Source organism: Plectrocnemia conspersa, unplaced genomic scaffold (genome assembly GCF_051122295.1).
Source record: "Plectrocnemia conspersa isolate PC_06_02 unplaced genomic scaffold, ASM5112229v1 ptg000010l, whole genome shotgun sequence".
Lineage (NCBI taxonomy): Eukaryota > Metazoa > Arthropoda > Insecta > Trichoptera > Polycentropodidae > Plectrocnemia > Plectrocnemia conspersa.
The window spans coordinates 1,550,965-1,827,591 of NW_028277174.1; the positions used below are offsets into that span (position 1 = coordinate 1,550,965).

The 276,627-nt window shown below is 28.7% G+C and overlaps 1 protein-coding gene and 1 long non-coding RNA gene across 3 annotated transcripts; both read left to right on the forward strand.

Moving 5' to 3' along the window:
- Positions 1–268: 268 nt before the first annotated feature.
- LOC148230293 (neuroligin-1-like) lies at positions 269–119,972 on the forward strand. Its single transcript, XM_088195585.1, has 13 exons — positions 269–531; positions 48,548–48,704; positions 58,690–58,879; positions 67,033–67,151; positions 80,520–80,672; positions 87,997–88,194; positions 88,438–89,096; positions 90,784–91,063; positions 101,639–101,785; positions 102,782–102,986; positions 115,197–115,345; positions 116,822–116,922; positions 119,307–119,972. Exons 2-13 carry the CDS (start codon positions 48,590–48,592, stop codon positions 119,376–119,378), a joined length of 2,388 nt encoding a protein of 795 aa, XP_088051711.1. The 5' UTR covers positions 269–531; positions 48,548–48,589; the 3' UTR covers positions 119,379–119,972.
- On the forward strand, positions 108,505–111,393 carry LOC148230294 (uncharacterized). 2 transcript variants are annotated; one of them, XR_015811140.1, is made up of 4 exons: positions 108,505–109,688; positions 109,755–109,834; positions 109,909–110,032; positions 110,146–111,393. It is a non-coding gene; the product is annotated as an uncharacterized LOC148230294 (long non-coding RNA). The 2 variants fall into 2 exon arrangements; XR_015811141.1 differs by having other exon boundaries at positions 109,897–111,393.
- Positions 119,973–276,627: the final 156,655 nt, after the last annotated feature.

The following is a 276,627-nucleotide window of genomic DNA, read 5'->3' on the forward strand; positions in this document are numbered from 1 at the left end:
CACTTGGATCCTAAATAATTATCACATAGTAGTTCAAGACACACAATTAACCACACATCACATCCTTAGTCTGATTTCGCATTTAGTCATTATAGTGGTGTTCGGATGAGAAAACGAGGATTATATTTAGCGACGCCCTTTTACGAACGCTTCTCGTTGTAACGGGTTTGAGGGTCTATATGAGCGAGAAAGAGAGAGACATAGAGCGCATGTCGTATAGCTCTATCTTTTTCTGACTATCGTGCGTACTTCGGCGCCAATTCGGATCAGTTTTCCTCAGGACGTTCAGTCGGACGGTGTGTCCTGTAAAGTCGTACTGCGCGATTCGTTTCGGACTTCGACGGCGATGGGTCGTTATAATTGACAAGTGTGTATTCGATTTAAAACGTATGTCCTATAACTACAATAAGTGAAGTGTGGTATGTTGAGAAAATGTGCGTATATTTGACTGATGTAGTTATGACAAAGTGAATATCTGAAACTTGTGTTCGTTTGGTCGGGATGAAAGCTTTTCATGGAAATCTGACGAAGGTGAGCTTATATTTGGTTGATAAATACATAATAATAATAAAACGTTTTGTCACCTTTTCAACTGATCAAACATGTTAGTTGTTATATGAAATAAATATGAGTTTAATTAAAAAAATATTTATGTATGGGTTTTAGAATTTTTAACTGCTTTTGTGTCTCAGATTTATGGTGTATTTAAAGAGGCAGGCTTTAAAAATGTTTTTAACGATGTAAATTAATAAATTATTTAGCTTGGCTACTATATGAATTAATCATAATTTTTTTAATCACATTTAAAGATATCTGAGTCTTGTACTCGACAGTAAAATATCGATAATGTCTGATTTTTTATATGAAAATAACTACAAAAAATAATTTGTTTATTGTAGTAGTATAGAATCTACAATTTTTTTAGTAATTTGATAACATATCCAAATGTTTTGTTATATTAATTTTTGACACGTAATTATTTACGTTAATTATTATTTTTTCCACCAAGATTTGATACGTAAATATATATATATAAAATTATTTTTAGATTTTAAAACTGTCATTAGTTTTTTTATAGAGTCTATAGTTTAAGGTTTAAATCAATATAAATATACGTATTGCAAAAAAGTCATATCCGACGGAATTTTATTAAAAAAATATATAGCATTATTCTTATCTAATGAGTTTTGTACATATTTTTACAAAAATATTTTAATAATCGATTTATAACACTCAGCGTTGATAAGTATTTTTCAATTATATTTCTTGGTATTTATATCGGTATTTTTTGCATAAAATATTATTTTTACTATCATAGTGATTGATGCATATTATTAGTTTTTTACTAACTTCTATAGATTTTTCTATAGTCGAACAATTTTGACGTTTATATTACATGCATTATTTTTCTAAAATTACTCTTCTTAACAGACTACTTCAATTTTATAACTATTTTTGTATAAGACTGAGTTTTATTTATCTTAGTATTTTTTTCACATAATTACCGATTTTATTATCATAGTGATTGATGTATATAATTTGATGATGTCATAGTTTTTGATATTGTTGATAATATAATTTATTTGATATTGATATTGTTGATAATATAATTTATTACGTAGCGATCATATATGCATTATTTTGCTAAAATTATATTTAATATATACATATTAATACATAACTAAATATAAAACATAGTATTTTTCTATAATTATGTAAGTATTTTTTTACAAATTAATCATAATTTTACTTATATAGTAATTAATATTCTTACTTTATAGTTCAACTTCTATTGAGTTTCTGATATACATTTATAATAAATATTAAAATATAGAAATATAGTATACAAAACGTAATTTGAACCATCAATTTTTTTTTATAATATTTTCTTTGAGATAAAATAATAAAATAAAATATCCAATATGTATTTGAGCAAAATTATGCATATATTATATTTATGTTGCAAATTTAGAAGTAAAATCCTGAAAAAAATACAGTAGTAAACTATATTCACATACGTGTGTATTGATTTTAAACACAAACTTAAAAATTAGGTAAAAAATATATTATTCTTGTTTAATTATCAAAAAAAGTAAATGAAGCAAAATGATGCATATTTTTATGTAAAACATATAACAGTAAAAGTCCTTGAAAAATCGATTTTAAACATAAACTTAAAGCTTATATCTAAATTAAACTACTATTGCTTTATTGCCAAGAAGTGATTTTATTATTTTATTAACACATTTTACAGTAAAAATCCCAGAAAATAAATAACAACAGTAATAAACTATATAAATAAATAAGTAAAAATGTAATAATTTTTAAGACAAACTTCAAGCTTTGATTAAGCTTAAAAAATTAATGTAGTAAAGTCTATTATAATTGTTATTTGCAATAAAAATAAATAAATTTGTTTAGTAAATTTATTAGTACATCTTATATGCATTTTATTGAATTATGTAATATTTTTTTAATAATAATAAAAATAATAACGTTGATTTTGTGTTTTATTTATTTTGCTATTTGTTTTACATAATTAGTCTTTTTATAGTCAACGTAATTATGTTTTAATTAATATATAATCTAACAACGTGACTAGGTTTTAGCTCACATACATATATTTTATATTTATAATATATGATTTATTATTTTTTGAGGTCAATTCGTAGCTTAATGCAATTTTTGCTGAAATCACAATTCTTATCATGTTTTTGCCACAAATAATCAATCTGATTTATGTGTTAAGTTATGAGCTTCAAATATGTTTCATATCTTATATTACATTTAATCTACTTATTTATATTAAATTATGTAACGTATCAGTCGTAAAAATGATTAAATCAACTATTATGAAAAACTACTTAATATTATGAATATTTGTGACATAAATATGTTCTATTGATGAATTATTCGCAAAGTTACAAGCTGATTTAAATTTAATCGTTTATACTGAATTATAAAAATATTATATTATACAGCAATTCTATAATTGATAACTTAGTTTTATACAACAATATTTAAATCTATATAATTATAATTAAAGACTAATAAATGCTAAAATTTGTAGTCAAGCAAAATAATGCATATTTTTATGTGGCACATTAGGCATTAAAAATCTCAGAAAAAATATTCATTCAAAATATACTAGGACTAGGACAGGTTACCACAATGCGTCACGATTAGGGATTCCAATCCCGGGATCCCGGGATCCCGAACGATTTTCAATACCCGATGAGTCCCGGGATTATAAAACATAATCCCGATTTTTTTGGATTGATTGATTTATCAAGCACAATCGAAATATTATTGACAAAATCGTTATATTTCGTATACAAACTTGCGCGAGTTGCACGTGTCATCTGTGAATCTTTGAGGCTGTGAGTCTGAACGTGCTTTTTCAGCTGCAGGCTGCTTAGGAACCAAAATCAGATTAAGGCTAAATGATGAAACGCTTGATGCTTTGATGTTACTTCGTGAGTTTTTTCCAAAATAATGTTTTCCATTAATTGTGTCTATGAATGTACATATGTACATACATTGTCAAAAGTTCATTTTTTATCTTCTCAAATAAATAAATAAGACCATCCCTTTTTTATTTTTATTATATTATTTTCTATTTTAAGTCCAAGACTAAAATTATACGTACTTTATACATTGTACGTTATAAAAAACGGATGTAAAAAAATATTGTAATATTCATTTTAAATTATTTTTATCGATAAAATAACATGAAAATTATCCCGGGACTGGTCCCGGGATCGACTAATTGCAATACCGAAATCCCGGGATCAAAATTTTGGCCCGGGATTGGAATCCCTAGTCACGATGGTAACAAATTAACTATACAATAAACACAAAATATATAAAATGATATTTTATAGTAAGAAACAGAAAAATATATATATATTTACTTACAAAAGCATATTAGAGAATTTCAGAAAAAAAATCTCTTTTGTATATAAATATTGCTAATTAGTTTAATAATTAAATATATATTTTTAATTTGTTTTAACTTAATAACATGTCAAAACTTGTATAAAAGGAAATTTATATTTATATCCTAATTAATAATATAATTGAAAAATTGAAGTACTCGCTAAGAGGTTTTGATTTTTACTCTTTTCAAACTTTTCCTCTATAAATAAACATCTTAACTCCATTACTAAATAGCGCAAATAAATATTTAAAATTACCATGTTTATTTTAATTTAATAACTTAGGTTAAATACTTAATAACTTAAAAAATTAAGTTACTTGTTAAATATTAATTTAATAAAGAACTTGTGAAATTGAATTTTTTTATACATAAAATATTTATTTACGAGAAACTAATTAAAAATAGTTTTGGCTATATACATTTTTATTTGAAGCAGTCATTATTTTTTTTATATTCTGGTAACTTTAAAAATATGACAGGGCATATATATATTTTTAAAGCATTAAATAAGGCTTCACTTTTAAATTAAAATAAAAAAAAAATCAGAAATCTAGAATTTTTTTTAAAAATATATTACTTTATATTATTACTATTTAACAATTTTTTGACAATTTCTCATTAAGTACTTTTATTCTTCTATTGATTTTTATCATGGGTGTCATGTTTTTTGTCACAGGGGGACATTCACTTTAGAGATGCTTTGGTGGAGCATGGCCAAAAAGATTGAAAAACACTGAACTAAAGGAAAATATTTTTAACATTTTTTTCAAATGCAATCCAACACACAGATTGAAAAGATTTTGATATTTGTTACCGTAGTTGTACATTTTCATTTTGATAAAAATCTGCTTGAGCAAAATTGTCTGTGTGTTTGAGAAATCTGGACTGATATTAAAGAAAAACTAAGTTCTATGAATTTAGATAATAGCAGTATCACCTGTGATTTGATTAGTAGCATTTTTGCATTTAAAATACAGGCTTTAGCTATGATTTAAGATCTCAAGGATAAACGTTTTGACAGATTTCCAATTATTAGTGACTATTTAATAAGCAATTCTTGGCATCATTTCAACGCAGAAAAAAAATGCATGAAATACAGAATGTTTTACAAGAGTTCAGAAACAGGTTATTTGATCATAGAAAAATTTGAATTTTGGGTAAATTTATTATCAATACATTTGTCAATCAGATGCAAATCTATTTGCAGAACTATTTAATTTTGATAATATAGAACTTTAAAATAAAATTATTACTTTGCAATCTATTTCTTTGAAAACCAGGTCTTTGGATAAATATATTTGGAACGAAAAATATCCGAATTTAAGAACATGCTGTATGTATTTGAATTCATGTTTTGGTTCTACTAAGGTGAATTAGCATTATCGTATATTTAAATGACAAAATATAAACAAATTGTGAGTTTGACAAATACTCACACGGAAGATTTTTTAAGGTTAGATGATTTTCTTATTTTGACGGAAGAAGACAAAGTACAATCTATCTATTAAACATTCATTAGTTATAATTATTTACTAAAAATATAAAGATAGTTTATAATTTGTCTATTCCAGAAAAATTCCATACAATTAAATATGTCGATCTCAGTGTCAAAAAATATGGTTGATTGTAATCCTGAACAAGTTGGCCATTTCTGATATAAAAGAATATATTATATAAAATATAATTTATCTTGTGGTCCATAAAATTTGTATTTGATCGTTTTTATAATCTAGCTTTATAGCTCTTGCTTAATATGCACATGAAATAATTATGCAAATGCCATCTTGTGTAAAATCAATTTTTAATGATAAAATTAGCGCGCAAAGCGTTCAATTCATAATACAATTATCCGTATCGTCTCGTCGAGAAATTCCTTAATATTTCGCTAAGATTACTCGACAAAAACACAGCGACCAAGATAAGTGGTTAATTTAAAATTCATTAACGTCTTGTAATATGAGCCGACGTAATTAATTTCCCTTCAAGATTTCCACCGCTCGCTAATCTAATCAAATTTCTAATACATTTTTTGTTCCATCCGCCGAAGAGAAACAAAAAAGAAACATATAAATAAATAAGAATAAACAAAGGACGTGCCCAAATACTATTGCCGTACCCTCTAAATAATATATTCGTGTCAATGTCGGACGTGTTTTTCGCGCGAGTGGATTTTTTCTTCGCCGCTAGGAATATTGAAGGGTCTTTTTTTATTTTTATTTCCGGAGTCTTCTGTTTGAGAGAGAAAGACACACCATCAGCGTCTACGTCATTTATAATTCTTCATCTGCAAAGTATGAAGGGTGACTATCGGAGTTTGCTGTCTGCACCTCAACACTTTTTGCGTGCCACCGCGGTGATAAATCGACTCGCTGAAAGTTTCCTCTGCTCGCTCTGGATGGAAATCGTGAGTTAAAGTACGTTTTTTTATTGAGAAAAAAGGATATTGAGACAAATTGGGCGTTTTATGGGTAATTCTTGTGTAAATTCTACGTCTTGTTCACAAGCTTTTTATTCTACAATATAATATTTTAAATATTATAAAAATTAATGCTTTCTGCTTCATGGTCGTATTGAATGTTTTTTAAAAGATTATTTAGCACACATCTATATTTTTTTTAAATCCATTTTTCATTATTAATTTGGTTCACGTATCATATTTTATTATATTAATGCATTTTTAGTAAAATCATATTTTATTTACATAATTTAATGCTATAGTTTGAAACGCTATGGTATTTGGCTTACCGAAGAGTAACGCTTCTGAACTTTAGTGCTAATTGCTTTGAAATTTTATTATTTTTATTACGAATCTAATTATTATGATTCGACAGGTATTCATGATGGCCATTATATAAGCAATAATTATACAATTTTTATAAATCAGTGATAATACACAACTAAAATAGATGAACACCATTACATATATTTTTCCCAACTCCACATTGCTATTGCCGAAAATATCCATATGTTTAGCAAACTCATTGAGAAGCTGGAAGGTTCGTGCAGAAAGAGCGTTCTAAAGCGCTGATGTCCTGGCCGCAACAAGCAAGAATAGGGACGCGATCGCGATTCTTTAGGGCACTCTAAAGCACGCAGTTGATTTTGGTTCCACAATATTATACTTAGAAGATAAACTTTGGACAAATATTGACGTTTACGACACATAACTACGGTATTAAAAGAGCTTGCAAAAAGATTGGATATTGATTTAAAAAATAAAATATTGTATTTGAGTTCCACATAAATTGTTACAGAATAATATATTAAATGGGCTGACAACCTAGACAAAACCAGGAATTATTTTTAAATAATTAAAAATAAAGTTGTAGACAAAAATGGCACAAGATAAAAATTGTGGCAAATTTATGGAGCAGTACCTCTTTCCGGTTCTAAAAAAAAAATAGTGTATTATTTATATATAAATTCGTATGAGACAATAAATGCCTTAATGAAAAAAAATTATCGAAAAAAACGAAAGAGCTAATAATAGCAAAAATTCAGTAAATAATAAACAATTTTTATTCAAAAATAAAATAATATGATAAAATAAATTATTATTATAAAATGTTATAAATTATTTTGGTATTTGTTGAGTGTGGGAAGTAATCTCATAATTTAAAACGTCACGATTTGCCTCTCTGACTTTATTAGTTTTAGTTTTGTATGTGTATAAAATTATTAATTAAGATTAGGTTAAAATAATAAGGACATTTCTTTGATATTATATTTTTAATTTTGTTTACAGTGTCCATCAGTAAATTGAGCATATCTTATTTAGATATTCTATTCCTAGAGAGCTTTCACAATATTGTATTTGCTAAAGAGATTCAACGACCACAAAATCACTAATTACATATGTATATATGAGAAATTAATATTTAAAATTAAAATGAACTGATTGCCTATATAATATATATATATACATGTCTGAACGTAGTATAATATATTATAAATTAGTCATACAGGCTAGCAATATGTCATTGTGGCTTGACTAGGGTCAGTGCTTTGTTAAAATATTCAGTATTAAATAACTCCTGTGACGTTATCCGGAAGGTGTTTAAATATTAACTTTACTCTAATGATAAAACGGATGTATTTTTAATGCGATACTAACAGATTTTAATTGCGTTTACAAATTACTGAATTTCACTTTCTATCGATTATTTATTTAAAGTATGCTATGAATAAAACAGAATTGTTCTATTAATGTTAGCATATCACCCTTAATATATTTTATTTATATTACAAGATTAAATGGGACGTAAATACAATATATTATTTTATTTCGGCATACGAATAGTGAAGGTTGTTGACGTAAGGGTCATAAAATGTTCACTAACATAATGCAATTACTTACGACTCAAACTAGTAGGTATATATCAGATTTTTTATTTTGATTTATCAATGTAATAAATAAATATTTATTATCTCAAGAAATGTGTATATATGTTAAACATTATTTATTATGCTGCTATAATGCTAATGTTCATACGGATATGGGAAAACATATTTAGTTTAAACATGGTTGAACAGCAAGAATTCGTAGAAGTTGTGATGAAATATTAAAGGATACTGTAACAAGCTCTGTAAACATGCCCTATCTTCTCCCTTTATATATTATGCATGTATAAATATATGTATTTATTTATGTAAAATGTCTGACTATGTTCAAAATATTTTTATTAAAATGGTTTGTAAATGTATGCAATACTATATAAAGCTTAAGATTATCGCAATTCTGATAGTAATTTATAAAGTAATTGTTATATAAAAGCCATTAAACGTCTCTTGAATTTATATAATTTTAAAATATATTATGGTCGCCTTTCTAGAAATAAGTAACGCTAGTATTTTTATCACTCCAAAAATTTACTATCTTCATGCATACTTAGACTCTTTTTTAATCAAATTAACGTTTAATTATTGTAACAAAGTTTATGTTTTAATTACAGCTTCTGGGTCAACCAGCAAGGAATTAATTACTCTCCGATTGACCAGTTTTATAGCTTGTAAACTATGGGTTTAATGTATCAACTCAGCGGTTTGTAATTAGATGTCGAATATTAAATAAATTTAAATCGTTTTTATATTAATAATACTTCAATATATCATTTTTATTATATTAAACTTCATCTGTATTACTTCAAAGCTCAATTTTTTTACTTTTTACTATAAATTATTGATATCAGGTTGTCTAAATTATTTTTCGTTGAATGTTAATTTTATAAAAGGCGACATGTACATCATAAAATGGCATTAAATGTTAGTACATACAATTTAAAAGTAATCTAATAAATCGATAACTATATGATCAATGTCATAACATTAAAGTATATTTTTATTGTCAATAAAATAAAAATTTAAAAACCATTGAATTTAAAGTATATTTTATGACTAGTAATTAGATACTATATATATTATCAAAATTAATCCGTGGAAAAGTTGTATGTAGTATAATATATTATAAATTAGTCATACAAACTAGCAATATGTCTTTGTTAAAATATTCAGTATTAAATAACTCATGTGACGTTATCCGGAAGGTTATTAAATATTAATTTAACTCTAATGATAGAACGGTTTTACTGAAGGCATAGAACATCAGATGCCTTGACGTAAGCACTTGGTCGGTCAGCGAATGATTTAATTCTTGCCGGTCAACCCAGAGCTTGCACTTGCACACGTGTGTGCGAAGAATCCATTCGTTTACAAACATCTGATTGAGCTGGACATAGTGGCGCGAATGCGGTGACTTTTGCGATCTTTGATCTGAATTCAGATCGGAATTTTATTAGTGAGTCTTAAGAGTCTGAAGTTAAAGTGTCAAGGGAAGTGACTTATAGCTCATCTAATAAGAGATTTTGCTTTAGGTATCTTATGTTTCAATGGCTAATTTTAAAGACACAAAGATTTATGTTGGCAAATGGTACAACCTGTTGTTCCTTGAATCGTATTACATTCGTTAACGTTTGGAATGCTATTGTAAAGCATTCTAAACAACAACAATAACAATTGCCCTTGTAGGAATCATGCTCAAATAATTCTTTCTGCTGGTTTGACAAAAAGCATAACTGACCTGCCAATGTTTTTGACTTAATAGCGTAATATTCGCTATTTTTTTTGTTTTAAGATGTTTAGGACCTGTCTATATATATTCTTTTTTTTAAATAATTGTTTCGATATTAGCTTTGACCCTGAAGTTTATGACTTAATAACGTAATATTTAGATTTTCACACTTGCGGGAATTTGCTTAAAAACTCTTTTCTACGTTTATCACCTGTCGTTGTTAATCAATTTATGAACTGCATTTGGTACCCGGCAAATTTAATGCATATGATTTGTTATTTTGATAATAAAATATGATATAAATATTAAAATGCGTCGTCAACATTTGCTTGTAAAAAACAAACTACGCGTCAAATATAACTGACAACTTTGTATATTGTTATAATTGATTTATTATACGCTAATGACAAAGAAGAATCTTTGCATAGAAACATATGTATATTTACTAGTATTATATACTATATACCATAATCTTAAAAGCACACAAGCAAACGGTTAAGATCCCTTCACAGCACATTAATCAAACTCGTTATAATACGATATAGTAGCATCGGGTTATTAGTTTTGAATCGATGCCGAGTATGTCGCGTTACGAGAGAGATATAACGTAGTAGTGGTAGAGGCTTAGGTGTCAATAGCGCGGTTCCGTTTTAATTAGGTGTCAGTTGCCCGGAGCGGGGGACATTTGTTACCCCGCCGATACCCCGGTGACTTGAAATGATCCCCTTAATGAGATCCAATTACTGGGGCTGACCGTGCAGATTTATGGGCAGGGCCGTTCGCTCCCTCGTGGTGCGCAATTAGCGCCCGTTTCCATATCTCTGGGAATTTCGCGCATTCAGCTCTATCCGCGATATGTCGAATACTTCAGTTCCAATACTAAACAAGCCAGTGGTTGTTTTCGGTAAAATTCCATAAGCGTGTTTGTATGGGGCTTTGTGTCCGCAAATATGCCCTGTTTTAGGCACATTGGATTGATCCACGGCTGAAGGGTTTTATGTGGAAGACGATTTGCTGATAAATTGGGTTCGATCAAATTCTTGTTTATCTTCGACAAATTTCGAATAAGCATTTAATATCGCTACTAGTTTGTAAGTTAGGTAAATAAAGATAAAATATTATCATTCTCATTTATTAAACCAAAATTAGTACAATTTTAAATATAAAATAAATGTGTTAAGTCTGTTAGGATGATAAGTACTATTCTTTGGTATTTTTTATTAATTTAAAAAGCTTAGGAAAACTAGGTGTTCCTTAAAAAATATTTTCACATTGCTACTATTATCTGCAGAGTGAATGGTTTTTGGATAATATATTGGACGCGTAGTTTGTGTTTGATAGCTAAGTATCAAGAACACTTTTTGTCACGCTCGACGATTTTTTATTACTAAAACGACGGAGCAAAGTTTTGCATGAAATTTTAGAAAAAACTGCTATGTCAAATATAGGGTTTAAGGAATGGTATAACCTTTTTTAAAGCACTGAAAAGATCAAGAATATGATAAGAGATAGAAATGATCTGACCTAAATCATCACACCTGCATTGTTACAAAAGCAAAAGTGGTTGGTAGCACCCTCCTCGACGTTGAAAAGAAGCACATTAATTTTAGTTAGGTTTGGTTAGGTTAGGTAAGGTAAAAAAGCGCGTCAAGTTCAGTTGAAAGTCTAAGTTCTCCTTACTGTTTTGTTTAATTTATAGTGCTATATTTTTATATTAAATTTATAACTTCTTAAAATTTGTGCCAACAATAAAGAGTATTGCCTCAAAGTTTTACGGCATTTACGTTAGATTACGTAAGTTTTTAAAAAAGCTAAATTAGATAAATTGTCAAGGTTTTTTGTACGGTTTTATAAGATTAATGTATTATTTTCGATTTTATTCATCTAATCTTATTATTATTTATATGGGCAATAAGAAGCTGTACACCCATTACTTTAGGTTAAATTTAAAAAAAGGTTTAATATAAAAAAAGCGCGACAAATTCGACTAAATGTTAATTTTTTCTTTAAATTATTTTATGTTTTATTTTATTTACCGTCAATAGGGAGTATTGTCTTGCAGTCTAACATAGTTTACGTTAGGTTAGGTATTTAAATTCCAAAAAGTTTAATATAAAAAAAAGCACGTCAAGTTCAATCAAATGTCAAGGTTGTACTGTATTTTAAGATTCAAGTCACTATTGTATTTTATGGTTATAATGAAAAAAATTAATAAAATTCTAATGAAATTTGTAAGGCTAATAGGGAGTAATATTGTTTTGCGTTTTCCACCATTTACGTTAAACAATATTCATAGAAAATGACAAAAATTGTAAACAAATTAGTTGGATTTTGTGTCAGGATGACGCATCGGTTTTTATTTTACTAATGAATCGTAAATTTTCGACGAAAAACTTCATCGTTGTGATGCCGCAAACAATGTTATCAACAGATATACACATATAAAAAAAACAACGTTTTTAAAGTGAGTTAATATTTGTAGAAAATATTTTGAAAATTAGAAGCAATCATTTGATTATCTAATAAGGGTTCATATAATTAGGTGACACTATTAGGAGTAAAAAGTGCTAAATACTAAAAAATATAAATTAAAACTGTCAAGCAATAGAGGACACAGAAATTTTAAATAAGTCAAATACTGCATTTAAAAGCACATATAAGTAAACAGCTGCTTGAGACCGTTTTAGGATTAATATTTTATTGCTGACATTATAATTGTGGTTTATGCTGTTTTTAGAAAGCTAACAGTTAAATGAGGGTACAATTAATTGCTACAAAGTAAGTAAATAACATAATTTGCTTTCAAGGAATAACTGTAAACTTTAAAAAATAATAATTAAGCTTAGTTAAATGTAATTTAATATGTATATAAATAATAATTAATAATTGAGACATTTTTTCTTTAATTTAAAAAATATTTTGTAGCACAAATCAAGATTTATTTTAACAGTATTTTAATTTATGTTAAAAATCTCTAACTTATAAATCTGTTATTATAAATAAATACAAAAACACTGCAGAAAATAATAAAATGCCATTTGGTTCTAAACCAAAAAAGAGTAAGAACTTAAACTTGATTTTTTAATATTAAAAAAAATGTATAATACTTTTTTTAAATTTAAGTTTTGTTCATTAAATGCATTTTTTGTATTTTAATTTATCACGTAAACTAAACAAATATGTTTAATTGTTTGTAATTTCTATTCAAGTTTTGCAATTTTAAATATTTTTTAATCCTAAAATTTGTAAGCACTACGATGATTTTAATACTATATTAAGATCGCACGTAACTCAAAGAGGGATCTGAGATAAGTGATATTATATATTCTGTCAATCTCTTTTATTGAAAATGAAAAAGCTTACCACAGAAACCAGTTTATATTTTCCTTTGGGACCAACATCAGGGCTTCGCCCTTGGCCGGTTACAGAAAAGAGAATATTTTGAGTTTTTTATATTTTATCTCTATTATTTGCATTCTTATGGTACAAGTATTAAATATTTGTATATAATAAAAATTGATGCATTATAAAAGGTATATGTTATATTTGATTGCCATTGACTTCCCCCTGTATAAACTTGAAAGCTATAAGAAGCACGCATTTATACAGATATAAAAAGCAAAATAAGAGGACATTTTAAAACGCTCATGTAAAAAAATACACTGCAAAAGATGCCTTTGAAATATACTTATTTATTTTAATTTTAATTAAGCAAACGCGCCGTCCCTGAGGGTCATTATTTAGCCGGAGCTCGTTTGTATCGCGGCAATCAATTCGGCAGTCAGTTAAGTTGTTAACCTTTTTAACAGATCGATAAATTAACCAAGTCCCTTTGAAAATCGCTTTCAAAGGAGGCGTTCAATCTTTTTCAAAGGCACTAAATTGACCGAGTGAGGTTGTTTTTTCATTTGCTTTTTTTAGAAAGAGCATAATTTTGTTGAAACTAGAATTCAGAGAGAAATCGGAAGCAACGTTCGGTTCTCGCTTTATAAAATATAATTAATTAAAACGGCGGCATTAATTTAGTTGTTGATGCTGCTTTTGAGTGGCACCAGAACTGGGTATTGAATTTCTCTATATGTATAGAATATTGTGATGTCGGGGCTAACTGTTCGGTGGGTGTGAAATTAATAGCTTTGATAACTATTTCTAGCTTTGATTTTAGTGAGTCATGTTCTATTGTGTAAATATTAATAATGCAATTGCGAAACGAGGAATGGCTTTAAATACCGGAAATTAGTAAAACATTTTCTTCTTTAATGTATTAATATTATTACAAATACTTGAGTTGTACTAAAGTATATAATATTTATACTTTGAGCTAATTATTAAAAAATGTATTATTAAAAAAAAACATGTATTGTATAATTAAGGAAAAAATGGTGTTACCATATTTTTTATAAATTCAATTCGAGCAAAATAGCAATATTTAAAAATATTATTTGAGATGTACATTATTGGATTTCAGAAACACAATTTATTACGATATTAAGCGACTAGTCGATAAAACAATTAGAGCTACAAAATGCCTATTTTTTGTTTAAATATAGCATAGTAATTGAAATATGGAAGAAATATAATACATTTAAAAGATATCATCCGTTTTCAAAAAAGTCGACACAATTTTTTGCTAGCCAGATAAAAACCCTTCTTTATAAATAATTTCAATTTTTTTTGGCCAATACTTGCCAGAAAAAACAGTGTTTTTATGCAATAAAATATATGTAATATTTCTCATTTACCATAATTGGCTTCACAGACGATTCTTTTTGTTAAATCTTTAGTTTACAGTAACATTTTTGTCGGATAGTTTAGTTCAGACAATCAATCCCTAAATCAGTATCAAGACAATTTAGTTCTTTAGTCCTTTGGAGTTCTGACTTTGTTTAAACATTTAGTTTTAAGATGAACGCATATATAATTTGTAAATTCGAACCATACATTTGTATAGCACAAAACTTTTTAGACTGCGCTATTCCGTCGTTATATTTTTGCGATACGTTTATATTACTATTTTTTTTACTAGCTCCTTTCTCTATGCTTTTTTTTTCTTTATTTTTAAAGGAATTACCAAAATGATAAAAATATAAACTGAAATCAAGGGACCAAGTTCAAAAATAATTTAATTTAATTTTTTCCAAACTTTTAAGCTCCAGTTCGGCTAAAGTAACCCCAACAATCTGCGCCTGCGGTCTTTAAACTTAACCACTTTTGGGTGTAAAACTTTTCGGTGTGCCGATCTGAGCACCTTCGGGTGCGATCTACTTCATCTAACCTCTGGGCATAGTAAATTTTTATAGTTAATGCGAACGCGACTTTGGCCAAACTCAGCAGCGACAATTTGGCAAACTTTCGGGTAATTCTAAGTGGACCACTGAATCAAATTGAAATATAGCAAAGTTCGCGTCTCCTGTTGTTTTCCGCAGTCTACGGCGCCGTGAAAACTTTCATCCGTTTCACTTACCGGATTTTTATTTCGTGCGTTCAAATATTTTTTCCGCCACTTGCCGCACAAACTCAGGAGTCGAAAACATTTTGTTGAAGCTTTCGGCTAATGGCACAAGTGACCCAATTCCCTGCCCCGAAACGCGAGACTACTATTTATACTATATGTGTGTGTAGTACTATGCGAGACCGACGCGAATATTAAAGGAAACTTTACAAACATTCTGCTGTGGCAGCTTATATATGCTATGTATGTATTATGGTGATATACGAATATCTACGTAGATAAATAGCAATGTATTTGTTCTTTTTATAGTTTTGAATAATCAATTCAATCATTTCTTAACATATTTTTATGACATTACTGCTTTTTTTAAATGTCTGAACTAAAAACATAAGCTACTGTTTGAAAAATAATTGGGTACGTAGAGTAATAAAATAGTTAAACGATTATTTTATCTTTAAATTGCTCCCTCACTGCTGAAGAGAGTGACAATTAACGTGAGTGAGATCATAGTTGTCTCAATTGAAATTGAGACAACTGTCCAAAATATTACTAATTTAATTTACAATTTCAATATTTATATTTGAGAAACCGATTTACGCAAATACTTTTACAATCAACTTATCATCAGCTAAATAACTATTATGATATAATTCCATGTTAATTCTATTAAAATATTTAAGTTTATTTATTTAGACATCATGCTCTTTTCTGTTCAGATAGGGTCGGTAGCAATTTTGTTGAAGAATCGGACCTTATCCAACATTTAATTTTGAACCTTTTTACAAAGTCAATTGTCTAAAAAAAAATATAAAATCAAGTTTTTAATTTTGTTTTTGAATTAATTTTGCAATCAAAGATATTTTTTGTCATTTTTTTTACTATTGTTAAGAAAAATGCTTTAAATTTATCCCAAGTATAAAAAGTTTGGACCTAAGCAGGCTAACCAACGGAAAGTTCACCGACTCTGCAATTTGTCAAACGGAAAGTTCACCAATTCTACAATTTATACGATTTTTTAAATATTTTACAACCACTGCATTTTTCATACAGTTGCATAAAGGGTGAGTCGGTACCAGATTCTTAAAAATATGCATGCTTCTTAGATGTTTTTAATTAATATCAAAGGTATTTGAATCGCTTTTCTCAACTACTTTTGCTTTGCTAATCAAAGAACTACATTAATAATCAGATTAAAAAAAAAACTGATTCGATATAAAAAATCTTGGGTTATCTCTATAAGAAAATTTAATGAAACGGTTTAACAGAAAATATTTTTTAAAACATGTCACTTCAGTGAAATTATATCGGAATAAATTTTCACTGGTAGATACATATTTTATCAGTGAAAATATAATTTAGCTGGTAGGTGCTAGTAAAATTATATGATTTCAATCTTTTTAACATATATATTTCTAGCCCGAGCTAGCATTTAGTGATTTCGTAGAAAGGCAAATTGCTTAAAGACAGTCTTGAAATTTTTGTTGCATAGATTTAGAGATTGATATTAAGAGTTGCGTGTAAATTAAGATTGGAACAATTCCAAAGGGATAATAAATTGCTCCATAAGCATTTGAATTATGTTAATCTTGAGCTTTCGATTATTATCTCAATGTGAATATATCAGTTCTGTATATATTATGAGCCATTAAATGGCAATTATAGTGTATAACAAGATTTTTGTCATATTTCTCTCGTAAATATTTATAAAAATGTAAGCATTCAATTAAAAATATTAAGAAATAGACGTATAAAAATATTTATAGAGAAGACAAAAATATGTTTTTATAGTAAGATTCTATATACTTTTTTTCTATACATTTTCCGCGACTTAACTATTAAATTTTGGAGTAAAAAGTAAAACTCAGATTGTAATTCTTGAAGTTAATCTTAAAACTGATGATGCTTCAAAGAATTGTTTTTTAATGTGTTGATGGTTTTAACAACAACTGACATCAAATACTTCATATTAAATACTTGGGCACATAAATTTTCAAGGTGTAAAAACCAATGGCAAATGAAAATCTTCGAAGATTTAGCGCTTTTTGTTTTGGCATCTTAATGCCCAAGAATTTATTTACCAGCTCTAATACTCTTGCCGATTATTGAAGCTGCGCCATCTGTAGTGATTCTAGTTAGATTGGTTTCAGTCCATGTTCATGCATGTATTTTATTTATATAGAGAATTTATTACAAAGTTTAATAATTATGATTACTAAAATGATTTTTAATATTAACTTGACAGAAAAATATGAATATGTTGATATTGTATTGTATTTTTTAATATAAATACTTTTAGATAAAATAAATGATGAAACAAATATTAAAGTCAAATAAATGCAATTACTCATTGTTAATTAATAATATTTTCGATAATGAAGCATAGTTGTGTGGGCGTAATAGCAAATTCATCTAAAATCGCCATTATACGCTTATATCCAATTATATAAATATATAAGAAAATTAATTATTTCATAAATATGTTATAATATTTTTATTTATATATAACAGTAGAAATGTAACTTGATAGAAACATGTTTAAATAATACCTAAGTTTAATGACTGCAATGTGAGTTATTAGGAAAAATACAGAAATAATGTTCATAACAATATAAAACATGATTTATTATTTAATATCTACCCACAGGTTCTATTGCCATCGATATTTCGATATTCACAAAAGAGATGATACATATTTATGAATGAATACTAAAATAAAGATAATATTTATATAAAATATATATTTATATAATATATATATATATAGATAATATTTATATAATAATATATAGATTTTGGAAAGGCTTATTATCTGAATCAACAATTCGACATATTTTGATCTGCAAAATTTTATTATTTATAATTTGAAATACTCTGTGATAAAAAGTAATTATGTCACAGGGAGAAAAACTTTTTAATGATTTTTTTATTATAAATATAGTGGTTTAATGTGACTATTTATTATACGCTGCATAAAACATATATTACATATTCATTAATACTACAAATGATTCACTTTTACGAGATAATATAAATTTTAAAACATCATTGTATTTAGCAAGATTGTTGAGAAACTGAATGGCAGGTGCAAAATGCTTCATGTGCTTGCACCCAAAAGATCCAGTCGTCTACGAAGCAAGTATATCTTTAAATTCTGAACTTTATAGACCAGAGTTGACGTGAATAGAGAAGCAGCAGATTTCTAGATATCATCCGTCACGAGAAGTGAAGAGCTCGCAACCTGAATAAAGTCAATTTAAGCGCTGTATATCTGTTTTTATACACATGGTCAGCTCAGAGGAGGTTTAGTGCTCGCCCACACATAGCTGCCATGACCAAAAACGTCGATCAGCGATAGGGGTATATTTAAATTAGATTTATATTGCGCTCGATCGTCAGAACAGATTGCAATTTATTATATAAACATCTTAGAATCGGCCGTTCTAAAATAATGTCCACTTTTGTTTGAAAATTATATTTTGAGTTTATCAATTGAATCAATACTATTTTAAAAATTGCAGGAATTAATTTATACTAATTGTCATAAAAAAGGATTGTTCAATTTGTAATAAAGCGTTTTTACCGTTTAATAAAAAATTAATTTATTCGTTAAAATGCAAAACAACTGTGGAAAAACTTGGTACGACTTAAGACAATGCTTTGATTATTCATGTTTATCTTTAAGACGATCGTTTCTGAGATATCTTAGTGATAAAAGTAATTTTATTAAAAATAATCTTTTTGCTTCATCATGCTTTTGTAATTAGTAGTCACACCAAAAAGAGGCGGAGAATAAATTTTACCGTGGATATAAATACTGCAACGTCACAATTGGTTTAATTGATAAATTTCCTTCTTTTAAAGATTTTTTTTGACTCTACACTTAAACATGACATTAAAGTTTAAGGCATTGGATCTTTGAGAGCCCTTTAATTTGGATTGCAATAAAAAAAAAGCCGCCGCTTCTCTCTTCGCATCCAATGGTACAAAATTCTAAGTTAATATATTTCAGAGACTCCTGCACACATGGTCAATACTTTTTAATACTTTTTTACAACAATAGCCCTTGAAGGCTAAAACCCAGATAATAATATTATAAATGTTAATTTTTATGTTTTTAGTTTAATCCATCTACTGTCACGTATGGTCTGCACCAATTAGCATGAAAAACTTTATTTACTCAAAAATTAGTGGCTAAAAATTAATGTTTGTGCAAAATTTGAGCAGTTTGCTAAATATTTTGTGACCCTTTAAAAAAAATAATATGATGTAAGCTGTCTCATATTTTCTAGATCTCATTGCCTGACTAAATTCAGTTATAATTAAGGCAAAAGGTGTTTAAGCAATAATACTTCCGTCAATGATTTATGTGTGAGAAATAAAGATTTTGTATGCATATCGGCAAAGTTTGCGATAGGGCATCGAAATTTCTCGACTTCGCTATGCGGAGCGTGTGTCACTTTTGTGCGCGTCACGATACGCTAGTTCGTAGCGTTATTAAATATGGCTCCCTTTTTTTAGAAATCCAAGTAAAGAAAGGAATCCTTTGTTGTTAGAAAGAATTGAAAAAAATTCAAAGATATTTCTACAAGAAGGAGTACAAGTCGTATCCATATTTGTATCTCAATGATTTAAATTATTACAATTTATTGCATACTCAGCGGTTTTTAGGGGATGGTATCGAAAATCCGTCAATGCTCAGCGACTCTAGGCTGCAAAATTAAGGGAGCCATAGAGAGCCGCAATCGCATCCATTGCTCTTACCCGTCAAACACAAAGTTTTTGGCGTGCATGATATTTTTCAACATTTAATTGTATAATGGCCATTAAAACGCATTAGGGGAAATTCGTCAAATCTTAATGGTCAGATTTGTAATAAAAAAACAATAAAATATATGTTTAAGATAAAATACAGATGCGCTTACCTTAACCCAAACACGTCTGGCTGATTGTGTGTGCCGCAAAGATAAATCTGTTGAGAAATAATATATTTTTGACTAGAATATGTATGTATGTGCGATTATATAATACTACTAAAATTTTTTACCATCCATCATCACATAAGTTTTTATAAAAAAACTTATGTGATTAATTATTAAGATTCAATTTTTATATATTAGCTGGAAAATTCTCAATTTGGACCAAAGCCAACGATAATATATTGCATTTGATATATGAATGTGGCGTTTATGTATTTGCATGTATAAAAAAATATACGTTTCTTATTAATATTATATTTTTAACATTAAAGATATAAACATATTTTTTGGCAAATTCAATTATAAATCTAATATCTGCGATTTGCAAACCTAGTCTTTTAAATGTTTTATTGTTTGTAATAATTATTTTACATTAACAAACCTTGTTTCATTTAATAAATTCTGCTTCCAGACGCTCTCGCTTTAAAATTGAAACACTACGTTTAAATTATCACTCTGTAAATCGTATTGTTCTGTTTAAACGTTTTATAATAAAATACGCAAACAAAATTGAAATTAATAAAAATATAATTTATATATATTTAATTAATTTCAAACCCTTCGGTATTATTTTGTTTTGTTTTTGCTTCGAGGCTCTAACGGTTAACCAATGAAAAATTAGCATTCAAATACAAAACAAAATGGCCGGTAGCAACGTGACAGTTGTTTATAAACATAATTTTCGTGTGTGTTGTTCAATTTGACTAAATATAAATATTCGGATAGCAAATTAATAAGTTACGTTATAACTATAAAAAATAAATATATACATAGTGCGTGTAAGGATTGAAAGTGAACACTGATTAAACAATAGAAACAATCTTCGTAATGAAATCTTCAAATTTCGAGTTCCACCGAAGAGCTACGAGAGCAAAAAGTGAGTTTTTTATTGCAATATATCATATAAATAATTTAAAATAGTGAGAGCTTTATATAATAGGTATTAACATTACGAATATTATATTCTTACTAATAATTGTCCCAATATGTTAAACGTAAACATTTGAATTTATTATACTACATATTATTGTACACATAGGTAAAAGTTGTAGGAAAATATTGCGTCTATAATTTAAATAGATAAAGGTCAATATCGTATCAAAAAATATCATTTCAGAGTGTGTTAAAATATTTTATTTGCCCTAACGGTTTTTATCTGTTTTTGTTCTATTGGATCATTATTTAAAAAAATGACTAAATTCGAGATATTCACAATTCTTTATAGATCAAATACCTACAAATAATATAACAATAAAATACATAGTTAATAAATATCATATATTAGCATAAATTATATTGCATATTATATCAAAGATAAAGATACAAACTTAAATACTTGCATCATCCATTGATATAATTAACTTAATTATATTAAAATATCATATCTCAGTTAAGGGTTTTTTGCAATTTTTGTGCTATGCGAGCATTTTTTTTTAAGAACTATTATATTTAGTATGTATAGTTAGAGTAAACTTAGTATGTTCTTCATTAAACTTAATACTCACAAATAATATGGGAAATTCAATACTTAGTTTGTATCACACATTCATTCAAGTCGAATTTTGATTTGTTTTGTGAAATATTTCTAAGTGATAATATGTAAGTGAAAGAATGTAGAAATGAAATCAATTTCATGTTGAGTAAGAATGGTATATATGTATGAACTAAAAATAATGTTTTTTACTCTTATAGTTTGTAATGATTATAATTTGACTCTTAATATCAATGTTGCATTTATAAAGTTGGAAGTATAAGGGTTTAACTAATATTTTACCGTAATCTATAACACTATTTATGATGTTGTTATAGTATTTATATTTCAATATATAAAATACCTACTGCTGATCAAAAAAGTCATATATATATACAAGTACGGAATAACGTAGTCTGTAACGTCTCAGACTACGTTCAGACTCTGAAAAAATCATAAATAACACGAAAAGATTCTCCGGTGCACTGAAAGAATATTTATTTGTTGCGAAATGGTCACGGATATAATAAATCACTGAATCTTGTTGCAGTATACGACCTTGGACAATGTCCATCAAGCAAATGTCGCTTTCTAAAGGCGTATACATATTTCGCTGTTCTAAGAAACGAGCACATCTATTGGCTAGATAATCGCTGCATGATTGTGATTGATCAGCAAGCTTTGCAGATTTTTCTTTGCCAAATACTTTAATGTAATATTGCAAGAGACAGCATTAAATATTTCACATAGTGCTATATTATAATTTATAGCTGTAAATCTTGTAATTAAAATATTAAAATAATCAGATATACCGTGTATTGTATTAAAATTGTACCTTAATAAACTCAACGATAACGAATTCGTTGTTCCACTCTTCACTCTTTCCACTAACATGTCCAAAAATTAAATGGATTATGAAATATATACTTTCATAGTTTAGTAAATTCGCACATCTGTTCAAGATTAAAATTGTTTTTCTTGGTATAAACTTTCTCGGTCTCAGATCTTGAAAGTATACCCTAACCCGTCATAAAAAATAAGTGTTATATATATATATAGAATTCGGCTCTTCACATAAAATCTCACTGCATTTTAGATATTTCTGAGAATATTTTATTTGACAAATCATATCTTGTTCGATATATTGCATTTGCATGAAATTCTTGTGATTTTTAAAATTTAAATTAAATAAGAAATTAAGCATATTATTATAATAGAAGCGACTTGTGTTAATGGACCGTAAGTGGGCGCTTAATGCGTCTTAAGTTTATTCCGCTACTGTGGATATATTTATAATTGTGTGCCGTAATATGATTTATGTTCTTAATCTATGCTATAATTATAAAAATATGTTTAAGAGAAATAATGAGAAACAATAACAATTTTTGATTTAATTTTATTTTACTTAATATACGCGAATAAACTTTATTGTGAAGAACACAACATAGCATTGATTAAAATTATTAAATACATTGAACAGTGGTAGAAAAGTTGGCGTAGGGATGTTGTCGGTGAAAGATCCTAAGAGGTCTTTTAGGTGGCGTGTCAGTGGGTGTATAGCTAAGGTTTAAGGTACAAATGTTCTTTTATCTCACACACAACTTACACAATAGTTTAAGTATCAAATGAATAAATTTATAATTTTAACAATTAAATATATTCGAAAAAATCATAATTTAAAACATAAAAAGTTGAGGGTCCGGTATCTACACACTCACTAGCTGCGGTACCTCACGACAGTGAGATACCGACAGCCAGTAGTTATTTAATTTGACACAACATATTTCGGTTCAAAATACTTTTAACATAATATTACATAGCAGCTCATTTGAAAAAAAAAATATTAAAATAACTAAGCTAATTATTATTTTTTTAGATAATCTTATCAACCTCAATCGACCCTTAACAATGGCATATCGACCACTTTAGATACTCATAATATACACCCACACACTGCTCTCCTTTAAGGCACTTAACCAGATAACGCACAATAGTGGAACCGTGTTAATTAATACAATACCTTAATTGGTCAAAGTTTCCAGGGGTATCTTGCGCATAGCCCCGGGCGCACGAATCTAAGGGGTGACTGACGAATTAGGAAATTGGAATAATCACAGACGAAAAGAGAGAGAGAGAGAGAGAGAATTTTGGCGAACGAATGGGGCGTAATGAATTGACTTTGATAACCGGCCCCGGGCGCTTATCAGTGGGCGCGGTCCTAGGGCGCACGCAATCACGATTATGTACATTATGCAGGCAACGGTGCCTCAATTAGCGCGCAGCGTGATGCCGTTTCGGAAACAAACTGCCGGCTGCGGTGCGATAAATGTTGGGGAGTTGTATTGTAGAGGTAGAGTGAGCAGTGGAACGTTTTGAGTGATTTTATTATTTCATAACTTGACTTTTGTAGAATTAGTTAACATTAAGCATCAAAATCATTCGTTACAAACATAAATCAGAGAAAAATTATAAATTTACTGTAAATTAGCATTTCTCTAAACCTTTGCCTAATTTTCTTAATGGTGTACATCAGATTTAAACTATTTATAAAGCTAGTTTTGCGTTATTGTTATTATTTTAAATATATTAATTTATTTAAATTAAATTAGGACCATCGTGATCCAATGCGTCACGATAGTAAAATAACAATACACATAATATATTATACAATATACATTTTTAAGGAACATAACGAATTATATTTGAAAAGTAAAAAGTTATTTTAGTGACCTTATATTTTTATTAAATTATTTAAAATTATCGTTAACATGTTTATTGAAAATATGTTATGTTATTTGTAAGTACAGTTTATTATAAAAAAACTGTAGATGGCTATCCTTTATTACTGATCAATTTAGTTAAAAATATTAGGAAATCATAAGGCATTTATCAATAGACGAATTTTATGAAAAATTGTTTGAAGTGCTCGAAAATATTTTTTATAAAAATATTGGAAACTGCTCGCGTTGGGTGCCGAATAAAATGCACAAGTTGGAATTAAAAAACTTATATTATGACTATATTGAAAAATATATTTATATATTCTTTAAAGGTTTTATAAGTATCTCATAAAATAAAACGCTTTCATGTTTATTTTCTAAATTTCTCTCGCTAATTTGATTTAAAAGCATTCCCAGCGAAAAGGGTTATAATGTAATGAAAATTGTAACCGCGTACTTCTTTGGTTAGCGTATTATTAGTTTTGCCACAAAGTGAGCGCCTGTTAAATACCGGCAACCACTTATTGAACAATCCACATATTGTTTCGGGAGAGAGTTTTTTTTCGTTTTTAGAGGAAGTTTTCAAAATTGGAAAATGTTTGGTAAATACCGGAACGCGACCTTCCGGGAATTTCGTATGCTACAAAAGCATATATTATTTATCTTGATCCTGTTTACAGGGTTGTCAATCGTATGCGGGCACTCACTCTTTGAGAGCAAAATATATTTTTAATAAATATAATATATAAATAAATAATTAAATATTTTTTCTTATTAATATTTTTTTTTTAAAAATCCCAAACTATATGAATTTTTCAGTTCACATAGTTCTTTTTATCATTTTATTATACTTTAACGACTTTCTCGCGATTGGGTTTAAACTTATATTTTAATTAACAAACTTTCTTATTAGTAATCAAATTTTATTATCGACTTCAATTAATCACATTGTTGAATCCTTTAAATTTGATTAAGGACTTATAGTTAAAGTATATCTACAAATCGCTGCTCGTCTCAAATTTTAAGTTAAGCTTCCAGCTTCTGTCTGGTGATTGATTAGCTTAAATTAAATACAAATATTAAAGTTAAAAAACTATTTATCTGCAAAAGCCTGAGGAAGTAAACCGGAAATATTTCTTTGAAGTTAAATATTGGCTTAAGCTCCCATGATCTGTCTTTTACAGAGATTTTTTTACTATTTCCTTTTATTGTTTCTTAAAAGTAAAATACTATATTTTGCGTATTGATGATTTTTTACTTGTAGTTTAAAATTTACTGAATATGTTATGTTATTAAACTTTCAGTATGCTTTCACTATAGATTATTGCATTGGTTTGATTCTTAATAAGCAATTAAGATATGTCGAATATCATAATAACTTTTAGCGTATTTTGTTATCACCGCGTTGTATTGTCTGTAAAATGCTAACATTTTGCGGCATTGATTTTATTTAATCGTTTTCTTTAGTAGAGTGAATTTTAGATAGATTTTTTGAAAAAAAGTTTGATAATTTAAACTGAAATAAAATCTTAAAAAATAAATCTAGTAAAGATATCAGATAGTTTAATGTCCTGATACAAAATTATAGTAATTAAAAAAATAAAAATAAAAAAAGAGGTTCAAAGATATTTGGTGCAAGAACGCGGCGAAAGAACGACGGCCGATCGCGATACATTGACGACCGGCCCCATATCATTCATTCAGTTTAATAGCATGTAATTATTTTAAAACATATACTAAATTGTATATGTAAATTATAATATATTTTGTGATCACAATCGCTGCTGTAGTTTTAAGCAAATTTTCATAAAACTTTTCTTAAAAAGTGAGCTTACAAATATCTTAAATATAAAGTTTTTCATGCCTTTTTTTTAAAATGGCTATTAATTCTAATAATAAAAATATTGCTGAAATATAAAAGGATTTTTTATTATCTTATTCTTTCGGTCTCTGCTCAAAATTTTTTTTACTTTTAATATGAATTTTGTTATTGCTTGGATCTATTATTAAGTGATTCCGTTAATCAAATTATTATATTTGCATTTGTGAATTTTGTACTTTATCCTCTGTCGTCAACGTATTTTATCTGTTATTTATGCTCTTTTATATAGCTTCATATATTAAAGTGAATAATGTGAAAGCCCAATTCGAGCAGTATTTTTAATTCTAAAAAAGGGGCATTTAAACTGCATTATCAGATATTTAATAATGAGAAAAATACTAGAGTATGTTTTGCGTACTGAGACTTTTCAAGATAAGGACGTTGCGGAATCCGCCCTCGTTATGCATCAACCTTAATGCATATAAAATAATTTATGAGGCGATTTTCATAAAGCAAATACGATATTTATCATAAAGGTAAATACAGTTTTAAATATGTAAAATATTATTTATCGTCACATTTAGGTTAGATCTTTTTGTTGATTTATAATGCTTGCTACCACTGATATATTTTTATCACATTTTATATTAGGCGTAAATTGAAATATATATTTTTTCAGGTTTAATTTTATATTTGAGCGGAAAATCTAATTTGGAAGGCACACGTGTAGTTTTTTGAATCGCTGTAATACGTTCGAACAAAGAGTTCGAACGTTCTTCTTTCAGTCCATTCATCCAGATGTATGTGCTTCAATTCAATTTCGCTCAATCCGAGTCGATATATAAAGGCACGATTCTATTAGTTCTTTCTCTTACATATATTGGGTGTGTGTAAAAAAGTTTCACCATAAAGGGAAAACTTGAACGGTTGATCTTGTATAAACGCGATGGTAAAAATGTGTATAAGCCATAGCGAATACTAACATGATTATGTATATATTAAATAATAATAACTAGTTTTTGTAGGTGATGACTAATACATCAAAATCATTGTTGATTGTTATAGTTTCAGAGATATTGGAATTAGAGTTTAATGAAAATTTAATTCCGATCAAAAATCACAGATAATGTTCTCATAGATCTTTTTAATCACACAGTTGAATACAGTGATACTTATTTAAATACGCAGTGATTTCAGTCTAACGTCTCACTACCTATTAAGTGGTTGTTGATTGTGTTTACTCCGTTGTAACGCGTTTTATGTTGCAACGAAAAATTTTCAATAAATTTTGTTACTTTTTATCGCACCCGGTAATTATTTTCAATATACAATATCTTTTAAGATGTTTTAAATACACTGTTTGTAAGATTGCGACATAAAATTGACCACGAGAGAAGCATTCATCTCTTAGGTCTTTGTGACATATTTATTGTAATGCCTCGTAATGTTTTTATCCTTCACATAAAATGGTTTATATTTAATCCTTTGACTCAATACCAGTATTTTATTATTAAAAAAATGGTCCAAATTACGTTATATGAAAAATGAAAATAAAAAGCATAAAAAGTTTAACGATTTATCCAACGACATGCTCGTCGCGTTCGTTTACATATTCAGTCCTGAGAGGCTCAGAGTGCGGCGCTATTTCTGGAGAGTAGGTACATACAATATGTAGGCTTCGAATTTTGCAGACAATGATCCCCGGTCTGGGGTCTAATTTTGTACAGTCGACGCCAAAGGTCAGCGGGCAAAATTCAGAGCAAACATACCTACGTACAACAAATGGGACGGAAGAACGGGCACAAAGCAAAAAATAAATAAATAAAAGAAGACTTCAAAGCGACGCTTTTGGCTCAATTTGAATTAATTTCGTACACGCTGTATTAAAAATGTATAATTGAGTGGGCGTTGTAAATATACTCGTAATTGTCGGCTCTTGTCAAATTCAGAATTTTTTTTGATAATACTGGTCGAGAAAATTTCAGCCTTTTTGATTCCTAAGGGTAAGCGTCTTTAATAATATAACCCTGTGCTGCGTCAACTTATATTTTTGATGATGCAAAAACGGTTATAATATAAACATGCCAATGCACAAGAATTTTAAACTTTGTTTTTGCCTAAAAGGCAAAGTCTCTATAACCATTTGAAATTATATGATGAGTCAATATTATTTTCATTTTAAATATAGTTTTATTTATCAAAATAAAACCAAATGTCTATGAACTCATTAATAATATTTATTTTACTTAATTGAGTTAGAGGTAGGATAAAATCATATACCTTTTAATTAGAGTCGATGTAATTGTACATGAGATTCACGTGACTTTAAAAATATTCTTAATGAGGTAAAGTATTTTTAATACCTAATATTTACGACCTAGCTAAATTTTTATTAACCCTCACGACGGTAAACTGAATCTGTGATGATTAATCGGAATTATAAATATATATTAATCCTTAATTTCTATGGAAATTGAAGGCACCTAAGTCAATATGAAATTTGAGTCCAGGTCTTTGATGTTAATATTCAACGACATATATTACTCGGTCTTATAAAAATGTTCCTGCCGTTTTAGTATGACTTAACTCTTGTTTATTTAAAGTTAAAAGTGAAGTAGATTTTCTGTAGCATGTTGATGTACATTATTAGGAAGAAGTTCATTATGGAAATAAATGCATTAAACTTTTTTAAATAATTTTAAATACTATTAAATATTCGAGGAAGTCCATCTAGTTTTAGGGTCAATGCAATGATTTGAGGGTGGAAACAGATTATATGTTATTGTCTAATACATATTTAGATGATTAAAAATTCGTTCAAATTGGCAATAATTTTTTGCATATTTTAAAAGTTATTTAAATCTTGTTTTTTAATGATTCTGACATTTGCTGGTTCTAAAACAAAACACATACAATCTTAAAATCATTTTTTTTATTGTACATATGTATGTACATATATGTTTATTAATTAAATTAATTATTTCTGTGGCAAAAAGTTGCTATATAATATAAACATATTATTTTATAGCAAAAATTATTTTGTGTTTAAATAATAATTATTTAACTTAAAAAAATTTATAATATAAAATAAAGGTACCTGGAATGTCACATCACAAACCCGAGAATTTTAATGCCCTATTAAAAATGTTGACCACATGAGAGGTTGGGTTCAAACTCTCATAAAACCAAACGCCAACATATTCGGTACAATTTTCCATTTTGACAAAATTTATTATACATTAATATAACCCACTCTGTGACTCTGTAGGTCAAAAATCAGTGTAATGATTCATGTTAATATCATATATGTACATATATAACTGAAAATTGTTTCGAAAATTTCTGAATAATTAAATGTCACTTCACTTGTACGATCAGGGGCGGTCAAACAGCGGTCTTCGCACATTATGCCAAAAATAAATCGTAAAATTAATATCTGGCCTGTGTACACATTTCGACGCCAATTAAACAACAGACCGCACGTCCGCTTCCAAACAATTTGTATCCTTCGACGAGGTATCCTCGTTTCGTTCCCAATTGTTGTTTTCCCCAAACGAATATTCCCAAAAGCGAAAAATCGATTTTAAAGAAAAATGAACCGATCCGGACGTTAATATCACCGTTCCGTGTTTTCCGCTGTGCGCAATTTTCCGCGAAATTTTCCAAAGGGCCGTAATTTATCGCCCGAAGGGGGCATTAGTAAAAAAGCATTCTTTTGCACGTATGAGGAACTCAAACAAGATTCGTGCGTATGAACGAATATGCTGAACCTTATTTTGTTGGTATAAAAACAAATAAGATTATGTACTACATTTAATCAAAGTCTTATAATGATTGTTGAAGACCGTCAACCGCAAGACTAAGCCATCAATCAATTGAGATTTTTAGGCTCAAGCTGAACTTCTTTGCCGTTGACAGACATTGAAATTCTTTTGAATGTGTCTACTCTTCCAAGGATATAAACCTAGTTGACAATTTACGTCGGATGGCTTAAATGTCATTTGTTTCTCAATGCATTGTGAAACGTGCAACATGATTATTTTATTTTTAATGGATCTGCTCAGCGACTTGTTATAAAAATGCTGTAAAAGTTGCGTGGCCTATTTTTTAATCAATAATCAACATTATTATATGAGTGTGTATATTGTCAATAATTCATATTTTCCGACTTTTTGGTGTTTATGGCCTCAGATTAAAAATAGTTTTAAACGATTTTATCAATTAGATTTGTGATGGTTCGTTCACTGTAATAATTTAAGTTGTGATAATGAAAATGCAATTTAACTTATTTTAAGTGCAAAAACATTTATTTAATATAAATTGTATAAACATATATTATATATAAAAAATAATTATTATTAATGTATTTATTGCGCAGTGTTCGAGAAGCACAGATGATGAGGAGTGTTGTATAGATTCTTAACCTCTTTTAATGTTGCCCAAAATCCAAGCTATTTTGTATGAATATATTTAATTTAATAATTAAATGATTATGGACAATTTTTTGTTGAATTTTATCTGATTTTCTTTATATAAAATTGACGCATTTACAACCACAACTTTTAAGCTCCCAAAGAAAAGCTTACGTCACCATTTTAATGTTTTCTTTACGAAACAGTATGAAGAAGTATAATGGTCTGCTCCATCGATAGCTGCTATATATTTTGTATAAATTAAGACCACCTCTTGTTTAACGATGTCTTTTTCTATTCTTTTGACAATCTGAGATTCCTTAGAATGCCAATTGCTTAGCATTGTGTCTACTCTCTTATTTTTCCAAACAAGAATCGTAACATTATCACTTCCATACGCTATTACTAAGCTTTGTTTTAATTTTGGCTTTTTGATGACTGTTGGCAAATGTTTTTTATTCGTCATAATTGTTTCTGTTAAATGTACATTTAACTTGAGCAATTTATCAGAAAGCGGCAGGCTATTATAAAATCGGTCAGTGTATAAGGGCGTTTTTCTGGGCCTGATTTGATTCCTGATTTCATTTTGAAGTTTCGCTGCTCCTCTAAAACGTATTTTTGATCTAATTTGTAAGACAACATCATTTTCTGATCTATGGAAATACACAAATGTCACCTCTATTCATAAAAAGAGTGTCAGATTGTGTATAAAGAACTATAGATCAACTGCAGTGTTGTCTGCTCCTGCTAAATTGTTTGAAATAATTATTCATAGATGTCTTTAAACACTTTCAGCAAGTTCTACGGTTACTAACATTCTGTCTTTCACCAAAACGGTGACAAAATCTCTCGATGCGGGAATTTAAGTAAATGTCGTATATACAGTTTTTGAAAAGGCCTTCGACAAGGTTTGTCACGGCTTATTATTAAAATTGAACCTTGGTTGCTCGGATGATTTAAGTCGGTTATTCTCGAATTACTTGAGCGATCGTAGATAGTTTATAACCTATGACGGCCGATTGTCGAAAAAATATTTCACTCAAGGGTCCAACCTGGGTCCTCTGCTCTTTATGTTGTTTATTAATGACATGAATACGGCAGTTACAAATTCAAGTTTTTTTAAAATTGTAATCTGTTGCGGACTCCTTCTGTCTACAGAGTAATTTAGAATTTCTTGAAAATGGGCTTCTTTCAACCGTCTGCCCTTTAGTGTGCCATACTGTGTCATTTTCTCGATCCCGTTCGCCAACAGTTTATTCCTATGATCTCGGTGTTAAAATTTTGGCTAGAGAAACTTGCACTAAAGATCTCAAAATCATTTTTCAGAGCAAGTAAAGGTTCTCTCTACACATACACGACGTCTGTAATAAATCTTGTAAGATGCTCGACTTTGTTATGAGGAGCACCTTTCTTTGCGTTATTTGCGTCCTTTATGACACTTTAGTTTGTAGCATTCTTAAATCAGGATCTCTATACAAATATTACCTTTTAGTAGAAAAGATTTTAAGATACCCTTTCAAAATGACATTTGGGTATTATCCGTTTTTATATCCCAGTGCATTTCTATTAGGAGCGTTGGGATACAATTCGCTAAGTTGTATGTCGCTAAGCATTTATTAAAATTACTGAAGGGTGCTGTCGACAATCCAGATATTCTCGAGGAATTCCAGTTTTGGGTTCCAGAATCACAATCGCGTTCTTTTTTTATAGTAGTTGGGGCTAGGACCTCCTCACTTGCTGACTTGCATATGGCTGTGGCCATCCGGCTCCTTAATACGCTGTCATTACACATTGACTTGTTTAATGTAAGCTACGAGAGGCTGGTCCAGTTCGTATCATTTAATTTTGATATTTTATTATTTTTATACGGTATGAAAATATTTAGCAAACCTGTCGGCAATTTATTGTTCCAACTCATCGATGACAGCAAGGAATTAACGAATTTCCAGAATTTTCCTAAATAAAAAATTAACGATTTTTTACAATACGTAATATATGATAGAACTTTACTCGCGATCTATGAGTACGAAATTCTTCGTAGATGAGGGTTTCCCGTTTGTTTTCAGATTTTATCAATAACATATTTCTTTTTAAGAACTCCAATTATCTTTTTAAAAAAAACATATTGGATAAATTCTGTTAGTCGTTCGATATCTTCTGGAGAAACATTCGTAAAATAAACATAAATTATTCCATTATATGCACTGAGAGCCGTGGTACCCAAAATCCACGTCCCTAAATTTCAATCCATGCAGTATATTCTTATGTACTTTTTCATTTATAAATGGGCGTGAATTTAGTTGTATGAACCTGATGCTAATTGCAAAGTCATTGCAATTAGCATGATGAATTCGGATTTTTTCGCTATAGAGTGGATTTTGAGACACAAAAAATCGCAAAAGGGATCCTACGCAATTAAATAACTCTTGTGCGAATCTAAATGGACTTTTTTATCAAGTGATATTTAAAAGTGACAAATCGATGTTTCTCGCTATGTAGGTGAAGGTGGCGCAGGTGGTGATGCATGTAGATGATTCTCAGGGTTCTTGTGGCTGCGTGCGGCTAGTGTCAGGTGCGATATTTATGTCTGTCGGTGAGGGCGCATAGCTGGTTCCTCCGGATAACTGCTGGTAGATCGACTGTGTCGCTGGCTCTCTGCTGTCTCCGGCCGTCTCTTGTCTGATGCTTCAGTCGTCTCGTATCTCAGACCGTCTGCCCTCTCCTCATCGGAGTCCGGACTTATATCCTTTGGGAAGATGCACGCTAGCTGGCCAATCGCGATTGTGCATTGATCTCTTAGGCAATCGCTGCAGTCGCTTCTTGGAACTCGAGAAATCGGATGTTGCATTTACGAAAGTAAGTTTTTCGCTTGTCCAGACTTTTGAATTCTTCGGAAAGGGTTTGCGATGTGGGGATTTATTGCGTCGTCCGTATCGTTTTGTCACAAAAGCGATTCTGTTAACGACTCGTGTTGTGTGGTCAAAAGAAATCCCTCTCATTGTTAATTAATGAACGTTTTTGGTCACGGTCAGCAACAATGAGACAATCACCTTTTTAAATCTGGACCTATTTGTGTGGTCGCTAGATTATTTTTTGTAAAATTTCACACAAACTTTAAGATGGACATGTGCAAGTTTTCATGATTTTATAATTTGAAATTAAGGAAAAGAGTCTGCAAATATAAAATAAAAGGCAACGCCAGCTGTGGAATGCAAAATATAAAAAAATGCAAATAGAGGTCCGCTTCATTAAAGTTACGCGACTGCCATTTGATTACTTCCGTGATTTTAACGGAAGCAAAAATGCTGAACGTACGTGACAAGAATGCTCTGTACTCGGCCGAGCTTTTGTTCTCACTCCGGCAGGGACCGCCGCGATTAAGATATATGGCCGCAGTAAGACACGCCGAGCCGAGCGTGTAATGGATGCTTCTGTATTTATCACGCAAACAAATTATTTTGTGCGAACGTAAAAATGCCACGCTGGGATATTTATTCTTTCGGATATATCACCCACGAACATCTCGCCGGAGGGTATATGATATGTAATGAGACAATTCCTATGTACAAACAACAAGGTCAGGTTTCTACCAATATAGCATTGTTAATGGAAAATTTTATTCTGTAGAAATTGTTGAGATAGGTCAAGGTCGGAAAGATAAATAAAATAAATAAAAAACAAATAGAATCAGCATGCCATAAAATATTTATTTTTAATGTTTTTTTTTTTATAATTTGATCTATTATAAAATTAATGTATGTAATTATAAACAATTTTATTTTATCTTACTCTTGAATTTTAATTATCTGGTCTTCGTTAAAATTGATCATTTCATTTAGGTAGGCTTCTTAAGATCTGCCATGTTATCATATCGTGAAAATAAAAATAAATATCAGCTTCAAATATATTAAAATATATTAAGTAAATTGATTGAATATACATTTACGAGATATACGCATCTCAAATATATATTATTAAAAGATGACAAAGGCGAGCTATCCAAAATAAACAAAATTTGCCTTGTTCTGCGTATTTTATGATTATACGGTTTTTTCTTATTATTCTGTATTTTTACAAGATTTTTTTATTATTGCATAACCCGAGTTGCTAATTTTAAACATGGAAATTTTAATACTTAGCTCATTGAGAATTATATTATGTTTTTTTTAGCATTGTGTTTATTTAAAATACATATTTTGTGCATCATTCGTTTATTAATCCTATTGTATTTCTATTCAATTGAATTTTTGTGTTTCAGTAAAATTGAATTTTGTTGAGTGAAACTAGTCTACATTGAATAACTTTTTTAATATTGTAATATTACAATAAATTTTGCATCAAATGATACATTTATAAAGATTAGGAAAGAGAGCGGATACCAGTATTAAATAAAGAGGCAATAAAAAAACATAGTAACGAACAAAATTCAATTTTTTAATCAGATGCCACCTGAATCTTGTATAGTATACGACGAAAATCGAAACATAATCGAGACTAGTGAAGCCTCTGATGTTAATGCATTTGTAGAAAATTAAATTGAAAATGCAGAGTCAATATCGAAATTTATGTTAATCACCATTAAGAAATGTTATTTTAGAAACTTTGAATATATTGTGAAATATGAAGTAGATTATCGATTTTGACAATTTAAAATTATAAAATGTGTTTTATTTATTTTAAATTTAAATATAAATAGGTAAATTAGTACTGATATGATTTGAAGCATACTTCTATTGTATTTTAAAAGCGACACAGTGACATTAAAATCAGCTTTGAAGTTTTTGAGCGGTCCTTTAATATTTCGATATATGTATATACCTGCACGAGTATTTACCTTATCGCTCTTAAATGTCCAATGCAGGTTGAAATTACAAAATTAAATTTTATCGTAAACGAGACAGTCCTTTGTGATTCACAGCAGCAATATGATGCTTTTCAACGCGATCGTGTAATAAAACTAAGCGCATATTAAAAATTATGCAGCGTATAAATTATGTGCTGCGATATCGTCATAACTTCGTGCGCAAATCCAATCACGCGAACAAACGGCACTAAAACTATTTTCTTTTATGATAACAGCCCTGTAATTGATTTTGCTTGCCACGCGATTGATTGGCGCCACCGTCGCCACTTTTATTTCTTCATTACTTATTGCTGAAGCGAATTCTTTTATTGCTTTCACGCTACACTTTTATCGACTGTTGTTTGTGCGATTTATGTATAAATGAATAGCAAAGTAACTTAATAATATCAAAAGTCATTCAATCTATAATACTAAAACATCACATTTTTGTTCTTTCAATAATGATTATCTATTTTAATTTTATCAAAAGTATCATTATAAATGTTTTTTTAAAGCTTTAAAGACCCGTGATAGTGTGTGTAGGTTTTTATTCATTAAAACCATACACTTCGCAGCGATTGCTTCCTGGTATCCGCTTTAACGCATTCCTTCAGAGGACAGCTTTACTTCCATTTGCATGACCTTACATTACTCCTATCGCAGACGAGTTACTCAAACCGTCCATGTCTCTAAATTATTAAGTATGATCACTGGCGACAGTTCTATTTTTTGCATAAGATTTGTACTTGATTGCTGTCTAGTTTTTACCTGTTTATTTATCCTTAATATAGCTTTATAACATTTTATTTTAAGGTAAGATCTGAAACAGCCGAGTTTTTTGAACATCTGAATCAGATGATATTATAGCTCGTCTCTTTATTTTTGATTAAGCATTCTAATTTCTCAGTGTTCTTAATTTTATTAAAAAATAAGAACTTTAATTTTTATTTCTCGATTTTATCGAAAATTCTCAAGAAATTTTAATAGTTTTTTTAATATATGTGTAAATAATATAGTATTATATACAGGCTTTGTTATATTAATGGGGCACCCGTATATATTTAGTGAATCCTAAAAAATCTTAAAAAATATAAATGAAAAACCGATTGAAGTTGCTTAAAGTGTTAACGTTAAGTTTATACTAGACCCATCCTTAGCTTTAATTACAGTTGCAACCCTTTTTCGCATACTGTCAAATAATGACTTGCATGTTAAATGAGACTATTTTTATTATTCCATCTGCAATTTATCTCGCAGCGCAATTTTGGATTTGCAATTGTGTAGTGCTCTATATGATTTAGGTCTGGTGACTGTAGGTCATTTTAAAAGCGTCAAACAATTTTACGCATACTAACTACTAATTTTTTTGCGAAGTATTGCACGGAGCGTTATCGTGCTAGTGTGATCTGTGCTTAGAAATATTTTCCAGTAAAAATTCATTGAAGTGAATTTCAGCATTGAAATATAAATGTCACTATTCCTACTACACTCGCAAGTGTACAAGTGTTCTACCCCTGCTGCTGCCATGCAACTACAAATCATTACGCTTCCGCCACTATATTTTACTTAGGGTTTATATGATTATTATGATTTTCTTATATTAAAAAATATTAGTTTAAAATAACCAAATGACTTTTGCCTAATTTTCAGATGTCCAATCTCGGTGTTAAATTTTTTTTTTATCATTTAATAAACTATATTATAGGGCATATTATTGCACATTATTCATCAAATTCATTTTTAAAATAACATATACAATTAAAAGTATAATCGGCTATTTTTGATGAGAAAAACAGCTTTATGAAAAGATTCCATAAATTTTTGCAATCTGCAAATTCCCGCGCAGAGAAGCTATTTCTTATTTTATTGTTATTATAGTTCTTAGATTACCAAAGCAATGATAGGCCAATTAGAGAAGTTAATATAATTGTAAACAATAAAATACTTCTGCCCTTTATTAAAAAACTTCTGCAGAAAAATTAAAAAAAATGCAGCAGTATTTATAATAAAAAACATATTTAATTTTCAATACGAAAAAGCTTAATGAAAGTGGTCAAAAAATAAGAATTTTAAATTCGGATTTTTGTGAGAAATCTTGAGAGGAAACGCTAGTTTGTATGAGCCAGTGTGTACAGCGACTTTGCAGAGATGTCTCTTTGCTCTTGACTTTTAATCATTAACTCCTGACTGCTAAAAGTACTTATGTTTTAAAAGCAAATATGCAATGAAAAAAGAGTTAATAACGTAACATAACCTAACACACCATAACATACTTTTCCATAGCCTAACCTAACATAACTTAGCATAGCACTTGAAAGAAGCGAAATCGTTAGATAGCATTACTTTTTAACGTACCGTATATCCACAGACTATTAGGATTTTTCTCTATATTTTTTCAGTACTTAGTACTTAGTTTGTATTACAATAACTTTTAACACAAATCATTTGGAGTATCGTACCGTTTTTTAACCGTTCTAATGCCACGCGCCTCATGCGAGGCTCAGTCACTACACGTTTGTAAAGCTTAGAGTTACATACAGTGCATATACAAAATCTGTTACTTGCGCTACGAAATAATATATTAAGAGTATTTAGGTATATAGTCCTTAAAAAATATTACCGCTTAAATAGTTGTCGTAATAATGCTTCTTTTTAACGTCGCAAGGGTTGCTACCTACTATTTACGTCTTTCTATAATATAAGCGAAATTTTTAATAACAAATAATAATTGCTGTAAGACTTGACTGAAAATATTTTTGTTTCTCAAAGACTAAAATAAAGTCATTATGGGGTGTCTTTCCAGTTCACGTTTGTAATATAATACTTCTTGATACAATTTTACGTGTTAGATAATAGGGTGACGTGCAAAAAATTTCGAAAATTTGTTTTAATGCTGGATTATATTTTTACTTTGTATAAAAATGGTTATTTGCTAATAAAACAAAAAATATTTTAATATTGTTTTGCTGTGACAGATCTAGCATTTCGATTTTTAACAGCTTCAATTGGTATCTAATAGCACTGAAAACAGTGTTTGTAAGCTTTTTTGGGTTATAAGAGTCCTTGATAAGTCATTAACAGTCACTTGACAAATATTTTATTTCAATTCTAAAAATAAATGGCATTGAGGTTTCTTAGTATGAAATATATCGTGGCATTAAAACGGTTAAGCGCTTGTTTTGTGTTGTTATTGTATAATCACTTTAGTGAAAATCTCACACCTGTAACAAAATACCCACTATTCATAACGATGCTACTTTTGAATTAATGAGATACTGCGTTTATGAAGCAGTAATGAGAGACTTCTCATGTGCATATAAATGCGTCTCTAGTCCTTTAAACTTTCACATTCCCTATCATTAAAAGTTACACTGTTATTTAAAGTTATATAAGGGTTTTAACCACCTGCAAAATTAATTCAAAAGTCATTCATACAAAAAGTATTTTGAACAGATAAAAATAAATACAATGAAAGAAAGTTTGGGAAAATATATCTCAGGGCTTAAGAATATGGTTAGTAATTGTTATAATACCCGTCCAAAGACGTTAGCTACTTGTAATATTCCATTAAATACTGAAAAAAAACAGACAATGCGTTCTACAAAATTTGAATCTAAGGAGTCAAAGCACGAGTTCAGTATCATTACAATATAATATCCCACACGACAATAATTCAATTTGATACTCCAGCGAAACCTCATTGACATTTAAAACTAGCTATTTTGACTCCACTATTTAAAAACAGCAGTTAAATTTGTATATAGTATATGTGGTATTTTAAATTTGTTAAATAAAATAAACTATTACTAGTTTTTCCAATGGAAATTTTAGCTGCAAAGTCATTTGCCTTTAAACTGAATTTTTCTGAGCTTGAAAAAGTATTATTTTATTTAAGAAACCTATTTTTTCACAAACGGTTACAAAACTTCATCACAAAGTAAACTCTACTGTTTATGAATTATTAGCATAAGTTTATTCCTTTAATTGTAAATGAAGAAGTGGTTCAATTGATCAATTAATCTACAGGGATATAGTTTCTTATAACTTAAAGTACATATTAAAGTACATATTAAGGTAAATATTTAATATAAGTATTTTATTTTTCAGTTTATGTTACAATTTAATTATTTATAATATTAGTCCATGAGCTTGAAAAAAAACTACATTACTTTAATATAAAATTTTTTACATAGATGTTGCTTTCAATATTATATGAGCATTTTACATTTCAATTTTATTATATTAGTTTATTTAAAGTCTTACATTATTCATAAATATTGATCAAAAGTAAGACTTACATTCTTAACGCTATATGACCTTTATCTAAAGTTTACAGTTTAAGCCACTGGGGTAACGTAATCGTAGTTTCCTGTGTGAATTGAATTCAAATAATGAAATCCATCTGTATGTTTTCGCAATGTGTTCAAGCACGAGCCTCTGCTTATATATTCTACGCGTTTCTCTTAAAAAAACAAAATAAAATTAGAAAGTACCATCGTGGAGTCGATCCCCGTAGGATTCGGAAAAAAACTACCTGCTCCATCGTAAAAAAACGGGTTTCCCCTTTCCCATTTTCCGAACTTCTTTGTTAGCATTCGTCATTTGACTAAGCGAACTTTTCATTTGATCAGTGACGCCGATGGAATAAACGATGTCGATCAAATTTAAAGCAAAGGGGCAAATTTGATGAGAACTAAGACCCGAGAGAATAAGGCGCCATGACATTATCCCGGCCCTGTGGAAGACGTTTACTTTTTTGTTCGTCGACCAGCAGCCAAAGATACGGAGAAGAAAACTTTGATTCGTTCGGCGAAGTAATTTATTAAGAAATTCAATCGCAGGAGTAAACTTTCGTCAGGTAAAGTTTCACAGTCGAAACTTTTAATGATGTGTGTGATATGGCGATGAAAATTGTAAATTGCAACATTTTGTAATTTGTAAATTTTCCAATATTTTTAGTTGATGTTTGATGTGGCGAAGCTTTTTGAAAGTCAAATGAAACATCCGCTTAAAGTTCGATTTGCTTAATAATGTTGCAAGAAATTTGACGAACAATTTAGTCAACTGTGTACAGCCAGATTATATTTTATGTCCTGTACATATTGTAGTTAATTGAAAACGTTAGAGAATTTATAAAAAAAAGTGGAAAAAAAACATTTATCGAGTCGATAGAGATATACTTGCTATATTACAATTATTAAATAGCGTTAATAAATATTGAAGTAAAATTTGATAAACTTTTCAGTCAGATTTTTCAATCCATTTTCAAATAGGCGATTGTTTGATTGTCGATTATGACGTTGTCTTTTAGCGCTTCTCTCTTGCGTCTTTTGTGAAATGCTAACAATTTTGCGGAATTCTTCAAAATTAAGGGTTTAATTATTAGCCGCTATTTAAATGCACTTTTTTGGTGCTATGTTTGCGAATTTTAAATTAATATTTTTATGTGCCCCAGAATCATAATCAGGTAATATATTCATTATTATTAGGAACAATATTTTTTTTCTTATTAAATTAGATTGCGATATTCGGAGCTAGCCGTTTTTGTTGTTAAATAGTTTCACAGTTTTACCTGTAAATTAAAAAATTGATTTTTTATGAGTATTTAAAATGCAACACTGGTGGTCCTAAAAGTTGAATTGAAAATTGTAGAAAGTTGAACATTTTTTTTTATCTATTGTTGATCGGTTTGATTGCTTTTCTTTGTTGTACAGTATATTTTTTCATAATTCTATATACATATTTTAAAGTAAAAATAAAAATAAGTCTACACACGTCGTTGGCATTAACAAGGTACACATTTTTGGGATTGCGCTGAGTTATAATCTCAACGTGACGTATCCAAGAATGCCCGAAGCATGGCGCATTCACATTACGGTAGATTTTCCGGTCTGGTGGTTTACCTTCGCTTCCTTCCTTCCGCTTTTAATTAAACCGTACACACATACATGTCAAACTCTCGACAAAGAACCAGACAGTTGTCATCTTTGTTATTTCACCATTTTCGTTACGCATACCGAGTGTACAATTACCGCGTTTCACGCAGAGATAGCAGGTAGTAAAGTTTAAGGGATGAACGTGATAATGATTTCATTAAAAAAATATTAGGTTTGCTGATGTACAGTTAAAGCTAATGATATATATCTTACAATGAGATTTTTATCATATGTAAGATGAAAAGTTTTAAAGATGATTTTAAGACTGTTAATCAATAGATATATTCAAGTCTATATTTTATTTTAAATGTGACATACAATTAAATCAATATTTTTTTTAAAAACATTATTTTATGGTTTATTCAAAGGTTTTATAGTTATGCATAAAATAACATAAAATCAGGGCTCGCTTTTTTTGTCAATACAGTAATTTTTTTAATAGTTACATTTTTTTTATTATATAAGAGATGAATGATTCTTTTATGCGAAATATAATTTCACGTTCATCATTTATAAATACAACATGAAATAAGTTAGGAATCTTATATACATTTATATATGTATATACGCCGATACTTTTTATATGCAAAACCATTATTTGAGCGACATAAAAATTCTAAGGTGGCATTTTGAAAGTTTCGACTATGATGTAAGAATTCTACTGCTTCCTTAATAAAAAATAAAGGGGTCTGCTCTTTAGCGGACGGACCGGAAATGTTCGCAGAAGAGTACACTTCCATTACTATAAAACTTGAAACACTTTGTGTAAATCCGCTCTCGACGAAAAGGCATGGCGACGTACTTGGAAAACTCTTTTGGCGCTCACTTTGCTTCACTCTCCTTTGACATGTATTACCGTTACGTGTTAAATGAATCGAATCAAGTGACAGTTTGATACTTACGAACTTATCAAATAATTCACACAATAGTGCTTCAAAGTTTTTTAATGTATTTGTGAATTGTCTTAAAAATATCCAAGCTTGAAATAAATTATTCTTCATATAACTGATTCAAATTTTTCAAAGCCTTTCTTTAGTCGTGATCATGATAGAAACACCACTGTCAAAATATGTAATTTTAATCATGAAATATGTATCAGTTTAAATTGTAATTATTTTTCATGATATTGAAGAGATTTTTACTATACTAAATCCATACATAAGTATTTTTATTTTGTGATCCAATGTAATTCTATTACTGTCTTAAATAAAAAAAAAGTTTTCAATATGTAAATCTATCTAATTTGTGCGACCTTTTCCAAATGGAATTTATAGCACTGAAATTAGAAACTAGTGTTTTACATAGTGACTCAAGTTTTACACTATTTATAAAAAAGTTATTATTTTAAATTTGAGCTACAGAAAGATCGTAGAGAAATCTTATTTTTATATCTTACTAAAAATTGCTATAATATCACATTGATTATGCTAAATTGTATACAATGTATTGACTCCTTTTGCTATAACAACAAAAAATAAAATAAACATTTCTAGATTAAAATATTGATTTAGATTTAACCACTTAAACGCTAGCGACTGATAATTTTTTTCGAGTAAAATGCTGATCAAATGCACAGTAATGCACCTCATAAAAAAGCATTGACTACTTTTTTACTATAAATTTTCAAAATTCTGTTTTTTCTTTTGTAATGCTTTAGAATAGATCTAGATCCATATTACGCAAATTTAGAAAACCATCTAGAAACACGTTATGCAGTTGAGGGCGCTTTCGAGTAAAATGCACAGTAATGCACCTCATAAAAGACCGTTAGGGAAGATTTAAAATCAACCCACTCACCCACTCGATTTCAGTCCATACCTAACAGTAAATTTTACAATAAATCAAAATATACACAATTTCCAAACGATCATCCGAATACATTCTGGTCGCTCACGCATTCCTCCGCATTCGTAATTATGCTATTTTTTATTTACATTTAACTTTATCATTGGCGCAGGGTGATAATTATCGTCTGGCACCAATGTCAAGTATTTATATGCAATTATTTACATTTGTATAAATTAAATCTAATTTGTCACCAAAATTATTATTGATTCAAATTAAAATAATACTTATGTCAATATTGGCGCCAAAGTTCGTAGATAAATTAAAATCGTCAAAGATGATACACTTTTTCCGCAAAACATATGCAAGTAGTTAGCAATAATAAGTCTTTCTCAGCAAATGTAAAATAATAAAAAATCAAAAATACTTTATATAACCGTCTAACCTTTTATATTATTATATAATATTATATTCCATGATGTTTTTTATATTTCTTTTTTCATTCTGAAACTATCCAAGGATAAATTGCCGCCATTGAAGAAAAGCCACTCGCTGTTCACAGCGATGAACTGTTCAGTACGTGCTCAGATATGTGAATGTGGCAAAAGCGAAAAATTTTAAAGAATGGGCTACATATAAAAGCACCACTTTGCATATTTAGTTATGGGTTTAATATAAATTATTATAAAATTACAACATTATTAAAATATAATATATTTTCTTTGTTAATATTAGGTAAAGGGAATTAAGTTAATGTCTGCGATTGTTTCGTTAACCGTACATCCTAGATTTACACAGCTTTCTAATTTGTATTGTATGTTTTTCAGAGAATTTCTAAGCTATTTAGTGTGATAAAGTTTGGTTAACCTAACAATAGGAAAACTTTCACACTATTGATAATTCAGACAATACACTTTCATGCGCTAATCCTCTCTTAGTCCCTTATTTCTAGCATTAGCTCAAGACTAACGTCGACTTCAAGTTTAACCATCGAGAGCGAAAACAGTTATTACAAAAATCAATCCATATAAGGGTGAAATGTGTGATTTTGTACAGCTGTCTATAGGCATATACAATACAAATAATACTTTTTATTCGATTCAATCAAAAACTCATTCACCCCAACAACACTTTATAACCAATAAAAATCGCCGTAAAGTAACATTTTTAATATCGCTCTGAAAGTTACACAGCATTCGATTTTTATTACACTAGCCGTCGGCAGCGCTTAATTGTGTCGTTTTCTGCAGAAATTGTTTGATGTGTTTTTTTTTCTTAGTTCAATTTTCCCATTATTCGGACTCAAAGTTAATCGGCCTTTTTTATTACATCATTCGTTCTCTCTCTCTTTGCTTACAGTCTCGAATATGATAATTTAACACTAGACGATCGTGGGACCAAAATTTGTCTGTTTTAAATTGTAAAATGTAAATTAGAACCTGAAGTATGAGACGAAATTCGGCATCACTTCATCTCATAAGACGTGACAAGAGTGTTGAAATATAATATATATATATAATATGATGAATATGCAAAATCATAGACGAGCGTCTCAGATTTCACAGACTTTCTTAGGTGCTAATCAAATGAGTTTTATTTTCTTTGCCATCGTAACAACTCTCATTTTAATAATTTTAACAACACAGTAAAAAATAACAAGGTTGATATACCTTCAGACAAAAGCTTTAAAATGCAATTTATTGCCGAACATATTTTACTGTTTTTGTTTTAGAATTGTATATATGCTTTGAGTAAAAATTCATTCTATTCTTCATGAAACATTAAAGACTCCCATGCGATTATTTTTACTCGCCTGTCGTAAAAAATATCAATATAAACGGTAAATTTATGACTCTTTCTCTCTAGGTAGCCCACGTGAGTTAAATATATAATGCTTTTAAAATATTTAAACATCTAGTTTCTTAAAAATTCTGGATAAAAAGGAATATAACCGTCTAAGATGAAAGAAAGGCGTAAAATGTGATTATAGATTGTCCTAGATATTAAATAAGAAAGTTGCTTTATTATCCTATGTCTATATGTCTACGCTTGTTTGTTAACCTTATTCAAACTCGATTTGAAAAAGCTTTGAATTTTTATGCGCAAAACTCTCGAAAAACAATATGAAGGCGAGTTCCTTAATAAAATATTGTTTTAATTTTTTTAAGGAATTTTCCTCGACGCAAAGTTTTTCCACATGAATTGCTTAAAATATTACGGCCATTACCGGCCGGAAAGTTTTCCACGACTCCATCGTAGGAATATCTTTCGGTTTGTTTGGCATTCGAATATCGGTTTAATCCTGGGTATTAATCACCGGCTAAATTTATCTTCTGCCATGCGCCGATTAATAACTGTAATAAATTCCCCAGCCCTCCCTTATTTGTTGTACCAACTTCCGCTTCAAGTATGTCACTTAATATCAAAGTATCATGGCGGTGGAGAGTTGAGCATACCGGTGGTTGCTTATGACAAAAATAAAACTTGCTTCTTCGTTGTTGTTGTTGTTACCGAGAATCCTTAGCACTTTTGTTGTTATTGGGAAATGATAACATTGCCAGTCGAAGTTGTGATAACTGCTTATTTGAACGCTGTGTAGATGTGTCAATTTGTATTACGACTTTAAACTTGTTTGTAACGATTATATTACGTACTAGTATTTGTACACAAGGCAAAAATTTTAGAAATAGAGTTACATGTTGACTGAAAAAATCCTGAAATGTATGTTGTTTTTTGCGTCAGTCTAGCTTTGGCCGTCTATTTTTTTACATATGGGTTGATGCACATTTAAAATTAAATTGAGATGCAAAATTTAGATTGGGAATATTCCTATTAAATATATTCGGCAAAACACTTGTGAAATGATAGCCGGTTCATTAAAAAATAGTTTAAGAAATTTATCAAAAACTGTCCTAGATGTGAGAGTATATAAAAAATCATAAGAGCTTCTGGATCTTAAATCTAAGTTGCCTTTTCTAGATCATTAAATTGAAACAATCTTAGTATCGTGGTTATCCTAAGATCAACTAGCGAAACTACCCTTCAAGCCCGTAAAAAAGTTATGTTGTGTGTATGATGGAATTTTAAAAGGATTGTAATGAAACTATTATTCATAGCCAAACAATAAAAGCAAGCTTAAATTGTGATTAACTAGGTCGTTAGCACAAAAAAAGATAGAAAAACTTACACTTGTCAACGAAAGTCGAAAATCAAGGAACTCGACTAAAGAATTTTATCTCATCCACCTTATTCTCCAAACCTTGCTTCTTTAACAACCATTGATTTTGATCAGTGCAACACATAACGTGTTTCTAGATGCTTTTCTAAATTTGCGTAATATGGATCAAGATCTATTCTAAAGCATTACAAAAGAAAAAACAGAATTTTGAAAATTTATAGTAAAAAAGTAGTCGTTGCTTTTTTATATTTTTAAATAAATTATTAAATAATAATATAGAAGTTTATAATCATATCGAAAAAATAATATATTTATGCCGTTATAGGCAGCATGAAAATAAAATAAAAATATGTAATGTAAAATTAAATGGTTTAATAGAAATATTTTTTTATTTTATTTTATTTTATTCACAAGAGTCTTTCACATTTTCTCTTAAATGAAATAATGCCAAAGTACTTTACTTTATATTATAATTTTATAATGTTCTAAATGTTATTTTATATGATTAGGTTATTATATTCTTGAGCAGTATAATATTCGATATATAATACTAATAAAATAATTTATAAACTGCGCCATTAACACATCTAAAAGATGTTTTATTTAAAATATAAACATATATAATACAAGCATTTAAAAGTAGCCTTTTTTTAAATTAAATCCCAAATCAGGCTTGGATAAATATTAGATTAGCGCTCTGTCCAATGGAAGGAAAATAAGAAAAAGGGAAAATAGCCATCGGGTAAACTAAATTAGTGAAATTGTGAGAATTAATTGAATTAAGCTAAGCGAGGTAATGGCGAAGCGAAAAAAATCTTAAAGGAAGATTTTCGTCGGAGAGTTTTTTTTCTTAATACAGGATGATTTGTTAAAAGCTTACAATTTAAAAAACTTTATTGAAACTTTAAAATTAAAACATTAAAGAAGTTAGGAACAAATTTTAATTTATTTTAATTCAAACTTCGTATTGAATCAACCTGTATAAACAAAAACATTAAGATATAAAAGTCATTCGGCGTAAATTAAATAAAGTAATAAATACGCATAAAAATAATGGAAAAGTTTTGTTTGACGTTGAAAAAGTAGAAGTCTTGCGAAAATATTTACGAGTTTATCTTGTGAATAATAAAATAAATATTTAATGTTTTTATTTTTAATTCCATTACTCGGATCGGATCTTTGTGTTGACTTTTTGAATTCGATAATTCGCTTATATTATAAATCGGTTTCAAAAGCACTTAATCGTTATCGAGCTTGAAATAATATTATATTAAAAAAGTCGGCGGTATGAAAACGTAAGTTTTTAAATTTTAAACTTTCAGAATGTTTGAATAAGTTTTTGCATAAAATATTTGGAGGGTGAATTATTGACTGAATTTTTCAGCGAAGCTTACACAGCGCAAGAAAGAAGAGAGATTTTTTTTATATATTTTATTTAAAAAAAAACTTTCCATAAAACTTTGCTTTTAACCCATCCGGGCAAATTTACCTCCGTTCCCAAAAGCAAAAAGTTTAATTAAACTCTCTTGCCAAGCTTTTATTTTTAGCATGATACATTGTCATTTTTGAAACCACAATGAGCTGAATAGATAATTGAAAATAATATTTTTTTTAAAACTATAAAGGAGTAGTAAAATAATAAATATTATATTCATATTCCATAACTCTTTTACCAACAGTCAAAATAAATTTCAATAGCTACTCGATAGTAAATGGAGGCAAAAAGTTAGTCACTTCAATTAAAAATAATAATACAAAGCAACATATAAGTTGCGATTTGAACAATAAATATCAATATACAATATGTGCTTAAACTATTTTTAATAATCGATCATTAATGATTGCTCAAATAAATAATATTTATTAATAATATTCTACGAACGACGACGAGCGGTGGTACCCATAAACTTTGAATTAAAAATAGCATTGTTTTTATTGTTTACAGATGAAAAGGTGAGGTGTGGAAGTTAGATGTGAGGATGGCGGGATGGCGGGAAGGCCGCTGGAGAGGCTGCTATGGCTTCTACTGCTGGTGCTTCTTATCCTCGAAATGGCTGTTGCAGGACCTAGATATAGTTCGAGAATTGTTGAGACACAATCGGGTGAGTACCTTTTTATTTTTTAATCATAAGATAATTTTACCAGTGTTGTATTTATGTGATGAAAAACATATTAAATAACGGTCGGAAAATTAAGGATCTCCTTTCGTACGTAGAGAATTGTTTCGCATATAATTTGTTTGCTATGTACAAACCGCTCGGCAATTAACTTAATTACAAACTGAATGCATTGTAATTATCAACAAGGCATGTTAACAACATAATTAATCAATTAACATCATTGTATATACATAAATCATGTTAAATAATTATTTTGTCGGCCTACTAGCTGCCATATGAATATTTTATGTATGCAAATTTCGAATTAAATTATTCTCTCTTCTCACACGTATATTTTTTCAATATACAAATTCAATTTATTGATTTTAATTTACTGCAATTTGCTAAAAACGTTTTCCTTTATTTGTTGAAAGCATCCGTTGAGCTTGAGATTGAATTTTTTTGCCCAAAGCTGATAAAATCGTAATAAATGTAATTGCTGTAACTCGAGTACGCTGTATATTTGCATATATACTCATTTGAAGATAAAAGACGTGCTTTTGCTTTTAACTATTCTTCATTCGAAGGGCAATGCGACGATTTGAGACAGAAACAGATTATGTTGCTCTGTTTCTCTTATAAGAATAGCTCTCAAGAAAACTCGTATATTGGGTATCTATTAGCTCCTTTTAATTATATTATATTGTCCTTCGGTTTCGGTGCTTGTTTTCGAGCGCGCGTCTTTGAGGCGAGGTCGAAGAATTTCATGTAACGAAAAATATATGGAGCGCAGTAGTAGTCCGAGCGTCGTTGTGTAGTGGAGTGTGTATAGTGTAATTTTGTCTTGGAGCTTTTTTAAGACTAAGGTTATTTTTTAATACGGTATTGCCTACTTTTATTTTCTTCAAAAAAAAAGTCGAGATGATGTGCAGCTTTCAGTAATGACAGTTTCCTTTTCTTCGTTTTCTAGACAGGATTCTGGAAATGGTTCACAAACTTTTATAAGGTTTTAAAAGAATGCGATTGTTTTTTCTTGAATATTTTCTGCTCATTTTTCAGTTCCTAGTTCTATGAATGGTATATTCATTTGTGGTTGCTTAATTTTTTTGTTGCTTTCCAGAGAAAATAATTTGTGGCGTCAGTTGCATTATTTTTTTCAGATAGCTTTGTATTGATTGATTCTTTATATCACTTGGGATTTGTTTTTATTCTTTGGTTACTCTACTTAGTTTGGTTTTGGTGTTTGGTTCTGTTTAACTAGTAAAGGTAAGATGTCTGGTTTGTGGTTCTCTTTTTTGAGGATGTTGCACTAGGGGTTGAGTTTTGTATGTCTTTCGTAACATGACTAACTGCTAGATTCAAATCTAGTTGATGTTCAAGGACTTAGTAAAACTTGCGTTCTTGTTTCTTTAGTCGCATTGTTCCAGATATTTCTTTTATATCAAGAATTTTCCTTCTACCCGATGGTCAGTAAGTTGGTTCTCCAGTTGATAATTGTTATAATTTTTTGTTCTCCATTGCTTTTAGAAACAATCTGTTGCTCGGAGTGATCGTCAGATTTAATCTCCACTTCCATTATTGTAACATGAATGAAATATGGTACTTTTGTCAGTCTTCTTACATTTTATTGCCACTTTAATTCACTAATTTCAAGAACATCCATTCGTAGTCTTTTTATTTCAAGGGTTGAACTTTCTAAATGTTCACTTTATAAATAACTTTTTACATTCAATAAAGAAATCCTGATACTTGAATGACAGGTACTACGAACCCACTGATCATTTAAAATCTGTCTAAGACTGTTTTTAAAATATTTTTTTGGTTATCAGCCATAATGATTAGTTACAGAAATCTTATTTTTTCATCCTAAGAAATTACAATATTCTATGAACTAACAAATATATTAAATTCATCGCAAAGATTTTTGCACTGTATTTGAGAGACGCTAAATTAATGTTTGATAACACTGATCAATAAAAATTTTGTAACCAGAGTTTTAATGTATGATTTAAACTAAGTTTGTCTTACATATTCAAAGTCTTTATGGTGACCATGATGTATCACGTTTTGATGTTACAGTAAAATTATTGTTTGTATGAACCCCATACATTAAACATGTAACGGTGATTGGTACCTAGTAATGTTTTTGGCTAAGGATTTATTGAAAGTTGTAATAATATGAATTAAAAGTAGTAGGTATCATATTCACTAGTTAATAATAAAAACTATCACAAATGTATTAAGATAAACATCAGGTAAAAACAGAATTAAAAATCTCTCTTACTATATTTCTTTTCTAATATTCAAGACAAAACATAATTTGTCTTGATAATAATATGGCATCCAAAGTATGCAGTTTTAATTTTTGTAGTTATAGTATTTTTCTGTTTGACAGATGACCCAAATATGTACCAAAAACTGTTAATCGCGGTCGTGAGCTGCCCTTGAACATTTTACTGATTTTAAGTATTTTGAGGGATTCTAAGCGCATTTTCTATTTAAAACTGACAATTGACCACGAGGTATCTGTCAGTTGATAGTAGTGTTGCCAATGTAAAAAATGTTGCAAACACAAATAAAATAGTTAGTAAAAATATTGCATGATTAGTGCAAAAATTAAAAATTATAACCTACATATATATTTATAAAAAATATATAACTATCTTTAACTGAAAAATCTGACGCTGAATTTGAATTTATCTAATGCAAGTTACAAAAAAATAAGTTAAAAATTTTGCCAGTGTTCTTATTTATTTATTAAGATTTATTAAATAAGTAAATAAAAAGAGATTATTGTCAGAAAAATATTGAAAAAATATTTTGCAATAATAAAGTAGGCATTAAAAATGAAAATAAAGACCCGCAATAAATTAGTAAAATATTTTAAATTTTAAATAAATGATGGTTTTCTATCCCTAACCTATGGTACAGTATACTTTTGAATATTTCTTGAGCTGTGTTTTAAGAGAGTATACCCCTGTGGTTAAAGCAGTCTGTGACATTGCTTTTTTAACCAGAGGCAAACGGTACCGACCAATCGTATTCCAGGAATATTTTCTTCTCTGTATAATATTACACACATAACATTTTCTTATAATTTTGTTAAGAGAGGTAGATACTTTTAAATATCAAGTAGACCGCAGTCTTTATAATATTATCCACCCCTGATGGGATAAATGATATCATAAGATTTTTTTATTAATATTATTAGGTACACATGTAAGTCATAATCAGATTTGTGTTGCTTTTTGTTTTATGTAATAAAACATTGTGGTCTACAAAAGTTTCGAATACGTTTAAATAACTTACAGTGTAGGACAAAAACCAGTAAACGCATTAAAAATCCATTATAGAAAATACGCCCAAATACATATTGAACAGGCAGAGGCCTCCTTCCTTAGGTGAGATCCGTAATTGCCGAAAACCCGAAGGGCTTTCTGTAATTTATCACGCGGCTCGTGTTGACAAATATTATGGATAGGGCGAACCGGGCTAAGATGGGACTAATTTATCGAGAGTGGTTCAGGACCCATAAACATATTTTAGCGTATTGATGGATTCGACAGAGAACTGGATGTTTTCGTGACTGCCAACCAATAAAAATATGAAATATGGTCGAGTACCGTGCTTGATTCTCGCAGCCAAATCGAATTTTACCATTAAAATTAGGCTATTAATAAATATACCAGATTGAACCAGGAGTCATTTATTATTTAATAATGTATATTAAAAGGAACTGTGTAGCAAAATATGTACCACAAAAAAAAAGTTAATATATACAAATATAATTAAAAAAAAAGTGTGCAAAAACATTTTCTTATACCCTTTTTTGCGAAATACTACTGATACTGTACTCATTATAAAATAATATGAAATACTGCAATTCACTTTTAATGTATCAATACCATTTGATACCACTTTACAATATATGTTTTATAAGCATATTAAACTAATAATAAATATTTATTTATTAGGGCTTAATAAATAAGTTTTTTTTTAAAGTAAGAGGCTTTACGTAAAATATATAATATTATTTACATTATTAAAAAAAAAATGCAAATTAATTTTATATACCTTTCTATTAAAATTTACTTATTTATTTTAATACATTAAATAGTGAATATAAATAAATACTATTTGTATTTAGATGTGTGTTGGAAGAGTTAAAGAATAATTTTAAAGTCAAGTAGTACTTGCGGGTTAGAATTCTCAATAATATAAGAACAGCGAGACAGAATACGGACTAAAACTACATAGACTCTTTGAATGACCCTCGTTTATTGGAGTCAGCTAATGAACCAATGTCCAGCGACCACTCTTTCACCCCTTGGTCAATGGAGCGCGAAAAAGCGGTCGGTTCGTGCAAACATCGAACCAATGTGTGCGAATAATTGTGTAAAATTCGTACGACCATTTTAATTGACGTCAATTTTTGCGTGAAGCGTTATTTGCTTTGTTAGCAAAGTGGTGACAATTGTTTAAATAAACTATAAACAGCAAACGATTGGTGAACAATACCTGATAACAGGATTCATTTTTTTTGTGAATGTATATGCAGAAGAAATACTGGCCTGAGGATTATCAATCGAGGTTTTACGGAAAAATCCCGTTAAATTTAACTCACGAAATATGACGCCAATATGTGAAATCCAACAAAGGAACACAAACACATATGAGTTTATTTGAGCTAAAAATAATTACAGAAAAAAATTCGCATGACAAAAACTCGTTTTTGTTTTTTTTTGCGCGAGGTGAGTTATTTTTTTACCCTTGGTCGTGTCATTTTTAATATCGCGTCCCGTAGGGGTGATTCAATGTTTTAGATTATCCATCGCAAAAAATCAAGCCTATTTTGTGACCATATTGTACACATATTTACATACTTATCAGTGGCAATACATACACGAGTAGTTGGTAAAATATTGTAGCAGAAAAATACCGTTGCTTAGTGTACACAATTTAGATATAACTAGTAAAACATGTATTAGTACAGGTGTAATAAACACGCACATTAAAAAAATACGGCAATAACTTAGGTTTTTATGTACAAAGAAGTTGAAGTTAACTGAGTCGCGTTACAATATGTTGATATATTTTTTTATTATTATATATTATTTAATAATATTTTTTATTAATACATATTATTACACAATATTAACATAATCATATGTTGATATTTGGTTTTTGTAAAATTCATATTTTGGATTATTTAAATTTATTATAAATAAGGCACTTTATTAAAACAATATTTCTAAGAAAGCTTTAATATAAAAACTTTTATGTTATACTAGGAAGCTAATCTTTATAAATAATTTTAAAACAAACCTCAATATATTATTAATTAAATTAAAGCGCTTTACAAACAATTTTTATATATGGTATCTTTGATTACTGTATAGCTCCTTATTAATTACAATAATTAAGTATTTTTATTTCTTAATTGTTTCATAGATATTTATTTTTAATTTTGCCATAAAAAGCATATATTTCATCTCTTATATCCAATTATTAACATCATTTAATAAGCTTATACCTAATAAAAGCTGTGGATAATAAACATTGCAGCGTTTTTTAATGTTACCTCATTAAATCTAATAAAACGCTCGTAAAATGGTTGACGTCAATAGACGTCCATAGCACTGGTCGAACTGCTTATCTTATGTTGACGGTAACTGACGTCCATAGCTTCGAAATAGTTCAAGTTTATATATTAATATATAAATAAACGGCTCCTATCTTATTTCAGAGTGCTTACATAATACTTAAAAAAATGCCTCAAAACTAATAACACAAAAAAATAATTGTTTACTTGAGCTTTTAAAACTAAATAATAAATAAATATAAGTATGTTTAATTGTATGTGAGAAATCATATATTATATATCTTAGTTTTTTTAAATATGTAAAAAGAGAGATTATAAAATTTGTGGCGACCGATTGCCAATTAAGAAAACGACGTTTTTCGGAAACAATTTAAATGCTTTTTGAGATAGATAAGATGGCGTGTTGCCTTTATAAAAAATATAGAAACATTAAAATTATTACATATTTTCAAGGGCTTATAAGAAACTAATTAAAAATGCTGAAAAATATGAAGCAATGTTAAATAATATCACAAAAAAATATTTGTTTTGAATATTAAACATGCATATGTTTTATTGTTGTTAAATGCTTATTAGTTCATAGTTATAAATTTAAACCAACTAAATAATGATATTACTTGAAGAAATTTTGTTTATAAACTATAAATGACTCAGATATTTGTTCAATCAAAGCAAATTTGCCACCTTAGAAGTTAAAGTTTTTTTTTATTAAATTTATTAGTATTTCACAATCTTAGTTTTCGATTTAAATGATAATAATATATATATACTATGTTTTTCTATACCATTAAACAGATAATCGCTCTCTTCCATTACCCTTTTTACATTGTCAATTTTTCACCGGTTAATTTCGAACGTCCGTTTGAAAAATAGCCGCAGTTAAATCCGTAACTGGCAAAAAGTGGACGAGGGTATAATATCGTTCGAGTGTCGGTTCTAAGATCGGTCGCAAAGGTCGGAAATTCAGCCCGGGGCACAGCGGGTTATGAAAATGGACGGGCGCAATAAATTCGGGTGCCTTCGGGTTGCGCCATCAATCGCCATTATCCGCTGTATTTACATGGCAAAGGATTATCCCTATATAATATTATAACGTATACGTATGTATAGTATGGTTACGGAGCAGTCACGAGGTAGCCAATTTAGAAATTTACATTATTGATTATACACATAAAAAATAGGATATTTGTTTATATCTGCCTCCTTATAAGTGAAAAGTAAAAAAAAAGTGTGAATGTTTTATTAGTTCATATTTAAATTAGTTTATGACAAACTGACATTTAATATAGTAAAATGTGTGTTACTAATCTTATAAGTGTGCTACCACAGTGCTCGTGGCTATCAAAATTAATCAGCCTCCGCAGCAATTTATAATTGCGAAATGTGTAATTGTTGCTTTATATGCAATAAGGTCAGTAATGTAGTTCTGGCACGTGGTAAGGTCGGTGCGAGCGAGTGAGACTGATGCACACAGTGAGTCGGCGCGGACAAGAAAATTTCTGTCATGCGGCAAGGTCAATTGGCCAAGTGAGAGCGTTGCTGCTATTGAACGCGTTAATAGCATTGGGTAAATAAAGAAGCAACAAATTTTTCTGGAGGAAGGTATGGTAAAGCAAAAAGTGAACAGTAGATGAACTGGAGTGGTTTTTTACTACGTCTTTACCGTTAGGGTGTCATCGATAGATCAGGGGTTTTAAGCAGTTTATAATGTCATATATTAATATCGAATTGAATATTTATTATTCAGTTAAGTTACTTAATATTAGGAACATTTATTTTCAGTTCATTTCATTTGATTAAAAAATATATTAATCTTTGCAGATATTTCTATAAATATAGGTGAATATAAGACATTTATTAAGATAGTCGGACGATGAGTTTTCATGTGGTTTGAGTTAAAAATATCTTATATGAAAAATCCAACTAGTATTTTATATTATCTAAAAATATTAAAATACGTTAATTTTAATCTACTAGAATATTTAAAATATGAATTCCATTTATGAAGATTTTTATATTGTAAATCGAATCCAAAAGTCTTTTACTTTATCTTTCTGTATGGAATAATTACATATATAGCCCCTGCCGGATAAATATTTCAACATCAAAGCAAAAAAGACCGTTTGGGTTCTCGTATTTTTTCGCTCGTGCAATTGCTGAAAGTAATGATACGCAACACAAAGCGAAGCGAACGAATAACCATACCATTTTTTCGATATGATTTTTTTTTCGGTCAAAACGTCTAAAAACAATGGCGTTGCGACTCGCTTGGAGGGGTTTTATTTTTTGTTCTCTGTGCGTTTTAATTTAAGGATTTTTATAAGAATGTAATTTTGGTGCAATATATTATTATACGCACTTAAAAATAATATCAATGGCCTTTTTGTTACCGTTCTAAGTAGTGAATAAATATTGGCTTAATCACAGGTACCTTAAACAATTGTTAGAAATACGTTTGACGTTGTATTGAACGGTTAAGCTAATTTTAAGTTGTAAATTAATTTATAAATATAAGATTTTAAAGAATTCCTAATTTATATACAATAGATTTATTTTTAAATTTTAGCTCGGAATTTTTGTAAAATTTTAATTACTTGTGCGATATACTTGAGTGCCCTAGAAAGTCGCGATTACGTCCCTTATTCTTACCCATCGCGGCCATGACGTCAGCGCTTGAGCTTACCAAACACAAGGATGTTTTTGGCATTAGCTGTGAGGAACAGAAAAAATATGTGAAATGCTGCTCATTTTTTTTTATGTGTGCAACATATTTTTTTGTATGGTTAAATTGCTGTTTATGCCATTATAACGTATTAGAAAAACCTATAAGGTTATAATAGTCAGATTTATAATGAAAAATAAATTGTGGGTTAGCAATGGACCAGCATTCAATTAATTTACTGAGCAACATAAAAAGAGTAAATTGGCAACAGGTCGCAAACGTTTCAAAATAGTTTAGCCAGATTTACGAACATAAATGTAGATCTAAATATTACTTTATTAAGTCATAAACATCAGCGAAAAGGCAAATGATAAAACAATGATTGTTTTGCTAACATTATATGAAGACAACTGCCATACGTTGTGTACCAAATAAAACTTTTAGCAAATATGCTATTAAGTCATAAACATATTTTTTCTTCAACGGTAAAAAAATGCTTTTTTATAATGATATGCATTAATCATTTAAATTATATTATATATTATTCTTAAATATTTTATTTAAAACTAGCACTTTGTAAATAACAATTTCTTTGTAAAGAATGATATTAGATTGCTTTAAACCTACCTTATTATAATATTTATTTTACTACTGTTTTACAGTATACTTAGGTTATTAACGTATTTTTGTTTTCATACTATTTATAAGCTTATTGTAAAATTTAAATTTACGAATGAATTAAAATTTTATTTAGAAGAACAGTGCCTAATTACTATTAATTAAGTTAGTATAGATTTAGTTTGTTTATTCAATGCCTTCTAAAATATACTACATTAAAGATCGGCAATCACTGCGATTATATTATGTATTAGCATTTAAAAACATATTAGTCGTATATACATATATAATATACAATTTTATTAAAATACGTCATAAGCCAAATTGTCCTTGACTTGATAATTGCTTCCCATTTGTTATTAAAACGTTGATGTGCTTTAAAGCGTGGTTCATTAAGCTAATGAGTAGATTATCATATTTTGCGACCTTAGTTTTTTATATTAAATATATTTTTTTAAACCTAACATTAGCCTAATTCTACCTTAAAAACTCGTCTTTTATGTTTTTATTTATTATTGTATATGACTATAAATTGTATAAAAAGGTTAACGTAGTGAATAAGATATCTCTTTTTCAAAAGAGAGATAACACAGAGCCTCAAATTTTATAAAGAAACCGCTGATGACGTCACACCGAATTAAACTTCAACTCGTGCCCCTTTTTTATAGCGTTTAAGGCGATAAAAAAATTTCGCCTCTGCCCGAAACAAAAGAACTCCCCTCGTTTGATTGTACAATATAACAATTTTGCAACAATGAACGTCGTTATACTGACAATCCTTGTTTGTTTTAGAAGTACATACTACCTTCCGGTTATGGCTTAATTTCATTTTAATTAACGCGGTCCCTCGAGATTGCGCGGAGCCGCTTTTCACAGACTTAATTTTTATTAGGCTTAGTTTCCTTAATGGAAGAGTTTTTGAGTATGGCTGTTTAGCATCACTTAACAATATACAATTAAAATAAATATTAAATCTTATTTTATAACAGATAAAAGTAAGTTTTTTTTAATAGGTCGAATGTCTTGTCAATATCTAATAATAGTATATTTTTTATACAATAATTAAAATAAATAAATGTTTGTAAAATTTGTATTTATTTGTTCAGGTGCAATTCGTGGGATAATCTTGGAGCCGCATTCCAGACATCTAGAGCCAGTGGAGGCTTTTCTGGGTGTCCCGTACGGAGTGGCGGAGCGCCTACACCCACCTAGGCCTGCGCCCCACTGGAGGGGCACCAAATTGGCCGACACGTACGGACCAGTGTGTCCCCAGAGATATCCCGACGTTTCAAACAGGTAAGCTAGTGTTAATTCAATTGTGGATATTAATCTCTATCATATAAGGGATTTTTAAATAAATTAATTTGAGGTTTACAATACTTTTTTGTTGTTTTCTACGAACAAAACTTAATTTTAGAATATAATACTGATTAAAGATATACATACCACAATATAATGCAAATAACTGTCATCATTTTTTCAATGGGAATAATAGGAAAATACTACAAAACCGGGAAATTAATATTAAAAGAAAATCAGCTACAAAGGATATTTTTTCAATTTGAATCTTAAATCTAACAAGATAAATATTTTTAAAAAGATACAAATTGTTAGGCTTGTGGTGAAAAATGTAAAGCACCTCAATTATGTAGTGTAACATCGTATTGTATTTGATAAATTGGTTTTTAGCATATTTAAATAAAAATACAGATTCGAGTAAAACTACAGAAGTCGTATCAAAGATTGGGTTGGACTCTTGGAGATTTGTGGTGACTACTCGGTTGGACTAGTTTTAATGGTCGAAGTAAAAACAACTTTTTTTTTTGGGTTTATATGAGTTATCTTGGTAAATTCGTAGAAGTTTTTTCTAAACTTTTATTATTCCAAATCGAAAGTGATGTGCAAGTTATGACTATAGGACAAATAGCAAAAGACAGTTCAAAAAATAATTATATTTCTGATGTGAGTAAGTCAGTACGACTGTGATTTACTAAAATTCGTTTTTTGTAATAAATTATCGATGGTCTTAGTAATTATGAAAATTAAGGGTTTTATACTAGTATGGCAAAAATATTTATTTATCAACTATTTCAGTATCCAGAAATATATTAGTGCTTTTGGACTGTTTGTCGAATGTCATTAGACCAGATCGGATGTTCAAAGAAAAAATAGATTTTTCCCGTAGATTTATAACAGTAATATTGATCAATTCAGCGTATTTCCGTTTAATTTGGGTTCTGCTGAACTCTTGTTATTGTAAATGGGGAGTGAAGTGTTAGTTTTATGGTAAAGTGTTTTAGTATTGCAGCCTTCTAGCTTATATATTATTGAGTATTTCAGAGTAGTATAACGCCTCGTTTAGTTATCGATTCTTTAAGGAATGCTGATTATGGGTGGAACTAGACTCATTGTTATTGTCTAAAATATATTTAATGCAATTTTCTGATGCGTGTTGCGGCATAATAATTGATTTAAAAGATCGTTATTTAATTTAAGAAAAAAAACTGACAAATTATGAAAGCTGCTGAATAAAAAACTAAATGTTGAAACTAAATTAATTACATTTCCATTTGTCACACCCATTCGGTTTCAAAACCCGAAACATAAAATTATTATTAATTTCAAACGATTATTTTTTGCTGAAATTTAATATTTATTCTCTGGTTTACCTTTTAATTCGGCAAAAGCCTTTTATCGTAAAGTAATAAATGATAAATGTTTGAATGAATAAAATTAAAAATATTAAATTATCTATGATAAAAATTATATTCCAAAATAAATACGTTCGATGTGCCTTTAATCTCCTAATCGATTACTCGTTTTTTAATTTCAATTCTCTTTTGCTAAGCTACCCGTGACGAATTAACGAGCTTTCGCCGTATATTACTTTTCAATTTCCAAGCGGACAAAAATGTTTAATGCATTAGAGCAAATTTTGCGAGAGTTATGTATACGTGTGTTTTTTAATAAATCCGCTGAATCCTAGCAGTCCATAACGAGATAATAATAAGACAATTTCCATAATGGGATTATACGGGAGGCCAAAGTTGCGTTGCCTTGTTATAATTCCGCGCCCGATAAAATATCTCATCAATAAACTGTCCAGGGAAATGAGGGACTTATTACATTTTTATTTTCCGACAAAGGGCGAACAGGCGAGTCTATTAACTCACGCGGAAGGGAAAGTCAATAATAAAAAGCGATTGTGATTTTCATCCACGATTGACATTTCGCACGAGGAGTTGCGAACGTACTAAGACTGGGAATAAAATTTCAGATATTAACCAGAGAAGAATAAGAAAAAACGATATCGAATATTTTCCGAGGACATAGTAAACAATTCTCCAGCATTCCCTTTGATTGTGTGTACTCATAATTATAAATATTCGATGAACTGTGTAATACGCTCCCTTGTCTCATTATATTTATTTTCTGATTCTTTTAATAATGTTTAGATCAAAAGATTACATATACATATATATATGCAGAGAAAGTTTCTAATTTGTTCCATACCAGGATATTTATTTATTTGCTTTATTTATTTACAAAACGAATAAAATATAATATCAATAATATGAACAGCAAAAAAATAATCACAACATTTATAATGTATTATATTAACTGTATAAATAAGGAGAATAAAATAATTTTTATTTAAAAATTTACCATAATTCGCAAATATGTTATTACATATTTATGTAACATGATCATATGTAAGAGTTTAATTAAAACATAATTATATTTTTTTAGTGTTAAATTAAAATTACAATTTGATATGTTGAATTGCTGGTGTAAGTTATAAAATATCAGAAACTTTCTCAAATTTTAATTTTACTAAAACCGAAAAAAAACGATATAGCCTCTTGCAGACCATATTTTACCAATTATGTAAATATATTAAAATATCTACTATTAAAAATTATCAAACCAGTATTAAAGCAACTTAATCTCTTATTAAATCATCAGTTTGGATTTACAAATAAATATTCTACAATAAAGTAGGTGCATCGGTTAGAAAAATATATCAATGAAGACTTTGAAAATATAAAATATTGCTCAGCCGTATTCTTATATATCATATAACTCAGGCTTTTGCCAAAGTGAGGCACCCTACACTACTCTACAAAATTAACCTTTAGCTGACAGTTTTTGAATCCACTGCAGTCCAATGCATTTAAACACAAAATATATATAATTTTGGGTTATTAAATAATAAATTTATTAAATATTAAATATATATTTTCTTACTCTCAAAATTATGTTATAAATAAATTCCATTTAAAATTAAAATTAAAAATTCTTGGAAATAACGTTTTAATAAATATATATAAAATATATATGTAAGTCGCGCATATTTTCATAATAAATTTTAGTCCAGTGAAGTTATAAAGATCAAAAGATAGCAAAGTAAAACGGTATAAAAGATCTTAATTTGTTACGTACATTTCATATACATAAGTATAAAATTCTTTGCGATAAAATATAACTGGCGGTATTCTAAGAGGTTAATGTAAAAAAGCGTACGATAATAACTTTATGGAGGGCCATAAAGAAAAATAGTTTCCTAGAGTTTTATTCGTATAGAAAAAAAATAATATTTTATGTACTTTACTTTTTATATTTATGGTAGAGCAATATTTTTAGAGGCCCGTTAAATATTTTAGTATTTTTGTTAAATATATTTATAATACATATAGTATTTTGTTAATTATTTGCGATAATTACATCTTGGAAAAAATAGGTATCTTAAAATTTATATATTTCAAGTAATTTTAATTTATATTATTTAATACGAGTAAAGAAATTTATGATAATTTTGTAAAATTAGTTAATTCCAAATATTATTAGTATAAATTTGTAGTATATTTTTAATAAATATTAAATTGTAAATTTATTTTTAGATTATGTTGCATTTTTAGATATCCAAAAAAATTCAAAAGTTTTAAAAATATATACAATATATTTATGATTTAGATTTTGCTTTTAAATTTAATAAGAAAAATAAACATACAAAAATATAATTAATCGCGCTTAAAAAAAATTATATGAACAGTTTAGTGTGACTCACTAATTTAATTGTATAACGAGAAGGCCTTTGACAAAGTTTTTCATGAGTTATTATTTAAAAAATGTCGAACCTCGGTTGCTCGGATGATTCATCTCGGTTATTCTCGAGTTATTTGATTTTGTAACCTGAGTTGGCCGATTGTCAAAAAAGCATTTCACCCCTTCAGGAGTTCCTCGAGGGTTTGCTCTTCATGTTATCTTATTATATTATTTTTTTGTGAGTTTATTTTATTTCTAATAATATTATTGATTGTTTTTTGATCATCGTGATGTATTGAGGTAACCTATTAGGTTACGATGGTCTAAATTTAATTTAAATAAATAAATATAGCACGCTTATATATAAAAGTTAAGTGTTCTGGTAAATAATGAACTTTTGCTACAGCGTAAAATAACAAAAAATGTATTCAAGTATCAAAAGCCAAAGCATGAATCGGAGTAGTCTAATATATAATGATACTAATTTTTTACTTACAAAGGTGTGCCAAAATTAAATTGCGCTCCCTGAAAAGTGTCCCGTTATTTTCACACACGCACACATAATCCCACGTGATTAAGCTCACTCGCAACGCCTTTGCTAAACTTTTTTTTCGCTCGGTTAAATCAAATTTAATCCGACGTTGTTCCTGCGGCATTTCCCGGGAACATGCCGAACTTAATCTGAAACACTATCAAAAGTCGTTTGCGGAAAGTTTCCGCCACTATTCTTTGTTTAAGGGGGAAGGGAGTAGCGTAGCCCAAGGGCCAGTTTCAACCCTCACACTCCTTCGCCGTTCGAATGCCCAGGCATTCCCGAAATGGGGAACATTTGGCGAAAATTCACCATCTACTCGGATGTGCCCCGCTGTGCAGCCAGACAATTTTCATATTGCTCACAGTATCATTAATCATATTTACACAACACTGCTACTTTTTTATTTCGGTTACATTTTTTTATGTCCCTTAACCCTTGTGGTGCCATGATTTTTTTTTATTTTTGAGTATAATTAAGTGTGATGAAAAAAATGCCCAAACCTCACAACTAATCTTACGATTTAATTTGGACGACCATTTTATAATCAGATGTCCAAATTAAAGTGATTGGAAGGTTAAGTTATTAATTACATTACATCGCTAACACCAGGAATAATTCTGAGCATTTGACAAAATTGCTATACAAAATAATCAGGTGAAAATTAAGAAAAATTGATAATACTATTATATAAAAAAAAAAAATTGAATAAAAAAATTGTATTCTATGAACCACCGGTTGGCAACCACTAGCCTATCGTGTTGGTTATAATTCTCTCGTCCTGAATAGCTGTGTTTTTTATATTAGTAAAATATTGCTAAGAATTTCTTGAAATTATCAAAGGGTAATGTTAACAATCATTCAATTTTCAAAAAAATAAATTATCTTAGGGTTTAAGGCTACCTTTATATTAGTAAAAGTATGAACATCTGCTCTTTATATTTAACTTGTTATTATGTTGATATGTAAGATGTCTGTTGTGATGAGCTGATATAATTTATTATGTCTAGTTTTGTATTATAAAATATTTTTTTTTAGAATTTTTAATTAGAATTGTTTAATGCTTTAAAGTTCGTTAACCTATTTTTGTGTCACAAATAGATTTTACCAATATTTATTTTATTATTGTGTTGTAATTAGTATAATTATTTTCAACTTCAATAAAAAAATTGTGGTTTTTAAATAAAACGTATAGATACCGTGGGTGTACGTTTAAAACGTTTTTTAATAATTATTTAAGTGCAGCTAAGTATGTTTTCGCTTAATACTAAGTAAGGTATTTCCTTAGTCATCTTGAAGATCGAGCTTAATTCTTGGAATTCAAAAAAATGCTTAACTGCACCTATATAATCAAATTAAAAGCTGTTGCTATATTTCGAATTTTTAAGTATCGTTTGATTGATTTTTTTCCACTTGCTCTGTGCTAGGCCAAACTTTTCTTATTCCAAGTCAGAAGTGAAGTAACAGTTCTGTGATTAAGTTAAAAATAATGTTTATGATTGATGTGATGACGTATGTGTTCTGGTTTATATACCCATAATAATTAAAGTATAGTGCAACGTCCCTTCCACTTTTTAAACTTTTGATCAATGGTTTAGTAAATAAAAATATAATCAGAATTCTTAATGCAGTATCGGAAAATATATTAAATGGAATGCATTAAATTCGTTAAAACAAAATTTTCAATGCAACAATCTTATGTCATCCTAATTTTTTTAATGTAAGAATAATAAGTTTTTAATCAAAATATATTTTTAAATAAAGATACTAAAAGTCGGAAAAAAATTATGTAATAAATACAAGAAAAATATTTTTATTTCTAAAACAATTTTTTTTGCAATATTATTTTAATGGTCTTAGATGTTAAAAGTGCATAAAATTTAATTTAAATTTGTTAAAAAGCATTTAGGTATTACATAGTATATTTATTTGTTTTTTAAAAACGATACAAAAACAATTTTTTATACTGGAATAAGCACATACGTAATTATTAAATCAAAAATGTGATTTTTTCTAAATAAAGAAATTCTGAATAAATATTTTAAGAGATAAAAAAATATACGTAGAAGCAGACATTCAAGGGTAAAATTACTGATTTTAAAATTTCAATTAAATACGTTTATGCGGTCGACTTTTTTTCGAAAGGGGTGTAAAATAAATACTTTGCATGATATTAAAATTTAATTTTATTTATCTGCAAATACCAACTGAAAAGGTATGTACATTGATATAAGCAGGTTTCAGATGCTTAACCTTTGACATTTGCCTTTTTTTGTATATAATTTAACTGTCTCGTTTATTGGCAATAAAAAAAGGATAATACTGTTTTTAATTTAATTTAAAAAATCAAACTTTCTTTTATTTCAGAATAAAATTTTTTTATTGTTACTGTATATTTTGTAAAAGATCTGCTGACTAAGGTCGGTCGGCTAGAAGATAAATATCTCATATATTCATTAATGGGGAATCATGATATAAGACGCAATTCAATAGTCAGATCGTAGCTCGCAGCTTATGAATTAAGTAAAAGTAATCATTACAGTTTTGATTTTGTATAAGAAATTTAAACCCTCTCGTAGTGAACATTTTTAAATAATTTTTCACAATATTTTTACATTTTCCCATGATTTGAAATTCCAAACGGGTGTTATTTTAAGAATTTTGAATAACATTTTTTTTATGCTTTTAATAACACTGCTTAATTAAAAAAATACATCTCTTATTTTATTGGAAAATTTAAATTATAATTTAATTTAATTTTTTTCGTTAGAATGTTGCTTGAGATAGTGTTATTGAATTAAACTTATAAAAAATACATTAATTTTTCATCAGCTTAGTACCATATTGGAGAAAAATAAATTTTCTTCAATAGAATGTCTTAATCATTTGTTCCAAGTGTGATATATTATGATATTTCAAAACAGTGGTTGTCAACCGTTACTGCTCACCATTTTTTTAAAGATAGAAAATGTGCTTTCACTCTTTCTTATATTTAATTTTAAGGCCTGTTGTATGTTACTGATTTTACGTAACATACATAATTTAAACAGCTAGAGATTTGACAGTGTCACTAGGAACTTTTTGCCACTATTATTTATCGTTTTGAATTTCTATAGACACTAATTTTTTTGTGTAAAAAAAAACAGTCGTAAAAATGTAAGATTATCAAGATATATAAATTAACTGAATAACTTTGTTTTTTTACTATTAGTTAAATTAGCAAAAGCTTGAGATTTTTTGATTTTTATATTGTTGAGAATCACTGGTTAGAGAGGAAGCGTTCGCGCGTCTAGGAAACGTTTCCGGCCATAATGGAAAGATTTCCCACCAAAGATATCGGCGTCTGGTGTCGCTCGTGCGGCGATATTAGATTTTTAACAGCTATAAAGGGGAAATACACACCTATAACTATTTTTAATACGTGTTTATTCCTTAAAATACACTAAATCGAACATATTTGATCAATACTGCTGAGTTGTCATATCTTAAGGTGCGCGACAAGATTATATATTATTTCATATTTTATATTCATTTTCGAAAGAGCATTTTAAGTGATCGTTCATACACTGAAAAACCATTTAAAAACAAGCATTATTTTTTTAGATTATTTTAGTCAAACACATTTTATTTAGTAGCTTGATTATACTAATTTTCCAACGTCAAAGTTTGGTCGGAAATTTCTATGGCGCATAAATAACGCTGATATCTCAGGCGTACAGAAGCATGCATCTGCATGCAACCCTCGTTTTCTACGAAAGATTGGTGTATATTTATATTAGAAAAATAAAAATAAATAAATAAGGACATTTTTATTAAATATTAAAAAATACTTTTTTGCACATTTTTAATTATCTCTTTTAATTTGTTCTAGGACCGCCGCTTTGATGAAAATGCCTCTAGGCCGTTATCAGCAACTTAAAAAGATGGTCCCTCTTTTATCTAACCAAAGTGAGGACTGTCTTAATCTCAACATCTACGTTCCAGGAAGTGGTAAGTATTTTAAAAAATATATTATCCCAAAGCATTCACACATATATTTTTTTTATTAATTAATATTAATATTTACCAAACCTAGTTGAGCAAGGTCTGATTTGAGATTTTATCTCTCTATATCGACATTGTTTCTAGGCTAGACTAATTCTGAACATATTTCATAGCTTAACAGCTAAATTAACAAACACACAATGTGAACTGTTATACTATATATATATATGTACATATATACTAATTACGGTTTGCGTACAAGCGGATTTACACAAATGTATTTCATGTTTAATATTACATTATACGTTTAGTTATTTTAATTACAACACGTTTAATTAACGTGTTTTGTAAAATAACGGTATGCCTTTAGTAAAACATTTTATTCAAATTATTTTAATATCAAATCGTGCTTAGTGATTTTAATTTATCATTATAATTAAATTTATATAGTAATAAATAATAAAAATTATTTATACAAGAAGGTATTTTTATGTATATTTTTATTTTAAAAATTATTATGTTTTATTGTTTAAAATAACTTTAGATAAGTTACTAATAAAACATACTAAGTAACTTATTTTTTCAATTTTTTAAGCTCGATTTCTTTTTATAAAATACATTTTTTGTGTTTATTACAATTTGTAATCTTGAATCATTTATAAAGAAGGGTTTAAACGTGTTAAAAACTAACAGTACCTTAGATTTAATAATTCAATTTGGTTGAAAAAAAAGTTTTTTTAATTTGTGGTCATATCAGGTGCATCACTGCCGAAATATTCAAATATTGAAATATTTCGGCAGTGATGCAGTGATGGAATTTAAATGTTAAGGACATAGTAACTGCTATAGTTTTAATTACATCCAAAAAAAAAAATGTTCGTTAAAAAAAGACCAGAAATAGTTCGTAAAAAAAAGCCAAACTTTGTCGAATGCTTTTTGAAAGTTGGTATTGACTAGATAAACCTTGGTTTTGGAATCAAGGGACATCGTCATTTCACTAAAGCCTGATGAATATGGATGTATTTGAAAAAAATATAACAAAAATGATTGTATCATTACACACATATATTAAATAAAAACATCCACATAGTATAAAAGTGTAATTTGTATAAAAAATAAAGAAAATATTAAAGGAAAAAAATAAAAACTTTTATTGTTTTTACGCCTCCATCGCAGATTTTTTCTCAGAAGCAGATCTTGTTGCAGAGTTCAACTTTATAAGATCTCGCTGTTAAGCTTCTTTACAAATTCTCATGTTTTTAATAATTAATTGGTAATTATTTTTGCGAGATAATAAGATTCTACTTAGCCTGTACAACTTCATATATTAAATATGTGTTTAAATTATAATTAAAAAAAAATGTCATGGCATATTAGTTGTTAGTCTCTGTGGTTCACGCGTAGTTAAACTGAAACTGAGCGATTAAACTAACACTGGCATGCACCTTAAGACCTAGGTAGTTTAAAAGGTTAACAGTCACGCCTTAGAGAGCCATCGACGTACGTCTAAACTAAAGCTCGACTTTTCCCCGGCGGCGTTTAATGCTTAATTAAATTCCCGTCGAAATTGTCGGAGCCATATTGTATGGAAACATATACACGTTCGATCAGAGTTTCGAAATTTGTCTAAACACATATTAACCCCAACAAAAGGAACACCCTACGGGGGGCTGTGTATAGTAGCTTAAGATTGCCGAGTGTGTGCTCTTCGTTTGCCTTTGGTAACTTTTTTCTACACGGTTCGTGCTCGAGCCTCGGCACGTTTGTTTGTTTCGAAATCTTTTATACAAGGGAACCTTTTTATGGTATATATTGCTACATAAAGTTCATATTTCATAAGTTTGATAAAAGAATTTTCAAGCCTATTGAGTTATATTAGCGATCTATGCTATAATACATAAGCGTAAAATAAACTTTTTTCAAAATAAGTTATTATAGAATGCCATAAATGTTGCTTGCTAAAACTAAATGTGAGTGTAATACATGTAAAAGACCGTTTTACTTCTATAGAAATATACAGACAAAGATAAAAACTATTATTAGTCTCGTTTAGATACAAACATCATAAAAAACGAACTGTCCAACCAAATTTATTGATCTGCATTCAGGTGATTACTACTGGATACCTTCATGTCCTTCGAAAAAAATGGGTATGACAAATGTTAGATTTGAAATTTGCGTAGAAGTCATAAAAATCCTGCTATTAAACTATTTATTTAAAGTATTTTTCAAGCAATTCTTTAACACATTAAACCTAAATACTTTAATTTAAGTCCAAACATAAATACGAATTAAAATGTCTTTTCTAAAGAAGAGCATTGGTTTTACTATCAACAGCTTTTTTGACAGAAGGGAAAGTTATTAAATTAAGACAAAAATTATTATATTTTAAAAAGGCTTAACGGATATATTTAATGCCCTAAATATTACATTTTACAGTTTTTTTGCACTGTCCTAAAATATAGTTATTAGTGTATATTTTACTGAAAAATTAGTTTAAAACTGCAAAATACTTTCTTTGTATTGTGTTTCTTGTATCTGCAATCGGTTTTTTATGACAAAATTTTTATAGTCGAATATGATGTTTCCTTTTAACGAGTTTCTTTTGTCGTCGCCGCTTGTATTAGCCGTATTATCGGTAAATTTTGTGGCATTCTTTATTAGGGTAGCTATTGATTTACAAAAATAAATACATGTACGAAACATATATTTTAGAAAATGACAATAAACTTACATGTAAAATTCACAGTCTTAAGTCCTAATTTAAATATTTTTTTTTTTAATGTATTAGCTTTTATATTAAATTTTGAATTATTATAATTTAAGATATCTATAATATTTTCGAACACTGAAAATAAATATACTAATTAACTACGAATTTTAATAAAAAAATATTATTTTAATATAAGTTTTATTTTAATCTTAATATTCTATTATAAATCTAAATTGGTGTTTTTTTTTGAAGCAAAGTATTGGATTTTAATCACGAAATATTTTCTATCAAAAGGAATAAAACTGTGTTTCAATTCAATATACGAAATAATCTATTTATTAAAAAAACGTTAACGTCTGGATTCACTACTTGAATTATGAGCTTAAAATATTTCATAAAAAATATTCATTTTAATTAAAATAACTAAACGTTTTACTTTAATTAAAATTGGAATCCGTTACTAAAGAAAATCAAAGCAATAATTGATTTTAATTTTTATTTTAAACCGAATATTTTACTTTATTATAAATCGAGATTCCCGTCTTTTATAAAGCAAATTATTGGATTTTAATCACAAAAGGAAAAAAGCTGAGTTGCATGTATACTCTTTAATCAGGTAAATCTGAACAAGGGAGATATAATTTTTAGCAATAATTTTCAAAATATCTTTCATCGAGAGTTAAAAATTGATTCTGCTTATTTGTTCATGCTTTTTTAATCGGCTATCGAATTCGAACATCGTGATAAAATTGAAAATTAATACTCTAAAGTATTTGCCTTTAATTTTTATATATCTGCCTGAAAAAGAATCGGAAGCTTATTTGTGTTTTAATCTAAAGTATCATAATTATTAAAAAAATAAAAAATACTATAGGAATTATTAAGAAAGTGCTAGTTTTTTGCACCAACTTTAATGATTTTAAACTCATGCTTTTTAGCTGTGAACGGCATTTTTTTATGTCACAATTTTTGAGTCAGTATTTTTGGGTGGTCATTTTTTAGTCTAATATGATGTGAACTTATAGCAGATTCTGTCGTCACTGTTTAGAATTAGGTTTAAAAAGCCTGAATTTTACTTTTATTACGTAATCAATATTTATTTAAAAAAAAAGCAAAATGGTAAAATAAATGTGCATATTCTTATGGTATACCACATAGGTTTAAATTAGGAACATTGCTATTTATATTATATATGAATTATATAAGTAATAAAATAAAAAAAATACAACACATCTGTTTGCGGATGACACTTTAATTTATTGCATAGGTAATAATGTTAAAGAAGTTGTACGATATATTTTGTATGATTTTTTTTCACTTTGTCGACGTTCTATGAATATCATAACACGATGTATCAAATTTCTGTGAAAAAAAATAATTAAAAAATATAAATAAGAGATAATCTCAAAAGATAGTTATTTAAATAAATATTTGTTTATTTAATATTTTTTAATAATATTTAATATTTTTTAATATGTTTTAGGTTAATATCTTCAAGAAATGCAACACGTAATCCAAAGCTAGGCGTTGACGTATTATTGCGATTCATTTGCGGATTTTTTCTCTGCGCTGCGTGCGCGCCGCCATCTTTTTCAAGATGGCGGCACGCTCGGGGACCATTCGTAAGTGTCGCGCGTTTGTGTGAACAAGCGAGCGAAGAAAAATGGCGTCGCGATCAATTTTGCAAACGCGACACACTCGCGGACAAATCGTGCCGTAAACAATCCGCGAAATAACGTTAACGTTGACTTATGGAACAATTTGTAGCATCTCGTGTCTTATCGGCCGATGTAAGAATTTACGATTTTTTACTACGCTTTCGGTTCCAAGCGTCGAAGAGTAAAATTATGTAGTATGTGCGTTAAACAAAATGGAATCTAATAGCACTACATCATGTTGCTTCTTGTTTCATTATATGGCATCATCCGTTTCAATCTTCGACTAGTTTTCTTCAGCTAGAATTTTTCAGTTCCTATAAATCGTAGTCAAGTATGAGTTTAATGCTTATGGAGACTACAACTTTTATGTGTTTATGCGATATGTCTACATAAATAAAATATTTTATAAATTACTAAGTAAATGGATTACGTAATACTTAAGCATATCCTTATTCTTTTCATCGCTAGCGCATTTCAAATATAAAAGGAGTAAACGCTAAGAGTCGATCCTTGAAATTGCCACGGGTTGGATGTAGGGAATATGTAGGAGTTGAATGAAGGAGCTCCGATGAAAGGATCTCCGGAATGGCTTTCACTCTTTTACAAGTGGAATTTGGTGCGACTTTATTGAAATACTCGTACTTACCGAAGCTTATGAAATGTTTGTATTATTTCCATTTTTTTCTCAAACAATTTAGACTGATGACGTAAGGCGTATAGTAGTACGCGATTTGTCATAAAACCAATTTCAGCAGATTCTCGGCGAACTCAAAAGGCTCTGTCGTATTACGTGCTGACATCTTAACGTCACGGCTTTACGAGGTATACACGCATTCATATTGCGTGATATTTTTTATTATTATGTATTATATGAGTACCTATAAATTTGATGATAGATAGAATAGGTGCGAGTATTGGCGTCATATATCATATTTTAATGGGGCTGACTGCAATTTTATGACAGGCGATAATGTGTGGCGGTAAAAAATGACAATGCCTGAAAAATAGTCAAGGCCTATCTAGAGAAAATATCGGTAAAATATGGTCTACCTTTTATGCAATAGTTACGTTATGAACGATCGAGATTTTGTGGTTGGGAAAATTATCTATTAATATAGTATTAAAAATATTTATTTTTTAAATAATAGTTATTATTAAAAATAAAACATACAAATGTAAAGGAGATTAAACTAATTTTGCATACATTGCCATATTCATTTAATATACTAATATCTAATGCCAACAATGTTGATAAATCCTGTTGTGATGTTTTCGAGAAGGGTCATAAATCTTCTTACTGAATTGCCATGAACTTCAGCTTCTAGCTTTATTTCTTTATATATACGACAAAAATATCTTTATGAGCTATCTGCGACTCATAGAGCAATATTATTAGTGGTCTGACTGACCGTTTGGTACAATTTTTTTAATTATAATGTGTTAATTTAATTTAAAATTATCTATACAGCACCTTCATAAAATTGAGTGATCTTTGAATGAGCACATGTATATATAGCATATTCATCTGGTAGTTATTAAGTATTATAAATAAAAAATAAAACAAGATAGGAATAAATTATAAAAAAGGCTCAATAAAATATGTTTTATAAATTATTAGCGATAAACTGTAAATGAACGTTTACCATTCTTAGACTAAATTGTCAATTTTGTAAATATTTTATTATTAAATTCATTAGATACAGCAATGGTTTCTAAACTATTTTGCGTACTTGAAAAAGAATGGTGCATACCGCTTTATATATACATACGTAAAATTTGCTATGTAACTTTTCTTTGAGTAACCGATAGCATCGTATGGTTTTTTATAACTTTGTTTGAAGATCATTAGACTCTGGTGCTCAAGTATTCAATATAAAATTTTAGTAGTAAATAAAATCGAAAGCTTTAGCACAAAACATATCTCTTTTTTTCTTATCAAAGCACTTAAGTTTTTTTTTAATTTTGTCATAGATTGTGCTTCTAATTGACAGTTTCTTATACATATGTTTATATATATTATATTATTTATAAGAAAACATAGAGTTTATGTTCATTTATAAAGAACTAAGGTGTCAGTTGACTATTACGCAGTTAGAAAGTAAAGACGGGTTTATAATGTTCAAAAAGCAGTTGATGGCAATCGGTGAAAGGATTTTGAAGGCTCTGTTAAAAATTAAGTAATTTTAGAAGACTTTGCGTTTGGAAAGTCGCTGAATTTTCAGTTCGTGAATTTGTTACGTGTCAATTTATTTTAAGCGCCCTGAAAGGTAATTCATTACTAGTTTTTTTTAAAAATATTATATCGCTACTAGAAGAAGCTGTTGACTTATTTTTCAAGCCTTTTAGCAATTAGTTTCGAAAAATATATTCAATTAAAATTCTGATGAAATTGTAAAATATGTATTGCGAAAATCACGGGTCTTTTATTGAATCTAGTCACATGTTAATAACAAAAAATGTTGTATTATACACATACGTTTCTTTAGGATAATTAAAGTTAATATTGTCGGGTTCTTAAATTGAAACTTTTTTCTATTAACAATTGGAGGGATTAATTCTCTTTATTTAAACATAAAAAAGCTACTTTGACTTGTGATAAATCGTTTAACCGTATAAGATTTTTTTGTGTTTAAATAGGACACTTTCAACAACTTAAGTCACAAAGTACTTGGCAGTAAGCAGAAAAAATTAAAATACTCATCTTCTTGAGAAAAGATAACGCGAGCATTTGGGTTTGCTTTAGCGGCCAACAGAAATTTGTTGCAAAAAACATACCACCGTTGGCTGAGTTTTAATGCTCTCTTGAGGGTCTCTCTCGCATTGCTTCGAATGCCGTCTTATTTTGTCTGTTTCTGTCTATCTGAATTTTTGAGGCAGCTCTGGCGAATCACAGATGCGGATATTTGTAGAGAAATTGCATCGCTTGATGCGCCTATGAAAAAAATTTGTGATTTTTTTGAAGATCGTTATTACAAAGGGTAAATGACAATAGATGTATTGCGCAGGATAGACGCATTTTCTGTCACGCGTTATTTTTTCGAGCCGGATGTGCTATCTCTAGGGCGATACTAGGCGATTCTGAAAGATGTTGATTATCGATCGACCACTTTCACAGCGACTTAAGGTTTTTCTGTGAAGAAAGAATCTGAATCTGTGTGAATCAACATATAATACATATTTTAAATTAATAATTGCCGCTTGTACGTCGTTAATCAAGAGCAAAGGAACCAGATTGGATCTGCGTGTTTCTCTAAAATTAGCAAAATAACTTTTGGAGCGACAATTGCCATAGCTCACATATTAACTAACAAGGCTGTTGATTAACTTTGTCGGGTGCTTTTTGAAAGCCATACATTGACCTGTATTATAGAATTTTATCACCAATTTTAAAAAGCACAGGAGGTTAATGACCATGGAACGACGCGGACGAAACCCGTGTTGCTGCTTTCCAAATTTGAGCAGATTTTCAATATATTTTTGTAGCTTCCTTTCTTAAAATATTTCATATGGACAAAAATTGATCAAGGAACACAAAGCCATACTTATACAAATATTAGAGTCATTCTGTTATTAAAAATATATTATGTAATACGTTCAAGAATTGTGCACGAAGTATAGTTTCTTGCACACGTTATTATTCCACCTTTGTTGTACTATGAAACTCATCAACTCATTCCACAGAGAAATATAAGTTTTTAATTACTATAGTTTATAGAACAAGTTAAAGTTATACGTTTGCAACTTTTAATTCAAATAGTTTTAATTTAAATAGAAAAAAATATGTTTTTTTATAAATTAAATTTAGAATAGTATGAATGAAAAATTTAGAGATGCATGCTAGATTATATTGCATTTGAAGCACAGTGTTTCATTTAGTTGATATGAATAACTTTATTGCTTATTTTATTTACATGCTTCTTAAATATAAATTTAATTTGAAATGTCAGCTACAATAAAACACTTATTACTCATTTCATCCCACGAGAATATTTGGGAGCTTCAGCAACAATTCTGTATTTTACACACAGCTTGTGTTATTTTATTATCTCGTCATAAAACGTTTCACAATGTTGTATGTTTATTATAACTTGACGTTTTAAAACGATTAACAGCTTAAAGCTATAATTGGCTTCATTTCAAAAGGCAAAATACGGCGCAAGGATTGCAGGGCAAGGCGATGACATAACACTCGTCAATAACGGGCTTACTGCATAATCCAATCTGTTTAATTGTTTCGCAGAATTCAGAGTGGATAAGCTTACTACGTCTCAAGTGATATTACGTATATGGCGGATTATGGCGGTAGACGACAAATGATGCTCGACGCACAGTGAAACATTTCTCATTTTAAGCAATAAAAATATTTTTCTACATATTTTTAACTTGTGGCAGAAAAACTCATAGTGATTTAAATAATATTTTCTTCAATATTGCTTTTTGGTTTTAAAATTTTTCATAGATAACAATTGTCATCGCATTATATTAGGCGAGTAAGAAAGTTCTGAGCAATCAGATTATTATTTTTTTTATCGATGAGTCATCCCTTATCTTGCCATCCACAAAAGTTTTGTTTGTCACTAACACTTGGATGAAAATATGTTTTAGAATATTTAAAAAAATGTTTATTAGATATAAATAACTTCGTTAGCCACTTGAATTTACAACCACATGCAAAAACGATCGTCAATAGATAAATTAAATAATTAATGACTATTTTTTTAATTATAAACAAAAAATATCTTTTACCAAATACAAGATTTTTTTTATAAATATTTTATATCAATCGTACACATTAGAAATTAAATACTTATTTAAGCTTTATGAGTTCATAATAATCTGTGGGTTTTTTGTTTCAAACCTTTCCATAATATTAATATTTTATTGTAAATAATCACAAATGTATCCAAATATCAGTACACGTACGCCACAAAACAAAACTCTTAAAAAATATTTTTTTTAAATAAATAAACGTGAATACTAAGAAAAAAGAAAACGGTAAAAGATAACGATATATTCGACCAAAGTCAAAATTTTTCGGTAAAATGTGAATTTTTATCGAAGGAATTTTAAAACACGCTTCACTGTCAAAATTGCGTTAAAAGCATATGAAAAAGGACATCACTTAAACTCACACATAATTTGCTAATTTAAATAAATTCAGCAGCGAAATGTAAACGAATCTTTTGAATCCAGTGCGAAAAAAGATACTAGTAATATTATTAGAGCCAAAGCATACATCTTTATATTTATGTATTTCGTAAGCCGTTAAGAAACATTTATTTCATAGTGAAATTATAGTGCGGGTTGAACTCTGGATTCCAGCTATTGAGCTGGACCAGTAGATGCAAAGAAAAAAACAGCTGCGTTTGGGATTTTCGTTGATCTAAATAAAGTTGCCTTCTTGCTTCAGATGTTTGATTATCAGAGATTTTTTTTAAGAAAATGTCACCAGACGAAATGTCCGAGGGAAAGTGATTCTTTTCTATATTTATACCCACGACCTCTTTAATTGGAGTGTTTGTTGTCTAACCCTTTTTAATTGAACAACCAATTACAGAGAAGTGATATGTTTTTTAAACTGCTACGCACGTTAGGCGACGGATATTTGCTCCATATTGATTGATATCGCGTACCTTGTTACTAACGCTAAAAAAGGTTTTACACGGTGATTTTCAAATTCAATAAAGAAGCTTATTTTTTTTAAACATTCAAAATGATTTATCATATTCTATATTGGCTTTTTATTTTTAATTATTAATAGAGTAATTTAATTGATGAACCTAACAGAAACGTTTATTGTATCATTGTGGCAACAAAAAAATGCAAATAAAATGTTATAATTTTTGTGTTTGTGGGTTTTGGTCAAAAGCGTCGAAGGAATACCACATAGTGCGACGTTTAGGCGCGCAGCTTGAAAACTCAAAGCGAGTTTTGCATTCACAGTGTGGAATATCAGGGCGGCACGGAGCCGAGGGGTCTCTCCGGGAACACGAAGGATTTACGACACCTAGGAGTTTTGCAATTGAAGTGCTCGGATGCCGCAAGGTCTGCGGGGAAACTTCGCCGGAATCGTCGTAAATACTTGAACTGCGCTGTACATGAATGCACAGCGGATCTCTGGTCCCGGGGGAGGACAGGGTGGAACTCGGGGAGAAAAACTGCAGCTTCCGGAGAAACCGCCGCCTAATAAACGCCCATAGGCCGTCGGTTCAGACCGGAAACGTGGGTCGAAAATCGCCACCGTGGGGTGTTGTTTCAGAGGATAATGCATTTTTTAGGGGCTGGAAGTTGTTGGGTTGTAGTATTTTATGGTCGTCTGGTGAAAAGCTGAAAATGTCAAAAGATACGATTTTGTAACGTTGCAAATTCAGCGAGTTAAAAGAAAAGAAAATATTTAAAAAGTTTATATAAAAATATATATCATATAATAGATAAAGATATTTACTTCGTTTTTCATAGTGTGACGTTAATAATTAATATTGTATCGAATTTAAAATAATATTTTATAAAATATAAAAATATTTTGATTGCAGTAATAAGCATATAACAAAAATAATCTGTTTTTTAGACTTACAATAAAACATATATTAATTCTTAATATTTGTAATTTATATTTTTTACAAAATTATTGCTTGTATGAATTTTTTACGAATAATGTTTTACTTAAACGTTGTTTAATATATTAAACTATTTTCTAAATTTATATTTTAATTTTCCAGATTATTGACAAAAAATATTTTAATGTATATTAAGCAAGTAATACAATACATAAAAAAGTCGGAATGGTCCGTACGGTCTTGACTGCTTACTCAGAGGCCACGGGTTCGAGGCAGTATACTTACATTTTTATTTATTAAAATGCGCTTTTATTGAAAAAAAATGGCATTGGATGCTCTGTGATATATTGTATACTGATTATAAATTATATTATAGATTTATAAAAATTCATAAAAAATTGTTTATATATCACTACTTCAAGACTAGAAAGTCTGGTGGTTGTAAAACTTGCATTCATGTAATATGTCTAATTGACTTACCTAATTGGTACAGATTTACCGCGTTGAAACGCATTGGGCTTATGCATGTCAGGTTACAACGAAAAATATAGTCACATACTAGACGTATAAATTAAAAAGATTACAATGACCATTGTAGCTAAAACTAAAATATTATTTTTGTAGCTAAATAACGCATAGTGCATTTAACTTAATTTTATGCTTATTATCAAATAAGTATAAAAAAGTTTACACCTTAAGTGCGAACTTATATAATACATAATAAAAAAAATGTAATTATAATTTTTCGACTTGACCGATCTGTAAATATTTTTATTTAATTAAATAATAAATACCTGTATTAATATTTATACAGTGATTAAAAAAATAATAATTGAATTGTTTCTAACACTAAGAATTTTGTAATTTTAATTTTATATATTTATTTATAATACACGAATAGGCAAATTTTGTTTACCTAGTATATACGGCTCATCTTTATTTGTATTTTTCATCACAGTATTAATCCGTGAGATTAGTAAATCTAGAAAAACCTGATGATCCAATAAAATATTTATTATAATTTAATCGCATATTCTAATCTCCTATATAACAAGATCACAAATGACTATTGTGATGCATCCGTCTACTGTCACGTACGGTCTGCATCGAAAATTAATTTCTTTAAATTTTTACGTGTCAAAAAAGTGAATGATGTTTTTTTCTCACGCTCAGTTCGCCAATTTCACTAAGAAGATTTTAGACCATGCAAAGTGGTTTGATTTATTGGTCTTTAAATAGGGTACGCATATCGACACTTTGGGGTACGTTAAGTAACAAATATACGATGGGAAATTGACAGCTGCGCTGCTATCAGTTGCTAGTAGAGAAGTTGGAAAATCAATCTTTGTTGCTAAATTATTTTTTTACTTATATATGCATTTATATGTAAATAGGAACATAATCATTTTCTGTAAAGGTACGCTAATAAAATAGTTTGCAGACCAATAGTCTAATTAATGGATTTGACAAAATTATGTAAAAAGATATAGATTTTTATTATTATTATAATTAAAAATTTATTAAATATAATTGTTTCATTCCTGCAATTTATATTTCAGAATATATTTTTACTTAAATGACAACCTGCAAAGTTTATCTAAAAATATCAATTATTCGTAAATGTCGGTAAAAATATAGAAGGCATCGAGCTTCGTACATATTTGAATATTCATATTTTTAATTATTGTTTTCGTTCATTTGTTTTTCAAACGAAAATCAACAAAAGCTTCATAACGACATAAAATAAACACAGTTTTAAATACATCATAATACAGACATCAAGAGAAGAAATTGTGGAAAAATAAATTTTTATACTAAAATTTTTATTTTAACATTTAAAAAAAAAACGTATGTAACTGCCTTTAATTATTTTTTTAATTAATAAAACATAAAACATATGTACGTTATAAATTTTGTAAAACCAAATAGCCAATCAAATGGATGAAATTTACAAATACAAATAAAACCATAGAATTGTTTTTACGTTTAATGATGTCTTGTTACGTTTAATGATGTGTCGGAAATAATTTTGTACATAATACTGATATTATTACAAAATATTTTTGCTTACCAAAATAAAATATAATACTCCTATTGATTGGGTTTATATTTATAATATAATCTGGTCATTACTCTCATATTTTCAGAATACATCAAAAAGTATTCCCATTTTTTGCGTATAAATCAAACGATACCAGTAATATTTTTATATTTTAAGTAACATTTTCCCTCTCGTCTTTTTAAAAAGATCAAATGTATCCAAGCTGCCCTTTTTGTGTTTGATTCGTCCCTTTTGGCGTTTGATTCTCCGTTTTTTAAATGTGAGCTCGTAGGCGTCGAACGTCTGCTTATTTATCATAAACAGCACGATTTTATATTTGACCTCATTTTTACCTTCATATACCTTTTCACACACACATAAATATATTTTCTTAATTATTTTCAGGAAACAGGGGAGTTGAAGCACCATATGCAGTTTTAGTGTGGATACATGGAGACTCCTACGAATGGGGCTCTGGAAATCCATACGATGGTTCAGTTCTTGCTGCTCATGGACACGTGATAGTTTTGACCCTCAACTTTAGATTAGGACTATTAGGTAAGCAATATTTTATTTATTAATACCTATAAATCTAAGATTAAAAAATGTTATCTACAATACATTTCAATGGCTTTTGATAACATAGGTTTTGGCTAAATTATTTTATTTAGGTGTTTGTGTGTTTAATCTACACTTGTACGTGTCATAATTATATGTCACTTAATTTATATTTTTATCATTAGATATGATCAGCTATTAGAAAGTCTTATATTTTTAATTACCATAATGAAGTTAAAATATATTTTGCAATTAAAATGACATTTTTTGACATACATATATGTCATTAAATGACATATTTAAATCTATTTTAGAAAATTTGCATTTTAAAAGAATAATTATTTATTAATATTTGTTATAGTGTAATATGTTACAAAATAACTTTTTTTTTCTGTACTTTTATAAATCTCAACTTTCTATAATTAAAATTTAAAAGTTTGAAATGCCTAAAATTATGTAAGAAATATAACTTTTTAAATGCAAACTTTTTATATTCATAATATAATAAAAAATATATTTTATGACTTATAGTAACATTTTTTAGCATTAATCAACTTTTATGACCTATTAAATGTCATTGAATTATACGTTTTAGTCTGATTAAGTTAGAATTTTTTCCAGGGGTTAATATTTATAAGTGTGTATAAACCAGTAAAAGTCGTCAGGTTATTGACCATCCTATTCAATAGTAGAAAATTGCTTAAATTATATTTACTAAAACCAAGAAAAGTACTGAGGATATCGGTTGATTTGTATCTTACCAGTTATAAAAAATATATTTAAAAAAATACAAGTGATTCTTTTAAAGTATTTTTTTATTCTAATAATTTATTTGTCTAATATAGCTAATTTTAACAAATAACAATTTTCACTAAACATACAGATAATTCATTATATAAACATAAACAGAAAAAAACCGCTTATTATAATTTATTTTTAAATGCTCAAAGGTGTTTCATTATTCCATTTAGAAAATCCGCTACATTTTTATTTTTGAAATGTACTTGTTTAAAATATACTAAAAAGTATTAACTAGTATATGAAGCACTTTGCTTCGGAATCTTTGTATAATAATTATATTTGAAAGCACTCCAAACCTGAATCTCCGTAGGTCCATACTGGCATCATTAGTATTTTATTTTCAAATGATTATTTTGAGTTACTGTATGTTAACCAATTAAGCAAAAATCCTCATGCTCAAATGTGCGTACTTCAAAACAAACCTCTGTCAAAGTGAGTCCCTAGATATTTTGTAGTGGTTGATGTTGAGATCGTTTTGCTGCTAAAAAAAATCTTGGTCTAGTATCTTGGTCTTGTAATCTCTTTGCTAGTACTTTAGGCTCCAAGTCTGATGCCATGATTGTTGAATAATTTGCAAAACTTGCTATCGCAGTTGTGAATAATAGATACAGTTCTGGTTTCAGAACACTTTTTTAAGGACACTAAAATATGTTAAAATAGTTAATATTTAAACTCTTTATATTAACCACTTGAGATTTTGCATTGTTTTAAAAATATCAAAATTATTAATATTTGTGAAAATAAATATATTTGTAATCCAAAAATTATTTCCAACATCCTGTGTATTATTAAGAAAAAAGTTGGAATTTTCTTGCGTGTTTTTTTGGTTAGAGATAAAAATGAAACGTACGACATTTCGCTGCGACGACGACGACGTTGGCAGACGTCGCCAAATGCGCGTTTATCAATTTAGGGAAATATTTCCAAGGGAAGCCAAAAGGGTGATGATTAAGCGAAAACGGGCCAAAGCGACACGTTAACGTTTTTTTCTCCCTCTGAAAAGCGCTATGGATAAACGAAATTTGAACATCGGATCACGTCAACAATTTGCGGTCGACCGTTTCCAATCGAATTTGGGATGATCGTTTTTATTTTTTTTATGAAAAAAGGGCACAAAAACGTCTATAATATACATACATCTAAAGGCAAATATTTGAAGGGATTATTTAAAGTACTGAAGCGGAATTTAAAAGTGTATTACGTAGTACCTCTCTCAGATTCAATACGGATTTATTAAATAAAATAAATGCATTTTTTTTATCTCTCGACGAATAAATATGTCCGAAAAATTTCTCTATCGAGCTTTCGCAAATTTTACTTTTCGTCTCATGTAAGAATTCGATATGAAGCATAATCATATTGTATATATTATAATATTACATGCTTATTTGAAGGAAGCACTACGCTACATAAAAAAGCAATATAATTTGATTCATGTATTATGAATATAATAAAATACATACATAAAAATCTTATGACTTATTTGTCATGAATCCATATTGTAATATATATTTCTTCAAAAGTCAAACAAATAATAAAGAAGTTTGTTTTAAATCTAGACTTACATGTTTCTATAATACAAAATTAATAACCTTTGGTAATAGAAACAGCTTTTTATTTTCAAGAATTACTTAAAAGTAAATGTGACATTTAAAAGCATATGAGAAAGTACTTTCAACTCGAAAAAATATATAAAAAATAATTCAAAGCAAATTATTAATACGTTTATTTTACACTTTGCTACTTAGGAATTATTTAAAATAAAGTTCTTCATTCAAACATTATAATTCCAAGAAGACGAATATGAAAACCTTTTAAGGTAAAAAGATGAAACAAATATTGAAATTTCGCGTTTAACTATAAAGTTAATCTTTATGAAACGTTAAAAATAAACTCCACTATGAATATAATTTAATCGACGTACTTTACAAACAATTAAAATGTTAAATTTTTTACTAAGTTAAATTTTAATAATTTGTTTTTAAGCTCGCAATTTTTAATATTAACATTGAGAACCTGTGATGTACATGATATCTCATGTTGAATTTTTTTATTACATGTTCACAATAAATGCGCATTTTATTTTATATATCACTATTAAAATGGTCCTCCTTTAAATTAATTTTATAAAATGTATCAAAGATTTTTTAATTAAGCAAATCTAAGCTGCTGATAATTTATTTTATTTTAATCTTTCGTTGTTATCCAATGCGTTACAATGGGGTGAAGCTATACCAACTGGGTATGTTAAGTGTGTTTAATTAATAAATAACTAATTTTAAATTGTTAGGTGTATTCTAGTTTATATTCAATACGTGTCACTTTGTAGCTGAGTTTGTTTTTTAAAATAGCGCATTTTTGTTAATACAAATTGAGGTCCGCTGCAGTGGCTCGAGCCCGCGGCCTCTTGGGTATTAATTTACACCTTACAGACTACGATATTTCGACGTTAATATATTGTGTAGATTTTTTAGTGCATTTTGTATATGCATTTTAGGACTTTTAAGTTAATTCAAGTTTTAACAAGCCCTGCTCATGATCGCTAAGCAAGTTTCTACGCTCCCATAATCGCATAACTATTTTTCAGTGACTGGATTATTCCATGAACAAAATTTCTATACAGCGAAAATTCTGAACATAGGTTTTGTATCATTGTCAAATATATTTTACTTTTAATTCTAGCTGCGTAATAAATTTTCTTTATTTTTATGTAAAATGTGTGTAGTTATAAACAATATAAGTAAATGTTACTAATAAGTAATATAATTATAAAATATTTTTAGGACATGATATTCTTGAATTAAAATCATATTAACATGTTTTATATATATATTAAAATTAAAATTTTCGCTGTGCGCAATTTTCGTTTGAACAATAATCACTGAACCCTATTTGTAAACAATTTATAGGGCTTTTTTAATATTGAAATAAAATAAGTTACACGTACACAAAGAAAATTGACTGAGAAATTTTTGTTAACTGTTAGCTTTTAAACACGCAAACAATTAACTAAATACACGTATTTTATTATTTTTATAGTAGGCTTTTCAAGTAATATTTACTATATAAATTAAATTATCAATATTTTATTGCATCAACTTCTCGTCTATCAACATGTGGTATTAAATCTTGTAAAGACAGCGACTTTGAGAAAAACAAGTAGTAAATGTAACTCTGAGCCCTTTATGCGTATAGATAACCGGTAAAAATGAGCTTATGAAGTTAGTAAACAACGAAATACAACTTTGAAAACGTTTGCCTTGCAAAACTGTCCCTTAGCTTATTACGTTTCGATCTTTCTCTATGTTATTTGCTAAACTTGTTTTTCATCCTAATTCCATCTACCTTATATAGCGTTATCTATCATGTCGGGAAAGGTTATATCCCATAAAATTCGCGAGCACGCGAATATAAACATATCCAAAGGGAGGGTCTTAAACATATGATATATGGAATGTATCCTAGGTAATATTTTAAAAATAGCGATTCGACACGGGAAAAAAAGCAATTTAGCACTCGGCATCGAGATGATAAACTGTTTCTTATTCTTTTGATTGACGTGCGAGTTTATTTTTGAAGTGTATGTAAAGGAAACTCGCGCTCGACCGCATAAGAAGATTGATAACAAATTGTCGACAGGGTGGTTTTCACCCCTCAACCCCAAAGACACACCTTTGGCTACGAAAATTATGTGGAAAAGGGGGAAATAGATACAGCATCGGTGGAGCGAAACCCGAAATGTGTTTTATGTTTGATAATGCTCAACATGTGGCATGAGGAATGTTTTAAAGGAAACCTTATACTCGCATATGAGAATGTTTTTATTAAATATTATATATCCACAGCTCTTTAATGTGTATTTTACATAATATGCACTTAGTATCACATGGAATATATCACCTAAATGGATTTTCTTTGTTAAATACATTCTATATAAGGAGTGAACATGAACTTTTATAACTTAGACATATATAGAACTAATACTCTGAAGAGTAATGTATATTTTTTATCTTTAAGATTGTAGTAATTTTCTAAAATAATAAGTTATATAAAAAATAGTGTACTTTTTCTAGTTTATATTATTATGTTTAGCTCAATTGTAACGTAACACAAAGAGAGATATTATCTTTTTTCCTTCTTCTTTTTCTGCAGTATGTTATGTGTACAGAATCAGTAGGTACTATGTCATATGAATCTGTATTTTCGATGGAAAGGACCCTTTGTTTTTGTTAGCAGCTATAAGTCGGCAAATTTTGTTACTATCTAGGTCTGATTGCTTGACACTTTTTCGTCTCTTTGTGCAGAATTTGATTTTTTAATCGGTCCATATATTTTTTATTATAAATGCCTATTTGCCTCTTTAAGGAACTGATACCAAGGTTTTAACGTATGGCCTCATTTGGTACATACCATGGGGCGTTATTTAACATTCTAAGATACTTGGCCTGGAATCTCTCTATTATATTTATCGTAGAGGTGCTGGCGGCTCTCTGAATCCAATTTGATTGTAAGGAATAAGGTTTTTATTATTTAATATTGGCTTTAGTGTTTAAATGACAAGTTTTTTGAAAGCTTTGATATACTTTCTCGGTATTAATATTAATATTATTTCTGTACCTTTTTATTAGTCTGAGTAGAATGGCATTAAATATATATTAAATGAGCTTCTGGATTTTTTTAGAGTTCAAATCGTACATTATTGTTGCTATTATATATTTATCTTTAAAAGAGTTTATTTATAAGATAAATTAAGAGGGTATTTTGTGATATTCAAGTATTTATGGAAAAGGAATTCGGAACGCCATTTTAACATTTTACATGATAAATTTTAATCTGGGTTTCTTGTTTTTTTTTTAAATAAGAAAAAAGTAGTTGAAATATCTTAAATATGGATTTATTACGCAACAGCATATGTTTTTTAAAGGCAATAAGAAAATCTAATGTTGCAACAATTGCATCTTTATGAGCAAATTATAAAAAAATAGGGAACTAGCAAGTTAATATTGTTTTCTATGACAGAAATCGTTCTATAAGAAGTACAAGAGTTTCAGAGATTATCATACTATATGTTTGTTAATTTATTTTGACGGACTTCTTGTCTATTGTTAGACAAGCCATTAGCGTTCCAAACCACTTTTTTCCTAAAATGTATTATCTAAGCACTGAAAGTTGTAATCTTAGTCAAACCAAAATAAATGTAGAAGTTAATCAAGAATTTCAACAGAATTGTAGTATTATCTCCGGAATATGATATTAAAACAAAACGGATATTAATAGCCTTTAAATTCTCCCATACCTTATCCAATATATAATATGTTATTACGGCAGTATCGAATAATACCCAAACAATAGTTCGAAAAGGAGCTTCGCTTGCTCGAAGGTCGCGCACGATACGAAATTTTGATTAATGCTTCCCAATCTTCTTAATCCATTGTGCGTTTCTAATATCGAATAATGGAACGCAGCGGTGAATAACGAGATTCGCTATCGGTTTTAGAATTGTTTCGCCGGCGGTTTTCATTATTTCCCTTTCGATCCGGTTTAAAGTAGGCATGTCCGGCTCCTCCGGATAATGGCGGTTGATTCCGAGGGGTCGTCTAATGGTGTTGAGTTATAACCGTGATGGGCTCCAGGTGGGACGGCCATTGGTCCCACCTGTGATTTATAAGGGTTTAGCCAGTTTGCGCCGCCCTTTACGGCGGTCGCGCTTAAGTGAATAAGATAACAAAACTATCTAAGGCATATCTCGGCTTAAGTCTTCTTAGACGAACTTTGTCGCTGTTGTCGTGTCGAATGTGGAAGTTATGTGAAATACCTGTGACTTCAATACAATGCCATTATGGTGTTAAAAGTCAACTGAGTATTCTTAAAAAAATACTTGGATGTCTTCTTCTGCGTGAGAAAGCAAAATATTGATTGACATAATTAATAATAATATATTCATTATTCACTTATCTACAACCGCACGTTAACATTAACATGCCTAACTTTGACGTTTCTCAAGACTACGCAAAAAAGTCGCAATATTTGTAATAAAGGTTAATAAACTAAAAAATGTGTCTCTCTCTAAATTTCTATTTTCTTCTTTTAAAAACTTGATCTAGTGCATTTATTTTTCGATTTTCAATGTACATCTTTACATTTAATAAAAAGTCTGCAGATGATATTTTTTCCTTAAGCCATTGTAAGTTCACTTATAATTTTTATCTATTTTAGAATCATTTATTTTAAATATAAAACCACTAGAGAATTAAAAAACATCAGGAACGAAACCGGCACATGTGATCGAATAATATATTAAAAATGTTTATGTTATTAGTGTTATGTTTATAAAACTTTAAACTAATAAAATATAAAATAAAATATTATTCCATACTCTACCGTTAACGTTGAAAAGTAAACGACCCCCACAATTGACCCAATACACCTCAACTTTATCGCCGCCCATTGGAGCCGCCCGCCCATGAATAAAATATCAGTGTCGTTTCATTTTCACAGTTATAGTTTTGTTTTTGACCACCAGGTTTCCTGAAGACCAGACCCAGCAGCCGGCCGGGTAGCACCGGCGGAAACTTGGCTTTGAGGGACTTGGCGTGTGCGCTCAGGTGGGCCCGTCATAATCTCCAAGCGTTCGGAGGCGACCCTTCCAGGCTCACGCTCGTAGGGCATGGGGTAGGCGCAGCCTTGGCTAACTTTCTGCTGCTCACCACCGAGGCGAAAGGTAATTTATTTATACGAAGGTGGGTGGAGTTCATTGAGCTACCATTGAAGCGTAGATCGCTGTGGGGATACTATTATTTATGCGATTTCTCTCTTACCAGAATATTAAGCAAGTTGAATTTGTTCTCTTAAAAAATCAGCACTCAAATCTTTTCTATGTATATAAATATAAGCTGCTATCTAGTCGTCAGGGCTCAGACACAGAATCCACGTTTCGTGCGTATTTATATTTATTTTTAATTAGGTCTGTTCCGGCGGGTTCTGATGCTGAGTGGAAGCGCTCTAAGCCCCTGGGCTTTCGTGCATGATCCGGATTCCCTGAGGTCAAAGGTAGCAGAACAGCTCGGCTGCTCCGAGCACGCGAGCTCTCCGGACTCCCCGGAGGACGAGGATCTGGAAACGTGTTTAAGGACTAAGTCATTGGACGCCATACTGGACGTGCGGATAGACACGGCCAAGTTCATGTCTCTGTGGGGTCCTCACAACCCCGCAGAGCCGGGGCTCCAGGACCCTCTGCCCTCGATGGAGTCCGCCAGTGATACCTTTGTGACTTGTGATCTGATGCTAGGTGTGGCCACAACCGAGAGCTATTACGACTTTAGTGCCACCGACATTCAGTACGGTTTTGAGGAGGACTATAGAAACAAAGTGTTGAGAACTTATGTGAGAAACGCTTATGTGTATCATCTGAACGAGATATATGCGGCTATCAGGAACGAATACACAGATTGGGATAAGCCGATACAGCATCCTATCAACATTAGGGATTCAACGATGGAGGCTCTCAGCGATGGGCATACTGTTGCTCCGTTATTGAAGATCGCTCAGCTTCACGCAAGGAGAGGTGCGAATACGTATTTTTTCCACTTCGCCTATCAGACGAAGGAGAGCGACTATCCACAGGTATGTGTGTCTATAAATATTTTTATAATATAGTAAAATGTTTGTTTATTAAAAATTGTAACTGTAAAAGTAATTTGGAAATTAAGTAACTGTGAAAGTAATTTGGAAATTAAGTCTTAATTTAAAAAATGCATTAAGAGATATTCAATTCTAGTTGCCATTCCATTATCATTTGCTTCTTATATAATATTTAATATCAATGATATGATATCATATCACTGATATGATATTTCTTAAAAAAAGTTTGCAGATTTTATTAAAATTATTTATCACGATAGTCGCTGACTATTAACCTTTAAGTTCTATATTCGATTTCCATATAGACAATCTTAAAAATCTCACGAATGATCATCGTGATGATTTATTAAAATCGAGTTAGGTCATATTATACATATTAGGTGGTAAAAATGATCTTATAATGAGCTTCTTTAGTCCATAAAGAATAATATAGCATTGAGAATATGTATTAAAAAAATATTCACCCTTAAGATCAGGAAAATCTAAAAAAAAAACTAGTAATTGATGATTAATCTAAATTATAATTATATATTGTTCACTCAATCCGATCTCATAAGACACTAAAAATTTAAAAACACGTGGGATTCGAGACAAGGTATTTAAAGTTTAAGTCGCTTACTCATACCACTGGTCTACTGTATATTGTTGCATTGTAAAGTACAATCGTCCTAGATCACAAAAAACATGTTTCAACTGTCATTGGATTGTTTTCTTTATGCTTTATTTTAGCTTTAATTTTTATTGTTTTTTTTTGCAAATGTATTAAATATATATAATATGAGGTTAATAAAAAATATTGCAGTTTTTGTATTTTTTTTAAATATTACTACTATTTATTCATTAAGTTTTTTTTTCGGTTTAAGTTTCTATGTTTTAGTAACTTTTAATTAAATTGTGTTATTGATTCTAATTTAAATTGATGTATTTAATTTAATATGAAAAATAAGCAAATAAGATGTAATAAAATACCAGAAACTGAGCATTACTTTATTTCTGTAAATAATGGTAGTTCTTAAAATTTTCTGGATGAAAGCCTTAAAGTCGTGATGTTTTTCTTCAGTTTTTAAAGGGTCCCAAAACTACTTATTTTTGTAATTAAAAAATCCTAATCTACAGAAAGTATAGCTCAAGAATATTATTGTAACGTGGTTGAATACAGAGTATTCGTATTTATTTTGTGATTTAATTCTTGTTTTAATTTTAAATTTAAAACTCACTAATTTTAACATACACATGTACACTAAGTGTACATCACCGGAACGCCGATTTGTTTGGCACCGTGAGGTGAAGTTGAAATTAGCCTAGTTGACGGACCTCTTAAAATCGTATGTAATTGCGCTTCGTAAATTATTAATCATTCGTATTTGCGTGATATGTATATCATATTTATGTTATTATTTATTTTTATAAACATATCAAAGTACATTTATTGATATTATTCACACCGAAAGCATGTTTTAATTTAGGAATATTTTGCAATACTACTTTAACACTAATTTAAAACTAATACAAAAAGATCTTACTTGCTTATTTGTTCATCATAAAGTACGATAAAATGACATTAAAAAAAACTGAAAATATTTTTTTAGCGTCCTAATATATTATATTTAATTAAGTGTAGCTTATAACTTAAAATACATATTTTACATTTTTCTGAATTTTTTTTTAGCGATTAGGTAGCGTGAGAGGAGAGCCAGTAGCTTACATATTGGGACTTCCGCTAGTTGGCGGATTGCCGTTTTTCCCTGCCAATTTTTCAAGACAAGACATCGCCATCTCTGAAGCTCTTCTATCGATGGTTGTGAACTTCTGCAAGCACGGAGACCCAAACGGAAAGCCTTCCGACCAGACGCCACCGCAGTATGTAGACTACGGACGAGAGAGAACCAGATACAAAGGAGTGCCTTGGACCGCCTTTGACTACGCATCTCAGCAGTATTTGTCTTTGGGTGAGTTGACAAAAGCCATTCACGAATTCAAGACATCTTTATTTAAAACTTTGACTTAGACAATGGCTTCAAGAGGCAGTTGTACTTGTCTTTCGCAAGTGTAATAGTTGGAAACTTGTCTCAATGTTGATTCGACGAGAGAATAACTTCCTCGATTACCTTCGAAAAATAAATTAAACATATGTTTGAAGTTTATAATTTGTCTCTGAATGTATAGATTTTATACAATATTTTTGGAACTAAAAAAATTGTATTTAAGCGCGCGTGTTTTATTGGTTTATTTATAAATATCGCGATTTTTTCGCCCGGAGACAAACATAGGTGGGGATGTTATTTCAATTTTGTGCAATAGTTCAAGTTCTCTAATTTTATGTTGGATTCCATGGGAATTCAGCATCAATATTTTATCCGTTTAATAGAGGACATCTAAGTATTTAACTAACTTCAGTGAAATTATCATTTTTTGGCGCACTTTCCAGCCTCCTGGAGCACGAACAGTATCATACGAAGCTCTGCAGTAGACATAGCATTTATGAGAGGGCTCATTAGGCTTTATCTAATAATTTTTGGCAAAATGTCTTTTTTTTAACTACACATTTAAGACTAAGAAAGACGCTAAATAAGTTCTTTTACACTGACCAATATTTCAAAAATGTCTAAATGACTAAACTTTAATTGATAACATTGGAACAATAGTTAAAGAAAAATATAATTATTGACTTACATATTTTGATTCCAATACAAACATATGATAAATCAACGCAAAACTCATTCGTTTTTTCCGCTTTGACGAGTTGAAGCATACATTTTTTATCATAGGTAAGGATGAAGGGTGGAAGAGAAACGTAATGTAATTGCCCGTCTACTTGTTTATTCAATTATCTTTTTGTCTGTTTGTTTATCCGGCTGTTTCAATAGGCAATAAAAACCTTATAAAGTATTGATTAATGTTTGCTTTCGTAACTCAGTTTTAAATTTATGATTTATTAAAATATGAAAATATCTGAATTTCATACTTGTTTTTATCTTATTTGTCTCTGAAACTTTTCGAAATCAGCTAACTTTAATTGCGTAGTCTCGCCGATCGGGGCACGAACCAACGCGTCGAATTTCACACCGATAATCAGAAACAAGGCCAATTTTCATCGAAGCAGTCGGGAAATTGCCGTAGATACATATCTACGTATAACTACCGTAGATGGTACCTTATTACATTTCACGGCCTTATCAAAGGGAAGTAGCGCGTTTCTAACTGTATTACGGCTACTCTCGTCAGACGGACGGACTCTCGGAAAATATTGCAAGTCAAAACGAAATTTTATTAAAACTTCCAAATGAAAAATGGCCGCTGTGTGAAAACCAGCCGTGAGCGCGCGTTCAACTAGCGAACAGCAAAAAGGCTTATTGAATTAGGGGCGATGCCTATTTTCTCTCATATTTCACCAGCGCCGCTGCTATATATTCACTTAAAAAGTTTTAACCATCAAATCTGGCTAGCGGTTTTCTTTCGGAGATTTTTTTGCACGTGCATGTGTATATGTAAGTGAGTGAAAAGATACCTTTATAACGTACACCTTTGTGTTCGAGTAGAAAGGAATTTTCAAATTTAATTACACCTTGCGAACTTCATATGGTTCTTTAATCTACAGGTTTCAATTCTCATTTTTTCCTTTCTAAAATATCACCATTGATCCAAAACAATTACTTGCTTGCTTTCGAGTATCATGCTTTTTGCCTTTATCAAATATTTTAAAAACGGAGGATACAAAATTAATTTTATATTTTGAATTAAATATCTAGATAATAAAAACGGTCTTTTTATTATCATTCAATATCATTTAAAATTAATGTTCCTTATGTTGATTTTCTTCTAATCGGATAAAATACTGATAATATTTTGTGTAATGTCAAACGAAATATTTCAGAAATATTGTAGCTATATAATGTGACGCCTGCCTATTCCTTTGAGCTAATTTTCCCATGGAGTTTGTTTAGTTTGTATCATGGTCCTCATATATTATAGCCAAATTCTGTCTACTCAGGAAATTTTAAGCAACCGTCTATAGATTTACACCTCAAAGGTCACTACTTCTCGGATTAATTCTCGATTTAAGGTCCTTGCCTTCACTTCATATATAAGAATAGCGAAAATGCGCATTTTTAGTTAATGGATTCCCTCACGGTTAAAAAAAAAATTCATTCCAAGAAATGCACATCTTGCAATGAGATGAGTCACATTTATTATTTACGTATGTATCCAAGTATTTCTATTATGTCACTATTTTAATGCATATTTTTGTTACAATTAATAATTCTGTTTTATTTATGTTTATCTCCAGACCGAGCTTGATACTTGAACTTAAATATTTTAATCTAGTTTTTAACTATGTATATTTCAATTTAATTAATCGATACAAATTATTGCAAATGAAATTAATACAAAAATAAAATTTAATGGAACAATTTGTACACTTGAGTCACACAGTTCGTTTTTTTCTCAATATACTTGAGTGACTAGTGCCCGTTAAAAATTCATAGTCCTTAATGTACCTTTATTTTGTTTCAAAATGCGAGACAGTTGGATGCTTTGAAAAATATTTATAAATATAATATTTATCAGTCGTATCTACTATGACCGAAATTCGCAGAATTCATTCGTTGAACAAAATAATACGTTAAAGAGACCCTTTATTATCGTTAAGCGCTTATCTTAAAAACAGGTAGGCATCGCAAATCTTTGTAAAGTTCGTGTTACGTTTTTGTATTTGTTGTTTCAAAGCACATTTTAATAATTCGATCGCAGTCGATTTATTTATAGCTGTTTAATTTATACACAAATTCGTACAAAAAAACGCCAATACAGATTCGATCTTAATCTATGTGAAGTTCCTTCCAAATATTATTGGTTATTGTATGTACAAAAAAAACGTCCAAGGTTTTTCCATCGAAGTTATACTTTCAGCGTCGACTGAGGAGCGAGCTTAGGGTTAACGTTTTGGGATAATGAATAATTATAGTCTATTTATTTTCAAGAGTCAGTGCGCAAGAACATTGTTTAACGCGTAATCAAAATGTGCTCTTAAATTTCTGCCTTGTGCTTGGTCGTTCTCAATGAAACGATTGATCTTACGGCGTACGACCAATCACAGGGCAGAAATTTAAAAGCATGTTATGATTACGCGTTAAACAATGTTCTTGCGCACTGACTCTTGAAAATAAATAGATTATAGGTTTTGGCAACTTTTGTAATAATGTATTTCTTTCAGCGTTTCAATTAATCTTTTATATCCAAATTAATTTTGCTAACAATTGTTAATAATACGTAGGCTTTAATTATTAAATATTTTAGGATCCAGAAAAAAAACATTTTTTATCTCTTTAATTTTTTTAATACGTTTATTTCAATAAAATTTGTAATTTTACTAACATCTTTACTAAATGTACATGTTATTTGTTTATAAAAAAAATTTATTAGCTAAAACTAGATCAAAATTGCTAATTTAAAATAAAACGTTAATGCTTATAATTTAAAAAAATAACTTTTATAATTTAAGCAAAATAAAAATGGGTAATAAAAAAATAAATACTTTATTTCACTGCTATTTTAGCACCATGTTGCACTGAGTTTTAATTAATTCTATTTAAATCTTTGTTTTTTTAAAAGGTTCTAAATAATTAAAAATCATTCTCATTTTCTTTGATTTCTTTAAATCAGGCTCAACATTAAAAAAGTAACCGTTGAATATTTACAGCAAATTTGCTAAGTCACAACTGTAATAAAATTATTGCATGTAGGAAAATAAATTAATTTACAATTTTATAGTTGATCTGTCTACATTTCAAGTTTTAACTTGTGTGTTTTAATATATTTCAAGATAAATGTGACTTGGATATAATAGCGAAATGGATAGCTCTCGAACTGACTGTGTAAACGCAAATATAGTATAGTTTAGTTCAGATTCGTTATCTGAAATCAGTTTTTATTTGTGATTTTCTATGATTTATTATCTATGATTTTCTCGAGTCGGGTCCCTCAGGAAAAACGGGCCCCGGGTTTTTGTCCCTTATCCTCCCGACATGCCTGCTTATACTTCTTATCTATCGTGGCAGTTATTAAACAAAATATAAATCCAATCCTTATTTTGGCTTATAAATTGTATTTTTTATTATTAATTAATTTTATAAATATTTTAAGTCGTTCTTTAAAATTAAATATATTAAAGTATATTTAAATATATATGAATATATAAAAAATGGCAAACTTGTGTGTGAAAAACTTAATATTAATATTCTAAAGCCATAAATTGGTAAATATATTTTCAGGCAATAAAACATATTTTATAGCAGTAAATTGTTTTTTATTAAAAGTCTGTATTATTAAAAGTTATTTTTAAGATAAGGCATATTAATTATCTTAAATTTAAAACAACGTGATTTTCATAACATACGTAAAATAATAATATAAATAAATATAGCCCACGCCCAAAATATAAATAGAGACATAAAAAGCGAAATATATAAATCCATGTATCTATGCAATTAATTTTTTTATATGCCGATTTTCTAAATATAATTTTTAAAGTATGAGTAAAAGAATGAATTTTTACTCTTCATTAAGTTTTTATTGAACCGTTGATTTTGAAAGTGGGGCAAGTCCATATTGTTAAAAAAGGAGTTAGAGCTAATTTTCATTAGAAATTATATTAAAATTTCTGTTTATAATCAGTTCACAATTATATATATTAATAACAATGTAAATTTTTTACTAGTAATTTATTTTGGTCAATGATAATATTTTTTGATTTTGAAAGTAAGAGAATTCCACTTAAAATAAAATAATTTTAATAAAAATTAAAAATCAAGGTTTATTAGTTTCCCTAGTTACGAGGAAACAAAATTTGAAAATTTTTGGGGTCTTACAAACTAATGGTTTGAGACAGAAATGTGCTAAGAGAAGAATGCGACCGAAAACCACAGGGAAAAAATTACAAAGGACTCATATAAAAAAGCAAAAATTTTGATTTGAAATTTTCTCCAAAAAACATTTTGGAAAAAATTTTGCTGGAAAAATGAAAGGTTTCTCCAAAAAAACCAACGAGGAAGAAGTAAAACGCGTGAAGGAACACATTTAGAGTATTCCTAAATCAGAAAGTCATTATACAAGGATTATTTAATCTTTGCATTGAATTAAATAATAATATAAAACTTATACGTTGATAAATGTTAGGAAAATAGCACGAGTTTAAGGAAAAAAAATATGGGAATATTCACAGAAAATAACAAGAATTAGCTTCTTGTTGTTTAAAACAGTTACAAAATTTGACAACTCAAAAATATGTTATACATGTTTTTGTTTAAGTAGCGCGAATATAATTATTGCATATGACAGTTTTATAGAAAAATATCGTAAGCAATCTATTATTGCTTACTAATTTTTTAAATCAGTTCAAATGCAAACCATTAATTATCAAACAATAACATAATATGGACTTGCCCCACTTTCAAAATCAACGGCTTAATTTTCAGTAGAAAAAGGTATAGAATAGATATTATATCTACAGACCAATGACCGAAAATGGTGAACGATTTGATTCAACATTGAAAATATGGACTATATATTGTTTTTAAATAATAACTATTTTAAAAAAAAAATATTTTAGTAAAACCAAATTCTAGCTTTGAAAAGCGGGCCGTATGTTTGCCTCCAATGCTCTAAAGCAACATGTGCTTCAGAATAAATTTAAGTTTAGGGTTGTTTTTATTGTAGTTACTGATAGTTGGTTTGGCATAATATTTTTTTAATATATTCTAGTATGAAAATAGGTGTTCTTTAATTGTCGGTATTTTAAAGTTTATATGCATTTTTTAATTTTAGTATGAAAAGGTGTATTATATAAATTTTTACAGGTTTATTTTAAATGATTGGTAAAAGTTTTACTCCATACAAAAAAATTCGTCCAATTTTTTTTTTAGTTAGCGCGTTCTTTCTATCATATATCGGTATAAGAACCGCAATTGCGGCAAGCTTAAGCAAGCGAAGTTCTAAAATATGTTAATTAAATTTAAGCTTGAAGTCCAGGTGTAAGCCTCGATATTTATCGCTTGTTTTTCATTTTACGTTACTGCCCTCTTCATTTCGAAGGATGACTTTATATTAAAATTTATTTCTATGTATGTTCCATGGCATTTGTGAACATACATATATTTGCGAAATAAATACATATATTTCAAATGCTCTCTTTCTTCACCATTGACCTCTGTTCCATAAAATATGTGATAAAAAGATACGAACTTTTCTCGCTTTCGAAGATTTGCTTGAATTTTAACCAGCAACCGCTTCATTTGCATACTTAGATATTCACCCTGTTTATCATGCGGCCCTCTTTCGCACATGGAAAAATGGCGACGATTGTTTACCGAAATCAATGCTCGCACGGGGTTGAAATCATAAATCAGGATAGGCTGGAAAACATCGACAGGTGAGGCCGAACCAACTGAACCGAACGGATTTATGGCCTGTGCAAAGGCGGCGTTTACATTTCTACAGAATTGAAGATATTGCCGCTATTGCGAGCGCGCCAACGTAGAAGGAAAAGAAAAAATCCGGACACCTACTTCTACAAAATGTGTATAAATCCGGATTGTGAACGAACGAAAACATTCCGGGCGATTTGCTCCTTTTGCCCCGGTGCCGTTAACGGCTGTGTATAATGTTGGAGCTGGACAAATTCTTGGCCTTTTAAGGTCGGCTGTGTTAATGGTCTTTGGGAATTTGTTACCTCATGTTCGTGTCGATGAGATTCGTACAAGAAATTTACTTTTTTTATATAAGAGCTTACTTGACAATTATAAATACTGTATTCAGTGAACGTTTCATTAGCATATTTACTGCCAGATTTTTTCTTATTATTTGCGAAAAATATGTAGTCTAATTTAGAGATAAAAAACGTTGTGATACGTAAGAAATTTGGCTGGAACGTGAACTATTTGCACGCGATATTAATATGTACGCCTAAAAGTATATTACAATGTGTACTAGCATATCTTTTTTTCTTGTAGGTAATTGAATATTGTAAATTTATGTATAATTATGTTTATTAACAAGCAATTCAAATAAGATAATATTAATAGGCATAGAATGAATAATTGATTTAAAATATATTAGTATTGGCAACACCATGTTTCAATACTAATATATCTAAAATAAAATGTTGATCGTAAACAATTTGCATTATTATGATAATATTAATTTATTTTCAACAAATACGATACATTTATACAATACCAAATTCGTGTTCTAAAAATAAAATGATAATAAATACATTTACATTTATAATACTATATAGGCTCGAAAAATTAAAAAGGGAGAGTGGCACATAAAATATGACCTAAAAGTGCATTAAAGTATTCACACATATTCAGATTTAATCTCTTTATATAAAAGCATATAGTCGCTGTGGAGGTGGTTGATTGACAATCGACTACATTTTACGTTATCACATTAAGCAAAAAAAATATCTTTCTGTTTAGGCAAAAAAGGAAAGAGACAGAGCTTTATAGCGCTCTAGAAAGTCACGATCGCGTCCTTTGTTCGTAACCGTTACGGCCAAAACGTCAGCGCTTTAAAACGCTTATTTTGCACGAAATTTACACTTAATTTTCAATAGGTTTTAATGGCTAAATTTGTGATAAAAAATATTAATATGATATATAGTGGCTCGTTTAAACCCGTTGTTTTATAATTGATTTATGTATTAATTATTGTCTCAGACGTATGAAGGTTGCCATAATCATTAGATAAAACATAATGTTTGATTTACTATATTTTATTAAAAAAAATATTATATGTGTTACTTTTTAAATAAACATTAAAACGTCCAGTGTTTATCGAACATCCCTAAAACCATCCGGGAATACAAAATCAGTTTTGCGTCCATTAACTGGATCAAGGCTAACGAAGAGATATGGCAAGTGTTTTTCTTCCGTGAAAAAAAATCAGGCCAAGCGTGATGTTCCCGCATTGTTCAGGTGCATGTTATTTATTTCCGAGAGACGGATATTATATTATAAGGGTGAACATTTCTCATATATTATTATGAATGCTTTAATTTAGTGCTGGTTTGTTCGCTTTGAATCGTCTACGGACTTGCTTGTTCGGTTCCTCGTGTCGTAGTTTTGTTATTAACACGTTCTAAATTAAATTCACCTGCATATGTCAGCTTCACAATATATACATGTAGGTATATACACACTATAAACATATCACACACTATGCTTGGTGTGTACAATTCAATTATGGAGGCGAACGCGATACGATTTAATTCTGAATACTATCAAATTATAAATATCTTTGAGCCAATTATGCATATCTTGGTTAATTTAGGTGAAAGCATTTATATGTAAATAATTATCATATATGTATATGACTTCTTTATATTTGACATCTCGCTTCATTAGTAATTTGATACAACAGAATAAATAGTACAGTTAAAATGTTGGTCCAATCTGATGGAAAAAGTATTATAGATTAAACTTTTAATTAGGTATTGTATAGACGATGTTAAAAAATTCAAACTAATTTTGCAACTCATTATTTTTTTAAGATTGAGAATTGCACGAGCAGTGAATTACATTTCTTAACATTTGCCCCAACATTAAATATTTAAAAAAAATTTACATATCTGTCCATAATGGAAATTAAAGATTTTTTTACCAATCAACAACCAGTAAACAAAAAAAACTGTCATTAGAATCAATTGTAAAATACGAATAATTTTTACTTGATATAACTTTAATCTTTTCCATGCCACATTCAATTTCAGTTTTTAAATTTTTTTTTAATATTTATTACAATAAGAATTTATATTATCTAAATAAATTTGCATACAAACTGTTATATTTGTATTAAAAATATAATAATATGATACGAATAAAAGTATCAATGTTAATATAGACTCACATACGCACACGTACCCATACGCACGACAAAATGCGTAGGGCTGGCACAGATCAATATAGCGTCATGATATTATTAAAATAATATATGTTTATTACCCGTTCGAATATAATCGATGTTACATTTCTGGATTATTTCCTGTGCCTGAAAGTTTATTTATATTTATAAAATAAATAATCATGTAAATAGTTTTGAAAGCAACTGAATTTTTTATGCCAGAATTAAAATAATATCGTTCAAGGTATTACATAAGGCTGACATATATATACAGTATCTTATATGTTTTAAAATTCATAAGCAGTTACTAGAAAACAGCATTGTGCTTTATAAGTACTTGGTTGAGTGACACGTATCTATGATGTTTTAGCAATTTAAAAAATTAGTTTGCATCGACAAAATACCCTTTCCGCGTATTTTTTTCTATTATATATTGTAGTTTATTATATTTATTATTTTAGCTAATTTTTATAATAAAAAATAAGTATGCTTTATGATCATATTTATTTCATTGTTAATTTTGTATTCCGCCTAATTAATTTTGATAGGACGATCAATTATAGAAGCGTGGTGAATTTTTTTAAAATAAATTACTGTTGCCTAATAATTTAGAATGAAAATGATTTTGCGCGTTATCTACTTTTAATAGCACGTACAAAAATCCATTAAGTGGTCTCCCACGGTGTTTTATTTTTAACAAAGAAACCAATTTTTTTCTTCAACGGTTAAAACGCTTTTATAGCATGTCGAATTGGCCCTTTTTAGGATTATAATATGCGTTAATCCTTCCAATTGTAAATATGTAAGGTTTCAGTTGCTAATACCGACAATTTTAAAAGCCGCTATTAAAAACAATATTAAGCTGGCTAACAAGCTAAGTCGTTATATTGTTTATTATTTAATTGATTATTTAATTGAAAATACTATAATTGCCTTGCCTTAAAAACCATTATATTAATTAATTTCAATTACATTAAAAACATCGTGACCTAACAGGTTAACCAAATGCGTCACGACAGTAAAAAGATATATTATTAAATTGCATTTTTGCAATACACACACAAAAAAATGTAAAAATAATAAAAACAAAAAAAAATGCATAGTAAAAAAAAACATAAATAATATAAGAGATAAAAAATAGATAATAAGCAAATATTCTGTTATATTATAAATGTATCTTAAGAGCCTTTTCTGAACTTCTTAGATTGACAGTATTCGTTTAATAAAATATAATCGTTGGAGTCAAAATAAGTGAGTTTGTACATTGATAGATAATATGTGATGAACTAATCATTAAACATGATCAATCGTTACTAGATATCTAACCTAAAATCACTTTTTTGTACTCCCACATTCACGTTAAAGGCAAAAGGAGAAACCACTTTACTATAAATTAAAGCAAAAAGAGTTAAAAAAATATTATTTATAGGAAAAATGTCGGCAGCATTAATTAAACGGCCAAATTATATTCGTTAGGACGCCACACTCTCGCTGCCCGGATGAAAATGCAAATTTTTGTAGGGAACCGAAAAAATAATATTCTAAACAAACAAACGAAGCTCGCGTCCTCCATTACGAATTTGCATGTCTCGAATAAAGAATACTTTTTTTTGTCGTTGTAGCCGCAAAACCCAAAATGAAGAGCCACTATAGAGGTCACAAAATGGCGCTGTGGTTAAACTTGATCCCTCAGCTACACCAACCGGGAGCTTCGGACGTCTCTTTGCGACATCACCACTTTAGAGAGAGAGACTCTCACTTTTATACAGGTAAATATTTCTTAATACTATTTTTGATAAGTTGTAGTTTTTAAAAAAAATATTTAACTATCCACCTGAATTTTTTTCTAAATGCTCCAAACTAGATTATTTTTTTCTTACCAACATATTTGAAAATTTAATAGCACTTGTGTCATAATTAATTATTATAAATATTCTAGTATATGTGTTGATTTTATTACAAAACAAATTATTTACTTTATAATTAATATTATGCATCAATTTGTGTTAAGTTCATGTTAAGTTGTATATTTATGATAATGTATATACGAAGCCAACCTGTGCGTGTATGCGTCTTAAAGAAATACATATGTACATAGGTATTTACAAAGTATGTTGAGCTCCTCCTAATTTTAAAATATGTTTGTCTAAATTTATTATTATTTAATTATCAGGTACAGTAATTGACCCATCCTTTGATTTACCAATTAAATTATTCATCGAGGGATTAAATCGGCATATCAACTGCTCATCAAACTTAGTTTATCTATAATACAAAGTAAAAAATTGTAAAATTTGAACCGATTGCAAGACCACGAAAAAACATGTATTAAAACTATTGAAAAAATTTTGTTGAGTAAATAATTATATTTTAAAATATTAATACATTTGTTGCCGTGTTCAGAAATTCTAATACTCTTTCATGAAAGGCATGAGAATCTAAATATTATGCTTATAAATCACAAACACTAATGACAAAGCCAGTTTTAGCATGTGATATACAGAAGCGAATTAAAGTCTACGACAAAAAGGAGATTGTATGGTGAAATGGAACACCACCACGAGAAAACTTTTTTGCAGTTTAAGTCAAAGTACTTAAATATAATTTGAAAGACTTATTGATTGATTTGTAATGGTTACAAAAAAATAATGTGTGACTTAAAAAATGTTCCATTTTTATAATTCATGATAATATGCTTTTATACATTTAATTAATATTAAATTTTTAATTTGTATTTTATTCTTTTAATATTTTTTATTTACCAGGTCCCGTACGACCAGAGTCCTACACCCTAATGTACACCAGGGCCGTGATGGGATTCGCAAGCGGTCGGGTGGACCCTTCTGACTGCGAACCTTCTGTGGAGGAGCTCGGCGAGGGTGAAGAGGTGGACGAGGAAGGCGGCGAAATTGCCACGGACGAAGAGGAGACGGATCTGCTGCAAAGATTGGCAAATAAACATTTTTACAGGTGAGAATTTAATAACACCTCTCGAGTCGGGCCAAAGCTGTAAAGCGGATCGTTACAAGTTTAACGGTCGTAAGACTTACAATATAAGCGTTTATGCCAACGCCAACGTGTAACTGTGCGCTAAAAGCATCAATCTGATAATCAAACATTGTTGCTATTATATTTATTATTTTTTTGATTTTTTGTGGGTTATATTTTATTCTGATGGCATAGTTTATTTTTGTAAGATGATTTTTATCACTCGGTAAATACGTTGCAGAAACTCCACTTCACCACTTCTGAACATTACTGCCGGTATACAATCAGTATTCATTGATTTATTATTTTTAAGACGTTTTACTGCTTTCTTTATCTCGTATAAGGATGGCTCATCGTGATTTGAATTATCTGGATGTACTATAACAAAGTTGTCCTCTTCATATTCTAAAACTCTAGCATTTAAAAGGTCATTCCTGACTTTCAACACAAAATTAAAAAAAAAAATCTTTGCTGCGCACTGATTTTTCTTTTCTAGAGTTTGAAATACAAATCCATTCTTTGGATGATTCAATGACGATTGATTCCTCAACAGTTTATCCTCTGGTTAAAAATATATAATATTATATTTAAGTAGGGTTAGAGAAAATTTATAAAAATAAAGCTCTCGTAAGAAATTACATATAGTTTTAGATAATTAAGTCATATTTAAAAAGCGTGAATTGAAAAATAATTTTAAAACTAATTACACATATTTTCATTTAGAAGCTTCATGTGTAAATAATTATTTTGAATTAATAAGTAAATAATTTTCGCAAATTTATAATTAAATAAATAAACAACAGAGCAAACGTTTAAAGATATCGTGAAAATGTTGTAAATATATATTTTAATAAATAAAAATTAAATTAAATCAAAGTAGAATTAAAAAAGTTACTAAATATGTATGGTAATGTAATAGTAAATATTAAAAAATTATTCTTAAATAAAATATACACTAAATTAATATATTAAAAACGTATACATAAACAAAAAAATTCAGAAGATCTTATAATGAAATATTATCATATTTATTGTTATTAAAATTATAAAATAATTTAATTCTGTTAAAATTATAAAATATAATCAATGTTAAGTACTTAATTGTAATTAAGGTAAAAAAAATCTTGTCTTCCAAGTAACTACATATGTACTTAGATCTAAATCTAAAGACTTTAGAAAAATGACATTTTTTTTTATTATTTTCCTAACTTTTATTATTAATAACTAATAATAATATTGCGTGTCTATACTTTTTACTTGAATGCGCATTCGAGATTATATTTTATCATATAAAAATATCCATTAATACTAGTTTGAAATATACTATATTAATCCTTTAAATAAATTACTAATTTACATGAAATAAATATATATTTTCATCAAAATTATTTTATGAAGGAATTGCCTGTATTGAACTATAAAGGTTGTCTAAATAATTAAAATCTAAAACGAGGGAAATGCTCAGAATTACACATATGTGTATAATTGCATTTTAACACATGTGTATAATTGGTATGAGAAAAAACTATATAATGCGCAAAAACATATATGTATATAAAAGCAGACAATATAAAACTACTACTACTAGTTTAAATGGATTATTTTAATTGAAAGTTTTTGGAATTTTAAATTTTGTAAACTTTTTATTGTCCTTTTATGGTTGTTTTTTAATCCATAATTTTGCAAACTTCTTTAGTTTTAGTTTTTTATTTTTGGAACAAGTTATAGTTCAACATAGGTTATATTGTAATTCGTCGTCCCTGGGCGTTCCTGTTTAGAGTCCACGTTAAAATCAATAAAATCGTGTCGTCACTGTCGCAATGCAAACGCTCGGTTATCTAGCGTTCATATTAAGACTTTTTATAAAAATATAATAAGTGGGAATTAAATGAAACACACTCGTTATCGAGCGTTCTCACTGCGACGGCGTTGACACGATTTTATTGCTTTTGACGTGAATTTTTGACTTCTGAGAAGTGATAATTGTTTTTGCGCCCTCCTATTGACAAAATTCGGTTTGAATATACTTTAACCAATATTTAAAAATTATAAATCCGTAGTAATATCGGTAAGGATAGCTATCATATTTTTAAAACATAGTGTAATATTAAAGTGCAGACAAACTATAGTGCAATATGCGAGACGCGACGTATGTCTGTACATCTTTCGCTTATTTGCCCCTGAATGATGATTTCGCTTATTAAACCTCTACAACTGTAATTCGCTTTAATACATTCATTAGATTTGAACAGCAAATGGACGTTTCGCAACTGTTAATTCGATTACATAGACATTTTAGAGCAGCATATAATTTCATTAGCTTCTATCAGTTAAATTACATTTTCGCTGGTAGAAATATGTAACTGCTGGTAAAAATGTATTTGGACTTCAGTGAAAATATAATTTTATTGTAAAATACACATTCACTGAATCATTTATACATCGCATGTAAATAAATAATGATAAGTATGTAAATGTATATATTACAACATGTGGATAAGTTGAAATCATATAATTTTACTAGCACCTGGCAGATAAATTATATTTTCACTGGTAAATTATATATCTACTATACTTTATTTGCGATAACACAGTCAGTTCGAGAGCTATCGATTTCATCATTATTCATAATTGAGAAAGATATGGCAAGTTTAGGTTTACGCCCCCACTATAAGCTCTTAAGCACACGATACGGATATACGTTCAAATCATTACTGAGATTGATTGGTAAATATAAACAATATAGTACTGATTTTAATTTTTGATTTATGATCAATGAATATCTAAATACTATCTCTCAATTGTAATAATTAAAAAAAGGTTCTTGAGAAACCTTTATGTGAGGATATTAAGTTATGTATTATCCGTTCTTGTATTCCAGCGCATTTCTTTTAGGAGCGATAGAAACCGATTCTCTGAGTTTTCGTATAAAGTTCAATGCCGCTAAAAATTTCTTTAAACTACTGAAGGGTACTGTCGACAATCAAACTATTCTCGAGAAATTTAAATTAATATTCTCGAGAAAAAAGAACGCCTTTGAGAATCACAATCGCGACCTCTTGTTCGCCGACATTCCGGTCCATATTATTACATTTTTCTTATATGATATGTATTAATTTTTCCCCATTGTGACTCATTGAAATTAACCACTTTAAGGATAAATTAATTTTTATAGAATAAAATTATTAGCATAGCAATTAATATAGTAAATAACAGTGCTACATTTTGTTATGGTGTATATTTAAGGCATATTTGATATACAGCGTTTTAATTAATTGGTTAAGGCGAATAAGTTAGTTCTTGAAATAACTTTGCAATGTTGACAGTTAATCTATGTCGACGCACACTTACAATTCCAACTGTTTGGTTTTCAACAATCATAACTCAAAATCACACCACTGTTGAAGCAAAGCGAGCGGTTGAGATAATATTATATCTTACCACCCTTACTTTTTATTCTTTGCTCAAATATTTACTTGAGGCCCAGCCGAATATTATCTCGCGTATCAAGAATTCAATTTTCAATTTGAAAAAGGGATAATGATTTTGAGCGCCAGATTTCGGGTTTAATACCACGCTGCGGGTCGATGCGAAAACGATGCGAATTATAAGCGCGTTTTGTACATATATACATTTTAGGGGTAAAAACGCGCGTATTGTAATTTTATTGTATCGCAATGAAAAACCGCTTCGTCTATCATCAATAATCCGTTTTCGCGTATTGTGTAAGCATCGAATACGCATCGTGCGGGTATTATATTTTTTTGGAGTCGTTTTGTAAAATATTATTATTAATCGATCAAAAATATATTAAAGTGTTATAACTGAGAGTAAAGTTGGCTCTTTGTTTCAAGTCAGAGATATTTTATTTCAATGAAAATTCAAGACTGTCATTGTTAAATGCGTGTGTCAAATTAAATTGATACATTCCATTATAATTTAAAAAATATTATCAAGTTGTTTTTACTATTGCAAATATTTTTTTATTATTCAGGTAGGTACGAAATTATTATTAATTTATTTAAAATTAATATTCACAATTAAAAAATAAGGCATATTTGTTGTTGTGATATATATATAAAATCATGACTTTCACAGCTTTATGTAATGTTATATAAACGTTTGATGTTGTTAAGTAAATTAAAAAATGTTATATAACGAATATTAACTATTTACAAATTAGTACAATATTTATACGACTACGTAAAATAATATGACAAGAATTAATCTGACAGCGAAACCATAAAATTTTAAGTATGCTGAACCTTTTTTATGATTAAATTAATTTTGTTTCTGTTTAAAATAATTTTAAATTATATTTAAAATAGTTTTAATGTGACGTTAAAAAATATTAGTCAAAAATTAACGGAGAAAAAAAAATTTTAAATAGTTTTTTTTTATACATTCTTTGGTAATTAATATATATGGTTTTTTAAAGACCAAATATAGTAACTGCCACACATTTTAAAATATAGTTATAGAACATATGCTACAAATAGATTTTAAAATTATTTTGATTCTATTTAAGCTGCTGTTAAATGGCGGCTATTTAAAATGTAAATAAGTTTGTTAAGAAAATATTAAAAATAAAATTCGTTTTTGAATAGCAATTAAATTAAATAAAAATTATTGTTTTATATTTATTTTCATGCTATAAAATAAAATTTGTAAACAATATGATTGTTGTTGTTTTAATAATATTAAATTGCTTTGAAAATAAATTTTATATAGTATTGGCATACATATATTATATATCTCAGCTATGTTTGTTAATATCCACACAGTGAAAATTCTGAGCATAGGTCAAATATATGTTATTTTTAATTCCATCTACTATTTTTAAGTTAAAATTTGTGGTGTTTAATAATTTATTTAATTGTATTTTATTTATTATATACTTTTTACAGATTATTTTTTATTACGATATTTTTAAACATTTTATTTGTAGTTTATCTAATTATTTATAGAGTTAAAAAATATTTATTAACTTACATACAGATAAAAATTATTAATTTACAATTATTTTAAAATTATTTAAACTTAGTGTATTATTGCAAAGTAATGCAATGTATTTAACTAGCTGTCGGTACCTCACTATCGTGAGGTACCGAAAGCTAGCGAGTGTGCGTATGCCGGACCCTCAACTTTTTGGGTTTTAAATATAATTTTTGCTTCGTTCTGATTTTTTTAAATATTTAAAAAAAAGTTAATGGTTCAAATTGGACATTATTATTTAGGATTTTCAATAATAGACAAAATGGTTTAATCTATAAAAAACTACTAACATTTTCAATTCATTTGAAAATAGGTTTACAACTTGACTAAATATTTCCAGAAGAAAACATCTTATATTATTTATTAGATTTGAAACGTTAAATTTTATCGTTATATTTGAAACTTTAAATTTTATCGTTATATTTAATGATAAATCTAAATATTTCATATCATTTATAAATAGGTTTAGAACTTAGCTAGATAATAATAAATTAAGAATTGTACAGTGAAATCTCAATACAGCGAAGCTTACGGAACCAATGAATAAATTGCATATAACACAATTTTATCATAAATTTAAATCTTAGTAATAAGAACTTTTTTTAGTTACACCATAAGTTGATTTATAATTTAAAAAAGTTGTTTATATGTTTTATGTGTAAATATAAAAGCCAATTAGAAAGAAATAATAAACTGAAAATATCAAGCACTTAATCTGTTACTTTAGACCAAAAGTGCGCTTTAAAAATAATAATAATTTTGAGACCTTTGTCAATTTTTATTAAAAAATATTTATATTTATATATTTTTTAAAGTAAATGATTTATCTGCGCAGCATTATTAATTTTAATAATTAATAAGTGCAAAAAATTTTTACATTATTTAAAATTAATAATAAACTAAACATATTTAAAATCTATAATAAATTTAGAATATTTAAAATCCATAATAAAATAAAAAATATTTTTAAGGTTGAAAAAAATATTTTGAATAAATCTTGAAAATTTATTCTGAAACTTTATAATTTAAAAAATATTTAAATAAGTTAAAAAAATTAAATTAGTTATAAAATATTTTACAATTTTGTGTAGTTTCCTTTCAAAGGGGTCAGTAAGAGAGATTTTTGCAACACTATGTGTTTAGTAGTTGGTTGGTAATGAATAGTACTTATTTTGAAATTTTCCCCCTTTTTTTTAAAATGTTTTTTCAAGCGAAATTTTAAAAATTCTTCAAAAACTATTAATTTAAATTGTCAACGTTCGCCAAAATTCAAGTACATATTTTTTTTTGTTAAAAGAAGCTAATAAAAATCCACATTATTTATATTATATTTTAAATACCGTATAAACTAAAAATATTTTAAAAAATATTTTTTTTAGAATTTGATGATTTTTAAACATATATTGATAAGCGTTTTACAATTTAAATCGTTAAAATCAATTTCGTAGTTCGTTCTTAAGCGCGCGGTGATATCCCGATCATGTATCGGGATATCCCCTCAGTTGCTTACATTTGACAGTTCTGTCATCAGTCAAGCGCGCGCCGGGATACAGCTTAGTGCGATTCAATAAACAGTAAAATATGTTAATTAAACAAAGCATTTTTCTTACTAAGTTACAATTGAAGATGATTCAAAGTGATTTACCATTGGAATTATAGACTATATCGAAATATAAATTATGAGTGCCAGTAAGTGTTTGGTTATATGAATACTATATCACGGTTATTCTAACAAAATTACTATTGACTTTCTAGGATCTAATATTAAACGACAAACAGCAGTGATTTGGCAATTTAAGATATACATGCCAAAGTTAATTAAACATATTACAATGGTAGTAATAATGAAAAATCTCATATTAGTGTAAACAAAAAGTTACTTTTTACCCATATATAGTATCGTTTACAGTCAATTTCCAGAATCAATGAGAGATCTAATAACATTTACGTATGGCAAACAATTAATGTATGACATATTGCGACTATTTTGAAGAAGATGAAGATATGTCAATCTACGTGTTTAATCCTCTACAGTAATTTCCGTTAATTTTGTTCTTCGGTTGTCGTTCAAATTTAATTTATGGATTATATTAGTAGTAATAATGTGTTTAATGTTTACTCTTATTGTTTTTTAATTACTTTTCAGAAGCAATGATGGAGCAATTTGATGACCTATATGCCTATAACGTAGAATTGGTATATATAACCAAAGAGTGAATCTTCTCATGTTGAAGTCACTGTCAGCAAGTATTATCTTTTTATAAAGATCATACTACATAAGTTTGATGTAACTGAATATCTTGAATTTGGCTATTCCGAAAGAGGAATAAAGGCACAGAACAAAAATTGCACATATTTTGCCACATCGGAATTAAAAATAACCCACTCTTAGATATTTTGGCTATCGATTATTCCAGGTATGCAAACACATATTTATAATCATTGTAAAATGTTGTTTATTAGATAACATCCAAGAAACTACACATTTATAAGCTGTCCGTTGGCTGATATAGCGTTCCGACAGCGCCGATTTGATCGACATTAACTTTCAATCCTCATACATACTAAGGATTTATTTGCAATTCGTAAAATCTAACGAATATGTGCATTAAATCAGAAACAACGATAATTTTTATGTATTGTAAAAGGAAAAACTCATTTTTCGGCCTCGGAGCCCGGTGACGGGAATTCAAAATTGAAGATTTCGTTACGAAGATAGTTTTATCATTCTTTATCTAATTTAATCAATGTATTCTTTTTATCCTATACACATTATGTATATATTTAATTTTCATAGTCATAACACACCTAGTTAAGTTGCAATCCGATTATTAAAAAAGGAAAAACTCACTTTTCGGCCTCGGAGCCTGTCGCCGGGAATTCAAAATTTGAAAATTTCATTACGAAGATTGTTTATCTAGTTTAATCAATGTATTCTTCTAATCCTCAACACATTATGTATATATTTAAGTTAACATAGTTATAACACACCTAGTTAATTTGCAATCCGATTATTTATATTCAGTCAAATGACGAATTAATGAAAATTATTGTCGCGTAGCAAAATTTTATTATTAAATAAAAGCGTTGTCACGGTACTGTCTATTTGAATTCGAATGCTTATTTTTCATTGGTCGAAACTATTTGAATATTTGAATGCTTATTTTTGATTGGTCGAAACAACAGAACGCATTACCGGCGGCTCGAAAATCAATCGGAGCAAATTCAATTTTTATTTTTATTATGATTTATTATTATAATTCCTTTGTTTACGTGTATTGTTACACACCGTTCATACAAAGCGATACGATTTACAGAGTAGACGATTGAACGGAGAATGTTTCATTTAAAGTTGTGCGCGTCCGGAAGCGGCTTAGAACAATTATATATAAGATTATTACATAGGAAATATTTTTTTTTAATCTAGACATTTATATGTACAAAAAAGTCTACGGTGCACAGAATATATAATAACCCTATCTGCAAGGGCACTTTATCAGTCTTAAAGAATTCGACTGTAATGCTATAAATCACCCATTGTTTGAGCAAATTATATAGAATGAATTTATATAACCTGAATATTAATATTTACTCATGATTATAAGGATTACTTTGTTTACATGTAAAATTATACATCATTCATACAGAGCAATACGATTAACAGAGTAGCAAAGTAAACGTAGGGCGTTTAATTTTAAAGCGAGGGCGTCTGGAAGCGAAAGCGGCTTAGAACAATCGTATATAAGATGTAGGTGTATCATAAAATTATATTAACATCTGTTATATAATATATGCATATATTATTTGTTATATATTTATATGTACGAATTCTTAAATATACATATGATATGTATGCGTATATTGACCATCTAATACAATTCTTGCACATAGGTTCAAATACATTTGGATTACTTTAGTGCACAATATATTTTTTTTAAGAACACGAAAAATTAAATTAGCGAGAAACTCAGTTGTTAAAAGAAGCACTAACAAAAAAATACTAAATTATTTAAATTTTAATATTTTAAATATGTTCTTAAAATATTTTTTACAATTTAATTTAACATTGGTGAAAAAAAATTTGTGACATTGTACATATTTTTGTTTCAAATAAATTAACAGGTGTTTGAAAGGTATTATAAGTCAATTTCATAATAATATGCTTTAGAAACATTTTCTCGCTTTTGTGTCTTACTTTCAGAATATTACTCGTACAATATTATTATTAATATTGGCTTAGTGCTTCCACGTGTTACTTAACGCCATGCCAAAGGCAGACGTATATTAAAATAAATAAATAATAACTTTTTCGATCGTAATACGTGACGCGTGCATAAGTGATTTCGCCTCTACGCATTGAATACTTTTTGTAACGACGCGAAGAAGAAAGAAGAAGAAGAAAATCATTCAAAAAGTATTGGGAATGGGTTGCGCGCGTGAGCCGCATATTATTATCGAATTAGTGCGCCTTAACTCTATGTGAGAGAGCTTTTATTGCGACAAACGCAAAAAGGGGAAATGTGTTTCCACGCCGAAACTTGGCGCGCACCTGCGACATTTCCCCGCGGGGAAATTTACACGCGCCCTCGACAAAAAATATCAAATTATTTCGCCAGGATCCGATAAAGTCGCCGGAGCTATTGTGCGCCGATAGGGCATTCGTAAAAACGCGCTTTTAATTACGTATTTGAGATAAGTTACGGTCGTTTGTTAGAGAGTTATGGCATACGGCGGCAGAGGAAACTGTATTAAAATAGCACTAGGCAAAAAAGGATGAGCAATCTAAAACGAATTATTGATCAATCTAAAAATAAACTAACGCAAAACGTTTAATTAATTCATTCACGAACTATGCAGTCAAATGACTGGTCGATTGGCGAGTACCTAATATCTCGCCGATCGACCCAAAAGATAAGTAATATCTGGGCATAGACTTGCAATCACATACTACGCCACTCAGAGACTTTGACATGAAAATTATAATACGTATCATCTTTTGCGAATATATGTATTGTATATATATATCTAATAGCGTTATTTTTGCATATTTCACCAACAAACTTTAGGTTAAAATTTGTTATTTAAATATCTATGCTTAAATGACATCGCGCTGATTGACAGTTCAGTAAATTATTAGAATTGTTTCATATTTAAAATTCGCTAGAACGTGTTCCAAAATAACAGTTTATAATTGGTGGTATTGTTAAAATATAATACAATATAAACAGCGGTAGAGTTTATAGTATGCACCTTTCGTATGGGGGTATTATTTTGTATAATAATATTTGTAGGACAATCCGCAAAAATAAAACTATAACGGGTTTCCTAAATTACATAAAAAAAAACCAACTTCATGTATTAAGAAGTCTTTTTTTCTGTTTATAGTATATATTATATATATGTTTATTTGAAATTTGCTTTATGTGAAAATTAGATATAAGGTTAAATAAATAAATAAATAATAATAAAAAATCACGTAATTATTAAATTATATATTAGTAAAAATCAAATTTGAAGATTTATTTCCGATTTTTTTATATGTTTATATTTATTCTATGCTGCATGTGTATTCATCTTCAGGATTAAATCTTTAATATTATTTGTTATTGTATAATTGACTATTTACGTAACTTTTTATGAAAATTAATTCGACCCTTGAAAAACCTATTTTTTTGTGTTGCGAGGGATAAATCCGATTTTCACACGGTGATTCGGATTTATCCGCACGTAGCACATGAATGGTTAAAAAATAACAAATCATAGAAAAAATTGTTTTAAAAACATAGTTTTTTTTTTATATTCTTACTTGCTGCTTTTGATAAACGAAATTTTTTATATGAATTATTAATATTTTTACTGGGGAGTGGATTATAACGTAGAGGTTTTACAATTATTTTGTATAAGAATACTAATAAAAAGGATATGTAAAGAATTTTTGCGGTCATTGTTTTAATTGCTTCATATAACTTATTGGGTCATTGTGATTATTTATTGTCTCTAACCTAATGATTTGAAATATATTTTATTATTACTTAATTAATTTATTATTGATCACTTAAATATATATGTATACAATTAAGAAAAAAATAATAACTTCATCTAATGTAATCAATCAGAATTTCAATTCAAAATATACTTACTTAGATTTAATAATTAAAATGGATTTTATAGTTTATGTAGTGGCAAACTTATAAGCGTTAAATTATAATTAATAAAATAAAAAGTGTACTATTAAAAAATATTAAATTGCTTGATAAATTTTATTTCTTTAGAGGTTAGATTTTTGTGGAAATGTAGAGTGAAGACAATTGAAACAAACGAAATAACGACGATGAATTGTTTCAGTTTGGTTTGTTTAGAACTATTGCAGTGCAAATCTATCTAGAGAACAATGCATACAGTTGTATTCACTGACACTATTGATTACTCTGTGGGTACCGTATAAACGGAAGCTTAACTTTGTAACTGTGGGCAAGTATAATATTTACTTTTATATTGTAATAGTATGTATGTATGTATAAGATGCTATTATGCAAGCATACAATATATTAAGTCATCCGTTATTTTGCATTATTACTTATGTGGGGGTCGATGTATTTGCCACTACACAACTACGCTGGCAACATAAGCAAAACTGCAGAGGGGGAAAAATTATTTTTTATAATTAATCCTTAATATCAAAGATTAACTATAAATAATTATTATTCAATTAATTAATATAAAGAATATACAGACATAATTGAGTTATAATTCAATTGCTGATTTTATAAAGGTCCAGAAAATAAGATAATAAATGTTTTAAATTACAATGATAGTGCATATATACAGACGTAATACATACGTATTTTTTTTAATAAACTCAATAAAAGAAAAGAGGGAGATTCAATAATAGATTGAAGCTGGATAAAACGATCAAACCCATGTTTCTCTTTTCATAGTTGCACATTTCTTACGTGTGTATTTTCAATTTTCGTTTGCGGACCGAATGAATGTAGATTTTCTCCGATCCGCCATTTACATCCGATTCATTCGTATTCCGAGCGAGTGTCGCCAGTCTCCCACTCTCCCACTCCCTACGTTGCCTACGTACTCCGCTCACCCGTGTTTTCGGCTCATATTTCGATATTATGCGTTATAACCAATATGTTGAATATTGCATTGTTGAATATTTAGAGACGGTCGTTTGTGTGATTTTAGCTACACGGCAGCCCTGGGCGTCACAGTCGGCATAGGGTGTTTCCTGTTGGCGCTCAACGTAGTTATTTTCGCCGGAATCTACTATCAGAGAGGACGAGGAAAGAAAAGAGAGACGAAGAGAAACGGATCTGCGCAGTCAATATCTGACGGTAAATATTACTTGTATGCTTATACACTGCAAGATGTTATTAATTTTATATGGGATATTAAATTACGCGAGTTACTACGATGTTAACAGTCGTTCTGCAGACTCCCATGGGACTTATACTTTTGATCTGAGAATATAAAATAATTAAATTAATATCATACTGTATGTGCTCTTAAAATATAAATTTAATTTAAAATTGTAATATATGATTCAACATATTTTAGTAAATAAATATACTTAGATATATCCTGACAGATAAAAAAATATGTTTTTATTCATATTTATATCAAAGTATTACTTATCAGTTTTTAACTTAAGGTGGCTATGGGATAAATTAGTTTTTTACTTATTTTAGATTTCCGCAGGGTTCCAACCTTTGACCATTGTTGTTTATATTACTCATAAATGACATATTCATAGCCATTAAAACATTTAGTTGTAGCCAGATAATTTTAAAGTTTAATTGCCCCAATGATTTTATAATAATAAATAATAAATCAAAAATATATAATAAACTTAACTGCTAGCAACCGATTATCTTTATGAAAGTGCAATGGCGTGCAGTTTTCCAGATCTTGATATTGCTAGTTGATTTTTTATTATCTATTATATTTAAAAATTAATTTTCAAAACCGTACCTTATGTCTAAAATAATAATTTCATTAATAGCGGACGACCAGCTAGACAGCTTTTTTTCGATTAGAAGCTGAATATGATTTGTCATAGATGAAATAAAAATACTCTGCAAAAGCTATTATAAGATTTTTAATTGCAATGTTGTATGTCTAAGAGTTCGGTTCTAATAATTAATATATACTCCAAAATGCTGTCGGTCATGAAAGAACAGATTTTCTTACTATTATAAATCAAGCGAGGTTATAAAAATTAGGAATAAAAAGTTATCTAATAAAAAAAAACCTGAAGCTTTTTCTGGTTATAGAGAATAACACATATGTATTAAAAAATATTGTTTGTGATATTTTTTATCAACTCTAAATATTCATTTACTAGAATTAATAATAACTTTTTGATTATTACCTTTTGGTTATTTATTTTCAAGTATTTTCATGAGTCTTAATTATATTTAAGTATACAAAATAATTGTTTACAGTATGCAAAATTTAATTGGTACAACAAAAAATAATAAATAATTCCATAATTAAAACATTGTTTATGTATTATTAAGATCGTAAAAATAATAAAGACATTATTGATCTTATTTATATAATTTTAAATCCAACTTATTAAATTATATTATTGAATTTAAAAATGTTTTTATGATACTATTTTTTTGCTGTATGAATTTAAATATTTAAAAATATCTTAATTTTAATTTTAATGACATAAATTATAAAATATAATAAATCATTATTATAAAATGATACAAAACACAATTATTTGTGGCATTAATATTTTTATAAATTGTATTTCACTATTCCAATAAAATTTGTCATGGGTAAAATTTTACATTTTAAAGGTCTAGAAAAAGGTCATCACATGGAAGAAGAGGTATTTGAGCTTCAAACGACGGTGCACGAGCCACTTCCATATCCGTCCAAGAGTTCCTTTCAAAGTCAGGTGAGAAGAAACCCTTTATAAAATAACATTTTGCCTATATCAAAAAGGGACACCAAGATTTCAATGCTCGAATTGTCCTGAATGGATTACAAACGGATCAGTAAATACCATAGTCGAAGGAAGTTCTCGACACAATGAGAATCTTCTGGACGTTTGACTCGAGTGGTCAGTAATAAAAAGAGAAAAGGCCTTTGTATCAGTCGAACGCGATCATCAATACCTTTCTTCACATGAAAAGTCCCATTGTATCCGCTTTTTTCTGCTTCAAGTGCTCTACTTTTTCCTCCTCTAAGTGTATGTAAAACGTCCGTTTTCATTTTGGCACGACCTTTCGAGAGCAGAAGCAAAACATTATCGATCGCGAATGTACAGGCTGATCCATTAAAATATTCAGAATTTAATTTTTTCTAATTAAATTATTTATTGAACTAACTTTGTAATAAAGCAATATGTGAAAGGTACAACAAAGCGCATATGTTCGAAGATATTAAAAGACATATAAATAAATCACAAACCAAATCGTTTAATAAAGGATCCGTTAACAAATTAAGAGAAAGTTATATAAATATAAAAGGAACATGGCTAAAATTTTACACGATATCAAAGATTCACTTTTTAGTGAAACAACATAGGTTTAATTTACAAAGTATGAGCATATAAGATAATTAGGGATTTAATAATTTACATTTTAAGCCGTAATGTCATACTGTAACAATAGCTTTTTCTGCGTCACGCATTAATTATTAGCTCAGCTTTTTTCCAATTAAAATGATCAGAAATGTGCTTAGTTAGCTTGTTAGGTTGATGAGTCGTAAAATACATTTTATTGAATATAATTTTTTTGTCTTTAATTTAACTAATAAAAAAAAATTAAACGCAAAAGGATAACAATTTAAAGTTAATCACTAAGTAAGAGATATTAGCTAATTGTAATTAATCGGATTAAATGATTCTCAGATTTTTGCTCTTATTTTATTGCTTTTGACGTGGATTTTTGACTTCTGAGAAGAAATAATTGCTTTTTGCGCTCTTTTATAAGTCAAAATTTGGTTAAGATGTTCCTCATTTGATTCTCACTCATTGAAAATCGTAATATTGTAAAAAAACCTTAGCTTTATTTTGCATCCATACTTTACATAGCTTTTTATAATACCAATATTTCAATATTTTCTGTCGCTGTTTCTGTTTTTTTCAATTTCATTTTTTTTTCAATTTAAACACAAAATATAAATAAATTAAACACCTAATATAAATAAAATAAAAATAATGACGTTATATTTATTTAAAAATAAAGAAATATTTTTTTTAATCAGATTATCAATAGCTTTTTAAAAATAAAAATACAATAAAAAAGGTGCCGGAACGCCGTTCCACCGCGTTACATGACAAAAAAGCCCTGCTCGTAGGTATTCATTATGCCTGTTTAACTTACCCGATTGGTACAGATTAACTCCATTGTAACGCACTGGGCTTACGTCTGTATTATATTTAAAGTTGAAAAATAATTTAACACCTTTCTGTAATTTTCATTTATTATCTAAACATCTCCTAATTATTTTGCCATAATTTTTAAAAAATTGATATAAAAACTAGATAAATACAATTTTTTAGAATAAATATACAAAAATAATTTAAACTCCGGAAAAAATAATTATTGATTGCTAAAAATAAAATATTTAAAAATAGCAGTTAAAAACATATGTTAAGTTTTCATATACAATGGTTAAAATAAAGTATTTACGTAGTCACATAAACTTGAACAGACGGGTTTAGAAAAAAAAATGTTTAAAAATAGGTACAAAATTCCTAGTTTCATTTAAAACATAGTTAATACAAACTAGGAGAAGGTAAATTTTTTGCCAATGTTTTTATTTTATTACTATGAGCTCTATCATAGTTATACACTTATGAAAAATAATAAAAAAGTAGCTCAAGTTATAAGTAAAATAAAAATGACAAATAAAATAATAAACTTTGAATTTATTGAACGTAATTTTGATCATTGCTTAAAAGGCTTGCTGTCATTGCGGTTCTAATGCCAATTGAATCCATTCAACATATGTTTGTTCATTTTAAAATATTACTAATAGTATTTTTAAATGCATATTTATAAACTAATCTATAAACAAACAAACCAACACATAAAACGCTTGCCCATGTTACCTTTCGAATCTTATTGATTGGCTAAAATACATTTAAAAAGTTTAGAGTGTACTTTATGTTTTTATTTTTATTCTTTTAGATTCATAAATTGATTTTTTAAATACGACGGTATTATTGGATCACCCTGTATTTTATAACGGAGCTTGTTTCTCACTTTTGAGTCTGAAAAAAATCTAGACGTATTTACTTAGGATTTGTAAAAACATACCGTTTTATCGTAGAAATGCGGCGAAGAGGGCGGAACTTTACGCCCCACCAAGAAGAGGGTACAAATCCAGGAAATATCTGTCTAAGATACCATTATCTCGCAAGGACGGAGAGAGAAGAATTTCAAGAAAAATAATGTGTATTATTTTATAATTTTTTATTTTATATTTATATCGCGTTGGTTATGGTTTTAAGAATAATTTGTGAAGAGATCGAAGCTATGGCATTGATTTATTAAAATAAAACGCAAAAATATGTATTTATTTATCATATGTATATATATATACCAGTGGCAATGAATAGGTTGTGAGAAAATTACCATAAAAGCTATTGAAATATAATTCAATACAAATAGAAAACATTTGACTGTTTTATATATACGATACGTAAATGCAGATGTAATGAACACGCACAATACACGTGAAACAAATGCAAATGTGTAGTTTATTCAACTTATATAAACGCATATATAGGTTCAACTACAAAAGCTCCACGGACTTTTGATCCAACGACTATATGTTCACGACATAAGATCCAGTCGACAATTTTTTATTTTTCGAACGACAAAATAATGAAATCGCTCTTTTTAATTTTAATTATTCACAATTCACGATAAACTTTTTACTTTGCGATGGGATTTGATTTTATTGTCTTACTTATATTTAGTAATCTTGGAAAAAGAATATGCATATTTTTTTCACCCTTTATTTATTAATTTATTTATTGAACACTTTATCAGAAAATATTTTCTTTGTCCCTGGATATAATGTCATGTGGATCAATGGTCGGCTAGATCTTTTGTCGTGGATATTGACATGCCATAAATATATATGTGGTAAGAGCCAAAGAATGCGTATTAAAGAACTTATATCTTCTAAACGACAGATAACAGCTTTTTTCATGAAATCAAACTCAAACGTAGATTTAAAAAATAATAACATTGCATAAAAAATCTATGTATATGTAAAGCAAAAAAATCTCACTGAACGGCCAAGTATATTTAAATTTTTAATAATTGCCGAGTTTAAAAATAAATTTTACTATTCATGAAATGAAAAATAAATTATTTGCAGTCATGAAAACTGAGCTCATGATATATCAGCATTTTTTTATGTGCCTATTGCAATGGTGCTATGAGGTGCAATACGTAAAAAGCAAAAAATTGTATTTTACTAGTGTTTTTTTATTTTATATGAAGTAATTATGGTTCACGAGATATAAAGAATTTTATTGATCGTTATGTAAAGTAACAAGGTTAAATACTTATATATTGTATTTATAAACATATGTATTAAAAAACATACTTATATGTTTAAATATACATTTTCTGACGTCACTTATTATGTTTTACGTACTGACGTCAGAGCTTATAAAACTTTTCACTTAATTATTCAACCGCAGTATAATTAAAATATCTTTAATACTCAAGCTTAATTAAATAAAATATTCTTAGCATGCTAAAATAATCTGAGAAATATATAATTGAAAGATTCGTCTTGTTTTTAACTTTATCAGATTTCTAGAAAAATGGATTAAATTTGATAATAGCCATATTTAAAAAATCCAATGCTTTTTTTACATTAAAATACTATGGTTTCGATCTCTTATTCTTGAAAATCATATACAAAATAAAAAAGTATTTTTTTCTTAAATGTTGTTATTATTAAATATTACTATAAGTGGTTATAAAAAAAGACTATCAGTAAATAAATAATACATTATATTAGTTGAGTTTTGGTTTACTCTGTACATGTTATCTAAATTAAATTATGTTTGTTAATCACAAGCTTTAAATATCGCCACTAAGTGGTTATCAACATTTAATTGTATTATATTAATATTATACTATATAAATTAAACATTTTTTACGATAGATAGTCAAATAAACGATATTTATACAAATGTTAATATAAAAGTTAGTGAGAGACTAATAAAATGTTTTCTGTAAATAAAAAAACTATTTTTCGTTGGTCGTACAATCGAAATAATTAAAAACTTTTATTAATGTGATACGTGGATTTGTAAATATTATTAATGTCGTTCGAAAATAAATTTATTGTATGTGTACATATGAAATAATGAATATGAATAAAATGTAAACGTATATTTATTAACATATTATTAATTATATAATATTTTATGTGACTAATCGAAATGTTCGACCAAATAAACCAGAACGTACTGATCATTTGATTTTTATTCTATCTCCATTTCCTTTTAGTAATCGACTGAAAGATTTTAATCTGTACGAGTGAATAAAAGATTATTTTTTGCCATTTGGAAGCGAAATTCCAATAGAGTAAATTCCGCGAGAGATCAATTGTTTTTGACAGGGCTGTGATTTTTATGTCATATGTATAATTGGTTGTCACTCGGATATATGATTGATACGATTTAAGTCGTTATAATTAAACTTCTGTAATAATGCGTGTTAATTAAATCATTCTCGATATAAAGTTTATGGAATATTATTTTAATTCTGCAAAATTCAATAAAAAATACATAGTTGTGTAACTTTGGAAGCGATAAAATTTCGGTTGAATTATTCGAGTTTGTTGTTTTACGCTCGAGTCAAAGCTCATAAATCAGACAAAAGTTTTCAAATGTTGTTTTAGTATAAATTTAAACATAATATACGATTTAATTGTTACATATACGACTCGGAAAATATAAACCTTTATTTGATACTTGTTTATTATTGTGAAAATTTGCCGGGATAAATCTCACATGTAATATAAATTCTGTTGAAAAAAAATGTTATTTTATTTATAAAAGATTTTACCAATTTTATTTGGACTCGTTTAGCCTTAGGGCACAATCGAGTTTGCAAAGTTTGCTATTTTAATGAAAAATATGTTTTGGGTTTAAAACAAATATATTTATTTGATTTTATAGCTATTTTATTACATACAATATTATACATTCACACATAAAATTAGATAAACACAATCAGACATCATTTGTATTAGCTTCCCTAAACCACTGATAAAAACATATTATTGTCGTGCTAAAACTTTAGCCACAAAACAGAAATAAGGTATGTAATCGCGACTCAATAAACAACAGCAAATTGTCAACGTCATTTACTCGCTAAAAATTCTTTAATTCAGATATAAATACAGTTTGCTCTTCCAATTAACTCTCTAGAATAAAGTATAATTACCGCCGGGTTCGAAATTTTTCCGAAAAATCTAGTTGCAAGACTAGACTCTAATAAATAAAGTTTATTGTAGGCGCAAACAAACGATAAAGCGTATCCAAACAGATTAATTCATTAAACAGTCTCCAAAAATTGCATAAAAAGTAAGACCCTACTGAACAAAAGTGATGGTTGATCTCAGTGTAAGCAAGTATCAAGCATCTACCAATCACACATTTTATAAAATGACAACGTAACCATTTTCCGTTTTTTTTTTATTTACCATTAGATAATAATTTGTGGCGATCCCACACAGAGGACTACACTTTAAAGTGTCTTTGTCTCAAAACTTGCGTTAATTTACTGTGACAAAATTGATCATCTATCAAAACAAGGAAACAACACAATAGCGTAAAAGATATATACCACACAAGCCTTCGTTACGACAAGAAGAATTACAATAAATATTGAGAGACTATTTCTTTGTTGTGAAACGGTCACGGATATAATAAATCACCGAAACCATAACATTCCCGTTGCAATGCAACACGACCTTGGAAAATGCTTATTTAGCAAATGTCGCTTTCTATAGGCGTATATCTATTTCGCCGTCCCAAGAAGCGACTGCAGCAATTGGCTGGATGATTGCTGCATAATTGCGATTGGTCAGAAAAATTTGCAGACACTCGAAGAGACCAGCGGATGCCCACCGCCCGCGCACTTCATACTGTCATGGGCGCTTAGAGAAAAACTCTTTCATACCAAGCACCACCGTAGCAGAGAGGGATCAACTTTTGCTGTACACTCGCTGCCACGCAACCTACTAGACCTCTGAGGAGCTCCAACGGACATCATCCCTGCGCCAGCCTCTCCACCACCGCTCAAAAAAACATCTCGCCATTTATCGTCTGTCGCAACATATGTAAATATATTGTAATAAAACTAGATTCCACCCTGAGTCTGACAAAGTCACACCCCCTAGGGTTCTCAAACTTTAAAAAAAGTAAATTAATTATATTTATGTCATAGATTCAGAGACTTACTAATTTAATATTCATTTATTTACTTAATCTTTTAGTTGTGGGTTTTATTAAATTGAACTAACTTATCCATTTGCTACAAACGTATCTTGGTGTAACGCATTGAGCTTACACCTGATAGTTTACAATAAAAATTTTCAAAAAAACAACAACAAAATAATAAAGATGCATGATAATGAGTCTAACATATATGTATATGTATATTATTATTCAAAAACAATATGTATGTGTATAATATTACAAAAAATAATCTCTACGTGTTTATTTAAAGAAATTGTTAGATTAATTTTATTTGAATTGTTTTTTCAATATATTATTTTTGTACTATATTTTTATATTATGTTAAAAACATTATAAGGTTAGAAACCCCTGGTAATTCGGTTCAGATGTGTAAGCGGAGGCCAGTATCTCTCGGGCGTCTGCTTGTACCAACTAACTGGTAACCTTTTTTTTTTTTTAGCAATTTAATTAAAGTATACGAATAATTACAATTACAATATTACTTTAAATATGAATATTTGTATTTGTTATGATTTTTAATCATTTATTTTTGCAGGTGTATTGCACAGGAGAGGGATGTACGGATTTGAGGAGCTGGTTCGATTCGTATCATTTAATTTTAATATTTATTTATTCTGACCATGTATTGTTTTTTGACAATTGTGACGCATTGGGGGTAACCTCAATTTATTTTAATTTAAATTAATATATACTATTTTCTTTAGGTGTATTTAGCTATGGACCTGGAGATTAACAGATTCACCGATAATTCATGACGCATAACAAATAGTACAAATTGATTTATATTATTATAAATAAATAATGGCAATTTAGTTATTCAGTTATTGATTTACCTGAATTTATATTAGATTAATTCGAAAGTACGATTTTGTTTAGTATAAACAACTAGCTACGATTCAGGCGATAATGGCGTCAAGCAATTATGCTAAATTGACGTTGACTAAAGGTTTTACACCGAGCCAAATGGGACCCAGTCTGATTTATGTGAAAATCTGATGGAAAGCCAACATAAAACATATAGAAATTCCCGAAAGGAGGCAATTTATCGACGAGCCATTATTTTTGTCGACTTTTTTAATTCCACTACATGACTTTTATAAGGTGCCAAACGATCCATTACAAAAAAAACATGCACGGATAAGACTACGATAATTTTGAAGAATTATGGCAGTTGTAGACCCACATAAATATAAACCATACACAGTATAGCTTGGATGATGGATCGTTGGTTATCGGTGAGTTTTTTCTTGTTATTATATTTGAAGATAAAGGGTATGTGTAAGTTGATTATATATAAGTTTTGTTCACTTTTTGATATATTGTTTTTATTTAATTTAAAAAGTATGTTAGAGTTAAATTGATGGATTGGGTATTTATTAAGACCTTTAAAATGGTTTCGAAACATTTGAGAAAGCTTGAAATGATTAAATGTTTCAGCAATTCATCGATATACATTTCTGCTTCCGATTCATTTAATCACATTTAAGTCCCGGTATTTCTCTTATATATGGTAATATTCATTTATGCGATATTAGACAGGTGAAAGTAAACCAATTAAGAATTTAGTTCAATTGAGTCTTTTGACCAATAACCACTTACGTACATAGTTAGACCGACTCACAGAGTCGTAATACAATATTGCATAAATTTCTCAGAACGGTATCCTTTAATTAAGGTTTGTTTACGATAGCGCGATGGTTTATAGCAAATAGCTCTCCAAGTGCTTTTAATAACCGTAAGTATGGGTATAATTGATTTTCTGAGAAGTATGCATTAGCAAATATCTTATATGATTAATATACTTTTTTAATACATTTATATTGATAAGATTGTTATTTGCGACTTCAATTAGTGCGTTTGTAAAATGCGCTTCTCGGCACACTTAATATAAAAATGTAAAAAAGAAACATTTTAATGATGCTTCTTAGACAATGTACGTTCTGATGTTTCAGAACAAAAATGGTAAAAAAAATTATACATTTCGAAAATATAGGTGAAAGAAGGTTTTAATATTTAAATTTGGGGCAAGAGATTTCACTTTAATTAATTTACTAATATGATAATTTAGATAAGTTTCAGTCCTTATTCATATTTGCTATTCACCAAGAATATTATAGGTTTTACTATGAAATACGTCAACGTTTATAGTATTGATTTTTAATATTATAATAAATGAGTATTTAGTTTTGCTTAGATATGTAACTCTTAAATAATATAAATAATACTAAAATATTTTTATATACACGTACTTTTATTACCTCGATAGTTCATTTTGTATGTGTTAGGGTATTTTTATTTATTAATATTTCATTTGATTTATAATGCACCAACTTTCATATTATATTGTTTGTATGAACCCTAAAATTTTATCTGTAATCATGGTAGAAAACTTTTTTCTTTCCTACGGCAAATTCAATCATATACTTAAAAAAATATTAAATAAAAAATACATTTTTGCAAATTAACTGTAATTTTATAATAAATTTATTTTATTACGTTTGCATCAACATATATATTTTTATTCTATATGTTAAATTGATATGAATGTAGTATAAACTTTTGATCTTATATGTGGTACGTAAGTTAAAACGTTTTTAACTCAAGTACCACATTTATTTCTCTAGCTCTAAGCTATAAGATTTTCTACTATAATTTTCATTCTTACTCTTTTTACTTGTTTGTCTTATTTTGAACATGCAAACGGTACACCTTGAATATTAAATAAGAGTAGATATATTTCCTAAATAATATATATTAAAAAAACAGGTTTTCTAAACATAGATTTAATTTATTTTATTTTCTTAATTTTTCTTGCGCGTTATTAAAATATTTTTTTATGACTTTAAAGCTTAGCTATTGTATTTTATAATATATAAAAAAAAAAAACATTAAAATAAATATTAAGTATATTTTAGTGAATTTTATAAATACTGCTGTATGTAATATTTAAATATTTAAAGATAATTCATTATTTAAATTTATATAATAAAAGTCTTAGCTAATTATTCTTTCTTCTGTATTCATTTTTATTAATAATGAATAAAACTAAGTCATGTCAATACGCATTTATTGCAAAAACTTTGAATTTCTTAAATATGTTAAAATTATATTTAGTGTTCCTAAAAATAGAGCAGATAAAATTTAGTAATGCCAGTTGAAGCACGTTTATTATTATATACTCAATTGACAAAATAATAAATTTAATTTTAAGTTTATGTATTATGTTTTTTTTATTTATAAAAATAAAATATCACAAATAACAAAGTAAATAGCATTCAAAAAGAAGCATAATTACCCAATTAAAAATAAATTGATTTCATATATTCATTACTCACAATATATAATTAATTTTTTTATACTTATCAAATTTATAATCTCTTTGAGCCTATTAGATTAATTTTAATACCTTATTAAAACGACTTAACTCGATTCGTTAATTAGCTATTACGATTTTTAAATGTGAGATTATAAAACTCTTAAATCTAATCTGTGATTATTGGTCAAGTTTATAATTATATATTATTCACTAATTCCAATGATAGAAATCCAAGCATTTGAAACTTGTTTTTTTTAGCTATAGTTAATATATAAAATATAAAATGTCTTTTACAATAAAAGGATATATCAATATTTTTTTAATTAATAGTTTTAACATAGACGACAACGAATTATTTTGGATATTATTCTGCGTTATTATGTCCAGTTAAAAATTTATGCTTCGTAAGATTTTTTTAAAAGATTTTTAATTTATGTATATTGATAAAAAAAGTTAAACACCAGAGAGAAAACTTATACTAAAGTTCTTTTTTTTTAATGAAGAGACATGAAAATTCAAGGGTACGGGAATATTATAATAAAACGGTTATATTTAAAGGATTATTCAATGTACAATAATACTTAGTTAAACATTTTTTTCAATAAAGAAATATACTTGAAATAATTATTCCACATTTATAAAATATTTTAAACTATAAAATGTAATTATTGGAAAGGATTAAAATAAAATAAAATTTGTTATAAAAAAATAACTATTTATAAGATTCACATGCAATTATTCACGATATCAATAACGAATTTTACAATTTCAACAACCTCAAAATAAGTTAACAATTTTTTTATAAATTGTATAAAAATAAGATTAGAACTGGACTATTGATTTTCCTTAACAGTAAATTTTTAATAAATCAATATCTTAATAATGGGATTTTTTAAAATTAAATAATTACAATGTTAAAGTCAGTTGAATTTAAATTGATTTGCTTACTAAAACATAATTAAAATACAAATAATTGTAAATATATCAATCGAATATTTTTTTTGTTAATACATACTAATGTGTTTTTTATGAGATTTTTTTGGTTATTCAATAAAATATTTAAGCTTTATTTTAGTGAATTGTGAAGTTATAGACCATTAAGTTTTTCAATGCATAAAAATGTTAAAAATGAACAATACATTTTAATATAATAATACACAGAAAAAAATATAGAAACAATACACAAAAAAATAGATAATACATATTACGAAAGAAAAAAAAAATATAAATTATATTAATCGAACTTTGTAGCTGATATTAAATAGGAGTCACTTACAATTTACCGCCAGCAAATAATTGTCAGCAATTTACCGTCGCGTCAATTGATCGAATAAAATTTATAGCCTAAAAACGATTACTTGTACATATCTCTAAAACCTAATTGATTTTTTTATTTTTAATAAATAGTATTTGCTTATTTAGGGATTTTAAATTATAGACCCTTATTTAAGAATGCTGCGAAATAATGCGTCATATACCAATAACTGCCGGATCGTCAGAGTTATTTCGTTTATTGCGTTTCTCATAAGAAGGCAAGCATCTTAGACGATTTTTCGCAGACGTCGTTTATGTGTAAAGAGAATCTTAACTTGCTCTCAAAAATGATTCCAAAATCTTCAGTGAAAGTTTTTCCAACCAAAATGTTCCCATTGAGACCATAGGAATAATTGAATGGCAAACGGAGCGAGAAAATGACACATTATGGCATTTTTTAAAAGGCAGAAGGTTCACTTTGATTTTAATCACTTTATAAAGAAAAAGAGTCCGCAAATGCATTTTAAAATAATTTGCATACGAATTTTTTTTTAATTGTAACTGTCTTATTTAAATCATTACACTCGGAGAGAAAACCTTGAAAAAAAAATTCAGAGAGAAAATTGGAGATTATTTATATCATCTCTTTAATACTAAGAAATACATAGTAGCGCAATGTTAAAGAAACTAAGAGATGTATGATTCATTCATGTGTAATTTCAAGTCACAATTACATAAGCGGAGCATAAAAAACATATTTATCTTATGATAAATAGCAGTAACCCAATAAAAACTTTTCATATTATTGAATATCAAAAATAAGCATTTAAAAATATCAGGATTTTTTTTTATACTTGTTTTATTGGTTTCAATATTCACAAGCATTTACAATGCTAATTTTTGATATGAAATACTGTTGATTATAGCTAAAATATCGTAGATTTTCACATCAAATTACGGCTACTATTTCTCAACTGCAAATAATTGAAGTCGTCTTTGATCCTCGTGTGCTTCCTGCACTCGCCACACTTTGACAGCCCTGATGGAGCGCTCCTTCAGAATTACCTACTTGATGGATGACCCCGTCAACAAAATTGATGACACCTGCACGTAAACGATTTATATTATTTTATATAGAGTGATCTATTAATGAGTTCATATTAGATAATAATATTAATTATAAACGCGTTTATATTTAAAACTGTACCCAAGAAATTTGGTTCAAAATATGTTTACTTTATATATTAAACTTGTTTATATTTGAGTTACAGAGATGACGTTAATTTATAGTGTTAAACGATCAAGTTTTTGCTGCCACGTTAATAGTGCGGACATAGTTAATTAGTAACGCATTTGATTAATTAATCGTAGAACGCAACAAACGTTCCGTGAATATTATTTAAAGCAAATTATTTATTTTTTATTTTATAATTTTTCGTTTACTCGTCTTTTAAGCGAAATATGTCCCAGATGTTCAATCAGTTTCCTGAAAAATATGATGATTCTTCATTAGTCGTTAAGTTAAAAAAATAAAAGTGAAGCAATATAAGTCATGATTATCTACGCAACAATAAATTCTAACGAGATCAAATATATATAAGTCCAAGACATCTACTACGGCTTCATTAAAGGTTACTGAAATTTTAATAAAGCATGAGAAGCCCTTTGAAGATGTTGAAATTTTAAAGGAATTATATTCAAGCAAGCGAGCTTATATTTCAAAAATTATATATTATTAAAAAATAAGTTTAATATGAAAGCTTCTAATAATCATATGTCACTATCGCAAAAAACAGAAAAATATATTTAAAATAATGAGATGCATTATAACTATATATCAAAGGGCGGGCGGTGAATTACTTTACCTCTCGATCGCTCGCGTGTTACGCGACGAGAGTGAGTGAGAGATAAGGGTATGCGGACCGCATGCTCTAATCTCTCACTCATGTGTCTGCTACATATATATATTTAAATTATTTAAGTCTTAATTTAATATCAACAATATTTTAAGATTTTTAATATATTATTTGGGTTTTCAGACATAAATATTTACTTTGAACTATTTAAATTTTTTGTGTCTTATCTAAGAGCATTAAGAACAGGCGATAGATATCTAAGCGGTTATAATAAATATCATATTAATAGTTTAAAAGAAACATACAAAACAAGATCCTACTTGAAAAATGCATCAAAATGTCGATGTACAAATATCCATACCAAACGAGTGCATAAAAACAGGTACCGAACCCATGATTCATATTCCACAGAATAATGACGTTGCCAAATTTATTTATGTTTACGGATATTTAATACGATATTTATTAGACAATAAAAAAGTTTAATATCGCATTAAAAGCTGGAAAGAAATTCTGAGGTGGATATAAGCCATAACATCACTACATTCCAGTTAGAAATTTACTTAGTCTTTAGCCTTCCGATTGTATATATACAAAAGTAAAACGAAACTCTTACTAAACGGAGGTCACCAATTTGACCGAAACAACACAACTGATTTCACATCGATTTTCCGATACGGTTCAGTTAAGCAGTGATCTAAATCCCAAGAGTTCAACCTGATCTTTGAGACGACTTAATATATCATTATTTTAAAATTGTACGCAATTTTAAAATTTAAATTTACCACTATTTTAAATATTTATTATACTAATAAATGCACTTATTAGTATATTTCTCAGAAAGAAAGTGTTTGATTAAAATCCGGAGATTATAAGGTGACTATATTTAAAAATCAAAACAATCGCTTAAGCACAAATATAAATTGCTCAGAAATAAATTAAGAGGCGCATCGTCCGAAAAGTTAATTGATCTGCACCCAGGCAATTGCAGCTGTGACACTAGCAAGTCTCTGGAGAAATTGCAAGCATCACAAAAACGGTTTAAAATTCACGCGGTAATCATATTTTTAAGCTTTTCTATAATATTATGTAACTTGCTTGAAACAAGTGTACTAACATTTTTTTTTAAATATATGTTTTTAAATTATAGTACTTTTTTTATATTAATTATAGTACTTTTGTGTTGAAAAATAGTACTTAATTTTAAACTAAATATAAAATGATGAATTAAAAAATAAGCAATTTGCAAAGAAATTTTGATTAATCTGACCAATATGAATAAAAAAAATAGCCTATAAACAAATATAAATTACTCAGAAATATATTAAGAGGCAAATCATTGATCTGTACCCAGGCGATTGCTGCTGTGACACCTGCAAGTATCCGGAGAAATTGGAAGCGTCGCAAATACGGTTTAGAATTTTTCAAACTTTTCTATAATATTTTAATATTTATAAACGGCTTGAGTGAAGTATACTAACATTTCTTAAAAATATATGTTTTTAATTTATAGTAGTTTTTTTATAACTTGTTTTGTTTTAAAAAAATGTATTTAATTTTAAATTAGATATAAATTAATAAATTTAAAAAATAAGCAATTTTCAAAGAGGTTTGGATCAATTTCTTCTTTCTTATAAACTAAGGTTAAAACATAGGTTATATACTTTTTATTATAAAACTACATTTCCAAAAAATAATTAAAACTAAAAAAATATTAAAAGGTATGATGAAAAAAAATATGACTTCGCGAGTATTTAATTTTAGGGATGACTGTATTTGCATTAAAATTTTAAAGTCAACGATATATTACTTTTACTGTTTATGTACTTTCATATTGTATAAAAAATATTATTTTATTTTATGTAAAAATTTTGATTAGGTTCAGTATAATAAATATAGAACATATAGTATACATTAATGTGAGATTTTCTAGTAACCTAGATATTTTTATTTTATTTTTGCTAGTAAACATATTACTTCCATTTAGTTTTTGCACCACCTTTGCAAAGTTTTAAAGGCACGATAGCTTGCTTTCATTTTAAAACAATTTAGAATATTTCTCTTACAAGCGTGCCACTAAGAAAGCGTCTGGTAATCATCCCCATCTAAAGCATTTACCCCCCTTAGAGCAGAATTCATCCGGAGTTGTTATTACAAATCACTTTAATGACGCAACTTTTCATATAAATTTCGAGGACATTATTCTATCGAAGTTAATTGTGTGAAAGTTTCTCCGAAACATTTCTAAAATACGATGCCCTTTCATCTAAGATGTAAATTTGTCAGAAATTTTGAATAGGGCACCGAAATTCGGATAAGTATTACGTTTTAACATCAAACAAACTCGACTTCTGTTGTGCTTCACAAACACGTGTATGTATTACAATACAAAGTGTAGTATAATATGATAACATGCAAACTTTCAACAAAAGCTATATTGAAAATATTGCAGTGCTTTCATATTTTCAATGTAACGTTTATTGAAACATTTATTACAAGAAACTGGATATATTGTGATTTGAGTATGTAAAAATATATTAGTATTTATTAAAAATATACTAATAATTTAATCATTGTTTACAAGAACCAATTATATCTCACCTAATAAAATCAGTTAACCAAATGCTAACTGTCCTTCTAGTGGTTATAAACGACGCGTCATTTATTACCCGCATATCGAATTGAAACCCTAGTCAAATCGACAGTATACGTACAGTTGAACAAAATAAAAAACACCGAATTCAACTGCGACAGTGTCAGTTAATTAGCGGATTACAAATTGGACCGTGCGTAACGAGAAGATTGATCAACACACGGAATCTGGTCCGAGAGCAATAAATTCGCGAATTGCGTCCGACATATTGCGATTAAACGTCCAATCAATTTGCCGGCGTCAATTTTTCAATTACTAATCTATCACGATTATGTCACACAGATGTATTATGTTACTCGGAGACAAAGGGATTTGCTACAGTAATTATTCATGGATGTTGTGAAAAATAAAATAAAAAAATATCTGTCAAGCGCGGTGACGCAAATTTAACTTGAGCGGTACAGAAAAATAATATATGTTTATTTAATGACTTCATGTATATATATGTATATACACACACAGTCATAAACACGTATTCATGGTGTTTATAATTTATTTTATTAGTTTTTTTCTTAATATTATATTATCAAAGATACAGTAGACCCCCCAATAACACGGTGAATTAGGGACGTCTTATTTAAGTACGTGTAGTTAGGGGACTAGAAGCTACTCATACATTTTTTAAATACGTACATATGAATCAGGCACGTGTGGTGAGATATCCTCCCTTTGGCTCGCTCACACATAAAGTAACGTGCATCTAAATATCACGTCCCCAATTTACCGTGTTATTGGGGATCTACTGGTTATTGCTTTATAATAATTTAATTATAATTTTCTAAAATTTTAAACTAGATCTTGTTTTAAAACACTCAATTTTAAAGACTTTTAAATTTATATTTAAATAGAACCTACTTTAAGTGGCTTATATTTAAATATACATTTACTATGATTATTTTTAGCGTGCTGGTAAATAAAATTTACTAAATTTTAATTCTGCTTAGTACGGCTTTTAACAAAGCGTTCTAGTTAATTTCTTTATTAGCTCTCGTTATCAGCGGTTCCCAACATCGTCCGAGTAGTCCCTAAAGACGAATCAAATAAATTTCTTGCGCCGTTTTTATAAAGGGTAGTTTGCCGTAACACTGCTCTCGTATTTCGATGAAAGTAGGTTAAAAATATACACAATAAATGGGTATGAGGTATGCTATATATATACTTTGTGTTTTTAATATTAAATACCAAAAACAATTAGTGTGTAAAGCTTATTTATAAAAAAATAGAGCATCATTTCGTTTCAATGAAATGCAAAGTTTTAATTAAAAATGTGGGACGTTAAACTTTCCTGCCACGCTCGTGACAAAGGTTATGAAATTTTAACAATGCACCTATTGTTATATAATACCTAACAAAATTTAACTGAACTGAACGAAATTTTTAATTGATGTATTTTTTTAATTTGCTACGACAGCAAAGAAAATAATTTAAAATAATTTTTAACTAATAATTTGAAAGCTGTAAAATTAACGTCAGTTGCAAAATGGCATGTAAGCTGTTAAATTTTTAATTAAGAAAATATGTGTCACTGTATTATTTGCTTGTAGGTGTTAATTATGTTTAACACAAAGCCACGTGTTTAATTTGTCATGACTCTATTCTTATATTAGAATCATACAATTTAAGAAGACATTTTGAACAAAACATGATTATTTAAAAAAAATATACTGGTGACAAAAAAAAGTTAAATTATAAATCAAGTCTGACCACAAAAAAAACGTATTTCATTAATAAATAGTCAAGTCAAGGGAACGCCATCATCAATGCTAGCACGTAAATATCATATATTATTGTGGAAAAAAATTGTTTAACCCTGAAAATGCTTTTCAAGAAGTTTGTGTATTTCTCACTAGCTTTGGATGAAACAACAGTTATTAATCCTTTGAGAAGTATCGCCGTACATGTACGGTGGTCGATCTTTCACTGTTTTGAGGTACCCCTGATAATTATTAATTTACATATATAACTGTAAAAATAATAACTAAAATATTTTTTTAACTTTCTATTTAATTTGAATTATTCTAAATGATTTTTATAGAAAATAATACCAATAAATTAATAAACATAATAAAACATATTTTGTTTTAATTTTATAAAAAAATATTTAAAGCCTTTGAACTGATATAAAAAATATTTAAAATAATAATAAATATTCAACAATAGAAATAATTATTGAAAAATACATAATATTCACTCAGATCCAGGTGTATACTAGCAAATTAATAAATGTGTTTAAATTTACTTATTACTCAAAGGGTTAAAGATACGGCTCAAATTGCTATTTTTAATCAAGGCGTGGATAGTGAAATAATTGTGACTGAAGAATTTTTCGTGTTATGAGTTTAAAAGAACCGGAAAAATAATGTAAAAGAAGTTGTCATAAAATGCATGCATGACCATGGACTTAATAACAAATCTAGCACACTAATTAACTGATAGCGCAGCTTCAATGATCGGCAAGAGCTGTTAAATTATTTTTATGTATAGAGATTCCATAATAACAAACTCAAAATCTTTTATTTATTTATTTACGTAATTCTATATGAGTAACAAATAACTTATTTTGCAGGTATAATTTAAATAATTTAGTAAATATATATTTAGAAAAATATTTTAGGTATACCTATGTATCAATTTTAAAACAACAAATATGAAAAATAAGAAGCATGTTAAAGAAAAACAAAAATAGTAAATATATAGTGTAATGATATATGTATTATTTATAAACCTAATTTTATTTGATTATAGTTACATGAATTCATTAGAATAATATTTTTTAATTTCTTTGTTAAACTTTGTCTTTGAAAAAATATAAATTTATAATTCTGTGACTTTTTATATTAATGGAGTTTTTAAATAAAAATATTTATTTTAAGGGGATCAGATAAATTAATGCGATTTTTAGAAATAGAAAGGTTTCCACACCTGGTCTAGACTTTTATATTTAATAATTTGTCCAATTTTTTTTAAATAAAGACATAAAATATTATATACACTATATATACGACTAATCTCGATTTTAATAAATCATCATGATCTCATCCCTAAGATTATAAAAAGCAATGTTAACCTAATCTGTTATTATCAATTAGTAATCAGTAATTCAGATCTCCCAGATACGATAATAATAAAAAAACACCATATTGGATTCGAACCCAGGTTAATAGTCAGCGTCTTTTATGTAATTTTATTTTAATTTATATTCATCAACATATGACAGTCACGCAATTATTTAAGGTCAAAAATTAATATACGTAAATTTAAATTACTAATTACTTACTAATGACAAGTGTTTATTCGAATTATTTAATAGGAAGAGATGCTCACAGTTATAATCTCTCATAAATCTTTTAAATAAATCACTTTAATATGAAAAAAACAATTATATAGTATGTTGCGAAAAAGACTTTAAACTTTATCTAATTTTATTATGATTAAATTATTAAATTAATTTTTGCCTGTCTTAAATGGTGAACTAATTTATCTATATAAATATTATTTTTAATAGTAGAAATATATCTACTAGTGTGAATGTATTCTGATATAATTTCACTGAAATTTCAGTAAATATAAAAACTTCGATAAACATTAGTTTTTAAAATTATTGATCTTTGTCTCATAAATTTAGTTTCCGAAGCCTTCTATAATTATGTTTAATAAAACTTTTGATTTTCAGTACGTTTCAGACACCCATTTAAAAATATTTAAGAATTTAATTGTATAAATTTTATAGAATATTTTTGAATCTATGCATTCTGCCTCTCTCAATAAGAGCGGACTTTGTATTTATTTATAACGCGATCTATTCCAAGCTTTACGGATTCTATCTATCTTCCCCGAGGTTTGTAGCATCCCCGACATCAACATCATTAAATTTCCCTTTTCGTTGGTTTCGGAATATTTTCGGGAACGGGAACAGTAATAATTGCGGAAGGGCTCGGTCTTAATTACGATTGCTTTTTGTCCGCGGCGGCACTCGTCTTCCGTCTGGAGAAACTCACAGTCATAATTTGGGCGAAGCGAAGACAAAGGCGAGGGGGGCATAAAGAAAAGGCGAATCCTTAGTAGCAGTAGTACTAAGCGTACGAATAACAAACCGCCAAAGAAACTTTTGAGAGCTGTTGTACGACACGAGATGTAAAGAACCGCATCCAACTTGAAATCATGCATAGAGGCGATAGGCGACCGAATACAGATTGTGTAAAATAAATTTAAATTAAATTAAAAAAAGTATTTCTGCAACAAAAAAAAAATTAAATAATATTTAAAGATAATAAATACTTATTTCTGTGGGGTTTTATATTACTACTTTGCCCACTTTCAAAAGACGGAAGCAAAGTGTTTTTATAAATATATAGATAACATCATTAGTCAATCTACTTATAAAGAAAAGGTTTTTAATAAAATCGTAATAGTTATCAGAATAGATTAAAAGAAAAAAAAATTGACAGCTGGGTTTGCGCTTATTAACTATGTATTTCTTTAAGTTATTATCCTTTTGCAGGTCTAATATTAAATAGGAGTGTTAACATAACGAATTCCAACCTATTCTATTATTTCGAAGCGCATAATTTTCACCCCGCATCCAGATTTACACCAAAGTCCACATGCATAAGCTCCGGGCAAATGATAATGCAAAATGCATATCCCGCAGGTCTAGTGTGTACGATAGCATTTGCATTAGGGATTAATGGCCGGTTCAAAATGTTTGTCCAGTGGATTATCGTTACAAATTAATTGGATACCATTGTAACCGTGAAGCTCACATACACGGTTTCAATCGATCGTGACATCCGAACAAAGATCTGATTTGTATTATGGTGGGCTCTAAGATACAATAATTGAATTTGATAACAATAGATTTTCATATGATCTTGACTGGTAACCTAGAGGCTGCAGGTTCGAGCCACGGCAGCTGACTCAAATTTTCAATAATAAAAATACACTATTATTAAAACTCGGCTTTAGTTGCAAAGTGACATATATTGTTATGAAATGGCTGAAGAATAAATTATCTTTAGCTTATTCAAGAAAAGACCTTGAAAAACGTTTAAGTGACTTAATGATAAAAAAACACTGAAGCTCTTTAAAAAAATATGTATTGTTTTGATTATTGTTATAAAATTTAACCATTACATAAAACGCTAACTTAAATATAATGACTATATTTAGGTTTCTCGATAATTTTAATTCTCAAGTAATAAAAATACTTATTTTCACTTCTCGGTTTTGTCAAGAATCTTTAAATAATGGTAATAAAAAAGTTGTAATAAATAGTATGATATTAAAATTATCATACTTTGGTAAATATTTTTAATATGTAAAATATATTCATAGTTTTTTGCCATTATTCAAGCATGAAAAATATATAAAAGCTCATTAAATAATAATAAAACATTTATTATTTAGTAAAACATATTAATACGTATATTATCATACAATATTACTAGAATAAGATTTTAAAAAAGATATACCATCTAAAATGGAAACAGTTATCCTTGATTTTTTTGATACGAAATTTTTGAAATCTGCTGATTCCCGGGCGGAGCAATTTGTTTATTTGATTATTATTGTAGTTTTTAGATTACTAAAGTAAAGATAAGGTCGATAATAAAAGTTTAAAGCATCATTTACAATTTTATGCCAAGTTAAACACTTCCGAGCTTTGAAGAAAGCTTGCATATTATCAAATATCTGACACGGACACACCTTTTTTTATGCAGCGGTAATAAAAATGCAGTAATTGGTAGATATTTTAAAATAATTTTCCATATTCAATTTTTATCCAAAAATATGAAATAAAAATTTTTGAGTTAAATCGGAAAATTTATTGAGAAATAAAAATTCTTGATTTTGCATTTTAATCGAAAAATTATTGAAAAGTAACGCTATGTTTGACAAATAGCAAAAACATTAAGTGCTGAATTCAATCATCATAAACATACTATTTAAAATGGAATCAGCCATCCCTGATTTTTTGATAGAAAATTTTCGCAATCTGTCGATTCCCAAACAGGGCATTTTTTTAAATATAATCAATAATGTACTTTTTATATTACTAAAGCAAAGATAAGGTCAATAAGAGAAGTTTAAAACATGAATAATAATTTTCTGCCAATTTAAATACTTCTGACTTTTATTAAAAGCTTCAAAGAAAGTTTGCATATTTTCAAGCATTTTTCACGGACACACCTTTTTTTATGCAGCGGTAATAAAAAATGCAGTAGTTAATAAAAATTTAAAAATAATTGTGCATATTTATTTTTTATTAAAAAAAGCTCTATAATTTTTTTTAAATAAATCAGAAAATTTCTTGATTTTGCATTTTCATCAAAAAATTATTGAAGAAAACATCATGCATGTAAAATATAAAAATTCTCAAGGGAGAATCAAAGCATTTCCTAATTTAAAAAAAAATACTTTAAAAATATATGTTCGATTGAGTCTAAATTTGTTTTAAACAATAGCTTCAATTCCACCAGATATTGATCAGCATAATAATTCATCGTTTAAAGGGAATAAAATAACTTTTGAACAACATTAACTCGCTATTTTCAATATGTACGTTGAGAGCCACACAAGTCATTCAACTCTTACCCTACGAACCTACATTATTTATCCAAAGACCCGCATCAATGCGAAATTATGCGATCGTTTCCCACCACTTTTTACGCCTAAATAAAACTCGGATTTATTCCAGTCGCGTGATTTTTTATGACTTACGCCCTTCTTGTCGTAAACAATTCGCTAATCTGAGGGTTCACAGCGGCGATTTGGCTACGTAACGACGAGATCAAAAGACAGCTAGGACAGGCCGTCATTAGTGGTTGTTAATCTTGACGGGCACCTTTGAGACCGACACGTATACCGCCATTATTCAATGTGTAAGAAAACACAGCCAGTTTACCGACAAAGGTCAAAGGGATAGTAATTTGAGAAGCAAGAATGGATACTATTAATATAATAATACACTCGACTTCAAGATAGATTGAAGACTTTATATCATTTCTAACAAACGAACATACCGTCAATCATTGTGATGGGGTATTATTATAAGGATTCCAGAACTAAAATGATTTTCAAAAATTACAGATTTGTTTATGTTTAATTTATTCATTATTTTATAACGGCATACATTAACGATCTTATAAATCATTATAAAGGAACTGTGTGTATATTCGTGTTTTTATATTTCCTTCGGTAACGATGATTATGCAGCTGCACGCACGTAGGTGAATGGTCTATTTGTTTTACGATATCGCTAAGATAATACATTAAAAACTTTTACGTTAGTTTGCACAACGTAGTTTGTGGACACCAAAACTAAAGAAACAATAAAAGTAGTGATTCAAAGTGACTAGATCTGATGTCAAAGTGGAAGCGGCCGTATTCTCCCAGCATAACGGGTATCGTCTCTATCAATTTGTCCTAATCTAATCTAAATTCAAGTTTAGTGCTCAGGATTAAGAACAGTTTTATAGCGCTACTCTCCTTCGACTCTTTTAAACAACCTGGATGATTTATGGTAAAACAAAAACCTTTGTTTTTATTATTTTTTATTTATTTGAAAGGCAAAAAATAATATTAATTATATAAATGGTATCATTTTAAACCATGTTGTCGCTGGTTTATATTATTTTAAAGCTAAATAGATTCTAAGCTGTTTTATATATGATAAAAAAAATTGTCTCATTAAATAAAATAAAATATTATTAAGCATCAAATAATCACTTAGTAATGAAATTATTAACGATCAATTTATTTTTTTAAAAAAAGGTATTAAGCGACCTACAAATTTAACACAATGAATAAACACATTTCCGTTAATTTTAACAAAAAAAAGTACAGGATGTAAAAAAGAATGCTAGATATAGAAAGAGCATTTGACACTACTTAGCAAGACGGCTTAGCATATGCATTATATATTTTTTAAATATTGATTAAATTACTTTATATATAGAAGCATTATAAAATCATTATGAATTATGGAAATTCATGACGGTCATATTTGTTTTAAAAAATAGATAAAATATAATATATATGTAAAACCCTGGATGTTCATATAAACACCTTTATACCTAAAACGTCGAAGTTAGGTTGTTCCGTAAAATAATAAACATTTAATAACGCATTAAATTTCAGCTGAAATCCCGCAGGGTAGTTTGTTCGGGCTGTTCTATTTCATATACTAAATACAATATTAACGTTTTTAGAAATACTGACTCATATTGTAATTATAATTTATTTTTTATTATTTGTGTTGTTGCCAATAGATTCCGCTTTTGTGTTTCTTGGTGTCAACAAAAACATACTTTTTATGACTATAATGTTTAAGCGTATAGTTAAGTTATTAATCGCATTATATGATTATAAAATAAATGTTTAAAGCAACAACAAAAATACTATGTGTTATTTTATTATATTATATTAGAACGTTAATAATATCCTTAAGCTGTTTACTTAATAAATTTATAAAAGCCTTATCCCTATATTATTATTATGTTTAAAGTCCATAATAATTATAAAATTATCAAAACTCTACAGAATATTATTATTAAATATAGAATTTTAATAAGTATTAAAACAACCATTTTATAAATTGCCTAAAATTGCGTTTGTTAAAATACTGTTTTTATTAAGTTTTTGTTTGATAAATAAATCCTTTAATCCTCATCTAATAAACTTTATTATTTGCCTTGATCCGATATTATGTTAAGTTTCAATTGTGAATCTAGATTAAACACAGTGAGTAAAAAGAAGAAGCAAACACCAGAGTCATACTGTAAATAATTAAATTCGCTACGCTTAATTGTTTTTCGGAAATTCACTTCAAAAGTGAAATAAAAAAGGGAGTACGACACTTGTTGGGGAGACGTTTAAAATATGGAAATTAATTTTGCTTTCTTGCACAAAAAGCAGAAGGAAAACGTCGCGGCTTCTATTATTATCACCAAAAGCTTTGGAGTTTTTAGGTTTCAACTGAAATTATATAATCGGGAAAATGTACTGATTTACAAATAAGTCATATATATGTATGCTTATTATATTATATTAAATTAAATATTAACATTTTGCTTCATGTACAATATTTTTCATATTATTATTATGTAAAATTGCTGAAATAAATTTATATGTTATATTCTCAACGTTGAGACAACTTTCTTAGAACAACTACTTTATATGACTTGAAATAATAAGAGTTATGAAAAATTTTCATTAGGTAAAGCCAAGCCAAATTGACCGAGACAACGCATATAAATTTGAAAAAAGTTGCTTAATAAAATAGATAAAACAATGTTGCTAAAATTATGAAATTGAGCAATGAGAGCAGTAATAAATAAAAATTAGTATTTAATAAAAAATAAAGATGCACATAAATTTATTACTAGAAATAGAGACAATTTAGGAATAGTTTTGTAAAAAAAAACAATTACGACCAGAGGAATAATGTACAGAGCTATGAATTTGTGTGGTAATATTTCTAGGAAAATCCGAAAAAAATAAATATGTAGCGGGTTTTTTAAATGAAATAAAGAAACCCTTGTGCATTTAAAAATAAATTGTACTACAGTACTAAAATTTTTATATATTATGTTTTATATGTATGTTTTGGTTTAATTTGTTAATTGTATAACGAATTAGATATATAAGCTAAATAAATTATTAAAATAAATAATAAAATCTAGGTAAATGTAGTCTATACCGACTTTTGCAAATCATTTAAGAAAGTTTGTCATAAGCTACTTCTTTAAAAGTTAAGCAACAAAGTCGTCGCTCCGATAAGTATTTTGCTCATTTGGAGTACCACAGGGATCTAATCTGTGTCCTCTGTTTTTTTGCTTCGTCATTTTGATAATTTATTATCGATTCGCATTCTATACGATACGCTAGTTCAGTGATGGCGAACCTTTTTCAGAAGAAGATTTTTTTTTAGTACTAGTGGGTCATTAAGTCAGTGGCGTGATTTAGAAAGAGAGAGAGGAGGATATTAATATTTATGTTTTATAATATTATTATAGGATATTATTAATATTAAATCATTTAGTCAAGGCTACTAACTTAATAATAGTTAGAATTAAATATTAATATAAAATAAATATATATATATTAAAAATTTAATTTATTATATCTTTAAAATAATTATTTAATTTATATTTATTTAATTAAAGTAAATTAGATTTGAAAAATTATTTTATAATAATACCACAATTTTATGTAATGTTACTTAAGTGATGGCGAACCTTTTTTAAAAGTAGGTTAAACTGCTTTTTTTTTTTTTTTAATACTAGCTCGTGGGTCACTATGTCAGTGGCGTCACTTAGAAAGGGAGAAAGAAGAATGGTTGAAAACTGTTTTTTTTTTGTTCTAACTTTTATAAACCTCTAAAAAGTTCACGTATTCTTTTTGATTTACAATTTTTACTTTTGCAAGTGTAGAAAAAAATGAAGGTCTTTTTTAATATAAAACATTTTTACTCTCTTTAATTTTTTTCTCTAAAACTTTTTTAACAAAGATACGATATTTAAATTTTTTTTAATAGCCACCATTTGGAAACAAAATAGTGGATATATCTGGCTAACATATATATTTGAGATGTTTACAAGGTCTATTTTTTGGCAAAAAAATTATGCTGATATAATAAAAGCAGCGTAAGTTATAGTGTCCTTAATTTTGAGTTAATTCCATATATAAATCGGCTATAGCTATGAGGAGCTAGATTCATTTTTGTGGTATGGACCATATCTGCTTTTTTAAATTTATTTTTTACTTGTTTTTTTTTATGTAATAGCGTTAACGTCGCATTTAGAAAAGCTGTCATGTTATAATAGTAAGATTTAAAATGAAAATAAAATCTTTAAAGTAGTGCTATGCATCAGATCACTTAAGGTGGTCAATGATTTTACAGTAATTTACAATTCTCATTACGTATTGTATAATTGATATATTTTTAGAATTGAATTGCAATATTAATTATCCGGAAGTAGTTAGTCTGCGGCTTAAGAAAATATTCACCGCAATCTGACCACCCTAATCAAACGCTTTCGAGAAAGTTTCGAGCCGATTGCGGAAGACACGGAAAGGGATGGGGGTTGTTTGAAACTTTTTCCCAGTGAAGCTCTGCTGATTCCACTATTATAACCGACTCTAATTTCCACTCGGCCCATTAGGGGCACGAGTGCAGAGACGAGCAGTTTCAACCAATCAATAATTGACCCTCTGAATAATTCATTTTGTCGAGAATTGATTCCGTGGCGAAAATGGCGAAAAAAGCTCAGTTTTAATTGTCTAATTAATTTGACGATAGGGCGCCGTCTCCTAGATTGCGGCACAATAATTCAAAGTCTCCACGGATTAAGTTCGTTTATAAATTATTCACTAGATATTATTCGGAAATTTAATAGAATAAATCACATTCGCGCGAAACGCCTACAGATTATTCCAAAATATTAATTTTGAGCCTTTGGCTTTTGAACTCTGAGTAAGTTTAAATTTATAACTTTCAAAGCAAAAAAAAATATTTAGACTCAAATATATAACTTAATAATATTTCTTTGAACTTTATTTACTTACACTTGAATGTAGAAAAAAATACCAAGTTTCTCATTGACTACAAATACAGCTTCAAATATCAGGAATTTCATTTTCAAAATAAATATAGTAATTACCTTTATAAACATAATGTAAATAACAATATTATTAGCTAAGTCTATTTGATGTACAATAATATTACGAGCATTTTTTAGCTCTTATACCTTTGAGGTATTATTGAAATTTTTTATCTACTTAGAACGGTTTTATAAATTAGATAATATCAATTTTTTAAATTAAATTTTAACAGTCTGTCGTGCCTTGGCCGTTGATAGATAAGTACGTTTTTAAAAGACTAATAGTGAACAATATATGCAAAGCTTCATGTTATATAAATTTCATAAAAAAAAATCAGCAACTACGGCCATTTCAAACACTTACGTAAATGTTAAATAAGGTTGATTTAAAAAACAGAAAATTACGATATTAGAAATTTTCAAAGATGTGAAATTTATAAAGCTATCTGGGATAATCTCCTTGTACTAGTTTTCTAGCAATACAGTTTGATTTCAGAGTTTATTTTAAATACTATGGTAGTATTAAGGAATAAGTTTTTTCTAATAAATTGCTTTAAAAGTGTAATATATTTTAAATCTAAAGATTCATATTCTAAAGATTGTGATAAAACTTTTTTTTTCATTCTTACAACTAGGTTTTGGAAAAGCTTTGTGAGCTCAATAAAATTAACTGTAATTATATTTTTATAGAATTAATGTTTAAAAACGGTTATCTAAAAAAAATATTAAACTTAGTTTAAGTACTAATATAGTAGCATATTCATGTATAGGCAAAGGCTAAATTATACGGCAAACCTCGCTCTAAAATTTTGTCTATGTAAACAGAACTACTTGTTATAATACAGCGTTGTACAATTTCTGCTTACACTATCGATTACCTTCATGTAAACATAGGTCCTGTCCAAAATTTCATGTATTCCGTTTAAGACGGATCGTATCGGCTAATAGTTTACATAATGAAAGGTAAATACAACTCGGATAGTAGTCGAACAAGAAGCTCGCGCTTAAATTAACTTGCGGTTTGAAATAATAGCTGCAGGTCGCAAGCAAAGTATACTGTTGTGTTAGGAGGCAAAGAACAACAAAAGCTCAATTATACATCTAACATTGCCTTATGTTTATCATCATATGCTTCTGTAGCTTAATTAGTAACATGCCAAATATTTTATAACATACAACTAATTTATAATACAATATTTTCATTCATTAGGAGTAAAATAAATTTCATAATAGATACATATTTGTATTTAATAAATATATATGTTATTTTGTTATGTCACACATCTGTTATAATTATGTGGTATTTTAATTATTGTTTCATAAATTTATTTGTGACATTGATACCTTTTTTACGCAGTTTAAAATTCGTGGAAATGGTAAGATTTTAATTAATAACCGGTATTTCAAAATAACGTTACATCAGTTTTTTAATAAAATTTATTTCATAGTAAAATAATTACGACTACTAATAATATTTTTTCTCACTGTCGAAAAAATCTGTATTTTTTTATACATATAAAACATGAAAAAACTTTTATATGAAAAACACATTTCAAAATGACGATAGAAGAATAAATACATTTATACATTTATCAAACATGTCAAAAACAAATTCTTCATTATAACGAAATGTATGTATTAAAATAAAAAAATATCATTCGGATGTGACAATATTGTTCTCATGTCATATTTAAAACAAAAGTGTAAAAAACATACATTCGTTACAAATACAATACTATTCAAAAATATATGTACATACATAATGTAAAAATAGTAAACGACGCAGCTGTTTACTAAAGCATGTGGGAATACAGCTAAAATATCTGCGTCAAAAGAGATAAGGTCGAGCTTCGTCCAAGATGATGACTTCAACATCGGAGGTCGATACGTTTGAAATAAAGACGTAAAACAAAGACGAGATCAACGAGCTCCCTAATCTTTCAAATCAAAAAAATATATGAAAAGTAAGTAGTTTTAATAATTTATATAAGTACAAGGCTCCTTAAAATATATAATAAATCTGTGAGATTAGAAAAATATAGAAAAACCTAATTGGTGCTATTTGATTAAAATTCACTTATTCATATAATTATCAAAATTATCAACAAGATAATTATCAAAAATATATATATGGGATCCACTAACTTAGTACTTTTTTGCAAAAAATAAAATTTTCTTGTTGAAAATGTTAATGTAATTTACACCCACTCTATGGGGAAACCAGAAAACGGTGAGGCGCGAATTAGATTTGAGCGTCCAGATCACGTCGGTGGTCACCATTTTGCCGTCAGCCTTTTTGTGGGGCGCTTTGGTGGCGCAAGCCACCAAATCTTGTATCTTACAACTTTACGATATATTTATAGTAAATATTTAATTCAATACACGTGTGAATAACGGTAAGTAAATAATTAATTACATACAATTAACTTAATTTGTAACACGTTTCTATAACAATTTATGCGAATATATTTTTAATAAAATAATATGTAGTTAATTTGTTGGTTTCAATAGATTTCTGTATTTTAATAAATAAATAAACGATAAATTAGTTGTACCATAGATTTTTAATGCTCAACGAAAACGTGTTACAGGAATTGTGTCATTTTGCCAGACAGTCAGGATTTGCTAGACAGTAAAGTTTAGCGGAAACATGGCACATATGTTGTACCATCGGCTTATACGGTGTTACAATTTTTGATATTTTTGTGTATTGTATTTTAAATTTTTTTTAGACATATTTTTGACCAACGTGACGCAATAAATGATTATTGTAGACCTCAATTACTGTGATTTAAGGATTTTAAAAGTCAAAAAATAAAAATAAAAGTTTATTTTTCTAAGAAAGGCAAACAATGTTTTGCTTTGTATTTAAGCTGAACTTGAACATATGATATGAAGCAAATTCTGCTCAGAAATAAATGTACATAATTATAAATATATTAATTTAATACAATATATAAATATTTCTGTTGAAATGGTAGATTATCAATATTGCTTTGGAACGATTTATATAACAAACGCTTAACAAACAATGTAATGATAAACGGTAATATAAAGGTCGAATAAATTCTGAAGGCTTAACGCACAAATTCGTTTAACTAGCAGATTCGAAACCATATGTTTAATACAAATCCAATTATCATTATTGCGCTTAAAAATATTATTAAGATTTACCTTACGCATTAAAATCTTTGCTTTGTTTTTTTATAACTGTTGAATATGTTTTTTTAATTTCATAAGAATATAATATACTAATACGTACAATACTTGCGAATAAATTTTTATATTAAAGAATCAAAAAGAACCCAGCATTTAACAAGTGCTCCTAACTAAAATACAGTAACAAAATCTTTCCGCTCCAAAAATTCCACACATATTACTTGAACGCATTTCGAGCAGCATTCGAGAGTGCACAACGGGTTAATCGTCCATAATTACCGTTCGTCCACGGGCTGGGTTAATAGGTGAGAGTCCGCGGAACCGGAACCGGGCGAAACTAGTGCAGATATCAATGAGCGGACCTCGGGAAATTATTAACACCACTTCCGGCCCAATTTCCCGGCACATAACAATATATCAGGACGGGTTCGATAAGCGCAATCGCGATTTGGACGGAAGCCCGGGCACGTCCCGGCCATCGCGCCTCTCGCATAAAGCTTTTTATTAGGCTCAATGGGATGTGGAATAATCTTTAATGGCGGCCCGTTTTATTGCACGTGTACACGGACACCCTTATTGTTCTCTAACGGGGCTCTGGAGGGTTTTTAGGGAACGGCAATACCACGCAGAGCCAAGCCACGCCGTAATGCACGTTCGATGCGAATATCATTGCTGGGCGGTGTGACACTAAAATATGAAGACTGTCTATTGTAATACTAGTTAACAGCGTAAATACTAGTTTTTAGCGTGATAAAACTGATATTTGTCATTATAAGAACCAGTTTATTTGTCACGTCACGCCGACGCATCAGAGATTTAGTCGGATTAGGGCTATTTAAAAATAGATTAATTTATGTGGAGGCGCTGTCAATTTTTTATCTGTTAAAAATGAATTTGAATAGACAATAACATAGTGCGCTTTTTTCCAAATCGTCGAATTGGTTTCAGAATCGAGTGTAGAAATAAGCGAAAACTTCTTCCTAACGTACTGACAACTTCAAAAATACACTTTAGATCTTCTATCTGCAAGTTTTGTCAAGTAAAAACAAGACTTATCTAGCAATTGGCTTTCGACAATGTTTGGTAAATTTAGTGTGCACTATTAAATTTAAATTCCTCTAATGCTAGTAGAAAACAAGATGCTATACATAACAAATATTAAAAACTATTTTATTACAAGAGTTTTTTTTAATTTGATACCCACATATTTATAAGCTTATGCTACATAACAAAAAGTTAAAAATATATAAAAAAATTGTAATGCCTATGATTATCAAATTCATTTACATTTTTAAACATCACGATGTCAAAGTTTAGCAGCAAGGGTTGACACACTGACGTGGAATACCAGTAAAATTTGCAACAAAAAGAGAAAACTTAAGTTAAAAATTGATATTGTCATAGTCACCGAAATTTATTTTTAGCCCCACAACATATATTTTTTGCCACTAAAAGATCGTCTTTTAAGACCAGGAAAATAAGTCGCAATTTTTATCAAAAAATTGCTCCAGAGCGATTTTGATGCTTTGTTTAGACTTGAAAACTCTGGTATTTTATTTAAATATTTGAATGAAAATTATTTTTGTGTGAGTCTATTTAGATATTTGCACGATACGAGAACTAATACTCTAATGACATAAAACCACCTATCTTAGACAAAGCATCAGTTATATCGTAGATGCTTTGCTATCGAATCATTTATTAGTGTTTTATACACAAAAAATGCAATCAATGTCACTCTTAATGAAATATTTGATTACAAAAGAGTTTACTGTAAATGGTTTAAATTTAAAAAAAAATAGCTTACATTTACAATCAAATCAAAAGCGCATAAAAAAAACAAAACATATGATATACACAGCTTATTAAACCGGTAATGATATTTATTTTTAATAAATCTTTCGTTATATCCTGACACGTATAAGCACAATGTGTTACAACGAGAAAAATCTGTACTTACTGAGTAAGTTAATCAGATATAATGAATACCTACAAGTAAGTATTAACCACCAGACTGAAAGTCTGGGAATCGGTGATCTCTATATTATTACTTATAAATTATTATATGTAATATAATTTATGCCACTGCAGCATCTAAGTCATTTTTTAAATTAAAGCGCATTTTTTATAAATAAAAAATTGAGTGCTGCTGCCGGGGCTCGAACCCGCAACCTCAGAGAAACAACACTATTCCGACCTAATATACATTTGCTCGGAATGGAGTATTTCAAGTAATTCTTTTATTTAAACTCTTGGTTATTTATAAGAGGGCGATTGAAATAATAAATCAAGCCTTTTTGTATTAAATTAAACTTAAAAAAACTTCAAAGTAGATTTATAATACCAACAATGTGAACATTGTAATATTTAAAATAAAAAAAATTTGCTAATAATCAAACAAATACAGTTATTATTATCACTTAAGAAAAAATAATATTAATTAGACTAGTTAATAAAAAACTATAAGTTTTCCAGTAACATAATTTGTTTTCAAATGTCACGATTTTTGTATTATTTAAACGCATAAAATATTAGGTTAGACTAATAAATGTGAAATTTATCAATCAATTAGTTGTAAAACCATCTTTAATTATTATTGTGAGACCAAGTTTGCCAACTGGTTCTGGAGATTCAATTCCAAAATCTATACATAGAAAAAGTTTCTCACTACTTTTACTTATGGTTCTCGAAACTATTTCGGTCCATGAACTTTAGTATCGCAAATTGTACATTGGGAAACCAAGTGTACTTGAAGATGGAAATTTAGTATTGAATTGAACCGAAAATGAATTTATTCGGGCGGTCGTAAAAAATAATTGGATTGTTTGTGTGCAATGTATAAGTAAGGTCGAGACCGTTTTCTGGATGTCGATGCCGGAAGCGGCCAAATCGAGAGGTATTAACGGTTATGATGGGTGTCTAGTTTAATGGAATCCTGTACGTCATAACCGTTATTGGTTGAGTGGCTTAACGTTTCGAGAATTGCGTCAGGATAATGTTTTTCCGCAATATAAATATCGGAAATATTCGCCGATGCTTAAATTTAATATTTATTATGAACAGCCGAGAATCAATATCGACACATTATAGCTTTCATACACTTATAATAAATTATTTTTTACTATAAAATTTAGTCCTATGTTAAGCTTATAAAGGCAAATAATTTAAAGCTTATTTATATTCTACTCGCGATTTAGTTATTTTTTATAAATTCGAGCACAATTGAAAAATATGAGATGAACGAATTCATACATAATATACAACGCATGTTAGGTAAACGGTACAATCTAAACTTACCAAGTAAACGTTTATTCAGAGCGTCAAATAAAATCAATGTCTTATCCATCATCATCATGTTGGCCCGGTGTAATATTTCATGTTTTTTCTCCTTTTTATTTTTTATAAATATATATATAAAACATTGATGTATGACAGCATTATGCGCCACGTCTTAACATCGTCTAAACCGATATATCATGTTTTACACATTATTGATTTTTGCGGTAAACTTTCTTAGGAATTGTGTTTTTGTATATTTTTGTTCGTACTAACAATCATCGACTTAAGTTATCAAAATAAATTAATTTAGATTGTAAAACACGCGATACCGTAACGCAGTAACAATTTAACTATCTTTGAAATCAAGAAATAAATATTTTTAAATGCTTATTATAATTAAAGTATACATTTTCACTTTTTAAAATAATGATACAGTTTTATTTAATCGAAATAAATCTGTGAGCATAATCTTCTGATTCTAAATATTCGGTGTATGCAATAGCGCCATAGACTCACACACGCATACGTATCAATGCATATGGATGGCATAAACCAATATAACGTCTTTTTATTTTTATTAATATTTATGTGTTTATTACTTTACAAATATAAATAGTGATATAAACAATTAAGTTATTTCTGTGCCTCAAAATTAGTAAATTATATTAATAAAAAAATATTAAGACTGTTGGTAAAAAGTAGATAAATCATGGCAATAATTTTTTGGGTGCAGTATAAATAATAATGCTGATCAACGTATCATACAGGACTGACACATATCAATATGTTTTAAAGTTACTAGGAAATTTATAAGAAGCAGCATTGAATGATACATATCTGTTTCATTTTATACTATGTAAAAACTGTTAACGTTTACATCGATAAAATATATTTCACAATACTTTTGAAGTGTATTATTTATGTATTTTACTATATTTATAATGTAAAATAATAAATATTATTTTTATTTTGTAACAGCTGCCATTTTGAAACACAATGGAAATTAAGGTTAGCCAGTAAACTTAGTCGTAAGTCTGTTTTTAAAAAAGTTTCATGAAAATTTATTTTAATTACACAGGTGTCCTTGAAAACTGTTGCTTGCACTACACTCTCTGGAAGTTGTTCGAACCAAAGTTCTAAGAATAAGAAAAGAAAAGTAGCAGCCACACTGCCACAAATTTCATATGCCGTCCGGACGGCGGGCGTGAATGACGTACGCACAGCGGCTGCTGTCATGTATAACTGGCATATTTGCGCGCGATCGAAAAATGTGCCAAATAATCGCAATTTTTAAATTGTCAAATTATTAAATTTATGCTACTGATAACTATAAAAGTTTGTGTGGGCACTCACCAATACAATATCAGTGATTACTTTTTAGACGTAAATATTCAATTTACGCAAAATCTTTGTCAGCTTTTGAAAAATGACATACAACATAAAAATGATACTTCAGAATACGACCACCACATCTGTGACTATCCTAGAATTTGTTGCCATCTATTATAAATAAGAAATCGTTATAGTGCGACATTTTTATAAGCCGATTTAAGAACATATATAAGGATATTCGAAACGATTTTTTATAATAAAATCAAGTACCACTAATTATCTTTTAATTATTTAATTTTATTTAAAAAAAAATATATTTACGATATCTGTTAGAAGCATATACTATCAAAAATATAATAAATCCCTTTTAGTGCCCTAAAATACTCAAAGATGTCAGTCTGTTGAAGTCCCCAGTCAAAGTATGTGGTATTATAACTTGACCACGTGATCACGATGCAGCGCTCGACATGCGTGTTAACCATAGGACGCCTACGCTCATACTGAAATTTAACCGAGCTACTCGTTCTATCTCAGTTTGCGAAAAACCATATCATTATCTCTCTCACTCTCGTCACTTAACACGCGAAAGAGCAAAAGGGGAAGTATCTCACCGCTCGCGCTCGAAAGAGCAGCTTCGACTTCGGTGCATTTGCCGGCAATGTTTGAAGCTCGAAGCTGGCTGAGTCGACTAATTTACCCCCACTTCATCTCCCGTTCTCGGTAGAAGAGATTTTAGACCGAACTCGACCGAAGTAGCCCCGAAGTAACTCACTATATTCTCCGTCTTTGACCAACTTTGGCCAACTTCCAGAGAGTGTAGTGCAGGCATTATATACTAAAAAATCAGGTTTGCTCAACAAGTCGATCACGATACAATGTATCGACATATTCACAATGATTTTAAAAAGCTATGATTTTTTTTTGTGTATTGTTTTTATAAGGTTATTAGATTTTTAAAGTATCAAAGAGTGACACTTAAAATAAAAAGGCCATACTAAAAGTTAAATTGCTGCGGAAGTTAAAAAATATTTTTTTGTACGAGGAAGATAAAAATGAATAATTGTTAATAGAGCTAGAAAAAACTTTAATTTTTGCTCAAAGGTCATTTGAATTTTTTTGTTTAAAGACAAATTGCTGCAATTCGTTTAAAAAAATTTTGTTCAACAGCCATCTATGATTTTTATTAAGAAAAAATTGCTACGGTCGCTAAAAAAATAATATTTCGGAGATTTTTGTTCAAGAAAGATATAGAAAGACAGAGAGCAGAAAGAGGACAAATAAGAAGACAGGACGACGACATTTTTTAATCTGGTCACCTTAGATTTCATATATTTTTTTGTGTTTGTATTGTAATATTGCAATGTATTGTTAATTTTTATACCATCTGATTTTCATAACTTATTCCAACGAAGCTTATACAATATAATATAATAAGTTGTGATAATTTATTTTATATATAACTAAAAGTAGATTTAGGCACACATTATATATATATATATTCTTTTAATATTATACATTTGTTTAAAATACGTTTTCAACGCGTAACAATCGACATTGTTTAAGTTTGTTTAAACTTTTTAACAATGTATTGCGGTGTTGTACAAATTTCGCACGCGCGTGCAGCTTGTGCTTGCAAAATTGTTGCCGGCCAATTTTCCCTTTGAAAAGGTACAAAATGAGAAAATACACAAAGGGCCTGTCCCTGTGAAAAATGCTCACCGCGGCCATTGTCCTAGTAGGCTTGGTCCAAACGAGCGGTCTAGACACGAAACGCTCGCTTATACACACAACACACAAAACACAAATCGTGTGTTTTGGTATGTGTGAGTGTGTGACGGACACCATTGTTATATAGACTTGGAATTCAACAGCTGGAATCTCAATTGTAAATTTAATCTTAGGTGCTGAATGAAATAGTAGAGTTGGATGCACAACTTTGAACCTTATTTATAACCATTAATCAGAAGTTTCGATTATGAATAGGCAATCCAATCCCGAAGCAAAATTTCAGGATCGGGATTTCAGGATAACAAGTTTACAATCCCAGGATCCTGATTTTTTTTGAACATATATTAAATGTATACATAAAAATGGTAAAAACAAAAACATATCTTTTGTATGAGACATTTATTTTTTATGATTTTTTAAAAGTGCGATATTTCGCCTTGTAAAAAAAGAAAAAGAAAAGATATCTTAGTTAAAAGGAAAAATGGTTTAGTACGTTCCTTTTTTTTATATATATGCGTCTTCAACTTGGCAAATAGAAAAAAATTTTAGATGCGTTTAAAATTAAATGATAAAAACCTTGCCTAAAATAATTGTTTAGTCCATTGTTATTTAAAAACAATTAATATAGTTTTTAAATGACATGAACTTTGTTCAAAGACGTTTGGATGCTAATATTTTTAGTGTTTATGTGCTTTTCAGATTATGAAAAGGCTTTTGACTAAGTTCAACATTAAAAATTTTTACAAATACTGAATGATAATAACATCTACATTATTAAAATCTTTTTTTAGAATCTAACTATCAATGTAAAAGTAGATAATAAATACAGCAAAGATGTCAAAATTTTACGTGATATGCATCTATTCACCTGTGCTATTAAAATATGCTTTAAATAAATATACAAAAAATTATAGATTAAAGTAAAAAGTATGCCAATAAATAATATTAGATTTGCGGATAATTCCAGCGACCTACAAACACTGATAAAAACATGAAAATATAAAAATATTCTAGATATGTATACATACATGAATGTTATATTTTTATATATATATAGTGTTAAGTTGTAAATCCTTACAGATACATTTACAAATAAATATGCAAATGTATGTAATGTAAATTCGATGTACGAAAAAAAGGGTTAAGCCCTCTCTCCTACAACGGCATGTTAACGACACTTTCGTCACCTGGTCTCAATGCAGTGAACAACCCAAAGATAAAAATTCGCTTAGGAAAAAAATAACCAAAAGAAAGGAAATGCGTTTTATTGTACATACATATGTCGGTTACTGGCGATAACAACGGAAAACTTGACCATTTTCTTCATAGAAAACCCACAAATACGTAAAAACCATCCGTCAAAAAAGACAATAATCATATTCAATTTAGAAAATGAGCGAGTTATAACATATACAACTATATTATTATTTATTGTAAATGGAAAATATATTTTTTCAATTAAAAAGGCAGATCCAATCTACGTAATTTATATTATGGGTCATTTAAAGGTGTTGGAATTTCTTATCTCTTGGGAAGTCAATTATTTGTCTCTGCAATGAGGACAATGGCTTTAATCGATGAAAAATTCAATTATTTTTAAGAAAAATCGAGAGCGAACATAACCGAGTAGAAGTCCAAGAAATTTAATTAAGAGAAAAGCTATATAGCTAATATAAATATATATGTACATATAATAAATAAAATATATATTTTATTTAATTAATAAAATATATATTTTATTTAAATAATAAAATATATATTTTATTTATTAAAATATATATTTTATTTAATTATAACTAAATATATTATATTTTAATAAATGACAATTTATAAAAATATGTTAATGTTTTTAATTCATATTTATTTATAAATTATAATAATAAGATGCAAAATTTACTTAAGAATGTTTTACTTTATAAGGTTAAAAAATATTTAAAAATAATTCCCTATTAATTTATTTTAGGTATATTTATATTTATTAAAAAAATATTGCAATTTTAAGTTGAAAGTGATGGAACAAACTATTAAATTATTAGAAATAATATATTTTGCGTCTTAATGGATACTATAATATTTAATTGGTTATTGAAATATTTTTGATACTAGTTTGTTGTAAATAATCTATTATTTTGTGGTAGTAGTGTTAGTCAAAATTAAAATAATAATTCATTATTTTAAGGGCATTTTGATTTACTGAACGTCTTGAGCAAAATTAATAATATAAAAATGAAAAAGGTTTCTATAAACTGTCTCTAGAGAGCGTCTCATTATTAAGGGGAAAAATCATTAAGCAATTCAAACACCCGAAATACGAAAGATGTTTTGAAGAGAGTTTTTCTCATCAAGAAGTTATCTTACGATGTTATTTGATTAGTTAATTAATTCTTGTAAACCTGATATAGTTGATTTAAAGTATTATTTTATCGTATTGATTCTTATTGTTTTCCTTATTGCTTATCATTGTTTTTCTTTACTTTTTATCGCTCAACCCCTTTCCTTTACCCGACGTAATCGAATTTGATTCTCTGATCAATTTTCTCGGTATTTTCGAACACAATATTGTTACAATGCAAAACGAGTCAAAATTATAAAAGTATATTAAATTAGATTTTAATAAATAACGACTTAAATTTTCACTGTTGTGCTTCTAAAGCTTTTAATTGCTTTTTTTATTGCTATGATAATAAGCCAGTTGAAAAATTTAATTGTTTAAAAATATTTTAGTATAAAATCGCGTTAAATATTTATAATCACAATAAAAATACCGACGTAGCTTTTAAAAAAAAATACAGAGACATGAGTTTGTGTCCCAGTGGAGTCTCGAATTTAAAATTTTAATAAGGCAATGAATTTAAATGTGGATTATCCTACATTGCGTTAAATTAACTGCGAAAACCATTAAGGTGGTAGGATTATGTAATAAAGTCCCTGCGGTAAATACTTTTAAGAAAATTCTATTCAAACTAATAATAAGTTTGCATATTCGGCTTTACAAATATTTTAAAACACACAATGTATTTGTTGTGTAATAAAAACATTTATTTCTAAGATATTTTATTTTACTCTAAGATATATTTTATTATAATTTATTTATATTTAACGCATAAAAAACTTAGCATTTTATATATAATTATTATATTTGAAAATTTATTAATATGTTAAATATATAAATAAAAAAAATATCTGATCTTGAAAAAACTATTTAATTTTAAGTAATTATTTCTGGTTATTACTTGAGAAAATGTATGAATCCTTTATTGCTCCCTATACGTCAAAAGTAGCTTTTGAAAAAAAATTATACATAACTTAAAAAATGTATGTATTTTAATACTTTTAAATATACAAAAAAAACAGTAGTAGTTCTAAACCTTTTTTGATTTTAAAATTTTTTAACCGCATCTAAATCAGATTATCTGACATATGATTTACAATTTTTTTTTTAAATTAATATTTTGTTCTTTTATTCATTATCATTATTTATTTATGATATATAAATAAAAAATATTTTTAAATTATTAATTATGCATAATAATATAACATATAAAATCACACAATAATAATTATTAGAGATTTAAAATATAACACAAATATGATAAATATATTTATATAATTAAATAGCAAAAAAATGTAGCTCGTTTAATTTTTGCAGAAACTCTAAATGTATTGCTAGAAAGGGACTACATAATTTTTTAGCAGAGAGCGACAAGCGAACAAAATTGCTTTGGCAAACAAAAATATATATTACTTGCACAATTTTAGCGTTATTTATTATATCAAAAACCCCTATATTTATTTTGTCATGATCCTTGAACTTGTGACAAGAAGCAATACGGATTGTTATATGTATCCTTTGATTATGTTAAAGATAGTTTCGCTTATAAATGATTATCAAAAAATATTCTATTACTTTTTTAAATAGGTTGAACAATATACTTTTATATATAAAATTTTATATATAAAATATACTTTTTCTCCTATTTTAACATTTAAAATACTTGACACTAACACTCACACTAACGCTCAAAGAGCGATCGACTTTTTGATTAGAGACCAGGGAGACTTGCTACTTCACACTATTGCAAAAAATATTACTCTACATTGTTAATTGAACTACTTTTTCTAAGGCCTTTTTATTTAAAGGTAATGCATTTGCAAATTGTGAATTGGTTAAGAACCTGATCTAAAATCTGAAGTACTTGAAAGTCTGCGACTCAAAGACTGTCGATGGTATCTATTAGAAAACTATAAAGCACTTAGAAAGTGTATGGAAAATAAATTTGAGCTCAAAGCGCCTTACATATATACATTTCAAAATTCTGTGATTTCGTGATCTCCAATAACTAAATACTCCATTTTTAGCAAAAAGTTTCTAAAATATTTTTGAGATACATTTATAAAAAAATAATTGGTTATTATTCGTTTATGTATCCGAATGCCTTTCTTTTATAAGCGTTGAGAAACTAAGTTGTAAGCATATATCATATAAGATATTGAAAATATTAAATAAATTAAGGGGGCATATGATAATAAAACTATTTTAGAGTAAATCGAGTTTTGGGTTCCAGGATAATTTCGAGAATCACGATCGCGTTCTCTTTTGATGCGCTTTATGGCCCATACGCACTGTCGGCTAGCCGCCCGGCTGTACTTTATATGGTTTTAAGGGCCCATACGCACTGTCGGCTAGCCGCCGGCGACTAGCCGCCCGGCGACTGTACTTTATATGGTTTTAAATGGGTGCATACGCACGCAGGCGCCGAGTCGCCGGAGCGTCAGGCGCGATCCTGCGCAGAGGTGATGCACAGGCGACTTGCCTGTCGCGGCAACCTATAAAAGCATGGGTTTGGATGAGTGCATTCGCACGAGGAGCGACTTTCGAGGCGACTTATACTTCATTCACAAAAAATGGCTTCGACACAGAAACGCTCATCGTAGAAATAGAATCCCGAATCGTTTACAATAATTTTATATGAATATTGAATACGGAAAAAAAATATTGTGAAATAATATGTATAATTATATTATATTATTTCTTATTTCTCGATTTATTTAATGAATTTAGCATCTAAAAAATTGTGTGAGATATATACATTTATATTTCATACGGAGATTATTATTGAATATTATATTGAAATTAAAATAATATTTTTTTCTCTTTAAAATTAATATTGCAATTTCTTCGCGAACGTACTATCCGACCTCGAGTCGCTCGGCTTAGCCACCTAGCCTAGTTACCTGCGTTTTTGAGCCGGCGGTCCCTAGTCGCCGGCGGCTAGCCGACAGTGCGTATGGGCCCTAAATGGGTGCATACGCACGCAGGCGCCGAGTCGCCGGAGCGTCAGGCGCGATCCTGCGCAGAGGTGATGCACAGGCGACTTGCCTGTCGCGGCAACCTATAAAAGCATGGGTTTAGATGAGTGCATTCGCACGAGGAGCGACTTTCGAGGAGACTTATACATCATTCACACAAAATGGCTTCGACACAAAAAAGCTCATAGTAGAAATTGAATCCCGAATTGTTTACAGTAATTTTATATGAATATTGATAACGAAAAAAAAATATTGTGAAATAATATGTATAATTATATTATATTATTTCTTACTTCTCGATTTATTTAATGAATTTAGCATCTAAAAAATTGTGTGAGATATATACATTTATATTTCATACGGAGATTATTATTGAATATTATATTGAAATTAAAATAATATTTTTTTCTCTTTAAAATTAATATTGCAATTTCTTCGCGAATGTACTATCCGACCTCGAGTCGCTCGGCTTAGCCACCTAGCCTAGTTACCTACGTTTTTGAGCCGGCGGCCACTAGTCGCCGGCGGCTAGCCGACAGTGCGTATGGGCCCTAAGAGCCATAACGTCCGCACTAGCCAACTCGCCTTTTGCTGACGCCATTCGGCTCCAAGTCAAGTACGAGGAGTTGGTCTGATTCGCACCACTTAATTTATTATTTTATGTTTTTTTTATTTCTATATTATATATTATCCTACTATCATAACTGTATTACATTTTTGTGTTTATTATATTTGTGCATTGTAGTAAACTGCAAGGTTTCGCTCTCAATGGCCCTAATTTAATTTAAATAAAAAATATATACAATAAATTTCTAGCAACGTGTCGTGAATTCAATAGGTTTTATAAAAATATAACCAGATTTGAGGATGCTACAAATTAACGTCCCATACAAAATTGAAAAAGTAGCTCAACCTTACAGGAAAGGATTGAATAACAAAGCCTAATTCTGACAGTCACAGGATCATACTGTATATTCGCAAGAGTAAGTATTATAAAGAGTTGTGAAAATTGAGAAATTTGTTAGCGTTAAAGAATTAAAATGTCGTTAATAAATTTGTGATCTTTTTGATTAGCATTCTTAGAGTTAACTTTCAAGGTGTAGTTAATCACTTATTTTAAATGAATACTGTCTATGGAAGCAGAAGTTAAATCTGAAAAACTGTCCATATAAATTCAACTAATCGGCAATAAGGCTTCCAGATCGAAACCATAAAATATATTTCGATGCAAATCGAAAGGGCGCTAGGGCAGAATATAATTCAATATGGTGCCGTAAGTGCTACACGCTCCGCTTGCTCCAATATATAAATTTCTATCTTTCGTTTAGGTTCGAACGGAAAAAATGTTATACGCCCATACATAGGCTTACCATATGTCCGGGATCCGCCGGGACTGTCCAGGATTTCAATATATTATGAGTCTGGAGCTCAAAAAGTTTTAGATAAAGTGTATGTAGGTATTCTTTGAATTATTATCCTATAATTTTGGTTATTTTTACGCAGTATTTTGCCTTGGGCTTGGACCCTCACTAAATAACTTGTTATCAAAAATGCATAAAATATATATTTTTTAATTATAAAACTTTTTCAGATACTATATATCTGAAAAAGTTATAACCATATTGACCAATTTTTACGACTATTTATTTCTTCATATAATCCTGACTTTAAAAATATTGCTAAATCTGCGCAAATAAACGATCTCATTAATAATATTTTATCTAATATAAAATTACGTTGTTTTACTGTAATGTAAATAAGAATTATTTGTTTATACCATAGTTGTTTCTGCACATAAAAAATTCAATATTTATAAAAGTATTGCGTTCAATATAAACGTCTAAAGAATAAGTATTTTACAGTATCAATTCATCAAATTTTATAGCAAAATCCATACAAAATTGCTTTGCAAAAACTCTTGAAATTGTAATGTGACATTGACATTGATTGACATTCGAAAAGTTCGACTCGAAGATGTTGAATTTTCAACATACTACATTATTAAAGAAAGTTGAAAAATAAATTATTTAAGTTATCTCGGTTTCGCATTCGAGGGCTACATGCCACATAAACGGTATATCACAGCATCGTTCAACTTTAGCTAAAATAAATACAATATATAAACCATAATTCAACGGCAAGTGACCTAAAAAATAGATATTGCTAGTGGAATTAATGTTGGTATTTTTCGAAAATATTATTAACATATATAAAATTTCCGTGGAATCCGTAACAAAGCTGGCAAACTAGAACTACTAATTACTGAGTACAAAGTTTATATTTTCGTAGTCGCACAAAACTTATATTAAAACCTATGTTAACGTACATATTCCGAGCTTTGTTTGCCACCAGAGAGATTGTCTCTTGAGACCAGGCAAAGGCGTAGCGATATTTATTAAAAAAAATAAACCAACACAAGACTCAGTCTTATTTTTGTAAGTTTCGCAGCCTTAAATAGCAATTGGTTGAATTTAAAAAAAATCCTCTCTACCACACCCAACTACCTAGGCCGTAGTCTAACCGTAAAACTATTTACTTATAAAAAAACATATCATAGAGACAGCTTGCTACGAAGCGATTTCGAATCCGTGTTCAGACTTGGTATATACCCTCAATAAACATTTTCTGGCATAAACAAATTCAAATGAATGCTGTTTTGATAAGCTAAAATCACCTATGGCAATGCTATGAAGATGTTGTTACGACATTTACATGATCTAAGAGAATATTATTTGGATGTTTTCACGACATAGATACGATAATATGTCATCCAAAATTAACAACGCATTACCTTACTAATAATACAACATAGCTTTAGTCAGATTTTAGGGACGCACTGTACCAAGGCTCTGGTTTTGGACCATATCTTAGTGTTTTACACTGAAAGAATACAACAATGTAATTTTTTATTATGAAAGAGCTAGAGCAGGTTCAGAATCAATGTCGAAAATCAATTACATTTCAAACAGCGAATATACACTGCGTAAGTCACTCAAACAACCGACACTGATATTTATTATTTTATATCCATGAACAAAGAAGCAAAAATATCTTACGTTCCGATGCGTAAATATACTTTAAACAAAACTAAGCCACCCTTGTTGATTATTTATTTTAATAAATTAAAAAGCAATGGAAAAATATATGATAATACAATTAAAATATTTGATATATAAAAAGTTACTTTAAATAATTGCGTTTAATATAAAAATTTAAATACGACACGTTATTGCGAAACTTAAAAAATACATTCTGTACTTAAAGTAAGAAAATGGTTGAAAATTTTTTTTTTAATTTAAATTAAAAAAAAACGAAAACAAATCACACGTATGATTACGATCAGTGATTATCGGATAATAACATAGTGCGCTGACTGAAAATCTCTTTGGCTACATAAATTAGATACAATTTTAATAAATTATCTTTCTATAAAATGGCTTTACTATTTATCTATTTTTTTTTTGTTTTTACTTTATCTGAAAAACAGTTAAAATTAATCTGATTAAAACAACATAAAAAAGATTAAAAAAAATATTTTATCACAAGTTGATTTTTGCAAAATGCATTCAATGACTCACTATTTGCTAATTTCAATGCCTGATATAGAAAAGGTATTTGACACCGTTTCCCACGACAGCTTAACTTATGAATTGTCTATATATAAAGTCATGATTAGCTTAAACATATAATACGCTCTTATTTTAAAGGTCTAAGCTATGTTGTATTGCTAAAAAAATTCCTATTGATATCGCGTAAGAGTCCCGCAGAGAAGTTTGTTTGGGTTGTTCCTATTTATTCTATATACCAGGGCTTCTTTAACTATGGGGCGCGACCCCAAATGGGGTCGCCTAATTTTAATGTAAGCTATAATATTTAAATACATTAATTTAAATAATTTTTTCAAGCTGCTCATTATGATCATATAACTTTTACTCACTGCCTTATTCATCGGGAGGCCCTTGCAGTAAAAAAATTAGCATCAGAATTTAACGATGTGCTTTAGGATTCTGTTAAGATTATAAATTTTATTAAAAGCCATGCCCTTAACAGACGCTTATTTTTAAATCTCTGTAAGAATACGGATTCCCACTATACAAATTTATTATTATATGCAAAAGATGGATATCAGGGGGTCAAAGTTTAAGAAGATTGCTGTTATTAAAGGACGAAATCAAAATATTCTTAACCGAACATGAATGTGATATTGCAACTTTTTTTTTCAAAATGACCTATGGCTATCCAAGCTGAGATCAACATTTGGAAAAGTAGGGTAGAAAAGGATTCGTTCGAAATATAATATTTTCCAGTATCGACAATTTTATAATCGAGAAAAATCATTGTAAAACTTTTATCGCAAAAATTATTATATGTTACTTAAAAGTTTCGTAAACATTTTATATGAAATATTGATTTAAAAAAGTTATCTTGCATTCAAAAACCATTTTTGATTGGTTTAAGTGAGATTGATCACCTGCTATATAAAGCTCAAGAGAAATTTGCTGAGCTTTCAAGTAACTAGATTTCCAAAAGAGGCATTGACTGAATTCTCTGATATGACATTAACTGTTCTTCTGCCATTCAACATTACATATTTATGTAAAATTACTTTTTCAGCTTTAACACTTAATAAAACCCAATATCGTTTATCGCTAAAAAAACGTTGAAGAGATTTTACGTCCAGCAGTGTCAAATATTGCACCAAGATTTAATTTGTTATGCAGTAAAAAACAAGAATTTTTCCCTTTAATTTTTGTATACTTAACCACGGACAAAATGCCCGGGCTGCAATATATATTTTGCTCAATATTCTATTTTATTTAAGTTATTGCAAAAACTGCAGTTTTGATGAAAAAAAGGGCATATTATTTTTGTAACTATAATAAATATAATTTATAACTTTTTGTGCAATATATAATTTTATATTTTTGTATGTTTCAAAGTAAATTCTAATACTATATTTTTTATATTTATATATATTGTTACCTTATCAATAAATCAGCACAAAATATTTATATATCATTATTTTTTATTTATCTGGGGTCGCGAAGAAAATCATAAAATGGGATCGTGAATAAAAAAAGTTTAAGAAGCCCTGCTATATATATTATACTAACGATAATGCTATTAAAAAAATATTGATTGATTACACAATCGCAATTCAAATACAAAAATCAACGCAAAACTTAAAAAAAAATATTTTTGTTATTGAAACATTTAAATGAAACAATAGAAAATTAAAATAATACCTCATACAACTTTTGCCTCCATCTCTTAAAAAGGAACAGGAAATACATGTTTATAAATAGTGTTTCTTTGCGAGAATCTCTCGAGAAAAATAACAAATCAAGAATTATTATTTTATATAGCATTTTTTATAAACCATTGATTTTTCGAGTAAATTTATTAATGCTCAAAAGGATTGTTTTCAAAATAAAGAATTTGAGTTAATTTAGTTTTTGATTTTCTAACCACGCTTTCAATAAAAGCGCTTCTATTATTATTCAACATTTCTTTATTAGGATACAAAAAAACATTAGCCAATAAGAACTTGTATCTCTTTTAAACACATAAAATTAATTATTTATAAAATGTAAGCTAATTTTATACATCAGTATAATTAGGTGAATCTCTGTATCGTTATAAGTATAGTGGAAATCTTCGGGCGCATAATGACGTGATTCAATCGAATTTTTGGCATGTATCTGCAGTCGGTGCACATTCAAGCCATAAATAAAGCCTTTCGGGTGCATAGTCGCGAAGCGATGTAGTCATGCACTCGGAATGCAAAGCTCTGAGAGACTACTCTATTCGAGAAAGCCCGTGATTCATTGCCAAACTAGGAGAAAGACGTAAGTTTCGAAAGGCGAACGCCTTAGAATTAACACTAGCTTAATGTTTCAAATGTGTCATTTAGAATTATGAAAATCTAAATGTTCACATCATTCCTAATAAAATAAAAAGTTGATTAAGCAAATCAAATAATAAATTCATAGTTATTGATTAACACAATCTCATGGAAAGAGATAATAATCATATATTCTAATAATGTTCTATATACTACATAAGTATATTATTCACCCATATGTAATACATTATTTTATTTTAGGGTGCTAGGTAGTTTTTATAAGTGCGAATTCGGTCGAACTCTATTGTTCCAAGCTGGAAGCAAGGTTTTGGATAGAAAGTATTAACAAAAATTCTGGTAAAAGTACTGACTGCTGTAGTCAAATACCGTAGTGTTTTGATTTATATATAATAGAGAAATATAAACCAACATTTTTTTTGTTCGAGATTTTTTGACCAATGCTGATGGTTTGAAGTTGAACCAAAACATGTTTTTAATAAATTAGACATATTTTTTTAAATATTTGGGATGTTTAATAGTATGATTTTATTGTTATATATAGTAAGTAATCCCAAAATCAATGATGTATTTTTTAAATTTAGGTTTCAACAGTCAGTCATGCTTTGATATTTGATACTTCAGTACGTATTGTGTTATATTAATGTCAAAAAAAATTGTAAGCAAAATTTACAATGACATAATTTTTTTCATGTAAAAATTTTAAGCAAATGATTTTAAAAAAAAAATATCGCTGACTACGGCTACTAAAAATATTTTAAAATTTGTAGATGATTTATTAGATATCCGTTATTTCAAACGATGCTACTGAAAATAAGTGACGTGTTCACGTGTCATATTATATTTTTTTCTAAATATCTATTACACTTTTCGTATTTAATCTCGTGTTAAATTAAAATAGTTGATAAAAAACACTATAAATAAATATAAATAATATGGTAATATGCGTTATGCTAATTCAACAGCGATAGCGTGACACACACAACCACTAGGCCGCAGCGGGCAAGCGAACTGGAAGCAAATGATTCTTTTTACACTTTCCACACGAGCACTTTCCTTCTTCACTTTACCGCTGTACTCGTTAACAGAGACAGTCAAACAAGGATTTATTAAACCCGAAAGAGACAGGTATTAAACACTCTATACCATGGTTTCCAAAACTATGTTCCGCGGAGCCTAAATAGATATTTCACAAAAATTTTGAGTAAATTAAAAAAAATTAACATATCCTACTTCATAATGAAAGGCGAGTGACTTAATTTTACTTACTGTTTTACGCGTTTTAATTCCTGAAACTAATTTATTGCGTTAAAACAGGATTGGGTGTTTACTTTTAAAAATGTAAATGAATTAAATAAAATTTGCATAAAAATGAATTGTTTTTTTGTACATTAATTTAGTCTGATTGCTTACAATACAGATTTTTTTTTCATTTTGATAAAAAAATTTTTTACAGAATTTACATATAATTCAAAAACTACCCATGGATCTTTGGCTGAACACAGGAAATTTGATAAAGAAAGGCCAAATACGTCTATCATCAAAGAAGAAAATAATCCAAAAACTGTGATTTTTTCAAAATTAAATATTAAAGATCAAGTGTCATCTATGAACAGACCAAAACGGAAGTACGATGAAAGTTATAGAAATTTTGGATTTACGTATATAGACAATTCAGATGCTTCTGATGCAATGTGTGTTTTGTGTAACCTAAAAAATAAGCTAAGTGTTCCGTCGCTGAAAAAGTTTGGGAAACCCTGCTCTATACTATATTAACGTTTTAGATTAATTTTAAAACTTATATACAATTTATCGATTGAATCAAATACGTATTACTCACATTCGTTATTTAAAGTTGATAAATTATGTTCGGACGCCCCTGCCTACCACATTGTAACATAATCGAAATTAATTGGCATTGTTTGCAGAAGGTCGGTCGATAATAAGTTTTTCGTCGGAGCATTGAAGGAGAATGTGCCATTTATTACGCGAATGACAAAGTATGTGGCTGGCGCAAAGAGGGCCACCTTTGTCTACGGCGAGACGGAGGCAATAAATCTCCACTTCTTATCTGCACTGCGGTCTCTATATTACCCAGAAGAAGGCGATGCATCGACAATGGAGAATGTTTAAAAACACCCATTATGTGTATAATGTTTCTTACGTGAAGCATGTGAGCGCAGAGCGCTCGCAAAGATGCTATCCAGGTAGGTGTAGGTATGGTTCCGATATAAATTTTGATTTGTTTTCACCGTCTTCAGAATATATGTACTTATCCATTATTCAGCAAAACACACATAGTTACAGTGTGTGAAAAGCTTATTTAATTTTTATTTAAATTATTCTAAAGAGCTTATTTACACAATGTAGATGCATAAGATATTTGCGGTTAGTTGTTAAGCTTATTGAATTTAACGCAAATGCGAAGAAAGTCCTACTTTACTAACTACTTTACAAGTGAGTATCGCGTTTCAATGCCCTCCTATGTAGAGCAGAGAACTTGCCGATGCGACAACTCTACTCTGAGATATTTTTATATCACAAGTGGAGGAGGTCCGTCGGCGTGGACCTCTTTCACGGTCGGCAGACTACCGCAGGAAATGGAAATAAGTGAGAAAATACAGCGTCGAGTCAAGTGGTGTTGCCGGGACGTTTTCTTATTTGAATAGCCCGCGGGCAAGGCAAATATTTGGCTAGCACTCACGCTACCGCACAATAAATACTATTTGCAATTTGTCACGCGGGTTGTGGCGCTTTGAGTAATATTTACCGCAAATCATACTATTGGATGGTTATAATGTGTTTTTTGGGTGATTGAAAAAAAATATTATTGCCTTTGCCCCCATACTAAAGTGTTAAAATATTTAAAAAATCTAATAAAAAGTCGAAAGCCCTATTTAAAATCTCCATGTGTTATACAGCAGATAAAAAAATCTTTTATGTCGCAAGACATCAACAGTAGTGAACGTCAAAGATTCCAATTTTTATCCAAAACACACGCACACTGAACTAACACAATCATACTGCAAAAGTTGACAACCATATTATTTTTTATTTATTTTGTGCGAAATGGACTGAAATATTTATTTATATAGCCGGATGTAATACACACAAAAAAGCTTGAAGAACAAGCGAGACAACGAATATTCTTACGTCTGTATACGTAAACAATGCATTCACAAAAATATTTCCGATGCACTATTGCAGTATAAATTTTCAATGTATCAATTAAGAGCAAACTGTGCTTAGATTCAGTACTGTCACAATTTTTCGTAGTGACTTTTTAAAAATTAAAAATAAACTACTAATCTTCTTCTACATCATTAGAAAGTGATAGTCTTGTTGTAATGAAACCAAAGAAAACTACTCAAAGGAGGTTTGTTTGTCATTATTTTAATTCAAAATAGTTTAAATATAAGCGAATCTCATATGATTAAACAATCATATATACTTTCGAACAGAATTTTAAATTTAGTAGAACCCTCAATTTTAGACACTATCAATGTAGGTTTTGGCAAACCTTCTTTAACACAGAAATTTTCTCAATTAATCGATAGATTATAAGCAAATCGATTATTTTCTCTTTAAATTATGCTAACAAACTGGTTATTATTGATAAAATAATGCATCTGATGTGTGAAGAGGATATTGTATGATTCTGTACATAAGGAAGTTAATTGTGGAGCGACTCCTATGCATCAGACTCGAATCTGATCCTGATTTCCTAGTTTTTTTTACTGTTTGTGGGTGATGGTGTTTGGATCTAGATCCGAAAAGTGTTGTAAGTGAGGTCACCTTCGACCTCTTCTCTGAACGGACTCCTTCAACCTCGCACTTACTCCTCACTTCCTGTACTAACAATCACCACCAGGACACGCCCTCAAGGCTCACTTTGTACAGTTCACTGTACAAACGTTCTCCACAAATCAGCAACTAACGCAACAGAAAACGGCGGCCGGTCAAAAGAGCGCTGCATTATGAGCGCTGCGTTATAAGAGCGTTTACCAAAGTAGCGCTGTAACAAAATAGCGTACGTCAAATGCGCAGACAGTTATATGAGCGCTTGACAAAAAAGAGCACGTCATTAGAGCGCAAAATTTTTTTAAGAAAATTAGGTATACAAAATATAAGTAAATTGTGAGAAATTTACAAAGAATAAAAATTCACGAGATATAGGCGGTAAAATTAGTATTTTATGGGCCAGAGCGTAATGACGATTAAAATGATTAAGCAATGAAAATATTATTATTTATTAATTATTACGTACATACGAAAGTATGGCTTCCCATCCCCATATATACGATATACATCAGTGATATTAAGATTACTATAAATAATACTGTAAGATTTACAATATTTGACAAAATATCCTTTTTATCCATAGCTAGCTTTGAATATCGCCCCAGTATTTTTAGGCATTATAATTTAGATGATAAAAATATACATAAAATATTGTGGTTTTTAAGAAAAATATTAAAAATAATCACTAAAATCGAATAATAAAATATTTTGCAAAACAAGCACTACAACAGTTTGAAACATTGCTCAATGAAAAGGTCAAATCTCTTAAAAGACTTACCAAACTCTAATTTACAATTATACATTAATTTCAGTGGAAGACAAAAAATGTAATTTCTTATTACAAAACCCGATACCTTGGAAATATGAAAATACTGTTATTCCCTAATGATACTTGAAATTAAAACTATATTTGGACATACCAAAATATTTAGGATTTTTTAAAACAGTTTTTAAAGAAATAATTAAATTGATCATAAAAAATGATTACTTTAAAAGATTATTCTAAAACTTGAAACTTGTACAAGATATAAAATTGGTAGAAATAGTCTTAGCATTAACGTGTCTAAAGCTGATGTTGAATGTTCGTTCAGGTCGTTGAATCGCATTAAATGCATATGAGAAATTTGATTTCCTATGATGTACAAAATTCCCTTGCTGCACTATCAATCCAGAAAGTATATAAAATAAATCAAAATTGAAAATAATAATAAAAAAATTGTAGAATTTACAATTTTAAAAGAGGACCATATATAAGCTTGTTTTAGAAACGATATTTTTATTAGCTTAAAAATAATAATAATAATAAACTATTATGCTAAAAATAAGTGTTTTTTATAAATCGATATATTGTTGTATAGTTTCGGGTCTCTGGGTATCTGAACAGTAAACGGATCTCCTGGTGCAGAGGTATTATATTAGGTTAACAATATTTACTTGGCGCACCATACAAATTGTCATATTATTTAAGATTATAATCAGATGTCTTGTTTTAAGTGGTTAGATATCATTCCTACTTCTATTACTGTCACAGTAATAACATTATTATATCGTCATTCGTAATTATATGGATAATTTGTAAAAATAAATCGATAGTTGTCAATCGCCGCGCCGATTTGAATAGTGCGAGCGAGATAGCGAGCTCTGCTTGCATCTCGCTCTTTTTTTCCGTCACACTAAAATCGTTTTTATTTCATAGCAGACACACAATATTAAGTAAGAATTATGCACAATTAGAGTATATAATCCCATATGATAAAAATATAGATAGATTTTGAAAGAAAAAATCATTCAAAAGCAATAATTTACACCGTTAAACTGTCACGCGTTTTGCGGTCTAAACGTCGCACCGTCCGGCCATGTTCCGATGAAAAATTTTACAATAAATTGAAATCAACAAAGCAACGCTTGGAATACGATGTTCAGTTACTAGCACAAAGGGTTACAGAAAAAATTAGAAAGACGTTACCTTGATGTCTAGAATTGTAAATATCGTCGCGGGGCGCGCGCTTCCCCCGCGAGGCCCGCGGGGGAAGGGGCGCGTCGCGTCCGTTGCACGCCATGGAAAAACACTAATCTTTTGTATACACTGCTTAATTCTTACACATACACTAAAATACACTATCACTTTATAATTAAAAACGTCGAAACGGATATTATTATAAAAAAATATGAAGGAGAACACTTATTCGAGAAAAAAAGGAACAAAACAATTTATTCGGCCGTTTACGACCCAGGTCGCGTAGCTACTGATATTTGTTTTAAATGCATCCAGACAATTCAAGGTTATGCTTCATTAAAAATACCAAATGTCATTCACCTCAGATTGCATTTGTCTATTTTTAAAATATTTATCTCTAATTCGAATTATTTTAATGCAAGTTGTTTTTTTAGAATATCTATCTCTCGTTCGATTTATTTTAATTCGAGAGTGACACGAAGGTCACCTTTGTTGTTGTGTTGTTATTTTGACCTTCTAAAAGTATAATGTCGATGATTTCAAGTTTATTTATATGAAAAATATTATTAAAATCCAATTATAGTTAAAACAATAATTTTTCCGAATTCATTTTAATCATATTATATAATTATCAAAAAGGGAGTTACCTACGATTTTTTAAATACCTAATTGTAACCCTTTACAAAAAAGTTTCACCGCTGTCCAGGTGCATATCAGTGCATGACACGGACGATACGCACTCGTTTAAAATTATTTTTACGATAATAAAACTTAAAGTAGTAATTGGCGAATCTTTATGATTATTTTATTAGTCTAATATTTAGTTTTAACGTGTTATTACTAGAGACCTAAATTTTTCGCGAGTACAATTAAACTATTTTCTTGTGAATTTCGTGACAAAATGGGCCCTGAGAAAACATTGCTTCCGGACCTCATGACAAAAATTGCATTATATGTATTTTTAACATCGTAATATAATGTATTGCATTAACATTAATAGGTATGAGTTAACCCTTTTTATGCTATAAAGAAATATAAAAATAAGTCACTGTTGCGACATATTTTTTAAAATAATATATAATGCGAAATTATTAAACAAATCTACTCATTTTTCTTTGCTACTCAGTGTTGCCATATAGTAAATTTATTTACTGCACGTAACATTTTTTATAATAGTTTTTTATTTTTTGTTTTTGAATCGCCTATTTCATCCGAAACTGCTGTCACTTAATACATATAATAGGCATCCAAATTTAAAACATTAAAAATAACAGGTAATCTATGTTCGAGATAAACGAAAATGTATCTATTTATTCCTTTCTAAATTCACGATGTAAATTTTGCTAAAGAATTTTTATTTGCCCTAATTATTTTGAATAACTTTAGCGAAACATTGCAAGATTAAGCGTCATAATATAAATAAAGGCCCTGTGAACATTTTGCAACTTTTGCGAATAGGCGGAGAAAGATATTTTAAAGCGAATACACGGAATAGGCCGTTCGTATCCCTTTTTCTACTTCTGCGGTTTTAGCAAATACGCGTCTAATTTGGCTCGCGGTTTTCTCAACAGATAAGTACTTAAACAAGAATGCGAACCAAAGCATATGGCTGTATGTATTTGCTGTGTAAAAACATAGCTGCGCATTCGGAGAGTAATACCTATTTGACGACGAAACCCCAAGCGAAGCATTTGCAAATGAGATTTTGACATGTGGCTGCAGCTGCAGTGCTAAATGCTAAATATGTGATACGTTCAGTATAGTTGCATAAGTTAAATCTAGCACGAAGGAAATAAAATTAACAATTAAGCTCTATAAGCTGAATAGGGTAAAGCTTATTACTTGTCGTTTATTCATATGTATAACAACTTTGCGATCATGTTAAAAATTTAAGCGTTTATGTTAGTCGTAAGAATGTAGTAATTTAGTACGTCTATATTAAGAAAGTTAATATGTTAAATTATATAAAAAGAAAAAGGCATAATTCAAGAAGATTTATTTATAGAAGAATAATTATTTATCAATGATACCATTTTATAATAAACAAATCTTTATACACAAGAATTTGTACTAATACCAACTCCTTGATAAATTTAATAGAACAAATATATAATATCGCCAATGCTATAAGTGATCACAATAAATTGATTGTAGAATGTCTAGGAATAATTGCAAAGAAATAAATAAATATTTTTTTACTGAATTCATACAACTTTGATTAAATAAAATTAAGTTAATAAATAATACATATATCATACCACTATATAATTGGTGTTTTTGTTTTTATTATACATGCTTCTTATTTTATTATTTTAAAATTTATTAATAAATATTTTAAGTGTATTTAATTTAAAATTTTAATGTATTTAATTGTTACCGCAGAATAAATTATTTGCGGAACTACGTAATTAAATACAAGAAAACAAGTTTATATTTTCAAATGAGCAAAGCTACGACGAATTGACCGAGACGATCTTTATAAGACCAATAAAAGCAGCCGTTATTATTTGACCGTTCTATCTAGTCCACCTTAAGCATTAAATTTATCTAGAGATATAGAACTAGGTGCTTCATGTATTGGTCTACTGATCAACCGCGCTAGTAATAAAATAAAATCGTTTCAATTTTTACTATCCTTGCATCGTTATCTACGCAAGTAACACAGAGTCCATTTCATATAAATATAAATTTTATTTTAAAATATGATCTCTATAATACGATGCGCTACCTTTTCATGGGCAAACAAATCGCTTCGCCTATCCGTAGTGACAGGAGCATTATTCGCAAATAATGTCGCGATATGGATCACGACCGTATTATTACATTTGAATAAGAAGCGAAATCTGTTCCGTCCTTCAAAAAGGGTCACCCGTCACATTTAGTTGATGGATGTTGCGCATTAGTTACGAGGATCGGTCACATTAGCAACCGCTACTAACATTCCACTAACACGTCGTACTATCGAGTACACGTGCACCAATACGAGCCTACGTATCGATTACACGTGTCGTCCCCGGGGACTCTCGTTTTTATTACTCGCACGTTTTTATTATTTTTGGGCTTTCTTAAAAGAGATGTACCAACTCGGCAACGACACAAAGATTCTGTAATGGAAACTGTAAATATTTAATACAAATTTTAATACTTATTTTTTGTTATACAAAATAAATTATGATAGGGCGTGGCTTTTATTATAGTCGACTCTACAAAGACACACACCAACATTAAAATTATATTTTAAAAAATCATACAAAAATTAAAAATATTTATATTGTATGTTAACAGCAAAGGAATTCGGCCCTATGCTAAAACTGTTTTTACTGAAACAAGTTAAGTTTTGATCAATAATATAAAGCCGCAATATCAAAATTAAGATTTTAGTTAGTACTGCATCCAAAACAGAAAGGTTATTCCATAGTCTGCATTTTTAAAATACTCAAATTGCGCCTAGCTAATGCTCAATACGTGCGTCAAGCTGATCATAAAAATAATCTTAAGCAAAGCTTAAAACAACATAAACATATTTTTGCAGGTTTAAAAGCTTTCTTCCGGTTCAATCATAAGCAAAATCTCTTTGTACAAAGTATAAAATATATTTCAAATTTAGTGGTATGATCACGAAACGCAACGAAATTTTATTTGTGTTCTTTTAAATTTTTTTTGTGTTTGCTAAGAGGCATTTAACAAGGGCTCGACAAGCAAAGAAGAAAAACCCAAGCGCCGGACCAAAAATATGCGCCGTCATTTCTACTCCAGTCGTCTACATGAAATTGATCAAATATTTCAAAATATGATTAATATTTTTTGAGTTTATACGTAAATGGTAATTTTTATTTATAATTTATATTTTTTAACAGGCTTAAAACAGCCGGTACACAATTTTAAAAAAGTATGATATATGGCAAATTTTAAACTTCATTGTGGTGTACACTTTTGCAGAATATTGCAAATGGTTCAGTAATTCTTAAACATAAATCCGTCCATTGTCACATACGGTCTGCACTGGTCAGCATTAAATAGCCTTAGGCAGATTATAAAGTTGATATATGATTTTGTGGCGCTCTTAATGCTTAAGACATTTTGTTTTTCACACTTTTAAAACTGCTCTGCTTTAGATTTGCCAATATACGCTGATGAATTTGCATGTATCCATTGTGGATTCCAAAATTAATTAGATATTTAAAAAAAAGTGACGAAAAATTTTTTTTAATATTTATAAGCTTGATTCGTTTTTTTTATTTTTATTATATAAAAGTTTTATAGTAGTAAAAAAAATGAAAAGTAGTTTTAAAGTTGTTCCGAAAAACGTATTTTTTTTGGGTGACAAACGGTCACCACAGTCATATTTAGATACGTATTAGACAATAATAAATAATAATTTTGCGTTGAATGATCGTTAATATTCAGATAATCAAGAGTGAAAATGATGTTAAAATTTCCTTAACTTCAAAGGGCTTATAAACCAGAAAATTTTATTACTAGTTATTTTAGACAAAATTTCGTCAGATAGAATGTGACAAGTGGTATTAGACTTTGATTAAATATTTGCAGTGATATTTATTAAAATTACCGCCTTTACCGCTTTTACCGCCGCCACATCAGTGTTGCCAGTGTGCCAGCTAATTTGTGGCCAAAATAATCAGCCCCCACAACTTCATGCTAGAATTTACTTCATTATGATATTTTAAAATCACTACTTTGATTCAGGCAAATAAACGCCAAGCAAGCGAAACTAGCCTAATAAAGCAGCCTAAATCCAAAGAGTTCAACCTAATCTTCGAGATGACTACCTAGGCTACGTGACATCAGATATAAAAACTGTTAGTATGACATAACTTATAAAGATGAAGCGGCCTTATTATACAATGACATATTTAATTGAACTATCAACCGTCACAGTACTACAACTTTTAATACTGATTGCGCAATCGCGCGCGCAATATCGTCTATTCCTCCGCTCCACTTATCGGAATCCTTTAAATCGTGTTCGACTGGAGTGCGTCGCGTAATTGCCTCGACAGCCGGAAAATTCCTTCCCGTTTCGAGTTTTCCCCCCGAGAATCATCAATCATCTTCGGCGCAAGTTCAACGGGTGGATCTACTACCATCGTCGACATCAGTGGCGGCTCGCGATAAAAAAACACAGGCGTTCTATCTCTTCCGAAAAAAAATATTTTTTTGCTTTAAGAATTTAAGACGTTAAAAATTTCATGAGTGAATTTACCATTTTTTTATGTAACATTTGACACAAAACTTAATTCAAAAGCTAATCGATCAATTGTTTTATAATGTTATAAAACAACCTAATAACCCGACCCTGAATATGGTAATTAAATACATTAGTTTAGTTACTGGTAATTAAAAAAAATTTTTTTTTGCTTGCTATTTATACTGACAACGTCTCATATAGAGTACATTTTCATCACTTTTTTATATATTAAATAAAAAATAAATATGTATATTATTTTTTTATAAAAAGGTGATATTCATATAGAGTTTTTTATAGGAATATTATACATTCACATTTTAACAATAATATTTTTAGGTTGTACTATTTTTGCCACAGATTTTGGACGAACCGCCACTGATCGAGATCTCTCTTTCTCTCTTGCTCTCCGTTGAGTTTGTTGAAATTTATCCATGGCATTAAAACAATGCGACAAAACTGGGAAAATATCCCGACCCCAATGAGCGTCGGCCCCATTGTTCGGCCCGAGTTACTCTATTAGGGCATTATGGGGATCTTTTGTGCGTGAGCGTCTCTGAAAAGGGAAAATGTCGATGTATTGTCATGCAAATACACCGACGGGAATGGCGCGAGATTAAAAATACAATACTGTGGACACACTTGCTAATTAAATTTATGTGTATAAGAGACTTCCATTTGATTGGAGTTACAATTTCGCCATTTAATATTGACTGGATTATTTCTAAAAAATAATTTTAAGACGTGAAGTTGATAGACTGTTAAGATTGTATATTTTAAATAAATATTTAAAGTCACTCTAATAATTAAAAATTATCAAAGCATTGTGACAAAGGGATTGAGAGCGCTAATATAAATTAATTAGTTACTCAAAGAGACTTGAAACAATGGATAGATTAAATTAACACAATATGAACCACTTTTTATATTGTCTACCAGACGAAAATAACGTAAATTAGGATATTTGTGGACCAAATAAAGGCTTATGAAAGAAGAATTATTGTGTTTTGATAAGCAGTAAATATCATTTCTCTTAGCTTGTTTTATTATAATAAATAAAAATATCAGCCTTTAAAGAATGTTAGTACCAAATTACGTTATTAAAATATACTTTTTATAGAAAATTAATGCATTTAAAAGTAAATACAAAGTGGTGACAACAAAGGGAATTCGCTAAAAGTTAACGTCATATTCGGAATATAAAAATGGATAGCTTTTAAGAATCTATATTTTACAAATTGCATATCTAAAAATATTATCATTAAATTTCGCTTGCAGATGTTGCTATTTTTTTTTTACATTATTAAAAATTATCTTTTAAATGATTTCTCAAAGCTATTTTGACCTATCAAAATAGAATAACCGCTCAAATTAAATAAACCTCTAACTGTAAAACGTTTTGATTGTTAAAAATTATTATCATAGTATTCATTTATATGAAATTTTAACAATTCCCCTGTGTTGTAAAACCTTTAGTTCTAAAACAATTCCAAATGCGTTATAACGAATTGAGTCGAGAGTGTAATTAAACGAAAAGATATGTATTTTGATGAATATGATTTTATGCTGAATTATTCTAGCGTTTTTCTTTAATTTGAATAATAATATTCTGACGTATATTTTCAATTATATTTAATAAAAAAAATAGAAATTAATTATGCATTAATTTATGCGCAAGATTTGCATCTCGGCTTATGACGAGCGCTTTGCGGTTCATTAAATAATCATTTCGCTTTGCAAAAACGTCATATTATAAAACTTTAGAGGGCTTTCTTCGTAGTCTTTTCGTTTTATATTTTATACGAATCCAATATTTGTAAGGTTGCCAAACGGAAGACAAACAAACGAGACAGACAAAGACAGCGGCGGCAAAACGGACGCATAACACAAAATAATAATAAATATACAAAAAAAAAAACACCAACACACACCCATAAAGAGTCACGTGAGGGTTGTTTATTTTGCAATGTTGACACAAATCTTTGGTTTGTATTTGAACAAAAAAAATACATATTATTTGATCAATACTTTTTTAGTGGAAGATCAAGTATAAAAATAAAATAATATTGTGCTTGGGAATTTGTTGCAAAACTATATTTTATGTTAAGAATTTTCAGATTAAAAAATGATTAATACAATAATTATAATGATGAAAATATGTTTGTCACAAAAAATAGTACTCTGACGTTAAAAATATCGTGTTTGGGTAAGCTTAAATAGATTAAGAAATATTTGTAATTTGAATAAGATTAAAACAATTATTAAATAGATTATCATAGAACCTAATTTAATGTATAAAGCCTTGCTATATACAATATGTAAAATTTTGTAATATATTATTGTATGTTTTAGAAGAGAAAAACGCAGATAAAAAGCTAATCAGTTTCCAATGAAGACACGTGTGAAAATGATCAGAACAGTGACAATGAAATTTACGATTTTTTAAATGCATTTCTACAAATGTAAAAATCAATTTAAAAATTTCTTAAAAAGCAATAACTAACTTATAATAAGATTAGATTAGACTATAATTTAACTCATTTAAAAATAATTTAATTTTATAGTAATTGTTTAAAGAAAGCCTCCAATGGAATACTATCTTTATGTAATTTCATTTTAAATCATTCAAAATAAAAATAAACTCCCTTTCAGATTTTTACACTAAATTTTTTTTTAATTTTTACCTAAAGGTTTATATTAGAAATGATCATTAAAATTATTTATCTAATAGAAAATAAATCTTTATACAGCGTTTTACGACGCGAAATCTTAAAATCGAAATCCTGGTTGGACCAATCATTACGATTGAAGGAACAAGGCTTTGATTATTATGGCCTAAAACTTTAGATTAGAACTTGAACAACTGTGTTGATTTGGCGTAAGCTTCACTGGTAGCAAGTTAACGGCTCAACTCTCGTGTGTTTAAAAGTCACTAGTGATAAAGAAAAACGTCGAAGTTCTGTAATACTGATTTCAAATCTTTCGCTGTAACAATATATGTGCGTTTGCAATAAATTTTAACAGAGTAGATACAGCCAACATATACAAAATAGCAGTAGAGACACTATACTAAAACTATTGTGTAAATCGGTGATATCAATTAAATGATTCAATGCGTTTTTTTCATATACACGTTGACGCGACTTTAGAGATTCGTTATATTTATAAAACATTTTCATAGATATTTTAAATCTAAGCCTTGTTTATTGCAAATTTGTTTTTCTCTCATAGTCCAATAGTAGCATTGTTCAGCGAGCGTGTTCGAATTTAATTATGAGCGCATCGCGCCGTTAATCGTGCACGTTGAACTTTATCGAACATGCACACGGTTCAGTGGTTACCACAATACTACAACAAGAGGAGGAGATTTTCCACCCCTTAGCCGGATTCTGGCAAAAGCTCTTTGGCGTCGCCATTGTTGCCTATGCCCTGAGTGACGATTGTCAGTTTGCAGCGTCGAAACAAGATTATGTCTGGGTTAGAAACACCACACAATCGGGTGGTATAATTTGCCTTTTGTGTCATTAAACATGCAATCCGATCTACCACCGGATTTACAGAATCAATGCCAATCGAGGGTCGCTAGGTAGATATCCATCAGGATAATGGTACGGTTCATAATTGACAGTGTGGTTAAGCCTCAATCGAAAATGTGTGTCTTATGGTTAGTTTCAGCGTTAAGAGCCTTAGACAAATTATCGCCCCATTAGTATATTACTTTTACCTAATACAATATTTATAAAATATTATTATTAGGCGTAAAAGGTATATGTAGGCTTTGAACTAATTAAATAATAATTATCTTATTGCGAAAAGCACTAACTCACTAACTAATTAAACAGACTTATGTAATACATTTACGCCAGTTATAATCAAAATTAAGTAGTCAATTAGTGTTGCTAGAAATAAAAATTTTAAAATGTCATAAAAGTCATATATTATAAAATATCCCGATTATCATTTTTGCAAAAACTCTTTTTTTATATTGCGGGAATTTTTGCGGAATTTTGCAAAAAAAGTTTAATTTGTTTTGAATTAGAGTAGTCATAAAGAATTTTTTATCAAATAATATAATATAAATAAAACACATTGAAATGTGTGATTTTTCTACTAAAGCGATTAGCGCATATATTAAACCTTAAATTTGCTGTTCTTTTTATTTTAAATTAATTAAATTAAGTTTGGTTATTCGAAATATTTTTTGACTAAAAAAAAGTATTTTTATAACTAAATATAATTTTATAAATTATTTTTATTATTTCCAAGGCGTGGAATACTATTTTAAATTTATAAAAAAATGTATAAGAGGTGTTACTCTACACCGAGCAAGCATATGTTATGACATCAAGGCGATGGGTTTTTTACTAAATGAATGCGTTCTGAATAGTAAAACAAGCATGTCAAGTTTGAACAAATTCTAATGTTCTATTTTTAAAATTTATTAGTAATATTTATTACAATTTTATAAATAGTAATACACTGCAGTTTGCGCCGAATACGGTAAACAATTATATTAAAACGGTTTGAATGTGGAGCAACTATTGAATTTTTTACCACGACAACGCACGGCTCACATCTTACTACTATATCAAGAATTTTGGTCCAACAGCCACAATGCCGTGATGTCAAAAATAGCAAATTTATAAGATATAGTCTACTGCGTATTTTTCTGTTTCCGCAAATAAATAAGACATTGAAAATATAATTCTTTGCGACTAAAGAGAATATAAATGAATATAAAAACTATTTTATATATGTAGTGTTTAACTCACTAAGCAAAATCGTAGAGTAAGATAAACACTATATAAAATAATATATTTCACAAATTGTTTCCAAATTGAAATAAACGCTAACATAAAAAAACAATATTATTATTAAAAATACAATTAATAAATACTGACTATTTTTTATTATGTTTGTATATCTTTGCATATGAAAATTAATTATTAAATAAATGATTTAAATATTTAATTTATTTTTAAAATATCTAGTTTCCCTACACAATTTAAATTTGAATGTAAAATATTATCACTTTAGATAGATAAATGAAAAATTAGCTGAAATGCAAATGTCAGATATTTAATGCGTTAGAAGTATGTGATATGCATATGTATTCACATAGCATCTAATGCTACAATTAATATCAATCCATAGCTATCCCGTGTAATTTCATATGCAAATCAATACGACATAATTCAGCCACGTGCTAATATACTCAATGTTGCATATGCTATGCATAAATTAGTCACATTGTTAAAATTTATTTTAATTACTTGTTTACGATCTTAATATCATAACCCATTCTCTCTTTATCTTATATAAGACATTTATATTTACACCTTCTGGTTTTCCCTTGAAATGGCTCGAAATATCGATCCTCGCATATAACACGCCCGGCTAAGCCAGCAGATTGCCAGAAGTCAACTGACCTAATGTTCAATATCCTTACAAATTAATATATGTCAAAAATAGATCCCTGACAGAATAAAACGTATGGATAAAATAAAAAAATGCCATTAGCATATTAAAAATTGAATAAAAATTATTAATGAGAATCTAACGATGTTAATTGATATATAAAACGAGATACCACTAAGTATATTTCATAACTGGAATTAAAATATTATTTCATAGCAATCGAAGAAAAAATAAGCAACGTTTGATATGATTTAAAAAACATAAGATTCAGAAATTTATCTGCATACACTAAAACCGTTACAAAGAACAGATACAGTTTCGTCTAAAATCTGATTGAGAACGCCTTTTTATTATTTAGAATTTATATAATGTTAGTATACGCCCTTTTATTTATAAAACATTTATGCCAATAATTTAAATAATTTTTACAAACATACTATACGTGTCACTAGTTTACTAGTTTGATGTTTTAAATTTGATATTAGATATTTTAATTCACTTAAAAGTAATATAAAACAAGTAATAGTTAAAGAAAAAACTAAAAAACCTTTTACAAATTTCGCAAAAGAAGAAATAAATATATCAAAAAATGTGATAATTTTTGTACATTTATAAATTGCTTTAGAATTTTATGCTTGTATTTAAATTTATGGTTGTTTTTATCATAGTCACCAATACACGAAAATAGTGGGTTAGTAATATTTTTGTAATATTTTTTAGTAAAAACTAGATTGAAAGATATTTTTGATATAGAAAATTTATAGAAAAAAAATATTCCACACCATTCAATTCATGTAATTTTCATATTAAATAAATTAATTGATATCGAACTTTAATTGTATGTATTAATTCATATACATGTATACTCAAATTTAGCAATAGTGAAGCATTGCCAGGTCCGCTAGTAGTATACAAAGCAAAACTACGCGTCAGACAGATAGTTGAGATTGCAAAAGTACAGTAATCACTACTAAATTAGTACAACGACGGTCCAATCAAAGTTTAGACCTTAAGGCAGACATTTCGACACTTTATACACAAAGTTCGGATCAGTCAGAGTCCAGCAGTATCTAACAGTATCCAGAGGAGAAGGGGGAGAGGGGACAAATTCCTGGGTCCCATTCTCCTTGAGGGGTCCGACTATGAATAATATCTTAGCAAGAATATATGTATAAAAAAAGTAAAAAGCGACCCCAAATAATGAATCTGAACTAAACGATTGTTTGAGATGTATGTACTGATTTATTTCAGGTATAAGTTTCTTCGGCCCTTTTTATACATACAATAAATAAAAGGAGCGGAACATTGCCTTCAAAAGCACCCACTTTCTAGGTAGTACTTTCACAATAAACATTAATATTCAAAGGGACAGATTGTAGTTTTTTGACGCGGCTTTGTTTGTGGTAAAATTTGTTTGCAAATTATTGTTGACTTCATTGTTTTTTGATCGTTAAAAAAAATATTAGGTATTAGAGAAAATATTTAGCAAATGTGAATTATTAGCAGTACATTTATGTATTTATTCTGAAAATTCAGATTAAATACCCCAAAAAGAGGCAAAGAAATAATGACTAATCAACAACAGCATCAGCTAAATTATACAAATTTTTTTTTAAAGATTGTATTATCAGTAATTTGATAACTAGATAATATGCAGAAAAATATATATATACAGTTTCATGTGGCTATTTATAAAACAGTCTCGAATCTATCCCGAAAATAGTTTTTAAAATATGTCATTTCAGTAAGATCATATCGGATTACGATTTCATCAGTAGATTTATATTTTAACCAGTTAAAATATAAATTATCTGACAGGTGCTAGTAAAATTATATAATTTCAACTTTTCTATATGTAGTAATATATATTTACATACTTATCATTATTTATTTACATCCGTTGTATAAATGTTACAGCGAATGTATATTTTTTGCTACAATTCCAAATATATTTTCACCAGTAGATATATATTTGTACTAGCAAAAATATTATTTAACTGCTTTAAAATTACTACCAACTCAATTTGACAGTTGCGAAACGTCCATTTGCTGTTTAAATCCAAACCTTACCTAATAAAAGCTTTAAAACTGATTATAGTTTTAGAAGGTCAAGTCCAAAGTACAAACTGAGCCAGCTTATCTCTCAGGGAACAATAAGCGGTAAGATAAGTACCGGCAGACATTGCATCTCACATATTGCTCCACAGTTTGTCTACATTACGATATTACACTATGTTTTAAAGATATAATAGCTATTTTTACCAATATTACTATGTACTTTTATTATAAGGATGCTGATCAAAGTATATTCAAACCAAATTTTGGTCAATAGAAGATCGCAAAAACAATTATCACTTCTCAGAAGGCAAAAATTCACGTCAATTCACGTCGGCGCCGTTGCAGTGGGAACGCTCGATAACGAGCATTCCCACTGCGACAGCGACGGTACGATTTTATTGCTTTTGACGTGAATTTTTGCCTTCTGAGAAGTGCTAATTGTTTTTACGCTCTCCTATTGGTCAAATTTCGGTTTAGATGTGCTCTATTTGATTCTGACTCGTAGTATTTTTTTTAAAACGCTTGATAATTAAGCGTTTTCATCGCGATTTTATGCCTTTTGACTTCGACAAAACAAAGCCTACCTTGATTTTGTCAAATATAAATGCATATCATAAAAAAATGACATAAAAATATTAAAAAAGCGACCACTGACGCCTACCTTATGTAGGCAACTAAATTTAACTGGCAGTTTAAGATAAAATTTGAGATAATTAACAAATGATAAAAAAAACTATATTGTAAAAAATGTTACGTGCATTAAATAAATTCACTACATGACAACACTGAGCAGGAAAAAAAACATGACTAATTATTAAGTAAATATTATCAGACTTCTAATATAAGCGGACTAATTAAAATATTTTCAAACCAAATTTTGATCAATATGAGAGCGTAAAAACAATTATCAATTCTCAGAAGTCAAAAATTCACGTCAAAATCAATAAAAGCGTTTCCACTGCGACAGTGATTATAAATAATTGTCACCATTTTTCAGACCGCGTCTGGTTTGGTCCACGACCTTTTCTGCTCGATTGTTTTGATTGCGGATCGCGCTTGCGATATTTAATAATAAAAAAATACAAACAAAAAGTTGCTTGTATATAAATTATTTATAATGTAATAAAATCATAAAATTTTAATCATAAAATACACTACACAAAAGCATTATGGTATGATAATATTATAAAAAACAATTTCATTTTAATCTTTTCATTTTAATGTAACAATCCCAATTCCGAATCTTCAATTAGTCCTCATTCCAGTATTTAAATATTTAATCGTTTTTTAAATTGTAAAGAATTACTCTCTCTTATATTTTACAAGTCAGCAATTCATACAAAAGCTAAACATTTGTGATATAATTGTCAAAGCAAATCTTCAACAATACAATTTTTAACATCACCGCAAAGCCTGTTTCACAAGAATTGGCAATTATACCTGAAATTAGCAGACAGACCCTTTACATGGACCCAAACAATACAACGCCTTTTTATGGGCTTAGCAGAAATATAGTGGTTCATATATGATCTTTGAATTTAATCATACTTTCAACAATCGATTGTTGTGAATATGAAATTAAAATATTTTTAGCAAGAGAGAAATGAAATAAATATTTATCAATATCATTCGATTTTATACTTAAATTTATATGAAATTACCAATGCGTTTCTCAAAACAAACAATAGGATAATCACATCCGGTACAAAGCTGATTAAAATCACGAGAACACCTGATATCGCCGTAATGGAATCGAAAACGAAAAACGGAGCTTACTAGGTAAAAAAAAGCTCAGCAGCAGTCGCCAATAAAAGAGCTTTCGGCAGAGATTCCGCCGAACGTAACGATACGATCAGGGGTCGTTTTTTTACAACAAAGAGAAACAACTTGTCGGAATTGCCTTTTACAGAACGGGATCGAATTCGTGATTTTTAATATGTAAAAATCCGGGCGAAGAGGCCCTGACAGCACAATACTAGGGTATTAAGCCCGAGTTCAATTTCAGATATATTATATGTATGTAGGTTTATTTATATGAGTTATATGCACGCCCCGAGCTTTGCTTCTTTGTAGTATTGCAAATATAATGAGCGGTGCATTGGAAATAAAATCTACTACAGGCGCTACTCTAGATGTTTTATTTGTAATAGACTAAGTAAAATGGCATTTTTTTTAAATTTATCAGTGTCAGTATCGGGTGGCATTATCAAATGCGATTGATAGTTGAGCACGCTGTCTTTAAAGAAGTCTTTCAAAATTTACTTATTTACCTACATACATATGCAAAGCAGAAGAACTTCACGCCAAAGCACCTGCATCAAAAAAAACCAAGTCAATACTATCTGATTCATAGTTAAACAGTCAAATAGCTGTGCTGATTAGAAGTTCGACACTATTATGTCAAATTAAAAAAAATCTAAGGAACGCAAACAATATCAATTTACTGGAACATTAAAACAAAGTTCTTCCAAAAGTTTTCCGTAAATGCGCGAGTGTGGGTGTAAGTGAGTCTTTTTCATTTTTAATTAAGTAAGTTACAACTATTTTATGTTTTCTAACATAAATTTAGACAAATGTAAAAAAATAATTACTTTAATCCAAATTTCTAATAAAGCATGAGTTTGTCTTCCGGGTGACACTTTAAATACAAAACCATTGTTGACGAAATTTTTTTAAAAATCAGAAATATAGTTGTTCAAATAATGCATTTTTCCCAATATACACTTATGGTGTTTTAATGGCATAAAAGTCTTAATCACAGTGTTAAATAATAATTGTTTTTGAAAGTCTGTTGCTGTCATTGTTTACGTCTGTGTTCTTGGGTGTTTTATTACATAAAACGAATTATTTTTAGTTCGACTGTTAAATTCACCCTTTGTTATAGACAATAGGGTGTTATATTATATGTAACCAATACATAACAAATTTTATATATAAGAGTAAAGAACACGACTGGAATTATAAACAATGGCATTAATGTAATACTATAGATAGATTTTCAATGTAAGACCATACATTATATAATTTTTAAATTTTCTTATGTATGTTCCAAGCAATAATAGTAAAAATTTGTATGTGCATTTATTTATGATATTTTCAATATTTATGTAATTTTTAACTATTGTTCAGAAACGTTAAGGTTTATTTGTCCAAAATAAGTAAAGTTTTCTATGCACATATTTTTTTTGAAAATCTATTTATTAATTTATTAAAAAATATATTTTAATATTTATTAATAATTAAAAAAAATATATTTACAAATCCTGTTAGCCACATTTATGCGAAGTCAGCGAATAGCAGCTTTTTAATAAAGCTGATGAAAAACTCACTAATGTGCTTTCAACGAAAAATAATGAAACCATCTGAAGTTATTTATTAGGAATTGCAGAAATCATTACATATAATTAAATTTTATTTAAAATTTTTGTAAAAAAAGTCGTTTAATTCCATTGCGATGCAATACAATGAGACGTCGCCTTTTTCGTCGCACGTGATTTTTTTTATGAAATGTATAAAACATAATTATTAATTGCATCTCAAAAATAGTATTTTAGGTTACACTTCTTAAACAGAAATACATTTTAGGGTCAAACTGTCTGGCTAGGTTACCATAAAACCAAAGTTTTTCAACCTAAGATTCTGTATGTTATTGCAAAATTGAAAAGTAAAGTTGTTACGGTGTATGTAGATAAATTAGATAATACAGTAATCAAAGAACTTTCAGAAAATATCATCCATTAACTTGAGAAGATTTTACCGGGTGTTTGTTATTTTACACTTTCCTCACCATTTGAAAAACCCTAATGATTCATAAATAAAGAAACCAGGGGAAAAAAAGCTTTAATTCTGATAAATTATCGCCTTATTAGTTTATTATAAAATAATTGAAAAAAATAATATTATTGCACTTACAAGATCTAAGGAATAAAATCATGAACGAATAAATATGATTTTTTTATTCCTAATATTGTGTGTAAATTAAAATTGGTTGCAAGGGTAACAAACCAGATATTAAAAATTTAATAATATAAAAAAATATCGGTTTATAATATAATATAATTTGCACTCACCAAATTTTTCGTCGTCCTTTTTCGGCTTACAACTGTCACAGACACATTTATTTACACTTATAAACCACACTATACACTATATCACGCATATATTTATTTTTATTATTTACACTTTTTTTTAGCTATTTTAATTTCTTGATAGGTATAAAACATTTATTTTATTATTACACTTATAAACCACACTATATCCCTATTTATATTTATTTTTATTAATTACATTTTTTTTATCTATTTTAATATTTCTTGATACGTATAAAAACATTCATCAATATGAAGACAATTTTCACAATCTCTGCACATGTATGCTATATCTTTCCTTAATCCGTCTGCAGAACAAACACTACATTTTCTTTTCACATATTTCTCCTCACTTTTTATTTTTATTGGCTAACGGTTTTTTAGTCTAGTCTTTCTGGTGGATCGACATCACGGACAATGCAAGATGTATTAGAAATTGGTGAAATATCTTTCGAATCAATAGATTTCACTGAATTCTGCATCCTACCTTTAGTCTTACTCAAAAGAAAATCTTTGAATTTAATTTTGCTGTTACGATTCAAATTTTGAAAGACACTGAACGAATAAAACAATGCGCATTGAAATAAATACCATAACAACCTTTTTTGTTTATTCCATTGTTTTTCTAAATAATAGGTAACTATGTAGTTATCGATCGGCGAGATCAATACCTCATATAATTATTACAGTGCATTATTTATATATCTCTTCCGAGATAATATCACTATCAGACTCACTATCACTGAATAAAAGTAATTAAAACACACGCGGTCTATGTTCAGGTACACTTGAATTAAAATCACTTTCGCACATATCACTATATTCACAATCACTGAGGGCGTTGGACAACATGTCTTAATTTTTTCTAAAAATGTTTCATCTCTTTCGTATATTTTAGGGTGATCGAAATTATTTTTTCAATGAAATATTTCATTTTTTCAAAAGGTATGTCTCAATATATTAATGCGAAAAATCATAAGGAAGGTACATATTCAATTTCAATATAATATCTGAATTGGTTTACAGGGAATTTACCTTAAAAGATAATTGTTTGCCACTATTCTGCGAAATCGCCCGGATATCATCAAGATAATAAATTTGCTAAGTTTGTAAGAAGTTCAAGAAGAGCAGCAGAAAAGATCGTACAACAGCCGCTTCTCTCTTCATGGCTGAGTTCAACCCCTTCAAAGACAACTGGATTCTGTAGACGCAGATACGGAAAGAGGACTCGTATACAACAACACAAATATATAGACTGTACGTACATGCGATTTAAATTATTACATAATAATAATTATTAAAATAATATTACCAACAAAAAAGCTTAGACCACAATAATCACTATAAATAAATCACAGCTTAGAATGTTTATTGAGTTCAAAAATATGTTTAGTTAAAATACCTTCAATTTTTAGACCTAGATGGCCGTAGTCTAAAACGAGTATTCATACACAAAGCTTTAATTGCTTCCTAATAACAAATAAGGCACTAAAAAAGTAAGATAGTTTCTGCAAAATTAGTACTCTGTTTTTTTTATTTAAAATTGTCTTAATTTCTATTAAGAATGCTAGTGCGAAATATTACTAATTAAACATTCACTAATTGTTTTTAAGTATTTTTGCTTTTATAATTCATTCAAAAATAATATTATCTATTTAACGGATCATCCTGTATTATATGAACATTAATATGATTTATACGTGGTTTACATCCGGAGCTTTACTACTCAAATAGTATTGCAAATATAATGAGGAGCACATTTAGGGATTGCTTTACTTGACCCATATTTTACAATGAACGTATTTTGTAGCGCTGTATATAAAGTGATTCGATTGTGCTGCTTCTGTGTTTAATTAACTTTTTGTTACTCATTTAAATTGATTCACTGTTTCGGTGTAATCGATTAATTACAACAGTTCACTGGGCTGAGCTACGAATTGATGTTTGAATCAAATCAGTACTATTCAAACTGTGGAAGTTATATAATTTATGTAATAAATGAACTATTATACCCTGTTTGCGTTAACACAGTCAGTTCGAGAGCTATCCATTTCATCATTATTCATAATTAAGAAAGAGATGGCAAGTTTATGTTTACGCCTCTAAAGCATGCGATACGGATATATGTTCGATATATATATCGTTACTCCTGTTTATGGTTTGAACAAATATATAGAAATTAAAATCAATTTTAATTAGGTTTTTATATTAATCAATCGGACTAATGATAAGTATATCGAACATGTATCCGTATTGTGTGTTTTAGAGCTAATAGTAGCGGCGTAAGCACAAACTTGCCATTTATTTTTCAAATATGAAAAATGATGCAATGGATCCCGAACTGACTGTATTAACGCAAATATAGTATAGAGAGTAACAATACATACAATCTTTATAAATCGTCAAATAAAACGTTTTAACTTATTATTTTCAAATTCCGATAAAAATATTATTGTGCCTAAATGAACCGGTAGTGTTCTAGAGTTAACTTCCAAATAAAGTAATGGACGAAGTACAGATATATTCATATGTGGAATAGAACTAGTCGAACTTTCAATTCAGTCCTTATTCAGCAAAAATGTTAAGTGTAGCTTATTGTTTGATTGGCAAATATATTTTACTTTTAATTTCAACAACTTTATATACTTCTCTATTTTCAAGTAAAAATTTGTGTGAAATTAGGAAATGTAAGTTTGTCATACAAATTATTAAAAAATTTCTAAAACATGATATTTTTTAATTAAAACCATATTGGAATCTGTGATATAAACAGACAATATTTCATTTCTATTATACATACATATATGTGTATATTGATTGTCTAAAATCTGAATTTTTGCTGTACGCTATTTTCATTTGCGCAATAATCACATTATAATCTCATTTAGTATATGTAACAACGTAAGCGTAAATTCAAAATACGAGGTTTTTATGTCTATTATTTGTAAGGTGAAGATTCGGCACAGACCCCTATTTTTTGTTAAAGTAAGATCCAACAATTTTTATGTCACCTGTTTGTACATAGTATATATATACAATAATCACATAATAATCTCATTTAGTATATGTAACAACGTAAGCGTTAATTCGAAATACGAGGTTTTTATGTCTATTATTTGTAAGGTGAAGATTCGGCACAGACCCCTATTTTTTGTTAAAGTAAGATCCAACAATTTTTATGTCACTTGTTTGTACATAGTTATTATTGTTGTTTATTAGACATTCACTCAAATTCCCATAGCTGTTTGTTATTTCTTTGGCGAATAGGCTTTTATGTAAATGGTATTAAATTAAACAACTATTTTTATTAATCTTAAACCATTAATTTAGTCGCAGCGATTATGGATGATCGCAACAAATGTGTATTTATTTCTATAATATTTATTAAATTGATGCAAAAATTACTATTTCTAAAGAACCGATTTATTATTTTGGCTCAGTGTTGCCAGTAATTTATGCATTTAGTTATGTATATCCTAAAACAAGTGTTCGATAAAAGTTAACTGTTGATAATATATTATTCAGAAAAATTAGGAAATCGGTGTAAAGTAGAGAAATTAAATAAAAATCATAGATATTTGCAGTTATAAAAATAAAATAGACCTGTTTTTTTTTATAATTTGCTAGACAAGTCTTAGTCAAAATATTGGTGACAAATTAGTAAGAAAGTCTAGTAGTGATGAATGATTCTTATCCAAGAGTAAGTTCGCCGTGAACGTTGATATTTTGGTCTTTCTTAATAGTCCTTCAGATAAGATTTAATGAATAGGAGATAAGGCAAATTAAGGAGCAATCACATGTAACTTTGTATGTTTAGCTATTTGAATGGATTAAATTTGTTAAATTATATTATTGTGCTATGTATGTTAATAATGTTTAATTTCTGACGATCACACAAATAAATACTGAAATTTTCGGTGCGGCGAGAAAAGGGAAGACTCATTAAGCAAAACAAGTATTTAAATTTAAGTTTTAATAATATTTTTTCTTGCCAAATAAAAGGCTATATTATTCATAAAAGTCGCTTTTTTTGCTTAAATTGTAAAAGGTTTTTTTACCGTTTTTCCTTAAAATATAATATAATCACAAACGTTTTGTTTTATATTCTTATTTTTTACCAAATTGTAAACATAAAAATGGTTATAAATCAGCAACATGTATATTATACAGGCGCGTACGGTGAGATACATTCCCTTTCGCTCGCTCACGTGTTAAATGACGTAAGTGAGTGAGAAGAAATGGGCGTACGGAACGCATGTAACGCACAACATTATTTCTCACTCACTCTCGTCATTTACACGCGAGCAAGCGTAAGGGAATGTATCACCGTTCGCATCTGATTATATATAATTGGTATGTCTGTAAAATTATTGATATTATTGAAATAAACATGTTTTAAAAAAAGACACAATCGCGATGTATAAAAAAGGTCCATGTCCTGTTAAATCCGTAATAAGGGCATAGTCCTTATTACAGATCTAACAGATGGAGACTTAAACTCCATAACATACACAGGGAATCTGCGTCATTGCAGATGCTGTGTCTCATTCTTTACACTGCATAAACATTTTATGCAATTTAGGGGTATATTTAAAAATAATTTGTATTTTTAAATAAGTTTTTAATATTATTTAATATTTTTTTGTTATTAATTTAATTATTAAAATGTAAATAAAATGTCATATAAAATACTGATGAAACATGTTCACGCCTTTGTGATCTCATAGACAGTTGACAAGCAAAGCACCCTGTGAGTATTTGCTTTTATAGCATCATACGGGTATCGTTGTGGGAATAAAATATCGAGATACTCACGCGTGGTATAAAAATAAAATAAACACATTCATATGTGTAAAATATACAGTTGTAGTGAAAATACGCGAAAAAATTTATGTAGTCGTGGTCGTAGGGTAGGATTTATCTATGTATATGTACGTTATTTTCCATAAAACTTCGCGCGTGCAAACACAGACTTATTGGTTTAAGTACCTTGTATAAACAGGATTTTTAACTGTTAAAGCATTTTTTTTATTTTTACTTTTCGGACTGATTACGCGGTATAATGTTGCCTTCAGGTGTAATGCTTTTCAATATGAAAAATATGCGAACGTAAAGGAGATAAATGAAGGTTCCCTTGTGGTGTACACAAAAAAAAACTCCCACACCCTTTTGCTGAAAAATAACATTATTCGGCATTTTCTTTTTCGTTTTGTTAATATTTTACAACAATAAAAAAGCTCGTTTTTTAAGCAAATTAAATTAAAGTTATTTCCAATAGATTGATATTTTTTATTTCAATTAGTTTAAATGTCATCAATAAACTTTTTGTCAAATGTAATCAATTCTGATTTTACAATCATGATCGAATTTAAATACTATCTGCTTCTCTTGTGGATTAAAACTCACAACCTTTCAATTACTGAATAATTATCGCTGATCAATCGTATTGGCTTAGAAAAAATCCTACCAAACCGCAATCAAAGCTCAAAGTTCCAAATTGGGAAAGTTGAAACGATCAAACGTGTGCGTCGTCAAATAGGCTCTGATTCTAACTCATTGTTGACTCCCATCCCAATAACGCGATTACAAATGTTTACACAGCCTAACTGGAAATCCCGAAAGGGTTAATTGTTTAAACGTTTGCGAGTTAACTTTCGAAACAAACGCGGAGATTTCTTTATAGGAATGGGGTATAATTTCATTTGATATCTAATTCGCTTTGTATACATATCTATGTTAAATGCGATTATGTAAAATATAGATAACTTAGTAGTTGACGTAGTCAATTATTACAATTTAAATAAAGCATATGATGTAATATACATATATTATCATTCTCTTTCATTAATGTTTACATATAAAAAATATTTATGAGTCCAATAAAAATCGTATTGGTTGATGTAATAATTATTAGCATTTATTAATTATGTTTTTCTTTGCCATATGTTTACTTAATTTTGAGTATCGAACGTTTAAATGATCTCTCTTGGTAAATTACGTAGATGCAAACAATTAGCTTAATTATTTACCAATACACATTTTTTTTTATTTATTATGACGCATCTAGCAAAAAATATAAGTTTAACTATTCATATAATATGTCGAGTGAAATTATTTAAAATTTAATTTTTTTTTTATATATTTAAATATAATTGATTTGGTTTTTAAATACTTTTTATTAGACAAAATATTACTAAATCATTTTAAATAGCTATAAAGTTTAATTTTATTGTTTTGTGATTTATACTATAATTACAATTTTTTGTATGAAAGATTATTAAATATAATTAGCATTTTTATAGTTTTTTTTATAGAATCTAGTGTTGATATTTGATAGTTCATTTCTAAGACATCCAGAGGTTTCTTTTTATTTTATAGATGTTTTCAAAAACGCTTAACACAAAGATCAATTAAAAGATTTTAATAATGTATTATACAATAAAATCGACAATTTTAGGACACAATAACTTTTTCTAAAAATAGACCTTGTAAAAAATTCGACTTATTCTTTACCCAGCCTGAATCACCATCGTATTCCCATCAGCATAAAACTTGTTTTAAAAATATATCTGATATCTCAGCTAAATTTCATATCCACTAATCTATTTTAAAATAAAGGCTATTACAAAAAAACAAAGTAGAATTTAAAAAATATTTTTTTTTTACATTTAATGGTTATTTATATGGGTATTTGATAACGAAATAATTTTTTTTTTTTTTAAGCTCTATATGTCGACTAATTTCGGTAACTAGTCTTATCCCGCACATTGTTTCAAAATGACGGCCTTTATTAAATGTAAAAAATCATAACTTCTTTGAAAAACATATAAGAGAAAAACGTACAAAAATATAAATTAGATCGAAATAAAACTTAATAAAAGCGTATTTTACATTTTTTTTTATTTACGTGGGATATAATAAAATTTGACGACACGATAACTGCTATAGTTTCATGACATCGTAATGAAACTTATTAATAAAAAAATTGTAAAGTATAAAAAAACCTAATATTAATTCAATTTAAATTATTATTAAAAAAATGTGTTTTTTATTTTTTTTATTTGTGTGGAATACAACAAAATTTAGTATTATAAATAGTTTTGATGATGTTAAAATTATAAGCCAAATATTTTCTTAAATAGCGATTATTCAAAAATTTAAAAAATCTTTCTTAAAAAAATTAAAAAAATTTGGAGAAACAGTCAAACATTTAAAAAATGTTTTTGAATAAAAACTAAATTTTAATTTTGACAAATAGTCCAGTCAAATAAGGGTTTAACCTCGGAATGAAAGATAACAAGCTGAAATTTTGCACAGACCTTTGTTTTGGCGTTCTAAATATATGGTGAAAAGTCTCAAAAGATATCGTGTCTGCTAATCAAGATATTAAAGGTCAAAGGTCATAAAAATCGTTTTTTTGCAAATATCTCGCCTCTTTTGCGTCGCATGTCATTAAATGTTTAACAAAACTTATAGAAAATAAAATTTTCTACAAGTTTGTTATAATTTATTTCTTCGTATGGTTAATGGTTTTCGAGATATAGCGCGGGGAGTGGGAAGCGCGCATCCGTTTATAGGATAACGCTATGTAAACTACATAGACAGAGTTACCTGTACATTCTTCCACAGTTTCGTAGAAAACATCGCAAATTGTTATCTGCTGAATGAACCCATCTAAAGCATTATAACTTTCAATCTCCATATCTTCAAAAATCATCATCGATAATGCAAAAAGTAATACGTATGGCCTCTGATACTTCTTGCAAAAGCGGGACCATCCAACATTTTGTCGACAGAATTCGATGCATAAATTGTACTGAGAGCTTCTTTGATTCCGCTTCCATTCATTATATACCCTATGCATCCAATAAAAGACATAAGCATATGAAAGCCTCCTAGTTTCACAACTACTCTGGACAAGTCTGAGCTAGCATCTGAAGCTGCTACGATTTCACGTGCTTTTATGTACAACGGCTGATCAAAAGTTATTAAGCATGTTTTTTGTTCATGTTTCTTGGCAGTGTTTATAGCACACTGTAATGTAGTGTAAATTGTGTCCATATTACTCACAGGATGATGAATAAAAGTAAGAAACAGAATCCGAGAAGTTACAAAGTTCTCATTGTTTTTTGTAAGTTGTTCAATAAATCCATTCCACCCTGGCAACGGTGAGATATTTTTCCACAACAAATCAACTACATTAAATATTTGTTCGGTTAGTTCTAAATCTCTTGCTCAATCCGGGTACGACATGATTTTCATACACTAGAAGGGGTATATGTGATAGTGCTGCTAACTCCTTTGCACTTGGTTTTGTTGTAAATTTCTTTATGCGGTCATCAGATATAACTTCAGATTTTGGAGTTATTATTTTTATCATTCCCATTATATGAACAGTATTATAGCCATCAAGAGTATAAATATTTTTCTGCATTATCTGCTGCATACTGTACTAAGGCACTTGACTATGATGGTTGATTACAAGGCTGTGGGTGATAAACAGCTGAAATTTAACATTTTACAGTATCACTATATGAAGCGAAAAAACCTAAACTTGACAAAACATCCAAAAGTATTTTTGGATGTTTGGCCTATCTGTATTTTTTCTATGAAGAAATACAGATAGGCCTATTAATAACTGCGAAGAAAAGGACCGTTTTCGTATGGAAGTCATTATAGCATGACTTATAGCTGTGTATTTCGTTTTAAAATGCCCCGTCTTTCCTTTTCTGTTCTTTATAATAATTTCTTGTAGAAAATGTAATAAAGTTTTCGGAATTTCTTCATTAATATTTTACTCGGGGGCGGATAAGACTTGGTCTCAACAACAGAAGATCGAATATCTTCTCTAATAATCGCCGCAGCAGCTTCCACTACGCGCAAGTGTTCTTCTTCCGAATTGCCTTTTTTATTTTCATACCAAGCTATGGATAAAACTTAAGCTTGAGCATCGCGAAAAGAAAAAATAGGAAATGATCCAATCTTCGTTATAACTATAATATCAGTTAAATATTTTTCTCTTAATTTGGAAATGATCTTCTTATCATCTGGTACATACTCCGTAAGGACATCTCTCAACTCTTTCAATTTTTTCGCACAAATTTTTTGTCGAGCAATATTTCATTTTTAATTCTTAATAATACAATGAAGAAAGTAATAAAATTATGGTTCAAACGACTTGCCGAGACCACTTTTTTCACGATTGTTTACTTTTTCAAAGCTTATACCAAGTTAAGCAGGTAGAAATACTCGCTGGATTCTATAATCGGATGTACGCCTCCCACTCTACGCGCTATATCTCAAAAACGGTTAATGATACAAAACAAATATTTTTACTAAACTTGAAGATAATTTTATGCTTTACAAGTTTTGTAAAGCATCTAATGACGTGCAACGCATAAAACGCGAGATATTTGCAAAAAAACAAATTTTGTGACCTTTGACCTTTGATATTTTGATTAGCAGACACGATATTTTATGAGACTTTTCACCCTGTCCTTAGAACATCAAAACGAAGGTCTGTGCAAAATTTCAGCTTGGTATCTTTCATTCCGAGGTTTAGCCTTTATTTTGCCTTATTTGACTGGACTAAAAAAGTTTTTTTGTTATTTACGTAGAATTTGATAAAATTTAAAAATACAATAACTGCTGTATATATGTTGATCAAGTAGTTTAATCCGCATTTTTTTGCAAAATAGTGACTTTAAAAAAATTAAAAAAAATCAATACTCCGTTAATATTAAGTTTAGAGAAAAAAGTATTTAAATAAAAAAAATTAATTAAAAAAGCGTTTATTTTTTACATTTACTTATTTACGTAGAATAATAATTGCTGTAGTTTCAATGTTATGATTAGTCTTAATTTATTTATTTTACCCAATGCGTCACGATGGTCAAAAACAGTAATTGTATTATTGTAATACACAATATATTCATACATAATTAAATTAAAATTTGATTAAGTTTATACAAACTTAAAACAACAAAAATCGCAAAATTCGACGCTTCTCTCTTCGCAGCCTCTAGTCCAATCGACGTTTGCGATCCAGAGTTTAACCTGTCTCAAAGACACTTGCGCACCCACGAATAAAAGATTTTTTTTTCCGTTTCTCTTTGATCTCAGTTTGTACTAAAAATATTTTTTTCTGACTCTTTTATCTATTTATGTAAATTAAAATATGTCATCATTAAGACTTAATACCTCATGCTTAAATAAAATCTGTCATTTGAAAAATACAACTCATCTTGGAAGTGTTAAAATCCTAAAAATATGTTTTATGTATTTCAGCAAAAGCACATTTTATTAAATTCTCACATAAACTTTGGTCGAAATGTGATACATTGATATTTTGCGATCACAATATTTCTTCATGTACACAAACTTATTGGACAGTTATAAAAAGTGTCAGGGTTCTAGGCCCGGTACGAAAATAATAAATTACATTATAGGTGAAGTAAGCCAGGAGAGAAAAAACTCATATTTGTTATTAGGGCCAAACTATGGCTGTCACAAAGGGCCTTGTCTCGAGAATATACTTTGGTTTGGTGCGTGGAACTGCCCGTGACAGGCCATGCGAAAGTTCACTCTTGCCTATGCTTTATACACACTCGAGACAACCTTCGAATAAATCTTTCGGACGGGATCATAAATCAAGCGGGGGCATTTATCTTAATGATTTTTATTTAAATAAATAAATCACCGTGTCATCTATTGGGATTAAGGCGATTCTACTAGTACCCCCTTGCAGGCAATCCCTGACAAAAAAATATAATAAAAATATAATAAAGGGTGCAAACATTGAAAAAACACGTAGGCGTGATTCGTAAACAATCTGAGAGAGGAGAGATTTATTATATAAAATATTATTTATGGCGGCTGTAATAATTAAATTGTAATTACTAGCTACAATTTATAGCAAAAAAATTTTAAATCGCAATAAAGTAAATACTAATAAGTAATATATGCCTTTCTACAAATATTCTGATTCATTAATTACATATATAAATATATGTATTTCAAAATATATGTATTGGATTCTCCTTTGAAGAAATGTTAATACTTTTCTAAAATAAATTTTATATCTCTGAGCAGCTTTTATGTTGGTTTCATATTTTTTAGGGATCCAATTGACGCTCTTTTTTTTTCTTAAATACTGACATACGTGCGGCAATTAATAAGTCAGAATATGTACACTATGCTGATGAAAAATTTTTGGGATCGCAAATATCACATAAATTTATATTTTACTAAAAATGTTAAACTTTTCTTTAATAAGAATCAAGTTTCAGTTAAATAGCAAAAGCTATATTTATTTATGTCATAGCAGCAGGAATAACCAGGAAACCCAATAGCTGCCAAATTTTACATATAATACAATTTTGCAATTTAATTATTATATACAATACATGTCATTGATTTATTAATATTTGTCATGTTTACGGGTTTGCAATTATCTACAATATAATAAATATTAAAATTTGTTAATATAGTTTTAGGGGACAAGACTTTAAATATTTTACAATTTAAGTGACGAAGAAAGCAATAAATTAAGTTCCAACTTAAAGGTATTTTCTTAAGGATTTAGAACCATTGATATGTTTTACCCACCCTCTAAAGCAACGTGTGCTTTGTCACTTTGTGTTTACATTTAAATTTAAGATTGTTTCTATCGTAGTCTTTGATACATGATATAAGTGGGTTAGTGTGGTTACGCGATAGTATATTCTGGTTTGAATATAAAAATGTTCTTTACTTGTTGGCATTTGAAGGTTATTTTGAAGCATTTTAAAACAAATATTAAAAGGTGTATTATGGTTTAATTTTACAGCTTGTGATTTAAAAAAAAATACTATTACTGATGTTACTTTACACTGGGCAAGCATATGTTAAAACAGGTTTGATTAATTGTGTGTATTTAAAGATGTTTTGATGTATAAATTCAATCTGTAATAACCTAAGCAAGTTTAATTACAACCTAGATCGTTGTTATTGGCTGTGACAGCAAAAAATGAGCGATCACTAAGACCCTCCCTGGCTGGCTTTGTATATAAAAACGGATGCAAATCCGCCAAAATCTAAACAACGATTACATTAATGCGCAAACAATTCGCAGAAATAAAAAATAAATTAATGCACAAACAATTTGTTTTATGGTACAAAGTATTTATTTAAATGCACATATCTCCCAAAATAATTATCTGTCAATAACACACATCTATTATTGCGCACTATTTATGATGCGCTGGTCTGCAGCTTAAATAGTGGTCTAATATATCAATTTTAGGTGTGTTAAGTTGATGCTTCAATTCCTTGAGTATTTATACTTTAAGGAATATAAGTACTATTTATTACTTTTTATCAGTTGTGTTATCAACTCACAAAAGTGTTTACGCACTAACGTAAGAAGTACAGTATTTAATAACAATTTATTTTTTATATATCGACAATCGACCATAAGAGAAGACATTCGTTTTAGTGACCAAGAATGGTCTAGGTCAAAAAATACGCTTGTGTTTGCTCCTTATCTAACCCACAGCATACAGACATTCGAATAAATACGGTCCATATCTAGTTAACTACAAAACGGTTTGTTTATCCAAAATGATTCGGGTAGAACCGCATCTCGCTTAACGCGCATCGTTAAGGAAATTTATCTGCGACAATTTGTAGCGATTGAAGCTATCCGTGGGACGCTGAAACTATGCTTCAGCGATAGGCACATCTCTAGGGTAAAAACGTCCCTTAACATCAGCCCTTTCTTTCACTATCTAGTATTTATTTACTCAATTTGGGCGGTGCTTGCAAATTCTCTTGTCGCGGAGCTGTGCCCCGCGAGGCGAAAGATAATAAACCAGGGCATCTGATATTTTCTTCCTTTCAATATTTTTATTTATTTTTTATTTTATTTTTTACTATCATTGTTTCCCCCGGATCGTGTGTCGTAAGGGGACCCAGAAATTTATTGCTCAAGGTGAGATAATAAAAATAAAATCTTTATATATAAGGCGCGCCATGTCTATTTCTAAGGGTCCCTGCGCAAGATTTTACAGCCGTATGTCGCTAGCGATAAAAAAGTTTTCTTTAAATATTGCCAATAAGAAATTATGTTAGAATGTGTATAAAATTTGTAAGCGGTTTTTTATAGGCCTCATCTCAAAAACGTTTACAATTTTACCTTAATTACTAAAAATAGTAATTTGAATACTAAGATAATGCTAAGAAGTTGCGTGGAAAGAGATCTCTAATACATAGATGCAATTGTTTCACTCTAATATATATTAAAGCTATGATCAACTTTTTTGATACCCAAGCGACGCGACGCTGATCGCGTACTCGCTCAGTCATAGATCGGCATAGATCGAAATAAATGGTAGTCAGTTCATATATTGTTATTATTTTTAATTTATATTCTAACAACCCTATTCTTATTACAAGTATTGAATTAGTGTTACAGTTATTATCATTCAATATATTTGTATCAGATCAGCTAGCTTTTGGTAGCTTATGACTGAGATAAGATTTATTTAATTCGATGTATTCTGACTTCACTTCTGGTTATAACGTAAAATTATAAAAAATACATTTTGTAAATAGATATTCGTTCAATAATTTAATTGTAGTTTTTATGACATCTAATATTATATAATTTGATAACATAAGCATCTCTCAAATAGCGACATTATCTGTATATATTTTATATACATAAGTACTACACCTAACTGCCAACTATTCGTTGCCACTTGCCTGAAAGCTCTCTAGTGACGTCATTCTTTCTCTGGCATGACGTCACGCTGGTAAAGTTAAAGCATGTCCACTCCAGGATTATCCTCTTACGAAAGGATACGAACGAAAGGGGAAACTTCCGTCAAAAAGTTACGCGATAAACACACATGTTATACCGATAAAGACATACTAGAGAAAGTCTGACACGTTTCACACAAACACCTCATATTATATATGTCATTTTATGGGTTAATAAATAAAAATAATATAATTGAATTACGCTGATTGCTGAAATATTGTCTTGAAGCGGATATACCATGTCGTACTCCTTTTCATCTATTCAATATCGGTTGAGTAGACTTCGTTGAAATCTGATCTTTGTGCGTTGGATGTATTTGTCATATGAAAACGGTTTCATACATCAAAAGGATGGGTAAGAAAAGCCTGTTATATGACTATGTAAAGAAGATTCGGATGTACTACTTATATGTATATAAGAGAAAGTGGGTCAACGAGTTACCCAAGGTTTGTGGAATTGAATTGTTACATAACAATAAAGTAGTAAATAGTTTTACAAATAGTCAAAGCCTTAAATTTAGGTGAACTTCGCGAATGCGCATAAGCGAAAGTGTTCTTGAAAATATCGCCAAAATAGAAACGCGCTTCCCACAAAAGAAAAAAATAAAAAGCTCATATCGTTAATATTTTTTATATTACAAATATGACTATTATTACTATACAGATTTTTCTTGTGCATTATGATGGGCAACATACAAACAAAACGCAAACCATAAAACAATAAAAATATTACGCACGCCTAAAATAGATTAACACAATCCCACATTTTTCACAGCTCTCCATATGTATCTTAATAATGGTATAAAATGCATAACTGTGTGATTGGTCGTTAATGAGTTAAGATCTATTCATATTTGTACGTTCAATGCGCTCTTACAAGAATTTCACAGCAGCGGAAAAATTGTTTTTTGTCCCAAAGTAGCGATTATTCAATTTTAATGTCTTCTAATGTTGAAGAACCGAGTACCATTCATTTTATCAATTATATATAAAATGATAAATTTATTTATTGGTAATAAAAAATATTTATAAAAAGATAGTAAGCTCTGGTTGTGCAAATCTTTAAATTTTGGTTTGTCAATAAATTCGTGAAGACTTAAAAGCAAATATTTGGTATAAAATATTAAATAATAATTAGAATGTATTTTTCTTACAATTACACTTAATTATATTGCACACATACAAACAATATTTAATTGCAATTATTGAACAGTAAAAATCATAGATATAAAATTATGCTTTCATTACATGCACGCTTGCGAGCTGCGGTACCTCGTAACAACAAAAAACCGACAGTACATATATTTTTAATTTATAAAGAGCAACTCCAAATGTTTTACTATGAATGATGCTTTATTTGTCAAATATTTTTATATGATGCTGCTGTTTTTTGCAAAGTAAATTTAATGATGAACAATCTTATATCAAAGTTCTGCAATACCTTAAATAAAACATTAAAATCATAATAGCTGATCTATCACATAACATTTTGAGTTGAATCATAAAACCTTGAATAATCAAGAATAAAAAATCTTAGATAGTCAAGACCTTATATTAGTTGTGTAGTCATGAGCAAATGTTAAACTTGCACTGGTAAATGTTACGAAGAAAGGCAAAGGATACGGAGAAAGAATAATATCTGTGATTAAATAGTTATACTAAATCAAGTCACCAAAGGATATATTGTAGTAGGTATGTACTATATAGCAAGAAAGGTTTGAGAGAATATGTTAAAAATAAAACACAATTCTTAACAAGTATAAGCATTATATAAATGATACAACAGGGTGAGCAAAACAATGAACTTTAAATATTACTATTTTTAGAGAGTAATAAATTGAATTTGCAAGAAGTAGTAAGTATAAAAACTTGATTTAATTCCCGTATCCGTGAAGTATAGACATCAATCTTATGTAATTAAGTAATTCCCTTTCTTTTGTACGATTTCAGGGCAGTGTTGAAACATAACAAAGGCGGCAGTGATGATACCATCAGAATGCCTCCGTGCCGAGCTTTCGGCCCGGAGGATAAGCTCGTTGATCCCCCGACTTCCGGTTCCCACTTAGCGACCGTGACGTCATATCCGCCTTTCCTGGTGCCGGTAGCGCCATTAATTTTTAACGTCGAGACTATGAGCCTAGTGCGTTGGGCCGTTTCCAAGACCTTAGGAAATTGAACTTGATAGTGAATGCCTTTTGGAAATTGGCGTTTTTACGATTCGGTCCGTCCGATTGTGTAATGGGTTTAATCCATTCTGTTTATTAGCGAGTGGAAATTGTGTTTTTAGGGGATGTTTTGACATAGAAAGCGTTTGTTATATTTTGCAATGTAAACGTATACAGAATGACCTAGAAAAATATGTCTATCTACACAGTTCGCCCGTAGTAAAATGAGTATTTTACTACATTTTTAGATTGACTTATATTTAATTTTTAAATTAGAATAATTAATATATTTGCAGCATGGTTGATAATTAAATTAAAAATATATGTTTTTTTATTTGTGCGTGGGATATATTTAAGAAGATACAAATATATATAAACATAACACTAAGAAAACTTTTAAAAAGTTATTCCGTATTTTTATAAGTATTATCCCGGTCTGATATAATTTTTTTTAAAATGGCGGCTATTCAAAACATAAACAAATCGTAGCTCCGTTAAAATAAATCTAAGAGTGGAAATTTAAATGGTACAAAACTTTAGAAAATAAAAATTTAAATAAAATAGTAATTCAAAAAAACATTTTTTTTAATTTTTGTTATTGACGTTGGATATATCATAATATGAGGACATTATAACTGACATAATAATATCGGTAAAAAACATGTTTTAAAATATTCTTTGTAAATATCTCGGCTAAGTTCGTTAGTCTCCATCTGCCATCTTGTTTTAAAAAAGCGTATACTAAAAAAAACGTACCTCTGTTGACAATAATAAAAATAATTTTTAACAAAAAATTAAATTAAAAAGAGATTTTTTTACATTTATTTTTAAAATTTAATTGTTTTTTTTAAATACAATTACTGTCATACTTTTAATGATTTCACAAAGAAACTTATTTTAAAAATAGATTTTGTAAATATTGTAGCGAAGTTTATTAGCCAGTCTGACAATAAAATATATTGTATATAAAACTATTTTCAAAAATATTTTTCGTAGATATCTCGGCTAGGTTCGTTAGTCAGCCTTTAAAAGGCTCATATTAAAAAATGTATCTTTGCTAACATTCATAAAAAGAAATAAAATTATAGAAAGTTTTTTTTTACATTTTTTTGAAAATTAAATAGGTTTTTCGAAGAACAAAAACTGCAATACTGTAGTTCAATCATATCAATATAAACCTTTTTTAAAAACACCTTAGTTAAGTGTGTTCACTATACAAAAAATTAAAAAAATCATAACTTTGTTAAAAAAATAAAAAAAAAAAATTAAAATTGCAATGAAATATAAATTATAAAAATCGTAATTTTATTGAAAATATTCAGAAAACAAATTAATAAAATTATAATATTATTTAAAATCATATTTAATTATTATTAGAAATAAAAATTTTTTTTTCATACTCACAAAAACTAGAAAAAAGTAATTTAAAATATTCTATTATAATATGTCGGTATCATAAAATAAATTACGTTAATTGATAAACAGGTAGGATGTTGAGTAAAAATTGTTTTTTGCCCGTAAATCGTGACAACACCGTGAGAAATTTCTTAACGGCTTATGTCACAAGGAACGCATCATAAATTATATAATTACTTATTTTATACAGAATTATAACTACTTTTGTTTTAATAAAAGATAATTCGTTAATTCTGGTTTATCTTTTCTTAAATATGGATATCATTCTGGTTTATCTTTTCTTAAATATGGATGGATATATAATAAAATATTTTAAGAAAAAATATCGCACAGGGATTTTTATATATGCTTACAGACAATAATCTTAATATGTTCCTTGCTATTTTATGAAATATATTATGAAATATAAATAATAACAAACTGTTTCATTAAATCAAATGTTAATTTAATATTAAACGAAAAGCAATATCCCAGTGGCGGGTATTGGAATTGTAAAGGATTATACCAGATTTAGCACTTGAGATTAACTCTACCCAAATTCGCACAATCTATTTGTTTATCTGATGGATTATCAGTATATTTACCTACATTTATATTATACAATTGGCACGATATCTTAACGAGAGATTTACATTTTCACTGATGAGTGCATAACTCAGCTGAAAGGTCAAGCGTTGAGGAGGTCTCAACTTTTATTATAAACATTTATCTGAGCTAACGTTCGTGAGACAGTCGAAAGGCACAACAGCGGCAATATTAAAACGCAAATGCGAAATTCTAAAACAACATTTTTGGAATTGTTCAAGTGTCAAACTGGCGTTTCGCTTTATAAATAAAATTTAATTAAACAACAAACTTGAGGCATTTCCGTAATAAACATGCGCAAAACAATTTATAAACAAAAAGCACTAACTACTAACAAAATTTCATATATAGACACTGTAGCGAAAATCGGATACCGTCACCCTCCTGAATCCATATTGTGAAAATTTAATTTTAAAAAATATTTTTCAGAGCTAAAATAATCTACAGTGTATAACTAAATTTATAAAGTTGCGTTATGTTCAGGTTCAGTTATTATATACTTTATATTTAAATCTCTCCTAAATATTATGTTACATACTATATGTAAATATGTACGCATATCCAGCTTTTCCATATATTTTCCTTATGTGAGATTTTTCAAATGTGGACAGATAAGAACTGAAATTACAATATCGTCCGTTATCCTCCCACGTCGTGCTCAGATTCGATTCAAGGAGCATTTGCGTACAAAACTTTCAATTCACTATTCTGGAACTAGTAAATAAAGTATAAAAGGGATCTTGAAAAATTTCTCTATGATTTCGATCGCTTCTGGGTTTTTCAAGCTTCTCTCTCTTCCCTCTCAAGTTTATCCGTCAACGTCGCCGGATAAAATTTATTCAAACGCACGGCAATATCTGTCCAGATGTAATCAGAATAAAACTTTTCCAAAAGAAGGAAAGTCTACGAGTAAAAGGAAGCGGAAATAAGTGAGTCGAGCTTAAAAGTGGGGGAAAGCGTGGAGTGTTTTTGAGCAAATGTAATATATCGCTTGCTTTATTGAATTTCATTTAATTAAAAATTTATTCACATATGCCTCACTGATTTTTATATTGACGTTTTTACATACATTTAAATTTCCGATCTTCATGTGCGCTTATATTGTATAATATCAGCGTGACAGTTAAACCTATTATGCAAGTTGCAAATAATTAATTCTAATATACTTTTTACTTAATTTCGGCAGACATTAAGTAAATATTACTATGATATTTATAAAATAAATAAATATCAAAAGCGTTGAAACTAATCAGGTAACAATATGAAAAATAAAGCGCTGCGTCTGTTTTGATTGATTTTTTTGTCAACGTCAAAGCATATCCCTTTGATGTGTCTAAACCTTTGACTAGAATCATGAAGTCGTGAAATTAACCATTCATTGAGTCGAAGGTTAAACGCACCGAGCCGGGTTCAGTGTAGCCTAATGAAGAATTAACCGAAACCTTTCCTTTCAGACGCTCGCCCATCAAAGGTCGTGCAAATTGACTTTCGATTCGACACAGTCCGAAATTTTCTCCCACGTTAATAATTTTCTAATGAAGATATTTTCACGTTATCGCGCAGGCAAAGTTACAAATTACGCGCAAACAAGTTATTCATACATGATATTCCACTTTGGCAAGATGCAAACAATTCCTGGAGAAGAGAACTTTGGAACGGTAACTCCTCGCTCTGACGCCGATCCCTAGACCAACTTGAATTTGTGTTTCAAAATTAATAACAGCTTTATCGCGTGATTGACAGTTTTATAAATTAAACTTAAATATTGAACCAGAAGAAAACAGTTTTATTTTATACAACATAAACCAGACTAAAGACACTCTATGAAAGTTTAAAGGTAAACATGGTGAATTTTCTTGGTAATTTTTGCTGGAAAATATACACCTTTCATAAGTTTATTGATGTTATTATATGGCTTATATGGCAACGATAACCATACATGCCTAATTAGTTTGCCAAGTGAACATACACGTCGAATGCACAATATTTGTAGGTCAAATACCCTAAATCAATAATTAATTCTGAGAATTGGGTACCACTAAATAATAACAGTTGTCTAACAACATTGTCTTTGACACATATCTATTAATCCGTGCCAATTAAAATACAGAAGATCGAAAAAACATAAATGTAACACGAAAAATCAATATATTTAATTATAATAATAAATATTAATATTTAAAAATAAAAATTGAGCTTCGTTGCTTCCGAGGCACCGGTAATGCATTCTGTTGTTTCGACCAATGAAAAATAAGCATTCAAATATAAAACAAGATGGCCGACAGTACCGTGACAACAGTCTTAAATAATTATTATTTAATAATAAAATTTTGCTACGCAATAATAATTTTCATTAATTCGTCATTACACTGAATATAAATAATCAGATGGCAAATTAACTAGGTGTGTTATAACCATGACAATTAAATATAAACATAACGTGTTGAAGATAAGAAGAATACATTGATTAAACTAGATAAACAATCATTAAACAACCTTCGTAATGAAATCTTCAAATTGTGAATTCCCGGCGACGGGCTCCGAGGCCGAAAAGTGGGTTTTTCCTTTTATAAATAATCAGATTGTAAATTAACTAGGTGTGTTATAACTATGAAAATTAAATATATACATAATGTGCTTAGGATAAGAAGAATACGTGGATTAAATTAGATAAACAATCATAAAACAATCTTCGTAATGAAATCTTCAAATTTTGAATTCCCGTCGCTGGGCTCCGAGGCCAAAAAGTGAGTTTTTCCTTTTATATTACATAAACATTATCATTGCTTCCGATTTAATGCACATATACATTACATTTTAAGATTTGCAAATAAGCCAGGTGTGTTTTAAACGTGAAAGTGTAATATATCCTTAGTATGTATGAGGATTGAAAGTTAATGTCGATCAAATCGACGCTGTCGCAAGCTATATATATCAGCCAACAGACAGCTTATAAATGTGTAGTTTCTTGAATGTTATCTAATAAACGACATTTTACAATGATTATAAATATGTGATTGCATACCTGTTATAATCGATAACCAAAATATCTAAAAGTGGGTTATTTTTAGTTCCGATGTGGCAAAATATGTACAATTTTAGTTCTGTGCCCTCATTCCTCTTTCGGAATAGCCAAATTCAAGATATTCACTTACATCAAACTTATGTAGTATGTTCTTTATAAAAAGATAATACTTGCTGACAGTGACTTCAACATGAGAAGATTCACTCTTTGTTTATATATATATCAATTCTACGTTGTAGCCATATAGGTCATCAAATTGTTCCATCATTGCTTCTGAAAAATAATTAAAAAACATTAAGACTTTTACCAAGAGTAAACATTAAACATATTATTACTACTAATATAATCCATAAATTGAATTTAAACGACAACCGTAGAACAAAATTGACGGACGTTACCGTAGAGGATTAAATATGTAGATTGGCATCTCTTCATCTACTACAAAATTGTCGTAATATGTCATATATTAATTGCTTGCCATACGTAAATGTTATTAGATCTATCATTGCTTCTGAAAATTAGCTGTAAACGATAAAATGTAACTTTTTGATTACACTAATATGAGATTTTTCATTATTAATAGCATTGTAATATGTTTAATTAACTTTGGTTTGTATACCTTTAATTGCCCAATCACCGATGTTTATCTTTTAATATTAGATCCTGGAAAGTCAATGGTAATTTTGTTAGAATAACCGTGATATAATATTCATATAATCAAACACTTACTGGCACACTCATAATTTATAGTTTTGTTTATAATTCCAATGCTACATCACTTTGAATCATCTTCAATTGACACTTTGTAAGGAAAACGCCGTAATTATAACATATTTTACTGTTTATTTATTTGCACAGAAATGGGCACAGCGAGCGCTTGTCAGTTGACAGTAGAACTGTCACTTGTAAGCAAAATTGAAAGGGAAGTCCCCGGATTTGGGCGCGCTTGAGAACAGACTACGAAATTGATTTTAACGATTTAAATAGTAAAATACTTATCAAAATATGTATAAAAATCATCAGATTCTAAAAAAAATATTTTTTTAAATATGTTTAGTTTTTACGGGATTTTAAATATAATATAAATAATGTGAATTTGTATTAGCTTCTCTTTACAGAAAAAATATATACTTACATTTTGGCAAACGTTGGCAATTTAAAGTTATAGTTGTTAAAGAATAAACAGAAGCAGAAGCAGATTAAGTCAAAGTACTAGCCAATAATCAGAGAGATTAAAAAAGTATATCAAGTGAACTTATATAAAACATATGTTTATATGACATACATATGTTTTGTAAATTTTCAGGTATTATATTTTTTTAATCTCTGATTAATGGCGTGTACTTTGACTAAATCTGCAAAAAGTTTTCTCACGGTGGTATCCCATTTTAACAAAGAAGCTTCTTTATGCGTTTTAGTTACTTTTATCTTAATATTTTATTTTAATAAATTAAATTATTAGTAAAATAAACATTTAGCCTCCGAGAAAAAGCTGTAAAACATTTTTTTTGCAATCGTAAACCATAAAATAACGGTAATTTTGACAAAGGCTTTATAGTAAACTATGTAGTTTTTTTAACAAGGTCAATTTAATTACTGTATTATATACTTTATTGTTAAATAAATTTGTGGTCTACTTAATAAGCATGACAATATAAATTAGTTAATTTATTTGTTGTGGCATAGTAATTAATCAATCAAACCCAAATTCATAATATATTAAAATAGGTTACTACAGCATTAATAAAAAATAAGACGTTGTAAGTAAATCTAAGAGGGATTAGAATGTCAATAATGTCATCTTTTTAATAAATATATTTATAATTAAAATATAGAGCTTAAAACACAGATGTGTAGAAAATGTATCATATTGTATTTTTTCTAAAGCAATTTTGTAAAGAAAATGAAATACATAATCGAATATATCTGATAACAAGACTTTATTATATTATATTATCTAAATTTTTTTTCAAGGTGCTTTTATGAGTAAAATTATATTAATTGTACTAAAACATTCAACTTTAAATATCTATCATAAAATAATTCTATTATTATATATTGGTTTAGTCGCCAAGCCAAAGTGAACTGCAAAAAATACCAGAAAAGCCCTAAAGTTCACACTTACACTTTTATAAATAAATATATCACAGATAAGTTTGTCTATAGATATATCACTTTACCATTAACCGGTAATTGTATCTAGGAGCCGCGTGATGTGAAATCCCGATCAGAGCTTTCCATTGATCCCCGAAGAGTGTGTACGTGTCCGGTAATCCCAACCGTTGAGTTTTTGCGCTTTGTTTTTTCAACAAACGTGTGTTAAAAAGCACCGTTAAGCTGTAAAAAGTTAGCGATAAAAAAACTAAAATTGAATAACGCCATTAATGGTGGGCTAAGTTAGGAATTAATGCTTCGGCTCGCATCGTGCTTTAATTAATCAACGCCGTAATTTTAATCGAATCATTAAAATCAGAGAAAGGAACGGCGCTTGTGGATTGTAATTATCGATACTGATTCATTCGATTTGGTTAATACTTAATTAAGATTGTTTAAGTTAGCATGACCACAAATAATGGTACTATTATATTTCCCCCCACAGATATTAAATACTTTTCCCGACATATTGAAAATAAGATCGGTGTCGATTTTATCGAGTCTACGCCAAGGAAAATTTATCTCCTACAATTAACCGCCAGCAATTAATCGCTAGCAGTTTACCGCCGCGTCAATTGATCACATGAACAATGTATAGCCTACAAACATTCGCTAGCATAAGCAATGTGGTCGCTATCCGAATGGTTTCATGCTACGCGTGTGAATTCTTCCTTATATAATTTTTAACAGAAGTGCCTCATTAAACTGATAAGTCTAAAGTCGCTGCACACGCTCGAGTAAAATTTTTTTTAAAGAGAATAAATTTCAATAGCATCCAGTCTTGTGTTATTTTGCAATACAAGTATATTTTATTTAGTAATTTCTGGTTCAGATTTTTCAAAACTTTATTGGTATCGAATGAGGTCTGGTTGACTTACTTTTTTGTCATATTCTTCCTTAGACTTTTATATAATATATGTGGTCCTGTTTTTCTATGATTCCCAAAAGTTATAAATATATAAGATGCATTTTTTGCTTAGGTGATTGTGGCCTTATTATATTTTTTATTTCCAGAAATCTCGATTTAATATTTGACGTTTCAATAATAAACTTTCAAGTTTATATTTTTTTATTCATGCCTATAAAATGTCATATATTTATGCTACACATGGAGTGTACACCCATATGTGTATTTTTTATGAAGCCCATAATAAAATCCGTCTTTTCCTGTCTTTCCGGAAACGGGCGACGTGAAATATATTTGACACGTGAACGTTTCTTACGTGTGTCCCATTTACTTGGAGGGGAATGGGAAAAATCGTCAGTGTGGGAAAAAGCGCGTTAATTAAAACGTCAGCGGTAGCAAAAAGTGAAAGCTTGTTACTGATATCGTTATACGGAATCGTTATCCATTAGTCTATCAAAGTCTGGATCTGTTTGATCGAGTAACAGAGTGTTGTTATTGGCGTCGTTAGCGATAATGGTCGTGGAGCAACGAGAGCTTAAGTGTTTTTTTTTCATAATAAAATTTATTTTATTACGGTGTTGTAATTAGATTTGTTTTTGTAACTTTCAGGCGGAAACAAATGGTTGAAATTAACTTTTTATTCGGTTATGTTTGCGGTGCGTTGGCTCGTCATGAGTCTCTACGGAGATATGATACTTTAGCTTCGTTTAAACTTCGTGTACAAATTATAACAAAAGCGTGTTAAACTAAATGTAATATAATGTTATTAACATTTTGCAAACAGACAAAGTTTAAGCTTATATTATATTATAGTTAATATATTCCAAAATATATATGTTCAATTTTAGACTATATTTTTTTATAATGCAAAAAATATCATAATGCCTGTTGGGTTTTTGAGCCAAAGGGGTGTAACTTTGCAAACAAAATATATGCTGAAAAATCTGGTTAGTTTATTTTATAAAAATATATAAATAAATAAAGAAATACAGCTGTAAAGTTGGCAGGTCTTAAAAGTCGAAAAATCTTTGCTGGCTTGTCGAGTTGTATTCTTGTCGGCTGTGATTTCGTAGTGTATTCTTGCAATACTCTCTGGACGATTCACTGATGGTGTTTAAGCTAATTAATGCTATCTGAAAAATATTTCAAAATCAGATTGCTGTGCTTATTTGGGAATTCTCTGATAGAGTGCTGGTAATTATATGGCAATTAAAGTTTTTACAGAATATATTTTTCCATTAAGTAAAATAAAACCTTCTTTAAGTTTATTTGTCGAAGCAACTCTAAGAAATCATATTTTAGCGTATTTTTAAGATTTTTTAAGAAATAAATGTGAATACTATCAAATTTCTTTATATACGTGTATTTTTAAAATATAATCTTTTTTATTATAAGTAAGTCCGTTGCATTATTTGGCAATCACAATAGAGAAGAATGGTCTTAGGTTTTTCTTACGAGCTCCTCAATTATCAGTTTAAGTGTAACTGTTATTTTTTTAATCACAACCTGCGTCTTTTGGCATGTTTCTAATGGCTCTCGAAATTAAATATTTGCTATACAAATTATTTCAAGTTTTTTGACAAAATCGTACTCGTGCAGCATAAAAAAGCTATTGATTGTTTCTTGCATTAACTTGTAGCAGATTTCACACCCTTGTTATATTGATAGGTACTCTAAAAGTACTATTGCCCGGTATGAATAAAAGAGCAATTGACTCGCCGATGTTTATGACTTAATAGCGTAATATTCAGATTTTCACGCTTGTCCGTAAAATTTGACTAAAAGTTTATTTTATTTTAAATGTTTAATACCTTTATTGTATGTATGGTATAGTTGTTTTGAAACTTGTCTCTATTGACTATTACCCGCAAATGTTGATAAATTTTAGATTTATTCAATAAATAGTTCATATATGGTTAATACATATTAAACCATAAAAAAATAAATTTCATTTCCACCTAATATTTTTTCTAGAAAATTTCAAAGTCAAATCTCTATATAGCCACATATGAATAAAGTTCAAGTGTCTTTGATTGTGGTCATTAACAAAATTAGATTTCTACATCATTCGTGCCAGAGCCAATAGCGCGAAACTATGTCATATCGATCCGATTCTGTACAAAACTATGCAGATGAGATATTCATGTGGCTGACCACACACATCTACGTCTAGACAGAAACTATTCCACATCACCGAGAGGCGCATAAAGTATTCAACCACAAAACGTCACCCAAATCGAATATCGAGATTGAATCCGGCCCTGGCTGTGATTGATGCGCGACGACAACCCCACTTTTTCCGACTGCGGATTTGTGGATGCTGCGCGGAGCGGATAGGGACAGGGAACAATTAATCAGTGGTCCTTTTTCATTTTAACAATATTGACGGTTGCGAATTTATCTTTCTTCGGGATTATGAGCCAGCGGATTATAGGGATTGATTAATAAAAACGCCCCACGCCATTATTTTTATTCTTTGGAGAAATTGTGTGTGTTTTACGATAAATGGAATAGGCACCATTATATTTCATGTGCATTTATTTTTGCTGTATTAATATTTTATTTATTTATACAACTCGTTGTTTAAATATGTAAATAAAGTTTTACTTTAGCTAATCATCTTATTATGATACATAATTACAATACACTATATTGTATAGAAATAAAATAGCTTTAAATTTATGTATGTATATAAATAAGACGCTTATTTTATTTTATCGTTATTTTAAATTTAAAAAGTTTTACATATTCGAAAGTTAAATAACAGTTTTAAGTTAGAGATTCGAGAACAAGAAAACAGTTGATTTCGTTCAAGTTTAAGTTTAATTAGTAGGCTTCAGGCGTTTTTAGTGCAAGATAAACTTTACATACAGACGTCGAGCTACACCAGTAGATAGTAGAGAGAAGCGGCGGTTTTTGCGATATTTTCTGGTCTAATGTTGATTTGGCTTTCTCTTAGTTGTAGTCCAAGTTGAGGCTCTTAAAAATCTGACACCTTGAACTTCAAGGTGAAAGTTGAAAAAAAAGTATCTGTAAAGTCCCAAAAGAGTTTTTAAACAAAATGTCTGACTAGAAGTCCTTTGATAAAAAGTTTGAGGTTAAGTGTTAAAAATAAGTTGCTAGCGTTCATATTTTTTTACCCACTGTGGGAGATTTTGATTGTCTCCTATCAGTATGACGACCAATTACAGAATGGTAGCGAGTTTTTTTAAACAAATAACCGTTGGCCGCTAAAGCGGAATACAAATAACCGTTTTAAGGGCAATGTCGAAAGCCCGCGTTATCGTTTTTAAGGCAACGCATATTTAAATTCTTCATTTATGATTTATTATAAATGAAGCTAGACCGTACAACAATTTTTCACATTTTTTGCCACAAAAGTAAATATACACTTGTTTTGATTAGCTCGCTGTATAGATTGTAACAATTTTTTTAAGCGATTAAGTGTGATTAATAAAACTTTGGTCCAATCACGAATCAATCAATTAATAAAAAATTGCTGTGATTAAAAGGAAGCTGTGTGAGATTATAAAAGGATAATCTATTAAAATTGTGGCTTATTTTTATATTAAAAATGTGATGGTCATGATTCAGAATTATGAAAGGACAATTACTATAGAGTATATATTTTTAAATTACAATTGAAGCTAATGCTTTATATTACTCCAATCAAACATTTAATGAATATTATTGAATCTCTAAATTGGCAATACCATCTATATCAAAGCCAAATAGCTAAGCCTCCGATTTATCGTGACGTCACAGTATCAAGGCAAACAAAAACCCTCAATGAGGATTACATTAAAACAATAAAAAAAACAATGTACAATTAAAATTAAATTTACTTTATTGATCATTATGTTGAAGTTAAGTAAACTATATTTATAATTGCTCTTTTTTTTGATTTGTATTTAAAAAAGCTTTTTTAGTAACTAAATGTAATATATTTAATTTACAAACATAGCTTGATGATATAAGTAGTTTCAATTTTTATAATTTCTGATAAGTTTTAATCCTTATTAAATAAATATTACGTGTTTATTATTATAATGTCCTATTTAAAACTCTATTTTGCATTTTATAAATAATCATACATATATCGTTCGTGTTTTTTATAAATATAATTATTTCAAATTTTAGTAATTAAAAACTTATGTTTGCAATTAGTATGCTTTTTTATTATGACGTCACACACGTTTTCTTTTTTAGTATACTAGTGTGTATTAGTATCACTTATCTAACAGGAAGTTTTGTCAAATCTGCAATGAGAAAAACAATTTATGTTTTACTTATTAGACTCTTTGATGTGCATATTAGTTTATTTTTATAAGTCTAAAGTCAAGTGGTAGTTTTGCAATGAGCTCCTGATAGTGTTTGAAGTAGTTCTTGGAAAAGTTTTCAAGTAAAGTATGTCATTGCCTGAAGGAATTGTATTTCTAGTAAAAGTTGAGAAAATACGACAGTGTTTTGTTTTATATATTCTTGAGAAAATTAGGGGTTCTCAACTAATTTTTAATAAAACGAGCAAATGTATAACTTAGAGCGGAACTAGACTCTTTGACATTGTCAAAAAAACTGTTATTGCTTGTTTTCTCAGATATAATTGTATGTTTTACGGCAAAGAAAAAAAAACTGTGAAATAAAATAATTAATTGGTATTATAAGCTTATAAAAAGTCATCACGACTAATTATGTTGCAGCGATAACATGTTTTCAAGATAGTTATATGGTTTTTATTAGGTAAAACTTAAAAAATATAAATGATCGATTTCTGCACATAAGCTAAAAATAGATTTTTTCAATATTTGTCGTGTTTTTTATTATATATTTTTTTTTAAGATTTTTTCACTAAAACTGCGATTTTAATTTTTTTTATAAAACCATTAAAAATACATAATTCTTAAATCAACAATGTCCTACAAAATTAACATAAATAGCAAAAAGGGTTAAACTTATTTTTATTTTTATTTTGTTTAAAATTTAATTTAAAATATATTTTTTATGTATTTACATCTTTATCTTTTTTATTTAATTTTTAATTACTGGCATTTTATAACAAGATTGCGTATTAGATTGGTTAACAGACTTAGCCGAGAATTTGTATGTCAATATAATTAAAACTACGACAGATACTTTGTTTTCAAAAACCTACATAAATGATAAAAAAATATTTTTATTTTCAAGATTTATGTTTCAAACTGTGTTAGAATTTTATTTTTTTAGCTTTTTTTAAATATTATGGTCTTGTTTAATATAAGATTTGTCTTAAAGCTACAATCTTTTTTTTTATATTTTATTTCGATGCAGGTTTTTATTAGATGTACTTTTATGTAGGATTTTAGAGTTATGAATTTTAAGTTTTTTAATTTGTATAAATTTGGCAAGAAAGTGACATATTTTATTTTTTATCATATTAAAAAGGTGCTTAAGAGTTCTATATTAAAACAAAAAAGTGAAATAAATTTTATAAATAAAAATTAATATTTTTGAAATAAATTTGCAAGGTTCTAAAATTGCCGCAATTTAATTTAAAAAAATGTCAGCCTAATGTCCTCAATATTATACAGTAAAAATATTTAAATGTAGAAAAAAAGATATTTTACATTTTTAATTTAAAACGTTTTTTATACCCATAATATTTTCTACAAAAGTAACGGTTTATTTTTAATCTGCATTTTAAAACAAGATGCAAAATTAAAAAAGCTGATAAACGTAGTCTAGATTTGTACAAAATCGATTAAAAGAAGAAGTTGCATGTCAATATAATTAAAATTAAGTCAGTTATTGTGTGCTCAAAAATACACATAAATATCAAAAAAGCAAAAAAATCAATAATTATTTTAATTTTTAAATAAAACTGCTTTAATTATTTTTGTTGGATTTTTTAAGGCAGTTTATTTTATATTTTATTTTATAAAATAATGATGGATCAATATAATTAAAGTATTAAAATTTATTTGGTCAATAAAAATCTACATAATTGGTAAAAAAACGGTATTTAATATTTTTGTACATCAATTTTTATAAAATGTTTATTTTTTAGTAGAAAATTTAAATATGTATTAAAATTACTAAGACATAGCTATTAAACATTTATAAAATCATATTTTTTCCAAATTTTTCATTTGGTCATTTATTTTTATGTTTTGATTTAAGAAGGAATATAATATATTACGCTCTATCTGTGTGTGTTCGTCCATATAATTAGTTATTTCCTAATTGAAAATCTGCTTTTGAGAAGCACAGTGCGTCACAGCAATTTAGTGGAAATCTCTTCTCCATCTACGTATGTATGTATATATGTACATAGATATAATAAGAGTTCTCCCTCAAACATCTCGTCATTTTTGGTTGACCGAATCTCTTTGCAAATTGGCAATTATGGCACGTGGTTCCATTCCCGCATTATTCTTCAGACCGAACTCGCCTTTGAAGTGAAAGTACTTCCACGTTAATGTGCCCGGGGAACCGCGCCATAACAATTTTGCGAAACTTATGGCAGTTCGGTCCAACAAAGTCTGGTGATCCGAGACGAATTGAAATGCCATGAACCCATGGCATTAATGAGATTTTTCAAATGTATATATACAAAGTATAAAAATGTAGAAATAATAAAGTTTATGTTCAGTTCTAGCTATGATATGTAATAAAATAATGGCATACAGTACAAAAGGGAGAGGAAAAATAGTCAAAAATAATTAAATCGGAGAAGAAAAATAGTCAAAAATAATTAAATATTTTTCACTAAAAATTTTTATTTGTATTTTTTTTTTATCACATCTTATCTTTTTTAAAATAATTGTTATGCTAATTTAAAAAGTGTGTTATGCAAAAATTAATATATATGTATGTATTAGGTTTCTAAAACTGTAAGTAGGTTGGTGTTTTATTTGATCTAAGGTAAGATACTTTTTAATCACAATATATATTTATAAATAATATATGTTTATACTAAATTAAAAATATTGAATAATAAGTTTTTTTGATTTTTAAATTATATTATATTATTTCATATATTTTTCAGCTTCCGTGCAATTAAAAGTATTTACAGCATTGTGAAATTAGCTTCTGGGAACTCATCAAAAGGCTGTTAAATTTCCTTTCAAAATGAAGCATAACGTTTATTATGAACGCAATGAAAGGAGAAAGCTCGTCAAAGGATTAACAAAAATTTCAAATGGTGTCAGAGCAGTAAATTGATTTTGTAACTGTTGGTTATTTTATTAAAAAAATGGCTCAAAGAATTTTTGATAATTCATCTTTAATAAGTATTTATATTTCATTAATTTATTTATAATTTGACTCAACCACAAATATATTGCTCAAACGAAAACTACTTTACGTTTTTTGTCGTATAAATCTGAATTGCTAATAAATTAATAATAAGCCTATTGTTGAAGACAAATATTGTTTTAAATTAGATAAGTACAGACGACAATGTCTAATTTGGTGGCCAAGAAGTTTTACTTCAGCAGCCAGTTAGACGCTGAAATAGCGCAGTAATTGAATAAAATATATAATTTAGCAAAAATGGGTACAGAAAGGTTAGGGTGAATTAGTTTTGTGCTATTAAGTCAAATTGCAGCTTTCTTAAGAGACTGTACAGCAGTTGTTGGTTTGAGAGTCTTCCTTGTAGTCGTAAATGATTCTATTGGTGGTAGGTGATTCGTGAAATGACAAAGTGTTACATTTATTATAATTAAATAAGCTTAAGACACAATTATAATTAAGAACTAAAATACGGGATACAAATTTTTGAGTTTAGTGGTCTGTGGGGTTCGATAGTTGACGACTAATGTTTTAACAGATTACAGATGGCCGTTTAGAAAGTGATCTCAAATGCACATGTTATACTAATAAAGGCTATCTGCGACATGTATTCATATTTTTTTCGAATTTATGTTGTGTACTTTGTGACCTAATCTGTAAAAAGGTTTCTCACAGTGGTGCTCCATTCTAACAAAGAAACTTAATTTTTAATAAAATCCGTCTTTATTTATCACATGCCGAATTAATTATTTTTGTATGATGTATTAGCATAATTTTTTTTCATATATAATCATTATATGTACCTATGTAATTGTTTGTTTGAATGAATATTTGTAAATTAGTAAATATAAATAACCAATTTTAAATGCACCATTTTTTCTAAGACATGTTTTTGGAAAAAGTCAAAATCTGTGTTTTTGACACATTTGCAAAGCTTTTATAATTTATCTATTATAAAGGAATTATCTAATACACATGTTTTTACTTTTAGAATATTCAGATAATTTGAATCAAACAATCCATTACCGCGTCAAAGATTTAATTCAACCCGACCTTTCATTGATTTGGTCTGACACAAAAAAAGGAATTCGCTGACAAATTACAATTGATCCCTGATGCTTTCGACGTGCGAGCGACAAGAAGCAGCATCCATTTTTGCTTTTTGCTCGTCAGGCCGACTCTGATTGAGTTCCATTGTTGCGATTACAGATCGAATCATTTATTATACCGGCTCTTACTCCCTTTTTCACAAAAAACAAATCGACTTAGCAGCGAGATTTCTAATGTATTTCTCCCGTTAGTTGCTGCCCCGACTTTAACGGCCCTGGCCGCGCGAATTCAACTTTGACCATAATTCCTTTTTAATGTTAACTTACAGCTGCGTCTGATACTAGTGTAATCTACACTTTAAGATAACTATCTCAAAGGTAAGTTATATTTTTCTTTCGAGATTCATTAAAAAGTAAATTGTATATACTGGGCACAGCAAACATTTTAAAGCCTGCGATTTACTTGATATTGTAATACAACTAAAATCATTAAGCTGTTCTACTTTTTTTAGCATTTATATAAACGCCTGTAAACCAGTTCATTGCAACATATTTACTATATAATGCCTAAGTTTCTAGCGTATTTATTGATTATTCTCTACATCTAGACATATAAGATACGTTCTCATTAAAAGTTCATTCATAAATTGATTTACAACGCAAGTAAACCCCATTTAACTGTCGCAGTTATCATCAACCATCGAAACGTCTTACATCTCGCAACAACATCCAAAGTCTTGGATGTTGTGGGTCATTAAAACCCTTAATGGACATATTATTCCGGCAGTGGATGTTAGATACGACCCCCGCAGCTTCTAATTCGTGCCCAATTTAGAGCGCTCGATTATGTGTTTGTGTCCTATTGAAAAATACCCTTCGGTGTATATCCAAAGTTCGCAAATCTGATGGGAGAAAGGCACTCTATTCTTGCCCTCTGTAATTTTGTTTTCTCTCGCTCTTCGATATTCCCGTAACACAGCTTCCTTACAATGGGCCATTCATCAGCTTCTTAGAGAAGAAAAAAAACGGCGAAAAGGCTCCTGGGCTGGAATAAATTACTTTTGCGAACAGGGGGTAAATTATATTGCTGGGATTGACGTGTGATTATAAAGTGCCCCGAGGGATTTCTTTCAATATTAATTCGTGTAATAACAATCAAAGTCTAAGAAATTTAAAATATGTTTTTTTTCATGAAACGTGATTGAATTTGTTATAAGATTATGAATAAATTTCTTAAAAACCTTTAAAATGTACTTAGTCTTATATTTATTTTAATAATGTTATTTTACAAAAGTAATAACTTTTAAGTTTATTTAAGAAAAATGTTTATTGCCCTTATTTTTCATTGTGATTTTTTTTTATATAAGGATTATTTCGTTTTTATGTTATTCATCTTAAATCACAATTATGTTAACAATAAATAAAAATATAATTTTTAATATTTTATAGTTACATTGTTAATTTTTAATTAAATGAAATTCGTAGTTTTACTGATTGATTTAATATCAAAATTTGTATTATTTTATCTTGAATACATTTTAGAGAAATTCTTTGAAATAGATTTAGCTTAATATGTTAACTTTATCTGTTAATATTATTGTGGATTTTAAATATGTTTATTACAGTAAAAAAACTATATATTTATATAGTAAGTAATCAAATTTATAAAATTGGGACACAAAGCCTAAAAATATTTTTATGGTAATATATTTTTTGATTTACTAATTATTATTATAGAATTATAAAAATATTTAAAATAATAGGTAATTTATATCTATTTAAGTAAAAAATTTAAATAGTAAGTAAATAACTGAAAAGTATTTGAATAGTATTTAAAATTTAGAAAATAATTTTTAAAACATTGCTTATTTTTTTTATATTATTTATTATAAAATATAAATAAGATATGTTTAAATATATCTATGTATTATAAACCATATTTTTTGTGTATTAAATTTTTTATGTACATTAATTGCGCGTAAGATTCTACATTAATACTAAAAAGACAATCGAACACAAGTGCTATATTATAATAAAAAAAAACAAACGGGAGAAATCGTCATATTTGAGGCATTCAAAAGGTTTGCCTTAACTTATTGTAACCGAAACTATCTTTTCGCTTGTTAAGCATATATCATTTTTATCTTTGGAATGCGTCTAGTTTTACGCCCCAAAAAATCTTTTGTCAAAATCGGAAAGTGACCACAAAGGCTTTGTTTTTAAAAGTTCATCCGGGAGACATACTAAAAAATATGCACATTAAGGGTAGGGTTTAAAAATATAGCGAAGGGTAGGGTTTAAAAGTTGATATTTTATACGAATGTATACAATATCCACTAAAAATAGCGCTACGAGCTGATCCACAAAGGTCAGAAACTAGAATTCTAAAAAACCTTAAATTTTTAAGTGTTTAAAGTAATATTCTAATATTTAAGCGTACACAAATTAAACGATTTTTTGTCCTTTTTATCAAAAATGTCTTTTTACAGTCATTAGAAATAATTACGAATAAAGTTTTTTGCTAAAAAAATTATTATAGTTACATCACTAATGCATACTTGATATTAACCGTTTCTATAAAACTATTATATTAATTTTATAAATATCCCTTGTAGATTTTGGTTATCTTAGCTTAGTTAAGTTACTCTTTGTACATGTAGATTAGTTGGTGTTAGGTTAGGTTAGGTTGTAGTAATTATACATCGGTTATATTTGCTGATTTTTAGTTATCTGATTAATAAATTAACTAATCATTTACATTAAAATATAATATAAAATTTCTAGATATAGAAGATAAAATAAAACGTTTAAAATTAATACATTTAATAGCTTTGGAATGATGTTAGATATACTTTACAGAATGATTATAAAGAGACCAATAAAAAATGCTCTGTATGCTATAAGGTTGTTTAAAACTTAAAAAATATTTGCAACAGATAATGTAAGCATCAAACCAGTGAAACTTTAAAAAGATAATAAAGTTAATCATATTATATAATTTTTCAACAAATTTATAGAAAAGTTTTAATACCAAACAACTTCCTTTTCACAACTTTGCGTGTAAAAAATAAAAAAAATAATGTGTAAAGCATACCATAATAAGCATAAATAGTTTAAAATAACTTATCACCTTTGTTATTTAATATTTTATTTAAATCAATGTTTTAAAAAGCTCTTATTAATTGCAATTTAGGAAAAATAAACCAATAAATCACATTAGATTTGCGTATAATACATGCATTAAAACCGGTGAACAAGACAATTAACAAAAATAGTCTGAAGATGAACATTTGTGGAACAAATTTATTTATTGCAACAAAAAGATCATTTTCTACACCAAATGTAATAAATCTTTATAATGAGATATTACAAGAAGATAAAAATGATATAATTCAACGTTACTCTGTCATACAAAAATATTAGGGATTGCTTTAATTTTTCACAGATTTTGTGACAAAAAAAAAATACAGCATATCATAAAAATATTTTTTCAATATTCATATCCATAGTCAGACTAAACTTTCAGTGAATGTATTGCTTTTCAACTTATACATTTATCTGTTGACAATAATTGTAAATTAATCAAACAGAAACACAGAAACGATTCTTTCGACTACCCGACAATTTAGAAGTTATCGACGGTGCAAAACAATTTAGACAACAAACAAACCAGGAGGGCGGAGACTCAAGACCAGAAATACCCCATGGTGATTTATGCGTTGTTTGGCGGTGAAACTTTTAAACGATTTTGATTTATGTCTCTCCATATTAACTTACACTATCCACCCCCTGTGCCCGCCCACACTCAGACACCGGATTACGTTAATGCTTTAATCCAAAACGCAAACCGTGGCTCATGTTCCCATTGAAATTTAATTTTCGTACTTATATATGTACAAATATATATAAATATGGTACACAGCTATGTATAATATTGTACACATAATGAAGGTGAAACACTATTCGCTAATTACCGCGTGTGTGTTTTACTTGCACAAGAAATTATGACGCTGTTAATTAAGCGGATTAGAAATTGGGCGTGCGATATTAATTAAGCTATACGTGTTCAGCGTAGTATGCTATGTAACAAGCAATTTTGTTACTTTTAACAATTTATTTTGGAGTAGAGCCAAAAACTATAAACCAGCTCTCGAAACCATCAACGTAGATTATTAACTTAATTCGGTTGAATTTATTGTTTCAAATTACTAGGCGAATTTTACAAGGTCACTAATCATATACATAACTTACGTTTTATATTATTTTATTGTTTTTCATTATGAAAAAAACATTATAATAGCATTTTAATGTTACTATAATAGATGTCGGTACCTCACTATCGTGAGGTACCAAAGCTAGATAGTGTGCGGGTAACGGACCCTCAACTTTTTGGGTTTTAAATGTTATTTTTGCTTCGTTCTGATGATTGAAATTAGACATTAATATTTGAGATTTTCAATGATAGTCAAAATAGTTTAATCTATAAAAAACTACTTACCATTTTCAATTTAAAATAGTTATTTAAGCTTGTTAATAAATATACTTTTAAATAAAAAATAAAAGTTATTTTGCTTTTGCAGCCTCTTTTTTAGAAATGTTATATTTTAATTACGTTTGTGTCGAGCGCATTTGTTAAAAATGTATATCTATTTTTTGTTTTATAAATATTTCTATTCAAGTAAAAAAGACAGATGTTTATAAGTAAAAAACAGGTAAAATAAATTGTTAATATTCATAGTTAAAATATTAAATATTATAAATATTGTATGTATAAATAAATATTATTTATTTATATTAATAATATCAGTACCAATGTTTTCTATATGTATTTTAATATGATCTTTGTACAAACAGATACATATATATCCTTGTGATAAAACTACCTCTTAAAACACTACAAGAATAGGCAATGAAAACTTTCTAAGCGCATTTTCTATTCATCACGTTCAAGTTTTTACGGTGAGAGTTTATCAATTATTGCGTTTAAAAAGTTTCACCCTTAACACTTGCTCAAGTGCTACACCAACGACAAGTTCTAAAGAGCATCTTTCTAAGCTGCTGCTTAGAAAAGTTCAAGGTGCAATATATTTTTTAAGTTTATATATTGTGAATATCTTATATATTAAAGTGTAGTTAATTTTAAACTTGAATGCTAATAAAAAAAAAATAATATATTATTATGACATGTGAATATGTTCACATATATATGTTAATATGAATACATATATGTTACACAATATATTCATATGAGCAAAGAACATCAAAACGAATATAAATAGAAATAAAACGGATCAGGAAATAAATAAGTAAAAGTCAACTGAGATTTACTGGCTTTCGACAGTTTGCGCCAATACATTCGTTGAAAATGCAACAGTTTACGAAGTTGCACATTTTCGATATCTCCGATGAAATAGCATATGTTTTATGCAAGAATAGTTTAAGACATCTGGCTTATTATATTATTTTAATAATATTTAAATACATAGTGTATACTGAAGTTTTGGAAAGCAATACATTGGACAAGTTTTAGAGTTTTATTTACAGGTTAAATCCCGCATCTAGTGACTATGTTCATTAAAGACTCCAATTCAAATATTCTCTTTTATGCTGTACAACTTTTTTGCCATTTTTTTCCAACTAAAAGCGGCAGCGGGTTGTCACGATGCTTTGTATATTTTTTTCAAATTGCAATTGCAACGACAAGTGTATGATTCTCATATAAAAAATATTAAATTTATATTTTAATACAACCGTTTAGGTCTTTATATATTGTATATATTAAATAACTACTTATAGATCGTTGAGCTATGTACGTGGAGAATTGTCGCATGAAGAATAAGTTGAACTATAATATTAAATAGTACATTTTGTACTTGGTTTATGTCTGTATTATATCCCTATAAACATAATATCGACCCTTTTTTCGACTGCTAATGATTCTGTCCTTTCTTAGCTTTCCTTTGATGTTTATGTTAGATATATTTTGTGTATTTTATCTAATTTATACAGTTGTATTTATTTTAAATATTTCAAACAGCAAATGATCTTTCAAATTTAATTATTCTATATATAGAACCTCAGATAAAAAAAAGAATACAAAATCAAAACATTATTTATAAAATATACGTACTTTACAACTGACCGAATCTGTATTATAAAAGTGTGTAGGGATTATTCAAACACGCAATTAAAAAATAGATGACACAACGTGCGTACTTAAGTGTTTAAACATAAAACATTTGTATATACATTTAGGGCAGTATGGTTTTAATTTATTCCTGGTATAGCACATCTATCTCCCTAAATTAGTAAGTGATGCTTTAGATCACTAACAATACGCGTTTGTTTACCCAATTATAGCTTTCACTTACGACAGTCCAGGTAGGAGGTCTGCACACTGTACAAAGTCAAAGCTTGTCTATGGCAAAGCCATATTTATTTGGGGCTTATGTTTTAGGCTAACAGCTTTAGAAAATTTGATCCATTAAAAATAATGTTTAACTTTAAAATAACACAAACATATGAGGTTATTAATTGCTCCAAAAAATTAATTTTATTTGCAATTTAATTTTTTTTATTGGTATTATAATCCTCAGAATTTGGTCACGCCTAGCCGTTCCCTTTGAGCCGCCTTGACTTAATTATAGTTAAAAAACAAATTATCAACGATCACGTGATATTACACACACAAACTATTTACAACTGAATTAATTTTTGAAACGTTCTAACGTACATAAATAAAAGTTTAAGGCAGCTGTTTAATTTTTGTATGCTTAAAGTACTAAAAAATCTTAATATAGCAAATAAACGTATTTTTTATTTCTTTGTTGACAAAATTTATTTATTGAATATGCAAGTATTTTTTTTATTGTGTATTATTATGATTTTGGCTGCCACTGTCTATTCTGGAGACTTCACAACAAACCACTTGTATCCAAATTTAACATTATCGAAAGCATTTCTCCAAATGAGAGGGAAATATAGAAACCGAATTAAAAACAAAACACTCAGTACCAAAGTAGAAATTTAGTTCTAAAAGGTATACGGGCTCTTAATAATCCTTTGAGAATTACCGTTCGCCTACATCCAAGAGGCATATTAGGGGTTTGGCATACATACCTACATACGCATATATTTTTATTATTTGCCGACTATTAGGGTTCGATCGATTTTCGCCGGTTGTTTTCGTCACTGAGCGAGACGGGAGACATTTGGGACCATTAGCGTAATGGGAACGCACTACCGCCTTGGGCCCTTCTTGATGAAGAGTGCTCAATCTAAGAGCTACTCTCGCCGAACGAGTTCTTCTTCTTCCCTCCACTGCCAACTATCTCACTCGCTCGCTCTATGGCCGCCAATTTATTTAATGCTCATTTACGTGTCGACATCGTGAAGGAATCGACGAGGAAAATTGTTGCTCTCGGGTTCGTTACGATGTAATCGATGGCTATGATCGGAGATGAGTTGTAGATGGGGAATCTAATATTACTTGTATCGAGGTATACATAGTTACATTATAGACTAAGTACTGTCAAGTGTGTATCGATGTTTACAAACTATTAGACCCAAGCACATTTCTTGAATATTGTAAATGTTCTATCAATAATTATATTATATTATAAATTAGGATTTGAATTTATTTATAATAGTAATTAGCTGTCTGTTCCTTACTATCGTGAGGTACCGCAGCTAGTGAGTGTATAAATATTGGACCCTTAACTTTTTAAGCTATAAATATTTATTTTGAGTCGTTCTGATTCATCAAAATCTTGTTTTAGTATTTATATATTAAATTTTACAGACATACTGATTATATATAATATAAATGTTACTGGTTTATAACCATGTTTATGTTTACAATTAGTTATTATAAAACAAAACGTTTGTGATTATAATTTAGGGGGAAAAAATATAAAACGCTTTACAATTAAAAACAATAAATTCATGATTATTTTTAAAACGTATTTTTTTTAGCGATATAGTTCGTATACAAGATAAAGAGGAACGGCCAGATCAAACTTCCCTGAGGAACTCTAGCTGGAATTTTACGCGGGATCGAGTGTTCATTATTTAGTGAAACAACGTAGCGTCTACTTTTCAAGTAAAGCGTATTAAGCGTAGCAGACAATCAAGTGTTTTGTTTTTGTATTAATTATGAATTAAGCCGTCATGCCAAACTTTGTCAAAAGTTTTTTCTATATCTTACATTTAAACTCCTGTACACTTGTTCATAATAAAATTATCGCATAGGTGCTCCGTTAAAGTATTAAGTTAGTGTGCTGTCGAGTGATTTTTGTGGAAACCAAATTGTTACCAAACCAAACGCATAAGATGACGGTAATAAGCTGATGGGGCAATAACTTATCGGATTTGTAGGATCCTGATTTGTAAATTTTAGCGGTTTTCCAGACGTTTGGCAAATATAAAAAAGATAGGAAGGGGTTAAAAATGTTTGTTAAGTAATGAATGCATATTCCAGAAAGGTATTGAAAGTATTATATTACAACATATTTATTAATAAGCGTAGCTCTAATTAAAAATATTCTATTAATAAATACTTTTGCTTAGCTTTCAGGGCATTTGCGAAAACGTGCGTCGTATTTTTGGGCGTTTTATGAAAGGAATTACTCTTAGTAAAAGTCGTATAAGGTGTTATCAGTTTCCGAGAATCGAAAATGCGAATGTGTAGTGATTTTTCACGTATGTAATTTGAACAAGTGAGAAAAAATCAATGATGGTTCAAGTTTTTTTTATCATAAATAAATAAAATAATTATTTATTTATTTAAAATGACTCCTGGAAATTGCCAAAACAGTCAGATAAACTACTGTATTTTTCAGTAAATAAATATATTATAAAACAATTTTTAACACTAATTGTCTTCTATAATGTTTTTTAATGTAAAGCTTATATTTGTTTATTATTATAATAAATAATTGGGCAGTACAAAAAAAATAGACTTAGATATAAATTTAATTAGGTTACGACAAAAAGTCAAGTTATTTTTATTAAAATCTAGTAATTTTTAATATTATCTATAAATATAATAAACCTAAATTATTGTCAAATACATAGGAATATATTTATTTATAATATTAACAATAGAAATGATATGATTATTATTAATAAAAACGATGATTAGGAAATTGAAAATAGCAAAAATCACATTCACTAATAATTTTGCTATATTTTTTTAATCAAACATACTATAATATAATACAAAACATGTTTTATAAAAATTATTATATATTGTACAAAATTTCGAAAAAATTGTTTTATTATTTTGTTCAAAACACAATTGGTCAGTTTAGTTTATGTCTTTAGGTTAATAAAATAATAATAATTATTATTATTACAGATAAGTTACTTCCAAAATTCAAATGAATATGAGTGCGTTATATTTTAATATTCTAAATTAACAAAATTAAGTATTAATTATACAGGATTATTATTTTACATATTTAACCTTTTTTTATAACACGAATAAATCAAAAGATATTATGCTAATAAGTGGCCAATGTAATTTTCGTACCGCGCGCATATTTTACGTGTAAATATCGCAACCCTTGACGCCTGCTTTTTTGCATAATAAAAATTCAGCAATGGGGTAAAAACGGCCCTCTACCGTTCACTTTCGTCCCTATTAATATGATAATCTCTATTCTTTACCCTTGTGTGTGCTAAACGAGCGACAAAGTTAAAAAATCTATGTTAACCTCGTTCTCCTAGTTAGCGTTAATAAAATTGCCACTGCTTGCTCTCTGGCACTTTGACCGAAAAATAAATATTTACCCTTAGTTTATAACGGATTTTTAATTACATAATTAAACTTGTAACCAGCACGAGTTGACTAAAAAAAGAAATAATAAAAAAAAACATGTTTTACAGAGAAACGCCTTCAGGCGACGTTAAGTGTTGTGATGCTTGCAAATTCCGCTTTATGCTTTGTAAGAGAAGTTAACGTTAAACGTCGAGCAATTTAACTTTATGATTAAATTTCAACAAAAAAACGATAATAATTTATATCCGTAGTTCACTGTGATTTCATTTATCTAATGCACGCGTGAGCGTCATGTAACTTTTCGTAGCAAATCGAACATTTATCGAGATAGGAATTCTCTCGATATACAATGTACTGTGTGTGACAAAAAAAGTTTTTTTGTCAAACTTGTTATAACCGCTAAGAGAGGATTTGACGTTGACAAAACTGAAACAAATAATTCCTTGTTTCTATGTATTGTTTGGTAAGTTTGACAAACAAAAGCCGCAGACACGAAAGTTCCATTGGACAAGTAAAATGCTTAGGAGGATAATGTAAAAATATTATTTTAGTTGTAGGAAATACAATTTTTTGCTATTAATATCATATATAATTTAAATACTTATAAAACAAAGATATACTACTTCATAAACTAAAGTTTTAATAACGGAGTCATTTGTAAAAAAATGGCTTTTAAGCCATCCGACGCAATTTGTTTTTTTTTATATATTTTTTTGCTGCTTTATTATTTTAATTTTATATGTTCATTATATAACAAGCGTTTACCTTTTGCGTTAAATATATGCAATCAATTAAAAACCTAAAAGTAAGTAATAATACACAACACTAAAATCAAAGTTTGTTAGTCAGTGCTATATATTTTAATAAATAATAGCTAGCGTGACAGTTTACATGAAATATATGTCATTTTGTAGATATAAACGGTTTTTATTATTAGTGCATAAATAAAAATTTGAATATGCTGTGGGATTTGCACCCGTAGACTCTGAATTTGAGAATTTAAGCCCCACATCACTTTACGGATTAGTGAGTATAAAATACAATCAATAACTATTTTGTAGACGCTAGAAATAATTTTATTGTATGTCAATAGAAAAAGAATTTCGACCGAGAATGTTTTAGTATTGATTGAAACACTTATTTTAGTAAAACATATTTTGTTGTGATAAAATAAAATTTTGTGGTTGTTAAAAAATGTTTATTTAAGATATAAATTAAATTTGTTTTAAATGGCCATTTATAAATTTAGAAAGGGACTTTTAGTTAAATTATATATAAGTAATCACCGCCGGAAAATTAGGTATTTCTGAAAATTACAATTATAATTACGCATAAATTTTAGTAAAGCTTACAAAAAATTATGGCCTTTATATAACTTACTCAAAATCAATCAAAATAGATTTTGTCAGATTCTTAATTGCGCCACTCTTGTATTATATTTATTATTGGAGGGATTTACTTATGCTATTAAATTATAATTAAAGGCCAGTTCGACTTGTGATAAAGCTTTTTAACCGTCTAGGTAAAATAAGTGTGTAAGTGAAAATGAAACATTATTGTGTGAAACCTTTTATAATTAATTTTATTTTGTAATAAAAATATAGTTAATTTATGTATTTATTTTATTATTTGAAAGTTATGTACTATGTGCCACAGGAAAAAATAAAAATACGGTGATAATGTAATATCAAAATACATCGAACTGTCCATATCTTTGACAGCTCTGTTATTCATTTTTAGCCATAGTGATTAATCTCTTAATTTACGGCTCACGTCTAGCACTATTAGACAGCAATAAAATAATTCAGAACGTCTGTATACGAAAATCAATTTATTCTTTCTGAGAAGTTGTCTGTCAATCACGAGTTTTATCTATGACCTGTTTGTTTCTGGTCCTGATATATTGCTTTTTTAATACGTTAGACGTTATAGTAATAATATATATAAACAGTAACGCATTTATTTTGATAGTATATGAAGTCTTTGATAATATAAATTATTGTTGTAATATAAATAATTAAAGTCTTCAACTACGCATAACTTGTACAATATAATTGAAACAAGTTACCTCTTATATTTTTTACTAGGATTAGGCTTACTTCTTAAATTATAAATTAGGTTTGATATGAAGTAAAAAACGGCTGGTTCGTCGGTCTTATACTTGGCGTAGCTTTGTTTAAAATATCATGTGTGTCAGTTAAAAACGTTCTAGTAAAAAAGTTAGATGAATGAAATAAAGCGTCATTAGCACACAATATTTGCTCTTATGTGTTCATCTAAAGATATAAAAAGTGTTTTTGTATCTTTCATATTCTCACCCTTTTGGCAAATGCGACAATTTGAGTCAAAATCAAGTGGTTACTCGTAGTAGTAGAATATATTTTTGTACGTTTTGTGTTTAAAACATTTATTATTTATTGTTAAATTGAATTTATTATTAAAATGTAACCAAAAACATTGATGATGAAGTAAGTTTGTATTTCAGCTATTCGAATACGTCGTTTTGTATTTATTACAAATTTACATGCTATGCAGATGACATAACTTCAGAATTTATTTTCATCTGTTTTTTTTTATACTATTAAACCAACAAAGTGTTTCATTTTTAAACAGCTCCGAGCTACAAATATATCTCCAAGCCCCTATATCCTAGCATGTATTTTTTCCGAGCCATTTTTCAAAGCGAATCCCATCCGGGCGTTGATATCGCGTCACGCGCAGCCTGAGGTTTGTAGGCTTTTGTCGGAGCATCCCCAGAGCACGGAGCCAGATGGAAACTGGTACACGTTTGTGTTTACAACACTAAACAACACCTGAGCGTCCATAAAATTGCATAATACATGCAATAAATTCAACGTTTTGCGGCCTTTACGCCTTGCGCTTGCTGCAGCCCAACGATGTGATTCATACACACACACCACGTACACGTACTACGTGTTGCACTTTCATATTTACACGTCCAATATGGTGTACTATAATATGGGCCTATTGTGTCGTATAAAATATGCATATGCATACATACATTTATACTCTTTCCAGCTCAGGTATGAAATTTAGTACACAGGAAATCTATATTAAATTAAAATATAATTTATTAAAACTTCAAATATATTACTTTAAGGTTTGATTTATATATTAAATCGTGAACTAACTTTTCTCTATATATTTCGTCGCAAGGGTGTTAATTTTTTTTTAACAAAAATTATAGTTATTGAATTATTATTTAATTCTAAAATTCAGATGTTAAGCTTAACCAAGTGAAGGGAAGAGAGAAGCGGCGGATTCTGAAATCTTCGACGGCTTGAAGTCAAAGTTCGTACGAAGTAAATGAGTCTAAATTAAAAATTTCTTGAAGTTCTAATGCCTTAAACTCTATAGTAAATGTTGAAGTGTGAATTTTAATAAAAATGTCAAAGAGTGCCTCTGAGATATTGTCTGAGGAAATAATAGTTGGTTGCTCGCTTGTATGTATAATCACGGTCTACGATTTTCTACCTCTTTCGGTGGGACGACCAATTTATTCATTTATTTTTTTATATTGATTGCCATTGACTGCTTTGCCATTGATTGCTTTTGCCATTGATTGCATTGACAACTTAAAAACGGACATTAGATAGAAATATCTAATGCACGTGTTATCTTTTTTAAAGGTATTTGCTACAGATACTTTTATTATTTTTTATCTGTTTGTTAATCTAAAAAATCGTATTTATTTTCGTATATATTTCATAAATCTTTGAGAATAGATTGTCAGGTCTTGCATTAATATCAATCAAAGAAAATTATTTTTTTAAAAATAAATACATAATATGTTTATAAAATAAAGAAAATAAATTTAAAAATATAGTTTATTCCCCCCCCCCCTCCCAACCATATTATCAATATGTAATAATAAAAAAAACTTGAAATTATCGACATTATACTTTTAGAAGGTCAACAACAACAACAGCAAAGGTGACCTTCGTGTCACTCTCGCATTAAAATAAATCGAACGAGAGATAGATATTTAAAAATAAACAAACAATTGCATTAAAATAATTCGAATTAGAGATACATATTTTAAAAATAGACAAATGCAATCCGAGGTGAATGACATTTGGTATTTATAATGACGCATAACCTTGAATTGTCTGGATGCATTTAGAAATATTTAAAAAAAATATCAGTAGCTACGCGACCGGGGTCGTAAACGGCCGAATAAATCGTTTTGTTCCTTTTTTCTCGAATAAGTGTTCTCGTTCATATTTTTTTATAATAATATTCGTTTCGATGTTTTTAATTATAAAGTGATAGTGTATGTGTTAGAATTAAGCAGTGTATAATTGAAATTAGTGTTTATGATAAGTGTTTTTCCATGGCGTGCAACGGACGAGACGCGTCCCTCACCCCGCGGGCCTCGCGGGGAAAGGGACGCCACGCCGATTGACGACGAAAGCGCGCGCCCAACGAGGATATTTACAATTCTAGACATCAAGGTAACGTCTTTCTAATTTTTTCTGTAACCCTTTGTGCTAGTAACTGAACATGGTATTCCAAGCGTTGCACTCAAAACATGAAATGCATTTATTGGCTTTGTTGATTTCAATTTATTGTAAAATTTTTCATCGGAACATGGCCGGACGGTGCGACGTTTAGACCGCAAAACGCGTGACAGTTTAACGGTGTAAATTATTGCTTTTGAATGATTTTTTCCTTCAAAATCTATCTATATTTTTATCATATGGGATTATATACTCTAATTGTGCATACTTGTTACTTAATATTGTGTGTCTGTTATGAAATAAAAAGGATTTTAGTGTGACGGAAACAAAGAGCGAGATGCAAGCAGCGCTCGCTATCTCGCTCGCACTATTCAAATCGGCCGCGGCGCGGCGATTGACAACTATCGATTTATTTTTACAAATTATCCATATAATTACGAATGACGATATAATAATGTTATTACTGTGACAGTAATAGTAGTATGAATGATATCTAACCACTTAAAACAAGACATATGATTATAATCTTAAATAATATGACAATTTGTATGGTGCGCCAAGTAAATATTGTTAACCTAATATAATACCTCTGCACCGAGAGATCCATTTACTGTCCACATACCCAGAAACCAGAAACTCTACAATAATATATCGATTTATAAAAACACTTAAGTTTATTATTATTATTTGTAAGCTTATAAAAATATTGTTTCTAAAACAGGTTTATATATGGTCCCCTTTTAAAATTGTAAATTCTACAATTTTTTTAATATAATTTTCATTTTAATTTATTTTATACACTTTCTGCATTGATAGTGCAGCAAGGGCATTTAGTACATCATAAGAAATCAAATTTCTCATATGCATTTAATGCGATTCAACGACCTGAACAAATGTTCAACATCAGCTTTAGACACGTTCGTGCTAATACTATTTCTACCAATTTTATATTTTGTACAAGTTTCAAGTTTTAGAATAATCTTTTAAAGTAATCATTTTTTATGATCAATTTAATTATTTTTTAAAAACTGTTTTGATAAATTCCTAAATATTTTGGTATGTCCAAATATGGTTTAATTTCAAATATAATTAGGGAATAACAGTATTTTCATATTTCCAAGGTATCAGGTTTTGTAATAAGAAATTACATGTTTTGTCTTCCACTGAAATTACTGTATAATTGTCAATTGGAGCTTGGTAAGCCTTTTTAAGAGATTTGATCTTTTCATTAAGCAATGTTTCAAAATGTTGTAGTGATTGTTCAGCTGTTATGTAAGTGTATTTATTTGATTGCAAAATATGTTAATATTCGATTTTAGCGATTATTTTTCTTAAAAACCACAAGATTTTATGTCTATTTTTATCGTCTAAATTATAATGCCTAGAAATACTGGGGCGATATTCAAAACTAGTTATGGATAAAAAGGATATTTTGTCAAATATTGTAAATCTTACAGTATTATTTATAGTAATCTTCTCGCATTATTGCTTTAAGATTCGATTAGAGCTAGAAATAGATTAAGCAGCCGCTTCCCACAAAATTCGAAATTCAGAGTTCAATCTGATTTTTAGAGGCGACTGCATTTTACAATACGCAGACAATGCTAAGAGCGTATTATACAAATTGTGTATTTTAATTATAACTTATAATATTATTACATTTGCTCTAAAAAATTAAACACGTAACTAGGTACAATGCAATGGCGTGCAGTCCATAGATGTGGTAGATGCAGGGCATGCATTAGGATTGTACGATTCTAAAAATTAAATATTTTTATCATTTATTCATTTTTTTAATTGACGTAATTATAAAACGCAAATGCTTAGAAAATCGGCCACACATTCTCATCAAGAGAACGGTGTACGCAGACTGAAGAGCGGGCGGGCGTAGTCGATACGCGTGCGCCATGCTCGTCGCGAGTGGAATTTGTCACGCATGCGCACTAGAACTTTAGCCGTTACACGTCATCGTATTTACGATCGCTTGCCATCAACCGTTGATGCGGTTAACATTTTGAATCTGTCTATTTCTTCGGCAATTTTTTAAATATTTTTCAATTAAATATTGACTGTCTGAATTATTATTTATAATTTATTTTTGTGTACCCAAATGAAAGATTTGTTTCATTATTCACGACATAAAAATATTAGTTATTTGTCATAACCCTTAATATGGTCAAACAGCAAAGCAATGAGTGTAGTCTCAACCGCCATGCTAATTTGGAAAATAATTGCAATTGCCTAATTGAATCTTTACTGAAAATAAGTTTTAGTGGTATTTGGTAAACGCTTAAATTTCTTAAACAAAAGTTATACAATTAATAAATATCGATAACGACAGCGAGAATGACACAACGTAACAAACAAAACAAAGCTAGCGAAAGTGCGAATACCAGACCCTCAACATTTTGGGTTTTAAATGTTTTTTTATTGGTTCTGATTTTTTAAGCTATATTTTTAAATTTTAAAGTTGAAATTAGATATTAAAACCATTGTGTAGTTGTGCGCTATACAATATGAATGGTATGAGATCACACGTGCGCGTCTGAGAGATATGCGTTTGATCCTAGTGCATTTTTTACTGTTACCGCGTAGACGAATATTAAGGATTTTGTAACTATTGATTAAAATGGTTCCATTTATAAAAACATATTTAAATTTTTCAACTTATTTGAAAATAGGTTTACAACTTAGCTAAATATTTATAGATAAAAACATTTTATATAATTCAAAGTAAAGTTTCACATTTAGATATTTATTGATTAAACTAAAAATTGTATTTAGTTTTGTAAAAGGTTTGCAACTTTACTAAATATTATTAAAACAAAAAAAAAGACAAAAGGTTTGCAACATAATCTTTATAATAAAACATTACAGTCAAGAGTATTCAATTAAAAACAAAATAATTCAATACCGAAGGCTCGAAAATCGATCGAGCGAATTAAATTTTTTTTTTAATATTATATTCAAATATTTTTATTCTTATATTAAAAAACGTTTACACAATAACTTTATAATATAATATAAATACTTTGAACATAGAGCGTTTCAATTTTGAAGCGAGCGCGTCCGAAAGCGAAGCGATGTCGTAGAATAATTATGTATATCTGTTCGTAATGTATTTGTAAAGTAGAATAAATTATTAACGCAAATGTTTCAGATTATTTGTCTTCAATTATCAATTCATTATTCTTAGATCAGAGAAATGGAGCCATGCATTCAGTCAACTTTCGAATCGAGATTTTCCGTCTCGCCAAAAGTGTCAAACAATTGTTCGGCCAACTTTCTACCAATTCTCACGACGCACATCGCATTTCCATGGAGATGCCGAGCGGCAAGGTGGAATTTAAATAAGATGTGCCTTGAGATGGATTACCGGTAATCCTTTGCGCTTATCTCCGGCCCGAGGAAACTTTCGGCGCTCGCGGATTTGGCCAGAATTCGCAGGGATAGTTACCAAGTGGGACTGTCGTTTTTACGTCAGCCGACGAATAAAAAACTTTTGCTTACGACACGGGCCTGCGTGATAACAATCTCTGGGTGTAGGAAAGTTTAGAATGCCGCTTAAAGTTAGCAAAAAAGGATGGGAATAGATAAAAAAAAACGAGCGATAGTCGCGCCGTAATTTAATTTGGTTTCTTGCCGTCGATGGTAATTAAACGAGCGATTGGCAATCTTTGAAGTTAGCCTTAAAAACGGTAATTAAATCTACTGAAAAAAGTTTAAGTCTAGATAAAAGGCAATACAATGAGAGAGGTACATAATTGATGGCTTTTAACTGTTTTAATAAAAATAAATACTTTGAAGCTAAGTGAAAAGACGCTGGGATACAAGAAAGGATAATAACTTTCTAGTATAGAAAAAGCAATCATGAGATAATATTTAACTTTGAATTGCTATCAAGTTATTTTAGGAATGTGAATCACTGAATTATTACCAAAAAAAAAAAACACGTTCCTAATACCAACATTTAGCTTTAAATATAAAAAAAATAAAAAACACAACTGATATGGTAACGATTTTCGTATTTTGCAGAAAATAGCGAATGATCCTGAAATTACAAAATCCATAAATCAAGAAAGAGACAATATATAATAATAATGTCTTTAATGTGGCTACTACTTGAACAGGTTCTTTTACGTACAAACATATATTAACGATTCACGTGACAAAGTAAGCTCGTTAACCACACGTAGTTGACCCTCATACAGATAAACCTGACAATAGAGTAGCTTTTCTCGAAAACAACTTATTTTTTACTACCATTACTATATTTGATAAGCTTTATGTATAACTTCTAAGAAACATATTTCAATCTTTTATGCATACGTACATATACATATATGTGCGTTGCAAGTTTCCCACTTTGATATCTATTCAAGTGTTTCATATATGACGTGCGTCATTTTCCGGGTCAAAGGCCCTCAAACAATCAAGGTGCCAACAAGGTAACATCTCAAAGGGATATTTATACATGAAGAACTATTCAAACTTCCTTTCACCCTTGAATCGCATCGTTGGTTTGCAATCAAACTTTGCGACGAAATTCGCAAGCAGTATTCAATAGACGGAGAGTAAATATTTTTTTATTTAATGACAACTAATATATCGGCTGCATGGAAAATTGCAAAATATTATAAAGAAGCGTGATTACATGTTTATTTTGTAAGAACTAATGCGAGATTAAACACATAAATAAATACAAAAGGACTAGCGAAGCATTTAAATATGAAATTAAACGCGGCTCTGAGTTATGTGGAATAATTGTATCTGCGAGGATTAAAACTAATCTTGAATAAAGCCCGAGAATTAACTACGGGTTTAATTATACTCTACAAAAATAAACTGCCGATATATTATCTCCTACGCAAAATTTATGAATTATATATTGCATTATTTGTATTGGTAAATTGTATATTTTATTTAGAAAACGTGTTGAGAAGAATTGTTCAATATATGAAAATAATTCATTACAAATGTATGTATTAAAATAAATTATTATATCAACAGTTTAACATAATAATAATGACAAGTGATAACAGCAGTATAATTAAAATCATTAGAGACAATATAGTCGTATAAAATTTCAATCATATTAAATTAAAAAAATCAGAGAAAAACATATTTTAATTACATTGAGTGCCATTCTACGTTTGTTATTATCACATAATTTTTATCACCTACCTATGTTGATTCTGTGTCTTCTTACTGCTTCCAGCCGGACGAGCGTGTCCATATTTTAGCACTTATATCGTTACATCTCCAAATTTCTTACTTTACGGCGTAGAAAATGTCATTTGCCGAAAGCTTAGCGAAATGGCGCGTCTACAAAATTTATTTATATTTTTTCTCTCCTGAAAATATGTAAATACATATGTATCATACATGAAATGTATGTTACGAATGTGTGAAAAATGCGACGAGGAACGTAGAGTCGCGCATTATCAAAATTAATATATTTCAGTGCAGAACATAATTCGCAGGACGATTTATCGGTAAAACGTGAACGGAATTTGAAACGTGAACGTTAAACTGCTATCTAAAAGCTACTAGTTTGACTGGAAGTGTGAAGCTTTAAAACGTATTTTGAATGTACCTACGCTTAAAATTCTGACGCAGATAATATTTCATAGTTTTTAATCAATACTTCGTTTACACTATGTATTTTTAAAGTACGTGTCTGGTTTTTATTACAATAAATAAACACTGACAAAAATAGATTTATTACGACGTATATGTATATACTTAACTTACTTATTTATATTTAGTTTTATTTGTAGTTAATCAAAGTACTTTTTTTGTAGACACACATTTATTGAAATTAATTTTCTTGTATAAATGTAAAGTTTTGTTAACTATTTACTATTTGTATACATGATATATAAAGGCATTACTTTTTCTTGTGATTGTGATGTAGTTTTGCGTTAAAAAGTCACTGAAACTTATGGCTACTCTTGGGTTATTGTTAAACACTTGATTAAATTCGACGATCACAGTTATGATTTTCATTCAAATGTTTTTGTTTAAGCTAGTGATTCTCATGCGTTAACCGTTATTGAACTCGTTTTGCTTGTATTCATGTTCTTTAAATTTAATATCTGACGCAAAATCTTGACATTGATACAATATTTGCCAAATAAAGCAAAAAAATATCTGGCCTACTTTTCATATCGTCGCAACAGCCAATTATACTTGACAATTTTTTTTTCAAAATCCCTATAAAGTGGAAAATATAACTAATAATATACAGTTTATATATAATTACCAAGCGAGAAAAAGTGGGTGTGCGGAACGCACGTAATGCACGCCCTTATCTCTCACTCACTCTCGTTACTTAACACGCGAGCAAGCGAAAGAGTAAAGAGAAATCTCATCGCGGCTCAAACTATCTGCTTAAATGTTTCGGTCATACTAACAACTTGTAAAGAGTTACACACCATTTTAGGATGCCCCATTATTAAGGCAAGGCACCCAGGCTCCATATTATAAGAGGGGTCGCAATTTTCATTAAAAAAAATGAAAAAATTTGTAAATATTTATTTCAATAAATATTTGTATTAAATTATTCTATATTTTGAGCTAGTAAATTATTATTAATGTTTTCTTTGATATTTTTATTTTATTTTATATAAGCATTTTATAAATTTAAATCATATTTACATATACATTGTTATATTATTCAATTTATATTATATTCAAAGTACAATACATAGTTAAAGTAATACGAAGTTGAACGTAATAAATAACACTTTATGAATTAGTTTTGTTGAAACTAAATGAGATGTAAAGACTTACTTTGTTATACGTAAGTTGACGACCTTGTAATTGTCTAAAGGTTATTTTAATAATAAAAAATCTTTAAGACATTTCTATTTTCCAGGCACTCATTCATTAATCATGTTCAAAAAAATGTTTAATACACTTTGCAAAATTAATGCTAATTAAAAGCAAAGAACGTTTGTTTACACACAAGAACTTACTTGAGCGAAAAAAGCTTTCAAAGTTCATTATCGAAAAAATGTAAACGTCTCGAAAAATTTAATTAAAAATAAATAATTTTCAAGCATTGCTTATTCGTCACTATAATTTCCTTTTTTACTTTCAGGTTAATGGTATTTTTTTTGTATAAATATAAATATATATTTTTTATTTTAAAGGCAAGGTAAAAATTGTATATTCAAAATATTCTTAATTATATTGAATAATTCATAGAGGGACAACGCTTTTTCCATAGGCGCCGCTGCGGTCTCAAAAGGCCTTTCATCTTGGACCTACAATCCGATACTGGGTCACGAGATTCATTACCTTTGTGCGGTATACCGTCACTTTGGCGAACACCGCCGGGACACTAACCAAATACATATGTATAACAATAATGTATTATGTTATTTGTACACCTATGGAATGAGTAGGAACGATCGCGGTAGGCTCATTCACTTTCAAAGCCTATTTAGCGATGAAACCAAAGGAAAATGTAATTTTGTTATCTCTACTTGTATAAAAGCCAACATTCGCACAGTGAGGCAAACATACATATTTTGCGCCAAAAAATCACACATGTATATAAGTTACACATTATTTTCTTATCATGAAAGAAAACATGTTTAAAATAAAATAATTTTTTTTAATATTCGCTTTGCTTGTTTTTTAGTAAGTTACTCTTTTTGGTATGTGATTTAATTTAAATAAATTTGTCAACATTTTATTAACTTTGATAGACTACTTTTTTAAAGGAGTGCCATGATTGCTGACTCCTAAGAGTTTTCCCCCATTTGCAACCTGGGAACTTGTATGATCGTACAAAGCTCCCTTTTTATATTTCTTCTCATTATTTCCTTAATTTATTAAATATATTTTTATATAACTGTTTTAATTCCATAAAAAATATATTATTACAATTTTGACTAAGCATCATTTTTTACGTTGCTTAAAAATGCTTAAAAGCAACGAAAAAAAGCTTAACACTAAAAAAACTTAATATTAATATACAGTTCTCAGGCTAAAATTTAAATATTTGATTATTCAAATTATTTGCCCAATTTTTAACTATATGAATATTCATTAAATATTCGTTTATACTATCTCAAATAAAATTTAAAAAATCTTAAAATAAAAAAATTACACTCTAGCAAAACAGGCAGTAAATATTCGTGAGTGACTAGTGCCGCTCCAAAATCCATGGTCCTTTATGCGCCTTTATTAAATTCATTCGTTGATCCGAACAAAATGTTAAAAAGCCACCCTTTATTATTGTTTTACGCTTATTTAAAAAAACAGACGTACGTCAAAGTTTTTTTGTGAAGTATAATTTACGTTTATGTATTTATTTTTCAAATCAGTTTAATAGATTTATCGCGATTAATTTATTTTTGGTTATTATCCGATTTTTATAAATAAAAAATTCGTTTCGAACAATCAACAGCTATTGTATATACATTCAATAAATTCGATAAAGCGGTGTTTTTCAAATGTTTCATAATTTGTTGTTGAATTAGTTTAATTGCAGGTTCACAGCTGATTTTATTTTTGGTATTTTGAAAAAGCTAAATTAACGTCTATTGTCAAATAGTATGAAACATTAATTCAAGCATATTCCATTTGACATTCTCACTAATTATTTTGCATATTTTATTATATTAAAAAAGTTAAACGTATATTAATGTTATTAATGCCTAATTAAAATAATTTGTATTAACCAATATAATAATTGTGATTAAATAATATTTAAAAATCAAATAATAATTTGATTATTATCGGTAAAAACCAAGAAAAAAAATAAGAATGTATTTTAATATTCGAATATTTATCAATTTTTTTATTTAATATATGATTAGTTGAAAACTACGAATAATTGAGAACCATAGTGAACCATAATAAACGCTATTAAATAAATCTGCCTTATTTATACATTGTAGCACATGTATTTTGTATAAACAATATATTAATTTAATGTCACAATATTATAAAAAAATATTTCATTCGTTATTCACTTTTAAAAAACGACTTAGCATTTACGTTTTATTTTTACTCACTTTTTACTTAGGATTACGTATATAAAGCTATTTTTTTTTAAACATTTCTATGAAACTATATAATAATTCTTTATTTCTCACTATATTATAATGACAATTCACGTTGAGCTAAAAATCAGTCTTAAGCCCTTCTTTAATAACGTAAATTATTTTATTAACTCACTATTCACTTTAATAACACTATATATTATAATGCAGATTTATATTTAATCTTTCTCAAACGACGCCGAAAATTTGAAAGCCTAAGAAGCGCCGAAGGTATGAACAAGATGTGTATATCCACTTTGAACCAAGTGTATTGTGCGAGGGAGATTATTCAAGCACCTATTAAGCGCACAGTCAAAGGGGTAAGAGGATCAAGGATGGATTTGCGGTGAGCTATGTCCCGAGATGATAACACATACACCACGCATCCCTGTGTGACACTTGGTGTGATACAGAATTTAATTAACTACAATGTGACACAAGGTAAGAAAAAAGCGAATGATGGATAACTGGTAATTAATTAAAACCTAGCAACGAGACGCCTCGAGGTGGTTTCAAAGGAAGGTCAAAATGTATTAATATAAAGGTTGTTCGGAGGCAATTTAAATGTCGGTTAAAAGACAAAAGTCTGGCAAAAACAAAGAAACCCTTTTAAAGCTTGTAATAGTTTCCATAGCTTTTAAATATAATTATTATGTTTAGGTTCTAAGAAATTTCACATATATTATATTTAATATAAGGGTTAACAGCAGATGTAATTAAAATTTTATAATTGAATATTATACAATATTAAGCGTCGAATTTATTTTATATCTGAGGTAAATTTTAATATATTTATGTGGTTAAGACTATAATTATAAATAGTTTGTTGAAATATTTTAATATGAAACCATTTAGTAACACCATATAACAATCATATTCGTTTATTAGCAAAAAGATAAACTGCTTTTACATGTGATATTTTTTTAAATAATTATTTCAGCAGTAAAAAAATCCTTCAAACAATTTAGAAAAACATTGGTAAATCGTTGTGCCTTAAGTTTGCATTGCAGAATCTCCAAATAACCTCCTGATGAAATTTTTAAAAATATTAAAAATAATATTTATTTTATCATTATCTATATAAATAAAATAATATTTTTATATAAAAGTTTCAGAAAAGCATAGGTGCATTATTCTTATTCGTTACGATTGTTGCATATAATTTATACAACACTCTGAGGTCTGCATTTTCTACGTCAATAATGTTTCCATTACCATATCGAATTTTACTAGGTCAAATGCTAATAGAAAATTCATGAAGCATATATGTACAAACATAAATATACACATATTTTATTGAACGCTTTTGTATCAAAGCTCGCATACAAAATATTTTTTATTGTTCCTAAACCACAGCTAAAACCAAATTATTTTTGATTGATAATCGTTTCACATTTTGTAAAAGTACACTGATATAAAATTGTTTTAAATATTTTGAGAACGTGACTCATTAAATTATTGATCACCACATACGTTTTTTAGGTATTGCAATAATTATGTTTGTTTTAAGACCAAGTAGTATTTTATTATTTGATTTTTGTGCAATAATTTAGTTTGTATATGTTAGTAATACTTTATTTTTATGAATGCTTTCGAATATTACAGTCGTCTTTAAAGTGGGAGGTTCACTATTGATTCCGGATGCGAAGAGAGAATTGGTGGCTTCTGTGATCATTGTGTTGGACTTTTCTTTTAAGTTCTAATGTTTAAAAATCTAAAGTGGAAGTGTGGGGAAGTAATCGTAAGTTTTCCGCATAACCGTATTTAATCCAGGGTCCCTCCTAAAAGGAATTTTAGGGTCTGTTTATTTTTGCTTTAACAACTAGATAATGGCACAAGGTACATGTATTAAAACCAGTTGCATTCGTTTGGGTAAATAATTTTAGCCAAAAAAACACAATGCCACTTGCATTCGTGCTGGATGATTAAAATCAGGTGCGTTTAAAATCAGGTTCTTACTAATAACTAATCTCTTAATTATAAAAATACTTTTAGGACTTATCGGTATGACAAACGGTACAATTGACCTGCCGACGTTTATCACTTAATAACGTAAAATTTATTTTTTGTTAGTTCTAGACATTTGGAATTTATTTTATATATCATTTGGCAAATATTGCATTGTTTACAATTTGCTTTGTCGCCGATGCTTATGAGTTAACGGCGTATTATTTAGATTTTCACCTATGTGCGTGAAGTTAGCTAAGTAATTTTGACTTTTGTAAATTATGACTGCGATCCTTGTTCATCTTGTCAGCAATGTACGTTTATAGTTTGCATGGCGATCATATTGATTTAATCAATATAAATAGAGGTCTATTTTTTACATTTAGTTTGCCGTTTATCCTTTTTCAACAGATGTAGACAAAATATTGTCTGTGTTGGCTTCTTATAATGAATATAAATGAAAAAAGGGATTGTAAAGAATATAAAAAAATGTCTGTACATATTTTTGATTAAAGAGAAAAAAGTACAATATTGAGATTATATAAAAAAAATTGAAACATTGTGAAAATTCTACTTCAATCTATAAACTCACCCTGCTCTAAATCCACAATGATTTTTTTGGCAAAAATCTTAAAATATCCATGTCACGTAGCAGTTCACCTCCTGCGAGAAGTAATCTTTCGGCATCGTTCTCATCCGCCGTCTTTTCTTAACGTTCCAATTAATCCGAACGACGCTGGAGAAACATACAAAACCTTTTTGCTCGCGAACTGGCATATGTTTTCGTATTATACATAACAATTCTCCTGTGTGTATGTGTGTAAGTATGTGTATAGAGAGAAATTTAATTTCCTTTTTCAAGTTCATTAAAGCGGATTATTATACGGAAAAGACGGAAGAACTTTATGAAAGTATTAGGTAGAATTTCGCTCTATTATACCCCGAGTATAAAAGCAATTACCACTCCTCGGCTGATGATCGTTATACTTTCATATATGTACAATTAAAAAAGTATCAGAGAAAATTTAATAATATTGTGTGGTAAAGTGAATATGTACGTACATTGATCAAGATTATGTAGTAGCACTGGCATATTATTTACTATCTAAATCAAGATTAAATAATGATTTATATTGAACTGTAATAATAAATATATGTAAAAATAGCATCACTCACTTTGTATTCTAAAAGTATGATTTCAAAAAATACGCAAATATTTAAAATATATGGTTTTAGAGGCCCAAGATTTTTTTTCAAAAAAATATTTTTTGATATTTTATTTTTATTAATTCTTGTATTTTTTCTGTATCGTACTTAATCAAAATTATTATTTTTAAATACATAATATTGCAAAAATAAATATATTGTATCGGAAATAATCTTATTTTAAATAAGGAGGTAACATATCACTGTGTTTTTGTTGTGTTGATATTTTTATATCTGTTACTAAGGCATTAAATAATCCCAAATTAAAATGAGCCGACTCAAAACAAATATTAAAAAAGTATATAATATAAAAACACTGGCATTAAGACATAATTTAAATAAAAATCCGTTTCGCTCTTTAACTCAGTAATTTACATTTTATTGCTAAAAAATATTAAAAATTTGAAACACGTTTTAACTTGATTTTATTTTCGATATAATATTCAGCAACTTATTTTTAAGCATTCTAGGAATTAAACAATGATGCCAATTTTTCGGCTCAACGAATAAAAAATTAAAAAAATACTTCAGAAACTTTCTTTAAAATATATATACGTTTAGTTTTGCGATTATATAATAATATTATCAAATTTAATTAAACAATGACGCCAATTAGATGAATAAATAATTTAATTTTTCGGCTCAACGAATAAAAAATCAAAAAAATACTTCAGAAACTTTTTTTTAAATATATGTACGTTCAGTTTTGCGATTATATAATAATATTATTTAATTTTTTTTTATAAAAAGTATTAAAATAATACCGCTACTTGCAAATTACAAATACGATTTATAAAACATTTGCTGTTATTTTAAGTATTGTAAAATAATTATTATTTCTAAAAACAGAGATATAAGAACAAAATAAGTAAATCTTATGTACACATAATTGTTCTAAGCCTCTTTCGAAAAATTAAAACGCTCTACGTTCAAATTGAAATACTGTAAAACGCTCTGCATAAATTATTTATATTAATACATGTAATTAAAACAAAAATATTTGATTTTAAATAACAAAAAGCAAATCGAGTTTGCCTAATTAACTTGATGTATTTTTTTTAATATACGTATTATTTGTGATAAACATGTGTACGTATTCTACCAAGTGACGAGAGTGAGTGAGGGCGTGCGTTATATGCGTTCCGCATGCTCACTTCTTTTCACTCACTCTCATCACGCGAGCGAGCAAAAGGGAATGTATCGCACCATACGCGCTTCTACGTGCAATGTATATTGGTAAATATTAATTTATTTTAACAGATAATAATTTAACAAATATTTTACATACTTAGGGCCAAATTATATTTTATTAATATAAAAACACATTAAATGATAAATCAAAGGCATTAAGTTCTTTTGTTTTAATTAGATCATTTGTCTGTCGACCAATGAAAAAACAGCATTTATATATAAAACAAAATGGCCGGTAGCAACGTGACAGATGTTTATAAAAAAAATTTCGTTAATTTCACATGTGCGGTTGTTCGATTGGCTGATAATTAATATTTAGATTGCAAATTAACGAGGTACGTTTTAACTATGAAAATTTAATACATACCTAATGTTAATGATGAGAAGTATAAATTGTTTATACTATATACACAACATACAATTTATTCTTTGTAATAACATCTTTAAGTTTGGAGTTCTGTCGACGGGGTCCGAGACAGAAAAGGGAGTTTTTTGATTTGCAACACATCCATATTATCATTGCTTCTGAAAAATAAATAAAAACTGTAAGTGCTTTATAAATATTATATTTATATGTATAAAAAATGTCTCAAGATGTTGAATGTGCGCAATTTACTTTAGTTAGTAGATATCATATATTAGCAAAAAATAGAACCGGAACTGGGTACCTGAGTACCCGTTTTTAAAAGAACCGAATGCTTCGTTATTTTTAGCACATATCCGGTTATTTTAATTTAAATATAATATTTGATTTCTCCATATAAAATAAATATCTCACAATTTTCAAGATGCAAAATTCTCCGGGTAGTGAGAGCGGTGCTTAAAAAAGGGACAGGAAATCCCTATTTAACAGTCCAAAAGTATTGTTTAATAATATAAGTTCTATGACACATTTCGTTTCTGCATTCTCAAACATTTGCCATTTAACAAAAAAATAAAATGCAAGTATCTGCAAAAAAACACTTAATTATTTATCGTCAGCGATTTATGCTCGTTAGGAGTCTTGATCGCGCGTTATCCAATAATTTAGTTTTATCTTATAGACAAGGCTATAAAGCTATTTTCTATATCTCTAATATTGAAAAAACTGTAAATTATTTCAAAACTAATAATTACAAAATTGATTCACACAGAATTTTTAACAACACTATGTACAAAAAGTATGAGATTAAAATAATGTAGTGGAATTTATTCGCGCAAAAAATACGGGCTGTAAATTTTGTACTTTTTATTTTTTGTTACGATTAGGTGGCCAGGCAATATAATGCAAATTTATAGTTGTTTCTATATAAAGTTATGATGTAAAATAAGGAGCCACTCTGTGCCCATTAGTCTTCGTAATGCATCCACCGTAGTCTGTGTTTTATAAAAATACAGTGCAGGTGGAGCATCGTTACAATGAATTTTTCGCTATTGATGTATTACCGGTCGTTACATTAATCGATCAAATTTAATTGTATATATGAATTAAAAAAAATAATATATAAACTTTATTTATCAATGCAACAGGTAGTTGTAAATAAATACTATTAAACTATAAATTAATTCAAGTTTTAGAGAGATTGTAACCGCGTTTCGGCATGCGTGTCATGCCATGCTCACAACTGACTAGATAACAATTAAAAATGCATTTTTAGTTTTTTTTGTGGCTTTTGTATTTAATAAGTTTTCTTAATATAAAACATTTGCTTTTTCCTACATAGGTGAGAATGATTAGTGTGGAAGGGTCAGAACAAAGCGACAATAAAGCTCGGCTCGTAAAGCTACGATTGTGTTCCGGTTACCGGCGACATCTGTCCCGTGATTGCAACAAAGTTTGCCAACATACGCACACATGTAGTACGCCTAGGGGCCGTAACGTTTTATTGTGCCAACTATCAAAACTCTATTCGAACTTACTATATGATACTGTCGAGACGGTTCGCGCAGCTTTTATGTATGTTTCAAAGGTAATTTAGAGTCGCTGTCTAACAACCTGTTAAACAATGGAATGAGAGAATTGTCAGACTTTAATTTTGCTGGTTATTAAATTTTTAAAATAATATTTCTTAGGATTTTAATATATTTTATAAAATTGCTTCCTAGACTGCAAGTGTAACTGGTTTAGATTTGTCGACTGTCTTAAGAATTAAGCTAAAAATCTTGAATTTATAAAAATAAATAATCAAAACAATCGACTAGGTAAATGTGTTTTGTAAATCGAATATTTTAACTTAAACATTATTTATAATAGCTAACGTAAAACTTCCTTAAATTTGTAAAACATTTTTTTTTATGTTTTTGTTTTTGTCTGTCCCTTTTTATTATCTGCAATCAGCTTTTTTGTGATGCAATTCTTATATCTGTGTTTAAGTTTAATTTTTTTAGCTTGTCGTTATCTTACCAAATATGTTATGTACATTTTATTTTCCTTCTCACCAAAATCATTTTTTTATTTTCAACTTAGAAAGTTTTTGGGAATTATACATTTTATTAGCTTAGAATTTATTTTTCAGCTTTATTTAATGACATATAATAATATATTAATATACAGCTCTTTTATCTGATATTTTGGATCCCAGTAATTGTTTACTAGCAATGTAAAATTTGTTAGTAGCTAGAAACTTTCTTTTAATTTTCCTTTGTTTATTTTTGAAAGATTTAAGATTTATCATTGGTATGTAAATATATATATCCTGCTCTACTTGTACATTTTCCATTTGCGTCCAGCTATATGCTAATTTTTTGGGCTAATACTGTCAATTATTTTTTTAAGATTTGCATTGTGATCCATAATTTTTATTTAGAGCATTTAGAGCAACGTATGCAGATGAGTATGTCATCTGCATACATACATACATATATAATATTGATTAAAGTATATACAACTCTTTATGATAACATATTGGCAACATGCATTAAACAACCCTTACCGCTTTATATAATAAAATGTACGGTGTGTTCCATCAATTTTTCCATAGCAAACATTATTTCTATAAAAAAATAGTTGGTTAATCTTGAATATTTTTTTTTACTGTTATTACAATAATTAATAAAAAGCGAACATTTCACAGATTTTCAAGCTTTGCGAACCCTACTGCCTTAGAAAAGTTTCAAGCTTGGCGAATCCAAGCTGAAAAATATTGCTCTAATGTTACCATAGAGACTATAGAGAACATAATAATAAGTAATCATTAGTAATTCTGAAATATCTTAGAAAATCATCATCTTTAAGCGGTCGCACAATCCGCGCCGACAGTGATGCATTGCGATGGGAAAATTTTCGATGTCTATAAATATACCACTGACTATTTTTTTAAAGATAGTTTAATTACAGAGAGGAGAGTGCACTTTTTATTTTATTAGCATGATCCTTAAACCCTTAGCATGTCAACGATCAGCGCTCAATGAACATTTAACTTTATTTAAAACATCCTTTGGATGTCTTCCGATCAAATACTCCTGAAACCTCTACTTCACTAGGCGTCAAAGATAGCAAAATTTGTGAGAGACGCAAGACTGTAAATCTTAAGTCGTTGGCCATGAAAGAGAGAGAGACTGGTGCTAAGGTTTCTTCAAACCTTTGGCTTGTTGGAAGTGAGCATTTATTGAATACTTCACCTTACATTAAGCATCTTCTGGATCAGAAGTTTAACTACGTTTAATCCATTGCGTGCACCACTGCTGCTACCGGTAATAAGGCCCAACGAGCCCAACCCTTATGGGTGGGCACCTAGCTTGTGACGGCCGGGTGAGCGGGCTCCCCACTAAGTATGTTATTAGAGCTGCATTATGCTTGCACTACACTCTCTGAAAGTTGGCCAAGTTTTCGTGCACGAGCGGTAAGATACTTCCCCTTTCGCTCTCTCGCCTGTTAAGTGACTAGAGTGAGAGAGATAATGATATGGTTTTTCGAAAACTGAGATAGAATGAGAAACTCGGTTCAATTTCAATATGCGCGTAGACGTCCTATGGTCAACACGCATGACGAGCGCTGCATCGTGGTCACGTGGTCAAGTTATAATACCACTAGCTTATCGGGGACAGATTCTTACTGACATCTTTGAACAATTTAGGGCACCAACAGGGATTAATTCTATTTTTAATAGTATATTATTCTAACATATATTGTTTTTATATTTTTTTCATATAAAATTGAATAATTAAAAAATAATTAGTTGTTAAAAAAAATCGTTTCAAATATCCTTATGTATTTTCCTAGATCGGTTTATATAAATGTCATACCATAACGAATTCTTATTTAGAATCGATGGCGACAAATTCTAGGATAGTCACAGATGTGGTGTTCGTATTCTGAAATATCATTTTTATGCCTTATGGCATTTTGCAAAAGCCGACAAAGATTTTGCGTAAATTGAATATTTGGTGAGTGCCCACACAAACTTTTATAATTATCAGTAACGTAATTTTAATAATATGACAATTTAAAAATTGCGATTATTAGGCACATTTTACGATCGCGCGCAAATATGCCAGCTGTACGTGACAGCAGCCGCCGTGCGTACGTCGTTCACGGCCGCCGTCCGGACGGCATAAGAAATTTGTAGCAGTGTGGCCGCTACTCGGAAGTCGGCGACCTCGGCCGACTTCGGTTGAATTTCAGTTCGGACAACTTCCAGAGAGTGTAGTGCAGCATTAGTGTTTCTCTCGAGCGCTCAGGGAGACGTGCTCTCGATAGCTGGCTGGCTGGCATTGCATTGCACTGCATGCATTGCGTACCATCCTCGTAACAGCCCCACCCCCTAGGTCTATGGGAGGTGTTTATGCTGCCTCAGACGCAGCCTTAATCCTCGAGCCCTCTAACCCGCTTTCGTTACTCTGCTTTGTTCGTTTTAAGTAGTGTCAGCCCGAGAAGTCACTTCCCCTCAAGGGTTTGGGTTTAATCCCGAGAAGGCTCCCTTGCTCTCCCACACTGATAGATGGCTTACGTCCAGCGTGTGGTTAACTGGCGTCCGCATCTTATGGATCAAGGCTTCTTGAAACTGTAGCCTTCATGCCACAGAATGAGGATTGTCAGGAGTCTATGAGAAGACCCTTAATGGAGTTTGCCAATAAAACTGCTACTGTACCCTCCTGATGACGATGACAACATCCGTGTGCTTTGCTGATTATAGCCCTAAGATAGATATTTGCCCCCGGATAATATGCTTGCTAATGTTAAATAGCGATTTTAATGAGTTTAACGTGTGTATGATAAATATGGTTTTGATTCATACATTATCTGATCTTTACAAAACTAAAATATTAGCATTAGCAATGGCTTACTAAAGAATGTTCTTAATCATTTATAAACGTGATAAAATAATATATTACGCAACAGGTTTTAAGGTATCCATATATTTTTACACTTGAAAAGTGAATTTATTATTATTTAAAAAATATAATAAAACGTGAAGTCGCGTCTTACAAGGAAAATATTTGTGCTTTATGTTTTGTAGAAAAACATATATAGTTTCATGATTTTTATATCCCCTACTGTCAATTTTACGATGTATGTGTGATACATGAAATGCAACAACAGAGATATGTATTAAAAAAATATAAAAAAGGAATAAGTCTTCTTTAAAATAAAAAAAAATATCTGAGGCATTGTTGAGTTAGGGAAGTTGTTTACCAGTCAAATATTGTTTTAATTTCACCATATTCTATGCTTATCTATAGTATAGCAGAAATAAAATAAAAAGCAAACATTATTATATAACGCCAATGGGTGTATTTTTGCAATCGTCAGAGGCGCTAATGAAAATTATTCTGAAAATTTAATTAAATTCGCCCTAATGAAGCAGGAAGACAAAGACCGAGCTTATAATTGTAAAAATATACCGTGCAAAATAAAAATACTTCTACGTACAACATTGTGTTTTAAAAACCCGCGGGCGGAGCGAGAGTTGCCATGATGATAATAAATCTGGTCAACGTAAATATTTTTTTTTGAGAAGGTTAAAATTTATTAATATTAATTGCTTGTAAATATATTTTTTAATAACATCAAGTGTAATGCTTCTCATTAAGTTTTATCATTTATTATTTATTAAAATAATAATATCTGATGTAATAATAGCAATAACAAATAAGCTGACCCTCTTCGACTTTATGATGTAATCATGATTTTCTGATATTACAATGTATGATTCATTGTTAAATAATTTATAATAAGCTTTTTTGTATTTTTAATTTGCTTTTATTCTCATCTTTGTGCATGCTAGCATTTTTGTTGCTTTTCTGGCAACTTATAACGGCGCCGCAAACCATACTCACACCCTAACAAAATTAAAACGAAACTTTTTAATTATAAACAGCATTTTTGTGCATTGTTTTCTACAGCCCAAAAAAATGAAATAAAGCTTCACCCATACACTCTTAAATAAAAATGTTAAAAAAAACTAAAACGGCCATACGTTTTGCCCTCGCCGGCATACATACGTTTCATGCTCGGACGGACATTGCAGGCGAAACCTTTTTTTAAAAGGAAAAGTAATACGAATGGCAGAAAATGGCGACGGTGAAATTGTTCGATATTATTTACGGCCCTTTATATAAAAAAAATCCCTTTTTTCTGTGAAAGTCGGGAGGTAAATATAATATTATATAGCGCAAGAATCACACACACGCGAAGAGAAGACGCATCACTCCGCGAGGAAAGTGCTTTTCTTTTGTTAAAGTATAAAAGGGCGAACTATGTGAAAAGTACTATGAAAAAAAAAGTTGTCTGAAATAAGAATTGTCGTTGCTATAATTAAACGTAAGGAATGTATAATTTATTTTCGACCTGTAAAGGTACCTTTTCGTGTGTGATGCTATTATATATGTTATTGTTTATGTTTCTGATGGAATTCAACGCTGTACTTAATGAGATAAGAGGGCTTGCGTATTGCCTAAGTCCTTATATGGCTGCTGCACTCTTCGTTTCATGGTGTTGCAAATTTCCAACAAACTCCAATGTTGCATATTTTCAACATACCGATTTTCAATATATATTTATTTATTATTTTTTCATTATTATATAGAGTAATACTAGATTAGTAAAATTCATGGAATAAAGGGTCCATGGAATCCAGTAAGGTCTCGTGTCTGGTTGTGATCACTCTTCCGTGGCTCGTGGCTCGTGTCTCGATGGAGCTGAAGGAAGACAAAGTAGCGTTCTTCTTGCATTTCTGCCAAGCATGTGACTGTGGGCTGACTTTCTGAAAAAATGGTTTTAACTCTTATCTTAAATAAAAATGTATGACTAATTAGGGGTAATATAACATTCACAGTAATTTTTATTTTGACTAGTATTGTGGTTATGGCAAAAATTTTGTGGTCTTCAATAATCGTTTGTTTTACTAATGCAAATTTTAAATTTACTTTTTTAAGATATTTTTTAAATTCTATAATTTATTTTTTCTATGTGTATGTTGTTGCAATTGTGTTGCTTTTTCTTGGCGAAATTTCTCCTATTTGAATATAAGATTTTAAATAAAATTAGATGTTTTTGATGAAATGTAATTTACCTTTTTTTGATGTTCTAATATTTTTTATGATTCTCTTTTCATAACGACCAATAAAACTATTTTTTTTGATTGCTTCACATTTTTTTTTATTATTTTTACCAGAAAGCTTTTCTGTATACAGTAGATACATTAGACAGTAGATAAATCTGCGATTTATCCCCGATAACACTATTTATCCCCGAGAGCACGAATTATATCACACTCGCTTGCTAATAATGATTTGGTGCGGTAGTCTTGGATGCATTCGATGCATTTTGTATCCATATTTGTATGTTCGTTTCATTCTGGTAATTTTGTAATCTCGATAAAAAATACAAGTACTACTACAATGCGTATTGTTTCCATATGTCTCGAATATTATAAGTACGTAGCTTAAGCTTTTGAAAGTTTAGTTGCTATTTTTAACTCTTGGGTGTTTTAAATATAATGATTACACTTTTATTTTTGTTTCATAAAACACTTTTCTTCGGATTTCTCATTTTACTTAGCAATTATGTATAATCCTCGACAGATTCATCGTCAGATGCTTTTTAGTAATTAAAATGTATTCTGAGGTATTACTTGAATTATTATTAAGAATTTTCGCACAATTTTATTTATTTAATCTAAAGCTGTAAGTTATTGACACAGTAAAGTTCTTAATCAAGGTTCGCCTTATATTAATTAAATTAAATTTAATATAATAACCCCTTAAGTTTATGTATGATAAAAGGTTATATAAAATTGTAGATAAAAATATATATCTATTAATGAAAATGTATTCCAATATGATTTTACTGAAATGATATATTTAAAAAATATTTTATGAATAGATTTGAAATTATTTTTTCTTTGTTTTCTTTTAGAAATAACCACATGTAACTGAATGTGTTATTTATTTATTTTGCCGCATAAAATCTAGTTGTCAAATTACTGATAAAACAATCTATAAATCATTAAATTTATATAATTCAGCTGGTGCTGTTATTGATTTTTCGTTATTTTTTTGCTTCTTCCTTAGGTATTCGATCTGAAAATTCAGATCAAATACCTAAATTTACTGCTACTTATTTACATTCGTTGAATGTTTCCACTCGTGTCAATATTTTTTAAACGTTCAAAAAGCAATAAAGTCAACACTTATTTATAAACAAATTTTTACACAAAAGGAGCTGAGTCATAAAACTAAAATCTGTCCCTTTTAATAATAATGTTTATTGTGAAAGTACTAGGTACCTAGAAAGTAGGTGCTTTTTAAAGCAATGCTCCGCATCTTTTATTTATTGTATGTATAAAAAGGTCCGAAGGAACATATACTTAAAACACATCAGTACACACATCTTTAACAACTGTAGTTTAGTTTAGATATATTATTTGTTGTCGGTTTTTATTTTTTTAATATTTATTCTTGCTATGATTTTTACAGAGTCTAGCCCTTCAAGAAAAATGGGCGCTGGTAATTTGTCCTCTCTCCCCTTCCTCTTATATCAATAATTATAAATTAATATATTCAATATTATTTATAACCAATAGATGTCACTGCTTGTAAGGCCGGGTTTTTTTTATAAAAATCAAAATTTGAGTGTCTCTGCTGAGGGTAGAACCCAAGACCTTAGAGTTGTTAGTCTAATACTTTACGGACTACGCTGTTCTGTCCTTAATTTTAGGTAATCCCTTGGAGACTATTTTTGACACTTTTATTGACATTCACACTTGAACATCCACATTGGAGTTTAAGTAATTGGAACTTAAAGAGCTTAAACGAGTTTTTATTGAGAAGAATCCAACCCAACTTCATACCAATAGAGATCGAAAAAGCCGCCGCTTCTCTCTTCGTATCTTATCTTATCGTCCGGAATCTAGAGTTAAACCCACTTCCGAGATGCCTGTAGCCTACAGACGCACTCATGAAAAACACATACAAACTGTACGTGAAGATTTTAATTGTTGCCCAAAAAATATTTACAGCAGCTACATATATTTTATGGTTTTCTATTATAGTAGTTATAAGTCATAGAATTGGGTGTGAAATTTCATGGTTTTTATTTACAGATTTCAGTAGTTAAATACTTTAGTGGAATACTAGAGATCTCGATTTTTGACCTATGAAGGAAACTCAGGTTGAAAAACTCTTGAGAAACATTTAAATCTCATCGCTAGCGTATCTTTATTTATTTAAATGGCAAAATTTAATTTATTTTAATAGGAGTGTCTCAAAAGTTTTGCGTCTGCTAGAGCTCATGAAAAATCTCATTTTTAATAATTCATTTTCAATCACGTTCAAGTTAAGCGATGAGGAGTATGTGTGACGTTATTAATTTAACGTAGCCTTCAACTTTAAATCAAAGCGGACAAATGAGAAGACGAAGAGTCAAAAAATTTGCATGCATTTACATGTTGGAGTGGAAAGATCCAACGCCATTAACGCGGTCCTCCTACCCGGTACACGGCCATTATTTTTTAGTGTTTGCACTTTACAACTTGCCCTTAATGGCTTATGCAAAAACAAATATCGCCTCACCTTCGCTTATTATAATCGCTGGGACCGTGACGATACACGTGTATGATTATGCGAGAGGATGGATAATTACTTTCGAATATTCTGCACTGGTTCTCGTCTAAGTACACTATTTTGACTAAAGTATGTATTTAGAGAATGTATATGATTCATTAAAAAGTTTGCGTTAAGTCAGTAACACAAACGATCACTAGATTTAAATTTAATTATTACAAACAAAAAATAAAAAAATCACTTTTTATTAGAAGCACTTCACCGCTCGACGTAATGCATTTTTAATTGAAGCTGTTCTTCATTGAACTGTGAATAAACTTTTAGAACTATTGATTATATATTTTTAAGTTACTCTATTTTTATTTTACTATAATCCAGTAAATATCTGAATTGTGTTTGTGATACATTGTTCTTAGTTTGACAACACCTTATTTAAGTCTTTCTTTCATTCATAAATACTGTGAAACAAACCTATTTTCCTTCTTTATTTAATAATATTAGTGATTTTATATTAAGTAGTCAATAGTAGGTGATATTTAATAAATTTGCATAATTAAAAATAAATATAGTCTATAACCTAATATAAATAAAATTGCATTACTCTTGTTTCGTTTCAAACTTAGGTTCAATTCTTATGAGGTTACAAAAAAATTGCATAAATACCTACAAATTTAACATTGCTGATTAAATGCGCATACAAACGTTGATATTTACAAACCATGAAATATTTGTTACAGCATCGTCTGAAAGCTGCGCGCAATAATGCAAGCATTTTATTACGAGTGCGGAGAAATATCTCGGCCATTGTACCGAAACTATGAAAACTGCCCTGGCATTCTGGCAATTCCGGGATGTTTTCCAAATTAGCAGCAGCGCGAGCATTTTAATATGATAATATTTGAGAATTTTACACCGACAGGATAACTCCATCGATTCGCTCAACCGCACCACGGCCATATTAAATTCTGGAGCGATGGAGGAATTCGCGACTCTTTCGCAACTGCGACACATTTCGGTGGCAATTTTTCAATTTGGCACCGGTTGCCATTTTTTCAGACTCTGCTGCTGACTTACCAAATTTTATTACTATTTCGCTATACACAATGTATAAGTGTCACAGTTGAGACGTTTATGTATGCGAAAAATCCACACTTGGAAACCTCAAATGGACGTATAAACTTTTTTAATTTTCCGAAAAGTAAAACCTTTTTAAATATCTGGATGCTTAAAATGTGAGTCAAAGTATTTGTGTTTGAAAGTCTATTAATAGTAGTGACCTTCGAAACCACTTTGCCTAATCAATATACCAAAAAGTAGAATTCTGATCATTTGCTCAAATAATACAATAAAATACATATATTTTGGTATGAACAACCAATATGTAAAATAGAAATATTTCAATCAGTGTTTTTACTACTTAATTGTTAAGTACAGAAGCTTCGTTTAAATGTGGCATTTTTATCATTTTCTCACTAGTCAGAATGTATTTATAATTAATTTATTCCATGAAAAAAAATTGTAACACTGCAATTTTGATGTTAAATATTATTTACTAGAAAGTAAACAGCTGCATGAAATATTTTTAAGATTAGGATTTTGCCGCTTATTCATAAAAATATATAATTTGTAGACAATTTGCTGTGTTCGGTTTTATAAAAACAAATAAAGCACCATTTTTAAGAATAGTAAAATTTTCTGGCAAACATATGTTGGTCACATAATTTTTTTGAGAATAACGCATAATAGTATATAGCAAAATGAAAGCCATGAGTAGCACTTTTTCATTGCGTTGTCTAATCAAAATGTGCGATGAATTATTAAATAAGTTTATTTTTGAATAAAAGAATTTTTTTGTATTTCGAGCTATTTACATTACAACTTTCTTAAAAAAAATGCATTATAATTAGAAATAAAAAAATAATAGGTAATAGATAAAATGTGCTTAACCTAAAATATCATAGATTTTAATACTTTTCTGAGTATTTATCTCATATTTATAATAACCGACTGTCATATGTTTATGTCCAATTAAAATGTGCATTTTAAAAGGAGTTATAATCCGCTTAAATATTCGATCGGCACGTGCGCTTTAATAATGCTGACGAGAAAAATATATTCATTTTCAAAATATTGTAAATAACTAAAAGAATGATTTATATCATTTTATTGAGAGCTATGTTTAAGGATTGAAACGGAAAATTTTTAGATTAAATATTGCATCAGTACTCAACGGTAAACGATTTACCGAAGCGAATATTGATAACAGATTTAAAGTCCTAGTAACCCACTGCTGTATTTATTATATTTATAGATTCATAAATAAAATAAACAGCTAAGAAAAAAACACAGTATTTTAAGTATCGCTAATCATAAACAGCATTTTAACTGTGATTTTAAAAATAATAACGAAAAATCCTGCTTACTTAAAATAATGAAACGATTTACTGTATCAAATGTCCTATATTAGGGGTGGTTAACTTGCTTCTTGTCAAGATCGACTTTTTATATAACTAAATATTAATAATTGGGCTATTTAATAAATTAACTAAAGCCTTCTTAACTAATTGGTGAAAGAGTAAGGGTGGGTAAAAATAAATATTTTTTTTTAAAGTCTCCAAAGGTAAGATTAGCTCCAATAGATACTTCGAGCCATCGCTGAAAAAGTGGTTTGATTCTGTTGATCCATTGGCTGGAGTAATAAAGTAGTGATGGAAGTAAGAAACTTGATATTAAAAACTCGAACTCCTTCAGTAAGTCGTTCTTAAGATCTAGAAGTTGAGCAGAAGCATTATCCATAACCATCAAGACTTTGCGTGGGTTTTTAGAAGGCTTTGATAGCCAAAATCTTAATTTTATTTATGTAAAAGTATCTAATGGTTTAATAAAAATATATTTTTAGACATATACAGTCTCTAACTTTAAAACCCATATTAAATCAAATGTCTATTAAAAGAGCTTGAAATCTTTTTATGTTTTCACATAGATTTCTTTCGTTCACCAGATTAAGTATTATGTCTTTAAAATAAATACTAAATATAATATTTTTATGATGATGAAATATTGCCCTTTGTATGTGTGAAAAGTTACTTTTTATACATTTCTTTTAGAGCAATTATATCTTACAGGAGATGGTTCGCTTGATTACTACTCTCTACCATCCTTGTTTTGTAAATTAGCTTTAAGAGGAAAATAATTACGGGATACATCGAAAACAACTTCAGTACTTAAGTCTCGTCCAATGTCTGAATCCACGACTTGTAATCAGTTATACCGTCAATTAAATTCAGTAAAACGTGTTTGTCTGTATTTTCTATCTTTTTTTTCATAAATAAATTTTAATAAAATTCATAAGAAAATGCATAAATAAGTGATATTATTAATTATCTAACCAAAATATAATTGTTTTAAGAATAAATATACCTTTGCAAGAGTTTCAAAATTTAATATTAAACAGGAAGGCTTTCAAAAATTGATAAAAAATACTCGTATTGCAAAACGTGAAGCTACTCACCATTCAAGGTTTCATTAATAACAAGCACCATGTAAATATTTTGATACGTTGTTTCGCTATCAATTATTTTTCTTATGTGCCACGTTAATGGTATTAGAAGCTAGCTCAACGAATGCATGTCTCAAGTTAACCCACTTTGAAGTTTATTGAGTGTTTGAGATAAAGGGCCAACTGAACGCATGAATCGAGTTTCAATCGAGTCAAGGCTCGATAATAAGGTGGTGGGAGTACAAGAGATCTTGCTTTACGTGCTGAATGTAACACATTTATCATTTATAAAATTTTATCTTGCATTATGTAACTCTATACGCAAATATAAAAATCTATTTACTAATAAAAAAATCATGTGTTAATTATGAATTAAAATTAGTTTGTCACGGTAACATAACTGCCATAAATTGTATTTATTATGCTACACATAAATGTGTTCACTGTGAATAATGAACGAAATGTATACGTCCGAAAGGATTCCTCTTCATACTACAACTCAGCAGATTTAAGTAAACAAAACGCGCTTGTAATAATTTATAGTTTGTGTGTCCGTTTTATTTTGACAGCATAAACAACAAATATAATTCATGCTTGATGAATTACTCTTTACAAAACTTTTAATTAATTACTTCACACATGTTCGTACAACATACTAAGCGCCACTCAGGTGATTCTCAGAATTAATATTTGAGTAGCTGTTACAAATATTCGTTAGGTTTAAAACAGAATTTACATTGTAATTAACAAGCTCAAATTAAATATTTCTCAGGTAGTATGATTACAGTTAAATAGTAAACCAGTTTCATTGAATAGTAATACGCGTCAATTGTTCCATTCTGGATTGTTTTTAAGTGGCGGCTTACTATTATATATAAATTATTTTATGATAATCGCTATTAACATTATTTACATGCTTCATTACAAATTTTCTCTTAACAATGTTTCGAATTAAAATCTTCAACCTTTTATTAAAAGATATATGTCAGGTTTTTAGTGACGATAAATTAAACATAAAAGAATAAGCAAAACGTACTTGAATAACGATTGTGTTTAAACTGTCATAAACTCATGAAGCGTAAGCTTTGATATGTTAACCGTTTAAGGTAAAACACGACAGAATTGTGAATTTTTGATTAACAAGAACTGCCCCTGGATTAACTCGATTTTCGGTGTTAAAATCCCCTCTACACCAATATACTACGTTAAAACATTCTGTGGATTTTCCACGGCCGCTCGTGCGTACGTATTGCGAAGATTTAATATTTTCTCACGTAATCTGGACGTTTTCGAAACGTGACGGGGTTTGCTAACGTCTGGGGCGCTTAATCGCGGGTTCGCGTCCGATTTAATTCACAGTGAATATTCAGAAAGATTTAGAGTATATGTCCAAAGAAGTCGATAAGGAAATTTAGCCGAGCAGAGTAAAAAAAATGGTGTCCTAAAATATAAAATAATTTCAAAAAAAATAGTATTTAGGACTTTCAGTACAAGTCTATTTATTTCGAAACCGCACGTGAAAATTTACTATTTGGGACACTTACAAATGTACAAATACAGAAGGACCAATACGTGAATGAAATGTTGCGAACATGTACTCAAATTTAATTAATTAATCAATAAGTTTTCATATCTTCAGTTGTAATATAATAATCAGGGTAACACAAAATAATATTTTTCTGTTACCACCTCTAATCATTGCTTTGGCTCGAGGGTCAAGAGAAGGAAAGAGAAATTCCTTTTCTTTTTATTGTCTTTTAAGCCAATATGACAATTTTAAGTGTTAAAAAAAACATATTATTGTGTGTTATTTTAATTATTTAATTATAATTTTTAGTGACATTTAACATGACAACGCTGTCACTTAGCATTCAGTTTAGGTACATGACAGCAAAATTTCACATAAAAACATTGTACCTTCGTAATACACTATCATCTAACTTATCTGCAAGTCAGAATTTATTCATTATCACATTGATGCATACCTTTTTCACTGATATTGTTATATTTTCTTCCATGTGACACACGTCGGCCGCCACAATGTCATAATATTTTTATTTTGCTTCTCAAGTTATTATTAGACCACTGACATTATTTTTCCGCAATAACAAAAACATGATATTAGATCTATGCATCTAGTCAATGTATATGATTTAAATTGCTTCTAGTAGTTAAATTCAAAAATACATTCTATAAGCATTTTACCTCTCGCTATTAATTTGTTATTAAAAAAATGTTTTTTTGTAGTTAATACTTATGAACGAAACAGAATTAAATTAAATATAATTAATTTATTTTAAAAAACATTAAATATATCAGTTGCAAAGCACAAAATATATAAATATTTGTAAGATTAAAATGAATCCGTTTCTATGTATATACTATGTATATACCTATTTTAAAATATTGAACTTAACTACTATTATATATTTTGTCTGAAACACTCATTGAGCGTGACACTAAAATTTGTTTAAGTCGTAAAGATACTTATTATTATAAATATTTAAAACTTTTAAAACTAGCATGAGTCATGACAGTGTTATAGAAGCGCACGTGACGATTGCTTATTCGAGTGGATAAGGGATCACTTGTAAATGCACCTTACAAGCAATATAATTTTGTGAAATATAACTATGAGCTAAATCAAAATCTTTAGCTTAAAAAAATAGTCGGTACACGAAATTGACATATAACATCATAGTTAATTTTTATCCCATGTTGTTGTATTAGCCAAGTGCTACAGATTAGAGAAGAGCCAAAAACTTTTTTTTATCTTAAACAAAACTCATGACTTTCACTTTCATCAGGATATTTCATCTTAAACTTTCTAAAGTCAGAACTTAATTTGCTTTCTTTGATTCCAAATTGGGACACACGAGAGTTAGGAGTTTATATAAATTTAGGTTAACCTAATCTGTGATAATCGTTTAAAATTAAATTAAATATTAATTATTAATTCCAATCTATCAAACATGTTTTAAATTAAACATATAAGGGATTTGAACCCAGGTCATGCAGGTCAATAGTCAGATGCTTAAACCACTCGTCTGTCGTGCTGGTTCATAAAAAAATATTTTCTCAAAAATATTAAAAAAAAATAGGTTTTAGATATCAGTATAAATTCACAATTATTCAGAAATATTTTTTGTAAGCTATTAGAATTTATTACTTTGTCGGACTTTGTATTAAGTTTTATTGTAATGGAATAGATCAAACGCTTTGTCGAAATCAATTTAATAAGTAAAAAAACATATTTTAATTGCAGCATTATTGTATTCAAACTCAGATACTAAAAATATATCTGGTCATTAGATATTTTTATTTACATATTTTGCTGTTGTTACAAACATAATTAACCAATTATGTAATTTATTAATTATTTTAAATAATTGTAATTTGATCTTATTTATTTTTATTGATTTAGATAATAATTTCATAAGCGCTTTTTTTCACTCTTATAATGGTGTTTTCGATTATTTAAAATAGTTCTGTTTGATTTTAATATTGCTGAATGAAATTTAAGGAGAGAATTATACTATGACTTTTAATGTTATTATAAAATTTCTTAGTACCTTTTTTATTTTCACTTCATATGAATGCTGTTTCTATAAACTTGCTTCAAATTTCATACGTTTTAAGGTTCATAGATTTTACTTAAGTATATTTCTCGATTTACTAGAGATTTTACATTAAATATCAAATTTATAACCAAATTTATTATATCTTTATTTTCATTTTTTATCTTCCGTGATAAAAGTATTAACTATCATACTTTTTAATCTGGGAATCATTGGAATCTATCTTAATAAATAATTATAAATTTTAATGTGCATTATATTCAAATTATTAGATGCCATTTAGCAACTGGGACAAATTAATAATAAAAGCGCATTTTTCTAAATAAAAATTCGAGTCAGCTGCCGTGGCTCGAACTCGCGGCCTGAGGGTTACGAGTCTAGATCGTACGATTTTTTTTGATTTTGTAACTGTGTTCAAAAAGCATAAAAAGGCAATAACCTTGAAAAGGCGCATTCTGATAATCGATTAAAGTCTGCCGAAAGGTAATATAATATTATTATTTTTGTAAAAAATAATATCAAAGAGTCTTGAGTTATTACCCATTTTATGGATATAAATAATATACGTATGTACATCTCCTCTAATATATTTATACATATGCTTTTTTATGAGTTTGTTGCCGAGGTTTGAACTTACATCCTCTGGGTAAAAGTCAAGACCTTACGGACAACGTTATTCTGACAATTATTAATGCCTTTGTATCTTCTTAAAAAGATTTTGTATGAAGCAAATGCATATTAAACAAAATAATGTTATATTATTTGTATGTACATATTTATATATTTTTTCTTTTTAATTTAAAATGGATAACATAGACCACTATTATTGTTTCATAAGTTTGAACTATATTTAGACTTGAACCTTTGAAATCGTTTTGTAATATTGTAATAGTAAAATAACTCGATTTTGTTATTCTCGTGATTTAATATAACAACTTACAAATTTTATTTATTCATGCCCATAAACAAAAACATTTTTGTAGAGTGAATAAAGCTTTCTCCTGTTCTGCAATGTTTCATATAAAATACACAAGTTTGTCTACTATAAACCTTTCAAGAAAAAAAATATCAAATTTGTATTATAATTTAGGTAAAATAAAAATATTCACAAAACGGTATTTACTATGATAAAAATATATTTGTCGTCTTTATTGAAAATTTAATAATGGGATTGTTAATGATAATATATATTCTAATTATTTCGAGCTTTAAAAATAGTATAACCATCTAAATATATTATTTTTGTTTTTAATAGTGATTCTTGATAAAAGTTTTATAACATATTTTATTTGATTTCGTTATATAGTAGATAGTTAAGAGTTGATTATTAAAAGGATTCAATACTATCATTACTGAAGATCTATTATCTTATCTTCGTTTATTATTCACAAAGAGTGTTTCAGTCTTAATTGATTATAATAAGTAGAATAAAAATTACTGAAATATTTTTAATTAAATTTCTGCTCTCAAAAATTTCCCCCCTGGCGCAGGTTCCAGTTTTAATTAAATCAATAATTAAAGTCGCTCCAAGGTGAGCGATTGCCATTTCGGCAATTAATTTAACGACCGCCCTTTATAAATACGGGAGAAATTGAGAGTTATTTTTTAATTAGTCAACAATTGGATAACCCTGTACAGTAAATTTTGATCGCAGTTAAAGTTAAACCTCTTTTTAGCGGATGACGAAGCGACGCCCGCCGCATATAAATTTCGAATACTTTGACAGTGTTTAATATTATTCTATATAAACCGGAACTACACATTTTTTATGATGTAAAAGTGTCGTTAAAATGAAATATAAATACGCGTCTGAAGGTTGCGTATATAATAAATGTATATTTTATATTGCAATAACGTGAATATTTTATATGAACTCGGGAACAAAAAAGTATTTTTTTTTGGAAATGTACGCTTTTTGTCGATCGTGATGGAGAGTTTCAGGAGGCTCGAAAGTATGAAGGGGAATAAAGAAAGAAGTGAATGAAAAACGAAGAAAAACGATCTAGAACGGCTGTGGAAGTTCTTGATTATTTTTCAATTGAATTTCAGATTGGCGAAAAATAGGAGTGGATTTTTCAATTCCAACAAGGCTATCAATCACACAAAATCTATTAGTCGATAAAAATCAATTACCATTTCTGAGATTTTATTATGAGGTACTTATAAGTTCATATATATTATTTTGCTTTTATATAACAAGATTTATGTAGAATGTAAATTGAATTTATTTATAAACAAAACTGTATTAAATACTTGGATCTGATGCTTTAAACTTTTATAAAAAAATGTTAATACTTATTAAAGAAGTAGTAATTGAGTTTATTTAAATTTTGTATTTACATAATAACTCATAGTTTTTTATGTAAATTTTTCAACACCATAGTTTATTTTAGAATTTATAAATTAATGTTCGCAAATTAACTACTGATATTGTCAACGGTTAGATATCAAGATATTTAAATTATCACTGAATTGCATGTCAATAATTGATATTATGTAAAAATTCAAATAAATCTCATAGTTTGTATTTATGTTAAAATATTCCTGAAGTCCTTTTTCTTGGTTCTAAGGATCCAGTCGTCTCTTAAATGGGTTAAAATCCGGGTTTCAGATGTCGAGTTAGATCAGATGATTTAGTTAAGTTTGTACAAACTCAACGAGTCCGAGTTCAAGGGCTGTTTGTAGAAGTTCTTTATGACTTAAACCGCATAATATATGTTATTTTTATGCCTTTTGAACACATAGCCAGAAAGAAAGAGGTTAATTAACAAACTTAAAGTTTGAAGGATCTTGAATAACAGTTATTATTAAAAGTTCCTGTTTATCAGACATGTATTCACATTACACCTCTAGAGGGATACTTAGGGCTCACCCACTTTGTGATTGGTGCGCTTGTTACTCGCACCTGTGTCGCTTTGCAGATTTTTAAACTGCCATTAAAATTAATCAACTACGATTCAAATCATCTACATTGCTCATGTAGCATTGTTGTTTATAAAACAAAATGCATTTTTATGGGTTTAAAACGTTAATATAATGCATTCAGAGTTTTTTGGCTATAATAGTATTATCGTACTAAGCTTTTTTTTAGTTATATTAACTTTACATTTATTTTAATTAAATATTCAAATATAGGCTTTTTTATTCAGGCGTGATTTTTAGTTATGAAAGTGTTTATTAAATAATTTTACACAAATGCATAGAAAAAAACGGTCAGTGGTCTCTTTTTAAATTTTCCTTTCATTGGGATTAATAGCATTTCAATAAGTGACATTTTTCTGGACAAATTCAAGAAGGTCCCTGTTCAGAATCAACGTCAAAAACAATAAAATTGTGCCGTCGCCGTCGCAATGATTATCTAGCGTTCTTATTAAGACAATTTTACGCCTTACCATAAGTGAGTATCAAATAAAGCATATCTTAACCGAATTTAGACTAATAGGAAAGCGCAAAAACAATTATCCCTTTTCAGAAGTCAAAAATCCAAGTCAAAAGCAATAAAATCGTGCCGTCGCCGTCGCAGTAGAAACGCTCGTTACTGAATTTTGTGAATTTTTAACTTCTGAGAAGTGATAATTGTTTTTGCACTCTCTCATTGACCAACATTCAGTTTGGATACATTTTAACCAATACTTATAGATATATAGGTAAAGACTATCATATAGTGTAATATCCAAATGCAGATAAACAATGCGACAACTGTCTGTAATTTTTCTTCCGCTTATTTTCCCCTGAGATATGAATTGTCCTAATTTGTATTTTGGACTTGAAAGTTCTAAAACCATAATTAATTTTAATATTCTTATTTCGTTAGTTTTGGGTTTGAACAGAAAATCTTGCCACTTTCAAATTGAGTTTCATAGATATTTTAAAGTAGCATAAAATTTCACTTTTGCCTAACAGTTAAATTATATTTTCGCTAGTAAAAATTAGTATTTACTGTTGAAAATGTATTTAGACTTCAATAGTAAAAATACATTTCACTGAAAAAACTATTTAATATACATCGCTTGTAAATAAATAATGATAAATATGTAAATGTATATATTACTACATATGCAAATATTGAAATCACATAATTGAACTAGCATCTGCCATATTAATTATAGTTTTACTAATAAATAAATATATTTACTAGTGAAAATGTATTTCGATATGATTTCTTTAATACTAGAGCCTATCAGTTAAATAATATTCTCGCAAGTTAAAATATATATTATATCTACTGGTGAAAATGTATTTGGACTTCACTAGTGAAAATATAGCTTTACTAAGAAATACATATTTACTGTAACATTTATATATCGCATGTAAATAAATTATGGTTAATATGTAAATGTAAATACTACATATTCAAAAGTTTAAATCATATAATTTAACTAGAATCGGCCAGATAAATTATATTTTCATTAACAAAAAAATATAGCTACCGGTGAAAATGTATTTCGATGTGATTAATTTAAAAAAATATTTTCGGGATAGATTTGAGCTGTTTTTTTTTAAATTTTTAATGAGGAATAACCTGAGAATTTTTAATTTAGAATCAAGGACATCATTTCAGATTTTTTAATTTTTCTATGTCATTTAAATTATTAGGATTTAACTGAAGGACTTCATTTTTCTAGCCAAATTCAATGCTCTTGATGTACTTGAATTTTTACAGGTTGCTAACCAATACTTCTATTATATTATATTGATATTTTTTGAAAGCCCTTTATATTCAATTATTAAATAAGACTCGTAACAATAATGCTTAAGACATATTTAATTATTTCTTTAGCAATTGCTAAAATGCATTGTCAATTCAGTAATTTGGGTACATGGATTTTTGTAGTTTTTCAATTTGATATTACCAAAAAATAATAATTCGATATTTTCAAATGCTAATTAATTACAACGAATCAATTAGGTTATTTGAACCAATCCCAAATTTTACGATCGCAATCAACGATACCCGGATCCCATCGAAAATGACCCAAAAGCTTGTGTCGCGTTTGTTCAACAAAATTGATACAAAAAAAAAACAGAAACGTAATAAATATTTAAATCACGCTGAGATTACAATCACGCTCGGCCGGAAAAAAACAGGAGAGAGATAGGGGACTCACCTGACGATAACGGCGAAAAACGGGAAATTTTCACATAATCTGGCGCGCCGAGGAAATTCAAATGTAACGGGGCATTCGGGAAAAGAGGACAAAGAGAGATGAATAAAATGGGAAATGCGTTCCTCGGTCGGATTTCCTTTTAGGCTCACTGTGTCGCCCTCAAATGGAGTTGTTCGGTCTGCTAGAGTGCCTTCTTCCTTACACACCACGCAATGCGTGGCTACACATACTAAAATACAGAGTATACATTATATGGATAGATGAACAGGGTCGTATTGGTGTTAAAGGTAAGCGATGGTATGGTGACGGGTTGGCGATCCTAAAGGGCGGTAAATTGCTTTGATTTATATTGAAAGTGACCAACGTTAAACACCTCTTCATTCTATCGCAGAAAAGAATTTGATTTATCTATATTTAATTTATTATAAATTTCGTGTTACAAATAATCCATATGTTTTAAAAAAATATTGATTAAAATTCTTAAAAAATCATAATTTATCATAGTTTTAATAATATCTTTTAAATATCAGCACTGCATGTTTGACAAATAATATATGTATGTTTACGAATACATACATATAATCAGGTTTCAGTGTCGGGTGACAAAGTCAAATGCGCTAGAGTCCAAGTGATGTGCCATTATTTGTCCAAAAATCCATTAATAAAATAATTTATTTTTTCACTAATAAATGAATATACAGGCTTTCTCATTTTATGCAAAAAAAATATCTTAATGCTGAAAGTATACAGTTGATATTAAAACATATTTACGGTGCATGCAATACGCGTACGTGCGTTCATATACGTATTTACGTTTAATGAAAACGCTGTGCAGAGATTTACGTGGCGTGGTTGTAATATTCCGAATGCAAATGCTGTATATCTGAATATATCTGCATACAAAGGTATACGTATGGTGTGTAACTTTTACGTCCCGAAAGTTTATCGGTGCCATAAGTTATGCACACGTAATTTCTGAATTTTACGCGACCTTTATGAAACACTCGGTTTACGGCACCCCCTTTGCCCAAATTTAATTTTGAAGAAAACAAGAGTATTATCAAGGCACAAGGTGAGACCTTTGCTAACACTCAAACATACATGAATAGATACATATATACATACATACATATGAATAAACTTTTTTTGGAATACAAAATTTAGACACGTTCAGTATTCAGATTTTTGTATTACCATTTCTTTAAAACGATCGTTGTAGTATATATTTTTTAAGTATATTTTGTAGAACACAATTGCATGTAAGTGTTATGATATATTTAATTAATACATGTTCATAATATTATTTAGTACAACCCTTAAATAAAATTATCGCTAAACGGAGCAAATTTTTCAACCAGAGTTAAAAAAATAATTTCAGACAGTTAAAATTATATCCATAATTAGCAAAACACAAACATTGCTTTCTTAAATAAAAAAAATGAATTTTCTAACCATACAATTCAGATATTAAAATTTAACAGCAAAATTGCTTATAAAGTCTGTGTCATACAACAAAGTTAATAATAATAAAAAAAATTTGGGACGATGTTTTGCAGTGTTTATTGTAGATCTCTCAAAGAAAACACTTGCAGAAGCAAAATGGACGTATGGATTGATAGAAAATTACTAACTTATGGTTTCTTAGTTATAACCTATATTTTATTTGACTTTTAGATAAGCGGTCGCCAGCAATTTTGTATTCCGCAGATCATTACCATGATTTATACAATTTATATTTTTATTATAAAATGATACTTGTACTTAGCTATTATTTTTTTATTTGTAAAATTATAATAACACACACAGAAAGTATCAAATGACTATTGTGATGTTTTTGGTTGATTCCTTCTATTGTCACGTACAGTCCTCACTAGCCAGTATGAAAAACATGATAAATATAATTAATATTCAATAAAATTAGCTTGTTACTTGCTTTTATTATATAGTTTGGTGAATAATTTCGCAATTGAGCTAACTAATATATCACTTGTATCGCTTTGAATGTTAAACAAATCAGCCCAGTCGCAGTGTGCAGGGAGGGATTTGGCGTATATATTTAAAATGAACATTCAATTGAATCTCTCCGGATATATCCAAATGGAACGTTGCAATTGAGCTCGAATGTATTATGGAACCAGCGCCGGTTCAAATTTATGGCGACACATAAATCAACGATTTGCGAATCAGATTAATAGTTTTGAATTTGACCCTGCATATCGCACTCTCTCAATTATACTCAGATAAATGTAATGTAAAATTTGGTTTTGTTAGTTATTTTGGGGGCGGGTTGAGTTATACGAGGCAGTCGAGTTAGTCTCTTTGATCGGAGAAGTAAGTATGTACGAGAGGAGCAATGTTCGGAATCTATCTCTCTATTTGAATATTCTTAAAGGGAAAAGTTAAGTAAACTAAAAGTAGCAGTCGTAGTAAGGTAAAGGTGAATTTAGTACGAAAAATTGGTTAAGATGTTTATTTTGCTTCACTGCTCGAATATTGTAAAAAAGATATTCGAATATTCTTAATAAGCCAGCTGCATAATTAATTTGAAGGTCACTCTAATGACCATTTCTAACAAACAAAAACATATACAAACTTTTCTTAAAAGTAAAGCCTAACAATGAAAAAGAGAATTTGTGAATAAATATTTTTCAAATCATTTGTAAATGACTAGCCTTTGTTAAAAAAATGCGCTTTGCTCTGTGGAAAAATACTATTGTTAATTTACCCCTCTGGTAACGATCGCATTAGAGGCCATCTACAAGACTCACTTTTAATGCGTTAATATACCTATTTCGTGAGTGTATGGAAGTTTCACTCAATTTTGTATTATTAAATACAAAGCATTTATAGTTTTATTTGTCAATTTTTAATTTAAAATGAATAATTAAATATTTTTTAATTATTTTTTTGTATATTCTTTACAATATATAAATTATCACTTTACTTTTAATGTTTTGTAAGAAATATTTTTTTAAATTAATCTAAATTTATTATTTATAAAATTGAAACGCAATTTGACATTTAAAAAATGTTTGTGAAACAAATTTGGGAGGTCGAAAATCTTGGAATTTTGGGATCACTATAGCGTTCGTTTTTTAGGAAGACAATATACCTAATGCGCTTCATATTGCGATAGTAGTAAAAAATATGTTTTTATAAGGTAAATATTAAACACGGGAGTGCGAAGAGAATTTTCGGCCGATAAATGGAAAATCCTGAAAACGGCAGTGTTGGATAAAGATTACAGTGTAAACTCGCGGATTTTCTGTGTAGCACGAAAAAAAGTCGGAAAAAAACAAATTCGTAATCCGATTGTATATAATTTAAATTGTAGATATTGGGGAGGTTGGTTGAGTTGCGTGGTTGGAAGGGTGGTTGTAAAATGGCAAATGTTCAATCGGTACGTGCTTAAATAAGGAATATACCAGCTTAATTCGAAATGAGGGAATTTGCTTCGGAAGCACGCAAATTGAAGCAATTGCATATACATTTATATTTTACAAGACAATACTAGATGATTTTGTCATTTAAATAAACATAAATTTAAAGGATCAAGTTATTATTTTTAATTTATTATTTATATTTTAAATTTTATTTTTATGTATTTTAGTTGTGATAAATTAAATATTATTTTTGATCTTAATTACGTGAATCGCTAGAAAAAATTAACGATATGACTCTAAAATTTCCTATCCGACGCAATTAAGGTCTTACCGCAATTAATTGTAAATTGAAAACGAATAATATAAATTAATAATGTGTCTTTTTAAGATAACTTACTGTTTTGTCATCATAAAAAAATCTGTAAGACTATCACAATCTTAAAAACAAACTTAGAGACTCTTGCACCATAAAAATCATATTTGGATAGCAAAGAGGAAGGAAGTATAAGAGTTGTTATCGTATTTTTTATTCTATTTCATTTATTTTTATTACAAATATGCCTTGCCAGCTTTTCCCAATGCATCATGACAATTATACTTCAATACATATACAATTAATTATTTGAATATAATAATAAAAACAGTTGTAGTGCACATCTAAAACTAATAAACACCTTCACATATATTTATTTTTAAAGGTCCGCAAAAAAACGCAGACGCATACGTTTGAAAAAAATCTTTCCAGTTACTCGGCTTTTTTATGAAAAACGCGTTTCGTGTCTTCTATGACATCTTAATGTCTTTATAATCCCTGTTATTAAATAACTTCTTTAAATCGTAAAGCTCAATGAAAGGATATATAGTTATTTATCATTTCTATATTTCAGTGCTTTTTTTTAGAAACACTAAGATACGATTAGCTAAGTTTTTGCAAAAAGTTGTACGTCACTTAGCATTTATTAAAACAAACTTAGCATTTATTTAAACAGCGTATTAAGGAGCCCATGGCTGCCGCCATCTGGCTCCTTAATACGCTGGCACTGCACATTGATCTATTTAATGTCAGCTAGATTGGTATAATTTTATTTTAATATTTATTTATTGCATGGTCTATAGTGACTATGGAACAAAATTATAAATATGTGTTTTAAAGGCAAATCCATTCATAAATTTACCGCTACATAGTCTTTGTACTCTTACTTCCTCATTATCCCTCATACATAAAGAATTTTCGTTAGTAAAATAAATGCAAGTAACGAAAAGTTAATTATATTTTACTTTCTATTCACGTGAACCTTCATTATGTACATTGAGTGAGAAGACGGTTTTCCTCATAAGCCACGTACACATCAAGTAATCAATACACGTCCGCGTACAGGAGGGCATTGTGGGAAAATTCGACGATGTGGAAAAGCGACGCCAGGAAAAACCGCGAGAAAAGCTGCCTGCGTCCGCGGAATAATAAATTAAATAATCACGGCGATAATACACCGCTCCAGATTTCATTATTTACGGCCTGATCTACCTACCACATAACTGGAAAATGTACTACGTGTATTGTTATTTTATTTTTATTTTTATTATCTATTGTATTAGACCTATGTATATATTCTATTATCTTTTGTCAATCATATATGTCAAAAGATCATATATAACGATGAAGTCTCGAAATAAATATTTATATAAAGGTTTGTTGTCGCAAAAAAAAGCGTTGTGATGAAAAATCGTTTGAAGAAAAATATATTTAAAATTTATTAATAGCATCCAGAACCTATTATATCAGAACCTATTATCTATTATTTTAATAACACTTTTTTATGGGATATAGTTATAGTTGTCTTATCAGACCTTTCTTAGTGCTTTAAAAAACACATTTTTACGTAAGGCGCCAGGGATAAACACAATTGTGAGCCACGCCGGACAGTTGATCTTGGGTCGTCCGAGTAGAATGGACAGCGCACGCCGCTTTTTATGTTTTATTTATCATTTTTTTCTGAATTTATTTATAAAATTAGTATTTTTGATTTAAAGAATTTAAAAAAATATATAAATTCATTTTTATAACATTGATTCATATCCTTATTCATAATTTTATTTTATAATTTGAAAAGTTGTATTTTTTATATGCCATCAACTTTGTTACTTCCTTATTAAAGGCAAAATTATGTTTCTTTAATGCTATCAACAATACTTTGTTGTGAAATAGAAAATATTTGTAGTGTGCATTAACCTATTAAAAAAATATATTAAAATAAATCTTATATAAAAATTAAGCAATTCAAACCTAGTGGTCATGAGTAACAATTAATACATATCTATATAAACGTGTATTTTTTCTGTGGTACTAAATCGTATCAAATATCACGTTGAATTTAGGTAGAACTAAATTTAACAGTCAAAGAAAGGGCTGATTTTATTTTAAATATTTAAACTCACGGCCCGTAAGCCGGATGCGGCTCACTGTATTTTTTTGCGGCTCAAGTCACATCTATTTTGAGAATATCGCCCCGGGCAATCCCCTTGAAAAAACTTTTTTTATAGATTTCAGTGGGAGCTAGAAAAAGTCACACCTCATTTTACAAATAAAATTTTCGAACTGACTTTTTTGGCTCCCATTACCATCTCTAAACGGAAAAAATATTTGAGGTTACCATTTTTATATTTTTGCAGCACCTATCGCGTAATGCTTGTAATAATACGCATTTAAGTATAATATATATATATATATATATATATATATATATATATATATATATATATATATATATATATATATATATATATATATATATATATATATATATATATATATATATATATATATATATATATATATATATATATATACTTTTTTTAAACTTGTGTAAAGGAAAATAAATTACATCAAAAATAACAAGGAAAAAATATTTAAAACGTTTTGCAAACTAGCAGTAAGCATTGCTTTGCTTACTGCTAGTTTGACTGAATTTTTGATAATTCCAAGTCGAGAGCAAAGTGGTAGTTTAAAGAAGGTCTCCTGAGGTTATTCATGATTCGTAGCGGAATCACGTTCTTTATTATTATCTTATACGTATTAGGTATCATATTTTTTATATGTATGGGTAACGGTAGATATAAAATTGATAAAATTGTCGACGTTTTCATTTAATGGAATTTGTGATTCGAGCATGTTCGGCACCACATTTTTTAAGTGCGCTTGTTGTGCAAATATGCTTAGACACCGATTCTTGCCTTCGCTAAAGTAATTTTTTTAGTATTTTTGAACATCCAACCGAAGACGCAATATCGTTTGTTTACGCTGACGGGACTTACACTAAAGGCATAAAACAATATTTTAATGTAAATCAAGCCACTAATTTTGTGAAAATTAATATAAATTTAACAAATTATAAATAAAATTGTTTTTTATTTAAAATGCACGTGCGCTATCTGTTTTTTTATTAACAAACTTTTAAAAAAATTTTAAAATTTTTTTTCTCGTGTTATTTCTTAAATTTATTTTTCTTAAAAAAAATATATAAAAAATTATTATATATATATATACAATAAACTCAATTGTGTAGTACTGCAAGCATTATGGGATTTATTAAACTCAAATATGTACAAGTGCTAAAATAATTTTGGCTGTGAACCAATATTATTTGCTGATGCCATATTTTAAATAGTG

Excerpts from the sequence above, each read along its gene's own strand:
- LOC148230293 (XM_088195585.1), top strand. The coding sequence starts at position 48,590 with ATGGCGGGAAGGCCGCTGGAGAGGCTGCTATGGCTTCTACTGCTGGTG. Across the intron at positions 80,673-87,996 it reads CTTTAGATTAGGACTATTAG|GTTTCCTGAAGACCAGACCC; the intron begins GTAAGCAATATT and ends TTTGACCACCAG. Across the intron at positions 116,923-119,306 it reads AGAGTTCCTTTCAAAGTCAG|AAATGCGGCGAAGAGGGCGG; the intron begins GTGAGAAGAAAC and ends GTTTTATCGTAG.